Source organism: Rhamphochromis sp. 'chilingali' (genome assembly GCF_963969265.1).
Source record: "Rhamphochromis sp. 'chilingali' genome assembly, chromosome: 3".
In the NCBI taxonomy this organism is placed as follows: domain Eukaryota; kingdom Metazoa; phylum Chordata; class Actinopteri; order Cichliformes; family Cichlidae; genus Rhamphochromis; species Rhamphochromis sp. 'chilingali'.
This window is the reverse complement of record NC_137931.1, coordinates 13,608,600-13,840,371: the sequence shown is the minus strand read 5'-3', so window position 1 is coordinate 13,840,371 and position 231,772 is coordinate 13,608,600. Positions and strand designations below refer to the sequence as shown.

Genomic DNA, 231,772 nt, shown 5'->3' with positions numbered 1-231,772 from the left:
AGAGTTCAACACCATAGACATCCTCACCACCAAACTGGACCACCCTCAGGTCCCCTCTGCCACATTCTCCTGGATCAAAGATTTCCTGACCAACAATCAGTACTGCCACGAGCAGTAGAAGTAAAAGACACCTTTTCTTAAATGAACTGGTTGTAAAGCAGAGGTGCCAAAGAACAGATAGCTCAGTAGGTAGAGTGGTGGCCCCATGATCGGGAGGTCAGGGGTTCAAATCCACTGAACGGCTACCCTGAAGTGCCCCTGAGCAAAGTACTGTCCCTACGCACTGCTCCCCGGGCGCCCACTGAGTGAATGGGTTAAATGTAGAGAGGAATTTCCCCACGGGGATCAATAAAGTATACGTTACATGTTGCACATCCTGTGTTCGTGATGAGAACATATTACTGTGAATGTTATTGTCTTGGTTACATATTAGCTGTTATAAATGATTGTTTAAAGCAAAAGAGTGTCTCGGTATTTTCTCGTAGCCTGTGGAACAACTTTAAATGTTCCATTTAGCTGTTTGGCTAACAGGAGAAAGGTGAGACCCTCTGAGACCCCTGATGGGCAGCGTGATGGCTTTGTTTATGAGGAACAATCTATAAGCACCTCTGGGTTTCGTTTAGTTCATGTGCTGCTGCTTGAGAAATGATGCTTTGAAAAGTGTCTGGAGGTAGCGGGGGAGGAGGGGGACTTAGTTTGCACTGTGGGGGAGGAAGACTACACTATTTGTGTTTGTGATTTGTTATATGGTTGCTGTCAGTCCTGGGGATGGTTTTACAAGTACTCTTATTGCTTTTGTGCTGCTCCTATGTGTGGGTGGTGTGTGTGTGCTCCAGCTTGGCTAACACGTGTTGGTGGTTTTCCACATTTTGTAGGATAACGGCTTATTACAGTAATGCCAAAAGTCTCTCCCTTCCTCTTCCTCTGGAGCCTTCAGTGTTGAGAGTTTGGCAGCTGCTCTGCATTGATTTTCACTAGATAAAGGTCTTCACGCAAGTCATGATCAGCCTGTCTGATGAGATGGGGAATTTGCCTTTTGATACACGGGAGTGTCAGAACCTCCTCTTCCTTTTTGTAAAACTGGTGGAGTGAAAATTCACTGAAAGAAAATGCAGTTCAGCTAAAGCACTCAAGCTCCTGAGAAATTCAAACAGGCCTCTGTCATTCCACCTATTGTAAGATTTCATAAGTAGCTGAAAACACCGTAGTGAATATTAACGAGCATAGACCAATCTTCCCTAAAGCTAAAAAAAAAAGATGAAACAAACTTTGCATGAAGTATGATTATGATGTCATAATACAATCCCAATTTGAAAAAGTTGCTTTGCTGTCTGTTACGCCCCTCTGCAGCCCCTAACCTCTTTGCAGTGTTCAGCTGTTGCTAATTGACCACACCTGGTGAGGTATGGATAAAGGCATACCTGAGGCAGGCTTTCAGGAAGGCGCACCAGTCTTTGTCTTAGTGGTACCAGCTGTTTAAGCTAACTTATTATGTAATTTAAAATAAAACCTCTTCTTTGTGGAATTCTGGTGTTTATTTATATTGCAGCTTTTAAGCCAGGTCATAACATGTCTAAAATGTAAATATAGCCAAACTCATGAACTCATATTTTATCAAAAATAGAACATAGAAAATATATTAAATTAAAAAAAGGTCACTCTGAGTTTGATGGCGGCAAAAAGTCTCATAAAAAGGTGGGACAAAGGCAACAAAAGGTAAGTAAGTGGTACTAAAAAGAAACAAATGGAGGGACATTTTGCAGCTAACTAGGTTAATGGAAATGGATCAGTAACATGCCTGGGTGTAACAAAAAGATCTTAGAGAGGCAGAGTTTCTGGTAAGTAAAGATGAGGAGAAAGACACCAATTTAAAAAGAAATCCATTTACAAATTGTGCAATCTGGAGAAATATTTGTGTGGCTGACATAAACGGTAATAACCAGACCGAAAAGCAGCGCACATTTCGGTGCTTTTTTTCGGTGCTTTATTTCCCCTGAGATGTCACACACTTTGAATTCTAGCCAATCATTTTACCTTTGCAAGCGTAGTAGGCAGGCCCAGGTACATAGTAGGGGTGCAACGATACACAAAATTCACGGTTCGGTTCAGTTCGATACTTTGGTGTCACGGTTCGATATTTTTTCGATACAAAAAAATGTTCATGCATTTTTAATTTGTCATTTATTAAAATTATAAATATATATTTTAACTCAAAAGTACAGTTTTTAAATTTAACCCTAACCCTTGTGCGTGTTTTTTATTGTGACAGCGAATGCGCACCTGCGGACCACTTATGTGCAGCCCTGGTTATTTAGCTCATCATATCGCAGCCACAGAAATTCTTTTGTCCATGAAACCATAAAGCTGCACTTTCTTTTTGCCTTATAGTCTGATTTGTCATAACTTCTCCGTTTTGTGGTAAGCTTTTCTTTGGCTGTCACTTCTTCACCCTGACCTGTCTTATTTTGCTTTTAGACACGCACTCACATAAGCTCAGCGATTCTCTGCGCGATCAACCTCTCACATGTTTAAGCTTGCTGCGGGAGATTTCACTTGTCATGTTTGCATAGTAAGCTAACGATTAATAAGACGATGTCAGAGGAATTGGTGCACAAATTATCATCACTCACAGATCAGTGCTGTCGCTCTCTATACACAGTTCGCACGATTGCAAAGTGAAAGCAAAAAAACAAGCGCAAATTCAAACGCGACTTCAATATGTCACATATTGACAGTGGCTCACCGATGCCAATGACATAATTACCCAGCTACATTTCTGAAAGAATGCAAAAGCATTGACATATATTTTTCCTACAATAGCCCGACGGGCAGGGAAGAGAAAGATTTTGGTAGCCCGACTGAAAAAAATCGCTAGCTCCAGGACGTCGGGCTAGCGATATTGCAAGCCCTGTATCTGATTGAGGAATCACTCATCTTTGGAAAAGAGAGTTTATTACAGAGAAATGGCTCTTTCCAAAATAAAAGCTATACTATCCGCTTCTTCTGGGCTATATTCTCAGCAGCATAAGGAGAATCATGTGCTAACAGCTGTCTAAATGACTCGGCTAAAGTTAGTAGCATGCTTGCTTTTTTTTGTCTGCTTCCACTTGTCTTTGCACTAGGATGATGTCGGCGTAAATGTGCAGTCATATTCGTTGTGTTCCCACTAGTGCTTTCAGGTTAATCTCGTTGAAATGACCTTAACGCCACAACACGGCAAATCTCCGTTAACGAGCTACGGCCGATCGCTCCGTGCATGGGGCTAGACGGCCAACACGTTAACGAGCTAACTGCGCTAACACACTAGTTCACACCAATGTAATTGAGCATTGCATGGCACATCCAACATACTGTTTTACTTTAGTCCATGACTCGCTTACCTTCAGGGTCATACGTCACATGAAAACCAAAATAATTCCAAACGCCAGATCTGAATGAGGTTCAATTTGCCTGTTGCAAGTAGAGCTTAACTTCTGTCTCGCTAGCTTGCCCTGCGCTCTTCCTTCTGACTATGCTGTCTGTGTTGAGCGCTCAGTGGATCTGCGCTCGACAGTGCAGCCTAGGCGGAGTAGTCGAACACAGATTCACTGAGCGCTCAACACAGACAGCATCGTCAGAAGGAAAATTGATAAAATAAATTACAAATGTTGTATTGTTCGATACATATGCGTACCGAACCGAAAGCACTGTATCGAACGGTTCAATATCGATACGAATATCGTTGCACCCCTAGTACATAGGTTCTTTTAGAGCAGAGCTACAGATTAAAAAAGGCTGAAAATCAGAGTTGAATGTCTGTGATCTTCAGGCCCTAAAGTGGCACTGCATTGTAACAGACATGATCCTGTCACATACATCATCACATAGGCTTAAGAACACCTCCAGAAGTCTGTGAACACAGCTCAATGTGCTACCTACAAATGCCGGCTATCATGCGAAGAAGAAACCATAAGTGAACATGATCTACACATGCTGCCTTCTTTTCTAAACCAACCTCCTCATTAAAAGTGGACTGAGGCAAAACTGTTCTGTGGTCAGAAAAATCAAAACCTGGCATTGGCAGTTTGCACAACTGGAAAGGTACTATCGATGCTGAACGGTATATATAGGTTTTAGAGCAATACATGCTCCAGATGGGTTCTTTGTCAAACCAAATACTACAGCTATTACAACAGCATGGGTGCAAAAGCAAGAATTGAGCCACATTCCTCTCCCAGAAGTCCAGGAGCTGGTCTCTTCAATTCACAGATGTTTACAGACATCTTCAAAGAAGGGGGGATGCCACAGGGTGGTAAACAGAGAACGCGTTACTGTAATCGGATTACTTTTTTCAAGTAACGAGTAAAATAAGGGATTACTATTGCAAAAACGGTAATTAGATTACCGTTACTTTCCCGTAGGAACGCTGCGTTACTGCGTTACTAAAACCGTGATTTTTTTGCGAGAATGTCTCATGACAGTGACGTAAGCAAGTGCGACATTCGTGACAACAGCTGTGTGCAGATCAACAGTGGATCATATATCGAGTGCGGGAGAGAGTATGAGCGTGCAGCATTTAAAGTGTGGAAGTACTGACCTTACTTTAAGTTTGATTCCATAAAAAGTGACAAACACATTAGCGTCCGTTGTGCGTGGGAAGAAAACGTATTTTTACTGCGAAAAAAAACCCCTAAACTTCCAAGCAAGCACCGAGTGCGCAACGACGTAATGGGAAATTCACAGAGAAACTCGCGGATTCTTCAACTGACCGCTGCGGCACACCTGCACCAGGATAAACCTCCGCCTACCCTACTCCTGCTTCACAGGTGAAAATAGAGCAACAGGACCGCTAGTCTTTGACTTTATTTATTTTCTGCTGTGTTTTACTTGCATCTATTTGAAAGAGTGAGTGTAAACACAAAAAAACATTTAATTTTATGTGCTGGAATGTGCAGAAAATAGGTTTAAATATTAAACAAATTTCTTCCAGTCAGAGAATGTTGCATATAATTAAATTTTTGCTTGATGCATAAAGTTAAAAGATTAAAACTAATAAAACAAGTTTTAAAAAGAGACTTTTCCATTTGATTACATTTTGTGTGATGGATTATGCAGAAAAAGTAGAATTGGGCTGAAAGATCTATCGCTTTATCACCTATTCAGGTTGTAAATCGTGTTTTTAAAAAGTAACTAAGTAATTAATTACTTTTGAAAATAAGTAATCAGTAAAGTAACTGGACTACTTTTGGGGGGAAGTAATCAGTAATTAGTTACTGATTACTTTTTTCAAGTAACTTGACCAACACTGGTGGTAAACATGGCCCTCTGCCACCTTTCAGAGATATGTTGCTGCCATCAAATTGTAAATGAGCCAGTATTTTTGCTGTGTGGGATCAGTGTGATGTATTAAAATGGAACCCTGTATAGCTTGTAAAGCTTAGATTACCATTATCGTAGCGCCTGAAATTTAAATTTAAATTTAAATTTAAATCACAGCAGTTTAAATAAAACCATGTAACTAATCTTCAAAACCTCCTGTACAGTACATAACAGTAGTCATATAAGCATGTCATAATCTTGTTTTTAAATGAGTAAAAGATATTTATTTAATTACTCAGTAAATAAATGTTAATGGTACCTTTTAGATCCAAGAGTGAGCTGGTGTTCCACTTGGATCAATCCTAGAACCATTTCTCTTCCTGCTGACCATTTTCCAGTTGATTGTTGGCTATTTCTGCTGGTAGATCCGTTATGTTTGCAAGTTCAAAATATATGTTTCATAGAATGCATGCACGAAGATATTTTAGAGAAATATCAGCATAGACCAATATAGCCTTTGTTGATACCAGCATATCAGCAAATATAGTGGTATTTACCAGGATCAGTGACCGAAATGTGTTATGTTACACAAATTTTGTGCTGGCAAAATCTTTAAAAGCTAAAAGAGTTCAAAACATTCTAATTATTTTGTTACACTAAAGACTTCTTTGTATCCCTCGGATAAAACAAAAATAAGAAAAATGAAAAAAGTATCGACTATCGGACAGATTGTTGTAAATACTGGTATCAGAACAGGAATTCACAATCACTATTATGATACTGAAAACATCCTGTCAACTCAATAAAAACCAAAAGTTCATTTAGATCTAAGCCCTTTCAGTTTTTGGTGGACAATGTTTGGAATCTGTTTAAACACCTAACACCAAATTTTTTTCAGCGTTTTTTTTTCTACTGATTATCTATTTATAGCTGTCTGGCAAGTGATCAGTTAGGAAACCCTGTCATAGATGATGTGAAATGTATTCTCTGCACTCTGCTTCTCACATTCACAGGTCTGAGAAGGTGTCTTAGCTGCCAAAGCTAGCTACAACACCAGCTGAAAGTAAAATCTCTTACACTTCCAGGATCCTTAAAGGGTTTCAGATTCTCTCCTCAGATTGAATTTAATCAAAATTCTTTAAAATGGCCGCCATAGTGATATAATTACTGATTTCATTATGGCCAGTATTATTTCTTCCATCGATGTAGCTGACAAATAACGACCGACTTAATCCCTCTTATGTAACAGAGCATCTATCTAACAGGTGTACAGGTGTGCATTGCCTTAGGTGTGTGTATTTCAAGGTTATTAACACAAAAAGTGTTTTACATGTTCTTTACTACACTTTCTTTTTCACCCAAAGGTATTCTTCTTATCACAATTACCTTAACTTAAAACAGAAAGAGACTGGCTTCTATCCAGAAACACAGACCAAAACCTTTAAACTTCATCAGTTAGACGGAGCACTGCAAATACCCCTTTGAATATTCACAAATATAGCAAATACAAAGAAGTACTGAAAGATATACGGTACATTTGCTGCTGCCTGTGCACAATAGTTACCATTTCTGTTTTAATAAATGTTGTGTCCAGTGTCACAGATGCCTGCTCTGTTCAGGGAAGGGATAACTGCAGATGGAAAAACAATCTTATTTCAACTAAAGTGGTCCTGACAGCAATTTACTAAGTTTATGTACAGACTATGTTACCTTTTTATAAACTCTCACTAGCTGTTTGTCTTTTCTTTTCAGTCTTTGCCAAGCAAATAAAACCATTTTGTTTTTCTGGGAGATTCCCTTCTTTGTTTTCTCTCAAAGTACATAACCACCTCCCCTAACAGGAAAAAACATACTAATGGGGGCTCATTGCTAAAGTAATGAAGCCTGTGTTTCACAGAATTAGAGACAAACACATACTTGCACAAATGCGAGTGCAGCTTGAGCAGGCACTTCACTTCCTAAAACTATCTGACCTATAAGAACCCTACAGCGTCCAGGAATGTGCATCAAAAACTTGCCTGTCTTCTCAGCTTTTGCAGGCTGCCCAGATGTTGACACAGCTTTTCTTCCCCACATGCACGCTCCAAATTTATTCCCCCACATAAAACAAAGAGTCCAAGGCTGAGATAAACTGTTGGAGTGACCAGAAAATGTTTGACAGAAAACTGTCAGGCAGTGCAAACTTTGGCTGAATGTGCCTCCTGAAACGAGTCCCAAATACCCTGAGTGTTTTAAGCATCCAACTTAATGCAGCTCTAATCCTCAAGATTAATCTTTTTTCTCATCTCTGCACAAGCCAAACTTTGACATATCACTGGACTTGAGGTACTGTGTGTTTGCACACACACAGTGTATTTAAAATGCTGAGGTTTGTGTCTGAGTCCAACTGAACTGCCTGCCTCGCTCATCCAAGAGTAGTACTTTCATCTATGATAATGAAGAAAGAGAGCATAAAGTGAGCTTTGATTCTCTATCTGGGACACACACACATACTGAGTTTGAGGCCAGAGCTCAGACAGGTCTTGTCTCTACATCTTATGAGCAGTAGCTCCCAAATAGACACAATGCACTTGTCAGCAAAGGCGCGGGAACAAAGGCTGGGGTTGCTGGAGTGTAGTTAACATGCAAACATTTTGCTGTCAGTGTATAACCACACAGCAGACAGACTGAGACAGAGAGAGCTCAGAATAAAGAAAATACGGCATTCCTACTCTAATTAATCTCAGCGGGCTTAAAATTGAATTAAAAAAAACACATTGGTGAGCATTATGCAACTTTAGTTCTTTATGACAATATAACAATTATAAACACTCAGGAGACCCTGTTTGAGAGACCTTTAACTTTTGAACTTCAGATGGTGAGTGCATCATTCTGTACTGGGTGCACAGGTGCTGTTGTTTGAAAGCACTTCTGCCTCATCACATATAAGCTTGTCATAGAAACTGTGTTCTATAATAAGTATCTTAGCGACCTCTGCTGGTCAGTATCAGCATGTATGATAAGTGTTTTGTGTAAAGAACAGACCATAATTTCAAAATGTGTCTTATTTTAGTCAGAAAAACTGTTCATTTAGAGTATTTTATCATTAGGTGAACAAAATTTAATGTACATAGCCTAAGCCTTTTGCTAAGTTGTTATCGTTAAATAGAAAATTCTGTTCTCACACGCCAAAATGCCAAACAGCTAATATGTCATCTTCAACATTTGACATATAAAGTAAAGAATGCTTGAAAAAAAGTTTTTAAAAAATGTAAATATCTATTCAATTACTCAATTTTTAACTCTGAAACAAAGTTACATTTAGTCATTTTTTGTTTTGTTTTCATTTTGTCTTTTAGATTTGTAAGATTTAAGATTTAGATTTACTGTAAAGTATAAATTATCAACTGCACTATTATTATTTATGATTCTTAGGTTTATTTTATTGTTAATATTTATGCGACTGAGCCAGACCCCACACGAAGCTCAGGCGATTGTTTACATTTGCTTGATTGAACACAGTGCTCTTTGGTTCGGCACCCGTTCTCAGTTAGGCCAGCTGTCCAGCAGACCTCACGTTCAACATACCTCCCTCTTCAGGTCCCCGGCGTCACTGAAGACTGGAAGAAAATTACTTCCACCTGCCCCCTCAGCCTCCCTGGCAGTGCCCCTTGAGCCCACTGCACCACCCCTACCCTGCAGCAGCGCCTGAAGACCACATGTTGTTTTTATTTTTAATGCTGATAACATACTCATTTTGAAATAACAGCTAAAGTCAATCAGGTTATGTTCAAAGTTTAGTTTCTCATTTTCACAGCATAATCTTCATGGATGATATTTACCAAATATCATCCATGAAATTCGGGATGGGTATCGAAACCTGGTTCTTGTTGAGAATCGGTTCCCACTGTTTCAATTCCTTGGAATTGTTTGTCATTTTTACAAATGATTCCCTTATCGATTCCAGTCGCCCGAATGATGTCACCACATTGCGGAGCGTCATTTACCTGGCAGGAAACATGGCGGCTCAAACGCTCAAAAGTTTAGTTATACTTTACGAGAACGGATGACAACAGGGCAACTTGTAATACTTGCAAAGTAGATATTTCATTTAAGGGAGGAAACACTACGAATATGCAAAAGCATTTGCTCACAAAACACGCGATAACCTCGTGAATCTCAACCCAGCAGCAGCGGTAACGTTTGCACGTCCTCTCCCGGAAGGTAACTAATCAACTAACGGTGCATATTATGTTAGCGCGATCTGCCTTATTACAAAACCTTCCATTACTGTGCATTTAGGTGACCATGATGAGAGAGACAGACAGAGTAGGGGTGGGTTTTGATTATCGATTTATCGATTAAAATCGATTCTGGATAACGTGATATCGATTCATTAAAATCCTGAATCGATTTTTTAATATAAATTTATTTTGCCCGAAATACCAGAATATCAGGCTAAACCTTACTAAATTTCAACAACCACCAAACAGCTAAAACAGTAAATGAGAGCAGGAACACGGATTCTGCACAAAGACATAAACACAAAGCACGGACTCGCCGACACATCAGAATCAGATGTCGCCTTTCTCACCCGACGGCACGGACACGGTCGGGGCTGAAAGCCGACAGCTCGCTGATTCTGATCCGTCGGCGGGTCCTCGCTTTGTGTTTACGCCCTTTTTTAGATTCTGAAGCTGCAGGTTTTAACTCTCTCCAGACAATATTGACTGAACGAGCAGCAAAAGAAGATCCAAACTTCACATAAACATCATCATGAATTCCCTCTTACTTTTGTTTTTTTGCTTCCACCATAATCACACTTCATGCACAGCTCTCTCTCTCTCTCTCTCTCTGTATACTTCAAGAACAGTTTCCCGTCTAAAAATCTGTTTTCTGCATTATTCGCTTGCTTGTTATGCACAAGTCGTTGTTTACAGCGCTGTCAGCCGCTGTTTTTTTCCTTTTACTTACTTCCGAAAAGAAAACCTAATTTCTGCCATTCAACAGGCTACTGAACAAATTTAAACTTTTTGAAATTATGCAAAATTGCAAAACGCTTAGCTGTGTCTCTAAAACCTCTGTAACTTTGTTCTGCTTCACTTGAGCAGCATCAGGTACTGTTCATATGTTGATTAATGACTTTCTTTCATTTTTGATCTACTGCAGAATATTTTTATAAAATCCCAGGCCAGGAAAATCACCTTCATGTTTTTCTGTGTTCTATCCTCAGCTACTTTGACACAAAGGCATCTGCTGTGATGCTTACACCTTTGATTAAGTCTCGCAAGTGTCAGCTTTCTTTTATAAATATAAAATTATGGAAATGTAATGATGCATGATCTGAATTATAGTATTTCTGACTGTCTGAGGCAAAATTTTCCCGAATCGAATTGAATCGATTCAGGACCTTGTGAATCGGAATCGAATCGATTCTAGAAATCAGTGACGATACCCAGCCCTAAGACAGAGTCTGGCTGGCTCAGATGCTGGCAGTTCTCGCTGCAGTCTACCGGTAGCGTCTCCTTTCAGGCCAGGATTGACGAATGTCATCGAGCAGTGACTAAGTTTGTGGTCAAAGGCTTGCACCCATTTGCCGCAGCAGATGATTTTCAGTAAGTGAATGTGTTTAATTGTAGGCAGGGACATTACTGGATATTCTTGTGTAATTGCTACAGAATAATTTATGTTATACTTTGTTATTGCTACAGAAGAATATTTATTTTATTATTTTATATTTACAATTTTTTTTCCTGGGGACCCTGTGACACTCCATTGAAGAGGCTGTGGCTCTCTTAAGATCTCACTGTTGGGTTTGTAAGGCCACGTTACTCCTAAATTTCTATTGTGTTCAAAGAGAAGATATAAAACAAAGTTCTAAGCTAATGGACCTTAGTGTTCTCCTTTTTTTAAAAGAATTGATAAGAGAATCGATAAAGAATCGAATCGTTAAACAGAATTGAAAATGGAATCGGAATCGTGAAAATCTTATCAATACCCATCCCCCACTACTGTGATGTAGTGATCAACACTGAGATGAAAGCACTGAGCAACATCGTTAACATAACATTCACTTTACAAGGACAAAATGACTTAACCCTTGTGTTCCCCTTTGGGGCAGCCCCAGACCCCGGGGGTCCCAAAGTACCCCACCCTCAGTAGAGACAGGTGAATGAAAATGAAAAAAACAGAACGATCATTTGGGGTCGAAGAGTGCCCCAGAGCAATTCTAATGGGTTCGTCAGGGGATCGGGAAAGAAAACGTAGCACTTGGGGGCCATGCACAGAAGCTGCTGCGGCAGCGTGGGAGTCATTGATACCCCAGTACATAAAAATGAAGCATAATCACAATAATGATAATAATGATAATAATAATAATAAGAAGAAGAAGAAGAAGAAGAAGAAGAAGAATACAACACACAGACGCTTCTGAGTTTTATTTTATTTTATTTGAAATTACACTCACGATACAACTGAGGCAATCTGGAAGGCCATACCTTTTAGGGACATGCGCAATAGGGAGGGTGCATTTTTAAAATGCCTCCCCCCCTGTATTTTTGATTACAATATCAACAAACTGTCCGTGTTTCAGGTGCTCGGTGCTGTACAGTGCCTTCGGTGGCTGTGAATACATGATCAGGAGACGTTGAATGGAAGGTATGAAACTCGGCGTGAGGAGTCTTTTCCTGATGCTGTAATAATGTTCAGCGTAAAAGTCATCCTCCAAGTGTCACAGCGGGATGGAACGGACACACGCGCAGGCTCTGAGTTGGGAAACACAAGAATCTTTATTACAGCACACCAGGTGATCTATTTACAGAGGTGAGAGGGAAGCCGGGCTCCGGGGTTCCACACACAAAGGGAAAAGACGCTGAAAGTCCACACGCACTCCGTCCACTCCTCACGCTCCTCTCCACACTCCACAGAAAATACGATGATGTACTCCACTCCTCGCACACTCAATCAGTCAGGAAACACAGGGGTTGGTCCAGGGAATGCGGGTCGGCAACGGTCCAGCGACGAGAAACACAGAGATGCCGTCTTATAAAGGAGCTGGAACCCTCTCGTAACGAGCCACAGGTGCGTGATGGCGACCAGGTGCATGGACCAAGGGCAGAAGCTCACAGATGAGCCGACCGGGTAGGCACAGGGACCCTGACACCAAGACTCACAGACACTCATGTTGTCTCTGGCTGGGGTGATTGGTCTTGCACCCGTTGCATGCTTCGGTGCGGTACTCGTTGATCACTAGGTCGAGTAGGTGATACACCTGCGCAGTTTTAACGGTATCGACGAGTAAAGAAGACGCCCAACTGTCAAGCTCGGCGTCTTTAACTGAGAATATCCAAGGGCTCCACCGAGCCCCACGAGAACATAAGATGTAAAGTACACTCCTGTGCCAAATAATCCCAGGGAAGCGAGGCGGAAAAATTTACACCGCTCCTTCAATTCGATCCTCTCCTCTTCTTCCCTTTTCCTTTGTTCTTCCTCCTTTCTCCTCTTCAGCCTTTCTCCTTCGAGTTTCTTCTGGGCCGCCTTATACATCTCGTTGGTGTAGTGGTTTCCTCCATTGAAATCCACCATTTCATCTATTTCATCCAAAAGACAGCCCCAGAGTGTCGATCACAGCGATATTTCTTCCGTCTTTGCCCTCTGCCTCTTTTCTGAGACAGCCGTCGGTGACAGACTCAGGCGAAATGGTGTTTCCGGATGCACTCTTTCCCGATCCTGTTTTACCGGAGTCTCAGTTCTTCACGGGTCGCAGAGCCTGCGAGGTTGGGGAAATGATGGTAAATGGTAAATGGCCTGTATTTATACAGCGCTTTTACTAGTCCCTTAAGACCCCAAAGCGCTTTACATATCCAGTCATCCGCCCATTCACACACACATTCACACACTGGTGATGGCAAGCTACATTGTAGCCACAGCCACCCTGGGGCGCACTGACAGAGGCGAGGCTGCCGGACACTGGCGCCACCGGGCCCTCTGACCACCACCAGTAGGCAACGGATGAAGTGTCTTGCCCAAGGACACAACGACCGAGACTGTCCAAGCCGGGGCTCGAACTGGCAACCTTCCGATTACAAGGCAAACTCCCAACTCTTGAGCCACGATCGCCCCTCGCCCTGATAGTAACATTTGAATCATTCTAGAAAAAAATAAAATAAAACACTACGTTACACTAGGCTATTCTTTTGTTATCTTTGTATTGATGTTGACAGCAAGCAGTTTGTCCACATAAAGCGAGTACCACAAGCAGCACACAACCCTGGGATTGCACTTTACCTTTGTATCGATGTTGACAGCGAGCAGTTTTCCCACATAACGCCAGTAGCACAAGCAGCACACATCCCTGGATCCGGCCTTTGGTCGCCAACGTTTTCAGTAAGCTAAGAAAAGAAGAAAGAAAAAAGAGGTGAAATTAAGGCACATTCAAGGAAAGTATTTCAGATCAGATTAGCAAGTTAAACCACACTGAAAATGCACGTTGAATAAACCATGGCCCCAAACTGCACGGTTGTCCCATGTGTTTCCCCCGTAGCTGCTCCAGGCTCACACACAATGAGCCCTGGTTTTGCGACGCAGGCGTAGCAACAACCTCCTTCTACTCCTCACTGCCTCCTGTATGTGTGTGTGTGTGTGTGTGTGTGTGTGTGTGTGTGTGTGTGTGTGTGTAGGAGGTACTGGGTTCCTCACAGACGGTGGTGTTCGTGAAACCCACCCTCCCCAAAGCTAAGGGCTCGCCAGCGAGGCGCGTGAGAGCGATGAAAATGTTTTTAAAAAGGGAAAGGAGGATGAGGAGACACTGAGGGTCCGAGGTCTAAACGGAAGGCTGTGTTCAGGTAACCCGCCCTCCGCAGACATAAGCGTACGCTAGCAAGGCTCTTGAAAACGATGTAGAGGGAGCAAGGATGAGGATGAGGCAAGGAGTGTCTGAAGTCCAAACGGAGGGCGGTGTTCGTGTAATAGGCAGGCCACATAGCTGCTCTTTCACTAGCGAGGCAGATGAGAACGAAGGCGAGGGAGCAAGAAGGACGAGGGGCATGGAGAGCCCCAGGTCCAACTGGAGGGTGGTGTTCACATAATAGGCAGGCCAAGCAGCTGCTCTTGCACTAGCGAGGCGCTTGAGAACGATGTAGAGGGAGCAAGGAGGATGAGGAGCAACGGAGAGCCCGAGGTCCAACTGGAGGGCGGTGTTCGTGTAATAGGCAGGCCAAACAGCTTCTATTTCACTAGCGAGGAGCATGAGAGCGATGAAGAGGGAGCAAGGAGGACGAGGAGGCATGGAGAGCCCGAGGTCCAACTGGAGGGTGGTGTTCGCGTAATAGGAAGGCCAAACAGCTTCTCTTGCACTAGCGAGGCGCATGACAACGGTAGAGAAGGAGCAAGGAGGATGAGGAGCAATGGAGATCCCGAGGTCCTCACCGAAGGGGGTGTTCGCGAAACCGGCCCTCCACAGACCTAAGCATACACTAGCGAGGAGCATAAACGGAGGGCGGTGTTCGCGTAATAGGCAGGCCAAACAGCTGCGCTTTCACTAGCGAGGCCCTTGAGAACGATGTAGAGGGAGCAAAGAGTACGAGGAGCAACGGAGAGCCCGAGGTCCAACATGAGGGCGGTGTTCGCGTAATAGGAAGGCCAAACAGCTTCTCTTTCACTAGCCAGGCACTTAAGAATGATGGAGAGAGAGCAAGCAGGACATGGAGGAATGGAAAGCCTGAGGTCCTCACCGACGGGGGTGTTCGCGAAACCGGCCCTCCGGAGACCTAAGCGTACGCTAGCAAGGAGCATGAGAACGATGTAGAGAGAGCAAGGATGAGGAGGAGGCAAGGAGTTTCTGAAGTCCAAACGGAGGGCGGTGTTCGCGTAATAGGCAGGCCAAGCAGCTGCTCTTTCACTAGCAAGGCACTTGAGAGCAATGTACAGGGAGTGCAGAATTATTAGGCAAGTTGTATTTTTGAGGAATAATTTTATTATTGAACAACAACCATGTTCTCAATGAACCCAAAAAACTCATTAATATCAAAGCTGAATGTTTTTGGAAGTAGTTTTTAGTTTGTTTTTAGTTTTAGCTATTTTAGGGGGATGTCTGTGTGTGCAGGTGACTATTACTGTGCATAATTATTAGGCAACTTAACAAAAAACAAATATATACCCATTTCAATAATTTATTTTTACCAGTGACACCAATATAACATCTCCACATTCACAAATATACATTTCTGACATTCAAAAACAAAACAAAAACAAATCAGCGACCAATATAGCCACCTTTCTTTGCAAGGACACTCAAAAGCCTGCCATCCATGGATTCTGTCAGTGTTTTGATCTGTTCACCATCAACATTGCATGCAGCAGCAACCACAGCCTCCCAGACACTGTTCAGAGAGGTGTACTGTTTTCCCTCCTTGTAAATCTCACATTTGATGATGGACCACAGGTTCTCAATGGGGTTCAGATCAGGTGAACAAGGTGGCCATGTCATTAGTTTTTCTTCTTTTATACCCTTTCTTGCCAGCCACGCTGTGGAGTACTTGGACGCGTGTGATGGAGCATTGTCCTGCATGAAAATCATGTTTTTCTTGAAGGATGCAGACTTCTTCCTGTACCACTGCTTGAAGAAGGTGTCTTCCAGAAACTGGCAGTAGGACTGGGAGTTGAGCTTGACTCCATCCTCAACCCGAAAAGGCCCCACAAGCTCATCTTTGATGATACCAGCCCAAACCAGTACTCCACCTCCACCTTGCTGGCGTCTGAGTCGGACTGGAGCTCTCTGCCCTTTACCAATCCAGCCACGGGCCCATCCATCTGGCCCATCAAGACTCACTCTCATTTCATCAGTCCATAAAACCTTAGAAAAATCAGTCTTGAGATATTTCTTGGCCCAGTCTTCACGTTTCAACTTGTGTGTCTTGTTCAGTGGTGGCCGTCTTTCAGCCTTTCTTACCTTGGCCATGTCTCTGAGTATTGCACACCTTGTGCTTTTGGGCACTCCAGTGATGTTGCAGCTCTGAAATATGGCCAAACTGGTGGCAAGTGGCATCTTGGCAGCTGCACGCTTGACTTTTCTCAGTTCATGGGCAGTTATTTTGCGCCTTGGTTTTTCCACACGCTTCTTGCGACCCTGTTGACTATTTTGATTGAAACGCTTGATTGTTCAATGATCACGCTTCAGAAGCTTTGCAATTTTGAGACTGCTGCATCCCTCTGCAAGATATCTCACTATTTTTGACTTTTCTGAGCCTGTCAAGTCCTTCTTTTGACCCATTTTGCCAAAGGAAAGGAAGTTGCCTAATAATTATGCACACCTGATATAGGGTGTTAGACCACACCCCTTCTCATTACAGAGATGCACATCACCTAATATGCTTAACTGGTAGTAGGCTTTCGAGCCTATACAGCTTGGAGTAAGACAACATGCATGATAGACTACTCATACAGTAAAAACCTAGAAACTACAATATTCTCTTTAGACGCAGAAAAAGCATTTGACAGAGTTAACTGGAAATTTCTATTTGCAACTTTACACAAATTTGGTTTTGGATCCTCTTTCATAAACTGGTTAAAAATATTATATAATTCCCCAACAGCTTGTGTTAGAACAAATGACCAGACATCCTCCAGCTTCTGTCTCTTGAGGGGCACCAGGCAGGGATGCCCACTCTCCCCTTCACTATTTGCAATTTTTATTGAACCACTAGCAGCAGCAATTAGACAGAATTCAGTAATTAAGGGCATAAAATGCAAGAACGTGGAACATAAAATCAGCCTTTATGCGGATGATGTGTTACTCTTTCTCCAAAATTCACAAACCAATATCTCTGGGGTGACTGAATTGATAAACTCTTTTGCAAGAATATCAGATTACTCAATTAACTGGTCAAAATCTACAGTCCTACCGATTAATTGCTCCTTCCATAATTCCTCTTCTACACCACTGCAATCGGGAAATATAAAATATTTAGATATTAATGTTTCTCCCAAGCTTGCAGATCTAACTAAATTAAACCATATCCCACTTTTAAAGAAGGTAGAAGATGATCTGGCTAGATGGAAATGTCTACCCATATCACTCATGGGAAGGGTTGCCGCTATAAAAATGATGGTCTTACCAAAAATAAATTATTTATTCTCAATGATCCCAACTAAACCGCCACAAGATTGGTTCAGATCTCTAGATTCATGTATGTCCAAATTCCTTTGGAAAAATAAACCCCCACGTATAAGCTTAAAAACACTACAAAAGACCAAGGATAAAGGAGGACTAGAACTGCCTAACTTTCAGCACTACTTCTTAGCCAACAGGCTTCAGTTTATCTCAGGATGGCTAAAACACACCCTCTTAGATGAACCTTGGCTAGATGTAGAACAAGCACTCTGCAATAATCTAGAGATCTCAGACCTACCATTTATCAGCTCAAACATCCAACGACATGAATGCTTTAAAAGCATCAACATCAGCTCTTCTCTGACAGCATGGTGGGAGTTTCTAAAATTGACGGCGTCTTCATTAATCCCATGCAAACGTACACCTATCTGGAACAACCCTGACATATTACAAAACAATAATATGATAAACTTTTCAGATTGGAGTGATAAAGGAATCAAATATTTAGAACATATACTAGAAGGAACAGAATTTATTTCATTTGACGGACTAGTTACACAATATGGGATCAACAAGAAAAGATTTTTAGAATATCAACAAATTAAATCCATAGTAAAAAAGAAATTTAAACCGGGTCAAGTTGAACTACAAACACCACCAAGTGTGGTTCAATTTCTTACTCTTAAACCCCCCAAATTACTATCCAAAATATACAGAATGCTTTCTAAAACAGATGAATCAATATCACTTCCTATTGCAAAATGGGAAGCGGATTTATCAGTTAACTTAGACCTAAACTTCTGGTCTCAGATTTGCTTAAAAACCTTTCATCTAATTAGAAATCCCAGTCTTCAATTAATTCAATTTAAAAATATTACATAGAGTGCACTGTACAGGTCATCGGATGTTCAAGATGGGCTTTACGTCTACCAACAACTGCTCACACTGCCAAACCAATTCACCGGACAATTATATCCACGCTCTTTGGTTCTGTCCACCAGTTCAGAAGTTTTGGCGCGAGATATGTGAAGACTTATCGAAGTGTCTGAAATGTAACATTCCAACTTCCCCCTTAGTGTGTTTGTTGGGCAGCTTAGATAATGTCACTTCAGAAAAGAATATAGCCCATATGGTTTTCACTGCCCTATGCATAGCCAAGAAAACAGTCCTCATGAACTGGAAAAATAAAAATAATCTTAATTCTAACCAATATAGAAATTATCTATTAGATTACATTAGTCTTGATACAGCCTCTGCCACCACATCAGATCAATTGCTCTGGGCTCCTTTGATCAGCTCCATCACCTAGTGGGGGTGGGGGGTCATAGTTTGGTCCCGCCTTCACTGTTGTGATTGGTGTGGGGGTAGGGACAGGCTTAGGGCGTCGGGGGGTTCCCCGGAGGCATCTTCCTTGGGGGGCTCAACCCGGGGTAGCGGTCATGTCCGGTTAGGGGCTCTGTTGGCTCTCCGGTGACTGTTTCCTCGCGGCTGCGTGCAGCGGGGCTAGGGGAGGGTCTGTGCTGACGGACGTGGGTTACTGACCTGGTAGCCTGGCTGCCCCTGGGTGGGTCCGGGATGGGCGTGAGGTTCTGGGGGCGCTCCGTCTCTGGGCTGGGACCCGGACCGGGCCTCGGGGGCTTGGGTCCTGGTTGGTGTGTTGCCGGGGTTGTGGGCGGGTGGGTGCATGGGGGCCCAGCCCTGGAGCAGGGTGCCGCCGGTGCGTCGAGCCACCTGGGGGGCTCTTCAACTGGTGGGGGAGATTGTCACATCTTGCAGGAGCTTTCCTCTCCTCAGGAGCTCCCTCTGCAGGAGGGGGAGATACAGGAGAGGTGGAGGAAGATCTCAGCCTGGGTGTTTATTGTCTTATGTAGTCTGGAAGAAGAGTGGATGGTGGGGTGGGTGCAGTTTTCTCTGTGGTGGGGTTGGGTGGACTGTCCCGGGCTCTGTGGGGCCGGGCGGCGCTGCTGCACTGGGCCCGGTCTGGATGGGCCTGGGCCCCCTTTCCCTGGCGGGTCGCGGAGTATGGGGGTGCCTACTGGGGTCAGCGGGGGAGCTGGCCCCAGGGAGGGGTCACTTGCCCCTCCCTTCCTTCCCTCCCCATCTCCAGCTGCCTCCCTCTTCCCGCTCCACCACAACCACCCACACATGCAGGGCCTTGGAGTAGGGGTATGTCACCAGGGTGCAGAGGAGGCTACCCCCCCCCTCTGTCCCCTTCTGGCTGCCTCTGCCTCAATTTTATCCCACAACTTAGACATTCACATTACTCACACTCTCATTACACATACATATAGGATCTTGGGGGTGGGCACGATACACGGAGTCCAAAGTACCATCAGGGTGTACACCCCACCCCTGGCATCGTTGCCCACCTCTCAATTTTAAATACACGTAGACATTGAGGGCTAGCAGGAGGGACCATGCGCTTACCTGCTGCTCTCTGGCAGGTAGCTCCATGCCCTCCTGGGTTTTAAATGCACCTTAGAACACACATGCATCAACATTACAATGAGCGGGTGGAGGGAGGTTTGGAGTCTTCTCTCACCCCCGTTCTCTGCGACCTGCTGGAGCAGGGGGGCTAGGAGGAGGAGTTGGCCGTCCGACTGCGGTCTGGAGTGTGGAGCCTTCCTGCTGCTGCGGAGTCGGGGCGGTCTGCCTCCCCCCACCGCAGGGAAAAGGGAAACACCACCTGGGTCTGGGTGCAGTTCCCCCCTCCAGGGGCGGGGGCACCTAGACCCGGTTTGTAGAGTACGCTTGGGGAGTGTGATCGTGTGTACAACGTCTCTTTATGTCTGTCTCCACGTTGGTTGAGTGTGGAGTAAGTGCATATGAGAGCATGAGGGTGGGAATGGATGTTTGTATCTGTGTGTGCCTGTATGTCTGTGTCTATATGTCAGGTTGGGTGTCAGGCGCCACCTCTCTGGGGACATCTCAGGCCCTCCAAGGTTTGGAGGCCTATCTCCCCCTACCACCACTTCCCCTGCCAGTGGCGGACCCCCTCAGACATCGGTGCGTTGGTGGTTCTTTGTGTCCGGGGATGGGCGTCCAGGTACACACCGGCTCACTCCTTGGCGGCCGCTTATCGGGGCCTGGAGCCTGGGGCTCGCTCGGGCCACTTCGGAGGTGGGGTGCCCCCGGCCTCTCGGCCTGGGGCTCGGTCACTCAGGCGCAGCTGGCTGCCGGCAGAGCTCACGGGCGCGTCACTGCAACTCCCCCTGGCTTCTGCTCCGCGGCTGCTGAGTGAGCCCTCATCTGGGACTCTCCTCAGCTCTTCAGAATCAGAATCAGAATCAGAAACTTTATTGTCATTGTCATGAGAACAACGAAATTAAGAATGGTCCCCGATCATTGCATCATCCGCCGGGACAGTGGCGCAGCTGCCCCTCTGTTGGTCTTCCTTGGTCTCTTGTGTTCTGGGGGCCTCTGGATGTCTGGAGTTTTGATCTCCTCCACACCTGCTTCACGCCCTGGAGGACGGGGCTGTGGCCCCCCCACACCCTCTAGCAGATTATTACATGAAGGAACCTTTTAAAAAAACAAAAAACAAGCGCGTCCATGCTCACAGGTGTACACACGGGTGATCACACCCACAAACTACACCCTTTTTGGCTCCTACCTCAAAGCACACTGTGTTCTGTTGATCTTATGTGCTGCACAATAATGTTTAACATTTAGTATTTACTGTCATATTCCCATATATCATTGTGATGTTGTTTATTCTATTACTCTTGTTCTCTTCTGCTTGCTTTCTTTTTTCTTTCTCAGCAGGTGATCCAGGTGATTGATATATGCATTTTTTTTTCTCTGCCCGTTCTGTTGGTTTTTGTCTTTTGCCCTTCTCCCCCGTCCCTCTTCTCAGCTGTTTCTCTTTCCCTCTTTCTTTCTCCCCTTCTTTCCCCCAGTCAAGTCTGTCCCGTATTCAGTAAGTGAAAATAAAATAAACAATAAAAGGTGAATCAAATGGACCATTACGGCAAGGCTGGGATGGTCAGTTTGGTAAAGTAAATCCGTTGGGCATCTTTCTTTGCCTTTAGACAACAATTCTGATGGCAAAAGAGCCAAACGGGACAGGCAAAAAAAAAAAAAAAAAAAAAAAAAAAGACAACATGCATGAGGAGGATGATGTGGACAAAATACTCATTTGCCTAATAATTCTGCACTCCCTGTAGAGGGGGCAAAGAAGACGGGGAGCAACGGAGATCCCAAGGTCCTCACCGAAGGGGGTGTTCGCGAAACCCGCCCTCCGCAGACCTATGTGTATGCTAGCGAGGATGTAAAGAGAGCATAGATGAGGAGGAGGCAAGGAGTGTCTGAAGTCCAAACAGAGAGTGGTGTTCGCGTAATAGGCAGGCCAAGCAGCTGCTCTTTCACTAGCGAGGCGCAGGAGAATGATGGAGGAGCAAGGAGGACGAGGAGCAACGGAGAGCTCGATGTCCTCACCGACGGCGGTTTTCGCAAAACCCACCCTCTGCAAACCTAAGCGTACTCTAGCGAGGAGCGTGACAAGGATGTAGAGGGAGCAAGGAGGACGAGGAGGCTCGGAATGCCCGAGGTCCAACTGGAGGGCGGTGTTCGCGTAATAGGCAGGCCAAGCAGCTGCTCTTTCACTAGCGAGGCGCAGGAGAACGATGGAGAAGGAGCAAGGAAGACGAGGAGGCAACGGAGAGCCCGTGGTCCTCAGGTCCATTTACGTGTAACCCAAGGCCCATCCGACAAAGCGCTCACCTGCGAGGAGCAGGAGAACGGAGCAGAAGGAGGTCGCAGGACGGGGAGACAGGAAGAGTCCGAGGTCCTCACTTAGGCCGGTTTACGCGAACACTGCAGAGAAGGAGACATTGATGATGATGATGATGATGATGTGAAGTTGAGAGTTGTTTGCTCCGGCGGTTCGGGGTCCCTCCAGACCCCAGTGTTTGCCATCGTAACTTACGAATGTGCATTGGGGTTGCGAATTACCCCATCGCGATTACAAAGGGGTCACAGTGTACCCACGGAGCAGAGAGCACCCCCGGTCTTCATGAAGGCCGGTTTACGTGTAACTTGGGGCCCATTCGGCTAAGCGCTCGCCTGCGAGGAGCAGGAGAATGGAGCAGAAGGAGGTCGCAGGACGGGGAAGCAGGGAGAGTCCGAAGTCCTCACTTAGGCCGGTTTACGCGAACACTGCCGAGAAGGAGACATTGATGATGATGATGATGTGAAGTTGAGAGTTGTTTGCTCCGGCGGTTTGGGGTCCCTCCAGACCCCAGTGTTTGCCATCGTAACTTACGAATGTGCATTGGGGTTGTGAAATACCCCATCGTGGGTACACTTTGACTCTATAGTAATCGTGGAGTAGAGAGCATCCCTGGTCCTCGCGAAGGCCAGTTTACGTGTAACCCGAGGCCCATAAGGCTAAGCACTCACCTGCGAGGAGCAGGAGAACGGAGCAGAAGGAGGACGGGGACTCAAGGAGAGTCCGAGGTCCTCACTTAGGCTGGTTTACGCGAACACTCTCGAGAAGGATACGATGATGATGATGTGAAGTTGAGAGTTGTTTCCTCCAGCGGTTCGGGGTCCCTCCAGACCCCAGTGTTTGCCATCGTAACTTACGAGTCAGAATCAGAATCAGAATACTTTATTGATCCCTGGGGGAAATTATTTTTTGTTACAGTGCTCCATTATAAACAAACATTAAGACAAGACAGACAATACGCTAACTAAGAATAGTACAATATATACATATATATACTAGAGATGGACCGATCCGATATTACGTATCGGTATCGGTCCGATACTGACCTAAATTACTGGATCGGATATCGGAGAAAAATAAAAAATGTAATCCGATCCATTAAATATCACGAAAGCACCTCACAAAACTTGCAACACGCCGTAACTCGCCTCAGAACGTTAGCACGTCGGAGCAGTATGCATCACGTGATAGAGCGGCTGTGGCATGCGGGACCTGTGGTGGTCTGGATAGCATTTGGAGCTTCGCTAGCAACCCGGCATTTCATCTCCGACAAAGTTATCCCCGAGGGAAGTAAAGCAAGTGTGTAAGTCCATCTCTGAATGTTTGTAAAGCATTCCTGCGTTAAGCTTAACAAGCGATATATGGTGCGAGTGCCTCTTCTCTCCCCCTCCCTCTCTTGCTGCTACTTCAATCATGAAACTGCTTAATGATCAGCTGATCGGCTTTTCTGTCGCGAGTCCATCTCTCTGGTTTGTTTTTGGCCCACTTTGCACCAGAAAGAGGAAACCAGCGGATAAACAATAGCAGCACGTTTAAGCTTGATAAGCTGTTGTTAGAATTTATTTAATATTACTTTCTACACCAGGATCTTTTTCTACGTAGCTGACGCTGGTAACTGTGCAGGGGCGGATCTAGCAAAGTTTAGCCAGGGGGGGCCGATAGGGCATTAACAGGGAAAAGGGGGCACAAAGACATACTTTTCTTTCTTATTCTCATTTAAAATGTCTAGCTTTTAATAAATAATTATCTGACACCCAAAGTTTTAATTTGTTGCAAAATGAATAGAAGTCCATTACTGTATATAGTAACTATTAAGTCTAATATATATACCCTAGTAAGCTATAGTACTTTTTCCTTTGGGAAGGTACCATCTGTGCAGTCTGCAATTTTGTTGAAGAAAGATGTTGAATCTATTTAATATTTTAATATATTGAAAAATAATTTATTTCTGTGCTTTTTTTTAAATCAATTAAGGTTGATTACATCGATTAAGCATCATGAGGTGGAGCGTGAGGGGTGGTTCCCTATTTTTTATTTATTTATTTTTGTTGTTGCTGGGAGTTGGAACCCTATTAGTTAGGTTGCTTAATATTTACGCTAAGTACTCTTTAAAATACCAGAATAGGGAGGATGGTGTAGGTTTAAGTTTATTAGATTGATCAGTATTGCTGAACTATGAAATATTTTTTTTTGCATACAGGTATAACAGAATAGCTTTAGCGTAGTTGTTGTTTTAAACTTGAGTATGAACTTATACAAAATGCAGCAAGATATTTAAAAAAACAGTTTTGTTGATTAAAACACACTATATCGGATTCATATCTGTATCAGCAGATATCCAAATGTATGATATCGGTATCGGTATCGGACATAACAAAAATGGTATCGTGCCATCTCTAATATATACATACATATATAAGTCACTCATAAATAAATAGCTGGAAAAGAAACGTGTAGTTGTAGCAGTAACCAGTGTGTTAAGTGGATGCGTTGTACAGGGAGATGGCCACAGGCAGGAAAGATTTCCTGTGTCGTTCAGTGGTGCTTTTCGGTAATCTCAGTCTCTCACTGAACGTGCTCCTGTGACTGACCAGCATGTCATGGAGTGGGTGGGAGGTGTTATCCAACATTGTCTTTATCTTGGACAGCATCCGCCTCTCCGACACCACCTTGAGGGAGTCCAGCTCCATCCCCACAACATTGCTGGCCTTACGGATTAGTTTGTCAATGTGTAGTCCAAGGTATTTATAGTCCTCCACAATGTCCACACTGACCCCCTGGATTGAAACAGGGGTCAAGTGTTTCCTGGTCTTCCTGAAGTCCACGATCAGTTCCTTGGTCTTTGCCACGTTGAGCTGCAGATGATTCTGCTCACACCACGTGACAAAGGAGTCGACCACAGCCCGGTACTCTGTCTCATCATCCCTGCTGATGCATCCAACCATCGCAGAGTCATCAGAAAACTTCTGAAGATGGCAGGTCTCTGTGCAGTGGCTGAAGTCTGTGGTGTAGAGGGTGAAGAGGAAGGGGGAGAGGACAGTCCCCTGTGGTGCCCCTGTGTTGCTGATCACCTTGTCAGACACACACTGTGGGAGACGTACATATTGTGGTCTTCCTGTCAGGGCGATCGTGGCTCAAGAGTTGGGAGTTTGCCTTGTAATCGGAAGGTTGCCAGTTCGAGCCCCGGCTTGGACAGTCTCGGTCGTTGTGTCCTTGGGCAAGACACTTCACCCATTGCCTACTGGTGGTGGTCAGAGGGCCCGGTGGCGCCAGTGTCCGGCAGCCACGCCTCTGTCAGTGCGCCCCAGGGTGGCTGTGGCTACAATGTAGCTTGCCATCACCAGTGTGTGAATGTGTGTGTGAATGGGTGGATGACTGGATATGTAAAGCGCTTTGGGGTCCTTAGGGACTAGTAAAGCGCTATATAAATACAGGCCATTTACCATTTACAGGCCAGGTAATCAACAATCCAGGACACCAGAGAAGCATCCACCTGCATCGCTGCTAACTTATCACCCAGGAGGGTCGGCCTGATGGTATTGAAAGCACTAGAAAAGTCAAAAAACATGACCCTCACAGTGCTCGCCGGCTGGTCCAGATGGGTGTAGACACGATTGAGCAGGTAGATGATGGCGTCCTCAGTTCCGAGACGAGGCTGATAAGCGAACTGAGGGGGATCCAGATGTGGTCTTACTAGGGGTCGCAGCTGGTCCAGGATGAGCCTTTCCAGGGTGTTCATGATGTGGGAGGTCAGTGCCACGGGCCTGTAATCCTGGGGGCCACTGGGACGTGGCGTCTTTGGTACAGGGACGAGGCATGATGTCTTCCACATCACTGGGACCCTCTGCAGACTCAGACTCAGCATAAACAGTTTATGAAAGACTCCACTCAGCTGGGGGGCACAGGTCTTGAGGACGAGGGGACTCACTCCGTCTGGTCCAGCAGACTTGCCTGAGTGACGTCTCCTCATTTGCATCTCAACCTGGTATTGAGTGAAGGTGATGGGTGGGGGAGGGGTGTCAGGAATCTCACAGGAGGTAACAGCGCCATGTGAAGAGAGAGGCTGGCACAGTGGTGTGGCTCTGGATTCCAGGCTGACTACAGGTGAGGTTGTGGGGGTGGGAGCAGACACTGTGGTGTCGAATCTATTGAAAAACAGATTCAACTCGTTAGCTCTATTCTCACCTCCCTCAGCTCCCCTGCTGTTGGTTGGCCTGAATCCAGTGATGGTCTTCATGCCCCTCCACACCTCTCTCATGCTGTTCTGCTGGAGTTTCCACTCCAGCTTCCTCCTGTAATTGTCCTTAGCCTCTCTGATCTTGTCCTTTAGTAACACCTGGATCTTCCTCACCTCCTCTTTGTTGCCCCCTCTGAAAGCCCTCTTCTTGTTGTTGAGGAGGGCTTTGATGTCCTTAGTCACCCACGGCTTGTTATTTGGGTAACAATGAACAGTCTGAGCTGGAACAATGGAGTCGGTGCAGAAAGTTATGTAGTCTGTGATACACTCAGTAAGCCCATTGATGTCCTCGGCGTGAGGCTCACAGAGTGTTTCCCAGTCGGTCACCTCGAAACAGCCCTGTAGTTCCGCTATTGCCTCCTCTGACCACCTCCTGACAGTCCTGGTGGTCACAGGTTCCCTCCTCACAATTGGCACATAGCGGGGGGTGAGGTGAATCAGGTTATGATCTGACCTACCAAGTGGGGGGAGGGAGGAGGAGCTGTATGCATCCTTGACGTTAGCATACAGTAAGTCTAAAATGTTCTCTCCCCTGGTGGGACAGTCCACATATTGTTTGAATGTTGTTAGTGTATTGTCCAGTGATACATGGTTGAAGTCACCCGAGATCACAATAAAGGCACTCGGGTGCTGAGTCTGTAACCGAGCTATGGCAGAGTGGATAGTGTCACATGCAGCTGTGGGGTTAGCAGAGGGAGGAACATAAACAGTCACCAAGATGACGTGAGAGAATTCCCTAGGTAAATAATACGGCCTGAGTCCAACAGCACACAGTTCAGTGTCCCGGCAACAAATCTTTTCTTTGATTGTTATGTTGGCAGGGTTACACCACCGGTTGTTAACTAAAACAGCAAGCCCACCTCCTTTCCGCTTACCGCTAGCGATGCTGTCCCTGTCTGCCCAAACAGTGTGGAAGCCTTCCACGGAAGCATTCTCATCGGGAATGTCCTGGTGCATCCATGATTCGGTGAAACACATCAGGCTACACTCTCGGTATTCCCTCTGACTCCGTACCAGTGCTGAGAGCTCGTCGATTTTATTTGCCAACGATCGCACATTTCCCATCACGATAGACGGCAGACACAGTTTATACCTCCTCCTCGCTTCGAGCCTCCGCTGTCTCACCGTCTCCTTTTTTCTTCTCTTCTGTCCTTGACCTCTGCATCCCCGATGTGTTTTCCTCCAAATTTCAGCTGGTACTTCTGCGGGCCTGGCCAGCGAGCCGGCCGGCATGAGGGCGATCAGCTGATCTCTGGAGTAAACAGTCCGTGCGTGTAGGAGATGTGCCACGGTCCCGCTCCTTGATAAAAGTAACAGTTCCACGGCCACCAGAAGAACAAAAACTCTCTCAATCCACATGATTGAGTAAGAGATAATAAACGGATGAAAATACAAGTCAGAAAAAAAAAAGAATACGTAAGAAAAAAGAGCTAAACTAAGAGAAAAGCAGGAGCGACTGTAACAGGCTGCACGCTGGTTGGCGCATGCGCACATTGGGGTTGCGAAATACCCCATCGTGGGTACACTTTCACCCCATAGTAATCGTGGAGTAGAGAGCATCCCCGGTCCTCGTGAAGGCCGGTTTACGCGTAACCCGAGGCCCATAAGGCTAAGCACTCACCTGCGAGGAGCAGGAGAACGGAGCAGAAGGAGGAAGGAGGACGGGGAGGCAGGGAGAGTTTACGCGTAACTTGGGGCCCAGCGCTTGCCTGCGAAGAGCAGGAGAATGGAGCAGAAGGAGGTAGGAAGGCGGCAGGGAGAGTCTGAGGCCCTCAAGGAGGGCGGTTTACGCGAATTCTGCCCTCTGTAAAGCCAAGCGTCCAACAGCGAGGCCCAGGAGAACTGAGGAGAGGGCCGGTTTACGTGAAGACTACCCTCTGTAAAGCTGAGCGTTTGCAAGCGCAGGGTAGAAGGAGCAAGGAGAAGGAGGAAGGAGACGATGATGATGATTATGTGTAGTTGAGAGATGTTTGCTCCGGTGGTTCGGGGTCCCTCGAGACCCCAGTATTTGCCATCGTAACTTACGAATGTGGTGTGGGGTGGCGAAATACCCCATCATGATCACTAAGGGGTCACAGAGTACCCACGGAGCACGGAGCGCCCGCGGTCCCCACTTGGTTTACGCGTAACCCGGGGCCCATCCGGCTAAGCGCTCGCCTGCGGGGAGCAGGAGAACGGGGGAGAAGGAGGAAGGAGGTCGAGGAGGAACGGAGAGTCCGAGGTCCTCACTGAGGCCGGTGTACGCGAACACTCTCGAAAAGGAGACGATGATGATGATGATGTGAAGTTGAGAGCTGTTGCCGTGGCGCCTTGGGGTCCTTCCAGACCCCAAGGTTTGCCATTGTAACTTACGCAATCGATGGAGGGTTACAACCAATTAGGTGCCTTTGTCCGACGCTGTGACGAGACCCGCTGTAGCTGGGGGTCCGCCTGACCCCCATCTGCCCCCACCACGAACCGGCGCCCTGTTTCGCGACGAGACCTGGGTCCGCGCTGCCGGGGTCTGCGTGATCCCCCCCCCCCCTTCTTTTTTTTTTTGGTCCAGGGCGCACATGGGTTAATATAGCCACGGAGTGATGTCGGGGTCGCGGTGGAGCTGTCCGTCCACGTACAGCCGGTCCACAGTGATGACAGCGCGGGAGCCCTTCTGGATGAAGCCGCATCGGATTGGGAAGAGGACCCTGCATCGTTCCAGAATCTCTTTGGGGAACTGGTCATTCACGCTGAAGTCCGTTCCTTTTAATTCCCTGCCGCGGCTTTTCACAATGCTTTTGTTTTCATTCTAATTCTACTCTTTTTATTCAAATTCCATTGTTTGTTCTCAAATTCTGTGTTTTTCATGTTAATTCCGTTGTTTTCATTCTAATTCTGTTGTTTGTTTTAAACTTCCATTATTTTCATTCTAATTCCATTGTTTTGATTTAAATTCTGTTGTGTTCATTCAAATTCCATTATTTTGATTCAAATTCTGTTCTGGGGTCCGTTCTTCGTACCTCGCTAAGTAAGTTAGCTGGATTTGATTGTTGACGATTTCGCGTGATCTTGGATCGTTCGGTTCTCCGAAGCTGATCTGGGACTTGCTGTCATAGCAACAGATCCGTAAGCGTAAACCTGCCTTTGGAGCAGGCTTACTTTATGTAAACAGGATTCGATCGCGGCCACGCAGGTATGTCCGCTTCATTTACACGAAAGCAACAGCGATATTTTACCACTGTTTGTCCAAAAATAGATATTATCAATGTAACTAAAGATAATGCAGTATTTGATTCTTGTATTGATTTCATACAGATACATACAGGTCATTTCCTAAAAAAAAGGGAAATGTACTATTAATCATTCTATTTCATGTATTTGATTATTTCAGATGTAATTCATATTTTAGAGTATTAATAGTAAATTACTTCATGTGATCAAGATGAGACCACGGCTATAAAAGCGAAGGTGGATTTGGGAAGTCTGTCACGTCCATGTCCTGTCCGTACGCGAGCCACCCATTGCGGAAGGTGCAAGATTGATATGGAGAGTTTTCAGAATTCAGCGTATATTGCGGGATAGACAGGATCCTTTAGCTCAGCGTGACAGTGTGCTCATAGAGAGATATCGATTTTCCCGTGAGGGTATTATTTACTTAACCAACTTGTTGACGAGGGGGTGCAGGACCACCACCTGTCTTTTTTTGCTCTGCCCTTTTCTTGGTTGCTGTTATAAACAAACAAACAGATTATTTCAGGGTCTCTTTTCAAGAGACTAAAAGCAATATAAGTGATAAATATTACCATTCTGTAGAATATTCTTATATTTCACTTTTACTTGTTCCCATGTTCTAGTGGGTCCTGTTGTGGCTCTAATGTGGAAGAGGATATAATGTAATATAATATAATGTGATATAATGTAATATAATATAATAAATCTACCCTACCGCCTACTGGTGTTGGCCAGAGGGGCCGATGGCGCGATATGGCAGCCTGGCTTCTGTCAGTCTGCCCCAGGGCAGCTGTGGCTACAACCGTAGCTGCTTCCACCAGTGTGTGAATGTGAGAGTGAATGAATAGTGGCATTGTAAAGCGCTTTGGGTGCCTTGAAAAGCGCAATATAAATCCAATCCATTATTATTATTATTATTGAATTACTTACGAGTTTGATTTGTCAGCAACATTCTGCCAGCCCTCTCTCCTTGCTTTTGCAGCCTTTGCAGTTTTCCCTTGCGTTTTAATTAAACTCTGAAACTCCTGAAATCCCTCAATCAAGAGTTCTTGCTCTGCTGCCGAAAAATACTGAGCACGCTCCTTCGACATTTTTGCCGACCAATCAAAGGGTTGCCGATCAATGTTTCTACTATCGATGCGTAGCCCCTGTTAAGCCACCCAGTGATCTCACATTACTTCATCCAGCTATACTAATCGTCAACAACAGGTGTGTTCGGAGAACCGGAATAGCGAGCTGAAAGTTGGCGCAATTGATTTGAGCTTGGATGTTTCATTTGATCTTGGATGTAGTAAACGAGGTACGAAGATTCCGTTGTTTTCATTCTAATTCTGTTCTTTTCATTGAAATTCGTTGTTTTCAATCAAATGCTTTTGTTTTCATTCAAATTCCATTCTTTTGATTCAAATTCTGTTCTATTGTTTCAAATTCTGTTCTGTTGATTCAAATTCTGTTCTGTTCATTCTAATTCCGTTGTTTTCATTCAAATTCTATTCATTTCATTCTAATTCCGTTCTTTTCATTCAAATTCCATTGTTTTCATTCAAATTGTTTTGTTTTCATTCAAATTCCATTGTTTTGATTCTAATTCCGTTGTTTTGATTCAAATTCTAATCTTTTTATTCAAATTCTATTGTTTGTTTTAGAATTCTGTTGTTTTCATTAAAATTCCGTTGTTTTCATTGTAATTCTGTTCTGTTCATTCAAATTCCATTGTTTTGATTGAAATTCCGTTGTTTTCATTCAAACTCTGTTCTGTACATTCTAATTCCGTTGTTTTCATTCAAATTCCATTGTTTTCATTCTAATTCTGTTGTTTGTTTTAAACTTCCATTGTTTTGATTCAATTTCTTTTGTTTTCATTCAAATTCCATTGTTTTGATTCAAATTCTGTTCTGTTCATTCAAATTCCGTTGTTTTCATTCAAATTCCATTGTTTTGATTTAAATTCTTTTGTTTTCATTCAAATGCTTTTGTTTTGATTCAAATTCTGTTCTGTTGATTCAAATTCTGTTCTGTTGATTCAAATTCTGTTCTGTTGATTCAAATTCCATTGTGTTCATTCAAATTCTATTGTTTTGATTCAAATTCTGTTCTGTTCATTCTACAGTTTTTTTAATTGGTTTGTTACTATTTTCATAACTAAAGTGTGCATTTTCAAATCTCTCAGTACAAAACTCACATTTGATCACATTTGTAACACCACTAGTCATTCTTTCAAATCTGATGTCATGATTTCATTGTATTTGCACATATTTTCATTCCACTTAATCATTGTTGCAGAACATATGTTCATTGTGATATATTCTGAGAACATTTGCTTTAATCACCCAAGCAAAACCGTAAGCTCTTTTTTCAACTTAGTAGTTTTACCAATCATTTCATTCAGGAGCAAATAATACAAGGTAAGCGTTTCAAATTGTCCTTGGTGATGAATGAGTGTAACTGAACTGTAAAACTTTACACAACAAATTATTTACATAAGCACAATATATTTTTATTTTATTTTTACCACTGTTACACAATTAATCAAGCCGGTCATTAACATTGGGCCATAAATTTTCATCAACATCACAGTGGATGTCTTCGTTGTTCAGGCACCGTGGGAAAAATCTCTTGCCATGACGAATCCAGGCTTGACATTGCCCAGCAGTTATATCACCACAAGCTTCACACATGGCTTGAAGAAGGGAGACATGCTCATGGGGATGTCGATCATACACCTTCCACCTCCATGTAGAGAAGAATTCCTCAATTGAGTTGAGGAAAGGGGAATATGGTGGAAGATAGAGTGTCCTCTGTGTCTAGTTTTTGACAGATTGAAACCGGCCTCATCAACAAAAATATACTTGTGATGATTCACAGCAGCGTCCAGCTCCATCACCCTCTAAAATGATTATTTAGTTAGTTTTTTTACAACTAGTAGTTGTCAGTACTGTCACAGTAATTGCATGCCAGTTTAGTGTTGTACCTGAATATATTCTGAACACAGTTGTTTCACCCGGACATTGTTCCTCTCAAAAGGAACCAAGTAAATTTGTTTCATGGAAACCTGGTGCTTCTTCAAAAGCCGGGCAATCGTTGGAAGGCTAATTGATGGCACATTGGCAAAGGTGTCATTGCTGTTCTCAATAGCCTGTTTGATTTCAGACAGCCGTATGTCATTCCTTGCCCTGACCATTTCCACCACAGCCAACACCTGCTGGTCAGTCAAAACACGTGGGCGACCACCACCAGGTTGTCTCCTGTTAATTCTGAGGACAATCATATACTGTCAATATTGAAGTATTACAAATTACATTACTGTAAACTGACAATTACATGTTGTTCATCTATACAATAGAGTACTATATTTTAGAAGTGAAGTTGCTATAGCAGACATACCGGTTTTCTTGGCGAAAAGTTCTGATGATAGAGCTGACAGTTGACCTTTGTAAATTAGGCTGTACCAACCTGGCAGCCTCAGCCATGGTAAAGCCTCTGTTAACCACATGGTCAACAATGATGGCCCGGACTTCATTAGAGATGATGGTGCGTTGTCTTCTGCCTACATTTCTCTGAAGACCACCTCTCTGTTGAGGAGCACCACCACCTCTTTCTCTTTGTCTGTGCCCACCTCTCTGTCGAGGAGCACCACCACCTCTCCCTACGAGTCTATCCTGCTCCATATTTGAACAGTGCAAAGTCTCAAACAAAGTTCTACTTATATGGTAACTAATTGTGATCATCAGGGGGAAACAATTAGCAATTAGTATTTCTCGATTGAAAGCTCCTGCAGCAATGTGTAACTTACAAATGACCAGACAACAATCTGGTCATTTGTTGAAAATTAAGTTGAAAATCCATGGACATAATGAAGGATTCATTGATTAAACATTAAGATCAGTTGAATTAAATGATAGACAAATGTATTAAACTGAATAATAAGAGATGCAAATCAAAAATTTGATAGTGATAACATTATGAAAGGCAGTAACTGTGAACAAAACATTTATTTAGATGAAACATTTATTTTGTGTAGTGAAAAGGATATTTTGTCATAATGTGTATTGTACTGACACAATTGAAAATATGCTGAAATGTTTGAAAAACGTGCACTTTTGATGATCTGTTGTGATATAAGTACTAAGAGTTTTGAAAATGTACCAATTGCTTCAGCTTCTTCAGGCAGAAAAACAAGCCCTGGTGAAATGTGGATGGTTTCGGACAACACCACAGGCCCGCGTGTAATGTGGATGGCCCCTGACAGTAACACAGGCAGTGGTGTTGTGAAGATGGCCTCACAGGAAGCACTGGTAGTGGTGTAATGTATGGCCTCAGCCAACAACAGTGGCCCTGGTGAAATATGGATGGTATTGGTCAGCACCACACACCCTGGTGTATCGTGGATGGCATCAACGAGCAGCAGAGGCCCTGGTCGGGTGAAGATGGCCTGACAGGAAACACTGTCCGTGGTGTAATGTGGATGGTAGAAGCCAACAACAGTTGCCCTGGTGAAATGTGGATGGTATTGGCCAGCACCAAAGGCCCTGGTGTAATGTGAATGGCCTCATCCAGCACCCCAGGCCCTGGTGTGGTGATGATGGCCTCACAGGAAGCACTGGTAGTGGTGTAATGTGTAATGTGGAAAACTGCGCCAAACCAATTAAAAAAAACTGTAATTCCATTGTTTTCATTCAAACTCTGTTCTGTACATTCTAATTCCAGTGTTTTCATTTAAATTCCATTGTTTTCATTCTAATTCTGTTGTTTGTTTTAAACTTCCATTGTTTTGATTCAAATTCTGTTCTGTTCATTCAAATTCCCTGCTTTTCATTGAAATTCCATTGTTTTCATTCAAATGCTTTTGTTTTCATTCAAATTCCATTGTTTTGATTCAAATTCTGTTCTGTTGATTCAAATTCTGTTATGTTGATTCAAATTCTATTCTGTTCATTCTAATTCCGTTGTTTTCATTCAAATTCTATTCATTTCATTCTAATTTAGTCTTTTTTCATTGAAATTCCATTGTTTTGATTCAAATTATTTTGTTTTCATTCAAATTCCATTGTTTTCATTCAAATTCTGTTCTGTTCATTCAAATTCTATTTTGTTCATTCTAATTTCGTTTTTTTCATTCAAATTCTATTCATTTCATTCTAATTCCATCTTTTTTCATTGAAATTCCATTGTTTTAATTCAAATTCTTTTGTTTTCATTCAAATTCCATTGTTTTCATTCAAATTCTGTTCTGTTCATTCAAATTCCGTTCTGTTCATTCTAATTCCGTTGTTTTCATTCAAATTCCGTTGTTTTCATTCAAATTCTATTCTTTTCATTCTAATTCCGTTCTTTTCATTGAAATTCCATTGTTTTCATTCAAATTCTATTGTTTTCATTCAAATTCTTTTGTTTTCATTCAAATTCCATTGTTTTCATTCTAATTCTGTTCTGTTCATTCAAATTCCATTGTTTTGATTCAAATTCTGTTCTGTTCAGTCTAATTCCGTTGTTTTCATTCAAATGCTTTTGTTTTCATTCAAATTCCATTGTTTTGATTCAAATTCTGTTCTGTTGATTCAAATTCTGTTATGTTGATTCAAATTCTATTCTGTTCATTCTAATTCCGTTGTTTTCATTCAAATTCTATTCATTTCATTCTAATTTAGTCTTTTTTCATTGAAATTCCATTGTTTTGATTCAAATTATTTTGTTTTCATTCAAATTCCATTGTTTTCATTCAAATTCTGTTCTGTTCATTCAAATTCTATTCTGTTCATTCTAATTTCGTTGTTTTCATTCAAATTCTATTCATTTCATTCTAATTCCATCTTTTTTCATTGAAATTCCATTGTTTTAATTCAAATTCTTTTGTTTTCATTCAAATTCCATTGTTTTCATTCAAATTCTGTTCTGTTCATTCAAATTCCGTTCTGTTCATTCTAATTCCGTTGTTTTCATTCAAATTCCGTTGTTTTCATTCAAATTCTATTCTTTTCATTCTAATTCCGTTCTTTTCATTGAAATTCCATTGTTTTCATTCAAATTCTATTGTTTTCATTCAAATTCTTTTGTTTTCATTCAAATTCCATTGTTTTCATTCTAATTCTGTTCTGTTCATTCAAATTCCATTGTTTTGATTCAAATTCTGTTCTGTTCAGTCTAATTCCGTTGTTTTCATTCAAACTCTGTTCTGTACATTCTAATTCCGTTGTTTTCATTCAAATTCCGTTGTTTTCATTCTAATTCTGTTGTTTTCATTCAAATTCTATTCATGTCATTCTAATTCCGTTCTTTTCATTCTTATTCCATTCTTTTCATTGAAATTCGTTGTTTTCATTCAAATTCTTTCTTTTTCATTCAAATTCCATTGTTTTGATTCAAATTCTGTTCTGTTGATTCAAATTGTGTTCTCTTGATTCAAATTCTGTTCTGTTGATTCAAATTCTGTTCTGTTCATTAGAATTCCGTTCTTTTCATTGAAATTCGTTGTTTTCATTCAAATGCTTCTGTTTTCATTGAAATTCCATTGTTTTCTTTCAAATTCCATTGTTTTGATTAAAATTCTGTTCTGTTCATTATAATTCTACTCTTTTTATTCAAATTCTATTGTTTGTTTTAGAATTCTGTTCTGTTCATTCAAATTCCATAGTTTCGATTCAAATTCTGTTCTGTTCATTCAAATTCCGTTGTTTTCATTCAAACTCTGTTCTGTAAATTCTAATTCTGTTCTTTTCATTGAAATTCGTTGTTTTCATTCAAGTGCTTTTGTTTTCATTCAAATTCCATTGTTTTGATTCAAATTCCATTGTTTTGATTCAAATTCTAATCTGTTCATTCTAATTCCGTTTTTTTCATTCAAACTCTGTTCTGTGCATTCTAATTCCGTTGTTTTCATTGAAATTCCATTGTTTTCATTCAAATGCTTTTGTTTTCCTTCAAATTCCATTATTTTGATTCAAATTTCATTGTTTTCATTCAAATTCTTTTGTTTTCATTCAAATTCCATTGTTTTGACTCAAATTCTCTTCTGTTCATTCTAATTCTACTCTTTTTATGCAAATTCTATTGTTTGTTTTACAATTCTGTTGTTTTCATTCAAATTCCGTTGTTTTAATTGTAATTCTGTTCTGTTCATTCAAATTCCATTGTTTTGATTCTAATTCCGTTGTTTTCATTCAAATTCCGTTGTTTTCATTCTAATTCTGTTGTTTGTTTTAAACTTCCATTGTTTTGATTCAAATTCTTTTGTTTTCATTCAAATTCTATTCTTATGATTCAAATTCTGTTCTGTTGATGGATGGTATTGGTCAGCACCACACACCCTGGTGTATCGTGGATGGCATCAACGAGCAGCAGAGGCCCTGGTCAGGTGAAGATGGCCTGACAGGAAACACTGTCCGTGGTGTAATGTGGATGGTAGAAGCCAACAACAGTTGCCCTGGTGAAATGTGGATGGTATTGGCCAGCACCAAAGGCCCTGATGTAATGTCGATGGCCTCATCCAGCACCACAGGCCCTGGTGTGGTGATGATGGCCTCACAGGAAGCACTGGTAGTGGTGTAATGTGTAATGTGGAAAACTGCGCCAAACCAATTAAAAAAAACTGTAATTCCGTTGTTTTCATTCAAACTCTGTTCTGTACATTCTAATTCCGTTGTTTTCATTCAAATTCCATTGTTTTCATTCTAATTCTGTTGTTTGTTTTAAACTTCCATTGTTTTGATTCAAATTCTTTTGTTTTCATTCAAATTCCATTGTTTTCATTCAAATTCTGTTCTGTTCATTCAAATTCCGTTGTTTTCATTCAAATTCCGTTGTTTTCATTCAAATTCTATTCTTTTCATTCTAATTCCGTTCTTTTCATTGAAATTCCATTGTTTTCATTCAAATTCCGTTGTTTTCATTCTAATTCTGTTGTTTTCATTCAAATTCTATTCATTTCATTCTAATTCCGTTCTTTTCATTCTTATTCGGTTCTTTTCATTGAAATTCGTGGTTTTCATTCAAATGCTTCTGTTTTCATTGAAATTCCATTGTTTTCTTTCAAATTACATTGTTTTGATTCAAATTCTGTTCTGTTCATTGTAATTCTACTCTTTTTATTCAAATTCTATTGTTTGTTTTAGAATTCTGTTCTGTTCATTCAAATTCCATAGTTTCGATTCAAATTCTGTTCTGTTCATTCAAATTCCGTTGTTTTCATTCAAACTCTGTTCTGTAAATTCTAATTCTGTTCTTTTCATTCTAATTCCATTGTTTTCATTCTAATTCTGTTCTTTTCATTGAAATTCATTGTTTTCATTCAAGTGCTTTTGTTTTCATTCAAATTCCATTGTTTTGATTCAAATTCTAATCTGTTCATTCTAATTCCGTTGTTTTCCATCAAGCTCTGTTCTGTGCATTCTAATTCCGTTGTTTTCATTCTAATTCTGTTGTTTGTTTTAAACTTCCATTGTTTTGATTCAAATTCTGTTCTGTTCATTCAAATTCCCTTCTTTTCATTGAAATTCCATTGTTTTCATTCAAATGCTTTTGTTTTCCTTCAAATTCCATTGTTTTGATTCAAATTTCGTTGTTTTCATTCAAATTCTTTTGTTTTCATTCAAATTCCATTGTTTTGATTCAAATTCTCTTCTGTTCATTCTAATTCTACTCTTTTTATTCAAATTCTATTGTTTGTTTTACAATTCTGTTGTTTTCATTCAAATTCCGTTGTTTTAATTGTAATTCTGTTCTGTTCATTCAAATTCCATTGTTTTGATTCAAATTCCATTGTTTTGATTCAAATTCCATTATTTTCATTCAAATTCTTTTGTTTTCATTCAAATTCTATTGTTTTTATTCAAATTCTGTTCTGTTCATTCTAATTCCGTTGTTTTCATTCAAACTCTGTTCTGTACATTCGAATTCCGTTCTTTTCATTGAAATTCCATTGTTTTCATTCAAATACTTTTGTTTTCATTCAAATTCCATTGTTTTGATTGAAATTCTGTTCTGTTGATTCAAATTCTGTACTGTTCATTCTAATTCCGTTGTTTTCATTCAAATTCTTTTGTTTTCATTCAAATTCCATTGTTTTGATTCAAATTCTGTTCTGTTCATTCTAATTCCTTTATTTTCATTCAAACTCTGTTCTGTACATTCTAATTCCGTTTTTTTCATTCAAATTCTATTCATTTCATTCTAATTCTGTTCTTTTCATTGAAATTCGTTGTTTTCATTCAAATGCTTTCTTTTTCATTCAGATGCATTTGTTTTGATTCAAATTCTGTTCTGTTGATTCAAATTCTGTTCTGTGCATTCTAATTCCGTTGTTTTCATTCAAATTCTATTCATTTCATTCTAATTCCGTTGTTTTCATTCAAATTCCATTGTTTTGATCAAATTCTTTTGTTTTCATTTAAATTCCATTGTCTTGATTCAGATTCTGTTCTGTTCATTCAAATTCCGTTGTTTTCATTCAAATTCTATTCATTTCATTCTACTTCCGTTCTTTTCATTGAAATTCGTTGTTTTCATTCAAATGCTTCCTTTTTCATTCAAATTCCATTGTTTTGATTCAAATTCTGTTCTGTTCATTCTAATTCTGTTCTGTTCATTCTAATTCTGTTCTGTTCATTCTAATTCTGTTCTGTTCATTTGAATTCTGTTGTTTTCATTCAAATTCTATTCATTTCATTCTAATTCCGTTCTTTTCATTGAAATTCGTTGTTTTCATTCAAATGCTTCCTTTTTCATTCAAATGACCCTGTTTGAGAGACCTTTAACTTTTGAACTTCAGATAGTGAGCGCATCATTCTGTACTGAGTGCACAGGTGCTGTTGTTTGAAAGCACTTCTGCCTCATCACATATAAGCTTGTCATAGAAACTGTGTTCTATAATAAGTATCTTAGCGACCAGGTCAATTACAAATTTTCTCTGGCCTGCTGCAGTGGAGGGGTGGTACAGTGAACTCAAGGAGCAGCAGATATATATACACACACACACACACATATATACACATATATACACACATATATAACCATATATATACAACCTCTTCCGGCGCCCCCCGTGTGCGGCAGCCTGTTACAGCAGCTCTGCTCATTCTGAGTTTCTTTCTTTCTTATCTTTTTTCTCGTAATTTTTTTATAACTAACGTATTAGTAATTAGACTCTGCAACCATGTTCTACCGTTTTGTGCTAGTCCTGGTCGTTTTTCTCAGTTTATTTCTACTTTTTTCACCCGTGTCTGGGGACCCAGAGCAGAGATCCTTTGTTTACAGTAAGGATCAGCTGTTAGCGCTGCGTCCTGCAGCGGTACTGCCGGCGGACAGACCCGATATTCCCAGCGAGCTGAGGAGGAAAAGACGGGGGTGTCGTGCTGGGAAGGAGCGCCGTCGCCCGAGAAGGAGACGTTATCGACCATCTCTTCCTTCTGTAATTATTGGAAACGTAAGATCTTTGCCCAATAAGATGGATGAGCTCACGTCGCTAACCTGGTCACAGAGGGAGTACTGGCAATGTAGCATCATGATGCTAACGGAGTCGTGGCTAACATCGCTAACTCCAGACACAAGCGTGACACTACCGGGATTCCAGCTGCTGCGAGCGGACAGGACCAGAGACAGCGGTAAGAGGAAAGGAGGGGGACTGGCAGTTTTTGTGAACGACAGATGGTGTAACCCTGGGCACATCACTGTAAAAGAGCAACTCTGCAGCAGAGGCATTGAGCTGTTAGCCATTAGCATGCGTCCGCACTACCTGCCCCGGGAGTTCTCGCATGTTATCGCGATAACAGCGTATGTCCCCCCCTCGGCCAATGCGGATGCAGCCTGTGACTCTCTCCACTCTGTGGTCAGCAGACTGCAAACACAATCACCGAGAGCCCTTCTCATAATATCAGGGGACTTCAATCATGCCTCACTGGACTCCACACTGCCCACCTTCACCCAGTATGTGACCTGCCCAACCAGAGTCAATAAAACACTGGACTTACTGTATGCCAATGCAGAAGAGGCATACAGTTCATCACCTCTCCCTCCCCTGGGCAGATCTGATCACAACCTGGTGCACCTTGTCCCTGTGTATGAGCCCTTAGTGCGCAGGGAGCCACCAGCCACCCGCACAGTACAGAGATGGTCAGAGGAGAGCGAGGAGGCTCTTAAGGATTGTTTTGAGTCGACTGTGTGGGAGGTGATTTGTGATGACCACGGAGAGGACATCGACAGCCTTACTACATGCATTACTGACTATATAAACTTCTGTGTGGATAACACTGTACCTACCAGGACTGTACGGTGTTTCTCCAACAACAAACCTTGGATTACCCCAGAAATTAAAACCGTCCTCAAGCAGAAGAGGAGGGCCTTCAAATCCAGAGACAAAGAGGAGTTGAAAAGGGTGCAGAGAGAGCTGAGGGGACTGATAAGGAATGGGAAGGAGAGCTACAGGCAGAAGATGGAGAACCAGCTTCAACAAAACAACGTTGGTGAAGTCTGGAGAGGCCTCAGAACCATCTCGGGCCACAAACAGCAGAACTCTCTGCCTGGGAGGGATGTGAGATGGGCAAATGAACTGAATCATTTCTTCAACAGATTTGATTCAGCCATGAGGCAGTCTGCAACATCGGCTGCAGACTCACCCACCCCCACTGCTGCTGTTCCACCTCAGACACTTCACACCTCCTCTATTCACCCTGCTCACTCCCCCCCACCCCCAACTGCAGCATCCAATACACACTCAACACAAGGCTCCAGCCTGTCTCTCTCAACCACCCAGGTTAGGAGGGAACTGAGGAGGATTAATGGCAAGAAGGCAGCGGGTCCAGATGGCATCAGCTCGAGGGTCGTCAGGTCCTGCGCGGACCAACTGTGTGGGGTGATGGAGCACCTCTTCAACCTGAGCCTGAGGTTGGGAAGAGTCCCACAGCTCTGGAAAACCTCCTGTGTTGTACCAGTGCCAAAGACTTCACGCCCCAAGGACCTCAACAGCTACAGGCCGGTGGCTCTGACATCCCACCTGATGAAGACCCTGGAGCGGTTGGTCCTGGCTCAGCTTCGGCGCCTAATAAGCTCATCACTGGACCCACTTCAGTTAGCCTACCAGCCTGGCATTGGAGCGGATGATGCCGTCATTCACCTCCTACATCGTTCCCTCGCTCACCTGGAGACCGCTGGAAGCACTGTGAGAATCATGTTCTTTGATTTCTCCAGTGCCTTCAACACCATTCTTCCCTCGGTTCTAAAGGACAAGCTGGTGAACTCTGGAGTGGACCATCACCTCACTACCTGGATCCTGGACTACCTCACCGACCGACCACAGTATGTGAGGACTCAGGGCTGTGTGTCAGACAGGGTCGTCTGCAGTACGGGGGCCCCACAGGGAACGGTTCTGGCTCCGTTCCTCTTCACCATCTACACTGCAGACTTCTCCCACAATTCCACCCAGTGCTTCCTGCAGAAGTTCTCTGATGACTCTGCAATAGTCGGCCTCATCACTGATGGGGACGACAAGGAGTACAGAGGTCTGACCCAAGACTTTGTGGACTGGTGCCAGCTGAACTACCTCCAGATCAATGCCAGTAAAACCAAGGAACTGGTGGTAGACTTCCGCAGGCACAAGCATTCTCCACTGCAACCACTGAACATCCAAGATATGGACATTGAGGCTGTGGACAGCTACAGGTACCTTGGTGTTCATCTGAACAATAGACTGGACTAGAGATGGACCGATCCGATATTACGTATCGGTATCGGTCCGATACTGACCTAAATTACTGGATCGGATATCGGAGAAAAATAAAAAATGTAATCCGATCCATTAAATATCACGAAAGCACCTCACAAAACTTGCAACACGCCGTAACTCGCCTCAGAACGTTAGCACGTCGGAGCAGTATGCATCACGTGATAGAGCGGCTGTGGCATGCGGGACCTGTCGGTGGTCTGGATAGCATGTGGAGCTTCGCTAGCTACCCGGCATTTCATCTCCGACAAAGTTATCCCTGAGAGAAGTAAAGCAAGTGTGTAAGTCCATCTCTGAATGTTTGTAAAGCATTCCTGCGTTAAGCTTAACAAGCGATATATGGAGCGACTGCCTCTTCTTGCTGCTACTTCAATCATGAAACTGATCAATGATCAGCTGATCGGCTTTTCTGTCGCGAGTCCGTGTTTCTTGTTTGCTTTTGGCCCACTTTGCACCAGAAAGAGGAAACCAGCAGCTGAACAACAGCAGCACATTTAAGCTTGATCAGCTGTTGTTAGAATTTATTTAATATTACTTTCTACTCGAGGATCTTTTTCTACGTAGCTGACGCTGGTAGCTGTGCAGGGGCGGATCTAGCAAAGTTTAGCCAGGGGGGCCGATAGGGCATTAACAGGGAAAAGGGGGCACAAAGACATACTTTTCTTTCTTATTCTCATTTAAAATGTCTTGTTTTTAATAATTAATTATCTGACACCCAAAGTTTTAATTTGATGTAAAATGAATAGAAGTCAATTACTGTATATAGTAACTATTAAGTCTAATATACCCTAGTAAGCTATAGTACTTTTTCCTTTGGGAAGGTACCATCTGTGCAGTCTGCAATTTTGTTGAAGAAAGATGTTGAATCTATTTAATATTTCTTGAAAAATAATTGATTTCTGTGCATTTTTTTTCACACTGCATCAAATTAAGGTTGATTACGTCGATTAAGCATCATGAGGTGGCGCGTGAGGGGTGGTTCCCTATTTTTTATTTATTTATTTTTGTTGTTGCTGGGAGTTGGAACCCTATTAGTTAGGTTGCTTAATATTTATGCTAAGTACTCTTTAAAATACCAGAATAGGGAGGATGGTGTAGGTTTAAGTTTATTAGATTGATCAGTATTGCTGAACTATGAAATATTCTCTTTTGCATACAGGTATAACAGAATAGCTTTAGTGTAGTTGTTGTTTTAAACTTGAGTATGAACTTATACAAAATGCAGCAAGATATTTAAAAAACAGTTTTGTTGATTAAAAAACACTATATCGGATTCATATTGGTATCGGCAGATATCCAAATTTATGATATCGGTATCGGTATCGGACATAAAAAAGTGGTATCGTGCCATCTCTAGACTGGACTGGACTCATAACTCATACGCCCTCTACAGGAAAGGGCAGAGCAGGCTGTACCTGCTGCGGAGACTCAGGTCGTTTGGAGTGGAGGGCCCACTCCTGAAGACCTTCTATGACTCTGTTGTGGCTTCTGCTATCTTTTATGGTGTGGTCTGCTGGGGCGGCAGCATCTCTGCTGGGGACAGGAAGAGACTGAACAGGGTGATCCGAAGGGCCAGCTCTGTTCTAGGATGCCCTCTGGACCCAGTGGAGGTGGTGAGTGACAGGAGAACGGCGGCTAAGCTGTCATCCCTGTTGGACAACATCTCCCACCCCATGCAGCAGACTGTGACAGCACTGAGCAGCTCCTTCAGTGGGAGACTGCGGCACCCACGGTGTGGGACGGAGAGATTTCGCAGGTCTTTCCTCCCCACTGCTGTCAGACTCCATAATAAAGACTTTAACTGATCAAGCACACACATCCATACATATGCAATAATACTAAGTGCAATAATCCTTTCTGTCATCGTTGTATTTTTACTCAGTTGTATATAGTATTTGTATTTGTATCCTATTTTTATCTTATTGTATATTTATTTTATTTTATTCTACTGTATATAGTATTTTATTTTATTCTATTCTGTACAGTTGTGTACTGTATTTATTCTTATTGTATTCTAATTTTTGCCTCATAACTTTTGCACTGTCCACTTCCTGCTGTGACAAAACAAATTTCCCACGTGTGGGACTAATAAAGGTTATCTTATCTTTGTCATGGTCCTAGGCCATGTGGGCCCAGTATTCTCAGTTCCTTGTATTTTTGTATTTCGTTCCTTATTTAGGTCATGTTTCCTGAGTTGTCCTGTTATGTTGTTCCTTATTTGACTTCCCCTTGTGACTCTTATCCCCTGTGTGCCCCTCTATGTATCTGTGAGCCCTCATCTCCCCTCGTGTTTCATTTCCATGTTTCCCCAGCCCACTATGCCCGTGCTCTCTCTCTCCTCCTGTTTGCACCTCTGTGTACTTCCTGTTTTACTTTGACAGTCTCCCGTCAGTGTTGTTTACTCCTGCCATGTCTTGTTATGTTTATCTGTGTCAGCTGTGTTCCCATGTGTGGCCACTTCCCCTGATCATCCCTCTTGTGTATTTAGTCTCTGTGTTTGATGTAGTCTGTGTCGCGTCGTCTGTGTTTCCACCCTCTATGTTTCCATGCCCGGTCTATTGCATTCTTAGTCATAGCTTTACCTTAGTTATTCCCAGTTTAGGTTTCTGTTTAGCCACGCTATCCCTGCTGTATTTGTATACCTTGTCATCAGCCACAATAAAAGGCTCGCTTTTGTTTAAAGTTCACTCCCGTCTGCTCACCTGTGTTCGCACCTGGGTCCACCATACACACCACCGCACGGTCTGTCACAGCGGACCGTGACAGTACGACGCGACCATGCCGGACCCAGCGACACAAAGACTGGAGATTGTCCGGACAGTGGAGTCGCTATGCGACAAGTGGCTGCACTGTTCCAGTGAGGAGGAACGGGAGGAGTTCGCCCGCCAGGTAGGGGTGTGCGTGTCTGTGTTCCCCTGGTTATGGGAGACGCTGCACCCCCTCGTCAGCGACCTTCTCGTCTCCGCTCTCCGACTCCGTCCGCAGCAGCAGCGGCCCGGTGGGCGTGCACCTTCACCAGAGCCGTGCCATCGCGCCGTTGCCCCGCCGCCTCATGAGCCAGTGGCGGTCAGAGTCGGAACGGTGAGGCTCACCACGGACACACCATTGGCTCACACTTCATCAGCTTCCGCATCTTCGCCACCGCCTGCCTGCACGGAGATGCCCGAGGCTGTTGACTTCGGTGAGGAGGAGCGGCAGCAGGTGTTGCGAGCGTATCGGGAGGATGAGCTACGCTGGAAGCCCTGGCTTATCTCCGAGGAGGAGCTTCCGCCAGCCGCCCCGCCTCGGACCAGCCGCCCGTCCTCGCTGCCTCGATCGGACTACTCTTCTCCCGCTTCCTTTCTGGCGCGGATGTGGTCGGAAGACGAGGAGCCAGTCGCCACAGAAAACCAAGTTCCATCCGCGTCCACTTCAAGACGGAAGCGGCGTTCACGTCGCCGTCGCTCATCGCTACGGCATGTCTCGCCCTCCACTGAACGACACGAGGAGGCTGTGGAGGTAATGGATTTCGACCTCGAGGAGCGGCAGAGCGCCGCATGCGCGCAACTGGAGGAGGAGCTACGGGGGAAGCCAGGGCTCGCTCCTCACTACGGTGAGATTTTCCGCGGGACACGCCTGGCCTTTGGGGGCCCCCGGAGTTGCCAGGAGCTCCCGCCTGATGCTCCGCCAACACTCGCCTCCTCAGCCTCTGCGTCACCGCAGGAGGCTCCACTTTCCACGTTAACGGGGCCCACGGCCAAGAAAAAACGGCGTTCGCGTCGTCACCGCATCACCCGATGCTCGGAGGTGAGTGAACCTGTTCTGTCAAGCCAAGTTTCCTCTGAGCAGGCGGCATGTGAAGTAACTACAGACTTAGCCGGTGATATGGCTAGCAATGAGCTATTCACCAAGCCACAGGCTAGGGACAGTCCTTCTCAGCCGATCATGACTGCTTCACTCAATCCTGCAGGGACCACAAAATCTACACATAGACTGAAAGAGACTTCCACTGATTCTCAGGGTAATAGTGTGAGTAGTGGGGTGAAGGTGTTTCCTTTTGTGTCTTTTACCATGTCTGAGGTTCCATCCAAGTCTGAGCTATCTGTTTCTGAGCCTGACCTCAAGAACTGTGTTTTCTCAACTCCGGGGCCCTCTGAAGCCACAGTAAGCAAGGATATTGCAGAGTTGGCAAATCATGGATTAAAGTGTAACATGACTAGTGATCCTGTTTTCCCTGCTACTCTTGTGTTTAATGAACTGAAAACGGTGAACGCCGATCATGAACTCACTCTAACCTGTCAAGATGAAAACATAAATGCTGATCATGGTAACCTGGACTGTGTAACGTCACAATATGAATTCTGTCTTCCTGAAGGTCATACACAGGGTGATTCTGAACTGTTTTGCTCCAGCACCAGTACCTCCACTCAGGAGATGGAGGCTGAGATCAGGGTTAATGTGACACCGTTTTCTCCTGTCTCTGTGAACTCATCACTGGATAAGATTTTAGCCTCGAACAATGTTGTAACCACTCACTCTCAGCCTGAAGTGTCACCTGCTTCAGTTAATGGTTTACGTACCGTTTTGCCTGTATCTGTCTCTCCACTCAATATAGTCATCACTCTGACGCCACAGATCACTGCGGGTGCAGGTTCCAACAAACACATCCATCCAACACACCAGTCATGCTACCACGGTGACATTGGTTAGGTCCATACCTGTGTGTTTACTGTTTTTTCAGGAGTTAGCTCCTGATGATCTAAGCCTTGTTTTTGTGGATTGAGTGGCAATTCTTGTTTTCCGTATGGTTGAACCAGCTCCTCTGAGCCGCACACTACCATCGGTTAAGTCCAACCAGCTTATGTTGGCCTCTCCTAGGATTACTGAGACTGGGCCAGTAACCTGCGAGCCACCTTGGACTGATGCAGACTCTGGGAACCTAATGATTGCTGGCTCTGAACTGGTGGTCCCTACCACTGTTCACTTCACGGTTTTTCATGCCAAGATGTTAAGCCCTATAGACTGTTTTCTACCTGTTTTCTCTCTCTCTGGGTTTGTGCCTCAGCAGCCTGTGTTTCCTCAGCTCCTAGTCCAGCCAGGGGCCTACATAACTGTTTGTCCTGCATCTGCTGTTGGACTCCCAGGTGTGCCTATCCGGCACCCTGCAGCGACACCATCGCTTCATGTCACGTTAGCTGGAGGGTCCGAGGGGCCCGTCCAGCCACCCGTCTCCGCTGGAGGGTCCGAGGGGCCCGTTCAGCCACCCGTCTCCGCTGGGGGGTCCGAGGGGCCCGTTCAGCCACCCGTCTCCGCTGGGGGGTCCGAGGGGCCCGTTCAGCCTCCTGTCTCCGCTGGAGGGTCCGAGGGGCCCGTTCAGCCTCATGCCTCGTCAGCTGGAGGGCCCGAGGAGCCCATCCAGCCTCCTGTCTCCGCTGGAGGGTCCGAGGGGCCCGTTCAGCCTCCTGTCTCCGCTGGAGGGTCCGAGGGGCCCGTTCAGCCTCCTGTCTCCGCTGGAGGGTCCGAGGGGCCCGTTCAGCCTCATGCCTCGTCAGCTGGAGGGCCCGAGGAGCCTGTCCAGCCGCCACCTGCGGCCGCCTCGTCGTCGCCTGGTCCTGCTTCAGCCTGTGCTTCGTCTGGTCCAGCTTCATCCCAGTCTTCGTCCTCGCCTGGTCCAGCCTCCGCCTGTGCTTCTGCTACGCCTGGTCCAGCCTCCGCCTGTGCTTCTGCTACGCCTGGTCCAGCCTGTGCTTCTGCTACGCCTGGTCCAGCCTGTGCTTCTGCTACGCCTGGTCCAGCCGGTGCTTCTGCTACGCCTGGTCCAGCCTCTGCTTCAGCGTCGCCTGGGCCAGCCTCTGCTTCAGCGTCGCCTGGTCCTGTGCCCTCCAAGCCTCGGCCGGTACGCCTGACACTTGGGAGCCGCCGCTGCCTTCCGCGCGGCCGGCCCCCTGAACTGCTCCGTCTCCTTCGTCGCCGCCGCTGCCTTCCGCGCGGTCGGCCCCCTGAACTGCTACGTCGTCTCCTTCGCCGCCGCCGCTGCCTTCCGCACGGCCGGCCTCCGGACCGGCTCTGTCACCTGTGCCACCCGCCTGGTCAGCCCCCCGACCGTGTGACCCGTGAACTCTTGTGCCTGTGGGCTCTGGGTCGGCCCCCTGAACTGTATTTGGACTGTGGTCATGTGCTCCTGTGTTTTCTGTTGTTTGTTTTGTTTCCCGTTCTGGTCCCTCCGTCCTGGTCCCCCGCCTCCCGCCCTGGGTGGGTTGTTTTCTGTTTTTGTTTTGTTTCTCGCGTTTGGGCTGTCGGGAGCCAGCCCTTTAGGGGGGGGTGATGTCATGGTCCTGGGCCATGTGGGCCCAGTATTCTCAGTTCCTTGTATTTTTGTATTTCGTTCCTTATTTAGGTCATGTTTCCTGAGTTGTCCTGTTATGTTGTTCCTTATTTGACTTCCCCTTGTGACTCTTATCCCCTGTGTGCCCCTCTATGTATCTGTGAGCCCTCATCTCCCCTCGTGTTTCATTTCCATGTTTCCCCAGCCCACTATGCCCGTGCTCTCTCTCTCCTCCTGTTTGCACCTCTGTGTACTTCCTGTTTTACTTTGACAGTCTCCCGTCAGTGTTGTTTACTCCTGCCATGTCTTGTTATGTTTATCTGTGTCAGCTGTGTTCCCATGTGTGGCCACTTCCCCTGATCATCCCTCTTGTGTATTTAGTCTCTGTGTTTCATGTAGTCTGTGTCGCGTCGTCTGTGTTTCCACCCTCTATGTTTCCATGCCCGGTCTATTGCATTCTTAGTCATAGCTTTACCTTAGTTATTCCCAGTTTAGGTTTCTGTTTAGCCACGCTATCCCTGCTGTATTTGTATACCTTGTCATCAGCCACAATAAAAGGCTCGCTTTTGTTTAAAGTTCACTCCCGTCTGCTCACCTGTGTTCGCACCTGGGTCCACCATACACACCACCGCACGGTCTGTCACAGCGGACCGTGACAATCTTATCTTATCTTATCTTATATACATAGTATATATATATATATTAGGGGTGCAACGATATTCGTATAGATATTGAACCGTTCGATACAGTGCTTTCGGTTCGGTACGCATATGTACCGAACAATACAACATTTGTAATTTATTTTATCAATTTTCCTTCTGACGATGCTGTCTGTGTTGAACGCTCAGTGAATCTGTGTATTAACAAGATGGCGCCGAGTATGGCAGCCTCGTTGCGAGCTCCCCCAAGCAACAGCTTTTTTCTGTGTTTAATTTTACTTTTCCTTCATTTTTTCGCGAGTAGCACATGTCTCCTTGTGTACAACCGACAAACCTTACTGGACATAAAAGACGGTCTTTCTTATAACTTTCCAGAGTTCAAGTTTTGCAACACGGACGCTCCGTTTGCAGACCCCCCATTCATCTCACCTCAGACGCCTTTGTTCTCTGGCCCTGGAGGCCGCAAACGTCGACGCAGAGGGAGAAGATCTGGCGTTCTGGTTCGACTGAGACGGCGCACTAACAGACCACCGTTACCCAGTTTATTACTGGCTAATGTGCAGTCTCTGGAGAACAAGCTGTGCGAGCTTCGGGCACGGATCTCATTCCAGCGAGAGATGCGGGACTGCTGCGTGATCTGCCTCACAGAAACCTGGCTATCGGACAAGGTACCGGACTCCGCAATACAACTACCGGGGTTCTCCGTGCATCGCGCGGACAGGTCACAGGATCTTACTGGGAAAAGCAGAGGCGGTGGTGTGTGTTTCATGATCAACAACAGCTGGTGTGATTATGCGAACGTGCACCCGGTCAAATCCTTCTGCTCACCGGACCTGGAGTACCTGATGATTAAGTGCCGGCCATTCTGGCTACCGAGGGAATTTACAGCAGTGATTATTACGGCTGTTTACATTCCCCCACAAGCCGACACTGACCGAGCACTCAGGGAACTGTACAGCGCGATCAGCAGCGAGGAAACCGCACACCCAGAGGCAGCGTTTATCACAGCCGGAGACTTTAATAAGGGAAACCTGAAGAAAGTCTCACCCAAACTCCACCAACACATCCATTTTAACACTCGTGGAGATCGGCTACTCGACCACTGCTACACCTCTTTCCGGGATGCGTACAAAGCCCTCCCCCGCGCCCCATTCGGCCAATCAGATCACCGCTCCATCCTGCTCCTGCTCGCCTACAGGCAGAAGCTGAAACAGGAAGCTCCAACCCGGAGGGCGGTGCACTGTTGGACGGACCAATCGGAGTCTGCGCTGCGGGACTGTTTTGATCACGCGGACTGGGAAATGTTTCACGTGGCTGCTAGGGACATTGATGAATACACAGACTCAGTCTGCGGATTTATCAGGAAATGCGTGGAAGATGTCGTCCCATCCAGAACAGTTAAATCCTTCCCAAATCAAAAACCCTGGATTAACGGAGATGTTCGCGCGGCACTGGCGGCACGGAGCACCGCCTTTGCCTCCGCGAACACATCGGACTACAAGCACGCACATTACCAACTCCGGAAGACGATCAAAGCAGCCAAACGTGAGTACAGGGACAGGGTGGAGCAACAGTTTGACAACCCTCGGAGTATGTGGCAGGGACTAAACACGATCACAGACTTTAGAGGGAAAACCAGCACACCGCAGACCACGGCCTCTCTGTGTGAGGATCTAAACGTATTCTACGCTAGATTCGACACAGCGAACACCATGAGACTGGACAGTGTGCGCACCGCGGATGACGTCAGTGCGCACACTGTGTCTGAGGAGGATGTGCGGAGGTGCTTCAGGAAGGTGAACGCACGCAAAGCTACTGGTCCGGACGGGATTCCCGGCCGCGTCCTCAAGTCATGTGCGGCTCAGCTGGCTGGAGTGTTCACGCACATCTTCAACCTTTCCCTCTCTCTGTCTGTAGTCCCAGCCTGCTTCAAAATGGCCACCATCGTCCCTGTACCCAAATCCTCCACCATCTCCTCATTGAACGACTGGCGACCTGTAGCCCTGACCCCCATCGTGAGCAAATGCTTCGAGAAGCTGGTCAGGGACTTCATCTGCTCTGCACTACCCGACTCACTGGACCCTCTACAGTTCGCATACCGCCACAACAGGTCCACTGATGATGCCATAGCCCTGGCACTACATACTGCCCTGTCACACCTGGAGAAGAGAGACACGTATGTGAGAATGCTGTTTGTAGATTACAGCTCAGCATTCAATACCATCGTTCCCTCGAAGCTGGACAGGAAACTGCAGGATCTAGGACTGAGCAGCTCCCTCTGCAGCTGGATCCTTAGCTTCCTGTCTGACAGACGCCAAGTGGTCAGACTGGGCAGCATCATCCCCCATCACACTGAACACTGGTGCTCCACAGGGGTGTGTACTGAGCCCTCTCCTGTACTCACTCTACACCTACGACTGCACAGCCACTAACAACTCCAACATCATTGTGAAGTTTGCGGACGACACTACAGTGGTGGGTCTTATCACCAACAGTGATGAGACAGCTTACAGGGAGGAGGTCAGCGCCCTGACCCACTGGTGTCAAGACAACCATCTCACCCTCAACGTCGCAAAGACAAAGGAGTTGATAGTGGACTTCCAGAGGTGCAGAGAAGTACACACCCCCATCACCATCAGCGGCGCTGCTGTGGAGAGAGTGAGCAGCTTCCGGTTCCTTGTGTCATGGTCCTGGGTCGGTGACCCAGCGCTTTTAGTTTGTTATCATTTTCTAGATGATTGTTTAAGTTCTGTGTTATTTTCGATCTGCCTCTGAGTCTGCGTCTGTATCTGTCTGTCTATGGTGTCTCCCCATCTGTTTGTGAATCTGTCTGTTTAGTTCAATGTCTTGTCTGGTTCCATGTATCTGAGTTTCCTGTTTTATTGTGAAGGTCCGTGTCATATGTGAGTGTGATCAGTTTACGTTTCCCCTGTCCCGTCAGCCCAGATTCCTCCCAGCTGTGTTGCCCTCCTGTCTCTCATCCCCTGATTACTGGTGTGTGTATTTAAGCCCTGTGTGTTCTCCTGCCTGTTGCCGGTTCGTCTGTGTTCCTCCGTGTCAGTCTGTGTAACTCCGTGTCAGTCTGTTACCCTGTGTTCCACGGTGTCCTGTTCCTCGTCTGCGTCTCTCTGCTATTCATCATCCGTTGTCATATGCTCCCAGGTCTGTTATTTTTAGTTCTCCCAGTTTAGGTGTCTTTAGTTGTTTGTTATGCCCCACTGTTTGTTTGCCACTACACCTCTGTAAATAAAACCACCGGTATCTCATCCACTACCTGCATCTTGGGTCCTCCTTCTAAATCCACACGGCTCGCCTCGGCAGCCGTGACAGTACGAACCGGCCACTATGGACCCAGCAGCATTCAACCCGCCCAAGGAGCTCCGGGAGGACATTGTTTACTCCGTAGACAAATTAATCAACGCGTGGCTGGAGCACAAGGGGAGAGAATTTCGCCAAGCCGTGGCTAATCGGCTACAGCGCTTGGTTTCTGGTCTCCCCTGGCTGCTCAGCTCACTTCACCCGCTCGCACAGAATTTCATTCTGAATGGACTCCGTCTTCACCCCCCGGCTGCTACCACCCACCCTGCAGCTCATGCTTCACTGCCCAGTCCGACAGAGGATGTTCTGCCCGGCCCGTCAACCCAGCCTTCGAGGGGGAAACGGCGCTCACGCTGCCGACGCTCCTCGCCACAGTCGGACCTGGGGATTTCCGAGCAGCCAGCTGTGGTGAGTGGACAGGACAGTATTATTGGTCTGAACTGTGGGACCGTTTACTCAGGGGTGATGTTCTGTACGGCACAGGACAAAAACTGTTTATCGCCAGAAGCTCAGTTAGCCGCCCGGCCAGAAGCTCAGTTAGCCGCCCGGCCAGAAGCTCAGTTAGCCGCCCGGCCAGAAGCCCAGTTAGCCGCCCGGCCAGAAGCCCAGTCACCACCTCCGCCACATTCAGCCTCACAATCCATAGCTCAATTACAGTCACAGCCAGACTTATTACAAACCCTGTTAGCCCGGTTAGCAGAAGAATCATTAGCTTTATCCTCAGTTCAGCCTCCTGTTCAGCAGTCACCAGCCCTGCATCCTGTGTCAGTTGCTCCACCACCTGTTCAGCCATCACCTTCACCTACTCCTCCTGTACAGCAAGCCATGTCAGTCCAACCCATAACGGACAGTTCAACAACTCCGTACTCTAAGCAGAGAGACAAACCCAAGAACAATGTCAACATTCCTCAAAGGCTGGCCAGTTCTGAGACTGAGATGCACTCCAGGGCCTCCCCAGAGGCTGGGTTTCAGCCCCCATCAGACTCTGGACCCCTGGAGTTTAAGAAGCCAGCTGAGGACTGCACCCGGCTGTTGCTGCCTGAGCAGGGTCAATGCTCTGCGCAGCTGCAGGCCGCTATGTGTTTGCCAGAGGCCCGTGTGCCTGCTGGTCCTGTTCTGTCCCTGCCAGAGGCCCGTGTGCCTGCTGGTCCTGTTGCGTTCCTGCCAGAGGCCCGTGTGCCTGCTGGTTCCGTTGCGTTCCTGCCAGAGGCCCGTGTGCCTGCTGGTTCTGTTGCGTTCCTGCCAGAGGCCCGTGTGCCTGCTGGTTCTGTTGCGTTCCTGCCAGAGGTCTCCGCACCTGCTGGTTCTGTTGTGTTCCTGCCAGAGGTCTCCGCACCTGCTGGTTCTGTTCTGTGTGTGCCAGGGGCTCCAGTGCCCACTGGTTCTGAGACTGTTTTTGCTGGGGGACCCGAGGAGCCCGTCCAGCCATCTGCCTCGTCAGCTGGGGGGCCCGAGGAGCCCGTCCAGCCATCTGCCTCGTCAGCTGGCTTGACGGGCCCGCCATCTGCCTCGTCAGCTGGGGGGCCCGAGGAGCCCGTCCAGCCATCAGCTGCAGTCTCATCACCCTCGCCTGCTGCAGTCTCATCACCCACGCCTGCTGCAGTCTCATCACCCACGCCTGCTGCAGCTTCATCACCCTCGCCTGCTGCAGCTTCATCACCCTCGCCTGTTGCAGCTTCATCACCCTCGCCTGCTGCAGCTTCATCACCCTCGCTTGCTGCGGCCTCAGAGTCTTCGGCCTCGCCTGGTCCGGTTCCAGCATCCTCATCAGCTGCTTCGCCTGGTCCGGCTCCAGCATCCTCATCAGCTGCTTCGCCTGGTCCGGCTTCCGCTTCAGCATCCTCATCAGCCGCTTCGCCTGGTCCGGCTTCCGCTTCAGCATCCTCATCAGCCGCTTCGCCTGGTCCGGCCTCCGCTTCAGCATCCTCATCAGCCGCTTCGCCTGGTCCGGCCTCCGCTTCAGCATCCTCATCAGCCGCTTCGCCTGGTCCGGCCTCCGCTTCAGCATCTGCTTCAGCCTCTTCGTCTGGTCCGGCCTCCGCTTCAGCATCTGCTTCAGCCTCTTCGCCTGGTCCGGCGTCCGCTTCTGCTTCAGCCTCTTCGCCTGGTCCGGCCTCCCCTTCTGCTTCAGCCTCGTCTGGTCCAGCCTCCGCATCCTCATCATCTTCGTCTGGTCCAGCCTCCGCTTCCGCCCTGTCTGGTCCAGCCTCCGCTTCGCCTGGGGCTGCAGGGGCCACGCAGCCTTCAGGTCCCCTACTACCACCTCCACATCGTCGGTCATCTGCCAGGCCGCTTGTTGGGCATCTCCGCCACCGTGGACGCCCTCCTGAACGCCGCCACTGCCTTCCGCGTGGCCGGCCTCCGGACTTGTTTCCACGCCGCCGTTGCCGTCCGCACAGTCGGCCCCCAGAACTGTTTCCACGCCGCCGTTGCCGTCCGCACGGTCGGTCCCCAGAACTGTCTCCACGCCGCCGTTGCCGTCCGCACGGTCGGCCCCCAGAACTGTTTCCACGCCACTGCCTACTGCGTGGCCGGCATCCGAACCTGCCCCGTTGCCATTCGCATGGTCGGCCTCCTGAACTTGACCATCTGGGCCTTTTTGGACTCTGTCCCTCCGTCCTGGGCCCCCTCCGCCCGCCCTGGTTGGGTTGTTTTCTGTTTTATTTTGGTCCGTTTTTTCATTTCTGCTGGGCTGTCTGGTGCCAGCCCTTGAGGGGGGGGGGGGGTACTGTCATGGTCCTGGGTCGGTGACCCAGCGCTTTTAGTTTGTTATCATTTTCTAGATGATTGTTTAAGTTCTGTGTTATTTTCGATCTGCCTCTGAGTCTGCGTCTGTATCTGTCTGTCTATGGTGTCTCCCCATCTGTTTGTGAATCTGTCTGTTTAGTTCAATGTCTTGTCTGGTTCCATGTATCTGAGTTTCCTGTTTTATTGTGAAGGTCCATGTCATATGTGAGTGTGATCAGTTTACGTTTCCCCTGTCCCATCAGCCCAGATTCCTCCCAGCTGTGTTGCCCTCCTGTCTCTCATCCCCTGATTACTGGTGTGTGTATTTAAGCCCTGTGTGTTCTCCTGCCTGTTGCCGGTTCGTCTGTGTTCCTCCATGTCAGTCTGTGTAACTCCGTATCACTCTGTTACCCTGTGTTCCACGGTGTCCTGTTCCTCGTCTGCGTCTCTCTGCTATTCATCATCCGTTGTCATATGCTCCCAGGTCTGTTATTTTTAGTTCTCCCAGTTTAGGTGTCTTTAGTTGTTTGTTATGCCCCACTGTTTGTTTGCCACTACACCTCTGTAAATAAAACCACCGGTATCTCATCCACTGCCTGCATCTTGGGTCCTCCTTCTAAATCCACACGGCTCGCCTCGGCAGCCGTGACACCTTGGTGTACACCTGGCTGAGGATCTTACGTGGTCAGTACACACAAATGTAGCCGCTAAGACTGGTGGACCTAAATCTTCACCACCACCACGTCTGGTATACATACAAGCGAAAAAGGGGAGTGGGCGGGTCAGCGCTCAGGGCACAGAAACTAAGCTGGCTTCAAACACATTTATTTCCATAAAAAAAACACAGCCAGAGTCACAAATACAAGATAAAATTCCCCGTATACAATAAAAATAGTGTTGCAACCCGCTAAAAACCCTGCCGGCAGAAATAACTATACAATATTAAAACAAGGCTAAATGAATGTTTTCCATATGCTAAAATTACCCTCCCATAGTCCCATAATCCCACAGTCCAGCCACACCTGGGCGAATGGTCCTTATATGAAAGAGACAGGAGAGGAACTTCTCTTCCAGTATGGTAAAACTCGTCAGCAACAGACCAGGGAGGGGGCTCCTATCGCAGACCTGTCTCCTCCTGACAGCGCGTCGCCGTACAGTCCCGCCCCACTCCACACCTGAACACGGCCTCCCTCGTCTCACCGTCAGATGCAGGCAGAGGGGCATCCCTGCCCTGTCGTGCATTGCAGCCATCGGCACCCACTGTTGCCGTTCCTGCCGTTAGGACTGGATCGCCGAACAACTCGCAGCGCCCCACAGTCAGGCAGCAGTTCGTTCCACACACGTGCGGGGTTGCACGCGTTCCTTTTTCTCCTCCTCACCCTTCGTGCGTCACTCCTCTCTCCTTTTGTCTCTGCGCTCACCATCCCCTTTAACAGGTCTACCTGGTGGCTGATAGGCCACCTTGGGGAACGCCCCCACCTCACAGGTGCCTACAATTATCTGTTTAGTCCTCAGTGGGTTAAAGGAACATGGTACAACATTAACACAAATATAAATATGAGGATAAAACCATGCAGTATAAATATCAACAAACAAACATGCAATATAAATATCACTATAAAATCATGCAAATAAAATCAACACTATGTACCAATACACAGATTGATAAAACATAAAAACACAAATTTCCGCTGTGTGACACAAACAAAACAGTGAAGAAGGCGCAGCAGCGCCTCTTCTTTCTCAGGAGACTGAAAAGATTCGGCATGAGCCCCCGCATCCTCAGGACCTTCTATCACTGTGACATTGAGAGCATCCTCACTGGATGCATCACCACCTGGTATGGCAACAGCACCGCCTACAACTGCAAAGCTCTCCAGCGAGTAGTGCGGTGCTCTGAACGGATAATTGGAGGTGAGCTTCCCTCCCTCCAAGACATCTACAGGAAGCGGTGCCTGAGGAAAGCGGGGAGGATCATCAAGGACTCCAGTCACCCCAGCCATAAACTGTTCAGACTACTTCCATCAGGAAGGAGGTTCTGCAGCATCCGGTCCCGTACCAGCAGACTGAGAGACAGCTTTTTCCATCAGGCCATCAGACTGCTGAACACTTCATAGACACCTCAGATTCACTACTGGAACTTTAACATTATGCACTCCATACTGTACAGTAATGCCACTGTTTTGCACATGTCTCACTCTGTATATTTTATTTTATATATTTTATTTATTGTTTACTCTATTTAATTTGTAAAATATGTGTACACACACACACACACACACACACACACACACACACACACGTAGAAAAATATTTAGTATACACATCCAGAAATGCATATACTATTATATATTGTACATATATTTATTAGTTTCAGATGTAGCCATTCTTGTATTTTGCTTGTTTACGTTATTGTATTTTGCACAACTCTGTTGCTTGTGAAGCTCGCACACAAGAATTTCACTCACATGTGCTGTACCAATGTACCTGCACATGTGATGTGACAATAAAAGTGATTTGATTTGATTTGTTCGACTACTCCGCCTAGGCTGCACTGTCGAGCGCAGATCCACTGAGCGCTCAACACAGACAGCATAGTCAGAAGGAAGAGCGCAGGGCAAGCTAGCGAGACAGAAGTTAAGCTCTCCTTGCAACAGGCAAATTGAACCTCATTCAGATCTGGCGTTTGGAATTATTTTGGTTTTCATGTGACGTATGACCCTGAAGGTAAGCGAGTCATGGACTAAAGTAAAACAGTATGTTGGATGTGCCATGCAATGCTCAATTACATTGGTGTGAACTAGTGTGTTAGCGCAGTTAGCTCGTTAACGTGTTGGCCGTCTAGCCCCATGCACGGAGCGATCGGCGGTAGCTCGTTAACGGAGATTTGCCGTGTTGTGGCGTTAAGGTCATTTCAACGAGATTAACCTGAAAGCACTAGTGGGAACACAACGAATATGACTGCACATTTACGCCGACATCATCCTAGTGCAAAGACAAGTGGAAGCAGACAAAAAAAAGCAAGCATGCTACTAACTTTAGCCGAGTCATTTAGACAGCTGTTAGCACATGATTCTCCTTATGCTGCTGAGAATATAGCCCAGAAGAAGCGGATAGTATAGCTTTTATTTTGGAAAGAGCCATTTCTCTGTAATAAACTCTCTTTTCCAAAGATGAGTGATTCCTCAATCAGATACAGGGCTTGCAATATCGCTAGCCCGACGCTAGCGATTTTTTTCAGTCGGGCTACCAAAATCTATCTCTTCCCTGCCCGTCGGGCTATTGTAGGAAAAATATATGTCAATGCTTTTGCATTCTTTCAGAAATGTAGCTGGGTAATTATGTCATTGGCATCGGTGAGCCACTGTCAATATGTGACATATTGAAGTCGCGTTTGAATTTGCGCTTGTTTTTTTGCTTTCACTTTGCAATCGCGCGAACTGTGTATAGAGAGCGACAGCACTGATCTGTGAGTGATGATAATTTGTGCACCAATTCCTCTGACATCGTCTTATCAATTGTTAGCTTACTATGCAAACATGACAAGTGAAATCTCCCGCAGCAAGCTTAAACATGTGAGAGGTTGATCGCGCAGAGAATCGCTGAGCTTATGTGAGTGCCTGTGTAAAAGCATTTCACTTCTGCTGAGCCAAATAAGACAGGTCAGGGTGAAGAAGTGACAGCCAAAGAAAAGCTTACCACAAAACGGAGAAGTTATGACAAATCAGACTATAAGGCAAAAAGAAAGTGCAGCTTTATGGTTTCATGGACAAAAGAATTTCTGTGGCTGCAATATGATGAGCTAAATAACCAGGGCTGCACATAAGTGGTCCGCAGGTGCGCATTCGCTGTCAAAATAAAAAACATGCACAAGGGTTAGGGTTAAATTTAAAAACTGTACTTTTGAGTTAAAATATATATATTTATAATTTTAATAAATGACAAATTAAAAATGCATGAACATTTTTTTGTATCGAAAAAATATCGAACCGTGACACCAAAGTATCGAACCGAACCGAACCGTGAATTTTGTGTATCGTTGCACCCCTAATAGATATGGGGGAGACTGACGGGGAGAGTGTGTGCAGTGGAGGAGCTGCGAAAAGACCTGGGCCCGTATCCCTAAAGATTCTGAGAATCCTCTCAGAGAGCTCCTAACTTAACCTAAAAATTCCTTGCCAGGAGTTTTAGCTTAGAAGTGATTCCAGAACATTTTCAGTGAACTCTGAGCAAGGAATGGATGGAAAATCCTATCTTAGTGAGGTGGTGTGGTTGACCCCGTTGCTAGGTATGAGTCATCATTTCAAAAGCCGTGATTGGTTGATCCTACAAGTTTGATGGAAATGAGCTTTTGGTGATAATGAGCAAAGGATGTACCCTCAAATCAATAAACATATTATATACTCTAATCTTATGCTGACTGTAATTGTAAATAATATTTCACATTCAAGAAAATATCTGGAAAATGAATAGTAAGCTGTAGGGGTTATAGCCATTAGAATCTAAAATATGTGAAAACTTAAACTCATTACACCCTGTTCAAATAATGATTCGTGTCTTATTTGCTCATATTAATATCCTAGCTGGCATATTTTGTACTTTCACTCCCATATGGACCCCGTTGAAAACAAGATGGCCTATCTCAAGAGGCTGTCCTTAATGAAGTAGAAATCACAACGTTACAAGTCCAGTGTGGTCTTAACGAGGGTAACACGGCTCAGCTTTTAGCAATGTCTGTGATTGAAGACCCAAGTCATCACTGCTGCATTGTTGCATTTTCCCGGTTGCCAAATACCTCGGGGTTGTGATTACTTTCGTCTCCGGTGTAATAGCGTTGTGGCGTCGAGTTGGTGAAGTAATTGCATCTCTAAGGAGATCCACCACAAACATGATTCCTGCACGATCCAATCTGTAGCATCTCAATAATTCCCTGTCATCCAGTGTTTGCAGGACATCTCTCCTGCCTCTTCTGTTGGCCATTTTGTGCAGCTGCTTAGGGGAACTCCTAAGCCACTAAAAGTCCTCTTCCCTGCTCTTAGCAGATCTCGCCTTAGGAGCCCTTTTAAGCACTAGGAATCTTGAGGAATAGCTTTTATATTAACTGGGATTGTCGTGTCACTTTTAGGGGAAATTCTAAGAAAACGTCATGACTCTGAGAATTTTCTTAGAATTTGGCCGCTAGGAGCCACTTTTTGCACAAAGATTCTTTAGGGATACGGGCCCTGAACTCCTGGCCCAAGTGTGCCATACCCTCAGCAATCTGCTTAGCAAAAAGAATAAAAGCAAACAAAAACACGTCAAGTGCACTCTCTGTCACAATGTGCATTTTCAGGCCTGGACAGGCCCACCCTCTGCTCTCTCACTGCTCTCAATATCAGCGTTAGCTCAGATTTCAGTGATAATCATTATTTGATTCAGCTTTTGCTATGGTCCCCCTAAACTGCTTTAATAAAGTATCCTGCATTCAAAAACTCTAAATTGTGGACATAGACAGTAAAGGTAAAAGCCTGTATATTATAACAATATCACTCAAACGGTTCTTACAGGTTACTCTAGCCTTAAAAATGAACATATCCTTGGGTCCTATTTTCCAGGCCACTAAATTTTAACTCACTTATCAAGTGCATGGATTACAGAGGAGACCTGCTGTGAATATGACTGGAGCATTGTACTTGACCGTCAAGGCCACCCAGGCCATAACACCTTCAGAGGGAGCAGGATAAACATTCAGAGGCTGTTCAGGGGGGTTCTAAATCACGGCTCCCTCCAAGCTCTGTATTGCCTACTGGCTGATACTCAGAGAATCAGATCACCTGTGCCTGACACTGACATGCCTTTGTTCATGTGCATCATTGCTACATTAATAAATTGTATATTGCAACAAAATGCATTATTCTGCTTTTTTTTTATTGTGAGAGTTAAGTAAGCCATGTCTGTCATCTACATAAGAAATCATAATATTTTAGGGTTTAAAGAATAGCTGTGCTCACTAACCAGAGCTGCTTCAGTCTGCAATCCCCTCCTCTGCACTAGCCATCAGTACTCATGACATGTAACCAATCAGATCCAAGACAGGACAGTGCTCGCGGCTACAAACAGAGAGAAGCAGCTGCATCAGAGCCAGAGTAGTTCATTTTTTAATCGCTTTAAAGGGGCATCAAAACAAAACACCAAGTATGTTCCATTGCATTGCTAAAAATAAATTAAAAACAGGATGCAAACACTATATTGAGGACTCTACAGTGGAGCTTTCAGGTTAACCTGAACCCCGGGGATTCAATAATGGCATTACTTTAAAAATGTAAAGCCTCATTGGATGAAGCCAATAAATGCCTTGTGTTCCAGCTGAGCTCTGCAGATGTTGACCAGCTTCATATCAGAGATGAGGAAAAGGTTGTTTATGCCTGTGGTATACTGTACCTGAACTCTGCTGTATTTGAAAGTATTAGAACCTGTTTTATATTTTTTATCACAGTTGCTGCTGTGGTTTGTCAGTGCCTGCCTGCTAATGTGAGGCTGAATAACGCTGAACCTTAATCTTCATCCCAGGATAATGTTCTTATGAAACATTTTAACATTTTTTTTTACACCTATTTTTTCCCTTTTTTTTAAACTTTCATTTTTGTGTGTTCGTTAAAGTGGACGTTTGTAACATTAGATGAGGAAAAAGTTGAAACTCCACCCCAGATTTATGCTCTTTATGTATAAATCTTATACCACATGACCACACACCCAGCCCATCTTTCTTGGTGCCCCATTGGTGAATAAATACTAATGACTGGGAGGATCCGGGGCAGTATCCAGGACACACTGGAGAGATTATATCTCCTGACTGGCCTGGGAAAACCTCGGTGTTTCCCCGGATGAGCTGGAGGAAGTGATTGGGGAGAGGGAGGTCTGGTCTTCTCTGCTCAGGCTGCTGCTGCCCCCACATCCTGGCCCCAGATAAGTGAGAGAAGATGGATGGATGGATGGGTGTTTAACATTTGTTTTTCTTTTTTCCAGTTCAATCACACAATTGAGTGGATTACTTTCTAAAGGTTAATTGTGAAATTTCTGAAAAGACCTTTTCTGTTTTTAATCAGCTTACACTGTTTCTAGATTTTTCTAATGCATTTTCTTATCTAACCTTCTCCCTGTTATGCTCATAGAGTGAAAACATGTTTATTAGGGGTGCAACGATACACAAAATTCACAGTTCGGTTCAATACTTTGGTGTCACAGTTCAATATTTTTTTGATACAAAAAAATGTTCATGCCTTTTTAATTTGTCATTTATTAAAATTATAAATATATATTTTAACTCAAAAGTACAGTTTTTAAATTTAATGTTGCTGAAACAACAAAGTAATAAAAAAAAATAGATCTCTCTGATCGAGAAATCACTCATCTTTGGAAAAGAGAGTTTATTACAGAGAAATGTCTCTTTCCAAAATAAAAGCTATACTATACACTTCTTCTGGGCTATATTCTCAGCAGCATATTAAACATATCAGGTCCCCATAAGGAGAATCCTGTGCTAACGGCTGTCTAAATGACTCGGGTAAAGTTTGTACCATGCGTGCTTGTTGTTTTTGTCTGCTTCCACTTGTCTTTGCACTAGGATGATGTCGGAGTAAATGTGCAGTCATATTCATTGTGTTCCCACTAGTTCTGTCAGCGTAAATCTCGTTGAAATGACGTTAACGCCACAACACCGCAAATCTCCGTTAACGAGCTACCGCCGTTCGCCCCGTGCGTGGGGCTGGACGCTGTCAACACTTTAACGAGCTAACTGCGCTAATGCACTAGTTCCCACCAATGTAATTGAGCATTGTGTGGCACATCTGACATACTGTATTTACTGCGTATTCCTCAGATGTTCTGCCTCTCTAAGATGTTCTTTTTAGGTCTGGTTATGTTACTTACTTGTTCCCAATAAACCAAAGTAGGTGCAAAATGTTCCACAAACGGGCTCTTTTTAGTGTCACTTACTTACCTTTTGTAGCCCTTGTTCCAACTTTTTGGATGCCAAATTAAAAATGGCCTTACTTTTTAAAAAAAGAAATGTTTCACTTTAAGTTTAAATTGGTAATATATTTTCTACGCTGTAAAAAATATTCATAAATTAACAACTTTTTTCCCATATAATTTTGTACAAACTGTTCCTATTATTTTTAAAACATGTGAAACATCAATACGATTACAAAAAAATAGTTGGTAAATTAACACGTCAAACAACCTGTACCTGGGGAAAAACATTATATTTAGTTTTGATCAGAAACAAAGGCCCAGCTCAGGCCCTCTACAGTGTAACTTGAACAGCAGTGAACTTTGAAATTAGCATATAGGAGGCCATCGCAGATTGTGTAATGTGAACAGAGACAGAGGGGAAGAGACTGTGAGAGCTCCTCAGTTGCCTTAGCAGCGCAGCCTCATTCCTCCACAGTCGGGCTTCAGTCCGCTGTACTGCGCGCTTCACAGGGCTTCCCTCACGGCTTCCCTCACTGCTTCCCTCACGGCTCCCCATCAGTTAACCCTGTCACACTCCGCCTGGTCTCCATTTATTCCATCGTGCTCGAGATTTATAAAAATCTGATAAAAAGAGAAGAAGAAGAAGGAAAAGAAAAGCAAACAGAACTCTGGGCCGCCTCCAAGTTTCCTAAATGCCCCTTCTCCGGCTGTTATGAAGGAGCCAGAGGTAAGAGCACACAGTTTTCCACATCTGAATCATCCAGGCTGAGGTGTTAAACTGCTACAGATGGCACCAACACCTGGCCCCAGACCCGGTATAAACAGATAAGGTGTTAAACCCTATTGTGTTTAATGTTATTATTATTATTAACTTCGTTCCTCTTCAATATTGTTCAATATTGATCTTTTCATAAAAACTAAATATGAGTGATTATTTTTAAAAAGCAGCTTTCATTTCTTGTTAATCGTGTTGTTTCCCTTCAGTTTACAAACTGATTAGTGACTAATTCCCTGGTTAAAAAATGCAATCAGTAGACCTAATGTAATGTAATGTAATTTCATCTCCTAACTTAGATGATGCAGAACACTAAATAATGCACTTTCACCTACGGATCATTATCCCCACACTGTGTCAGATTTGTGTTTTTACCACAAAGCCATTTGCAATCAGGAGGGTTTTTTTTTTTTTTTAATGTCCTCATGTGTTTAATTAATCACCCAGCTTCTCACTCAGTTTTCCATTTTTTTCTCTCTCTCTGTCTGTATAATTAACCCACCTGTGACTAAATGTGCGATCAGACACTTACAGCCAGACAGCCAGTTGATGACTGATTGTTAAACTGGAAACTGTTAGTGGGATTGGTGCTGATTGGTGCTTGGTGTTTGCATGTTTGTATGCTTTGGCTCTGATTCTAACTTACCTTCTGTTCCTTTCTGCGCAGGAAACCAGACCTCATGAGAGAGTTGTCTTGTCTTTGATCAGAAACAAAGGCCCAGCTAAGGGTTTAGTCAAAAAGGGTTTAGTCAAAAAGGGTTTAGTCAAAAAGAGGATGATCGCTAATGGAGATAGCAGTGACCGAAGCTCCAAGCAGAATGATCGTCGTGCATTTTGAGTCCACCAGCTTACATCAAACATGACACATTTTGAGCAAAAACTCTGTTGTTCAGTGAATAAACTATGATATTTAATCTTTAATTCCACACTATAGGAAGTTGAAGGGAAATGCATTTAAAAAGCTGAAACGCTACAGTGCAGTCGATGCACACAGTACAAATACATTCTCTGAAGTCACACATTAAAGTGGGCCTTGTTTACTCTACAAAGTAGCTTCAGTTATTTAGCAACAATCAGTTTCATCAACTCAAAAATGGGAGAACATTTCAAATAAAGCCAAATTAGCTTTTACAGTGTAGCTGTAGATTCGTATTAATTAGTAACTGTCTTCAGCCATGGGTGAAGGTTTTGTTTGCACATTAGGAGGTTGGGCATTAAGTGGGGACCAGAGGGATGCTCACCCTGGAAACTTTATGCAGAGTTTTGACTCACTTGAATGCTTCATTTATCTTTTGTTTACTTCGTGTTAGAAAATGTATTTATGTAAAAGAAAACACAAAAATCTGCAGTCACTGTGCTGACGGTTATGTTATCTGTCCCTTGCATCACTCCTGAAATCTGTTTTCAGTACAGAATGTCTATTTTAATCATTTGTGCATTCCTTTAGACTTAGTCCCTCAATGAACAGAACATATGATACATGCATGAAGGAGACAGAAAGGGCTTGGAGCCTCTTAATATACGTAGATTAATTGTATATCTTCTATATGTCATTTTATAAAACAATATCCATCATCAAGAATAATTACAGGCACACTGTTTTAAAACTGTTGTTGTCTCAAATGTCCCTCCTTTGTCTGAAAATATCATGTAAATATCAATGTTGTTAAATAAGTTTTATGTAGTTTTATTTTGTTTTACATTCTTTTTATATAAGGCATTCAAAAGACTTAGATGGACACAAAAAAAAGTCCTGATAGTCTTGGGAATATTTCAACACACCAAGTATTGGCAACTAATTAAAACTGCTATAACTTCTAATCATTTTCTTTAAACTATGTGAAAAAGTACAGTGGCTGAGGAGATGCTCTGCAAGTACACTTCATGGATTAGAATTTTTGAGTACAAAGAGTTGTACATCAACTGCACTTTTTTAGAAAGCAATGAAACTTTAAAACTCTATTTCTGAAAAATTACTTGAAGAACTAAATATAAGTGCCACAAATTGCAGAATGACTGAAATCAAACAGCTCTCATCTCAGGGTGGCTCCAGTGACACCTGCTGCTAACAGTATGCCGGAAAGGGTCACAGCAGTGTTGGCTACAGCACCGTTAAACGTCTTGTCGTGGGCGTAGGTGATGATGTACAAAACTCCTCTGTAGGCCTCCTCGCATGTAGGCTGGATCTGATCCTCAGGAAGCTCAAACCTGTATGTCCCATTGTCTCTCAGCTCAAAGATGTAAGTTAAAGGGATCCCCTGCATCCGAGCCCAGTCAGTGGCTGAACCAGTTATGGGGTCTGGAGAAAGAAAAGCAGCAGTTATATTTTTTTAAAAACACAGAGATACTGGCAATAAATTTAACTGGCTAGCAATTGATATATAAACCCACATAATACATCGGGCGGGGTTCCTACAGTGTAGTTTGTTCGGTGAACCTTCCACATTGCTTCTGTTGCTCCCTGACCAACCATCATCTGAGGAATCACAAAGAACTTGTCATACAGTCAATAAAATATGGATCCAGACAACCTTGTTCTTGTTCTGTATGAAAAATTTAGTGGTGATATGGAGATTTCAGTAGGCAATAAATACAGATTTAAATGTTATCAGTTCCTTGAGTATCCCGTTGTCTTAGTAGTTTTCCATCTTCCAAAAAATTCCAAAAAGCTGATTAGCTTTTTGGAATTTCTGGACTGCTCTGTACATACTTATTAAAGGCACTGGTTATGTTTTCATCCTGCTGTGTTTTGGTCCACATGCACACTCAAACATGATTGCACTAGGCCTTATGTATATTTTAAACTCTATAGTTTGTGTGGAATCTTGTTATCGTCATTATTGAACGTCCATTTACCTGTTTGCCATTCCACTTTTATCTATTACTCTTTTACTAGATGAATTAACAATAATTACTCATTCTGCTGGCTGTTTGCCTTTTTAATATAAATGCATGCACGATTAGTCATTGTCAGGCTATAAAGATACATATGTGTGTGTATGTTAATTTTTTTTTTAAAAAGCATTATTGCATTTGTTGGCATAAATACCAGTTCATCATAGTTGGGAGCGGTGTAGTTGGGGTGTCCGTAGGGAATCAGGAGCATCTGGCCATAGGAGTGGATGTTGAGGAAACACAGGAAGCTGTCCTTTCGGCTTCTTACAAAGTCAGTTACAGCCCTGGTCTCGAGCTCAGACATAGCTTTGCTTCCAGGGTAGAATTTTGAGCAGCAGTTAAATGAAACCCCAATAGCTGTGAATAGAGGCCAAGGAGGATGATATGAAAGACATATAACAATAATACCTCTGTTTTCAAATTCTTTTAACAAAGGTTAACCTTTTTACATAGTTGTGACCTGTTAGGTTGTAAAATTTGGCCAAAAGCTGCAGTTCCTCTAATAGCCACTAAAGGCTGCTTCATGTGTGACTCCTGTATTAAAATGTCCAGAACATTAAAAACCATATTGGCTTTTTCCACCTCATTTTTTTTTAAAGAGACAAGTAGTTAAACAGTGTCTCACCTACCTCAGATGAACAGCAATACACAACACATTCGTTTTATCTATTTTATGAGAAATAAGCCAAAATGCAGAAGCAGTGTGTAAAAAAAGAAGCATGCCTTACTGCTTCTGTGGAATTAGAAGGGTAACTAGCACCAAGGTCCTGCTATTCAAATTCACACTGATCATCAGCAAGTGCAAGCACCTCTAAAGAAGCAGAGGTTTTGGAAGTTTTCTGGAGCATTCATGTGTGTGTTAACAAAATGCTAAGATATAAGCTCAGAGAAGTAATTGTTCCTATCTATTGAGAAAAGTTATAAGGCAAGGCAAGGCAAGGCAAGTTTATTTGTATAGCACAATTCAACAACAAGGTGATTCAAAGTGCTTTACAGAGACATTAGAAACAAAAAACAAATAAAAAGCATGATTTAAAATTGATTAAAACAAGCAAATAAACTAACTAACTAATTAACAAACAAACAAACAAACAAAACAGTATATAAAATCAAAACAGATAAAATCAGAACAGTAGATAAAATCAGTAGTTAAATGTAAGTTTTGAAATTTAAGCTTAAAAGTGTGGATTTGGTGCTTTATTCAAATGCAGCTGAGAACAGGTGAGTCTTCAACCTGGATTTAAATAAACTGAGTGTTTCAGCTGATCTGAGGCTTTCTGGGAGTTTGTTCCAGATATAAGGAGCATAAAAGCTGAATGCAGCTTCTCCGTGTCTGGTTCTGACTCTGGGAACTGATAAAAGACCGGATCCAGATGACCTGAGGGATCTGGAAGGTTCATACTGGGTTAGGAGGTCATTGATGTATTTTGGTCCTAAACCATTCAGAGCTTTATAGACCAGCATCAGAACTTTAAAGTCTATCCTCTGACGGACAGGCAGCCAGTGTAAAGACCTCAGAGCTGGACTGATGTGGTCCACTTTTTTGGTCTTAGTGAGGACTCGAGCAGCAGAGTTCTAAATGAGCTGTAGTTGTCTGACTAATTTTTTAGGTAGACCTGTAAAGATGCTGTTACAGTAATCAAGCCTACTAAAGATGAATGCATGGACTAGTTTTTCCAGGTCCTGTTGAGACATCAGATCTTTTATCCTTGAAATATTCTTGAGGTGATAGTAAGCTGATTTTGTTATTGTCTTAATGTGTTTTTCTAAGTTTAGGTCTGCATCCATCACTACACCCAAATTTCTCGCCTGGTTTGTGGTTTTTAGATGTATAGATTGAAGTTCTCTGGTGACCTGTAATCGTTTTTCTTTGGCGCCAAAGACTATTACCTCAGTTTTGTTTTTGTTTAGCTGGAGAAAATTGTGGCACAACCAGTCATTGATTTCCTCAATGCATTTACCAAGAGCCTGTACAGGGCCTTGGTCTCCTGGTGACATTGTGATATATATTTGTGTGTCATCTGCATAGCTGTGATAGTTTATTTTGTTGTTCTTTATAATCTGTGCCAGTGGGAGCATGTAAATGTTAAACAGAAGGGGTCCCAAGATGGAACCTTGGGGAACTCCACATGTGATACTTGTCTGCTCAGATGTGAAGTTACCTATTGATACAAAGTATTTCCTGTTTTCTACGTATGTTTTGAACCAGTTTAGTACAGTTCCTGAAAGACCTGTCCAGTTCTCCAGTCGTTTGAGTAATATGTTGTGGTCAACTGTATCAAATGCTGCACTGAGATCCAGTAAAACTAAGACTGACATTTTTCCACTGTCTGTATTCAGACAAATGTCCTTAAACACTTTGGTCAGAGCGGTTTCAGTACTGTGGTTCTGTCTAAAACCTGACTGGAAGGCATCGTAGTAATTATTCTGTTTTAAGAAGTAATTGAGCTGTTGAGAAACTGCTTTTTCAATGATCTTACTTAAAAATGGGAGATTTGAGATCGGCCTGTAGTTGTTCATTTGTGTCTTGTCAAGATTGTCCTTTTTCAGTATAGGTTTGATTACTGATAATAAAGAAAAGTTGACGATCTGTAACAGGTCTGACTCTAAAGTCTTTGAGACCTTTTTGAAAAAACTTGTTGGCAGGACATCTAAACAGCAGGAGGAGGAGTTCAGTTTACCTAAGATGTCCTCCAGGTCTTTGCTGTTAATAGGGTGAAACTGTTTCATGGTGTTTAAACAGTTTTTCGGTGGACACAGTACATATCCTGAATCTGCTGTTGATGTACCAATTGCTTGTCTAATCTTTTGGATTTTGTCTGTGAAGAATTTGGCAAAGTCATTGCAGGCTATGGTTGAATGAAGTTCAGCTGCCACTGGCACAGGAGGGTTTGTTAGCCTGTCAACTGTAGAAAATAAGACCCGAGCATTATGGCTGTTTTTAGTGATGATGTCAGAGAAGTAGGACCTCCTTGCACTCCTCAGTTGTAAATTATAATTGTGAAGTTTCTCTTTATAAATGTCATAATGAACCTGGAGGTTTGTTTTTCTCCATCTGCGCTCAGCTTTCCTACACTCTCTTTTTTCGTTTTTCACCAGTGTGGAGTTTCTCCATGGAGACTTTTTCCTTCCAGAGATAACCTTCACCTTAATGGGAGCAATAGTGTCCATTACATTTAACATGTTAGCATTGAAGCTATTGACGAGCTCATTGACTGACCCTCTGGACAGGTCAGGTGTTAATGGGAAGACCTGGTTAAAAATTTCACTACTGTGTTCAGTTATACACCGTTTTGTGATCACTGTTGTTGATATATTTGTGTGGGCTGAGATTTTACTTTCAAAGAAAACACAGTAATGATCAGACAGGCCCACATCAGACACAGTAATCTTTGAAATGCTCAGGCCTTTGGAGATCAGTAGGTCAAGAGTGTGTCCTCTATTATGTGTGGTCTCTGTTACATGCTGAGTCAGCCCAAAGTTGCCCAGAGTGTTACTCAGGTCTTTAATGCCATTTCCACATAATTTAAAATCCACCATTACACAATGAGAAAGGTTATTCAAGTGGAAAACATTCATAAGTGTTGCCATATTCCCAGAAGTAGTCATCTTAGCTAATTCACTACATGGTCAGGGAGGTGATGGTTTGAGTTGAGTCAGCCATACACGCCTGTATACCAAAGTATTCTACAGTGAAAATGAGACCTCTATCTGAAAGCTAAAGTTTGAATGAGATTGGGTCATGCAACAGGACAGTGATTCCAAACATATCGGCAAATTAGTAAAAATAGCTGAAAAAGAAAAGAATCAAGATGTTTCAATGGTTCAGTCAAAGTAAGAACAGCTGCATCACTCACTTCCCCAGTTGGCATCAAAGTTGCGGTTGAGATCGGTGCCATAGCAGCTGCAGTCCTCAGGACCTGGTGACCTGTTCTTCCTCCACAGTCGAGTCTGAGTGGAGCAAAATGTTCAGTCAGTCATAAATAGAATGGCAGCACAACATTTTTGTAGATATTAAATGCTTCCTGTGATTGATGCTGTTCATTATTATTCCATGTGTCTTACTGTAAAACATTCAATTATTTTGTACTTGAAGGTTTTTGAGCAATAATCATCCTATTATATCCTGTTCATCTGTGGTTTGAGATCCTGAGTGCACAACCCTAGAAATGTAATTGGATAAATATCTATCAAATACGAGGACTGACTGTCTTATTTTCCCACGTGTAGATGTAGCCGTCTATATTGAGCACTGGAGTGACGTAGAAGTCCACGTTCTTCATCATCTCTTCCATTTTGGCATCTGTTTTGTATGTCTGCAGAATCTGTTTGGAACAGACGAACACACATCAGGGGCAGGCTGACACACTGGAGGACATTTAGTTATTAAATTAGATTCATTTTGTCAGACAGGATGTTTTCTCCTCACAACAGAAAAAACAATCAGGACAACAAATGGAATAACGAGATTTGTTGTAAATCTCTTTTTTCCTCTTTCTTTTCCATCTCTCTTTTTGTGTGTGTGTGTTTTATTTTGTTTCACTCTATAACGTCCACCACATCCACATTGGCGACCAAACTATAAGTTCATATGTTCATCTGTTAATTTTTTTTCAAATATTTCAAAGAACATTTAAAAGTAGAAAGAAGCTTGGCCTGTTTGGAAAACCTGTAATACCAAAATGTATAAGACATTATTTAAAATGAAATGTTCTTGTTTCTAGAATAAATGTGGCTAACAACACCCCCTAGCATTAACTTTACCCCTAGAAGGGTCCCACGAGTCCTGGTGGAGGTATATTGACAGCAGCTCTCTTACCTCTCTAACAAAGTACTGGCAGAAGGCTGGAGCGATCCACTCTCTGGCATGTATTCCACAGTCCATCCAGATAGCTTTCTTTTCCTTTCCAGTATTCAGGCCAATCTGGAGAACAAATATCAAACATCCGTGTGCATCAGTATCCGTTTGGCATATGCCAGCTTGTGATCTGAAACTTTGTTTACCTTGAGCAAGCTAATATCCCTGCTTTCATAGGTCTTTCCATATTTCACCACGGTTACAACATCAGGGTGATCCTTTACCATCTGTTCCATCCAGCTAGTGATCTGCAAAGTGTAGTACCAACATTGGCAGCATATCAAAACTCTACTAAATTTTCACTGGTTATTTATCCATGAATTTGCACATCCATCATACATACATTTTGATTCAAGAGTTTATTTGAAACTTTTGGAGTGATCTTGACTAATAGTTCTGCAGACTTTCCAAAGGTCTTTCAAAGTTTCATTTGGACGATGGTTTCTTTTTTTTACTCATTTTCAGTCTAAGCCACTATAAATTATTCAAGTATAACAAGACACCTAACTCAAAGGGTAAACCAGTGTTGCATCTCTAGAATAAACAAATTAGCAAAGAACCAGTTTTAAACTAAACTTATGGAATGCTGAAGCCAAATAGTCATCAATCTATACAGAGTAGGTCAAGAGAGAGCTACAACAGTCCTGGACTGTCTGAAAAATGTGAAGGAGCCTCTGTTGTGGTTTGGAGTTGTATTTCAGCCAGTGTTATTGGTGATATTTTTCAACCCCCAAATAATCCCGAACACAGTGCCAATGCAGTCAAGCATACCTGGATAGACAAATACACAATAGAACACTATCAGTCATGGACTAGTCCGCAGACCCTGAAATTGAAACTTATATAAGCAGTGTGGAATCATCTTGATGGAATAAAAGACAACCAACATCCAAAGAAGAGCTTTAAATGTCTTTGGTGAAGCCTGGAGAACACACGGAAGCCTGTTTGTGTTTGTATATGCCATTTAGGAAGTTATTATAATCTTGAATATATTGAATGAAAGTCTGAATATATTGAATGAAAACTGATGTTCCAGCAGCTCTGGCGCCATCTTGTGTTTTAGATGTGTAATATTATAACATGCGATGTTGCTGCAAGAAGTAGCTCTGTGAATAAGTTAGCAGGGAATCAGTATTCCTATGTAAAGAAGACATAAATCTATAGAAATGCTTGTAATGTACAAACTAATATCAGTAACAGGGTACAGTATGGTACTGCAGACAACAAAATTTAGGTGCTGTTTAATCATGGAAGACCGAATGTACTGAACCTTTTGTTTACCTTACTGAGGGAAGTGCTAAACATGCAAAAATAAGAACTAAAAAATAAGAATGTAAAGCTGGACCCTCCCTAGCCTGCTCAACGGCTAGGTCTGGCCAAAGTTGTGTATTGCAGTCAATATTTTCAGTACCTTTAGTTAGTTATAAGTACTGGGAATAAATCTGTACATCTGGTCTGATGAAGAATATACTGATTTATTGACTAAGTTTCATCACCAGTAGTACAACAGTGATCGTTGTTATTACTATTCTTCTTATTATTATTATTGTTATTTGAACGCGCCTACCTGTTTACATATGGGGGGGCACATAACATGCTATATACTCAGATCACGAATAATAAAATTCCACACACACCAAACCACACCACCCACAACCACACCCAAAACACCTACCAACCCCCTAACACCCCACACCACCCCAAAACACAACCACCTCCAAACACACCCACATCACACCAACCGTGTGTGTGTGTGTGTGTGTGTGTGTGTGTGTGTGTGTGTGTGTGTGTGTGTGTGTGTGTGTGTGTAAGTGTAACAGCCACCTCACCTCTGTCAAAGGGTGGTATTTATAGTGGTCGTACTGCACTCTGTTGCACATAAAAAACAAGAGAAACATGAGAAGCAGTGGAAGTGGATCATACCTAGGGATAGGTACCGGTATCCGGTGCCATTATGGTACCGGCTCTGACATAAACGGTAGTAACCAGACCGAAAAGCAGCGCACATTTCGGTGCTTTATTTCGGTGCTTTTTTTTTTCCTGAGAAGTCATACAGTTTGGATTCTAGCCAATCATTTTACCGTTGCAAGGATAGTAGGCGGGCCCAGGTACGTACGTTCTTTTAGAGCAGATCTACAGATTAAAAATGCCCAAGGCGAAGTGGTCAAAAGTCTGGCTGTACTTCACAGCAAAAGATGCAAACTCACCAGCCTGCAACAAGTGCTTTAAGGTGATACTGTGCAAAGGAGGTAACTCCTCGAATCTGACGTCTTCAAGAAATTTTAAGAAGTCGTAGCTTTTCTTTCCAAGCTCCTTAAATAAACACTAGAAAACAGGTCCTACATATTTTTATATACAGTTTATGCGCATTGAATGATATATCCTCGATAAATGATCACTAGAAGATTCCTCACAGTGTTACTGGAGTTCATGGTAATTCCATTCAGTGTGGTTAGACAATGTTTCTAAGATTTTTGGGGTCGAGTACAATAACCTCAGTTTTATCTGATTTCAGAAGCAGAAAATTCAGGAAAGAGTTCATTCAGGTGTTTGTCTTTAAGACATCTCTGCAGTTTGAGTGTCATTGGACTTCATGGATTGATAAAGCTTGGCAAGAGAACAGGACTACGTCACCCACATTTGAGACATTACGAAACCAAACATAATTCAAAATAATTATATGCGATAAGTGTTCTGTTGGGCTCATATTTATTTGGGGTGGATTTGTTTCTTTTAAAGCAACGAGCATCTGGGACGACCGGGGTAGAGCAAGCCCTCAGGTGATAGCTGCATTGCTGGCAGGTTGCACCAATGAGACTATCTTGTGGTCGTTAGTGACCTTTCCCATTTTGATGTTTTAGGCCTTTTGCAAGCCCTTTGTGTTCCCTTTGTATACCCTTTGTATATATATATATATATATATATATATGCATGCTAAGATACTGCGCAGGACCCTCAAGCTCCCAGGCCTCTGGTAGAGGACCTGAGCTTGAAGGATCGACCGTCCACAGGGGCGAGTAGGGATTTTTTATTTTTTTTTGCTAAAAACCTGAAAGTACAGTAACTGATATTTTGAAGGTAGTTCATCTATTTACAGAAATGATCAAACTTATCTAATGAAGAAAACTCACCTCTCTTTTGTTGCTGTGCCCACTGCTGAGAGCAGCACCACAAAGCTCAGCCTTACAGAGATAAGCATCTTTGTGAAAGTAAAAAGTCCTTGTAACAGTCGGCTATACTGGTCGCAGGAAAGCCCTATAAAAAGACGCACATTTGCCTTCAACACAGACCACTGTAAGCATACTATCACTTGTTAATAATTGATCTGAACTAACAGTCCTTTATGGATGTGTAATCCATTTAAATCATCAACTGCATGAAACCATAGTCGAAAAAAACTGTTAACTCCAGTGTAAACTTTTTGCTGCCATCAGCCGCTGTCACGTTCTTTCTCAGTTTTATACTTTATGCACATATTTTCCAGAAGTAACATGGAAAAAATATTAAACATGGAGTGAAATATGTGCACAAAACATTATGGAATAAAATGGACTTCACCCTCTTACAGAAGCAATAATGAGATGCAGAGAGTCTTCCTGATCCTCCAGAAAAGGACACAGAGTGACTGATTAACTAGTTTGTCCTTTACTCACGAATGAACAATGATTGGTTTATATTTTAAGTTGAGTCTGTCTGTTGGAAAAGCTGGAATCAGCAAAGACGCTGCAAGCTGATAAAAAAAGAGCAAAGGTCTTTTCAGAAATGTCACAATGAACTTTTAAAAAACACAACTGTAAGTATCACACCACATTACCCTGTTAACAGGGATTTTCTTCCAGTCACAAACAGGACTGGACAGCGGTCAGTCTGTCAAGAACATGCAGGTTCATATATCTGTGGAAGTCCTACCTATCCACTGTGCCTTTCACCGATGATGCTAACATTTTTATATTTACTGTTTTTGGGTTACGCAGCAGGCAGGAGGGAGGGCCCATATGAAGGACTCATAAGGACTCTTGTAAGGACTCAGAAACAGCAGGTTGAACTTAAAGGGAACCCTGGCTATTAACACATATTTGCGCTAAAATATGTACTGTGCCTTCAATAACATATATGTGGTATTAAAATACACCAAATGTTTTCCTTTTAAGCACATTTTATATAAAACCGATTTACCAGTAGACCGCCATTGTTATTTACTTCTCAATGCACTCTGTGCTGTGACGTCACATCTTTGCACCGCATAGAGTTCACAGTTAGCAGCACACTGGAAATGGCTTCCCTATATGGAAAAGATATATATAAATCTTATAAAGTTTGTATCTGTCTTGTGTGAAACTTGTATGAAAAGCATATAAGAGTGAAAACAGATATAAGATCCCGTGAAAAATTATATAATGAAACTTGTATGTTTTGGATACTTACTAAAACAATGTATGAAAGTAATGAGAAAGTGGCCACTTTCATGAGTAATCACATATAAGTTTTTACTATTTCTTTTCCTTTTTTTTTTTCTTTTTTTTTTTTTTTTGTGTCCCGTTTGGATCTTTAGCCATCAGAATTGTTGTCTTAAGGCCAAGAAAGATGCCAAGCGGATTTATTTTACCAAGTGGATCATCATGGCCTTGCCATATTGGTCCATTTGATTGACCTTTATTATAATTATGAATTTATTTTATTTTCAGTTGCTACAAACGAGACAGACATGACTGGGGGATAGGACAGGGAGAAAGAATGAAAGAAAGAGAGGGAGAGAAAGAAAACCAAAGGGGAGAAGAGACGGTGAGAAGGGGGGGAAGAAAGAAAAAAAAACAAACAAAACACCTGGGTCACCTGTATGGAGAAAAAAAACAGAAGAGAAAGTGTGGGCAAGAGATATTTTATTTTGTATTCTTATGATCACAGTTATAATCAGAATTATCATTGATTAATCATTTACCATTGTTGAATCAGTTGACAGAATAATCTTTGAATCACATCTATGTTACTCTGAGCAAATACTAATGCACACGGATTATCAGTACTTTAGTCAGTCTATTGTTGTTCTGTATTATTCTTTCTAGTTGCTTAGGCTGTTAACCGCTCGGACTTGTGGGTCCTGTTGGGCCCTGGGCTGTCTACATTCAGTTCTGCACGTACTCAGGCCTGTAACAACATGCACACACTTATGTAAAACACGCACGTTCACACACACACTTAGTAAGAATAGGAGGGTCGTCTGAGGACAGTTTTTCTAATAGATATACTTTCACAAAATGCACAATATAATACACACTTGTTTTTCTCTAAAAGTAGCAGTTGATGTCCATATAAGGAGAACTTTTTGAGTGTGGGGAACTGTTATCATTTCCAGTAAAGATCTAACTGTGACGTCATCATGGTAATATAAGGATGCGGGACGGTCCATTCGCGAACCAACCTCAACAAAAGCAAACAACAAAGAGCAACATAATAAAAAAAAACAGCACCATCACAATAAACTAGCTAGCAGTAGATATCAGTAGATACTAAATAATAAACGATATTGTGCAGCACGCAAGATAGACAGTGCACAATGTGCTTTGAGGCAGCAGCCAAGAAAGCTGTAGTCTGCGTCTGTGAATACCCGTGTGTACACCTGAGTGCATACCTGTGTGGATCAGCATGCTTGCATTCCAAAGGTTTCACCATGTAACGATCTGCTAGGGAGTGTGGGGGGGCCACAGCCCCTTCCTCCAGGGTATGAAGCAGGTATGGAGGAGATCAAAACTCCAGACATCCAGAGGCCCCCAGAACACAAGAGACCAAGGAAGACCAACAGAGGGGCAGCTGCGCCACTGTCCCAGTAAGAGCTGAGGAGAGTCCCAGATGAGGGCTCACTCAGCAGCCGCGGAGCAGAAGCCAGGGGGAGTTGCAGTGACGCGCCCGTGAGCTCCGCCGGCAGCCAGCTGTGCCTGAGTGACCGAGCCCCAGGCCGAGAGGCCGGGGGCACCCCACCTCCGAAGTGGCCCGAGCGAGCCCCAGGCTCCAGGCCCCGATAAGCGGCCGCCAAGGAGTGAGCCGGTGTGTACCCGGACGCCCACCCCCAGACACAAAGAACCACCAACGCACCGATACCTGAGGGAGTCCGCCACTGGCAGGGGAAGTGGTGGTGGATGGAGATAGGCCCCCAAACCTTGGAGGGCCTGAGATGTCCCCAGAGAGGTGGCGTCTGATACCCAACCTGACATATAGACACAGACATACAGGCACACACAGACACAAACATCCATTCCCACCCTCATGCTCTCATATGCACTTACTCCACACTCAACCAACGTGGAGACAGACATGAAGAGACGCTGTACACACGATCACACTCCCCAAGCGTACTCTACGAACCGGCTCTAGGTACCCTTGCCCCTGGAGGGGGGAATTGCACCCAGACCCAGGTGGTGTTACCCTTTTCCCTGCGGTGGGGAGAGGCAGACCGCCCGGACTCCGTAGCAGCAGGGAGGCCCCACACTACAGACCGCAGTCGAACGGCCAACTCCTCCTCCTAGACCCCCGCTCCAGCAGGCCGCAGAGAATGGGGGTGAGAGAAGACTCCAAACCTATTATTTTCTTTTCTATTTCTTTTCCATATGGGTCTGTTCAACCTTTCCAGTTTGAACCAGAGCAAACCGATAGAGAGAATGAAAATAGTCAATCAGTACTTAGTTTAGATGAAGATGAAAACAATCCGTCACACGAGGACGCGAGAGTGAGGGAAAACTATTCAATTCAATTCAATTTTATTTATATAAATCACAACATAAATCGCCTCAAGGCGCTTCATAGATACAGAGAAAAACCCAACAATCATATGACCCCCTATGAGCAAGCACTTTGGCAACAGTGGGAAGGAAAAACTCCCTTTTAACAGGAAGAAACCTCCGGCAGAACCAGGCTCAGGGAGGGGCGGTTGGGGTGAGAGAAGGAAGACAGGATAAAAGACATGCTGTGGAAGAGAGACAGAGGTTAATAACAGATATGATTCAATGCAGAGAGGTGTGTTAATACATAGTGAGCGAGAAAGGTGACTGGAAAGGAAAAACTCAATGCATCATGGGAATCCCCCGGCAGCCTATGTCTATTGCAGCATAACTAAGGGAGGATTCAGGGTCACCTGGTCCAGCCCTAATTATATGCTTTAGCTACTGGTGTCTATGCGGCTGCTTGCCAATGGCAACGGCGACTGAGAGCGTTTGTTGTAAAGAGCTCAATTTTATGGCAGCAGCTATCCATGGTATCACATAACTGCATGATAAAAACATTACTAGAATTCTAAGTTTTATTATACAGTGAAATTACGATATCGTTATTTTTACAGATTCTCCATGCAACATAGTGCACCAAAACTTTGAAGCCGTCGTGCCAAACTAGGTATCCCCGCCAGAATTTGTTTCCCCTGCATCGGGAGCATACACTGGCCTTTCGAAATCATGGACTATCAGTATCCCACGTTCGTGATTTTTAGTTCTTAAACACTTCTTATAATGACTAACTACTCCAGAAATTTGGGAGATGTTAGCTCTTTATACAGTAAAGTTACAGTGGGATACAAATAATATCAGGCTGATCATGCCACAAATTTGTTCCCCTGTTCAAAGACTTAACGCTCCTGAAATTTGGGAGGTTTTGGCTCAGTACAGTGTTGTACAGTTACAGAAAGATATAAATAATGATCAGTCAAAATGTCATTGGTTTATTTAAATAATCCCGTCCGATGTTGTGCCAAAGTCCCAACGCAGGGGAAACAAATTCTGTCGGGGATTCAAAATTTGGCACGACACCTGTCGCCATTGACAAGCAGTAGCGGCATAGACACCAGTAGTTTTCCCTCACTCTCGCGTCATCGTGTGACGGATTGTTTTCATCTTCATCTAAACTAAGTACTGATTGACTATTTTGTGTCATGTTTTGTCTGCATATTTTTAAATATGCAGACAAAACATGACACTGGCCAAGATAATAAGGCTGATAGCAGCAGTCAAGAATGAAAAGTAAGAAGTTTGCATTTACAAAAGAGAGCGACTTTACATGTCAGCACAATCACCGAATTTTATGGCCATGATCATGGGCAGTTAATGATATAAATAGATGACGGATACATTACTTTCCATTGTAAAGTAATTCACTTAGTCATTTCAGATCAAATATTAACAAGTAGTAGAATGCAACACATGTATCTCTTTACTGGGCTTCTCTGGAATCAGTAAAGCAGACCAGTACAGACAAGGACTTTACTTTCACAAAGAGACAATGCTTGACTGTGTGGGAATGAGTTTTGTGTTGCTGCTCTCAGCAGTGGGAGCAGCAACAGTGGAGAGGTGAGTTTTGTTCATTAAATAGATCTGATCAGGGGTTGTTGTTTTTTTAAATAGATAATTACCTTCAAAATATTCTTAGCATACAAATCCTTGTGATGTTGGTATAAGTTGGACAAAGCTTTCACTTTTGTTACTTCCTTCATTTCTGCTACTCTTCACTATTTGCTGACTTTCATTGTTTAAAGTGGTACACTGAAGATTAACGGCTGGGAAGCGTTCAAGACGTTAAGATGGTGTTGAGAATTTTAAAGTATTTTTAAAGAGTAAAAATGATCTACACATCGACACATCTGCACATCATCAGCTACAACCTGTTTAACTAAAAATAGCTTAAAGACAAATAAATATTAAAACTGAGATCATTTTGTATATTTATGTGTACACAAACAAGGAAGTTGTCTTGATGTAATTTTTTTATTATTATAAATACACATATATTCTAACTATATACAAAAGGGTTTTGAATTGGGGACAGGGGTCAATATGGGCTATGGGCTGAATATGGGCTATTGTAAGACAGTTGAGCAGAGAGCAGGGCGTGGAGGGTTGTAAAGTATCCAATGGCCTAGTGAAAGAAACTTTATTGTGCTTTTAAATATATAATAATTTTTCATTTGGTGGTAGCAAGATTTTTTTTTAAGTTTAAACATGCTCATCTTCATCCTTCTTCTCTGTAATAATATGGAGGAGGCTGGCTGCTGTAGTCTATAGAGCAGGGGTCCCGGGAGCAACTTGCAGCCCACGTCACCCCTACTTGCGGCCCGTATATTGACATGAAGAAATATAATTCAGTTTGGCCCTTGAAGTTACTTTTTTTGTTAGGGAGGATTTGTTTGTTGTTGAGTGCAATGTTAAAATAAGTTTTTTCTTTTTTGTACTACTTGAACACTTAAGTCGCCCTCACATGAGACGTCAGCGCCGGCAGTGGCCCACAGCTCATTTAAGTTTGAGACCCAGGCTCTAGAGCAAAGCATTTTCCTATTATAGCACTTCAGCTGCTCAGTAGTTCATGGCACCTTTTCTCTAATTTTTTATTTCATAATGTGTCAAACATGGTTGAACAGATTCCTTTACTAAACACCTATGTTGCTGTAATTTGTGCAGAATGTGGTTTTGTGAAAAATTTGACAATGGACCCTTGTACCATCACCGATGCTGGCTTTTTAGCTTGTACTGACCAACAGCTGGATAGACTGCCTTTGAAGCAGTTAAAAATTGATTATTGCAGGCTTGTAATTTTAAAAACTATTAACTACAACCCAGATAAAAGAGCATACTATTATTGAGGTATGATTAACGTCAACTGCTTCTCAAGATTTTCGTGTATTTTTTGTGCAACAGAGCCCAGTATGACTACTATAAATACCACCCCATGTCAGAGGTGAGACACACATAACTCAGATGTCACATCTCTCTCACACACATGCACACACACACACATTTTCTAAAATATGCTGTTTATACAGCACTGTACAAAAGTCTTGAGCTAGCCCTCATTTTGTTAATGTTTTCCAAGAAAAACAGGAAACAGATGCAATAATTTACTGGAACATGCAACATTTATGGAAATGTGATAATTTTGCACCTCGCCCCTGACTCCTCTGTACAGATTGATCCCGATTTGAACCAAATCAACCTCATCACTCCATAAGACCAATTTTGGTTCAATTCAGTTTTATTTCTATAGCACCAAATCACAACAGTTGGCCAAAGGCACTTTCTTTGCTAAGTTGTCTATTATAGCGATGCAACACCGGTTTATCCCTTTAGATATGTGACTTTTTTAACTTCATATTTCCATAAGTTCATGGTGATTTAACAGTTGTTTAATGCACACACACAAAAAAAAAAACAATACTCTTCTTGAAATGGCCAGATACAAGAACTGGACTGAAAATGGGTGAAAAAGAAGCAAGTTACCGAAGAAAAACTTTGAAGGATATCCAGAAAATCTGCAGAACTATTGCTAAAGACCCTAAGTCTGGAAGCAAATTATCAAGAAATGAGGGGTTTGATACATGTTTGTGCGTGTGTGGATATTAGAGAAAGACAGCTAACCAGTCAAACGTTTGTAAGACTGCAGTATATGTTGGTACTCCATTTTACAGATCACTAGCTGGATGGAACAGATGGTAAAGGATCACCCTGATGTTGTAACCGTGGTGAAATATGGAAAGACCTATGAAAGCAGGGATATTAGCTTGCTCAAGGTAAACAAAGTTTCAGATCACAAGCTGGCATATGCCAAACGGATACTGATGCACACGGATGTTTGATATTTGTTCTCCAGATTGGCCTGAATACTGGAAAGGAAAAGAAAGCTATCTGGATGGACTGTGGAATACATGCCAGAGAATGGATCGCTCCAGCCTTCTGCCAGTACTTTGTTAGAGAGGTAAGAGAGCTGCTGTCAATATACCTCCACCAGGACTCGTGGGACCCTTCTAGGGGTAAAGTTAATGCTAGGGGATTTTGTTAGCCACTTTTATTCTAGAAACAAGAACATTTCATTTTAAATAACGTATTTGGTATTGTAGTATTTCTTTTTAACTATTTTAAGTTTGAATTTTCCAGAACACGCATAAATTCTATTAAAAAGGGTGGAGATTAACCTAACCCTACCCCTAGTTTGATTGCCAGTGACCTGACCTGAGTGTGATTGATGTTAAAAGGCAATAAATATATAAATAAAATTAAGATTTACAGCAAATCTTCTAATTTGTTGTCCTGATTGTTTTCTGTTGTGAGGAGAAAACATCCTGTCTGACAAAATGAATCTAATTTAATAACTAAATGTCCTCCAGTGTGTCAGCCTGCCCCTGATGTGTGTTCGTCTGTTCCAAACAGATTCTGCAGACATACAAAACAGATGCCAAAATGGAAGAGATGATGAAGAACGTGGACTTCTACGTCACTCCAGTGCTCAATATAGACGGCTACATCTACACGTGGGAAAATAAGACGGTCAGTCCTCGTATTTGATAGATATATTAAATTAAATATTAAATAGATAGATATTTATCCAATTACATTTCTAGGGTTGTGCACTCAGGATCTCAAACCACAGATGAACAGGATATAATAGGATGATTATTGCTCAAAAACCTTCAAGTACAAAATAATCTAATGTTTTTACAGTAAGACACATGGAATAATAATGAACAGCATCAATCACAGGAAGCATTTAATATCTACAAAAATGTTGTGCTGCCATTCTATTTATGACTGACTGAACATTTTGCTCCACTCAGACTCGACTGTGGAGGAAGAACAGGTCACCAGGTCCTGAGGACTGCAGCTGCTATGGCACCGATCTCAACCGCAACTTTGATGCCAACTGGGGAAGTGAGTGATGCAGCTGTTCTTCAGTGAAAGCTGATCGTTGCAGTCTTTCCTTTTTATTTATTTTTTTATTGCTGTTTTTGAAATTATGGCCAAGCATGAAACTCTCCTCAGGTCTTTGGAGAACTTTTGGCATCTTTTACCTTATTTCTGTGACTCACTGGTTTTATTAATGAAACTCTTTTCCACCAATCTGTGCTTAAACCATATGCATCACAGTTTTATGTACAATTCTAAGATTCATCAGTGTCTTCTCAAAAGAACTGGTTCCTAGCTAAACTCAGACACTACATAAACATCAAAAATGAAAGACAGACTGCCTGAGATAACTTAAATACACATCGTAGTCTAAGGAGCTTAGAAAGAAAAGCGTCTGGACTTCTTTAAGCTGCTTGAAGACATTTCACCTCTCATCCGAGAAGCTTCTTCAGTTCTAAGAGCAACTGGTGGAGAGTCCCAGATTTAAGCCCTATGGGAGTGTCCCCAAGAGGGTCATGGACCCCCTATTGATCCTCTACCTAATCACATGAGTGAAGGTGTGAAAACGGGTGTAGGTCACAATCAGCCAAGGTTTCAGGTGTCCTATCATGTGATTTCCTGAGGTGAAAAGGCCCAGGGTGTGAGTGGGCGTTAAACCATCTGGGAAGGGATCACAAATCTGGATTATAGATGGCAGACAGTTGGTGTCGTAAACCACCTCCTCTGTTCAAAGATGGTCGTTCACAGTGCATATAAATGGCTTCTTTTACTCCTCTTTCAAACCGTCTGTCTTCTCTGTCCAAAATGTGAACATCGGCTTCCTCGAAAGGTCCTCTTGTTTGAGGATGTCAATGTTAATGCCCACTCACATCCTGGGCCTTTTGACCTCAGGAATTTATGATAAGGTGGGGCTAGGTTTCACAGCGGTTCCACCCAAAACCTTGGCTGATTTTGACCTGCCTACTGGTGGTGGTCAGAGGGCCCGGTGGCGCCAGTGTCCGGCAGCCTCGCCTCTGTCAGTGCGCCCCAGGGCAGCTGTGGCTACAATGTAGCTGCCATCACCAGTGTGTGAATGGGTGGATGACTGAATGTAGTGTGAAGCGCTTTGGGGTCCTTAGGGACTAGAAAAGCGCTATACAAATGCAGACCATTTACCAAAGAAGTCCAGATGCTTTTCTTTCCAAGCTCTTTAGACTACGATGACCTGGATGACTGAGAACCTTCACAGACTTAAACACACATCTTTAAGTGTGCATTACTCTTATTCCCTATATACATGACAATGAAGTGCACACATTTCATTAATCAGACAACACTGTCACAACACAGGAGTCATGGTAAAGTTCTAAGTTATTACATGTCAGATGAACAAAGCTGACTCAGTGACTGCCAGGTTCCCAGGTCCTGTGGCTGCCAAAGAAGCCCAAATCATCACCTCCCATTTTGTAATGAATTGGCTGGGATGTCCTGGGAAGATTGGCAACGGTCTTGAATGTTTTAACTTGTGAATAATCTCTCTCAGTGTGGAATGATGAGCTTCAAACTCTCTGGAAATGCTATTATAAGCTCTCCCAAATTAATGGACAGCAACTATTACTTCTCTAAGAAGACTGCTGATGTCTTTTGTTCTTGGCATTGTGGTAACACACACCTGAGTTCTCCAAACCAGCAAACTGGCAACTTTTATAGAGGGGCTCAGACTTGCTGATGACCAATTAATGTAGTGAATCTGATTAGCAGGGCCTGGCTGCTACTTACTCTCTTAATTCTGACTTGGCAGTCAGGCTTAATTGAACTCAAACAGCTTTAATGCTGCAGCTCGCAAACAAAATACAAAACAACAAGACACACGACTTAAACTGACAACAGGAATGATGACATGGCAAAGATCAAAGGGAAACTGAGGACTTAAATAGACATGAGGTTTATCAGGGAAAGAGACAAAGCTGGGGAAAACAAGGCACAGGTGAACAGAATCAATTAAAGAGCAAGGGGGAACACAAAACCTGAAGGATAAGAGACTATCAAAATAAAACAGGAAACTAACACTAAGATTAAAACACAGGAATTTAGCAGGCCAAAGTAAACACGAAGACAAAACTGACTAAACACAGACACATCAGAAACACAAGCTAGGCCTGGGGAACATAGGAGGGCTCAATACAAAATCAGAATGAAAACCTAAGGTAATGAAAACCTAAGCCTAAGGTAATATTTGAACTGAACACTACAACAAAGTCAAATGGGAAAAATCAAACAGAAAACGGAGTCCCAAACAGAAAACGCTGGGTATCAAATCAAATCAAATCAAATCACTTTTATTGTCACATCACATGTGCAGGTACATTGGTACAGCACATGTGAGTGAAATTCTTGTGTGCGAGCTTCACAAGCAACAGAGTTGTGCAAAATACAAGAATGTAAACAAGCAAAATACAAGAATGGCTACATCTGAAACGAATAAATATATGTACAATATATAATAGTATATGCATTCCTGGATGTGTATACTAAATATTTTTCTGTGTGTGTGTGTGTGTGTGTGTGTGTGTGTGTGTGTGTGTGTGTGTGTGTGTGTGTGTGTGTGTGTGTGTGTACGTACACATATTTTACAAGTTAAATAGAGTAAACAATAAATAAAATATATAAAAATATACAGAGTTGAGACATGTGCAAAACAGTGGCATTACTGTACAGTATGGAGTGCATAATGTTAAAGTTCCAGTAGTGAAGCTGAGGTGTCTATGAAGTGTTCAGCAGTCTGATGGCCTGGTGGAAGAAGCTGTCTGTCAGTCTGCTGGTACGGGACCGGATGCTGCAGAACCTCCTTCCTGATGGAAGTAGTCTGAACAGTTTATGGCTGGGGTGACTGGAGTCCTTGATGATCCTCCCCGCTTTCCTCAGGCACCGCTTCCTGTAGATGTCTTGGAGGGAGGGAAGCTCACCTCCAATTATCCGTTCAGAGCACCGCACTACTCGCTGGAGAGCTTTGCAGTTGTAGGCGGTGCTGTTGCCATACCAGGTGGTGATGCATCCAGTGAGGATGCTCTCAATGGCACAGTGATAGAAGGTCCTGAGGATGCGGGGGCTCATGCCGAATCTTTTCAGTCTCCTGAGAAAGAAGAGGCGCTGCTGCGCCTTCTTCACTGTTTTGTTTGTGTGTACTGACCACGTAAGATCCTCAGCCAGATGTACACCAAGGAACCGGAAGCTGCTCACTCTCTCCACAGCAGCGCCGTTGATGGTGATGGGGGTGTGTACTTCTCTGCACCTCCGGAAGTCCACTATCAACTCCTTTGTCTTTGCGACGTTGAGGGTGAGATGGTTGTCTTGACACCAGTGGGTCAGGGCGCTGACCACCTCCCTGTAGGCCGTCTCATCACCGTTGGTGATAAGACCTACCACTGTAGTGTCGTCCGCAAACTTCACAATGATGTTGGAGTTGTTAGTGGCTGTGCAGTCGTAGGTGTAGAGTGAGTATAGGAGAGGGCTCAGTACACACCCCTGTGGAGCACCAGTGTTCAGTGTGATGGGGGATGATGCTGCCCAGTCTGACCACTTGGCGTCTGTCAGACAGGAAGCTAAGGATCCAGCTGCAGAGGGAGCTGCTCAGTCCTAGATCCTGCAGTTTCCTGTCCAGCTTCGAGGGAACGATGGTATTGAATGCTGAGCTGTAATCTACAAACAGCATTCTCACATACGTGTCTCTCTTCTCCAGGTGTGACAGGGCAGTATGTAGTGTCAGGGCTATGGCATCATCAGTGGACCTGTTGTGGCGGTATGCGAACTGTAGAGGGTCCAGTGAGTCGGGTAGTGCAGAGCGGATGAAGTCCCTGACCAGCTTCTCGAAGCATTTGCTCACGATGGGGGTCAGGGCTACAGGTCGCCAGTCGTTCAATGAGGAGATGGTGGAGGATTTGGGTACAGGGACGATGGTGGCCATTTTGAAGCAGGCTGGGACTACAGACAGAGAGAGGGAAAGGTTGAAGATGTGCGTGAACACTCCAGCCAGCTGAGCCGCACATGACCTGAGGACGCGGCCGGGAATCCCGTCCGGACCAGTAGCTTTGCGTGCGTTCACCTTCCTGAAGCACTTCCGCACATCCTCCTCAGACACAGTGTGCGCACTGACGTCATCCGCGGTGCGCACACTGTCCGGTCTCATGGTGTTCGCTGTGTCGAATCTAGCGTAGAATACGTTTAGATCCTCACACAGAGAGGCCGTGGTCTGCGGTGTGCTGGTTTTCCCTCTAAAGTCTGCGATCGTGTTTAGTCCCTGCCACATACTCCGAGGGTTGTCAAACTGTTGCTCCACCCTGTCCCTGTACTCACGTTTGGCTGCTTTGATCGTCTTCCGGAGTTGGTAATGTGCGTGTTTGTAGTCCGATGTGTTCGCGGAGGCAAAGGCGGTGCTCCGTGCCGCGCGAACATCTCCGTTAATCCAGGGTTTTTGATTTGGGAAGGATTTAACTGTTCTGGATGGGACGACATCTTCCACGCATTTCCTGATAAATCCGCAGACTGAGTCTGTGTACTCATCAATGTCCCTAGCAGCCACGTGAAACATTTCCCAGTCCGCGTGATCAAAACAGTCCCGCAGCGCAGACTCCGATTGGTCCGTCCAACAGTGCACCGCCCTCCGGGTTGGAGCTTCCTGTTTCAGCTTCTGCCTGTAGGCGGGCAGGAGCAGGATGGAGCGGAGATCTGATTGGCCGAATGGGGCGCGGGGGAGGGTTTTGTACGCATCCCGGAAAGAGGTGTAGCAGTGGTCAAGTAGCCAGTCTCCACGAGTGTTGAAGTGGATGTGTTGGTGGAGTTTGGGTGAGACTTTCTTCAGGTTTCCCTTATTAAAGTCCCCGGTCGTGATAAACACTGCCTCTGGGTGTGCGGTTTCCTCGCTGCTGATCGCGCTATACAGTTCCCTGAGTGCTCGGTCAGTGTCGGCTTGTGGGGGAATGTAAACAGCCATAATAATCACTGCTGTAAATTCCCTCGGTAGCCAGAATGGCCGGCACTTAACCATCAGGTACTCCAGGTCCGGTGAGCAGAAGGATTTGACCGGGTGCACGTTCGCATAATCACACCAGCTGTTGTTGATCATGAAACATACACCACCGCCTCTGCTTTTCCCAGTAAGATCCTGTGACCTGTCCGCGCGATGCACGTAGTTGTATTGCGGAGTCCGGTACCTTGTCCGATAGCCAGGTTTCTGTGAGGCAGATCACGCAGCAGTCCCGCATCTCTCGCTGGAATGAGATCCGTGCCCGAAGCTCGCACAGCTTGTTCTCCAGAGACTGCACCAGAGGCGGAGCCAGACATTTAAAACACCCGGGGCTTAGGGCTTTTTTTTTTTTTTTGGGGGGGGGGGGGGGGTAGAAATGACTGAAAGATTAATAGGCTCTGTTTTGAGTTTTGTTTAAAAAAAAATGACTTCATATAGGGAAAAATATATATCACATCTGCAGGACACCTTAAACTAGTTTTTTAATTAAGCAGCGAGGCAGAACAAAGTCGGGGCTTTATCAAGACATGAGGACTAAACCCCAATTCAACCAGACCCAGAACTGATCCGGAATTAAAACAGGACTACAACAGTTCAAAATCAGGACTACTGAGGACTTAACCAAAACAGAACCAGAATCAGAACTAGATGATAGTAGCACTAAAAATCATCATAGACCTGCACTACACTTATTTTTTTAATTCTACCAAAGTACACTATTTAGATTGAGAAAAGTTTATATAATTATTTAGCCTTGTTGTGCAAACAAGCCTGCAAAACTTAATAAATATAGAATTTGAAAAATAGTAAACCTAAAAAGAAACACTTGGTACGAGATACATGAGGACCTATGATACGGTGATACTCTTGGTAAACGACCATTTGACTAACATGTGTGGCTCACCTGCTCTTGTTCCCTCTCTGTTCCTCTCTCTCCCTCTTTGTGCTGACAATCATCAAATATACAGTTTAAACCAGATATTTACACACTCTTCAGATCAAAACACTTTTTTAATTGTAACATCAAATCAGACTAAATGTTTGTTTGTTTTTTAGATTGATAAATATATTATTTATCAATAACATATTTGTTAACTTTAAGAGTAAAGAGAGAAACTGTCTGTATTTCTTAATTGTAAATGGCACCAAATTGTATTCAAACTTGAGCCACACTTATGGAGCTCCACAGTTCTTTTCCTGGTGTTTTGGTTGACATCTCTTGATTTTCCCATGTCACAGAAACAGGCTCTGTGTTTTGCCTTATATGCATCCACAGCTGTGCCACCAGTTTACTCACATGGACTCTACTAACTAATCAGAAGCTTCTTCAGCTCAGAATGGAATCGTCTGCAGTTTTCTTATTAATTAACACTAAACTTAGTGTACATGTACTCCTAAATTTGATGAAAGTGATTAAAATAGAAGCTCTGTCTCTCTTTATTCTGACATTTAACTAATTCAAAAGATATTTCAATATTTATTTATCCAAAACAAAACAAGTTTACTCTAAATTGATGTTGTACAGTAAAAAAATGTTCTTGTGTTTTCCATAAAGTGTAAATATCTGGTTTCAACTGTGAATACACTGCTGTGTGTTGAAGTTCCTCTTGTTTTGCATAGGAATATACTGAACAACATCCAAAGCATAATATATAAAATACTACCTGTTTTTTCTTTGAAAGAAGCTCCTTATGTCCATTCTTGTATATCAGTGCATTACTGAAACAGATTTATTTAGCCGTGGAGGGAAACAACTGAAAATATGAAATAAACACATGTAAGCTAAGACTCTCTAAAAAATAGCATTTGTTCAGCTTTTCATTTCGCCATTTGTTGATTCACTTGAAGAGCAAGTAACGTAATATTGGTCAAGTGATCAGTTTGATATCAATCTTTCGTGATTCACCATCATATTTACATTATTTGTACGGTACGAATGATTTGATTTGGTACCTGGTCAAACTTTAGCTCTCCTTAGTATGGCTGGCTCCGTCTCTCCAACAGCGCACACAGGCAGCAGCTGCCCCGCCCTCTCGCTCAGTCGCTTAGTGCCTGAGCTCAGATCATACCAATATCAGGGGGGGATTCACGCACAGTCGTAAACTCCCACAGTGTGCACTATGTGCTTCGAATATTGTGTGTACCTTTTGTTTTATACAGTTGTCAGTCAGGCATCTAACTATGAAAAAATTACACTCCAAAAGACCCCGGGCTTCTGACAAAACAACCCGGGCTTAAGCCCAGTAAGCCACCCCCACGCTCCGCCCCTGGACTGCACATTAGCCAGTAATAAACTGGGTAACGGTGGTCTGTTAGTGCGCCGTCTCAGTCGAACCAGAACGCCAGATCTTCTCCCTCTGCGTCGGCGTTTGCGGCCTCCAGGGCCAGAGAACAAAGGCGTCTCAGGTGAGATGAATGGGGGGTCTGCAAACGGAGCGTCCGTGTTGCAAAACTTGAACTCCGGAAAGTTATAAGAAAGACCGTATTTTATGTCCAGTAAGGTTTGTCGGTCGTACACAAGGAGACATGTGCTACTCGCGAAAAAATGAAGGAAAAGTAAAATTAAACACAGAAAAAAGCTGTTGCTTGGGGGAGCTCGCAACGAGGCTGCCATACTCGGCGCCATCTTGTTGAAGAGGGTACAAAACCCAGGATCATGACAACTTCCTTTTTACAGTGACTGTATCTACATACATGCTAGTATTGAAGTTCAGTGTTGCTTAGTGGAGAAAGACATGCTAAAAGTAAAGATGAAAGCAAAGAAAACACTAAACTTTGCTTCCTCCAATTTGCCAAAATCAAGATGCTAATGCTAATGTAGCTTTAGCTTATCACGCTATACAAAAACCATTAAACCTCATCCGTGAATAGGAAACAATGTTAACAGACTCATATTTTGTTTGATGTTTGAACCAAGTAGCCAAAAAACGTTTATAAGTTATAGATATATGCTCCAAAGGTCAAAGTGTATATCATGACATCACCTAGAGACTTTGGACTCCATTTTGAAGCCTCAGCATTTGGTCACTTCCATTTTGTTTTTTTTTAGAGTCACAAGTATTTGAAGATGAGGGTAGAGTACAAAGTTATCTGCTAAAGCTATTGGCTTTGTTAGCAAGCTCCATTAAGTATAGACACACATATCTGTCAATTATTACTAAGCAACAAAACTGATAAAATACCAGAACTTTAATCACCGCTCATCCACGTACCAGGCTACATTACCTGTTAGATAATTCCATTGCAAATATCGCAACAGCAACAAACAGCAAAAACAATAGCGATATGCAGTTCAGTGACTTGAATTAGCAACGGTGAGACACTGTTTAACTACTTGTCTATAAAAAAAAAAACAAAAAAACAATTAAAACAGGAGTCTATGAGGTTTGACTCACTTTGGGAAGCAGCCTAAAGAGGAACTGTAATTTGTATCCTAATTCTTCAGTCCAGGGGTTACTACTACTTCAAAAGGTAAACTTGTGTTAATAGAATGTGAAAATAATCATGTTAATATTATATGCAATTCATATTCTCCTTCTTTGCCTGCACAGCCGTTGGGGTATCATTTGACTGTTGCTCAAACACCTACCCTGGAACCAAACCAACATCTGAGCCTGAGGCCAAGGCTGTAACTGACTTTGTAGGAAGCCAAAAGGACATCTTCCTGTGTTTCCTCACCATCCACTCCTACGGCCAGCTGATCCTGGTTCCCTATGGACACCCCAACTACACTGCCCCCAATTATAATGAGCTGGTATTTATATCAACAAATATAGTGATGCATTTTTTTACACTTTTCTGAGACACTCTTTATAGCTTGACAATGGTTATATCTGTGTGCATTTACATTAATAAAGAGGATAGCAAGTAAGGAAATGGGTAAATGCACTAGGACATTAAATTCATCCTCATGTGCCAAGAAAGAACAGTGCAGATGAGGTATTGGGTCAAAAATCTGGAGCCAAAATACCAAACTTTGGTTGGTCGTTTAGGGATTCAATTCTTCTAATCTTGTTAGGAATCCAAAACACTCAAAATAAATCACTGATAAAGACTCTCATCTTTCCCAAAGTAGTTCCCAGATTGACAACAAGATGCATGAGATCTTTTAAGTCCTGTAAGTTCCAAAGTGGGGCCTTCAAGAATTGGACTTGTTTGTCAAGCTCATCCCACAGATGCTTGATTGGATTGAGATCTTGGGAATTTGGAGGCAGAGCCCAAACCTCAAACTCATTGTTGTGTTCCTCAAGTAATTCCTGAACCAGTTTTCCATTGTTCTTCCTGAAAGAGGCCAGAGCCACCACGGAATACTGTAACCATAAAATGAAAGGGTGTACACGGCCTGCAACAATACTTAGGTAGGTAGGTAGATAGTACTGTCAGTCCTTCCATCCATGTGGTAGAACCCAAGGTTTCCCAGCAGGAAATTGCATCACACTGCCTCTGTCTGCCTCTGCATCCTGGTGCAACATGACTGGTCTACAGTTATGCCGCCCCATACAAAAGAAACTGTGATGAACCGGGTATTCTGACACCTTTCTATCAGAATCAGCGTTACATTTGTCTAACAATTTGAGCTACAGTAGCTTGTCTGTGGGAGCAGACCAAACAGGCCAGCCTGAAGCCACATGCTTCAGTGAGACTTGGCCACCGATGACCCTGTTGCTGTTTCACCAATGTTTTCTTCTTGGACAACTTTTGATAGATACTGACCACCGCAGACCAGGAACACCTCACAAGAGCTGTAGTTTTAAGATTACCCAGTTGTGTGGCCAGTTACTCAATTACTCACTTAAGCTTGCCCACTTTTCTGCTTCTAACACTTCAATTCTGAGAACAAATTGTTTACTTGATCCCTAATACATTGTACCCACAAACAGGTGCCATGATGAAGAGATAATCACTGCTATTCACTTCACCCATCAGTGAATCGCAGATATATAGAACAGCTACAAGGTTTTAAGTTTTTGCTGTTAAATAAAAGACATATATATAGCATTCTGACAAGTTTCATTTCATATCAGTCTTGTATAATGGCAGCCTAGTGGGGCAGACATTAGTGTTGTCACACTCATCCCGGTGCCTGGTGACTGGTTCCAGCTTCCTCCCACCCTCCAAAGACATGTAGGTCAAGCTGACTTTAGATATGGGTTAGATAAAGCTTTTAGCGGTCAGTAATATTGTGAATGAGCTAATATAAACACTAATCTGTTTCCAACAGTATGATGTATAATATTTTTTTTTTAACTATCAAAATAAATTAATGCATTGTCATGTAACCAATTTTCTACTTTAAAAAAAAAAAGAAAAAAGAGAGTTCATTGTTTTACCTTTACTTTGTGGTACAAAATTGTCAACAGAGCTTTAGGAAAGATCTCTGTAAAATACAAATAAGTACAGCAGTGAAATTCTGCATTACCTCTTAAAAGGTACAAAACTTACTTTGGTTTTGGAGAGTGTATTTTCTGAGATTACATATAATTTTTAAACTCCTGATGCAGATCGTTTGTTGTGATTAAGATGAATCTAGTAGGACCATTTTGATGTGGAACATTTGCAGGTGAAAAATAATCAATCACAATATAAACCATGTGACACCATGTCCCATGCACACTTGTTATTTCAGCCATCCCATACCAGATAATGTAAAGACATTTTTATATGTCTGGCTTTGCTAGATTTTATTTAGCTAGCTGATATTAAAATTACACGACTGAGTCTTAGTTACCAAAAGAAAATATAAAGAAAAATAATGCTCTCTAACTTGCGTTGATGATTCAGTACTTTTAATTGCTTTTAACTGAGTAGAGGCTGGAAAGCAGCCATTATAGATGCATGAAAACTCAAAGTCCACAAAGAACAGTAAATTTTAAGAGGAGTAACAACACAGCTGAACTGATCACAGCCTGTCCAATAAATCTACTGGAGCTTACAGTACAAATTAATTTGGAAGTTTTATTAACACTAGTCTGATTTCAGTATATCTATACTTTGGTATCTTCACTTTCCAAACCCAGCATTAACTTCTGTACAAAAAGGATTAAGATGAACCATAAATCATGCAAAGCTACTCCAGCAGAATCAAAGGATAAACATATAGAATAGGATAAGGGAACAGTAGGTCACAAATACTCATGGAGCACCATAACTTTTAAAACAGTATTGATTGCCTTATACAGTTAGTGGCATCTCATATCTTTCCTCTGAACTTTTATTAATGAAAACATACACCTCCAGATTCTGTGGACTCATGTTTAAGTGACTGTATGCAAAAATTCCTTTCTAATTCCTCAGATGATGGTCGGAAAGGGTGCAGCAGAAGCAATTTGGAAGGTTCACGGGATGAACTACACTGTAGGAGCCTCGCCTGATGTACTATGTGAGTTAACAAATCAGCTGCTAATTATAATAAAATAAACTGCCCATATCTTTAAATATTATGTTTGAAGGATTTTTAGGTGGTTCAGAAATGTAACTGCTAAACTCTTTCTCCAGACGCCAACTCTGGTTCATCCAGAGACTGGGCTCGAATGCAGGGGATCCCCTTAACCTTCACCTTTGAGCTCAGAGATAACGGGACATACAGCTTCGAGCTTCCTGAAGACCAGATCCAGCCTACCTGTGAGGAGGCCTACAGCGGGGCTCTGCACATCATCACCTATGCCCACGACAAGACCTTTAGCGGTGCTGTAGCCAACGCTGCTGTGACCCTTTGGTCCATACTGTTAGCAGCGGGTGTCACTGGAGCCACCCTCATGTGAGGTGGAGAGCTGTTTGATTTCAGCCATCCTGCTGTATAAGGCACTCATATTTAGTTCTTCACCTCAAAGTCAGATTTAGAAACAGGATAAGCTTTAAAGGTTCAGTATTTGCTGGAAAGAAAAAGAACAGTTAATGTAGAATTCTTGTACTCAAATTTTCTTTTATAATAAATAGAATAGTACTTACAGAGCATCTCCTCAGCAAATGTCCTTTTTCACAAGGTTTAAAGAAAGTGATTCTCCCCAATAATATTAGGACATAAACATTGTGTAAAATGCACTTTTTTCTTGCATTGTTTGTTTGTCAAGGCTAACAAACTGAGAAACTTGAATGCCTTAAATAAAAATACTGGCAGTGGCGAGTGCAACCCCTCAGCCTCCAGTAGCTGCACCTCTGGTATGAATTTCAAAATCCTGCCTTGCCTTTTTCTCAAGTTATTGCATTCACGAGATTTTCACAAAACTTCACTCTGACCTTGAGGTCAGGGTCACTGAGATTTATTGCATTATTTCAGAAAATACAGTATGCAATATAAAAAATAAAAAAAAAAGACATGTGAGACAACAGCGGTTTTTAAACAGTGTTCCTGTATTATCCTTGTGGATTAACAGTTTTTCATAATATAACTGGAAGTTTCAGGGTCAACTGTCTTTGTTCCTGAATGGTTGAAAGCCTTGTTGCCTCAAGCGGGCCAGTGGCATGAAGAGCTGCTGCTCTGGAGGAAAATCATCCCAGCGTGTCCACATCCAGCCTGCAAAATGAGAAAGCAACACATTTTGTTTCATCAGCTGCTCACTGGGTGCTTAGTGGAGGTGCTTTCCCCCCACTGAAAAACAGCAGTCCCACTTCACATACCTTCATTTTTGTCTGGTTCCAGGTTTTGTGGCTCTCCTGACTGCCTGTCCAACTCTCCTTGCATGAATATGGTAACATAATGGTACTGTTCCTCCAGCTTGATGGCGTTAACTACTGATGCAAAGTGGGTGTTCACCAAACCCACCCCAGCTTCTTCCAGCACCTCTCTGTGGGCACATTCCTCCCAAGTCTCCCTTTGAATGAAATAAAAAAATAACATCTTATTTAACATTAGCTAAAGTACATTAACGGGCTTCTAAGGCTATTTCAGCTCTTTCTGCCTCCATTGTCTGCATGCATGGGAGTGCAAAAAAAAAAATTAGCAGCACTCCTGAGTTGTTTTGTTTTCATTTTTATACTGAGAAAATGTAATCTGTTCACAATTTCCAATTTGCCAAAAAAATGTTTTGGTCCAAAGTTTGGATGTATATGGAAGAGAGAGGAATTGCAGAGCAAGCTGGATGAAGTGGTAGAGATTGTGCTCCCAGGCAGGAGGCAAAGAGGAAAACCACAAATATGACTGGTGGCTGTTGTGAAGGAGGATATGCAGAAGGTTGGTATGACAGTAGACGCATTTATGCTCAAACATTGCGTCAGACGTTAAAGTGCAACAAAACATATTGGAAATGGGTCCAGAAACCATTTTTAATTAAATATAACGTAAAAACTATTTGATAAATGAAGCTAAAAATTTAGCAGCAATCATTACATATATCAAAACTTTTCACCATAAAGTTTTAAGGCAAATCTGAGCTGATCAAGCAGAGAAGAATGCCCCATTAACATATATCACAGGTAATGGGATAAAGATGGTGTGGGACCTCTCGTCCCCATATTTCAGCCGGTTAGGGGACGGAACTACACCTGGTTGTCGCACGCCAACCACTTTAATTAAAGAGAAAGAAGAAGAAGAAAACTATGTCAGATTTATGAATGGAGTCTACAACGTCAATGTATACCCGAACTCCAGGTGACCTCCTGGGAGCTGGTATGTCCCTTTTCCCACCGCACTCTTCCGTTTGCCCAAGAGTACACAGCCTGGGTGAGCAGAGTCCGTTACCAGCACCCCGACCCCGACTCCAGGACGTTTAACGACATTATTTGGCATCTGAACGAAACTGAAAAATGGCTCCGAAATGAAAACAAGTTAGTTCAAATCACGCAACACCGCTATGCTACACAGTAGAGAAGCTCTTTGGATGACACAAGAAGCGTCTCCACCTTGTACTTCCGTGTTCGCTTAAAGCAAGCCGTGTCTGTTCTTGAGTTAGCGTTAAGTCGTTTTTATTCCGTCAATCTGGGTAGCAACAGTGATAAGCCGATATACTACCTTATATTATTAGTTCTATTTATCCGCTTCTTTTTAATTTAGTTAAATAGAAATGACTCGCACATTGTTCACTTTTGTCAACATTCGGCAAGTGGAACGGGTTATTTACAGGCTATTGCTTTAACATGAGTGCAGCACTGCCATCTAGTGAGTGGTTGTAGTTACACTAATAAAAGACCTGAGTTCAGGTATAAAAGTGTACAATAGTGGAGATTAGGGGCTCAGAAACTACTTTATTCATGATAAAGTTACAGTTCAGCAGTCTTTATTTATTTAAAAGATTTCAACTGACAAATAGTTCAGTTATTTGAAGGCAAACACAATGCAGAGAAAAGGTCAGGAAGATAATAGTTGGATATGTGCAACAGCAGTTTAAATCCTCATGTGGAGAGGAAAACAAATATATTTAATGGGTTTTCCGATTATGGTACAGGCTCACACTGTGTTAGCGTTGTAATTACCACTGTTTTTCCAGCATGTAGACATCAATCATGGTGTGAAAAGTCATCAGACTCTGAGCACAAAACATTTATATTAAAGAAAAAAAAATTTTACTGCCCAAAGATACCCACCACATCCTCTCTCCTGCCTACTGCTGCTTTAGCTGACATGTTCCTCACCCAAAGTTAAGTCTTATTCAAAGATGACCGTGCAAACGTGTCGGGTTTTTTTTTTTTTTACTTTCCAGTCTGTTCCCGGTGAAAATTTGTTGGTGAGTATTATTTGTAGTGTCACATTTACTGTCTGATCAAAAGGAAGTCTGTCATTATCCAGTAAAAGCTTTTGTGAAACTGCAGATTAAAAGGAGTCAGAGCAACCTCCCAAATAAATGAGGCCAAAATAAACAGTGCATAATGGGCAGAAAGGAAGCTGGTTAAAATACACAAATTAGCTGGATTTGGATTTGCACTATTTGTGCCTATTTTCAAGGAGGCTGATGCTGGTAGTGAGACATTTTGGGAAAGTAACTGTGCCCAGTCTTTTGGACAGACACCTGAAAGTTGACTATTTTTCATTGTTTAATTGCAACACCCTCCATCAGATGTGTTCTATAGCTGCTCAAGAAACTTGCAGAAAGATGCTGATATATTTTGGACAGTCCTACAAAACTATTTTAGGTTGTCAGTATTTCTCAGATGTCTTAATTGAACATGCCTTATTAGGTCATGCCACAGTGCTTCAGTGGGTTACCCCCTGTATCATTTTTGATACATAGAGATTTTATGTGTTTTTGAGACTTCTACAAGTATCTTTTTTTTTTTTTTTTACTCCCTTGACCTTTCCTTAAAGCTAAACTGACGTGTTGCCTTTCACAAACAAAATATTTCAACAGCAGGTGGGCGGGGCTTCCTAAGATCAGGGGTGGGGGAACTCCAGGCCTCAAGGGCTGGTGTCCTGTGGGTTTTAGATATAATCCTGGGTCAGCACACCTGAATCAGATGATTAGTTCATTACCAGGGCTCTGGAGAACTTCAAGAGGAGGTCATTTAGCCATTTAAATCAGATGTGTTGGATCAAGGACACACCTAAAACCTGCAGGACACCGGCCCTTGAGACCTGGAGTTCCCCAACACTGATGTAAATATTAGAGCTATCCATCTCACTGACGTACCCCAGAGGTAACTATGGGGGAAAAAATACTGAAACTGAACAGTCAGCATGAATTTTGCAGGGATTAATTGAACATAACTCATTGTAGACACTTTCTGTGTTCAAAGCTACTCATTGGTTAATGAAAACTTTTACCACACTGTTTTACTAACAAACAATATATTCTGTCCCCAGACAACTTTCAGCTATTCTGACATTTCTATATTTATTTTTTTAATAAATATCCTGTAAACATTTAGCAATACAAATAACTTGAATAAGTGATAGCAACGTGAACACTGTAAAAATGTTGAGTCTCAGGTGGACTCGGGGAAGACAGGACTAGCACCGTTGAAATGCAAAGCCCTGGCCTTAATTCAGCATCAGTTGATATCTCAGCAACACACGAATGTCTTGGAAACAAAATTTAAATGTCTTGTTTTTATTTATAGATGTAGTTCATTTTATAAGATGTTTTAATTCATTTTCTTTTAAAACAAACTTCTACATCTAACATTCTAACTGTATGTACACTCACTGGCAACTTTATTGGTTGCACCTTGCTAGTACCAGGTTGGGCCCTCCATTTGTCTTCAGAATTGCCTTAATAGACCATGACATAGATCCATCCAGGGGCTGGAAAGTCTGGTAATACATGGTACGGCTCATCAACTCTGGAAATCCTCCAGATATTTTGGTCCCTGCTGACATGATAGCATCACACAGTTGCTGCATTTCTCTGTATTTCTGTGGCAGAGGTTTTGTTGATTTGTCTGATGATAGGTCAGTTTTTTCTATATTGTAACCACATCTATTCTAATGTTTACCACAAAGCAAGGACTGAATTTTTCAATTCTTCTATACCAATAATAATCTCATTTATCTTGTGGCCGTATAGGGGGACTTAAGCGCAAGGTCATGTACTACTAGACTGAAAAGACTAGAATTAAATAAGAGTAATATGCTGCTTAGAGTTTAATACCTCAGCGTTACAATCTAATAATGTTAAATTGTCCTCATAATAAAGGAATAATCTACTCAAGTAGATTTTGCTACTACATGTAGTAATATTTACTTTCATAAAGAGCCCGAATATCTGTGCCATACTTTGTGATGTGCGGATTTGTCCACTCACACCTTTGGTTTCCTGGCATTCCACAGTTTTCCACCGACACCCGTTCTCCCCGCTAGACCTGCCTGGTGGCTCTGGTCCCGCCCAGCTCACCTGAGAGTGACAGACACTTTCCTCCTGTGAACCCAGGCTTCACACTACCTTCTGAATCTCTGGAGCTTGTTCTTCGATTCTTTGCGTGTTTAAAAGTCTCTGACTTGCTAACCATTTTGACTCTTTTTTTTTTTTTTTTTTTTTTTCATTAACAGCATTATGAGTGCAAAGCTGTGGACAGAGGAGCAGTTTAACTGCCCCGTGTGTCTGGATCTGCCAAATGATCCTGTCACCATCCCTTGCGGTCACAGCTACTGCATGGCCTGCATTAAGGACTACTGGACTAAAGATGACCCCAAAGGGATCTACAGCTGCCCTCAGTGCCGTCAGACCTTCTGCCCCAAGCCCTCCCTGTCCAGGAACACCATGCTGGCAGAGGCTGTGGAGCAGCTCCGCAAAGGAGCCCTCAAATCTGAAGTGCGTCAATCCATGCGACTCGCCAAAGAGAAGCTTTCCTCCTCGGTCGTACCATGTGACATGTGCAAAAATGAAAAACGAGCTGCAGTCAAGAGCTGCCTGGTGTGTATGAGCTCCTACTGCGAGGCCCATCTGAAGCCTCACCAGACAAAGAAATCCCTAAAGCAGCATGAGCTCATCCCACCGACAGGCAACCTGGCCGAAAAGATCTGCACCCAGCACAAATACCTGCAGGAGTTCTTCTGCCGACAGTGCAAGATGTTCATCTGCTGGCTGTGCACCAGCAACCAGCACAAAGGCCACGAGAGCGTGTCCACCAAGGTCGAAAGGCTGGAGAAGCAGGTAAGCAGAGGATGGGTGCTACATAATGACTGGGGCCAGTCAGACAGTTACCAGGGTGATCTAAAGTAAAATTAAAATGACTGGTTTGGGTGTTGGGAAAAATCTCCATAATTTTGTAAATGGAAGTTTACAGTCAATATTCTATAAATAAAGCATATCCGCCCTTCTCTGTGCTGTCCATTATTGTGTATAAAAGGTTTATTTGAAAGAAGTCAGTTATTTCCTTTTGTGTGCGACGCCGGGTGCAGCCAGGCTGAAGACATTCCTAACAACATTCCTAGCCTAGTCATTCATAATGCTCCACCCTCTCACGTTGTCTTCTGTGCCACCTACACACCTGCTTCCTTGTCTGTGGGATTGTTTCTCTGATCTCGTGTCACGGCGTGCGTCTCTGCAGAAATTGCTGTCCGACCTGCAGTCAGCGAACCAACAGAAGCTGAAAGAGAGAGAGCAGGAGCTGAAAGACATGAAGAAGATGATGGAGCAGATGAAGGTTGGTCAGCGGTAGACAATTTTTTTTTTTTTCTTTTAAATGGAAAACAGGTTTTCTACAGGGTTTAAATAATATGATGGTGGTTGAGGGGCCTTAATTAGTTTTGTGTTTTCCTTGTGTGCGCAGCGTTCTGCTGATGTGGTGCACAATGAAGCGGAGCAGGTGCTGTCGGAGCTGCTGCGCTCCATGGAACGTCTTCAGGAGCTGCTGGAGGAGGTGATGGATCAGGCCAACCAGGAGAAGATGGGCCATGCACAAGAAGTTACAGATAGTCTGGAGGCTGAGATCAAGGAGCTGAAGAAAAGGGACACTGAGATGAAGGACCTGGCAAGCTGCGAAGACAACATCTACTATCTGCAGGTAGGCCGGACTGTGAAGCTCACTGAGTGGAAATATTGATCATGGACACAGCAGTGATTGCTTATTCTTTACACGTCTTATGACAGAAGGATAACAGCAAGAGTGTTAGGGAAAGTTTACTAGATGGTAATGAAACCTTTGGAGACAATGGCACTGTGGAAACGCTAAGGTTTTTGTTGGGAGTGACATCACATTGAGCATTTTGGAGACAAAATTAAAGCGACATGGTTAAGGTTCAAAGGTGACAGTGGATATTTTGAAGGATGTTAAATGGAGAGTTTGAGGCAGGTGGAAAAGAGGAAGACCACAGAGCAGGATATACAGTCATTTTTTTCTGAATCTCAAGACTCCTGATATCCTGATTAAATAATTTTTGTTGTGTTTTTTAACTAACTGCCATGTTTCCTCAGACGTACGAGTCTATGTGCAGTCCTCTTGAGTCTGGGGATCTGCCAGCTGTGAAAGTCAATCACGAGGCTTCCTTTGAGCCTGTACGAGATGCCATCCTGGGTCTCAGGGAGCGAGTGGAAGATCTATGCAACCAGGAGCTGGGCAAGATCACTAAACAAGGTCTGTCCAAAGAGGCCTTTTGTTCTTATTCTGTCTTATTTTGTACCTCATTTAATGTAATTATCTGTGTTCTTTTAAAGTGAATGACACAACACTGTTCGCTCTGGGAGACTGTAAGTTCCAGGCATTGTTTATAGTTCGTTTTTGTTTTTTTCCAGCGTAATTATTAATGCATTCAAGTTTAGTGTGTTTTTTTTGTTTGTTTTTTTAATTGAACTTCTTCTAATCTTAGCCAACCGAAGCGGACAGAAAGGAGGGATTTTAAAATGTAAGGTTTGAATTTTCTTATTAAATCCAAATAAACGTTTTCACATTTTGCATGATGTTGGCAGAAAGATACCGATTTTCCTTTTTCTCTAGTGTTTTCTGGTCTCAGTGCCCGCAACACAAACGCCCGTCCACAGGGTATGTTTGGTGTTTTTTTTCTGACCACATTTTGTCTACCATGACTGCATATTTACATCTTGTCGTCCAATCTTGTTTAAATATTTGAAATAATTTGTAATTTCATTCTTTTTCTACAGCTTCTACACCCACTATCTCAATTGGAGGGCGAAGTACAGACAAACGAGGACTTGGTACTGTACTCTGATGATTGTTAAGCTTCATTTGACAACGTACAAAGGATTTCCCTGACATTGTCACTTTTTTTTATTCAGGTATAGGACTCAGGACTCAAGATGTGAGGAGCAGAGACACAGCACGGGGTGAGAGTTTGTATTTGTGCCGCTGTTTAAGCATTAATTTAAATTTCGCTCACAGCAGGGATAAAGTAGAGAAAAGTTTGTTTCAAAAGTCAGTTTCTTCCTTGGTTTTTAGACAGAGCTAACACAAGCTCACCCAGACTGCAGGACAAACAGAGGAGAGAAGACAGAGATGCATGTGAGTTGACACTGGCATTAATATCATCACCCTTCATGACAGTAATCTGGTTTTTACTTCCTACTGCAAGGTGTTTTTTCTGCTTAAATGACAGTTCTTCCTTATTTTTAGTCAAGGCACATTGTCTTGAGTTACTCGACATTTGCATTTTCTGTGGCTCAGTTTCTCTTTATTAGAGTCACTGGGCTAACAGTATTCTCACTTAGGCAGAGGGTGGCTGTCTACAGGTCAGTCCTGGGTGGTGGTTCTTCTGCTGCTTAATCTTGCTAGCAGCACACCGTCATCTGCACCTGTTCTATGCTAAAGGCAGATAGCGTGTACGCATTGCGATTGCCACACACAGAGCTATGCAGATGACACTCAATTATACATACTTATTACACAGGGAGCACTTTCTTATTAGACTGGAAAAGCATTATACTAAATGCCAGTCCATTTCCATTAAGCCTCATCCACAGTGACTTGGATGTCAGGTATGACTTTGTAGCTGCTTTGTTGCTAACAGGAAGACATTCATACGCTAATACAGTAAACCTGGTGTAAATCTGGTGAACAGAGTACATCGGCTAAACATCAGTGTGTTGATATTCTCATTGTAACACATGTAAATCTATTTCATGTTGCACCATGAACGCGTTAGTAATTGTGAGGTGGGCCTTCTGCTGTTGAAAGACACAAAACTATTGTTGAAACTCAAACAGAACTTAAACAGTTTGTATTCAATTGCATTTAAGAAATATATATAACAGTAGTTATATTTAAGGATGTCTGATTACTCAGGCCTCACTACGTACCTTTACTTCAGTCTTTTCTTTTTTCATTTTCAATGTCAGTTTTAATTCTTGAACTATAATCATTTGCGTGATTTTTAGATTCCTAAAAGTCTTTTTTTGTCCTTTGTGTTGACATTCATTGTATCCACTGCCTAATGACACTATTTTAGCTTTCATTCCTATCCCCTTTTTTAAATTGGGGGCCTTAAATGGCCATGTCAGCGATGTCAGCGATATCAGCTCTCATAGTCTCTTTGCTCATACAAAACTTTGAAACTTTGTCCATGTTTAATATGACCATACCCCATCGTAACAAACAGAAAACAGGGAAAGATATAATGGTCACCTTTAAGTGACATTCTAAGATGAGACGTTTTTTATAACAAAGAAGCACTAGTGACTAATATTAAATCTCAGTGTAAACTCTGGACTCTGTGACCACTGTGAACATATTTGAAGTGACGTTAAATCAGTTGTGCATGAAGTACCATAGATAACCGATAAAAGCAGATGATGTTCTGATACCATACTGATGTTGTCACCAATCACTTATATTTGATTTTGATTTAAAGTTTATGTAAACACTTAATTTTCGTATGGCTTCGATAAATTAAACTCAATTTTATTCCATGTGTCTTCCAAAAAGTGAGGGAGCCTAACCCCAGAGCCAGCACCAGATCCAACATCAGCATCGGGTCCAGCATCAGCCACAGACTGAGCCCCAGAGCTAGCCCCACCCCCAGCCGCAGAGAATCTCAGTCACTCTGGAGTAGGTCTAGCCAGAGCCAGGCCACAACTCCTACTCCAGTCCCAGCCAGCCTCACTCCTGCTCCTACGCCTGCTCCTGCTCCAGCACGGGCATCTACTGGACGTATGTTTGGATTGTTTCCATTTCTGTTTCCATTTCCATTTCTGAAAAATAAGTTTTCAAAAATTAATAATAATATTAATACAGCTTTGACAAACACTATGACGTGGATTTGACATCTGATTCATGGTATTCTCAGATTTTAGTCGAATGGCGTCGATCAGCAGCATCTTCCGCTCCAATCGCCGTGGCACCAGCCAGGCTACTCCAGCCGCACAGGCCAGCAACACACCGTCCGCAGGAGGAAATCCATGTAGGACCTGACTCCAACAACACTCATACTCTCTTTGCAATCTCAGTAACCAAACCATTAAGTGACTAGTAGATGGGGTGTTTCTGAAGAAAAGATGAAAAAGTGGTTAACATGGTTACATTAAAAAGTTCACTTTTTATAAAAGAGGTTCAAATTAAAGTAAAAGTAGTTCAAGTGTCAGTTTAAATGACACTTCGTTTCAGTTTAGGCTTTGATAGGTTTTGGTGTTGATCATGAAAATGAAGGAAGACATAAATGTCAGTGCTGAATAAAGCTGAAGTGTCAGTTTGAGTTAGAAAAAAGTGCAAGCAACAAGTGAAGCTGGGAATCAGCTGAAGTAAAAGTGCTGAAAAAGTCGATCATTTAAATAGTTTAGTTGCAGTGACATTGAAGTGTAGAGAATAAAGCAAGCTGGATGAGAGGAAGAAAAGGAGTTACAGATCGCTGTGTACTTTACAGGACAGTGAGTGGAAGTGTCAGCTGATGTGTAAAAACTGAAAGTTGGAGCAAGTGTTGTTCAAAGGAGGAAGCCTGAAATGTTTTGAAGTCGAGGTGTGAGGAGTTGGAATGACGGCATGAATATCGTTTAGCATGTAAGCAGTGAAAGCATTGAAACATCTGTTGATGTTGAAAGATCCGAAACTCAGTACCAGTAATAAGGGGGGGGGGGGGGGGGGGGGGGAGAATCTTGCTGTTTTATGGTTATTTTTCTGCCTTTGCTTTTGTGGGAAACAAGATGATGATGATGATGATGATGATGATGATGATGAATGAGAAGTTGGCTAAGTGCTAGATATTTATAAGTTATTAGATGGTTTTACATTTAAATAGACAGCTTTGACTTCTAGTTGAAGTGTTTACTGACTGAAGCACTCAAGAGCAATTAGTGACATTAACAGAAGCAATCACTCTGTCTCTGCATTCAACAGGGGGCATGGCTGAGCTGTCTGAAACTCCCACAGAAAGTAAGAAGATTGCCCTTCTATATATAACATGAATGTATTGTCCCATCAACTGTTCAACCGGTTGAATAAGTTAAGCAATATGCGTTTCAGTGACGTCACTAATGCTGTTTTCTCATTGGTCAGTTAACCCCGGTCTCTTTTTGGATACGCCCACTCCGGACTCCATGAATCACGCTCCGGCTTTCCCCGCCTGTGAGTCATTCAAGCTTTAGTCATTTTGGTATTGAGAGAAGAAACATAAATGGAAATCAAACTATTTGATGTACAGTAAAAAAAAAAAAAGATGCATTTAATTTTTGTTGTTGTTGTTGTTGTTGTTGTTTTTTTACAGTGAGAGAAATCAGCCTTGACAGTATTCAAGCCCCGGAGCCGAGGACTAGAGAGGAGTTCCTGCAGTGTAAGTCTGTACAAAATGACAGATCTAAGCACAAACTGGGACCACAAACTGTCACTTTTTAACCATTCAGTCAGTTTATTCATTCAGTCACAACATACTACACAGACCATACAAATAATATAGGATCAGATGCTCATATATAGGTCTGGCCTGGGTTCATATCATTAAAAGTACCATATGTTCCAAGAAGAGGGGGGGGAAAAAGTAATGACAACAACAAGCAGATAAACAATATTCTTAAATGAAACCTTCAAAAACATATTTCTCGAGCATTCATTGAAGGCCAAAACTCAGTTACACATTTTTGTTCTCATATAAAAATCTTTTGTTTTGTATATAAGTGAACTGTAGTCACATAGATGAAGAACTCCTAATGACTGTGATGTTTTTCCTTTAATATAATGAGCATGTTACCAGGTGAATTTGTGATCAGTCACAACATTGAAGCATTTTTAAAGACAATGAGCTGCTCAGGGTGCTGTTAGTGAGAAATATACTGTAGTATCATATTATATAATAAACTCAAGGTATTCATGTATAGTTATTTAGTATCCATTACCATTATTTTATTAAACATCTGTCATGCTACCTTAAAATTAACACTGCCCAGAGAGTGAGCCAGCTTGGAGGAGGTTTGTGCTCTCGGAGGGCATCTTGTTCCACTGTAGTGTATCAGAACATAGATGTTGACGTACAGAATTGGCCGTGATGTCATGATAAGTTGTCAAAATATTTTGTCCTTGAAATGTCTTTCCTAGACTCGGTGAGCTTGACCCTCGACTCCAACACGGCCCACAGGCAGCTGACGCTCTCTGAGAACAACACTAAAGCCGCCCTGCAGGGGACAGCCCAGCTTTACCCCGACAGCCCCCAGCGTTTTGATGGCTGGACCCAGGTGATGTGTGACAGTCCGCTGTATGCCCAACGCTGCTACTGGGAGGTGGAGTGGAGAGGCCGGGGCTCCTCAACCGGCATAGCTTACGGGGCGATGGCCAGGAAGGGCTCGGACGCCAGGTCAGGCCTCGGATACAATGCCCAGTCCTGGACCCTGGAGCTGTCGGACACCTGCTGCACAGCCATGCATGACAATCAGAAAACGGACATTCCGGTCGTGTACTGCCCCCGTGTGGGCATTTACCTGGACCTGTCCGCGGGAACGCTGTCGTTCTACAGCGTCGCAGAGAGCATGACCCACCTCCACACCTTCCGAGCCAACTTTACGCAGCCGCTTTATGCCACCTTCTGGGTGGGGAGCGGAATCGGGGTTGGGCTAGACTTCAGTTCAAGTTCTGAGAGCATCAAGATCTGCCCCCTGTGAAGACCAGAGAGTTGGTAATTCACTGACTGACTTCAGAGCTGAACACAGGAAAAACACAAGTGTTCCTGCTGATTGTTAGAATGACACACTGACTGAAATTATTTGCAAAGTCATCTATAAATATATGTATGTGTGTATATGTGTACATAGCTTAAATGCACTTAGTTAGCTTCTACTATTCACAAAAAACAAAGAGTGCACTGTTTTTAGCAAACAGGAGATTTCAATGCCACAGATTTTGGGTTGAGGCTGTCACAATATCAGACTGCATAGTTATCATGGCGCTGATGCCATGTCTTCTATAGAAAGAGAAAATAATCTTTAACTTTATTTATTCCACTTTTGTATTTAGTTTTGTTTTGTTTTTTGGGGGGATCAAGATGTTTGGGTAACCAGGTGGGTGCAGGTGGTGGTTATGACTGAGATATCAAATGAGTAAATGTCATTATCAGAATGTAAAAAGCATCAGCAAAGTGTATAAGGGCTAAAATATTTTTTAAAAGATGGTATTTCGATGTTGTGCCTAATAAAGAAAGTAATAATAATGCTTGACTGAAGTGTGATGAACAAATGCCACTGATATGTGCATATGTGGATATCTGGCACAGGACACGGTGCTGCCTGTTAACAAAGTACCAACTGCACTTCAAGCATGCAAAAAGTCGTTTATCTAATGTAGTCAGCCATCTCCTCCTGGTGTATGACCTTTTGTGTTTTGGGTTGTTTGTTTGTTTGTTTGTTTTATAAGGCATGTTGGTTACTACTATTGCAGTTCTTCTAATGGCCACTTAAGACTGGTTTCAAAAGTAAGTCAGTCCACATGTACATTCATGTTAAAATGTCCCAATTTGATTGTTTGTTTTTTAAATATAACTCTTCCATTTGGGAACTACTAAGGCTTGGAGTTAGGGACGTGGTTGCTTTGAATTACAGGTGAAAGAGAATCAGGTGCCATATTTATCCCATATTGGCTTTTCTTCATTGGCTTCCTGTTTATCCACAATCAAATTTTAAATCCTTCTCCTCACATAGTCTTGTCTTGTATAATCAGGTCCCATCTTATATTAAAAACCTTGTTCTACCATATCAGCACTTTGTTCTCAGACGGCTAGCTAACTTTGCAGAGTATTTAAAACTAGGATGAGCGGCAGAGCCTTCAGCTTTCAGGCCTTTCTTCTGTGTAGCCAGCTCCCAGTTTGGATTTGGGAGACAGATGCTTTCTTTACTTATAAGACTTTTTAAAAACTTTGTTTTAATAAAGCATAAAGTTGGCACTGGATAAGGTCACCATGAATCCTCATTTAGCTCTGCATTTACTCAATATGTATTATTACTCTGGCTCCCTTCCACAGCCCGTCTCCCTCACCTCACTATCTGCCAGTTGTGTCAGATGGTGAGGTGTTAACTAAGCAAGTTAGCATTAGCTTAGCACTTTAGTCTCTCTTCCAAATACGGTCATTAACCCAACTATCTTTTATGTACAGTCTATGGAATCCACTGAAGTTAGATGGCAGTCTTAAAAAAAAAAAAATCAAACATTTTAGTCCCAAACTTTTAATATCCCATAACTAACAGAGAGATTGTCACGAAATTTGCAATAGAATTAGTGTATTGCATACAGTGGACTGAATTTACACCCAACTGCAAACCATTTGTCTGGAATTTAAGTCAACTTCCATCAAATCATAACAAAACAGTGAGACGGGCAATATATATATTTTTTTATTTATTTAAAAAGATAGACATGAATAATAGGCATGAGACATGAAGGAATCGCAGGACATTTTCTCTTATAGCCAGAGAACCTCCTGCTTCAAGGGGATGGAAGTTATCCAACTTTATGAATGTACCTTCCTTCCCCTCTGCAGTCCTGCTCTCCTATTAAACATTCAGCTGAAGCTCTTGTTGCCCTTTAAAGCATTATTGTTAATTAGCTGCTAAATGCATCACAAACACATGTATAAGCCAGAATATTCAAAATTAAAAATAATACTGAGTTTGGATTCCCTTCATGTGAAAAGCACAACAAAATGCTACTTATCCAAATTTTTATGGAAAGATGTTAGCTGATATTGTTACAACATTCACAATTATGCTAAATGTCTCTTATTTATGTAGATCAAACTCTTTCATCAATAAAATAAAGGTTAAACACAAAAAACTAAAAGTGCAGTTACTGGAGATGGGGGGGCGGGGCAAGGTCTGGTTGGGAACAATAGCACTGAAGGGTCACAGGGATAAAGCACAAAGCTCTAAGTTTCCTTATTTTTAATGCTATAGCCTGTCACATGTACAGAATGATGTCAGATGTTTTCCTACAGAACACTACCACCTGCTGGCCGATACACAAACTGTATACATCCATGAGATAAAGGAGAAACATATTTTGATCAAATCTTGATCAAATCTGAATTAGGTTAACAGCTAAAATAATAAGTGAGTGTTTTTATTCCCTCTTTACAGCCCAAACCTGAACATCTATTGTCAAAGCAAGCAGTGACCCTTAAACCTCTTAATCCCACTAAGTGCAACTCATGTCCAAATACAGCTTAAAAAAGGAACTCAAACTAGAGCAGTGCTAGTTTCCACATACGGCCTCATACCATTAAAAACACACAAACATAAACACGCACGCACACGCAAAACACAAAGACCTGAAGGAAAACTTTCACCCTATTTGTTTTTTTGCCTGATGTCCCATTTGGTTTTGTCTTTGCCTTCATCCTAACTGTCTGCCAACAGGTGCATGCTGGGACCAGCAGACAAGGTGGTGTTCATGCAGGCGTTGGGCATGGTGCATGGACGGTCACTGGACATCCGTGCAACACTGTAAAACTGTTACAATAATACTGGCATGTTCAGCTGCTAAACCAGCGAGTGGTTGAAGTCTCCAAGCTTGTCCTCCTACCTGTATGTATGAAGAAAGCAACTGCTACGCTATGAGCTAGCAGGATGTTGTTCTATAACTGAGAAGCCCTTAAAACAGCAAGACCCCAGAAGCCCCCCTACCCCCTCTCCCTTATTTTCTTCTTCTTTCATGTTTTAGGGTTTCTGCCAGTGTATTACAAGCTCCTTAAACACCAGATATTTTTGTTTTTACACAACAGCTCCATATATTAATTTAGCTAATACGTCATTAGCCTACTGTTACTGTTAACCACTTTACACACATAAGACCAGCCCGAAAAAAGTTGTTCAAATTGAATAGTTTTGCTTTCTAGTTGGTATCCATCCACTTATGTCCACTAATAACAGAACTGCTAGGCTTTTTTACTGTATGCAAATGATGTTTAGCATGATTGGTGCTCTCGCTTTTAAAAGCTGGAAAGCCAAAAATAAACTCTACAGTCTCTCGTTACCTGTTGTGTGCACAGGTGTGTCACAGCTGGTCAATGGGAAACGGTGTGTTTCCTTTTAATCCTACTGTACACAAAGTGCTTGCAATTCAACTACGGCTGCAGCAGGGGGCGCTCATGGCACAGTCCTTAATGAATAGGAATGAATGCAGGTAATGCCAAAATAATTGTCTGTAGTCAAAATTATGCACATGTATAGGGCTGCCACAAACGATTATTTTGATAGTCGACTAGTCACCGATTATTTTTGCGATTAGTCGACTAATCAGATCGTCATCCATTGGACGTAAAACGTACAGCTTATTGCACCAGCATGCATCTGCTCTTATATAACTATCATTAGCTTATAGCTGTTTAAAGTACGTGCTAACTAAAAATAAAGACAAGATGATAGTTTATTAAATTTTAATGAAATTTGCAGATTGTTTCGGTGGAGTTTAATAAACTCCTTGCTATCTAAAATATAACAGGACACCGGAGAATATTCTCGAGCATCTCACACTTCTGATAATCAGCTGTCTGCCTGATGTTTATTCAGCTGTGTAAAAACTTTAATCTCAGCCAAACCGATTTACTCAGGAACAAATAAAATACTAAAAAAAGCCAAACAATAACATTTTTAAGTTATCTAAGTGACTTGTATATGTTTAACCTGAGTAGCGAAAGACAGCGGTGGGTTTGAAAACGATTTGCCGGGAGTCCGGTGTTCTCACGGGCTCTAGTGAGCCTTGCCCCCGGCTAGCTATCGAGCTGGTGGGTAACAGACGTCTCCAAAAACGTCGGAGCACTTTTGAAAGTATGTGGTGTCCTGATAAACTGAGCAGATATTTGAGGTTTACACAGCTACATTCTCGCCTCAAAATATGTTAAACTTTATTTTGTGACCCAGAAATAATAAGAGTAATATTAAAACTAACTAGCTGTCGCCATTGTTGACAAGTGCGCTGGGCCGCACTATGAATTATGGGACACAGCTTCTTCTTCGGGGTTTAACGGCACCTGGCATCCTTGTACATGCAGTGCTGCCATCTTCTGTTTCAGTCCGTTATTACACTCTTAAATCCTACTACTCATTCCTGCGTCTTTTGTGATCTTACAAAGCTTCAAACGATGCGTCGACTAATAAATTAGTAGTCGACGATTTTAATAGTCGACGTAATCGTGACTAGTCGACTAATCGTGGCAGCCCTACACATGTATGTTTAAACTTTTGCACACAATATTGTTAATATGTACAAACTGAATCGAACTGAACAAATTTATGACTTTTTGTTTTGTTTTTTTACAGTAAAGCTAATTTTGCCCATAGCATTCTTCTAGTGTATGCTAATGGGTCGTTAACCAAAACTTATCAATTACCAAGTTTGTACAGTTATACATTTATTACAACAATATAGATTTTCTGAACATTTTTTTAATGACAATTGTGAGAGAAAAATGCCTGCTTTCCAGCCTGGGCTACTTGAACCCCCTATGTTAACTGATATGGCGGAAACCCCGTCTTCTGACATAAACATACTGACACCCTTTTCGCCCTTCTTTCACTTCTTCCTTTACTTTTCTCTAATCAACTTCCACAAACCTTCGTACACTTACATTTTCCTTTCTTGCCCTCCTCTACCCATGCCTAACATCTAGAGCCTCACTGGAGAACTACTGAGTCTATTTAATATAAGACTGAGAAGAGGATGACCCACTCAGAGGCAAGCTAAGGCCTTTTTAACTATCAGCATGGCAGACATCCACATACACAGAAAATGCAGGGTGGCTAAAACAGTCAGTATCATTAAATTGTGCTTTAAAATTAAGTTCCAAAAAAGGACGGATTGTTCTGCCCACCGCTGCCCTGACTTCTCTCTCCAAAGGCAGAAAGGAGGAGAGATGTGGTGGAGGAATAAAGGAGGGGACTGATGTTCTGTTAAGTTCAACGGTTGGCCGAACTTGGGTAGGAGATAGAGGCAAGATGCCGCCGTCTTTCTTTTAGGTTCCCCCATGGAGGTGGGGGGATAGCCAGGGTCCTGGGGTGAGGAGGAGGAGCTGAGTGACCGGCTGACTTTCCAGCTCGGGCACCAATCATAGCCGGGAGGCTCTGGTTGCGCCTCAGGCCATCTAAAAGGCTCCCTCCACCTGCTGACACAAATGTGGCAGAATCCTGGCGTGGCATTGAAGCATCAGACTCAGAACCATGCAACACCTTAGTGAATCCCAGCTGCCGGAGCTTCTCCACCAAACCAACACTGGCCGGGTCGGGCCTGGATCTGCCTGATTTGGCGGATGAGATGAGGGCTGGGGTTTCTTTGGATGGGCTTGGTAGGTCAGGATGCGGAGCGCGGCCCAGGTTTAACCCATAAACGTCTTGGAGAAAAAGCTCTGCGGGCCGCGAGGCCAGGAAATTGTCAGCTGGGTGTTGGCGGGGCTCTGTAGGCACTGGGGAAGGGGCAGGAGAGTGGGAGGGGGAGTTGGGGGGCGTGCTTGGCAGAAGCTGGAAAAGGGGCTGCCAGGGGGCGGGTCTCGGGGTTGGAGGAGGGTTGGAGACTTGTGCAGAAATACCCCTCTCTAGGACCAGCTTGGTCAGGCCACTGGGGGGTGCAGGCAGACGTCGAGGGGGGAAAGAGTCACCCAGACTGAGTCTGCAGGGAGTCACAGGGGTGCTGGGACCCGTCCTCATGGAGCTAGGCGTGTTCGCCATGTGGGATGACTGAGAACTGAAAGCAAGAAAAGGAGAGTCTGTGTTAGAACAATAACAGTGTTTATGGGATGCTTATTTTCTTGAAGAGGACTCACCTTGGGGTGACCTGTGTGATGTCACACGGGTGCAGAATGCGGCAGGTAGTGAAGGTGTAGGTGGAAAAGGTGGAGCTCTGACACTTCCCTGGGTTTTGGACTGAACAAACAAGAAAACTTCAGAAAACCAAACACGCGCACCTTGGAAATGATGAGCAATAACAAGCTACAAAAAGTGATTTTTACCAGAGGAAGATACTGCTGTCGATGTCAAGGTTTGGCTTTGTGATTGGAGTCCTGCTCCAGAGGCTCCTGGAATGGGCTGAGGCGATTGGCCGGGTTTCTCTGTGGCATGAAGGGGTGTAGGGCAGATGTCTAACCTGATGGAGGAGGAAGCAGCTGGACTCCCAGTGGAGAGAGGTGGCACTGGGACAGATGATACCGCATGCTTTCTGTCCTTTTTCTCCTCGGGTGTAGATGAGCAGCGCACGTTAAAGGTGATTCCGCCTTCCTCCTCCTCATCTTCCTCCTCCTTACTCCGCTCTGCTGCTCCTTTCTCCAGGATACCATTCCTTCTGTTTTCTTCATCTTCTTCATCCTCCTCCATGTCAGACAGGTGGTACACAGCGTCCTGAGCCAATGGACGAAAACCTTTAGTCACTACTCCAGGGTGTGGGTCCAGGATGGTTCCCAGGTGAGGTTTGGCCAGCTGCTGCCAGTGGTGCAGTGTCAGCGAGCCTGAGAAAGAAATGTCAGCATGTGTTACTGCATACTCTGCATTTAATTATTAGTTATTAATAATCTCTGGCTCTCTTCCACTGCATGTCCTTGTCCTGTCTTCCTCCCCTCACCCCAACCAACCCCAGCAGATGGCCACCTCTCCCTGAGCCTGGTTCTGCTGGAGGTTTCTTTAATTGGATTACATCACCTTGTAGTAAACGATAACCTTCGAGGTGTCAACAAAGCAAACATTACCTTCCATGGGTTTGACAATCTGGAGCTTCTCAGGCAGGAAAGTCTTAAAAACAATGGAGGCGATGGAGAGATCCGACAGGTTGGAGAAAGACGAGACTGCACTGCCCATTGGTGAGCTGCAGCAACTGCCTTCTCCTTCCACCTCCGCCAGGGCCTGCACCTTCTTTTCCCGCTCCGCCTGGAAGAACTGTCGCTCGGACAGGAAGTTCTGACGGCGCAATGACAGGCGGTGGAGTGCTCTAGTGAGGTCGTTTCCTCCCGGACAACCAGGCTGGCCCACTCGGCCCTCCTCCCTGCAAAACATGCATGTTATGACCTGAAATCGAGCATAAATCTCTTCCAAAACAGAAAATGCTCTTTGAAACTTACCCCTGTGTGGACTGAAACGGCTGCGCTGTCATCACCAGAGAGCTCTGTCCGGAGCCAGGGATTGGTGGGTTTGCTGAAGCTGATCGTAGTACTGAGGCATTAACGGAGCGGACTGTTTGGAAGACTCGCTTCTGGGAAATTCTATAGGAAAATGAGGTGAAAGGTCAGAGACTAGACCTAAAATATAATGCAGACACCTAAACTTTTCAAACCCATGAAAAGTCTGGAAAAAAGTACGAGTTCTCCAACACCAACTGTCATCCTCAGCAGCAAACACATTCTGCAGCTTTTAACCTTTGGTCCTGAAAGGCGGTCTCCTCCTCTATACTCAGCTCCTTCCTCATAGTTCCCTCAATCTCTGCTGCCAAGGATTCCTGTAAAAACAGGACACATACGGAGGATTAAAAGTATGCTGTGGATTCAACAAAAGTAATATTTACAGTCACTGTTCAGTTTAATTCATCCAAGCCTAAAAAATAAATGCACACAGGCCAAAAACTGCAGCTCCTCAAGTGGCCACTTCAGGCTGGCTCCCAAAAGCAAGCCAATATCAGCACGCCCCAGGGCAGCTGTGGCTACAGTGTAGCTTGCCATCACCAGTGTGTGAATGTGTGTGTGAATGTGTGGATGACTGAATGTAGTGTAAAGCGCTTTGGGGTCCATAGGGACTAAGTAAACACAGGCCATTTACCATTTACATTTACCAATATCCTACAGACTCCCACATTATACTGAACAAAAACTTTAAAGAATATGTCTAAAGCCAGATACGGTTACCTCCTTAAACCCTTAAAGCCTGAAATATGAAATGTGTTGTGCAGTTTATTTAGGTTTTTCAAGGGTAAAATAAAAATCTCACCGATGTTGTAGAACTCAAAAAGTCACAAAAAACTTTATGTAGCAAATACAACACACTGGGTGTTAAAGGGTTAATAGCAGCTGTATGATTCCTTGTGAACACATGTGCCAGGGACTGTATCTTCCTCTGTGTGCTCCAAATAAAAGTTCAAGGGTGCGTTTCTCTCACCATGGGGTAGAGGCCGTAGGGAAGGTGCCGGCGCATCCCAGCTGAGGGGCTGTTTTTACTGCGCAGCTCTTTGATCTCCTCCTGCGACTCATGGAGCATCTCTACACACTCAGCATTCCTCTCGGCCAGCTCGTTGAGCTGCAGCAGACACGTGCAAATAATCGGGCAAAATTACTCACAAGTTTGTATATTTATATGAATTTATTTTAAAAAGTAAAATAAAACTGGGAATAGGAGGTGGTTAGTTTGTGATATTTCTCAATACTCTGACCTAAATTTACTGTTTATGCTTTTAGGACACAGTTTTTAGGGAAACACATCATTTTCCCTTGTATTAGGAATGATGTTAGGAATGAAAATCAGATCAGACTGACAGATTTGACAACGTTAAAGCTCTAAATTGCTGTAAACCGGCTCCAACACAAACCATAAGTGTGGTTTCTTACAAAGGCTTGACATAAAAGCTACAAACCTACATTATATGATCACATTTGCATCTTTGTAGAATAATTAAACTGGTCTTGCTCTAAAAAGGAACTTGAACACTCGTATGAGACTGTACCTCTGCTGTGAGCTGTCTCTGAGCATCTTTGGAGGCCTGCAGGTGGATCCTGAGCTCCTCTTTCTCCAGAGCCAGCTGGAGATAAACAGCATCACACCAAGAGCGTTCACACACTGTGCCAGCATCTACAGTAGGTAATCAGTGCTAGCAGTTAAGCTTGCCCACCTCCTTCACTCTGTGTTGCAGCTCGACTATTTGGGAAAGCAGCTGAGCGATTTCCTCCTGGTGTCTGAGCAGCTCCTCGTTCTTCTGAGATAGATCTTCAGTCAACGAAACCATCTGGCTGTTGGACTCGCCTGACCCCACGTGTGATATACACAAACACACCAAAGATTAAATTCAGATGCCTGATCTGTAAAAGTTCCTTTTGAACATAAGTTTGCAAACTTCAAGAAAAACTCACGGAGCTCTTTGACACAGTCGCTCACTAGCTGCTGCTCCTTCTCCTCATAGGTGATGGTGTCTCTTTTGAGTTGACAAGCCTGGATAAGTCAAAAAAGCTCAGTTTGCAGCAGAGATTATACTTCAACATCTGCTTCTGATCAATTTGCTTCCCAAAGAACGACATACCTCGGTTCTCAGTGCCAGATTTTCTTCCTCTAGGTCCTGCAGCTTGCTCTGCAGGGACTCCAGCTGACTAAGTGCAGCAGCGGCGGTTCCCCCCGGCAGGTGAGGTTGCCGCAGTGGGGTCGACACGCTGGAATCGGTCTCGCTCTCCTCAGAGGCGCTGGCCACCATCCGCAGCAATTCATCCTTCTTACTGAGCTCATGTTGCAGCTGATGAACCTGACCAATGTGGACAGTTTAGGAAAAGTGATTGGTGTTTACAGGATTTTAACATTTTAAAGCTCTCTTTTTCTAGAGATACAAAAATCTAACTTTCAATTTTTTTGGTTGAAGTTTAGTTTAAAGCTGGAAAGTGAATGGAATATTTGTATGTATACAGCAAACATGCATGACTTGTGGCAGAAATACCATTTTATTGAAATAAAATGGTATGTTATTTTGGCTGCAGATGCATTTAAAAAATAGTACATTATTAATGTATATCAAGCATTTTTTGGTCCATGAGATATTCAATTCAATTCAATTTTATTTATATAGTTCTAAATCACAGCAACAGTCACCTCGAGCCACTTTATATAGTTCGGTAAACACCCTACAGCAATACAGAGAAACCGCAACAATCAGAAGACCCCTATAAGAAAGCACTTGGCAAAAGTGGAAAGGAAAAACTCAGTTTTAAGAGGAAGAAACCTCTGTCAGAACCACGCTCAGGGAGGGGCAGGCATCTACCGCAACTATTAACTAGCTAACTAACTATTAGGAAAAGGTGTACCACAGGGATCTATTTTAGAGCCCCTTTTTATTATTCAAATGTCTAAATGCTTTATTCTATTTCTCTTTTAAAAACCTATTACAACAATATCACTAGATCATGCAGACATGTTGAGGAGGTAATTTAGCCTTTAAATCAGCTGTGCTGGATCAAGGACACATCTGAAACCTGCAGGACACCATGCTCTTGAGGCCTGGAGTTCCCTCACCCCTAATTTAAATTGATCATACTATCACCCTCTCTTTATGTAGCACAAAACATTATTTACACATTTTAAAGTGAATAAAAACAGTTACCTGATCTACAGACTGTGCTATCTGCTCCTCTAAGGCCTCATTTCGCTCCTGTAGCAGGTGGTTCCTCTGTAGAAGTGACTGACCAATCCGAGCTGCCAACTCCAAATCTCTGTCCCGCTGTTCAAATAGAACACAAGGCACCCAGGGTTAATCAGTTAACTGGCTGTTGTTTTCTTAGCTGAAAAAAATTATCACAAATGAGGTCAACGCCCTACCTCAGCCAAAAGGTGTGTGACCACTTCAATGTCATTGTACGTCTTGGTCATCTGTTCCACTCGATCAGCACTGAGGACTGGCCAGAGGGAAAACGTTAACTTTTAGGCAGCAAACAAGCAAAAACACACACACACACACATCTAGGGATGGGTACCGGTGTCGGCACCGGTTCTGACATAAACGGTAGTAACCAGACCGAAAAGCAGCGCACATTTCGGTGCTTTATTTCGGTGCTTTTTTTTCCTGAGCTGTGATACACTTCTAGCCAATCATTTTACATTTCCGAGGATAGTAGGCGGGGCCAGGTACGTACGTTCTTTTATGCAGAGCTACAGATTAAAAATGTCCAAGGCGAAGCGGTCAAAAGTCTGGCTGTACTTCACAGCAAAAGATGCAAACTCAGCAGCCTGCAACAAGTGCTTTAAGCTGATACTGTGATACTGACAAAGGAGGTAACTCCTCAAATCCGATGAAACACCTGGCGACGCATAGCGTTTTTTTTAAAAGCCGAGAAATGCGCCGTATTTGATAGCTTGCTGTGAGACCTCACACCGAGCACCCTGCGGGTGGGTTACCTGTTATCGGACCCGGAGTTAGCAACATACCCAAAAACACGAAGAGGAGAGTCCTGGCCCCTAGCCCTGCCAGTGTAGCAGAAATGATGACGGATGATGATGGCAGCAGCAGCCGTTCTTCTCTGCGTGAGTAATTTACGTTGAGTAGGCTAACCACGTTATTAAATTAATGCATGTAAGGTGAACTAGCAAACATCATCATATCTACATGCGGCTGTCTTCTTGTTTGATGGCAGATACTCCCTTCACCCTGGCCAAAAAGGCTAAAATGACCAAAGAAAAAGAGGGAAACAGCTAAACATGAGCGGTTTTTGGACAAAGTTTGTGTTTTTTCCATTGATTAAGCACTGCTTCCAGCCAAGAGTGATACCATATATGCCCTATAGCTGCAGAAAAGGCTAACATTGTTATCTTTTTACAAAAACCAAATCAAATCAAATCACTTTTATTGTCACATCACATGTGCAGGTACATTGGTACAGCACATGTGAGTGAAATTCTTGTGTGCGAGCTTCACAAGCAACAGAGTTGTGCAAAATACAATAATGTAAACAAGCAAAATACAAGAATGGCTACATCTGAAACTAATAAATATATGTACAATATATAATAGTATATGCATTTCTGGATGTGTATAGTAAATATTTTCCTACGTGTGTGTGTGTGTGCGTGTACACATATTTTACAAATTAAATAGAGTAAACAATAAATAAAATATATAAAATATACAGAGTTGAGACATGTGCAAAACAGTGGCATTACTGTACAGTATGGAGTGCATAATGTTAAAGTTCCAGTAGTGAAGCTGAGGTGTCTATGACGTGTTCAGCAGTCTGATGGCCTGGTGAACCAGCTGAACATGAGAGGTTTTTGGACCAATTTTGTGTTCTCCATTCTTTAAGCACCGGTTCGAGCACCGTTTAAGCACCGGCACCGTTTCAAAAGTACCGATTTGGCACCGGTATCGGATAAAACCTAAACGATACCCATCCCTACACACATCTAAAAAAAATCTAGAATCCACACTCTGGCATGCACACTGTGCATCCAAGCAACTCCACACAAACATGAAAATAAAATCAATTACTGGACACGTCTTTAACATGCATGGTCTACTACATAATAAAGAATTCTGACCACAAGCAACATTAGGAGCTACTTGGCTATTATAGCCACATAACATCACCATTCTTTACACTTTTTAGCATCTGATTATGGACGCGTGGTCCAAATTATGTCCACTAAATTGCTAAATGATTATTGCTGGAGCAATAATTATGCAACACGTGCTAGTGGTCTGAATTTAAAAAGAACACTAGCTTTACAAATTAATAACTGTACTACAAGCTGACTACAGTACACAGTACAGTACTACAGTTGGAAGCAGAAGACCTTTACTATGCAAGTCTCTTGTCTTATTGTTTACATGCAAAAAGTGGAGAGGGGCTCCCAATCAGTGGCCTAGGAACGGATCCTAGATCACATCCTAGAAGTGTGTGGCCACACTTTTGACAGAAGCCCCTTTCTCACACTTGAGTTAAATGAAGTTCCAGAGAAGAACAGGCAAGTAGGAAAAGTAGGATACCTTTGGAGAGGCTCTGAGAGCCTGGGTGGGAATAAGAAGGAGGTTCCAAAGCAAGATATGCTAGTGAGAGAGATGCAGAGAGAGAAAAAGAGGGGAAAGTTCAGATGGTGTAGAAGTAAACCAGCCAGTTTTAAGACAGATGGAAAAAGAAAGGAAAAGGAAAGAGACAAACACTGGCAGAAAAATGAAAGTTTCAATAAACCAACATCATGTAGAGACATTAGTTTGTTGAGAGTCAGAGAATCTACACATCGATTAGTCTGGTCTGCTTTTAGCACCTGAGTGGGTGTCACCAGCGCTGCACAGTTCAGCGTTCCACCTGTTGAAAGAAAAGTGGCAACCCTAATCAATGAGCCATCTGGTTTCAGCTAGAAGCCCTTTAACAGAGTGATGCGTGTCCCCAACACTCATTTAGAATATTTACTTCTGTTGGTTTGATCAAAAACTTACAACCTTATTACAACTTCTTTGTGCAATCCCAGTTTACTGCTTACTGTACAAACACCTACAACTACAATAACAAAGTGTAATCCAAGTACTGTTAACGATAATCTAACCTAAAGAGCGATCGCTTACTATGACACAGCGTTGCACAGATTCACATCGGACTCACTATCTTTTTTTCTGAATAAATGTAGTGTAATAAAACAGTTTCAGCAGGGATTAAAAGTAACAAGCTGAGCTAGGCAGCTGCTCAAATGGATGAGAGCATTCATCCAGTAATCTGAAGCCTACAATGACCTCTGAATCTGGACACTGCACTCCAACAACCAGCGGGTAAAAATAACCTCTGCCCAGCACGGCTATCCTTGTTACAGTTACAGTGCATACATAATGCATATAATGTCTCAAGTTACTGTTCCACACACACAAAATCACAGACAAAAACATACACTAATACCTTTACCTGCTGCTGAAAGCATGCCATCATTGTATGGGTTATGTATGTCCATAGTCTGGCTTGATCATGATCAGATGCTGCATAAATAAATGAAACTGTTTACACCACATGCTGATCGCAGGGTGGGAAAGCAGTGCAGGTTGTATTGACTTATACAAGGCAGTAACTGAACTCTGGCCGCAATAAATTTCATAACAGCAAAGTCCAACCTCTGTTTCATTTTGACATAAATTCATGAACTACAGACACACAACAGGCCAATGGGTGGTCAATGTGTTACTTGTTAAGTAACATGAATCTCCAGAGTCATGGCTGCTTGAACCTTTGGCATCAATAAACTCAACATGTGATTATACAACAAACTCAACTTCAAAATGCAGTGTGAGGAATAAATGGTAGAATCATATGGACGCACCAATATGACACCTGGATCAAACTCAAAAAGCTTATCTCTTTCAAATCAACTCTAGGTCGCTCTATGTTTGCTCCGTCATGAGCCAGCAGAAATGCACAGGTTAATAACTCGAGTTAATAACTCATGCAAAGCTACTGGAATTGAGCATAAGTACCCTTTATTCACAACTTTGTCTTTTCCCAGACAAGAAAGTTTTACGACTCAAATCCTGGAGCGTAAAAACACTCCCAGCTCTTGTTGTCAGGCTTTGAAAAAGAGATGGGACATCATCTCGTCGAGCCAAATGACAAGATCCTCAACAGCCATTAAATTACAGTATAAACTCTTCAAATTTCACAACATGACACTAAAACCAGGATACTTGATACTCGTATAACCATAGTGGAGTACTGAAATATTTCAGCGTCAACTGCAAAGTCTAAATATGAATGTCAAAATCAGACCTCTCTAAGTGTTTTCACACATCTTAACATGCCATGCCCCAGCACATGTTATTAATAGGCTGTGTTTAACTTTGCAGAAGTGGAGCAAACAGCACCATGAAACTGAGACTCCTCCAATGTCCAATTTCCTCACATGTGCAACTAAAACACTTCATTCATTACTTGTTTTTTTTTAAGTTACTATTTATTTGAGAAATGCTCAAATTGTTGGTTTGATCAAACATTAATAAAAGGAAATGACGAAACATTCAGTGAACTGAAACAATCAAGATCTGCTCACGTTAAATCAAATAATCTTCAAACGCAGGAAACAAAGCGTTGGCAATTATGAGAAAAACAGGAAGTTTATCCTGTCTCGTTCCAGCATACTGCAACCTGTTTAAATGTAAACACACCATCAGATTTGCCCACTTCCTTTCTAGTAACACACACAGACACTTTGCCCTCTACGCTGTCACGTTTTGCCTGACCTTGCTGACATGCTTACTGAAGCTGGATGCCTGTCTCTCTCTCTCTTTCTGTCTTTCAGACATGTACTGAGGACTGAGCCCATGCTCACCTTCCACAGGAAACTTATCGTACGCCTCCTCATTGTGGATGTTTAACACTGGCATGTTGTGTCTCCTCTCTGTGCTCTCTTGTCTTCATTCTCTATCTATCCACACCGCCTCTCTTGTTACTGTCCCGTGACTCACTCTGGCTTTGGTTTTGAACTCCGCTGCACTTAACTGTGCTGGATCTTTCTCTCTCTCTCTCTCTCTCTCTCTCTCTCTCTCTCACACACACACACACACACAGTGCCACAGTCACACAAGCAAAGACAAACAGACACAATGACGAACGCTGTGCGAAATAATGTCCACACTAAATCCCTGCGACTTTAATTGAACGGCGCCACATAAAAAGAATCCCTCACATGCCTAATGCACTCACACATACACACACACACACCATCTGCTCGGTTCTGTTGTACAAGGCTTAACCAATCAAAAGGACGTCTGCAAAAGGAAGCAGCTTTGCAAAAATATACCAAAATGTACACACTTACTCATGTAGCGGAAAGTCTCCTCAGCCAGCATGGGGGAGATGGCGCTGTTCCTGGGACCTTCGTCTGGGGAGCAGCTCGGGGAAACCACCCAGTCCTGACTGTCTGACAGGTACACGGAGCCAGAGCCGACCGAACCGGAGCCCAGTGAGCCGGAGCCATAATTCCTCCCGCTGCTGCCCAGCCCCTCGTCTGGAGGAAGACAGACAAAAAAACTCATCACCAACAGCTGGTGGAGCAACCATTACTGTCATTATTGTTGGGGGTTTTTTAATGTTGTTGTTTGTTTGTTTTTTGATTAATCTTCTAGTCAATAATAGTTGACTAAGTCTCTGTGTCTCCTATGACAACTGGGACAGGCTGCAGCACAGGCCCTTGAATTGGATAAATGGAAGGTGGATGGATGGAAAATCTTCTAGTCTAAAATTGTCCATAATGGCAGGCATATGATGAATTCCTTACTTTTTGAGAATTAAACAATAAAAAAGTCAAACAAAAGAGCTGCTCTATCACAACAAGGTGCTTAGGCTGATTTAGAAATAGTATGAGTCCATTGGTGGGCCAGCAGAAGTTCACAGCACTCCTGGCAGTGCGTGCAGAACAAATAGCAGATGGCAGTGTGGAGTCAAGCAGCCCTTCCCATCTTGTGTTTTCCCTAACACCTGGCTCACTGGCCAGCCTGCCCTTGTAGCAGTTCTCGATACCAACTAACTGCTTCTCCAGTGGATTTCCAGTGAGTTGGATGTACTCCAACTGTACCAACTGGGACTGCAGCTCCCCTTTAACCCTAGATAGATCTCCGATTTGAACTAGAGAGATGTTCAATGTCACTAACCGCTCTCTAAGATGGTGCAGATATACTGATTATGCTGTTTAGTTATGTATTCCCCACAAAGCACTTGAAAAATCAATTATTTGCCACAAAAACAGACAAAAAGTGTGTGGGCTGAGGTATTATCATGGCACAATGGCATTCCATTAAGTTGATAAATGAAGAGGGAAGCTTTTATTTTGGCAAAGCTGTGCAGCTCCAGTGAGATTTGCGTGTGGGCTGATGAACAGTGTGTGTGTGTATATTGTCTTGGCTCAGGCACTGTACAAGCCGATGTCCTTCCACTCGAACAAATATGTGGTTTACTAGGACAAACAGAGCTAACTATAGCATCAGGCTTAAAGGCACCACATACTGTACCTCAGGGAGACCTGATACTCACAAAGCAGCATTTAAAAATGTGCACAAAGCAAATCGGTGGCTGTACTGCAGCTTTTGATATATGATATTTATACAGAAGACCATCTCACCTGTCTCCGTGCTCGACTCTTTCTTCTCCACCGCCCGGGGTTTGACTTCAAACATATCCCGTCTTTGGAAAGGGGGAGTGAGGAGGGGAGGCTCTCCCACTCGTGAAAAGAAGAAGCTGGACAGAACACAGGAGCTGCTACTGGCATGACATCACATCCTGTTCCTGTGCTGACAGGGCGGTGTGCCCATACACACCGCTACCTGAAACAGAAGAGAGAAGTGTTAGTGGTCTCACAGATAAAGATGTGACCTCCACAGAGGCTGAATGAGGGGCAATATTCATGTCCAGGTAACGTGTGCAGCTGGTAATAAAGCAGACTGACTCATTTCCTTCTTATGCTCTCCATCACACCTGTTTTATAACATTTAGAGCCACCCACAGTGTTTGATTTTTGAACCACAGATATCGTTTTCAGGCAAGGACAAATCTAAAATAAATGCTAAAATGCTAACGCTAAAAGATTTCTTCTACTTCTACTAAACAAACTAAAGGTGAGGCTCTGAGATTTTGATTGAAGAAATGTTGTGACAATAACTCCACATACAGTTTTTAGGGAGGGGTGACATTGAGCCAGCCCACATCCTGTTGCCTGTCTCTGTATGAACTCTTCCAATGCTTAAAGGGATGACCGAAGGTAGGGCTGTTCCATATAACGATATATATCGGACGACGATATAAAAACGTCTATCGTTTCATTTTACGCTATCGTTTGTTTCGTGATGTCGCAAAATAAACTGTTTACGGCAATATTTTTTCACCGTTTTGATGGTCACTGTAGTGGCTATATAAATTTCTTAAAGTTCTCTCTTTCTCTTATATTTAATATAACCACACTACCGACGACAAGAGCCTGTTTTTATGCGTTGTCGTTAGCAACAACGAGGGTAAAACCATCGCGTGTCCGCTTGTTTATTTTCTACATAAACCTTTCACAATAAAGCTCAAGATCCTGTTAAGACCTTTCAAAATAAACTGAATCACGTGAAAGAGTATGCAGAGTATTTACGGATGAGAATTAAAAAAGAGCCGCCAGGTGCTAAAAAATAAACCTCAGACTCAAACGTTAGAACAGGCTTTTCCCCGCAGCACGCCGTGTAATAAATACCCACAAAGAAAACGGCAGCCGTTACAACTTATGTCTAAAAATGTGTCGTTTCATGCATCGGTTAAAACACTCAACTCCAGGTACATGACGCGCAACTGGAAACACTTCCCGCAAGTCGAGCTGCCCGAGATTCACAGAATTTACAGAAAATGTTAAATTTTTGTGATTTATATCATTATCGGGACTAGAGCCAGGCGATATGAGATTTTTTCATATCACGATATGGTTTTTTCATTTCAGGCAATAACGATATCTATCACGATATAAGCCAAATATATTTGTAAGATTTAAATGTGCCATTGCTCACAAGTAAAATGTGAAATAATCAGCAGCTTGTTTTGATTTAAATATTTATTTCCCATAATAAGTTCAACAGGGTAGATGTACTTAAGGAACATGAGACTTTTTCAGATAAATAAAGGCAAATATTGCAAACTACACAAAAGGCAGCCGCTAAAGCGTTTAAGTTTCAAAATAGAACAAACGAAACAGACTACTAAATTGTCAATTCCACTTAGAAACAAAATTTTAATTCTAAAAATAAATCTTAGTTTGTTTTACAGAAGAACAGACAAAATTGACTAACTTTTGTCAATATCAAATAAACTGAGAACTAAAAGGAAATTCTCAATCTCTCCTTGTTGTGTAGCTGAGCTTTTCAAACAGTTTTAACAGTTACTTTAGTCTGACAAAAGCCGAATGACGAATTAGCGCTTCCAGTCAGAGATTGAGCATGCACCACTTTATTGGATTTCCTTGTGCTGTACGTAACAAGTCACGTGACGTGACGCTGCGGCTGTGATTGGTTTGGCTCTGCGCTACTTAATTTGGATTGGCTGTTCTGTTTTTTTTTAAGAGGACAAGAGCGGCGAGGCCTATCGCAATAGTTTAATTTTTCTATCGAGAAAAAGTTGTTTCGCAATACATATCATTATCGTTCTATCGCCCAGCTCTAATTGGGACGATAGATGTCTTATATCGGGATATGAGATTTTGGTCATATCGCACAGCCCTAACCGAAGGAATGAGACAGGATGTGATGTCTTAAAGGGATGGGACATGTGCCTCTAGATATATTCTTATTTCCTTACACACATCTTTAATCTCAATTAACTGGCTGCTGTTGGAGTCATGAAAAACATAAAAAAGTCAAAAGTTTTTCAGTTTGCCAGACTACATTTCCCATGATCCAGTTTGCTTGATTTATATAGACGTTATATAAAAGGTGAACACAAATTCAAGCTCTAAAATGTGAACACAGGATCTCTGTTAACAATATGACTATGACGTCATCAGGGTTATTTCTGTGGACTCTAGCCCTCTACAGTGGACAAAGGAGATGTTATACAACTCTTTCCACGAACTGAGCAGCACTTCTGTCCAGTCAAGTGATCATCATGTGTAAAAGTACATCGGTGTTAGTACATCTTAGTAGTTTTCAACATGACAAGCAATTAGAAAGAATCTAGGTTTAAAGAAATTGCACATTGCCTAACTTTTCAGATCCAGGGGTTTCTTCTATCTTTCATATACAGTCTGTGAAAGAGACATGCTAGGAATAGGCTGAGTACCTTTTGCATCAGCAGCCTGTGCATGCAGATGCACACAAACTCTATGTGGGTGTTTATCAGAGAGCATGCCTGTGGAAGGACAGAATCCTTGGGCAACATTCATACACTCCTTACATAACAGTGACACTTAAACAATCATCTCCATAATAGAGGAGATTAAAGGAGATGAGATGCATGCAAGCCTAAACTTGCTGCTTACCACTAAACACCTGGTAGATATACTGGACCTACCCATTAATGACCAGTTGACTCATCCTAGGGTTCAAATGATCACATTAGGCCGTGAAGCAATTTTAAGCACAGAATATTGCATGTGTCAATCATTAATATGAATCTCTATCAAACAAATGCTTCTTATTTTCTCTCCCATTTAAAATGCCAGGACTGATGGTGTCCAAGTGCCTCTGAGTCACTTCATGACTGTCACAGGCAGACAGCTTCCTGACTAAGCACTCAGAAATTAAATGGAAATTTGTGGTTCATTGGCTAGGCTCATACACACAAACACAACACTCTCTGGCTTCACTGTGACCACTGCTACTTAAGAGAGGCGACGGTATAAAGATGTAAAATCCACAGCAGTAAGGAAGCAGCCCTGAAAGTAACACTTAAATAGACTCATCACCGCATCACTACACATAGCACGAGTCTGTCCGAGCTCTTCCACAGGGACTGTCTGCTTACATCAGCCTTTCGCAGGCGTCACCTCCCTTCATGTCTGATCTACACCTTCAGCTCAATGCTCAACCTGACTTTGTTGAAGTTAGCTTAGAATGATATCTCTTTTGACATTTTCCCTTACCGGTTATTGGCCTTGCTTTTTAATCACAGCATCTGCACTGAGCCCGTGATAGAGCGGACAAACTAGGGAGGGCATGTGCACAGGGGAGGCAGCGCATTTGATTGACTGCACCAGGGGCTTTAGATGCATAACCAGAAATCCCTCACAGGAACATCAGCATTCCTTGTCATGACTGGCCAAAAGGAATTAAACCAAGTCACATACAGCATCATGAAATACTAATCTGATCTGATCTGACTGTCAACTATAATCTAGATCTGGACAGATATACTCATTGGCTGATACTGGCAAAACGTATGTCATCCAATACGCAGTTAAAAGATAATATTATCTTAACCACAACAACATGCATTAAAAGATGCTTGGGATTATCTAGAGAGTATTATAAAAAAAAATCTCACTGAGTGGCTCCACATCCGTTGTTTACGATGCGATGTTATCAGCACTGTCTGCACCACACGGAGCAGAGCAAGATCATAAAAACCTCACCACAATCACAGCAAGCAGTCAAGCAGTGTAAAATAATGCAGAAAATTTTTAACAACGACCCCACAAATAGCCTTGTCAGTGCATTCTCGAACAAAGGTTATGGATATATATGTAAACTTTTTTTTTGCTTATATCAGGTTCAGATTCTTTTAATACCATAAAACATCGATAAACTCATATAAATCCAGTTCACTATGACCCCAAACAAACTCAGTATCTAATGATTCACCATGAACACGTTAACTAAGCAGAACTTAGTTTGAAAATAACCTTTAATTTGAAATGTTTTGCTGTTTAGTAACAGCACAGACTGCCTCCCCTACAACCCCACGGATTATGTGTTACACAAGGTGCTACATGAATTTGAATTATTATTATTATTATTAATAATAATAATAATTCAAATTCAAATTATTATTATTATTATTAATAATAATAATAATAATAATAACAATATTAGTAGTATTAAAATGTTTAACCACATAAATAAATATGAAAAAGCTACGGTATTCTTCAATTTGGCATCATTCATTCAGCTGATAGCATTTAACAGGGAGTTGCTGGGATAGTTAGTTCAGCCACTGCAGACATGAAACTCTCTTGCTAGCCCAAGCTTTCCTGATATCAAGTACTTTTTCTTGGAACCTTTATCGGCTGAACTCTCCAGAGGATCCAGACACATGAAAAAAAAAATGTTAAGCTAGCGAATGAACCGTAAGATATTGCACACCTGTCTGTTTGTTGAGCTGACCATTAGCTAAAATTTACTCACTCCGTTCTTTAGTTATACTTTTGTAATAAAGGCTAGTAAGAAGGTTATAAGAGATTTATATAAATAAATGCGAACTAAAGTTAACAAAATGTTTTGCATATCGGCTAACAAGAAAACTAACAACCAAAAAAACTGTAAATACGTTAGCTAGCTTAACCATCCTGTGGCTGGCTGACAGCTTCACTGTTGCTCATATCGCGTTAGCCAACAACCGCGAGCTTAAACAATCAGCATCCCTTCCGCGTTGACCGTTATACATTATACAGCTTAAAACACATTTTATTAGTTACAATGAGGCTTACCCTATATCAGTATTATTCCAAATCATGGGCAGTTCCAGCAATACATGCGGTGTCTGTCAATCCCTTCACCAAAGCCTCAAACAATGGAGGGGAAGCGAGGGGAGGGAGGGCAACAAGCGGTCATCAAGTGGCGACAGAAAGCCTAATGACGTCTTTATTCAGCGTCAGCAGTCTGTGTCAAATTAAAAGTCCTCTCAAAACATTTTCGCTGTGGCTTATTTTGCGGTTTGTCATTGACAGTAAAACTCGTTACTTTTCCCATAAAGTTATACAAAATGAAGGAGCGGTGTGAGCTGTAAACGCTAAGTCTTTCAGCATAGCGGGGTGTCCTTGGTGTTTTTGCTTTGTTTATGTGAAAGCGCGGAGCTGCTGTGGGGTGAAGGTAAGCTGCTCCGTTTCTTTTCTCATATAACTGCCAGGTTTTACTTTAATGCTCAACCAGCCAAATATATATATTGTATGAATGTTCTTCGCTACCAAAACAAAAGCTCCCATAAATGTCCTGATATTTAATAATTTAATATTTAATCCGTGCAACAACTAATTATCTAGCTAAAATGTGACAGTTAGCTTAACATGCATATTAATTAATGGACGACAATAGAATAATAATCATCCACTGCTTTTACTGAAATGGCTGCAGTGAATGTAACCTTGAAGTGGGGATGAGTTTGATTGCGAAATATGACATGAGGACGACCTTTAAAAAAGAAAGAAAGAAAGAACTATAAACAAAGACGTTAATAACAGAGCACTCTGTTTTCCAGGATCACCCCCAGCCCTCAGTTTTCCCCAAAGCTAAAACAGCGACTCTCCTGAACGGGGACACTCTTTCCATTTCCATCAGCTGATGCAGCCAGGTAAGCTGCAGCCTGGATGGATGAATGGCCGAGGCTGGATGTAATGCTGCTGCTGGCTGCTTTCTAGTCTAGTGGAGGTGTGGGGTGGTGGGGGGGAGATTCTCGGTGTGTCTCACATTACATTGCTGCTCTCTCTCCATCGCGATCGGTCTCCTGCAGCCTGCGAGCGGATGAATGCCCGAGTCTGTGGTTTTGCCATCGCCAAAAGGACTCCATGTCTTTCTTGGTAAGAATATCGCTCCGCATGTGGTTTTGCTTGGTTGATGCCCTCTGGTGTAGCTGAATGGGTACCTTGTTACTTGTATAGTCACGAATCAGTTGTCTCAAGCCGGTGCTGGGACATTCTGAGTTCAATCAGTCTAATGTATAGACATTCAGAAATGCATTTGGCATCAGCCGATTTCAAATCAGTTTTTTGTTAGTTTGTGAGTAACACGAGCAGTCAGCCTGTTATTATACATGTAAATCTGAGAAGGTTAGATATTAATACTGGCTACCTGTGCACATCCCTCACATCTAAATGGTGCATCTGATTATGTATGCAGCTCTTCTCTCACTCTTTTGGGACACATAAGCTGCCTCTTTGCTGCCTGTTACCATCACTCTAACTCTCTTTCTCCATTCACCATTTACGATAAAAGCCCCGGTGAGAGTGCCTCCATGGCCTCTACTTCCCCTGTGCTTGCTTCTCTGCCTCATTTCACTCTGACCCTATCCAATCCCCCGTGCTGCCTGGCAGCACATCACCCTACACTTTCCACCCCCCTCCTCCTCCTCCTCTTCCTTTAGAGCATGTCTCACATGTGCTCCTCCTCCCCCTCCTTCACTAGGACTGTTCCTGCATCTCCCACGCTCAGGTCCAGCCCATGGACATAGAGGAGCGCTATGAGGACATCAGCCACCAGTTCCTGGTCAGTAGCCAAGACTCTGTCAGCATGGAGACAGGCGTCACACTGATGCTCTTTCATCGTATTATCATTTGTCACCTGTCTGGAGCTGCTTATTACTTACTCAGTCTTGTTAAAGACAGTTTTAAAAGAGAATGAAATCATTTTAAAGATGACCTATTAATAATAATAATAATGGATACTTTATTGATCCCCATGGGGAAATTACTTGTTTTTCTCTGCATTTGACCCATTCACTCAGTGAAGCAGTGGGCAGCCCACTAAGCAGGCACCCGGGGAGCAGTGTGTAGGGACGGTACCTTGCTCAGGGGTACCTCAGGGTAGCCGTTAAGTGGATTCGAACCGCCGACCTTCCAATCATGGGGCGACCACTTTACCTACTGAGCTATCCCTGCCCCACTTATTATGACCTATCATTTTTTTCTCTTTGAAGTTTGAAATTAAAATGAAAGATTAGATTAGAAAAATTAGGTCTCAATGTAATTATCGTTGTAGAACATATATATATATATATATATATATATAAAACAGGTTGCTTTAGGACTACATTAATATGTTTAGACTGACTAGACCTGCAGAACGGTACAAGTGTGCAGTACAAGTCCCTACACCACATTATACAACACTTCAAATATTTGTATACCAAGCTAGTAATTATGCCAATTATAACAGCCTAAATTTACATATGATTGACTTAAATTTTTATTCAGCATTTACAGCAGTCTGAAGATTTGTGCCTCCTAGACGGCCAAAAATACACTGATAAGTGTGCATGCACTCACCACATTATTAGAAACTTCATTAGACCGTATTTAATGTGGTCATTCATTGGTGAATCAATATGTAGCTTAATAGGTTCCCTTTAATTCTAATAATAATACCTGAGGCTCCAATAAATTAGCATCCTACGATTCCCATGATGCAACTTTTTTTTCTTACATTTTGAATGCTCTGCTATATTATACCCTCAGGTTTTGGGGCGTTACTATGACATCATCAGACTTTACTCCAAAGCTCCTTCCCCACCCCTTCACCAAAAACATTAAAATTTTCCAGTCTAGATGCTTTCTTCTATATTGAGTACTTTATATTTAATATATACATTATTAGCAACTTAATAATAATTATGAATGTACAGCTAATGTGTGATATCACTTCCTCTTGCTGATGCAGAGTAAATCCTGGGGTGGAGTGTGTATCCCTGAAATCCGTCCAAGACATACACAAGTGTCTCTGTGAAACAGACATCCCCAGAAAGCCTCTGCATCACTAATACTCCCAAGCATCCTCCCCTCACTCCCTCCCCTTTGTTCCTCTCTGTGTTACAGCGCCACCTGCTGGCAGCCACCTCACACAGTGTGGAGCAAAATAGAAACCCAATGTCACTGTGACACTTCATCTCCTTTGAGGTTGTAGCTGGAGAAGATTGTAGGGTTAAGTGGCAGCTGGTGGCTCAACAAATGGAGGAGGACAGGAGGAAATCCTGCCCATTGGTATTATTTTACATTAGCTGCTTGCTTCCAGTTTGTGAACACAACTGGAACAATTTCAGTGCAGTCAGTACAGAAATTAGTGGGAAAATGTTCAGTGAACACATCGGTGCTGTGTTCACGGTAAACATATTTGAGACTCGTCAAATATGTAAATGAATGTTTCCTTCTGCTCTGGGCTCGACTGCATTCCTTTTAAAACCTTACAGATATTTAGTTGTATGCAAAGATGGGATTGCTTGAATCAGGCAATCGTTGCATTTAATTTACATTTAAATGAAATAATTAGGAAAAAGTGAAAATAACAGAATAATGATGATTCTTTTTTGCAGAAGAGATGCTTTCAAATATTACAAAGTAATGAATGTTGTAAATTGTGAAGACTGACTTTGATTTGCTCTATTTTTTCAAAGCAATTGTTGCATTTTTTACTATACAACATGTACTTGATGTCTTTAGCTGTGGTGTTCCAGGATAAACCATTGTTCCGTCCCTGCTGACCTCATACACTTCTGTTGTTATTCAGAGACTTTACACCCTCGGGCCTTATTTATCTTCTCTCGCATAGCTGTTTAGGCATGCTAGTATCAACAAAGGTAGATTTTATTCAGTGCTTAAACTCTGATGTCATCTGAAACAGAACAGACATACTTCCAGGGATTCCTCTCTTTAGTATTTTAGTCTGCTGTTTTTTGTATATTGATGGACTATCACAGTGATTTAAATACCTTAGATATGAAGAGACACTCAAAGTCAGACTCTTCAGGATAAAATGGTTTGGTCAAAAAGCTTTTTAGTCTTTCCATCAGGCTTGTTCCACATTTCAGCACCAACACTGCTTCATAAGCACCAGAGAACAGGATACAGTCTGTGTCGATTACATGTCCGTAAGGTTAATAAGACTCGCAAGTTTATAAAATCTTCAACAAACTAATTTTGTTAGCAACATATACACATTTGTGCTTATAAACACTAATGATTTATTTGGGGAATTTGTGTATTGCATGACTTTTCTTAACCTCTTAAATACATAGTGGCACCTCTGCACTATTTGAAAAGCCATTTGCCAAAAAAAACCTTAGACTTTGCACGAGTTATGACAGAAACAGCATATAGTGTTGAGAGTGAGGAGCCAAATATGAAGACAGTCAGGACTGATGAAGGTCGCAGATGATTTCCTGTACATTTTAATCTGTGTATGCTCTCTCCTGAATCATGTTTGTTTTCTGTTCTGCTGGCCTTGTTTGTGTGTACGTCTCTGCAGAGCTGTGACGGTTCTGAGTACACTCTGCAGGGCCCAGCGGGTGGCGATGACATCACAGGGTTGTCGGCCGAGCCGGCCCACTACCAGCTACTGTCAGAGCTGGGTAAGGACACACATCCAAGCATAAAAATGAGTTAAAGATCTTTAAAAAAATTGCAGTGCAATTCACTTCATGCCAACTCACCGTGTCACAGGACGGGGCTTCAATAATCTGAGCCAGGTGAACATGGCTCGCCACATCCCTACTGGCCAGCTGGTGGCCGTCAAACAGACCAACCTGGACGAGTGCACCGAGGAGGAGCTTCTGCAGCTCATGGTGATTGCAGCCCTACATGCTGTCATGTATTTGAGATATACGCGGTTGTACACGTGTCTTTATCCACTGGATATTTCTATATTAAATCCCAGAATGAGGTACTGCTGTCCCGTCTCTTCCGTCACCCCAACCTGCTGACTTCTCGCCTGGTTTTCAGCTCCTGCTGCCAGCTGTGGGTCCTGACACCGCTCATGGCCTACGGTCAGCCACAACCACACATCCACAGCTTTTTATCCTAATGTAGAAGCTTTCATGGCTTTTTTTATTTTTCCTGTGCTGTGATTTTTATAATTCTAGCACTAGCTCCATAATTAGCTGTTCGACTGGTCTCTTCCCTCTGCTTTGCTGTGCAGGTTCTGCAGATACTTTACTGAGGACATATTTCCCAGATGGAATGAGTGAATCCTTGATAGCGTACCTGCTGTACGGTGTGCTCAAAGCATTGGAATACCTGCACCGGATGGGCTACATTCACCGGTCAGTGGAATGTACAAGACACTATAAAGCTAAACTATAAGACAACATATGTGTTAGAAGGGGAAGAGTATTTGTATCTTTTGTAATGTGTATTTTTTACACCTGTATCTGTCCTCTCAGAGGGGTGAAGGCCAGTCATATCTTGCTGTCAGGGGAGGGGCGTGTTTACCTCTCAGGGCTCCACAGTGTTTACAGTATGATGCGTGAGGGCAAGAGGATGAGGACCGTGTTCGACATGCCCCACCACAGCCCGGCACTGCTGCCCTGGCTCAGCCCTGAACTACTGCGACAGGTCGGTGTCATGCTTCCCCTTCAAAGTGAATTCTGCACATCCCCAGCTCCCCAGATTTTTGCTCTGCCATACCTTGCATGATTCATACTTTAAAATAATTCAATAGTCAGTGAGACTATCTCATGTCTCTATGTTGGTGTTGTTAAACGTTGCATCTGACCAATACGATTGTATGGAGCCTTTGTTTATAGAAAATTCTCTTCTGGAACAAATGATTTCTGGTGTTTTCTTTATTAGTTTATACAATATGATACAAATATTATCAAGTTAGGTTCCTGTTAGCCAAATTTAGGTTATTCATGTAGGTTTGCTAATGATGGCTTTTCAATTCAGTTCAATTTTATTTATACAGTGCCAACTTACAACAACAGTCACCTCAGGGCGCTTTATATTGTAAGGTAGACCCTACAATAATACATAGAGAGAAAAACCGATCATATGACCCCCTATGAGCAAGCACTTTGGCGACAGTGGGAAGGAAAAACTTTTAACAGGAAGAAACCTCCAGCAGAACCAGGCTCAGGGAGGGGCGGGGCCATCTGCCACGAGCGGTTGGGTTTTTAATAGCATTAGCTAACTTCTTGGCTAATCCTAACTGAATAGTCAGACAACATGATTGGTCAGTTAAAATGACCAATGATGATGCAGAAACAACACCAACACAAGGATATCAGATCTTACTAGTGCAGCACTTTGGGAAGACTGTAAACATATGTTTTATTAGCTAAAATTTGCAGATGTTCCCTAGGACAGGTGAGCATGCCACTTCATCAGTGAGTTCCTCGCTTGTTTTCTAAACACCAAGATAGTCCAGTGGTCAAAGTCAAAGTGGCTACATATAAAGTCCCCACAACAATAGCCAAACAAACGTGTATGTGTGTGTAAGAGGGCTCCTCACCCTACACACATGCTCTTTTTTTTAATTCCATCTCCATTTAAGCCGAGTTTTGTTCTATTGGCTGATCAGTAGGATGGTTGAAGGTTCTGTGCTAGATGACAGTATTTAGAGGACCAAATACTGGATCAAAAACATCATCAAAAATTATGTTTGTTTGTTTTTTCTTTCGCTTTTGTTTTGTTTGTTTTTTTAACTAAAATTTAGCCTGTTATACGTCTCCTCTTTGGTGTTGTCCTCAGTAGGACCTGCACGGTTATGGAGTCAAGTCAGACATCTACAGTTTGGGCATTGTGGCCTGTGAGCTAGTCAGCGGCAGGGTGCCTTTCCAGGACATGCCACCCACTCAGGTAATCAGCTATACCCAAACTGCTCTAGAAGAATGTGTAGCTACACATCGTTGTCTATAGTTTGTGTCAGTGTGTGAATCTTGCCACTCAGATGCTGCTTCAGAAGCTGCGCGGTTCCCACTGCTGCCTGCTGGACGTGGCTCCCTTCCCGCTTGGAGAGCTGGGGGGTTTGAAGGTGTCGCGCTCTGGGGTGGACTCCGGCATTGGGGAGAGTGTGGCCACGGGGAGCCTGACGCACAGCACCACTGCTCCTCCCACGGACCGACCTCAAAGCCCCGGACCCAAAAACCACTCTGCCACCCTCCACAACCTGGTCCAGCTGTGTCTGCAGCAGCAGCCTGAGCGCAGGTGATTTCAGTGAATCAGCAGTCAGATGGAATTAAAAAGAAATACAACCACATTCACCTACAGCACAGACACACAGACTTTAATGCTGGTGTTGGTTCTGTTTGTCTTCCAAAGGCCATCAGCATCTGAGCTGCTGACCCACGCCTTCTTCAAGCAGGTGGGTTCCTTCAGTCGGACGTCTTCTTTGAAGGCAAAACTCCAAAAACAGAACAAAGGCAATAAATTTAAAAGAGTAGGCTTTTATTTTGAAAACTTGATGTTTGAGCAGGGACTTTCTGTTCTGTTACAGGTGAAGAGGCACACCAGTGACTCCTTCCTCAGTCTCATGTACCCAGCAGTGCCCCTCGCCAGTCCTGAGGACCCTCCAGTATCCAGCCCCCCCACCCCTTCCTGTCACACTCCAGCGTCAGCCACCGCCGACTCCACTGAGGCCGTTTGGGATTTCTCCTAACTGCAGCATCTACACTTCCATTGACTAGCAAGCCAAACACAAGACAATCAAAGAAAAGCAATGAGGCCAAATTCTACTGTGCTTTTAATTTTTATTATTAACCCAACTCTCTGAGCCTTTTTAAATTGTTTTTGTAGCTTTTTTTTATGCTTTTTGAAGGCAACTTTTTGGGTCACAGAGTGGTGAGGCAATTGTGAAAGTGCTGGAACAAAGAAGCTGCTCTGATTTTATAGTAACGATAATAATGGGCCGTCAGCGAGCGAAAGGAATAAGAAAAAAACAAGTTGCTTGCTAATAATCACGCACTTCCTCTGAGATAAAAGCCCCCCCTGTTAACAGTTGTGCATATGTTTGTGAGCATTTTGTTGTTTTTAAAATGTTATATCCATGTTTGCATTTTTTCTTTCAGGTGGGTGACTCTGGTACAACCAAGAAGTTATTTCTTAATAGTAACCACTTTTTGTAAGATATCATGTTTGTGTTGAATTTTCTTTAAAGTGGACCTATTATGCTCTTTTACAGCTCCATAGAGTTCCACTGCATGATTCACAGTTCAAAGTCTCCCTTATTTGTCTCATCCTGGGCTTTTGTGCTACTCCTCTGTTCATGTTGTGTCTACAATTGACCATTTCCATTCTACTTAAGCCTATTTTGTTCTGACTGGCTGCCCTTCGTTAACTCCTCTGTGTTCACAACCTGGGATGACGGTATTACTTTAACATGATACAAATCCAAGAATAGAAAAAAACAAAATAGGTCCACTTTAAGGCACTGTGTTTTTAGACTGTGAATAGTGAAAGGTACACTACGTGAGATTTAAACATATGTGCATATATATTCATCTGTGTTAGAAATGTTCAAGTTTTCTTCAGTGACAAAGTAAGGCAGTAGAAGTTGCCTTTATACTCATGCAAACAGAAACTGCTGATATCTAATCCGGCAAGCTTTTAACGGTTGTTTTGCCAAAGCGTAAAAAATACTGTACAGCCAAAAAAAGATTAGTCTGCATACCAGTTAGCTTGCCTGCAGCGAGCTAGTTTGTTTCATGGCAACTCTTTATTAAATGTTTTGTTGACACCAAATTTTAAGAAAAGTTCTTAAATTGAGGCCTTGGTTATTCCCTATATATATATATATATATATATATATATATATATATATATATATATATATATATATATATATATATATATATGTGTGTATATGTATTTTTTTTTATATTCAAAAATTAAACTCTTTGGTTTTACCACAGGTTACATTGTTTAAAGAGCAGAACAACAAAACAACACATCCACAATCAGCTGTGTAAATACATTCCTGCTGTAGGCTTGAACATATATGCACATAGAGTTCCTGTATAGTATCCTTAAAACCTGTCATAAATCGGGAGGGGAAGGGGGGGGGGGGGGGGGGGGGGGAGACTGTGCTATGAACAATAGAATACATGAGCAATAGAATATATCTAGTGTTCCATGTAGTAGTTAGAAACCACAGGTAGAAATAGAAAAACAAAGTTTCCTGTCCCAATCATGGAAAGAAGATTTCTACTGTGCTCTATGACCACTTCTCCAATAATGCCTTTCTGTTTTACTGAACCGTGCATTTAGAATACAGTGATCTCTCTGTAACTGTGATTAAGTGTACTGTGTATGAAAACTGTGACTTACAGTACATATCAAATATGGTAGCTGTATGAGCCTTATATATACATGTGTTATAAAATGATACCGAATGTTTTGCCAACTTGTGGTCATAAATCTTTTTGCAGTTTTTGTCTTTTGGTGGTGTGATGGTTGGCACTGTTGCCTCACAGCAACAAGGTCCCAGGTGGGTCAAACCTACCAGCTGCGGCCTTTCTGTGTGGAGTCTGCATGTTCTCCCTGTGCCTGCATGGCTTTCTTTTAGTACTCCAGCTTCTTTCCACAGTCCAAAGACATGCATCTTAGGTTAAGTGGTGATTATAAAATATGTTATGTGTATGTTAGGTAGATAAAGTGCTTTAAGTCATAGAATAAAGCACTGTATGAATGTATGGTGAATGCGACACTCTGAATGTGAGTACGCTGCATTACGTTGTGAGAGACATATTTAATACTAACAAATAAATTTAGATGGTTATTTTTCAAACTTCAAGAAAATTGAGTAGCAAAGTGGTCTGTTATTATATGCAATGCTCTCTCAAAGTTAGGTAGGTACTAGAGGGAACTCCAACAGGTCTCATAGATGTTCTGCTGATCATCTTGGAGGGACGCTTGGCAAGTGTGAGGAGAAAGGACTCCCTTTTAACAGGAAGAGACTCCCAGCAATGCACAAGCTACAGAAGTCTGTGGAGGTTCTCAGTCATCCAGGTCATCGTAGTCAAAGGAGCTTGCAAAGAAAAGCGTCTGGACTTCTTTAAGTTACTTGAAGACGTTTCACCTCTCATCCGAGAAGCTTCTTCAGTTCTAAGGTCAAATGGTGGAGAGTCCCAGATATAAACCTAGTGGGAGTATCCCCCCTGCTACAGAAGTAAGAAGCAAACGCAAAGCAGGAGATGAAGCATGGCTGAATATGTTTCCAAACCAACTTCATTCTAAGCCAAAGACTAGAAAATATGGTGAAGCATATCTTCCCTTTGGCTTCACCTGCACACAAGTGCCAAGGTAGGTCTCCCCTGCAGAATTGGTTTTCCCTTCATCGGGAGAAGCACTGGGCTGTTCAAATCACGGACAAACAGTATCCCACATTCTTGATTTTTAGTTCACAAACACTTGTTGTAATGACTAACTACTCCTGACATATCAGGCTGATCCTGCCACGATTTGTTCCCTCGCTTCAAATCAGGGACAAACAGTATCCCACAGTTGTTTGTTTTTAAACCCATCTTGCACAGAGAGGCATTTTTTGAAAAATGTATTATAGCAATGTTGAATATTATTACACAGGAAAAAAAACAACTACGCTTAAAATAATTACACCGTGACGCCTCTGCCTTTCTAAATGGAGGGACAGTAACTGCGTGTGTATATGTAAGTGTGTAAAACCTGCAGATAGTCAGATTAACAGTAACAGTATTTCGTCTCTATCTGCCATTCTGCAATTCATCTCATGTAAACAATAACGTGGCGCACAGCGTGACGTGAAAAAAGGCACATACCTTTGGTGACCAACTCTGTATTCCTCGTCCACGTGGAGTTTTAAAAAAAAATCTCCGTTTTCGGTGATTGGAAACGCCGTTTACGTGTGGACGAAACAGCTGCGTTTTCAAAAATACCCGTGTAGGTGTGGACGTAGCGTAAAAGAGTTAGTAGTTTACTTTCTTACTACCTGTAATTTATTGCAGATTACTTGTATTTGCTTAATTGTTTGCTAAATGTTTAAGTTGTGAAATAAACCGCAATGGAGCAAAATATGGGTGTGTGTGGTTGGAGGATGTGTTTGTGCGTGTGCGTGCGCGCGCGCGCGGGAGGGGGGGGGGGGGGGGCGCGAACATTTTTATTGTAAAACAAAGGGGGGCCTAGCAAAAAAAGTTTGGGAACCACTGTATTAAGCAAATCTGTCCACAGGATCCATTTTTCCATTCCAACCTCTCCACCACCACGGGCAAGCACAAAGGGCTGTCAAAGGATGTCAAGGCCGAGATTGTAGTTCTCCACAAGGCTGGAATGGGCTACAAGACCATCAGCAAGAAGCTTGGTGGGAAGATGATCAGTGGTCAGACAAAACCAAAATGCTTGGAGGAAGCAAAATGGTGACTATGATTCAAGAAACACCATTCCCACAGTCAAGCACGGAAATGGAAATATTATGCTTTGTGGCTGTTTTTCTTCTAAGGGTACAGTACAGCTTCAATCCATTGAGGGAAAAATGGACGGAGCCATGTACTCTTTAATCTTGGATGAATACCTCCTTCCCTCAGCCAGCATGACAATGACCTAAAACATACCTCCAAGGCCACAAAGGAGTGGCTAAAGAAGCACATTAGGGTCATGGAGTGGCCTCAGGCCTGACCTCAGTCATGCAGAATTTTCTGTGGAGAGAGCCAAAGCTTTAAGTTTATGACAGCCAGGAAACCTAAAGGATTTAGAGAGTTTCTGGAAAGAGGAGTGGGCCAAAATCCCTCATGAGATGTGTCCAAACATGGCGACCAACTACAAGAAACGTCTTAGAGTTGTGCTTGCTAACAAGGATTTCTCCTCCAATAATAACTCATTTTTGCTTGGGTAGCCAATACTTATTTCACTCATTAACCCCCCACGACGCATTTAAGTGACAGAAGGAACATCAATTATTATTGCTATTACTACTATTACTATTATTATTATTATTATTAGTGGTAGTAGTAGTAGTAGTAGCGGCAATATTAATTCTTTCTGCATATGACCATTTCTAGAGGTCTGAAAATTGTAGTTTTTCTCTGCTCCACTGGGCGGCAATAGAATATCAAAACAAACAGACCGTAACCCAACCCCTAGCAACCACGTAGGTCCACATCGACAACGTAAGTGAGTGAAAACTGTCGCAAATACTCTGAATAGTGTCATATACATCAGAAGCATATTTCGTCACTGTTTAACAGCTTCATTTTTAAACGATAAGTAAAAAAAAACACACCCTTGCCTTCATGAACGCCTTCGAGTGGCTCGTTTTTGTATTTTCGTGCTAGACGCTGCAGTCTCTTGTTTATCCGGTTCCCCCACCAAATTAAAATCCCCTTTTACGCTTGTTATACTGTACACAGTATATGAAGTACTGAGAAGTAAAGTCTAGTTTAATAAAAGTACAATATTACAATATTCCTTTTTACACTTGCTTTTGCTTTGGACTACATATTAGGCATGTCTTTAGTTCTTATAACTATAGGAACATGTTGTTATTTCGAACCATTACACTTTCCTAAATGGTACTATATGCCTACTATGACAGCAAGATAGACCACAACCCTCCATTTAGGGAGAGTAAAATTGTGGCTCCCTTGAAATAAACATCATATAAACTTAATAAGCTCCTTATAGTGTTATATTTAGCTTTTTATGTGTAATTATTTTAGTTTCATTAAAGTATTCTACTTTATTTATGACATTTTGATTATGAAGGTGTTTACAGTTTTGGCAGCTGTAACACCGGTGTTTTCCAAATTTTGGAGCTAAATAAAATATGTTTATTTTATAGAAATCAGTCGACTCTTATTTTTGAAATAAGTCAAAGCGTTAGTCCACAGGAAGTCGCTGTGCGTCCTTGTTGTCGGACGCTGGACGTAAAACCAACTACCCTGGAAACGGTGTCAGTGACAGTTGGTCTTTTCTTTGCACAGGTGAGCGGTCTGCAAGTTATCGATAGGTCTATTTTTATTTCTGGTGTTTTTATCGGTTTATTACTTTCATGTGAACCCTCTGTAGCCGGGCAGGCATTGGCGGATGAAGCGTTTGTGTCACATGAGGAGGAGGAGAAATGGTGGCTTAAAAAATAGAAAAAGGCTTCTTTTTTTTTGACAGACAGCTAGCTTATAGCGAGCTTGGTCAGGTAAGGTTAACTACACAGCAGTGTTTGCCCAGGGTGGCCGAAGAGACTGTACGGAATACGCTAGTTATTCAGCTTATCAGAAGAGCACACAGTAGAAAATAGGCATGTATATATGTATGTGTTTTGTCGCGTAGTTGACCGCCACAGTACATCTGAGCTCGGAGCCAGCTGGGCTGCTCAAAGTACACAGGGAGTAACGTTACTGAAAGTATTTTGTTGCTTGCGGTCGATAGCCTTGCCATTTGGCTTACAGTGACCAAACATCCGCCTCCATCATATGCAATTGTCTGTGTTGTTATCCTTCATAGCGCAAACGCTGCTGGGAATACCTCCAAGAAGAAGAACCGGGAGGGGAAAAAAAGTGGGAGTCGAGGCCCAGCTGCTCCAGAAATTCCAGCTATTGCACTCCGGGGGCTTCACATTTCTCCTTTGCCATGGAATATATTTTTTAAAAGTCTCCCTCTATCAGGCTGTTGCCTCAACACGTTGCACAGCTTTCCCCACTCTTTTTAAAAGGACTATCACACCTTTGTCAGAGTTGGTAAGTCATGAGCAATGAAGCCGTTTAGCTCATGACGGGGAACCATGAAGCAACCAGGGAAGTGACCTCTGTGGACACCGCAGCCCGAGGGTGCCCCTCACTGGCACCATGGCATCCAACGAGAGACTGTATGAAGTCTGGATGCTCTACTGCACCAAGGTAAGGTTTCTCCTTTTCCACACACACTTCCCCTGTGGAAATGTCATTCGTGTGAAGTAATGGACCGAGTGAGGGCATTTCCTCCCTGGCAATTGCCAGGGGGGGGGGTTATTCACTCATGCTATTTATGTTTTTTGAAGTCTAGCAACAGATTAAGCCCATTTGCTCTGACAGGCTGTGGTTATGAGAAAGTACAGCCTGTGCTGACAGACAGGTTGAAGGCAAAGACAATTAGTGCATTGCGGTAAAAGGCAGACTAATGAAATTGCTTGTAGATCCTGAAGGAATTATTGCAGCGAGACACATTATGTTTATAAATGAATAATTAATTCACTGAGGACAAATTTTGTCATAACGTCAGGTGGATGTGGTTTCTAATGAATGTTAAATTCAACCCCAGCGAGGATGCATTCTTAAATGTATCATGGTCGTGATATGTTGTTAATGCTCCCTTACTTTACCAGTAGAGATGAATGAAGGCATGCCAGAGTAGAGACAGCACCCTTTGAGTCAGCTCTTGGCAAGATTTAATTCACCTTGTGATAAAGCATGCGCGCATCCTGCCGTCCAATCAAAACGGGCTGCCTGAGCCGCTCCTCACGTGAGCCTGGCTGCAGTCACACTACCTACCTCCCACAGTAATCCCTCACAATAACGCACCGTGCATAGCCCTCTGAGAAGTGTGGAGGGCTGTGAAGCTGTTACACTTATTTTTAGATTACGACATCCAATAATCCTCATCCTGAGAAGTAAAGCATTTGAATGCTGACACACACAGAGTGTTTAATACCAGCGAGCTGGGTGCCTGGAGTCTCTGAGATTGTTGCAGTCACCTGTGAAAAAGTGAGCATATACATTACATTTGCTCTAGCAGGACTTTTTCTTTGCATTGACTGAGCATTATATTGCAGGGAAGGATCATTTCATTCGAGCCTGGCTTTCAGCCAGAGTCCACTGAGCTAATCTTTATGTCTGCATGAAGCAAAAGAGATGTGGCGAGAGATGCATTCTAATATATATGATATACATGTGCACGTACAGGTGAATTGAATCATTGTTGATCTTGTTACAATGCTGGGATACACTGGAGCTTTGCATTCATACTAATGCTATTTGACAAGGACACCTCTGAAGCCCAGAGCCTGTTAAATCAACACTAGGGAGATCTACACAGTATGGGGCAGACCATTTTAATGATATGGTCTGTGTGTGGGTGTGTGGGTTGTCTAGCCTTTAGTCACATGGTCTAAATTGGTCAAGGAATGTCTCTTTCTGAGGCTTGACTCTTGTCTGAGCTCTGAGACCAGCCACACTGTGTCCCACCAAGTGGTCAACTACGACCGGCCTCTTATCACAATTTTCTCTTCCCAACTCTTTCTCATTGCAAAGTAGCGAAACAGTTTCCTTGTTTTCAGGGCTTCTGCAGGTCATTAGAAAATCTTAAACGGTTTGAAGGGCAGACGGTGCTCTGCCCTTGTTTTTATTCAGTGAGCTCTGCAAAAGCTTTGCGCTCCTTTATGAAATGGTGTAGGAAGCCTGATCTTAAAGGAGCTCTTATTAATTTATTAATAACACCCATGGCTGCTAAGTGAAGTGGTCTTTGCGGGCAGTTCGTTCAAACCTTTATTGGCCAAAACGGTGGACACACTCAAGTCTGCCTTTGATTATTATTCATGTATTTTTCCAAAAGCTAGGAGACCAGCTGTGTGTATATTAAGTATCAGTAAAAGAACAAGGTTGACTTGGATGAAGCAACCAGGTAGGCACTTGCTATGTAGCTAAGTTACATCTAGCTGGCTGACTGACTGCCCCCATGTTGGCTTTCAATGTGAAAAGTCGATACTATTTAGCTTTATGACTTTACATCATTTACATCCCCAACTGCCATTTCAACTCATATATGACTTTGCTAGTCACAGTGATAGCATGGCAACAGCTTGTTGAAGATGACCAGCTGAGGTATGAGAACGAGCCACACATTAGCCCAGAGACAGTATAAAAGATTCAAAAACGTAGCTACTGTGATGTCACCCAATGTCCAGTTATGAAGCCTTGATATGAGTGTTTCCTCTTTCCTCATCTTTATTTACACAAAAACAAACAAACAAACAAAAAAAAAACAGGATGAAGAAGTGCAGCTCTGACTGTGAAAGTGCTCCTCTTTTGGCTAACATCTTATAATTGACAAGTGATTACCCAAAGAACATCCATTCCAGATCCATTCTGAAAAACAATTTAAGCAAGATTTACAAAATGATTATAAACTCAGGAGTGAGGTCACTACAGAGAACTATAGGTCTCTAACTCTAAATAGTTTTGTCCAACAACAGCTTATGTCATTTGGTGGTCTTCAGGATAAATTTTTCATTTATTTATTTCAGTTTTAGTTTTGTTTTGTTTTTAAATCTCTTCCACATTAACTTCCTTTTTCTGACCCTTAAGCTACAACTGTCCATTAGCCAGAAAGATGACTCGGGCATCAGGTTTTGGTTCTGAAAACCAAACAGTTTGACTCGAACACTCTGCTGACGCTAACCAGCTTTCCCCTGATGGCCAAATTCCAGGATGGGCTTTATTACATAGATATAGCTATTTTATAGCCAATTTCACCTAACTTATCTGCAAATCCACACAAATTACATAATGCCTAACTAGCAGCTAGTTGGCTAAACCTAGTTTGCTTTCTCACTAACGGTGTCACTAGCTATGTTCTATCTGATGCCACAGCCTTTGTGTTTGTTTTGTTGTCTGTATGTGGAGCTTGTGTTGAATCGTTGTGCTGGGAGCCAGAGTAAGGCAATGGGAATAAGCATAAACGTCACATTCTTTGGATTTTCATGGAAAATTTGACTCAAGTCCTTGACATTGAAATCAGACCACATGCTGTTAGAGGCAACAAAGAGCGTCAGGGAAAATCTACTGTTCGAATTTGGTTGGAGTCCTTTTAAACATTAGCAGTAAAAAACAATTAATACATGAAACAACTACCTAATTTGCAATGAAATGCTAGTAAAACACACAGTACTGCATTTAAGCTATAGTTTAAACTTTATAATAACCTCTAATTCAACTTTCAATGATAATGCAATTTATCATAGAGTTAGTAATTTGCAATATTATAACACTTTTAAGACTTAATGATTATCCTGAATGCTGTATTTACTCCTGAAACTTGACTATGTGACTCAGTTAGATGACTTTGGAGGCATCTGTCATATTTGTGTACTCATCCTGATACACACCTCTTTCATGTGCCTTGCCTGGTTAATCACTGACAACAGTAGAGTCATGGCAGCCTTTAGTGTCAGAGGTTAATACTGGCACTGTTGTCTAAGAAAGAGTCATTCAGGTGAGTGGTGTTGACAGTAGAAACTTTTACAACACAACCAGCCCTCGGCTCCATTGGGAGAACCAGCTCGTCCTGTTCTGTCAGTCAGATGTCTGCTTTCTGATTATCTCTCTCTGAATCATTATCATTCACCTGACCACTTAGTTCCTGGTACTGAAAGAGGAAGAGGCAATTTTGTGTTTAGACAGACGTGTGTCTCTCCTAGAAGTTTGACTTATGGCATTAGAAAACTGCTTTTGAATACACTTTAAGCCAGAAGTGGCAGCTGGCCTTTTGGCATACTGATGAAGTCAGAAATTGTTGGTTGAACAGCTGTAGCATCAGTTCCAGTGTGGAGAAGTGTGCAGGAGTTGGTGTTTGTGTATGTACCAGGTCATATTAGCCATATCTGAACACAGGCACAACATCACAGCTTTATACATCATGTTTATTCTTTGGGTAGGGTAATTTATGAAAAAACAAATAATAAATTAGGTGCCTTCAGATTACACTCAGCACCATATGTTGCTGGTATACTGGCCTTTGTTTTCCCTTGTTGAATGACAAATGTGTGTTTATAGTGTTTTTGTTTTGTTTCATTCATTTCCTGAAACGGTTGTCGACTGTAGTTTATAACAATTGTTAGGACTATTTGCTACCACAGATTGATGCACATTTGGTGCTGTTTTCAGTATTTAGGGAAGTATAGGTGGGCAGAATGTAGTATTTTGTCCTCCAGTGTAGTTTCAGGCTGTGCACTCTAAAGTTTTGAACACTATTATGTAAAATAATATTTACATTAAAGTCAGAAGGTCAAAGGAATGCTTACTGTATCTTTGACCTTTCATTATATATTGCTAGTAGGGAATAGTTGGGAAACATAGTAAAAGCTTAGTCTGTATGATTACATTTACATTGTTTGAAAAGTACTGTTGGTATTCATTATTTAAAGCTTCTAAAGCTTCTAAATTAATGTATTGGTAGATGTCAGTTATTATGTTGTATGCATTTCAATGAGAATCTGCAGACTAGGGCTGGGCGATATGACCCAAAATTCATATCTCGATATTTTTTAGCTGGATGGCGATATAAGATGTATATCTCGATATTTTTTTTAAGCCATAAAGTAAGAACAAAAAGAGAGTTCTTAGTCAAAGCTGTGTCCCAGATGTCACACAGGCACTTTTATTAACATACAGCACAGATGTACATGAAAAATTACTCAAAATTAAATTATGAGCATTCATTAAATAATAATGCTCCATAAATAAAAGAAAACAATGTTGTTTTTGTGCTAAACAAAGAGCTCACAATTGTGCCGTCAAAATGTAAACTAAAAGACGCTGAGCGTAATAACAAAGACAGACAGATTTCACAGCTGCTCTGTTCCCAAGTTTTACTGTGTGACTGATAGCCTGGAGTTTGAAATCCGCTTCATAACCACGTCTCTTACAGGTGCCATTTATGGTCCTTATACACACACACAATACGGTAATATTACGTTGAAGCACAGTACGTATCACTCCGCGAAGCTCCTCGGTAGCCGTAATGCGCCGACAATCTATCAAGCGGTGCAGCTCCGTAGCTTACCAAAGTCGTACTCAAACATTTTTGACAGATTGCTGAGCGCCGTGTACCACATAAAATCGGTTCGCGGCCATCAAGCACAACCAGAATTCATACATAAGGCGCACTGTCAACTTTTGAGAGAATGAAAGGATTTTAGGGTTAGCGCGGTTAGCTCGTTAGCATGGTTAGCTCGTTAACACGTTGACGCTGTCCAGCCCCACGCATGGGGCGATGCACAGTAACTCGTTAACGGAGATTTGCCGTGTCCATCTTGTCGCTGCCTGCACGTGAAGCGATGGGGGAGAAGGGGGAGTTGTCTTCAGTGAAGGCGAGGCGGAGTAACGTTGCGTAGAGACAAAAGTGGACGAAAGAGAGGCAAACTTGCGGCTCCACAACTATAATTATAACGTAACATAGACTATATCGATATAAAGGATATTGTCACATCTTATATCTCGTATAAAAATATATCGATATGTTTTAAAAACTCGATATATCGCCCAGCTCTACTGCAGACTACCTCCAGTTTGCTTCTCTGAGTTATAGTGAAGCAGAGAGGTCACAGACAACAGCCAAGATGCTTATGTAACGAGCGATCCTCTTCGCTGACTGTCATTGGTTCGTGCCATAGTGTTGTCCCCCAGCAGCGGCTGGTGGCTGCCGGCATACAGTGGCGCAGTAGCTCTGCTCTCTCGCCAGTGTTTTATCCAGAAGGGCTTGTCAGACAGTGGAGGGTTTAGCAGATTCCTGAATCGTGCCAGTTCCGCTCTTAAGGCCATTATGTGCTGCAGAAAAGCCTTTTTGATTTAACCAAGCACAGGGAACATTTTACCCTCCTGTGGCTTTAAAGTTGACTCTGGTAACTTAAGAGGAACAGTCCTCACTCTCTTTTTCAACTGTCCACAACACAGGGGATTCACAGAACCATCATCCTGTGTGATGTCACCCCACACCACCCTGCTTTTTCACTGGATTGGAGCAAATGCCAGTAATTTGCATAAACCCTTGCTCTTATGGGAATCAGCATGCAGTGAAAGCATTGGTGGAAATCGGAAGCAAAAGAGTCAAGCTGGAAATGGTGCAAGGTTTCAGATTTTCACATATTTGGTCAAGTAGATTACCCAGTCTAATTTCTGCTGACACACACACACACACACACACACACACACACACAAATAATCATGTGCATACGCCATACCTCATGCAGTCTGACAAGCTCATGCACTCAGGCTTCGGTTTACTGAATGAACTGCTCCGTGAAGTTTGCTCCCTCAGGCTAACTTTCTTCCCTGGTGCAGTTCTTGCTTCTCATTTTCCCTCCATGCTATGAATATCTCTGGCATAACACTGATGTCACTAACAGGGTGTATCAGACGTGCCTCGTGCAGTGTGGACCCCTATGCACACACACGCACACACGCACACACGCACACACCCACCCACCTCTGGCACTTATGTCATGGCCAGAGGAGTTGTCACAGTGACGGGTAGTGCTGTAAGCCTGTATGGCAGCAGAAACAGAAAAACCACAGCCGTCTATTAAATCTAAAGGGAGGAGGCCTTTAAACATTGTGGTTTCAGCGACTCTATGCCACTTCCACCTAACCAGGTTCCCCTGAACTGCCACCCGACCAGCTGGCTGACCACGCCTGTCTAGCATCTCATAACAGATCAAGTCAAAACGATGCAACTAAAGATCCTGGCAAAATGACAACATACAGTTTTAGAGTTATAGAGCATTGACAGAAAAGCAGTATTTAATGCCCTAGGAATGAAACAGCTTCCCTGGGAACGCCTTGGATTCCCCACAGTGGAGCTGGAGGTGGTGATTGGTTGAGTGGCGTCTGAGCATGGCTGCTTAGACTGTACCTGGACCCAGATAAGTGGTAGAAAATAAATGGATGGTCAAGAATGAGAATAGACTCCAGAAGGAATCGTTTTGTTGTTGTTGTTGTTTTTTTTTTGTTTTTTTTTGTTTTGTTTTTAAAAAATGAGTAACAATTAGAAAATCCAGCATTGGTCTCTCTTTAGCCCTTCAGCTTTTTCTTTTCGTTCATGCATGTCTCTGACATTCGAAATGACTGAGAGCTATTGATAAATCCAGTCTGGGTCAGTGGGGATTTCTCTGTTAAGAAGGACGTGCATTGGTCTGTGTTGCTGTTGACCTTGGAAGGTTTACAGAGGTCAGTTTAAACAGATATTTGGGATTGTGATGTAGCTGGGCATAGAATTTAATATGATAATGAACTAAATCATAGAGGCATGTGATTCTCTCATGGGAACTGTCTGTATACACATTGGGACACAAGAATATTGTGGGAGTCTGGCTGGACAAGGTGTGTGATTGTGTGTGTGTGTGTGGGGGGGGGGGGGGGGGGGGGGGCTGTGATGAAGGCTGAGGATAAACAGGGCAATGTAGAGCAGGGTGTGTCCCCTGCCTGCCACAGTACAAACCCTCAATGGGCATCTGTGCTCCCAAGCTGCTGCCTAAAAGAGGACATTCTTTAAGAGACATACACACAGTCATTCAGCCACAAACTCACTTGAGAGGGAAACTACTGGCTTAAATCATCATCTTCTAATTTCCTGGCAGCAGCATTCATATGTACATTAAGACAATAGACTGTTTATTGCTCTGGTTAAAGAGCAGTGTGGGCACCATCCAATAAGGCTGGGCCATATTATACCGTTCACGGTAATACCGGTATAATGTTAGGCAACAATAGGAAAATGAAATATCGCGATAGAATATGAGTAAAACGCGCATGCGCAGTGCCTTTGTTTTCATACGCACATGGCCGATTGTTGAGTGAAACAGATGAACCAGAATTGGTTTGTAAAAATGGTGCAACTTCAGTGATGTGGAACTGGTTTGGTGTTTGTCCGTCAGACACACGACAAAGCACATTTTTTTGCAGAACATGCAAGCGGCTGTCGTTATTGTCGTATTTGTCGGACTTGGGCTACGTTCACACTGCAGGTCTTAATGCTCAATTCCGATTTTTTGATCAAATCCGATTTTTTTTGTCTGCTCGTTCACACTACAAATAAAATGCGACAGCAAACACGCTCTAGTGTGAACGCTCAAAGCGGCCCGCATGCGCAAAAGAAGATGTCACACACAAAGCGCTCTGTTTAGACCCAGAGCAACAGTATTGTTTGACTGATGGCCCTTAATAAAAAGACTTCGGAGTTCACGTTTCCCAATTTTTGCTTTAAGTTATTTTGTTATTTACATAATAATGTAAATAACCTAATAATGATCCTTATTGCTGTTTAAGAGAGGAGCGGTGCTTCAAAGGATAGCTGCAGATTTCTGTCAGAATCTGTAGATTATACAGTACAAATAAAATGTTTACGTTGTCTTCCCAACAGTTTCACTGACATCTACACTGGATGGCCAGGAAGCGTTCGCGATGTCTTCTCGGGCGCTGATAATTAGCTTCAGTCTTGTGTCGGTGACGTAAAAGGCGGATTTAATGCGACTTGACCGTTCAAACAGCAGTCGCTTTCTAAAACATCGGATATGTATCGGATTCAGTACCACATACGAAAGTGACCCAGATCGGATTTGAAAATATCGGATTTGCGCCGTTCACACTGTCATAGCATGATCGGATATGGGTCGCATAGGGTCAAAAAAATCGGATTTGATGCGCTTTCGCCTGCAGTGTGAACGTAGCCTAAGATGCTCGTAAATCTGGAAGTAATCTGGGTCCTAAACTCCGTATGCTTCAGGTCAAAAGAACACTGCAGCATCACTGAGAGTTAAAAACTGTCTAAATTCTTTCATCTTTAATAAAACGATCAGCATTGCTGCTTTACCAGGTGTAACTATGAAGTTTAACTTCCAGGCATCCATGAAAACAAAATTTATTACATTTAACGGAGTTAGAAGTTAGCAGGAAACTAGCGGAAGTTAGCTCGCTAGTTTCGCTAGTTACCTAAGCATGATATTGCATGTTCTGACTGAGAGATTTCTGAAAAAACTCGAACGTACAGCTCTGCTATCACTTCCAACATAAATGAAGACAGGAAACTAAACAGCAGTGACGTTTGTAGGGTTACTGAAGTTGGGCTAGCTGGTATATAATGATGTGCTACGTGATCGCTAGCGACACAGCTATGTTAGCATAACATAAACAGTGAAGCTGGAGGACGAACACTAACACTTTTCCACTTATAAAAGTTAACGTTAAGGTTCCTGATAGTTAGAGACAAATGCAATCGCATGGCAGGATGCTGTAAACGGACCAAACTTCAGTCAGGAGAACAACTGAGATAATCCATCCACAATACAAGGTTAGTCATTAATATACTGCAACAACATGGGAATAGAGCAGCGGCCAGAGAATTCAACATTAATGAATCAATGGTACAGAAGTGGAGGAAGCAAGAAGAATGAGTTTAATAAAGTTTGATTTATCTGACTGCTTTGTTTCGCTTAATGTGCCTTATAATCCCGTGCACCTTATGGTCCGAAAAATACGTACTGCACACTGCAGTTTAATGTAGCAAAGCACCTCTTTTTAACTTCAGTGGATATTATACATGGTTATGCTCAGGATATGTCAGCCCATTTCTACTGGAAATGCCTTTTGGTTAAACTTTCAGCAAGGAATTTGCATTTGCACTGTTACATTTTTATAAAGCTTTAATGTACATAAAAACCAGCTTCTTGTTTAAGTGAAAATAAATGGAAGGTTGTGTTTTTGCGCTAGTAATGTTGTGGAGTTGTATTTTGTCTCGCATCAATTATATCGTCAGTTATATCGTTATCGCAAATTTTCAAATATATATCGTGATAAATATTTTTGACCATATCGCCCTGTTCTACCATCCAATAATAAATGTTTTTCTCTGTCATTGTAAGTGACGGGGTAACACGGGGAAAGAAGCACACACAGAAGACAGACCGTGGCCTCCTAGCAGAACATATTACACACGTGGTTCCTGCTGAGTTCCAGTCCGACATCTCTCTCTCTTTTCTTCTTTTTTTGTCTCTTCCACACACACACACACGCACACGCACACACACGCACACACACACGCACACACGCACACACACACACACACGCGCAGACGGAGGTCAGCGTCACAGGATTATTCTGATGACTTCACTTGGAATAGCACAGCGCTGGCTGATTCCCACTCTGACACGCAGACAGAAGCAGTCTCCCCCTCTGTAGCCAGGGGCTGTGCTGGCTAAGAAACACTGATTCTATTTTTTCCAGCTAATATTTTTTCCTTAGTTCTGAATTAGTAGTCTGCAAACTCTTTTTGTTTATGCAGGGATTTGATAAGGAGTTTTGTAAATTGGTTTATGAATTGCCTTTTCCTTCACCGTTTCACGAACATAGGTTTTATATGGGCTGGCTGCCTGTATGAGTATATTTTGTGACTTATTTTAACCCCATCCTCAGTATAATATAATTTTAATGTCCCATCTTTCTGTCACTCATAACCAGCCTCACGATTTATGTGTCAAGTTTTACTTTCCAGCTGCAGCTGGTTTGGCTAGGTTACAAATCATAATATTCAACTGCTTCTCTAGGTCTTGTGGTAGCTTGGACTACAGCTGGCAATGACAACTTCTGGCTCCAAAAAGCTAAAAGGGTGGCAGCCGAAATGCTAATTTGAGGCTTCAGAATGTAGAGTCCAAAACCAATGGGTGGCGTCATGGTAACGGCATCAGTCTTTAATATACACTCTGGATAAAAGTCACTGGAGTGAATTATTCCATTATTTATTTGTCAAGTCGGTCTTCCTGTTTGTCGGCCTTTGGAATGATGGGATGTTTTCTGAGCTCCCATATAAGTGAAGTCACAGCAATGAGAAAGTGCCAAATACAGAGTTACTTAACATCCAATCAAAATCAGTTTTATTTTACATAGGGCTGCTCGATTATGGCAAAAATGATAATCACGATTATTTTCACTGAAATTGAGATCTCGATTATTTGACGATATTTATTTAACCCTTTAAGACCTACCATAGAACCAAGTGAGTACAGAGGTCTGACCCAAGACTTTGTGGACTGGTGCCAGCTGAACTACCTCCAGATCAACGCCAGTAAAACCAAGGAACTGGTGGTAGACTTCCGCAGGCACAAGCATTCTCCACTGCAACCACTGAACATCCAAGGTATGGACATTGAGGCTGTGGACAGCTACAGGTACCTTGGTGTTCATCTGAACAATAGACTGGACTGGACTCATAACTCAGACGCCCTCTACAGGAAAGGGCAGAGCAGGCTGTACCTGCTGCGGAGACTCAGGTCGTTTGGAGTGGAGGGCCCACTCCTGAAGAAATTCTATGACTCTGTTGTGGCTTCTGCTATCTTTTATGGTGTGGTCTGCTGGGGCGGCAGCATCTCTGCTGGGGACAGGAAGAGACTGAACAGGGTGATCCGAAGGGCCAGCTCTGTTCTAGGATGCCCTCTGGACCCAGTGGAGGTGGTGAGTGACAGGAGAACGGCGGCTAAGCTGTCATCCCTGATGGACAACATCTCCCACCCCATGCAGCAGACTGTGACAGCACTGAGCAGCTCCTTCAGTGGGAGACTGCGGCACCCACGGTGTGGGACGGAGAGATTTCGCAGGTGTTTCCTCCCCACTGCTGTCAGACTCCATAATAAAGACTTTAACTGATCAAGCACACACATCCATACATATGCAATAATACTAAGTGCAATAATCCTTTCTGTCATCGTTGTATTTTTACTCAGTTGTATATAGTATTTGTATTTGTATTCTATTTTTATCTTATTGTATATTTATTTTATTTTATTCTACTGTATATAGTATTTTATTTTATTTTATTCTATTCTGTACAGTTGTGTACTGTATTTATTCTTATTGTATTCTAATTTTTGCCTCATAACTTTTGCACTGTCCACTTCCTGCTGTGACAAAACAAATTTCCCACGTGTGGGACTAATAAAGGTTATCTTATCTTATCTTATCTTATCTTATCTTATCTTATCTTATCTTATCTTATCTTATCTTATCTTATCTAAGTCCGCCAGAGCTTATATTATTTTTTTACATGTTGTAGTGCCATTTGTGGGAGCATTTCAAGTTGCTATACAATTGTTATAGCCCATATTTTAATAATATGTATACATTAAGTCCATAGTAACTACATTAATTGCAAAAAAGTGCAATAAACTACAAAAAAATTGAAAATCGTTTTTGTTTTTGTTTTTTAACATATATTTCTACTTGGAGAAATTTAAGAGGTTTATCCCTCAAAACTTTAAATACAAAAAAGTTGCAAAAAATAGTTTATAACAACAGGAAATTTATTTTGAGTGTCTTCATAGTTTTATTTTGGAGATACAGCAATTTTTATATACTGCAGGAAAAACAAAAACAATCCTATGATGCAAATTTGCAAAGAAAACAGCAGGTGCATCAAAATAAACTATTTCCAGCAGTGCAATTCGAGTTCTAAGCATCCCAGCAACTATTCAGAAAAGTCAAACATGACCAGTATAGGCTTTTAAGGCCTACAAGTAAAAGAAACTACATTTTCCGCGAAAATGACGTCACTTCCGGTTTCGGGCAGGAAATGGCGGACATGTGATAGTTAGCGGTGACGTTTGTTTCAATGTGCGAAGTGTTACGAGCAGCTGATCGGATCGGCAAAGCGTGTTTCTGGAATATTATGTTTTTGTTCCTGCAAGCGCTTTTTATGCCATTTTTGCAAAGCTATATGTGGAAGGAAACCGTGACTGAGGACAAGCTGATGGCATAAGATGTAAGTACAACTCCTCCGGTTTATTGCGCTAGCTTACACGGTTCAGGTTCTACAGGGATTTAAAAATAGTTACACAAAACAGAGCGTGCTGCTCTGACCGGCTTTAAAGGGTTAACAATAACAATGTATTGAATAATGACTTTAAAAAATAATATAAAATAGTGTGCACCACCACTGAAGTTTTTTTTTTTTTTTTACCTCTCTTTTCAACCAACGGCAGTTACTCTCCTCTCCAAATAACTTCTGCTTAGCTTTCCGAGCTTCCCTCGGGTCCTCTTAATCAGCGGTCTCCAACCTTTTTTGCGCCACGGACCGGTTTATGCCCGACAATATTTTCATGGACCGGCCTTTAAGGTGTCGCGGATAAATGAGGGAGGGGATAATAATCGGCTCAGTCATTTTTAATGATTGTTGAAAGCCCAGATCGTAATCATGATTAAAATTCGATTAATTGAGCAGCCCTAATTTTACATATATTGCATACGGGCATTGTATGATGTGAGTTCTTGTTATAGCTCCCTTTGTACAAATTTCGTTAGGCAGAAGCAACAGAACGAGAAGAGGAGTAGCATTACATCGCTTCAAAATTCTTGTACTTCCTCATGGCTTGAACGGACTCAAACTTTTACCTCTCACACAGTTTTCACTGGATTGATTGTCATAATATCAGTAGGCAGTTCCCTAGAGAGTGAATGCTAAGGCCTTTAAAAAGCTCCGGGCTTTTTAGTTAACTCTATAAAGGGGGTCACCAAATCACGATCTAAATATTTAAAGACCTCTGAACGAGTAGGGGTCAGACTACTCTACCAAATGCTCAATAAACCGAGTGTTGCTATAATCTGCCATGTTTAACTCTTCAGTTTTCCTTGACCTAGATTGCTCACTCACACCCTCCAGATGGCCCAAAGTCCTTATGACAGCATCTGTTAAGAGTGCTTGAACAAGAGATAACTTGTGTATGATGAATCAATGATGCTTTCAGAGTTACGTCTGTGATACAGAGCTGAAACGATCAGATTTGTGTGGGGGTTTTATGTTGTTGTTTGGGGTTTTTTGTTTGTTTTTTTTATTTTAGTAATTTTCTTAAGAGACATTGGCAAGTATTTAGTTGTTACAGCTCTGGTTGTTAAGCAAACAAAACACTAACTTGACATTTTCTAAACAAAGCACTTAACCAAACATGAGTAGTAGATTAATTAGAGACAGTAAATCATCCTTAGTTGAAGTCCTGTTGCAGTGTCTGCTGTAACAATACTACTTGCAAATGCTGTTACTGCCACACACACCCATCAATTATGCTCAATGTTCGGAGATTATATGAACAATGTGAAAAATATGTTTCTGTACGCGTTGCTTGCAGCCATTCATTTTGAGTGTCCTCAGGTCAGACCAGTTGGCATCGATTTTGTGTGAGCAATGGGGAGGGACACAGTGAAGGCTTTGGATGTCCTCCGCCAGAAATTTTGAACATCAGACTTTATTTCCTGAATTCCGGATTATTACATTCTGATTATGATACATAGGTCTTTCTTTATATAAAGCAAAACAAACAAAGTCAGGCATTAGGTAAGGAAAATGTAATGTTATAGTGCAAAGGATGTAGCAGTGACAAAAAAATGCATTGTTCTAAATATGTTACATTTACTAATGCAACATATTACATGTAATACTGCATGTCACAGTAATAAAAAAAAATTCCGGAGTAATTTATTGTAGCACTGTCACTTGTGTGTGTTGTCTTGTTTGTTCCTGTCTGGCCAGTCCTCATCTCCAGCTGATGCTGGTATCCCATCTTTCTCTGGGCATTGTTCCATGGAATTTAGGAAATGCCGGTCAGCCGGCTGCTAGAAATGTGACTGTTAGGAACACTGCCGGGCCTGTTTTCCATTCAGTCAGGTGCAAGTTTTAGCTTTCACACCCTAAGAAAAATGCACGTGTGTCACCATCAGTTACAGGAACCACGGCCTCTCATTCTTATTTTGCTTGTATACACTAAACCTTAAATTCAAATTCTGTTGCTTCTGAATATGAAGCAATGCTGTGAAAAGAGGTTCACAAAAGTCTGGTCAAACATTGCAGCTTGTTGTGTGAACCACATAATTTACACACACACACACACACACACACACACACACACACACACACACACACACACACACACACACACACACATAAACACACTGCTTGTATAAATATGAATCTATTGATTTTTTTTTTTTTAAATAAAATTTTAATCAATTTCTTGTTTTCTCCAAAATCTAGGACATGATTATATACAGGAAAGCTTGACACAGTATGCAAAAGAAAAAACAAATAAATAAACAAGCAAAAAGTTTCATAATTGTCAGTTTCATAATTTAAAATTTTTCTTTGACTGGGAACCTCTGCAACAGATATGGGAAGAACTTTCTGAAGAATATTTGATCTCTGTTGTAGAGTGAATGCCACTGGTGTGTTCAGCTATTATATCTGCCAAAGGTCGCTACTTTGATTAGTCAAAAGTTTAAAATACATTTTGGTCTATAAATTGATTCCTTGATTTATTTTTTAACTCCAATTGCTTATTTGTACTATGCTTTCATTTCAGAGTGCAATGAGATTTTAAACTAGATGTTTTCACGTAAAATATGGAAAAACTCGGGTGTTCTAAAACATTTTGACCAGAAGTGTATGTATGTGTTTTTCTTGCTTCTAATATAACCAGAGCCAAATGTAGAAAAGGCACTGGGAAATATTTACTCAATCCTAAATGATGTGGGGTGATTAGCTAAATCTGATGTGCACATAAGCATAGAGGTAGTGTGCTTAAACTGAAATCAGCTTAGTTTTATTCTTGAGATCATTCTCCTTCTGCTTGTCTAACAGCATAGGTAAACACAGAGGCTAACAGCTAGTCCTCTCCAGCATCAGTGCTCTAGTTCAACAACCAAATCTGCGTGAGATTAATATCCTTTTTTTATCCATGTTTCAATTGAAATATCATCATGCTACATTATGTCTTTGGACTATTTTTCTAAGGGCAATTGTCATCTTATAATGGGGTGACCGTGCTCAAGGGGTTGGGAAGCGTATATGTAACCGGAAGGTCACCAGTTCGATCCCCAGGCTCTCTGTCCTGGTCGTTGTGTCCTTGGGCAAGACACGGGGTGGCTGTAGCTCAGGTGGCAGAGCAGATCAACCCCTAATCAGAAGGTCGGTGGTTCGATCCCAGGCTGCCCCCTGCCTGCATGCCAAATATCCTTGGGCAAGATACTAACCCCATGTTTGCCTACTGGTGGTGGTCAGAGGGCCCGGTGGCGCCAGTGTCCGGCAGCGTCGCCTCTGTCAGTGCGCCCCAGGGCAGCTGTGGCTACAATGTAGCTTGCCATCGCCAGTGTGTGAATGTGTGTGTGTGTGAATGGGTGAATGACTGAATGTAGTGCGAAGCGCTTTGGGGTCCTTAGGGACTAGAAAAGCGCTATACAAATGCAGGCCATTACTTTACCCTACCGCCTACTGGTGTTGGCCAGAGGGGCTGATGGCGCGATATGGCAGCCTCGCTTCTGTCAGTCTGCCCCAGGGCAGCTGTGGCTACAACCGTAGCTTGCCTCCACCAGTGTGTGAATGTGAGAGTGAATGAATAATGGCATTGTAAAGCGCTTTGGGTGCCTTGAAAAGCGCTATATAAATCCAATCCATTATCATTGTAAAGATTTTATGTATCTGTCTTCCGTAGTTCCTCCTACATGAGAAAACCAATCTTGATGTAACTTTGCAGAAGTAAAATTAAATATCTAAATTTTATATACAAATATTTAATAGGAATTCCACAATTGTATAGATTTGTACATCAGCTGAGTATAGAATGAAATGTCAGACTAGAATGGTGACCCCCCCAATATAAGCATACACATGTTTGCTGTTTCCTATCCCTGTGAGGACCATTCACTGGACAGTGAGGAAGAGTGGAACTGCGAAACAATTTTGAGGTACAGTTAGGAGGTCATGGGGCAGTGTTGGGGAACATTGAAAGAACTACGAAGGGATGCATGAGGTGCCAGGATTCAATGGTATTCCAAAAGTCAGAAATCTGATGTCGACCTCACATTTACCAGCAACTGCTTCCTGAAGTTCCACACAGAAAAGTCATTAATGTCTCACACATACACCACACAACAATAAATTCAATCAAATTACAGTCTGTCTGCTGTCAGCCATTTATTTATTCTAAGTATGACACATTTGTCTACAAAGGTAACTAAAAATACTGTTTCCTCTCTGCACCCTTCTGTTCTTTTCTCAGAGGGATCCAGACTACTTGAAGCTATGGCTGGAGATTTTCATCAGCTCCTACGAGCGATGTCTCGATGTAGACTTTGAAAAGACACCTTCAAGGTAAACTGTGGCAAATTGCAATGCTGAGTTCCTGAAGCTTTCTTTCAGTATAACATATATAATGGTCATAAACCGGAATTAGCATTTACACTGAATAACCCATTCTTATTCTTTAACCAAACCACACTGGTTTGGCAGGAGAAAACACTGACAATGACTTGTCTTCTTGATGAGGAATATTTTAATAGGATGGTAATTTACGCTCTTATTTCTAGCATGTGCACCATTATTAGCTAACAATGTTTTCATTTATCAGCAAATTATTTCAAAGTAGATTGCCAACACAATTTGTGTTGTTCCCTTTTGGTACGTGCACTACTAACGAAGCCTCAAGTTTGGTATTTTGGTTGCTGCTATGTTTTGGTTTGGGTTTTATTTAAATTGTATTGAAACGAGATGTTAATATGCTAATATACTTAATAATACACCAGTGCCATCTAATCAGTTGTAAGGAGCGGGTTCAGAGCTACCTCCTCTTGTATGTCATCCACATCATGACCACACACCGTGGAGCTTTCCACAGTGCAGCCTGAAATAGCATGGCCACAACAGATGCTTTTGTGCAGAGTGGTTTAATTTTGTTGCAGGTGATGCTCTGCATCAAAAGCACCATGCCAACACAAATCAGTTAAGTGAGAGACACCCACTCATCATTGGAGAGCGTGTATCTAGGATTTTAGAGCAGCTTGGTTAACACTGTTCTGCCACTTGTGATCGCATGAACCTCAGATGAAGCCTTATGAAGTCAGTCACATTTTATGAGCAAGGCAGAGCCACAGGATTGGGTGGAGTAGGATGGCAGAATATGGGTGTTTCAGTCTAATTGGCTAAGGTTTTTATCTGCCAGCCTGTTATTTGCTTTTTTCGTCCTTTGAATGATGTCATGTTCTTCTTCCTCCTTGCATCTTTGTCCTCTCTTCCCTCCATTTGTCTTCTCCCCCATCCTCTTCATCTCATTCCCTTCCTCTGCAGCTGTCACATCTGCTTCCCTACCATGGGATTCTCTCTCACATATATGAACAGAGTGCAGCAGTCATGCAATTTTTTTCTCTAGTAATGAATGCCTGAATGCACCAGGCATGTGTACGACGCGGTGAGAGCAGATGGTGCTTTGATAATCTGCTGATCCTGGTACACAAACATGGAGTCGACATTCCTTTTCATCCAGCTATGTGCTTGCGATGCTTCTGTGTCTACAGACCAGAAGAGGTTCCCCCGGTGTTGACGCTCCTCCCAGACAACATCCTGCAGGTTTTGCGCCACCAGTTACTGCAGTGTGTCCAAAAAGCCTCTGACGGCCTGGAGCCCGAGCAGCAAAACCTAGCACTGCTGCTGCTCAAATTCCTCATCATCATCTGCAGGTCAGGATGTTAAACATACACATGCTGTAAAGTTGCTGAGATGAAATTTCACTCTAATGAAGTAGGTGTTCAAAAGTAAGTGATGGAGAAGTTAACAGTTGACTTGTCTTGTGTGTTTGTGTGTCCATGATTCGATGTTTACGAAAGGAACCTATCCAATGTGGAGGAGATTGGTACTTGCTCCTACATCAATCACATCATCACCATGACAACACTTTATATTCAGCAGGTCTGACTCCTCCCTTTTTCTTTTGCACATATTTCTGTGTCCTGTGGTCTTGAAGAATGTATTAATTTAGAGTGGAAAAAGAAGCTCAATGTTTAGAAGTTCAAATCTAATATGCATGCTTTTTGATATTAATTTAGCAGAAGATGAACCCATCTCCAAAATGTCATAGACTTAAAGATGAAACCTTCCTTAACACAATTTAAGATTATTTCATTTATTTACCTTTAAACTGTTTTATACTGAAAAAGGAAAGGAAAGGAAGGACAATGCAAAAAATGTGAGCTCTGTTTTGTTTGACCAACGTTTGAGACATTGGTGAGCTGATGTGATGGTTTTAAAAGTCCAGAGAATGTCAGTTATAAACATACAGCATATGGAAAACTTGAATGTAGCCATTGTAATGTCACCCACTGATGCTGTTTGACAGACAATTCCATAAAAATTGCACCAATTCTATTTTTTTCAAATGGTGGACATTTTTTTTATTTAATTTGCTTTATTTTTTTGTCTTTGCAGTCATTGTTCTAGTAGTTCTAGAGAAAGATACACTGCACAATCTTCTCCTTGTCTTATTATTTATTATATAGATAATGATTGTTAAGACAGCATGTCTGCTTGATCTCTGAAGTTGAACATTTTATCACAGCAAGGCTGCAGTCATTTTCATCACTTTGTAGTTTCAATTAAGTGAGATTTAAAACATCAAGAAAATTACTTTCTAACTTGGAGAACTACTTGTAGAATTAATGGAAAACCTTTAAAGATGATTTAGCAAATTAGGGGATCGGTGCTCTGCTCTACTGTGCAGTGACAAGTTTGCAAATATGACCTTTATGGAAACGTTTCCCTGCATTCTCACTAGAGATGGCACGATACCACTTTTTCATGTCCGATACGATATCATAAATTTGGATATCTACCGATATGAATCCGATATAGTGTATTTTTTAATTAATAAAACTGTTTTTTTTAAATATCTTGCTGCATTGTGTATAAGTTCATAGCCAAGTTTAAAAAAAACAAAAAAACCCACTAAAGCTATTCTGTTATACCTATATTCAAAAAGTACACTGCACCCAAGATGTTTCATAGTTCAGCAACACTCATCAAGCTAATAACCTTACACCTGCACCATCCTCCCTATTCTGGTATTTTAAAGAGTACTTAGCAGAAATATTAAACAACCTAACTAATAGGGTTGCCAACTCCCAGCAAAAAAAAACAAAAAAACAAGGGAACCACCCCCCACCCTCCGCCTCGTGATGCTTAATCGACGTAATCAACTTTAATTTAATCCCCTAAGACCCGAACTCTTCCACGGCATGCATTTTTAATTTCTCTTTGATATTTGATCTGATTGGGACCTGATGAATGTAAAAACAAAGAATTAGAAAAAAATTTATTTTATTTTTTTTTACCTAATTTTTGTTTCTAAGAAAAATAAGAGCCACATATGAGGATATTCATTTAAAATTTTGATAGAACAGTAGCAGTATAATGTCCTCGTAAGTGGATATCAGGCTCTTGCAGAGCAAAATTGAGTATTTTGGTCTAAATAACCCAAAATGTGATGTCCACATATGTGGACGCCAGGTCCTAGGAGGTTAATGCACGTGTTTAAAAAAAAAAAAAAAAAAAAAATGCACAGAAATCAATTATTTTTCTACAATAATTAAATAGATTCAACATCTTTCTTCAACAGAATTGCAGACTGCACTGATTGTATCTTCCCAAAAGTACTATAGCTTACTAGGGTATATTAGACTTAATAGTTACTATATACAATAATGGACTTCTATACATTTTACATCAGATTAAAACTTTGGATTTAAGATTCAGATAATTATTTATTAAAAGCTAAACATTTTAAATGAGAATAAGAAAGAAAAGTATTTCTTTGTACCCCCCTTTTCCCTGTTAATGCCCTATCGGCCCACCTGGTAAAACTTTGCTGCACAGTTACCAGCCATGCGTAGAAAAGGATCCTGGTGTAGAATAATAATATTAAATAAATTCTAACAACAGCTTATCAAGCTTAAACGTGCTGCTGTTGTTTAGCCGCTGGTTTCCTCTTTCTGGTGCAAAGTGGGCGATAAATGAACAAGAGAGACGGGAGTCGCGACAGAAAAGCCGATCAGCTGATCATTAATCAGTTTCATGATTGAAGTAGTGACAGGAGAGGGAGGGATAGAGAAGAGGCAGTCGCTCCATATATCGGTTGTTAAGCTTAATTTGGGACAAACATTCGGAGATGAACTTACACACTTGCTTTACTCCTGTCTGGGATAACTTTCTCGGAGATGAAATGCCGGGTTGGTAGCGAGGCTACAAATGCTCAACCAGACCGCCAACAGGTCTCGCACGCCACAGCCGCTCTATCACGTGACGTATACTGCTCCGATGTACTAAGGTTATGAGCTGAGTTACGCCATGTCGCAAGTTTACTGAGGTGCTTTTGTGCTATTTAATGGATCGGATTACATTTTTTATTTCTCTCCGATATCCAATCCAGTAATTTAGGTCAGTAATAATAATAATAATGGATTGCTCGAGCTTTTCGAGACCCTCACATTCACACACTGGTGGAGGCAAGCTACAGTTGTAGCCACAGCTGCCCTGGGGCAGACTGACAGAAGCGAGGCTGCCATATCGCACCTCTGGCCATCACCAGTAGGCGGCAGGTGAAGTGTCTTGCCGAAGGACACAACGACCAAGACAGACAGAGCTGGGGATCGAACTGGCAACTTTCCGTTTACAAGATGAGCTTCCCAACCCCCTGAACCACGGATACGTAATATCGGATCGATCCATCTCTAATTCTTACCCCCCCAAAAAATCACCGTCAACATAGCCTGATGCATCTCACCAGCAAATCTTTTAGACTGATGGAAAAAAACTGCTTTGGTATGTTGGGGGTAGGGGAGGAGACCTTTATTTCAATGAAAAGAACAACTCTCAAATGCTTGAGCACAGAGGAGGATGGATTATGGTTTTGGTTTATGTTGTAACTGGGGTAGGTGTAAAAGATTTCAGTATTGGATGAAAGAATGGATTCAGTTAAAGGTGACCAACTGCTGTAATATCCACCTCTGTACTTTCATTCTTCGACTAAAAAGAGCAGCTGTGTATGATTCACTGTTCAAAAAGAAGCCTGACCTTTTGGTCTTCCCATTTATGCAAACTGAACATCCTCAAAGACCTTTACCAAAAAACCCAAACAAAAAAACGCACAAACATTCTGCAAGAGTGGGTCACAATCCTCCAACCATGCAATGAGATTCTCTCCTTGTTACTTTAAAAAAGCATTTTTTTCCTTCTTTTTCCCTGTTTGAATTTGTAAAAGATGAAAAAAAATTCTTAAAACAGAAATAACTGAGTAGAAATAACTAATAGCTTTTACTTGGCTACCTACTCCCAGTAACAGAAATTTGGGTTAACTATTACACACAGCTGACTGTATTGATTAAACAGAGAAAGTCTCACTGAGACTGAATAGTATGTGCAGTATGTAATGTGGCTGTTTCTATTACAGCTGAAGAGTAAGACCAAAGAGAAGGAGATGGCGGACCAGAGTCAGGCGGAGGAGTTTGTCCGTCATGCACTGGCATTCTGCGAGAGCCTCTACGATCCATACCACAACTGGAGGCATCGAACGTGCGGGTAACAACATCTAGCTTTACTGACAATCACACCTGAGGGGAACGCGGTCCGCTTCAGAGTAACAGACTGTTTTTATTTGGCTAAAAGGAGTTAAAATAATTCTTGACAGTGAAATTTAACACCCCGTGTTTAGCAGCTATGTGCTAGCAAGCTGCTGCACTTTGGATTTTTGACTTGGTGGCAAATGCTCACTGCACATGTAGGTGTGCCTAGTCTCACAGTCTGTTTCCCCATTCTTGTGGCTGATAACACCTCATATCTTATTACTGGTAGTCATTTTTTTCCATTATCAGTCATCAGACTGTTGGTAAAACATCCTAACACACATTGTTTGTCTTTTATTTAATTTTTTTTCATCAGATTTGTGTTCCTTGCACAAGTGAACATTGCTAGAACCATAAATATAATTTATTTTCTGGGTTTGCAAAGCTAGGACTGGAAACTTTTTAAAGCTAAAGACTAAACTTTATGTTGAAACAAACTATTTTGCTTTACATAAAACTGCTTTAGATTATTTTTCTTATTTTCAAAAGTCAGACTGCAGTTTGATTTAGTTTTCACTCCTAGAACTGCAAAGGGGATGAGGGTTAGTTTGTCCTGCAACACCAACAGCAGAAATGGCAAAGAAGTCATTTCCTGAAGGCCTTATTTACAAAATATGCAATGATGGGATTTTATTTTAAAATTTACCTTTTAATATCTGATAATACATACAAACCTACTGAAGGTGCTCTCTTGATAGCTTATGAAGAAGCTTACTCCTCATTGGTCTGTTTCCTCCTAGGTGTGTCATTCAGATAATAATTTATATAAAACTGTGGCTCTGTAGTTGGCATGGTAACGCAGCAAGGAAGGTTAACTTTGCCTTGATTAGGTAATCTGCTCAGTTCGGGTCCATCATCCCCCAACCAGGCAAGACAGATGGCTGCCCTGCCGCTGAGTCTGGTTCTGCTGGAGGTTTCTTCTGTCAAAAGGGAGTTTTTTCTTCCCACTTTTGCCGAATGCTTGCTCAAAGCAGGTGGTTTGATTGTTGGGGTTTTCTCTGTGTTATAGTCGGGTCTTTACTAGGGCTGGATATCGTCACTGATTTCTAGAATCGATTCGATTCGATTTAAATCGGGGAATTTTGCCTCAGATAGTCAGAAATATTATAATTCTGATCATTTATCAGTCCATATCTATATTTTTATATCTATAAAAAGAAAGCTGACATTTGTGAGACTTTATCAAAGGTGTAAACATCACAGCAGATACCTTTGTGTCAAAGTAAATAAGGATAAAACAGAAAAACATGAAGGCGGTTTTCCTGGTCTGGGTTTTTATAGCAGATGACCTTAAAAATGTTGTGCAGTAGATCAAAAACGAAGTGAAGCAGAGCAAAGTTACAGAGGTTTGATTAGAGACACAGCTAAGCATTTTGCAATTTTGCACAATTTTAAAAAGTTTAAATTTGTTCAGTATTGAACAGCAAAAATGAGGCTTTCTTGTCGGAAGTAACAAACCCCCCCCCCAAAAAAAAAAAAAACAGCGGCCGACACCGTAGACTGGTGGGTAATAAGTAGGGGTGGGTTTTGATTATCGATTTAGAGAGAGAGAGAGAGAGAGAGAGCTCTACATGAAGTGTGATTTTTATCGTGGTGGAAGCAAAACAGCAAAAGTCAGAGGAAATTCGTGATGATGTTTATGTGAAGCGAAATGTGAAGCGTAGTTTGGATCGTCTTTGGCTGCTGGTTCAGTCAATATTGTTTGGAGAGAGATAAAACCTGCAGCTTCAGAATCTAGCACAAAAAGTAAACACATAAGTAAACACGTAAACACAAAGCGCTGGCCGACACTTCAGAATCAGTGATCTGTCGGCTTTCAGCCCCGACAGCGTGTCCGTGTCCACGTACGTGCCGTCGGGTGAGAAAGGCGACATCTCACTGATTCGGATGTGTTGGGTCCACGTTTTTGTGCAGAAGCCTTGTACCTGCTCTCTTTTACTGTTTTGTGGTTGTAGAAATTCTGGTGTTTCGGGCAAAATAAATTTATATTTAAAAATCGATTCAGGATTTTAATGAATCGATATCATGTTCAGAATCGATTTTAATCGATAATTAAAACCCACCCCTAGTCTTTACCCTACAATGTAAAGCACCCTGACGAGACTGCTGTTGTGTTTTTTGGCACTATATAAATAAAATTGAGTTGTACTGAAAATGAACAGGAGCTGTTCCTCAGTGTGCTGTGTTTGTTCCTTCCAGGGAGCAGCAGATGGGTACGGTAGAGAGGAGCAGGCAGAAGTACAAAGCAGCTCCCCTCACTGTTGAATTTGTTCCTTTCTTTTACCGTAAGTGTCTTGCTTTTCACTCGAGCCCTCACTCCCACTCCCTTCAATGTACCAGAGTGTTTTTTAGAGGTATATGAATCAAATGTGCAGAACTTTCAGCTGCTCTGAACTTTACAGTGTGCCACTATGTGCACTTATTTTTAAATGTGTATATGGTCCTTCTTCAGAGTCCTCTTCAAGTAAGGATGTAGAAGCAGTTCTCAGTACATCCCACTACTGTTCTGATTACAGACCATAAGCTCTGCTCTCCTCTGTCCTCCCCTATCATCTCGTCTAAGAGCTCCCACGCCATCACTCTCTCCCACCACCTCCCCCTCTTTCCTCTCTGGGTCCTGGTGAATCCGTTCTTTGTGCATTTTTTTCTGTTTACCATTCGTGGAGATGAGCAGATAGTGAATAGTATCTGTCAAGCCACTTCAGCGCTGCTGGGGGCCATTTTAAACAAATACTCCTTTCTGTCCTGTGTCAAATGTGTGGCTGCTGTGGTTTATCACAAAAGATAACACCCAAGGCTCAACCAGACTTCTTTTCCTGCTTGTGTGCTTTGGGTTGTGGGCAAGCAGCAAGTCTGTGAGAGTACTGTTCCTTTCATTAAGCATGTTTGTATATTATGTCTAAATTTGTAGGATTGTAATTAGTGTTATTCAGGGAACTAAATTGAATTGTTTTGAAATGTATGGGATGAAGGAAGTAGACATCACGGAGCCAAAATGTCAGATTTCTTTTCCCCAGCTGGATGTGTTGACAGATGAGTTAATGGGTGACTGGGACCGCTGTAAAACTAAAATTACTACAACGTGTGTGTGTGTGTGTGTGTGTGTGTGAGATAGTTAAGGTCCTATCTTATTTGCTTTGCCGATTTCGTCGACCCTCCTTTCATAAAAAATATGAGAATTTGCTGTTTCTGCATCTGAATTCATGCAGTGTTTACTTGAGAGGTGGAAGTTGAGGAAAGCCACACTTGTGTATTTACATGTTTGCCCTCCTTACAGAATGCTTCCAGGAGAGCGAGCATCTAAAGGAGAGTCTGAAATGTTGCCTGCTACACCTGTTTGGAGCAGTAGTTGCTGGAGATCAGGTAAGCTTCAGCTTAAATGAGCTGGGCTTGCTGGCCATAGATGTGGTGATAGAGTGCTTTGAGATGCCATTCATCATTATTATTAGTAGTAGTAGTACTAAGTAGAACTGCTTCTTGTTAACTGTCTCAGACTATGTTGTGGATATGAAGGAGTGACTTTTGGTTTATGGTTTCTTTTATTTCTCTGCTTTATCTGATTGGTTGATCACCAGCAAAGGAATACAGCATTGATGTTTAAATGAGCACTCTTCATCTTGAATGCAGTGCATGAGTTGCTATTGTATTCTTTATTTTTCAGTGGTATTGTTGTTTATCTTGCCGCTTTCCCACACTCTAGGACGGCGCTTTCAATTCTCTCTGATCTCAAGTGACTTGCTTTGACTAACTCACATTGTTTCCCTCCCTCCACCACTGCAACCCCGGCAGAGGAACGCTCTCCTTGCAATTTCTCCAGCCACCATGGAAGTGTTGATGCGGGTCCTGGCTGACTGCTCCATGGGTAGCTGCTCCTCAGAGGAAGGCGAGGACTGGGATAGTGAGGCCCCGGACCGTAAAGCACTGCTGACGTTGGGCTGCCTGCGGGAGGTGGTCCAGCGGCTCCTGGCCTCCAGCTCAGACCAGCGGCAGGTGGAAATTGCCTCAGTGCTGGAAAACTACTTTAAGCTGCTCAACTCGGACCCAGCAGCTGTCGTGGCTGCCCAGCAGCAGCAGCAGCAAGCCAAGGGCCGAGTGCCAACACTGGGTCGACACTGGGAGAGCAGATTTGTGGCCCTGCAAGTAAACATGCTAGGTATGATCTTAATCCACAAAAGTGTGTCTTTCATCATTTTGAAGACATTTTAAATTAGTTACCAGCTGCTACATTTTGTTTAAAGATAATTTTCAAAGATGGAAGCCGAGCTAATCTAACAGTGTTTACATTCTGTTGTCATTCATCTCTCTACTCCTTTTTTATTTGTCTCACTGTGCTTCTCTTCGTCTTTGCCCCTCTGTGTTGATTTCTCCTGCCTTTCAGACACTATCAGGGACATGTTCCTGTGTTCAGACAGGCCAGTACTACAAGCCATCTTCCTCAACAGTAACTGTTTTGAGCATCTCACACGACTGCTCCAGAACAGCAAGGTAAAAGCACAGCTCCTTTTTTTTCTGTTTCTTTTTTTTTTTTTGTCTATTTATAACCCGTAGATTCAGCTGGCATCGAGAACTGTGCAGGATCTTTGTTGTTCTTGTTAGTATCTTGTATCTGATACCCCAGCCTCCTAAGGCTGTTTGTGTTTACACACTGATAAGGAGGCCGCACTGTGATGCAATGCTTGTATTGTATCTTGTCGTTTTTCATTGTATTTGTTATTAAAAAAAAAGAGAGAGAGAGAGAGCAGGAAGCCAAACACATGGAGCTGTGAGAAGTGGGGTGATATTCAGAGAAAAACGATCATTTGCAAATTTGAAAGTCAAAAAAATACTAAGACTTTTTTTTTTTATGTTAAGGAATTAAATCTTCAGCTTCTAAGACTGAATCTACCTCATCATACCCCAGATACTGTTGCTAAACAGGGACGTGCAAGCTCATGCATAATCATGCACACCTTGCATGAATATGCATGAGGCCTCGGATGGAGCCTTTTTATGCGGAGTTTGCATGTTCTCTCCAGGTCCTCCGCCTTCCTCCCACAGTCCATAGATGTGCATGGGATTAGATTAATAATGTTAACCCCCGAACCTGAATTCGATAAGCAGAAGAAGATGGATGAATATTTAAACACAGTATATATGATGTAAACAGCAATATGCTTGCACTTGCTGTAGTACGTGATGCAGAGCAGCTATCATCCCCACCAAATAAGAATGTTGTTGCCCTCTAAATGGGCTCATCACACAGCCGTGTCTCTTTAAAGTCTGGAGGTTTCTGATAATTTGGGGTTTCCAGGCTGGAGTTGGGTGTTTCCTTATTGCTAAATTTGTTCCAAAGTTACTTGATTAGGTTCTACAATTCAAGTGCATGACGAGCATCAGCAAACTGTCCTGCATCTCAGATATTATTCAGGATTTTACTTGTAAATATGTGACTTTTTCCTCTGAATACTACACCCATACCTGGGCCCACAGTTGCACTAGATGGTATCATATGGAATCACATTAATGTGTAATTATTTTTCAGATTATTGATTCACTTGAGTAGCATATGAGTTGATGGAAAAAATTGTATTTTTTTTTTTTAATATGGAGTTGAAGTTCACATCTTAGAAATCGGTTTTATTATTACATCTCCGGTCAGTCTGCTGCAGGTGACACATTTGAAGTTGAATACAGTTTTGTCCAGGTCTCGTCAATCCTGTTTGTCATGTTTAATATTTCACTTTCAGTGTGAGAACGAGCATTTTGCCCTCCTTGCATGTTTACCTCTGCACAGCGCAGCTGGATCACCAAACAACGCGTCCACACGGTGGCATTGCTATTAACCTAGCACCCTCTCCTCCACTTATAACATCTTTCCTCCTCCCCTGCACTGTCCTCTGTCTCTCCCTTGTCTCTTTCTATCAGCCTCCCCACATGCTATGTTGACATGTTGCCTGTTGTGTCTATCAGCTGGTTAATGCTAGGTGCACGGCGGCAGACAAGGACCAGAAAGATATAACCAACAACAGGTTACTGACAGGCGAGAGGGACACTCAGGTACCGCCGAGAAAAGCCCCACATTATCTCACCCCCTCCACATCATTCATCTGCCCTGCCCTTATTCTCATCTGCTACTGCTGCCAAATCCCTCCACTTTCATCTCACCAGAATCATGAGGCCGCTCCACAGCAAGACCCTCATACTGCCTTACCTTTCTTTATTATTATTATTATTATTATTATTATTACTATTACTATTATTATTATTATTATTACGATTTTACTTAGATTGTGAATTAATAGCACAATAGAGAACACGTCGATGTTTTCCTACTGCTGGTCCCAAGCCTGAATAAAAGGGGAGGGTTGTGTCAGGAATGACATCTGCCATAAAGTCTTTGCCAAATCAAACATGCAGATCATCAGGAATGAAATTTCCATACCAGACTGGTCATGGTCTGGTTGCCAATAAAGTGCCATTGGAAACTTTGCTATTGTTGGCTGAAGCCAACATGACAGAGGAAAGAGGACAAGGAGACTTTGTGGTGCAAAGTTTAAGAAAGGTAGATGTTAGCACAGAAAAAGTGGGAAAGTAAGGGAGATGAAGTAAGTAGTACTGAGGCGGGACACTTAGGAAGGAGAAAAAGACTTGTATCAATTGGCTGGGCAGAGAGATTGAACTAGAAAGGATGTGCAGCAGGTTAGGGTGATTTAAGATAGAGATGGAGAGTATGTTGAGAAGATGGAAGGAGTACTTTAACAGGCAGATGAAAGAAAATGAGAATGAGGAGGACTGATGGAGGTAAGTTAGTGAATCAAAAGGTACAGAGGATTGGTAAAGAGGAAGTGAGGACAGCTGTGACAAGGATGAAGCTGGTCCAGATGACATACCTGTGGAGGTATAGAGCAGTGGTCCCCAACCTTTTTTGCGCCACGGACCGGTTTATGCCCGACAATATTTTCATGGACCGGCCTTTAAGGTGTCGCGGATAAATACAACAAAATAAAACTAGTACTGGTACCGAAAAAAAGAAAATTTATTCATAACACAAGTGAAAAGACCAAGGAAAACAGAGTTAACGATAAAAACAATAACAAAATAACGCTGAAAACCAATAAAAACCCTGAAAACTATACACTTCACACAGCCTCAACTCTCATGGCCCGGTACCAAACGACTCATGGACCGGTACCGGTCCGAGGCCCGGGGGTTGGGGACCGCTGGTATAGAGATGTCCAGGAGATTTTTTTTAACACTTTCAGTCAGACAAGATTTGAGGAATGGAGAAAACGTGTACCGGCAGCAGTTTTTAAGAACAAGGGTGATGACGGGTGATGTAGTAACCACAGAGGGATAAAGCTGATAAGTCAAACAATGGGAAACAGTTGTTGAAATTAGGTTAAGAGCAGAAGTGACGATCAGCAAGCAGCAGTGTGGCTTCATGCCGAGAGAGCACTACATATACAATGTTTTAGAGGGTTGATACAGGAAGTCAAAAAAGAGGTCCACTGTGTATTTGTGGATCTAGAGAAAAGATATTATTTGGTGCCAGAGTACGATGAGAGGATGCTGGGGACAGTGTGAGATGGAGGCAGATGATTCACTGTGGCGAACCCTAAAGGGAGCAACCAAAAGATGATTAACAGAGAATCCTCTTGCTGTCAGGGTGCTGATCATTCTTTGTGACTGCAAATGCAGCTAATGCATCATCAGGCGATAGCTCATAGATTCAGAAAATGTTTTCCTACCTTTGCTCTGCACAGGGACTGTTCACCAGCAAACCAGATCCTGCTCAGATGGGATTGGTCAATAGAACTAAAACCACAAGCAGACTACAAACCCAAACCAAAATGCTTCTGGTACCTAAAATCTTTTCTCTTGCCTACAGAATCTTTTTACACAGATATAAAGGTACATTCCCATTAATCATTCCCATAATTAATTTGAAAGGTTCATAAATGTTAGGCTTGATCAGGATCCGTAATTTGTGCCGATAATGCACCAAAAAGATGTCTCGCCAAACAATAAAGAAAAACAGCTTCCAGCATGAACAGAAAGTAACATGTAGCAGCAGGTAAGTTAACCTATCTCACCTACAGAGATGAAAGATTTGGTCTACTTTAGTGAGTCAACAAATACCAGCTGAACAGTGAAAAGTAAAACTTTACTAAGTTCACTAAGTTTTAATATTTCCTGCTCCTTCTTTTACTTCAGCTGTCAGTCAGCGCTCTTCACACAGAATGGAAAGGGGAAAAAAGCAGACGTTCGCTCAATTTAGAGCACAAATATAAATGCGATGAAGTGGGGAGACAAAAACTGATGTTTTAAAACTTCAACTGAGCTAAGGTGATAAACAACCACTCAACAATGTGATTTTTGTGGCCTTGCTGTGGAGTGACTTCGATGCCTCGTGTGTTAAAGCAATTTCCTCCCTCCCCTGAGCACCTCTTCACTCCTATACCCACCTTCTCATGCATTGTCCTGGTTTTCTTTGGTATACTAAGGGCTCCACTGGAATGCTATCACAATGGCCTGGTGTGTGTTCTCACAGAGTTCAGTGGTTTGAGGTAATCTGGACTCTGTGACGATGATCTAAGTGTTTTGTTTTTGCCACAGTCCCTCTCCAGCTGCTCCGAGACTCTGCAGAGCATTCTCATGTCAATCAAATAATGGGTTTAGTGACCCAGAATGTGTCGGGCATGAGCAGGACAAAGCTGGATGGAGATGGATCTGTGTTAAATGTGTCATGGTTTGGCTTGTGTTTTCTGGGTTGCATGCTTTGTTTTAAATGTGTGTGCCACTGTGGAAAGAAAAACAGTGAGGTACTTCTTTGTGGTTGACTGTCTTGTGTGGAAGTGGGTGTTTCTTTTTGTTTTAAACTAAACCTTGATGTCCCGATGCTATTAAAAGGATTGCTTTTTACCTGGAGCAGAAGAACAAGTCTTACCTTCACTATAACATCTGCAGTACAAGCCTTGATGCCAGCTCCTACTGCAGGGTTCTAACCATCATCAGTGATTTTTACTCACTTTTTACACAAACAAAATGAATCAGACTCCAAGGCATCAACTAAAGTTTACTTCTTATCTTTTTTTTATAGTGATGCATGTTGTTTTTAGGCCCTGAAAGAAGTTGGTCTTCAGTGTTGCAATAATCTGTCAGTACCAACTTTTCCTACTAAAAGAACAACTTTTTAGCAACGGGGACAGACTAGTTTTTTTTCTTTCAGGTGTTTCAAGGGCGGTTGGACTCCCTTGCCGTAGCAACCATCAAAGCCCTAACAACAGTGATGCACAAATCGCCAGCTGCAAAGGTAAAACTATTGGTAGTCTGTTACTTTTAATTTTGCAATTTTAGATTTTTAGAGATTGCTAGCGACTGTGGGCTAAAAGAGCTTAAATAGCACACCTTGTATATGAGAGCCTGCTAAACAACCATTTGGCTATCAGCGGAGTCAGCAGGGTTTGACTTGGTGGCCTCCTAATATATCCTGGGAAGACTGAGTGACTGGAGACACTTATATCTTTGTCGGTGTGCTGTTCTATGCCACACAGATGATAGAACAATTGATATTGTTTCATTAAAGAGACTTTCATTTAATGCTAAGTGAATAAAACTTGTAACGTCCTGAAACATTTCTGAAACATTACAAAGACGTTTAGTTGGAGTCAAATTGTTACAAAATTCCTTGTGGCTCTCTTGATTTGTACAGGAGGTTTTTAAGGAGAGGATCGGGTACAATCACTTGTACGAAGTACTTATCTCCCTCGGGCAGCCATCTCGACACCTCCTCAAAGAGCTGATGAATATGGTGAGACAAACACTGAAGACTTTTATTGTCTGACTTTCAAATTTCTATAATTGTCTGAATAATCCAAAGTGTTTAATGGCTGTATTTCCTAAATCGTTAATGGATGGTGACTAGAGTTCTCTCTGTGTGTGTGTGTGTGTGTGTGTGTGTGTGTGTGTGTGTGTGTGTGTGTGTGTGTGTGTGTGTGTGTGTGTGTGTGTGTGTGTATCCAGGCAGTGGAGGGTGAGCACACCTCAGTGGGCCTCCTGGGCATCAGTAATGTGGAGCCTTTGCTGCTGCTGGTCCAGTGGCTCCCAGAGCTGGACTCCTCAGAACTGCAGCTCTTCACAGCCGATTGGCTCCGCCGCCTTAGTTGCCTCAACCGCCAGACCCGTGCTACCTGTGTCAACGCCGCCATGGTCATGCGCGCACTAGCTGCCTTGGAGCGCCACGAGCGACTACACAGAGCTTGTGCTGAAAGCCTTTTGGGGCTAGTAGGCTCACTTGGGTGCCAGTCTTTGAGTGCCAGGGAACTGTTGGAGTTTTTGCGTCTCCTTCGGCTTCCAGAGTCCAGCCAAGCACATCCATACGTAGGTCCTGCTCTGAAAGCCCTCCTCGCCATGGTGCGCAAGCAAGGCTTGGAAAGTGCCATGCAGTACTTTGACTTGTCGCCCAGCATGGCTGGCATCGTAGTTCCAACAGTGCACCGCTGGCCAGGGTCTGCCTTTAGCTTCCTCGCCTGGTTGTCACTGGACCAGGACCAGCTGGGCCCATCCAGCAAAGACAAGAGAAAACAGCTGTACAGGTCAGAAGAAAAGACATAAATATAGGCAGGAATAACTGGGAACACATTTCATATTTAAATCAGTGTTGAAGGATGTTTATCATCTTAAATTTTACATATAATGTTAACCTTTGTAAATCAAAGGCTTTTGACAATGGTAGGCAGTAATCTGGTAAAAACCCATCTGTAATCTGTAATTCTATAATTAGCACTCAATCTTTCAAAGCATATTGGATTATTCTGCATTAAATAGTTAAAATAAACAAAGCTGCATTGAGAAGGGAAACGCTGTTTTTACCAGGAAAAAAGGGAATCCAGTCCCTTCGTACCTGAAGTAGTAACCTCAGTGTAACCAGTGTAACCTTATAGCAACAATTTCAGTAAAAAGCTATGCATGTTAAACACTCAAAATATTTCAAATGGTTTTCTTTGATTCTCTACAGCTTTTTTACTCCAGGAGGAACAGGTTTTGAGGCCTTTATCAGCTCAGCAGGTGTGCTGGTTGTTGCCGTATGCACAAAGAAGGAGTATGTCACAGTCATGCTGCCTGATTACTGCTTCTGTGACTCTCTCTGGGTGAGTCAGATTTAATGATGTCATTTCTTTGCTGAAAGGGTAGTACCACTGAAAAATGCGTCTCCAGAGCACATGAATACATCAGTATTTATCAGAGATGAATCAGAAAGATGTGTAACACCCTTGACTGTTCCTTGAGTTAATAAATCCAGCTACACAAAGATTATATGTGTAGAGTATTTATTTAGATGAATACTTCATTTGGACCTCTTGTGGAGTTGTAGTTTAGGAAGTTGACGTCTAATGGAGGTGTTTGAATTTCTGTCCACAGCACAGCATCGGTGTGGTGCATGTGCCTGGAAAGAGGCCATTTGGACAGAGTCTAGTCTACATTTATGTGGACGGACAGCAGAAACTTTCTGCCCCCCTCAAGTACCCGACCATGACAGAGGTGAGACCTGAACCTCCGTTATTATCATTATTATTATTATTATGGACCAATCAGCTTATCTGTCACAACACCTAAATTTTACAGTTTCTAAAATATTTTTGCTGTCTTATATTCTTTCTTTGTTTCCCACATTCTTCTGCTTTACTCTTCCTGCAGCCGTTCACCTCCTGTTGCATCGGCTCAGCAGGCCAGCGCACCACCACTCCTCCACCCTCCCAGATCCCAGACCCTCCCTTCTCCTCGGCCACCACCCCTACCACTCGCTCGTCACTGGGCGGCATCCTGTCCCCTCACACCTGGGGAGGCCTCCTGGGAGGGAAGCCTGAGTCTGTGACTAAGCTAATCTCAGCGGGCACTCAGGATAGCGAGTGGGGAAGCCCCACGTCCCTGCAGGGCCAGCTAGGAAGTGTCATGGTGTTTCATGAACCACTGCAGCAGAACCACATAAAAGCCATCTGTAGTGCTGGTAAGTGATGCGAAATTATGGAAGAGGTGCAAAATTAAAAATAAATGTAAAGAAGAAAAAATTGAACAAGAATGTGGTTTGAATCAGTTTTATAACTTAAGGTTTTTTTCTGCACAGGTCCAAACTGCATCTCTCCATTTAAAGCCCAAGAATCAGAGCTTGGGGACCTTTCAGCTAAATTGTTGCTGCACTACTCACCCAAGGTGCTTACTGTGATTACTGTCTCAGCCACGCCTTCTTAGAATCAGCTGTGTGTAGCAGCAGATGGGATTCTCTGGGGTTACATCACTTCCTTTTGTTTGTGTTTAGCTGAAACTTTACCTGCTAACTAAACAAAGTCCTTTTGTTAACAGGCCTGCAGAAACCCCATCTGCCTGGACCTGTCTCCAAACATGCTCCACGGACGCCTGACAGGGAACAAAGTCGTTAACTGGGATATCAAGGTGGGCGGAAACTGAAACTCGTGCTGTCATGGAAAAGTTTTATGGCCAGTGGAGTATTTGTGCTTGTACTGCATGGATGTAATATACACACTATTTTAAAATGAACTGAAGGTCCTTCTAGAAGCACATCTTCCCTCTCAGCAGCTATTTTTAGAATGAAATCAAGGCCATTGATGCTTAAAGTTTATTTAAAAAAAAAAAGGAAGAAGAATTGAATCAATGTAAAATGTGGCTTGGTCTTTAAAGTGCTGTGATTGGTTGGTTGGCTGTGTTTGATGTGCTGCCTGTGGGAGGGTAACTTTGGACAGTGCCTGAAATGATTCTCCTTACACGTTCTGGAGTTTGTGTGAAAACTGGTCAAATCATGTAGAATGTTTGGTAAGTTTGTCCCAAAATAATGTTTTAAAAGCTTTAGTCCACAGACGTTCCTGAGGATATTATGACTTTGGCTCAGTCCACAATGCTGACATCAGTTTCTGACATATCCCAACAGAGCACTTGAATAAATTAATCATCCAAATCTGTGTTCTACATCAGCGGTCCCCAACCTTTTTGCGCCACGGACCGGTTTATGCCTGACAATATTTTCACGGACCGGCCTTTAAGGTGTCGCGGATAAATACAACAAAATAAAACTAGTACCGGTACCGAAAAAAATAAGATTTATTCATAACACACGTGAAAAGACCCAGGAAAACCGAATTAACGATAAAAACAGTAACAAAATAACGCTGAAAACCAATAAAAACCCTGAAAACCATACATTTCACACCTGAGCCTCAACTCTTGTGGCCCGGTACCAAACGACTCACGGACCGGTACCGGTTCGAGGCCCGGGGGTTGGGGACCGCTGATCTAGAGAACAAAAAAAGCTTTTGGGTATGAAAAGTAAAGTGCCTTAAATCTGTAGTTTTTATTTTGACCACTAGGGGGAAGGCAGGGGTTGGACGACCACCATCTTTAGTGGTGCTGAATTTTCAGCTTTCTTTTTCAATTCTGAGCACCACACGTCCCCCTACTAAGCTCTATGATATTGATCTTTGGCAGGACATGATCAACTGTGTGGGTGGCCTGCCAATTCTCTTCCCAATCCTGGAGCAGTTGGCTTTCGTGACTCCTGATCAGCAGATGAATGATCCCACAGCTGGATCTGATTTCATCACCCCAGATGTGACCACACCAGCCGATGGCGATTGGGTCATTCTCCCATCTAACAGGTCTTCAGGTCTGTTCTGATACAACTGTCAAATCCTTGTCATGAAACAAACAATTGTGTTAATGGGCAGAATAAGGAAATAAACTGAGATACATTTTCTACCTCAGAGGCCCGCCTGGAGAAGAATCTGGTAGCCACATTCCTGTTGGTGCTGAAGCATTTTCTGCAGAGACACCCAATCAACCAGGAGAATCTGCTGTACTTACATGGCGTCGGGACACTGGGAGCCCTGCTACAGAAGGTCTTGGTTTAAGCATGATTTTGCATATGGCTAATTTGGGTGGATACATATTTACAATTAAATATAAAACCAAGTTCATTCTGCAAATTGTTACTTTCTATATTTACAGTTTTGTTTTGTTTTTTCTACACTTGGCTCTGTGTGATGTCAGAGAGAGGACATGCCTAATATGGTCATCTCAAGCACGCATGTCTGTCAGTGAGCACAGAAGCTCCACCCACCTGCAGTTTAAGCGTCCTGTTCATGAGGGGCAGCCAATCAGGTGGGCTGGACCAAGGTCCAGATAAATAAGAAATATTTAGAATCTCTTGTCCAAGAAAACATCCAAAGATAAAAAAAAAACAAACAAACATATGGAGCTTGAAATGAGCAGAATAGCCTCGCTTTAAAGAATGTCAAATTTTCTGATTTTGGTGAAAGTAAATGCATTTCATCTTATGTTAGGTTTGAGCATATCCTGTCAGCATTTCCTTTAGTATAGAGGGATGTTTTAATAGTATTTTTGGTGCAAAGCATCCATTAGATTTTATTTCAGGCAGTACATTAATTAAACCAGGCTGTGCCCAGTGACCATGAGCCTCTTTTGTTTTTCATCCTATTCAGTATGGATTAGTTTGACTCTAAGAGCTTACAGCTGAGGAATTCAGACTGTCTGGCTGACATCATTTGATTTCTGATACAAAGGACCACGTATTCTTTATAATTATTTCACCTCCGATCCTTTTTGTCCCTGTCTGTCGCTTCGTCTGTTTGTTCCTTGTCTGTGTTTTTGTCCTTTTGTTTGACCCTTCGTGTGCTGGTTCTTTAATCTTCAGCTCTCCAATCCAAACCCTCCTTTTCCTCCTCAGTCTTTTGTCATGTGCAAGTCCCTCTCTATTTATTTACTTAGCGAGGAGACTGAGTCAGCATTTACACCAATGGAAAATAAAAGCCTCCACAGAGACCGAGATTAAATGAAAGTGTCTTAGATGTGGTAACAGTTGCTCTAGGCGATGTAACCACACCCTTTAAATGGTATCCAAATAATCCACTAATATGCTTACTTCTTCCCTTATCTGTTTATGGGTACTGAGTTATGGGTGTCACATGGCTTTATGGTGACCTGATAACAAGCTTTTCTTTGTTTCTTAAAAGGTGCATTTTCATATCATACGTGTAGTCAACTGTACTGTGTTTCCTCTGCGTGTCATCATTTTTCATGGGTGTCTGAACATGTTAGTGTTTGAGTTAATAGTTATGTTTGTGTGTGTTTAGCTGCCAGCTGGGCATGTTGGCGTCAGCGTGCTGGTTGCTGTGCAGCTCCTGATAGAACAAGTGACATATGAGAAGAATCAAGCTCTGCTGCAGCAGCTTCACACTCATCTGCTGTTCAATTTCAACATCTGGAACAAAGGGGACTTCCCGCTACGCATAGGTTAGATCTATACATTTGTATTTGTGTGCCTTTGATAATTGTTTCAATACACATGATTTTACAGTTTCTCATCTACACAACAAGGTATTTAATACCAGGGTCACAAACGCAGCTACTCTACATTTGATTCATGCTCTGTTCATGTCCTGTAACTCTGAGCCAGACCAAGGAAGCAGAGCCAAGCTCAGCTAACAATCCAGGCACATGAGCTGATCTAGGTGCACATTCAGCTATTGCTTGTCATATTCTTCCTATTTAAGGAACTTTAACTTGCATGCAGTTTCTGCTGCCTCTGCAAGCTACTTTGCAACACACCTCAACCCTAGACTTTCCATTTCATACCATTTCTGGCTTAATCAATACATTTTTCCATGCACAGACTTTACTTGTATTGGCAGACACAAATATACAGTGGGGCAAAAAAGTATTTAGTCAGCCACCGATTGTGCAAGTTCCCCCACTTAAAATGATGACAGAGGTCAGTAATTTGCACCAGAGGTACACTTCAACTGTGAGAGACAGAATGTGAAAAAAAAAATCCATGAATCCACATGGTAGGATTTGTAAAGAATTTATTCGTAAATCAGGGTGGAAAATAAGTATTTGGTCACCTCAAACAAGGAAAATCTCTGGCTCTCACAGACCTGTAACGTCTTCTGTAAGAAGCTTTTCTGTCCCCCACTCGTTACCTGTATGAATGGCACCTGTTTGAACTCATCATCTGTATAAAAGACACCTGTCCACAGCCTCAAACAGTCAGACTCCAAACTCCGCCATGGCCAAGACCAAAGAGCTTTGGAAGGACACCAGGAAAAGTATTGTAGACCTGCACCAGACTGGGAAGAGTGAATCTACAATAGGCAAGCAGCTTGGTGTGAAAAAATCAACTGTGGGAGCAATCATCAGAAAATGGAAGACATACAAGACCACTGATAATCTCCCTCGATCTGGGGCTCCACGCAAGATCTCATCCCGTGGGGTCAAAATGATCATGAGAACGGTGAGCAAAGATCCCAGAACCACACGGGGGGACCTGGTGAATGACCTGCAGAGAGCTGGGACCAAAGTAACAAAGGTCACCATCAGTAACACACTACAACGGCAGGGAATCAAATCCCGCAGTGCCAGACGTGTTCCGCTGCTGAAGCCAGTGCATGTCCAGGCCCGTCTGAAGTTTGCCAGAGAGCACATGGATGATACAGCAGAGGATTGGGAGAATGTCATGTGGTCAGATGAAACCAAAGTAGAACTTTTTGGTATAAACTCAACTCGTCGTGTTCGGAGGAAGAAGAATACTGAGTTGCATCCCAAGAACACCATACCTACTGTGAAGCATGGGGGTGGAAACATCATGCTATGGGGCTGTTTTTCTGCCAAGGGGACAGGACGACTGATCCGTGTTAAGGACAGAATGAATGGGGCCATGTATCGTGAGATTTTGAGCCAAAACCTCCTTCCATCAGTGAGAACTTTGAAGATGAAACGAGGCTGGGTCTTCCAACATGACAATGATCCAAAACACACCGCCCGGGCAACAAAGGAGTGGCTCCGTAAGAAGCATTTGAAAGTCCTGGAGTGGCCTAGCCAGTCTCCAGACCTCAACCCCATAGAAAATCTGTGGCGGGAGTTGAAAGTCCGTGTTGCTCGGCGACAGCCCCAAAACATCACTGCTCTCGAGAAGATCTGCATGGAGGAATGGGCCAAAATACCAGCTACTGTGTGTGCAAACCTGGTAAAGACCTATAGTAAACGTTTGACCTCTGTTATTGCCAACAAAGGTTATGTTACAAAGTATTGAGTTGTATTTTTGTTATTGACCAAATACTTATTTTCCACCCTGATTTACAAATAAATTCTTTACAAATCCTACCATGTGGATTCATGGATTTTTTTTTTCACATTCTGTCTCTCACAGTTGAAGTGTACCTCTGGTGCAAATTACTGACCTCTGTCATCATTTTAAGTGGGGGAACTTGCACAATCGGTGGCTGACTAAATACTTTTTTGCCCCACTGTATATATTGCTTCATTATTGTCAGGTAGCCTTACTGCTGCTGTCTGCCTTTTGGCTTTCCATATTTGCATCGGGAACACAAGCTTCACACTTTATCTTCAGTAGTTTAGCCTTCATTGGTCTGGCTGTTTTGACTAAAGAAGCTCTGACAGAATTGTCAGTCATATTCCTTTCAGATTAGAGTTGAAATTGTAAAGTGTATGTTTGTTTATTTTTGTTTGGTTGTTTTTTGTCTTCTGCAGAACTCATATTTTGAGTCTCATAAAATGTTTGAGATTTGATACTCATAGCAACAGATGATATCAGCAGTGTCCAGTGAAATAAGATCTTATGTGAAAGTTAAATACCGATGAAAATGCATTAAAGATGTAAAACAGCGGGTCTTCAGAGTTTATGCTCCTTAATGAGACAGATCTTGTGCCCTTTATTTGTAATGCAGGTCATATCCAGTACATGTCCACTGTCATCAAAGACAACAGGAAGCAGTTCCGGAAGAAATATGGAGTTCAGTTTCTGGTGGACACCATACGCCTCTATTATGGGTAAGACTCCAGTGGGGGGTGGGTGGGGATCTGTTTGCCAGGCTTTGAACTGATTGTCATTTCTTCCATATTTTAGGAAGAACACTAACAAAGACAGTGACTTGAGCGAGGATGACGTTCGGACCATCCGCGCATCTCTGTGCAGCCTCATCAAGTACTATATTAGTAAGGGCATGTCGCAGGAGGAGATGCAGAGCATTCTGGGATACATCGCTGCCATTGGAGACGAAGATCAGGTTAGATTTAGGATTTTATAGTTGAGGTCCAGTTTTAGCATAAACCTGAGAAACATCAGAGGAAGCAGAGAGGAACTGCTTCCCTGAAATCTCAAAATATTATTATTATTATTATTTTTATTTTTTTTTAAGGAAATTGCTTCTTTTCCTCTGCCTGGTTGTTTTGCTAAATCGTTCAGCTTAATAGGATTGTCCTCAGGAAAAACCAATACCCCACCCCACCCCCAAAAATATGGAAACCTCACTGTGGGAGTACTGCATCCACCAAGAACAGAAGGTTAATCCTTTCTCAGCCTTACAGTGAGCCAGTCAGTAGTTTTGTTGGATCATAAAGACTGAAATATGTCAGGTCAGCATCTTAATAAATTTGGAGTAGGTCATGTTATTATTAGCGCCTGCTTGCCAGGTGACCTATAAATTGTGAAACTGGATAATCCCAACAATGTGCCATTTAGAGGATTTCAGTGTGAAATGAGAGGAGCTTCCACTGCAGGATATGGTGTTTCCCAATGAGACCAAAGTGCAGGGATGCCTGCACAGGAAGCTTTACGCTCGTTTCCCACCTGGCAGCTGTTCTGCTGGCCTCTCTCTTTCTCTCTGCATTATTTTTAAACATTTTCCTCTCAGTCAGCATTACCCATCAGCAGCTGTTAGCTGACACTGACATTAACCGTTTTCCTTTATGACTCTCGGCAGATAACCCTTTCACTGGACTTGTTTACTGTCAACAGTTTGGTGATTTCCATTTACCGTTCTCGTCAAACCTCCTCCTCTCCCCCAATTTTTGAGTCCCACTTCATTTAAGAAAACTTAAAAAGTTGTATGTGGAAGGTTACATCACCTCCTGTGAGCATATGGTCAACATAATCAGATGATCCAGGCATCTGCTCCCTCACTTTCTTATTTATGTCGCACTTAATTAATTTTTTCTGTGAACATTTAGATTTTTTTAAAGAGTATATCTAAAGATAGTCCTCAGTGAAATCAAAACTCAGCTAAAAGCAGGCTTAAAAAGTGTTGTTGGGTATGTACGGTTTGTAGTATAGTTTATAGCAGATAGCTTTGCTACCAATGTGAAACAGCAAAGGTTCACTTAAAGCAGAAATGAAACGTGTCTAAACCAGCAGATGATATGAAAATTGAAAGTATAGTACAGTCTTTACTGGAAGATGTGATGGGTGAACTGTGGTCGTTTGTTTTGCAGCTGTGTGCTCTGCTGGAGCTGTTGCTGAGCCTTCTGCAGAGCAGCCCAGCCAAAGACCAGCTCTTCCTGCTTCTCTTTGAACCCGCGGCGGCTGACTCCTGCTATGCTCTCCTCCTCAATAACAAACACTCAGATCGACTCCGAGAACTTGTCTTTAAGGTAGGTGACAGAAGCGTCATTAAAGCCATCTCAGTGTCTTAGCATAGATCCACAGTCATCAGTGTTGATTGTAACTTAATATAGTTAGGTGTTTCTAAATAGAAATAATGCACCATGGTGATAAGAAAGGCAAACTTTGAAATTTGCTGTTTTATATTAAATAATAAGGTGAGAAATGGATCTTATATATAAAGATAAACTAATATCAGTGTCAGACATCAGCTGATGCATGCTAGCACTGACATCAGTGAGTTTGTGAGGTTTACTTTAGCCTTGGCCTTCCTGATCTGATCCTGTGCTCTGTTTTGTCTTGGAAAACACTCATGCACATTTTTGCGTGTACATGCTGTTTGTGCATGTAGCCGCCTGCTTGTTAATATGACATTCTGAGAATTCACCAGTACTACCGAAGAGGAATATCCTACATCCGTTTCAGCACAGTTACTTTAAAAAATGTTCAGAATCATTGATTTGTGTGATTCTCTTCCGCTTCGTGCAGTTGTTTGAGCGAATGTTGCGCTGCGACCGGCTCTATGAGAAAAATAAGCAGCGACTGCGGCTGAGGGAGGCGGGTTACTCCGGTCTATCGCTGCTCTTCTCTGAACTTCACATCACTCCCACCCTGATCCGCTGTCTCCTTAACCAAGTCCTCCATACAGGTCAGAGCTTGCTTCAGTGCATTTTAAAAATTTGTGCTTTTTTTTTTTTTCTTTAGTAGGAAAACAAGTACACATATAGGAACATAAAGGATTGGCATAATGCATAACTTGGTTATTCTTTAAAAACAAAAGCACTGTGGATTATACTTTCACGCTGATAACACACTGGTGCTAAAGGCAAAAAGCATTTATATGGAGACAGGTAAAGATACTTTGGACAGATTGGTGGGGTACAGGCTGTACATTTCGGTCACTGAGGGGAAATAATGCATTAGCACTTCAATGAACCAACCAATACTGAATATACTTGGATCAATGTAAAAGCATATGTGTCTACAATCTGCAGATCAAGTGGTAAACTACAAGGACCTGATGGCTTTGGTCCAGCTCACTCACCGGGCCGGACCCAGCGTGCGACTCATCGTCGGCAAGAGGGTGAGGGAACACCTGCACTTAAACCTGCTGCACTCACACCATTCATCATATTTATTAGCAAATTAGCACACAGGAAATGACTCCTGCAATCAGTGCACAGTATCTAATCCTTTGCACAATATTTTCTGTTTCCTTTTTCTGTTTCTCTTCATACGTTATTTCCTTTTTATTTATTGAAGTGATAATAATAATGCGTCCTCAGCTTAAGCCTGGAAAATTCCAGCACTCACTGCCACTATTTTCGCCGCCTCCACACATTTAGATCAGTGCATTATACTCACATCCATGTGAAAACATCAGCAGCAGAGAGAATACAGTGATGAATGATTTAGTCTAAAATAATTATTGAACATTAGTAGATCAATAACATATGAACAGCTGAGAGGAAACAGTTATAACTTTAGTTGCCCTGCTGTTACAGGCAGTGATAAAACATGGTATATGATCTCTGTATAGCAACTACACACATTAAACAAATCTCGAGCGTTGCCTTCTTTCATCTGCAAAATCTAAGTGCATGCATTTGTGACTTCCAGCCTGGACTATTGAAACATTTTATTATCAGGTTGTCTTAAGTTCCCTGAAAAGCCTTCAGTGTGCATCTATATGCCACTATTAACGTTTGTCTACTCTCTCTTGTAGTTTTGTGTTTTGTCTCGTTTGTTTCCAGTTCGTGCTCTCTTCCTCCCCACTGCCACCAAGTGCTTGTATTCTGGGAATCATCTGATTGTTGGGGCGCTCTGTTATACTGTTGGGTCTTTACCTGAAAATTTAAGCGCTTTGAGACAACTCACCTTCTTAACTGACAATACATTAATAAAAACACTGTTATGTCTATATGTTCTGTTCCCTGAAGGAAAGGAACGACATACAATATATATTGTATGCAATATCACGGTCTGTGTGACCTGTGCTGACATATGCATGGGCCTGCCTGCACAGCCTGTCATCATGGTTACCCCTAACCATTCACCGAGCCCACATGTGCTGCAGGGGAACCTGGTGATGTCTCTCATTCCTCTCTTTCAGGGAACAGAAGGAAGTTATAGACATAATGCTCTTAGCCTTAACAGTCAGAGTGGCACTGCATTAATCATAGATACCATGGCATGGCCAAAAACTTTACAGTTGTTCAAACTGCATTCAAACTGGAAAGTGAGTGTGTTTCCAGTCAGAGGAAAGCTTTTTGAATGTTCCCTAGAGAACCTGGGTTCTCTGGAGCACAAAGCAGGAGCGTAACCGTCTAGATGGGCCAAAATGCAGACACCCTTGTCACTTAGGGGAGTTAATTCTGGCTTGACCCCGAGACTGGTTCTGCTCAAGTTTCTTCCTATTCAAAGGGAGTTTTTTCCTTCCCCCTGTCCCCAAGCGCTTGCTCGCTCGCTGCCTTATCCTCCTTTTTTAACAGTGATTGGGTCATAATTCACAAAGGAACATAATTCCTCAATAGCTCTGGACTCTACTGATAGTAATCATAAAGTTGCAGTCAGGTAAGTGTTTAGTGAGGTAATACCAGTGAGGTGATGTTTAAAAGCCTTAATTCAAGTTCTTTCCATCTGTAACTTACAGCTTGCCTTTGAAGATTTTTGTTTTGTTTTTTGTCATCTTCAAAGTTGAATCTACTACCTCCTCTTTAGGTGTACCAGCTGCTTCAGTCCCAACAGGATGCTGCTGCTCAGATCTCAAAGCAGCAGTGTTGGCAGGACACCCTCATGCGGCTGTACCTAAGGGGCGAAGGGTCCTTGGCGCTGCGTAGCTCAGATACTGTCAGCACCTGCAGCCTGGAGCTGAGCCGGACCAGCGGCGGTAGCAACCGTCTGGAGCTGCCGTTGGAGAGGAGGGCACAGGCGGGCAGTGCTGGGCGCTTGGACCGGGTGGAGGATGACCGGATCAGCATAAGTGATACCCGCTCTGTGGACAGCCTGGAGAATGGCGACGTCATCTCGCTGTTGGATACGCCGTCTTCCTCTGCCTCCACCGAGCCGCAGCCCCACGTCAAGCCCTGGGTGGTGGGAAAATCAGGGGGCTTGATGCTGGATTTGTCCCATCTGCAGGCATATGAGGGTGGAGAGAGCGGCAGCCAGACACCTGGGAGCATGCCCAGCACACCCTCACCACTGGAAACCTCGAAGCCTTTCCCAGGGAACTCCGGGGATCGAGACGCAACTTCCTCCCTCACTGAAGACAGCTTCCTGTTTAGTGACAACATCTCGCTGGGGGAGTCTTTCAACAATGTTGAGGTGATCCTTCGAATCTTCTACACAGCTTTGCACTTGATTTATGCTTTTGCTTATTTTTCAAATAAAATAAAAAAAACAAGCCCCAGAAAAAAAATCAATAAGGAATATTAAACTGGGGATCCTGTTAAGCTGCTATATCAGAGCCCAGGAATAAAAAAAAATAGTTATTTTCAACAAGTCCTCAATTAGTCCATCTTTCACTATTTATTGATATTCCTACAGTCTCTGCATTCAGCATCAAGCCTATTGGCCTCTATTACATAAGAGACTTTTAAACTGGCTCAGAGATGTTGTGTTTTAATTTTAAGGCTCCAAAATCTTAAGCAAACATTACTCAGGAGAAAATGGTTCCCTTTTTAGGGGCTAATGTTCAGCGGCTTTAGTGACTGTTAACCAGCAGAGTGTGTGTGTGTGTGTGTGTGTGTGTGTGTGTGTGTGTGTGTGTGTGTGTGTGTGTGTGTGTGTGTGTGTGTGTGTGTGTGTGTGTGTGTGTGTGCGTGTGTGTGTGCGTGTGTGCGTGTGTGTGTGTGTGTGTGTGTGTGTGTGTGTATTCATTGTAAGGAGCTAATGTTCAGCGGCTTTAGTGACTGTTAACCAGCACTGTGTGTGTGTGTGTGTGTGTGTGTGTGTGTGCGTGTGTGTGTGCGTGTGTATTCATTGTAAGGAGCTAATGGTCAGCCTGAGTAACAGTTTTAATGCCCAGATTTAATTTGTTGTTATGTCTATTCTGTCTTTTTTTTAAAAGTGTTGGCTTGGCTTTAGGATTCATTCAAATATTGAGGTACGGGAAGAGAAGATGTTAAACCGGGGGTCTTGCCACACAGTCTGGTCCAGTACATTTTGTTTGTTGCATTTTCTTCATTCTGGTGAAGAAAACACAAAAATCACAAATGCGCACATTTTTGGGGGGACATGTCCCCTGTATCCCTTTTTACATCTACATCTTTGTACAGAGTGACAGCACAAACTGTGGCTGCTTGCATCTCCTCCTAAAACTCTCTAAAACAGAATTAAAGAACTGGAGTCACGGTGCAGGAAGCGTCTGTTCCTGCAGAGGAATAGTAATGACGTAAATGCCAACAGATGGTCTCTAAGGTAAACATGCAGTAGTGATGTCAGTCGGTGGAATCTGAGTGCAAACTGTAAATGAAAACCTTCCATCAGTCATGGATCTGATTATTCGATTGAATCCAATTATCACTTGCAAGTTTTCAAAACAACTGATCTCAACCTGCAGTCCGATGGTATATGGTAGTCAGTATTCTGATGTTAATGCTAGTAAACAGCATGAGCTTCCGACTCACTGAGGGAAATGTCACTGTCACCTCAGGGTGCCCACCGCTGACTTTTATCTAATAAGCTTTTTTCCATCACTTCAGTGTCTCACTGCAGGGAAGAGCAGAGAGAGACAACCTGTCTCTTCCCACGGCAGGATGCTGTCAGTTAGAACCTCTAATTTGACATTTTCAAAGTGGTTTATGGAAAAGGAGTCGCTGCTTAATCTTAAGCCTGTTTCACAAACCGCTACTCAGTTTACCCAGAATTCAGTGCCCAGTAGTCTTTACATATAATTAATGGCTGAAATACTTTATATATCTATGTGAAGTCCAGTCTATTCTGAACAGCATAAAATTTGGAAACTATCTAATTAATCTGCCATCAAAGGAGGGTCATAGTGAAGCTGTAGGAAGGTTGGAGTAAAGCTTGAAAACATTAAATGGTAAAATAAAAAGTACTCTTTTACGTACGAAGCACAACGTTAAGGCTGCTTAATTCCTGTTCACATTACGTTCTGTTACACTCTCCATTAGATGAATAAAAGGCACTTTATTTAATCTAATCTACTGTAATTTTGTGTTCTTAATACATTTTGCTGAAGGCGAATTCTGGAAGCTTATGTGGGGATATTCATCTTTAAAGACAATTAGCGTGTCAGTAAACTACACATATATCTCTGGCTCATGTTGTGATTGTCATTTCCGCTGTGGCCTTTAGTAAACCTGTGTTTGACCCTACTGATCTAATGACAGCTCTCTCTTTCTTTGGTCTAATGTCGCCCCCTAGCGTGCAGAAGAGGAGCTGTGCAGCATGTTGCTGGAGATCATCCTGTGTGTGATGTGGCGAGGCGTCGAGGGCTCCGATGATTCAGCGTGGTTGGAGCGTGGTCAGGTCTTCTCTGCTCTCACCAAACTGGGAACTGCCAATGAGCTGCTCCTTCCTGTTGACCAAATCAAGCTCAGGTCAGCCTTCTATTTGAGTTTTAACAGTGCTGGGCAAAGTCGAAGCTTAAAAAGTGTTGAATGATCTCCGTGTGCTCTCTTTCTCCTCTAGTCTGATGGAGCGTATGTTGGAGTGGGCGGTGAGCGACAACCGAGAGGCTTCAGCTGCTACGCTACCGCAGCACACCGAGAATGCAGTTCGCCTGCTTCACATGGTGCAAGACTTCCTGCAGGCAGAGGGTCTCATCAACCCAGCACTGTGGACAGAGAAGGTGCTGGAAGAGGCGGTGACATTGATGGACAGCCTCATGGTGTGGTACTCCTCTGGCTCCCAGTGGTTCCAGCTCTCCCAGGTTGGACTGAGACTGCTCCTGGGCTTCATGGCTCAGGAAGACCCAGAGGTGAACCTTTTTTGTTCAGTGCTCCATCGTCATACTGCATCGCATGCACACACAGTAATAAATAACCTTTGTCCCAGGTGTGTGCCATGGCCACCGCCAAGCTTAACGGCATCCTGCAGACCAAGGAGATTTCCAGCCAGGACGAGGCATGCTACCTGCTAGGGAAGGTGGAGGGAATTCTGCGGCGCTCCATCCAGGAGCAGACCGAGGAGATGTACTCTTTCCTGGTTCCACTGCTGCGAACGCTGCTCTCCAAAGTCCACCGCCTCCTTTACATGGAGCTGCACCTGCCTCAGCTGCCCGACACCAACGGGAGCCCCTCCTTCTTCGACGACTTCAAGCTTTACTGCAACTCACCCGAATGGCGTGTCTACCTCGATAAATATGTAGGAGATTAGAATATAGTGCTGCTGTTGCTTCAGGACAAAAATGAAAGAGTTACTCATTTTGCCCGTCTTTTGTCTGTCTTCAGATTATTCCGTACATGAAGCAGTATGAAATCGAGATGTTCAGTCAGGGCCACGAGACCATGGCTCTGTACTGGAAAGAGTGCTACGAGGCCTTCATGGTCAGCCTGCATAAGAGAGAGCGGGAGAGAGGAGAGAGCAAGATCCGCTTCCAGGTTAGCTGGCATGTTCGTGAATTGGTGATGACTTCAGAGAGCTCCTCTTTGTAAAAATAAAAATAAATCAAAATTCTGCTGTCTCTCAGGAGCAATTTGTGGAGCCTTTCTCACGCCGTGGCCGCCAGGAGAACCTCCGCTACAACAGCATGTTGAAGCAGCAGCACAGCCAGAATAACGCCACCCTGAGGCAGTGGAAGGCAGCGCGGCGGGGTCTGGTGTGTGAGAGAGGGCCCTGGGCTGACAGGTACTGATTTCAACTCTTGTTCTTCCATAGTATGGTTCCTGTTGCTGTAAAAGGGCAGGGATAGCTCAGTAGGTAGAGTGGTGGCCCCATGATCGGAAGGTCGGGGGTTCAATTCCCCTGAACAGCTACCCTGAGGTACCCCTGAGCAAGGTACCGTCCCTACACACTGCTCCCCGGGCGCCCAGTGGCTGCCCACTGCTTCACTGAGTGAATGGGTTAAATGCAGAGAGGGATTTTCCCCACGGGGACCAATAAAGTACACTTTCTAAAAAAATAAAGTACACTTTCTAAAAACAAATGCTCTCAATATGAGCTTCAGGCTCAGAAAGACGAAATGGAAAGAATGACACTGGTATGAGGAGGGAAAAATATAAGTGCATAAATAGAATAGAATTAGATGGGTTTAAGTTTAAGTGTGATTTGGAGGTATTTAAAGTCTCCTATGTAACATTTTTAACAGGCGCCAGGATGAGATGCACTGGAGGGTATCGAGTGCTGAAAACTACTCCCGCATGAGACTGAAGCTGGTCCGTAACTACAACTTTGATGCTCACAGAGAGGCCAGTGCTCTGAGAGACAACCTGGGTGAGATAGCATTTCTTTTTCTCTCTGAAATATCTCTCTCTGTTTAGACGAGCTCCTGCCACTTGAGTCGTCTCTGTAGAGAAATGTAGGCTTGAATATTTTTGACTTTAGAGTCTCTGTTTGGCAGCAGGCGCTGCTTTAACAGAGGCATCAGTGGGTGGATGTAACGATAGGGGAAGTGTGTGTGTGTGTGTGTGTGTGTACAGTATATCATGAACACACTCATCCAACCTACTTGCGATAAACAGATTAACAGAAACAGATATGAGAAACAAGTCAGAGTCCTTCTAGAAGCAGGTCTCTTATGCAGCCATCTTTTAAATCCATGTGTTTTAAAGATATTTTGAACCTTAGCTTTGTCCCAGTGTAGTGCATGAATACATGCTTGCATAGGATTAACAGCTCAGTCCCACCAGAGCAACACAGCTGCAGCTTTGCTGTGCACATACATCACTGCAGCATCAGAAGTTTGCTTCTCAGCTGTTTTTGGGGACACGAGCAGGGCAGCAGATTCCTATTCAGCCTCCTCTGGGCCCATGTTGTCTTCTTAAACAGTGTCTCTGAATAATGTCAGATATCATCTTGGTCTTTGTCTGCCTTTGAGTAGTTCCTCTTCAGAGATGATGGATTAGTTTAAGCACCACGTGTTTTGACAGATTTGTGGAACTAAGAGTAAAAAACACTGATGTTGTTATTCTAGGGCTTAATCTTATAATAAATCCTTCCAATTTGCATTTTTGCCCAGACAAAGTATATGAACGGTTATATGGGAACCCCAAAAACAAATTGCGTACATAAACCTGTAGAGCTGAGCTAACCCAGTATGGTTTTGTCATTTGATGGCCCTTGACAGGAGAGCACAGAAGCTGATTTTTAGCAGTGCTGCGTAATATTAATTTGCCGCCTCAATTTTTAATTTCCACCCGTCTCACTTGCTTTACTCAGGTGTCCATCAGCAGCGTTTAAACCCAGAGTCTCTGCTGCTGGAGGCAGTGAAGCAAGTCAAAGTTAGCGACCTGGAAGATGACATCCTGGAGCTGCCAGAGGACGACCCTGTTGCTGCCAACAACCAGTCAGTCACCAAATAATGACTGTCGATCAACAGAACATATTCACGTGTAGATGTGCTGAGTTATTGAAAGGCTTTCTAAGCAACATCCCACTCTGGTTCCTGCAGGGTTGAAGCAGATGAGGCGGGCCAGAAGGAGAAGCTGGTGTTGTGGGAGGATTGTGAGCTGGTGACGATAGTGGACGTGGTTCCCGGCCGCCTGGAACTCACCACACAGCACATCTACTTCTATGATAGCAGCCAGGAGAAGGAGGAAGGTGAGGAAGCACAGAGAGAGAGAGAGGTGGAGGCCAAAAAGAGAGAAAGACAGAACAGACTTAATGCTCGATGTGTCATTTTTCCCCCCCAAAGGAGTGGGTCATGACTTCAAATGGCCTCTGTCGCAAATCCGAGAGGTCCACCTTAGACGTTATAACCTGCGGCGCTCAGCTCTGGAAATCTTCCTAATTGACCAAACCAACTATTTCCTCAACTTTAAAAAAGAGGTGCTGGCACACAAGTGTTATTTTCTATGAGCAGCAAGTAAATTAGTGAAAGAAAAAAGTAGGATACTAACACTGTGTTTTTATTACAGGCCAGAAACAAAGTCTACAGCCGCATGTTACTGCTGCGATCCCTCAACCTATATGAAACCCGCTCTCCTCAGGAGCTCCTCAAAGCCTCCGGACTCACACAGGTCAGGACTCAGTAACAGTATCAGCCTTCTAACACAAACTCTGCAGCTTCTAAAAGACCAAAGACCAACAGTGTCTTTTACCACTGAGGAAAAAATCATTGAAATATTAAGCTCTGTCTGCAGAGAACAAAGGGTTCTTGGGCAACATTGAGTAGAATGAGCTCACAGGATTTGTGTCTTGGTTTGGTCACAGAAATGGGTGAACCGAGAGATTTCCAACTTTGACTACTTGATGCAGCTCAACACGATTGCCGGCAGAACGTACAATAACCTGGCTCAGTACCCGGTGGTACGTTCATCACTCAGTACAATACTGTACAGCTGTGAAACCCATAAGCCTGCTTTCTTGGTTCATTTCATTTCCATTCTGACTGAATCATTTGTGGCCGTTTGTTCAGTTTCCCTGGATTCTAGCGGACTACACCTCAGAGGAGCTGGACCTTTCTGATCCTCGGGTATTCAGGGACCTGTCAAAACCAGTCGCTGTGCTTAATGAACGCAACGCAAAGGCGGTTAGAGAAAAGTACGTTTCACTCTCGTACTGAATTAACATCCAAATGTTCTGACGAGCATCTTGATCATTGAGAGCATTAACTAACACATTAAATGTGTCCGTCAGGTATGAAAGTTTTGAAGACCCAACAGGAACCATAGACAGGTTCCATTATGGCACCCACTACTCTAACGCTGCCGGCGTGATGCACTACATGATCAGGGTGGAGCCCTTCACGTCGCTGCACATCCAGCTACAGAGTGGACGGTAAATGTCTCATTATACATGATTTATTTTCCCATCCTCTTTCCTCTTGTTTATGTGCATCTATCTGTATGGCTGTAGACTCTAATCATAGCATGAAAGCCTGCAGAGCTTAATCTGTACCACCCTGACTGTACCAGGTTCGACTGTGCAGACCGTCAGTTCCACTCCATCCCAGCCACATGGCAGACCCTCATGGACAACCCCAACGACGTGAAGGAGCTCATCCCTGAGTTCTTCTACTTCCCAGAGTTCTTAGAAAACCAAAATGGTGAGATTTCACTTTTTGGTGTATGTATGCAGAAATCTTTTCAGATATTACAGCTACCACCAGTTTAAATGTAGTCCTTTTTGTGCTCTGTGTGGCTGTCATAGACAAATACGATTAGATCCTCATGCTTTGTTCTCGTTGTCTCGTTGCAGGATTTGATCTGGGTCGCCTGCAGATCTCCAAGGAAAGAGTAAATGATGTTGTTCTGCCCAAATGGGCCAAGTCCCCTGAAGACTTCATCTACAAGCACCGCAAAGCTCTGGTGAGATGCAGTTTTACTGCCACTGCTGTGTGATGTCACTCCGTAGGGATCATTCCCACAGCAGAGACTCTCACAGTGCAAGTCTGGATGCATCGCAGACTGACTGTTTCCAGACAATAGTTGAGTTAGCTGACATATCGGGATGCTTCTTAAAGCTGCTTTAAATAGATCATATAGATTAAACAGATGGTGATAATGCACCTAGAAGCACAACATTTTAAATCTAACACAACTATCAGTCATTTGAAAGCATGCAGAAGGAAGGCAGTAATAGTCAAATAGTTCCAGGTAAAAATCAAACATATGTTTCTTGTATAAGAAAGAAATGATGCAGTACTCGATTACCTGTGACTAAAACCTGTAACTGCAGATGGACACTATCTGCTTTGGAGTGTTTGGGTTGTAATCGCATTTTTTCTGTTACAGGAATCAGAGTATGTGTCAGCCCACCTCCACGAGTGGATTGATCTGATCTTTGGTTACAAACAGAGGGGCCCTGCAGCGGTGGAAGCCCTCAACGTCTTCTACTACTGCACATATGAGGGTAACGAATCCACAGCAGCCGTCAGGCTGTCACATCTCACCGTGACTGTTGCGTTTATAAGTGCAGTAATTTATTAGTATTAAGAGAATGGTCTGGGTTTGCAGGGGCGGTGGACTTGGACGCCATCACTGATGAAAAGGAGCGTAAGGCTCTGGAAGGCATGATCAGCAACTTTGGTCAGACACCCTGCCAGTTACTCAAGGTGCAGACTCACTCTGGCATCTGTTAGTGAATATCTGCTGCTCTCAGTCTGATATTTGAGTTTGTGTGCGTGTGTGTTTAGGAGCCCCATCCAGTGCGCCTGTCTCAGGAGGAAGTGGAGAAAAGGAAAGCTCAGTTGGACTCGTGTCCTACCAGCATGTTTGAGCACCTCAGTGACCTCAAGTCCTTCTTTGTTGAGGTATTAGCTCAAATAAAATAAAATACTGCAGTTTCTTTCCTAACATGTCAGATGCTGTGAGCTAAAATTTGACCAAACGTATTACCGTGTTTTTATGAAGGGCATCAGTGACAATGTGCCGCTGGTTAAGGTTGTGGTCCCAAAGAATCAGTCACATTCCTTCATCACCCAGGGGAGCCCAGACACCATGGTGAGCCATGATTTTGTACTTGGCTTTTCTGGTTTTAGAAAAGAATCAAGGAAAGGTGAAGAGGAATGACTGATCAGTGGCAGTGATGCCTTTGTGGTGTTCATGCTGTCTGCAGGTAACGGTGAGTCAGAACTGCTTGGTGGGGACCCATGGGTGGCTGCCTTATAACAAGAACATCTCCAACTACTTCACCTTCATTAAGGACCCCACAGTTTCTAACACCAAGTAAGGACACTGCACCATCATCATATGCATATCATATCATCAAAAGTCAGCATGTCTGTTTATACTATAAAGCACTTTTACTGGGTTTGACTCTGGTGCTCAATTCATTTAGAATAGATTTGCATGTCCTGCAAGGCAGTGGGCATGGTGGGCACTGTGCAGTTATCCATGGATCAGCAGGGTGTATAACACTAATGATGATGATGATGATGATGATGATAATAATGGAGTTTATTTGTGTATACTTTTATTTTATGTAATATAAATTATTGTATATATTTTATAATCTAATACTTTTAGCCCAGGTTCATCAGCTTGTACAGGACTCTTAAGTATAATAACAAACAACTAAATGTTGGTAATATAACATGAAATACATATTTTAATAGAATGTAACATCTGCATTTTTCTTTACCTGTAATTGGTGAAACACCATGCAACAGCAAGCAGTGAGCAAATCAAGTAACGCCCTTTATATCTAGATGGATGGATATTCTGCCTGTAGCGTGATCTCTGTCTTCTTGTCATTATCTCCTCACAGAACCCAGCGCTTCCTTTCAGGACCCTTCGCCCCCGGTGTGGAGGTAACCGCTGGATTGTTTGTGGTCTCCCATGATGGAAAGTTGCTCTTCAGTGGTGGGCACTGGGACAACAGCCTGCGGGTCACTTCACTGGTTAAGGGAAAGACTGTAGGACAGCACATCCGGCACATGGGTAAAGAAGGAAAAGTCTTCACTCGCACCGCATTGAAAACTATGATATGACAGTCCTGCCCTCACTAGGTTAGGTTTGTAAGGTCGAGGAGCAGGCATGTGATTGGATAGCTTCTAAATTGAGAGCTTCTAAGTTGTTCTAGATAGCAAGATGGTAAAAAACCTGAAAAAGTGATTATCAACCCAAAAAGAAACAACCACTGGTCAGGTGTATTGCTGTATGTGATTTTTTATTTATTTATTTTTTTGTTTTAACCTGTGCTTTTTTTTTTTTCATCTCTCCTTCAGACATCGTGACCTGCTTGTCAACAGACCACTGTGGCATCCATCTGATCTCTGGCTCCAGAGACACAACCTGCATGGTGTGGCAGGTTCTGCAGCAGGTTCGCACAGAAACACACTTACAACACGTTATTACTCTGAATTGTCATTGCACAGTCATACGTTTTATAATCCTACAACAGAAATCGAGTACTTTCCCACATGGGTGGAAAAAGCAAGTCAAGCACAGTGAATAATTACCATATGTACAGAATAAAATGTACACAGTATGTGCAGAAATAAGAAAATAAAAGTGCAAAAATAAATCCTAATAAGGAGCTATTAACTAGAAACTGTTTGTGACTTCTTGTCTAAGTTGGATTTAGTTTTAATTCCAGTTTGAACCTAAGAATGAAAACAATTCCATGATTTCACTTTTTAGCAGAAAATGCTGATTAAAAATCTTTTGGTTTGATTGTGGACTTGTCTTTATGCCAGGGTGGAGCTCCTGTTGGTCTCCATCCCAAACCTATTCAGGTGCTGTATGGACACACGGACGAGGTGGTGAGCGTCAGCATCAGCACAGAGCTGGACATGGCTGTATCTGGAGCACGGGTAAGTCTACACGCCTGACTGCTGCTGAGGGCCTGCAGCTGCTTTTCATCTCATCCTGTCTGCTCATTTAAATTCTAATACCACCGTGAGAATGTGTGAAAAGCTATTCTAATCACAAGCTGAGTCAATGAGCTGGAAAAGGGTTTAGCGCTGGAATTGTGAGTCTTTGAAGACGGGCAGACCTGAAAGGTTTGAAGCCCCCCCCCCCCCTAAACTAAACACATGCATTACTTTGAGCTTTGTTCTCCGTTCAACAGGACGGGACGGTGATCATCCACACTGTGCGCCGGGGTCAGTACATGCGCTGCTTGCATCCACCGTGCGACAGCTCGCTGCCGCTCTCTATCCTCCACCTGGCTGTGTCCTGGGAGGGTCACATGCTGGTTCATACCTGTCTGGAGGGCAAAGCAACACTCAAGGTGTGTGCACATTTTAAGTTTTTAGGCTAACACACAATCTAAAAGGTGGGTAGGACTCTGCACATCTCTACGTGTCTGTTTTTTTTTGACAGTCAGAGCAGGCCAAAAAGCTATAAGCTGACTCAGACCTCTACATTTAAATAAATATAAACTAATAATTACAACACAGTGCACGTGAAACGCAGAACAAGCCACCATGGAACAGACCTAATCTGACCAGCAGACACTTAAAGATCACATTGATAACTGGGCTTAGACTAGTAAGTATGCGCACAGGTGAGCAGAAGGGAGCGTGAGAAATGCAGCGTTTCAAGGGCATATGTGCTTATATGTTGGTTTATAGTCAGACTTCTTTTAGATTAAATCTGAATTCAGATATATAAACTCCTTTGATCTGCAGTTAAAGTTTTAAATGTTCTTCTGTTCCCCCCTCTTGCCAGGATAAAAACGCCCTCCACCTGTACTCTGTAAATGGGAAGCACCTCTGCAGCGAGCCTCTGATGGAGCAGGTGACAGACATGTGTGTTTCTGGGGAGTATGTAGTCATCGGCAGCGAGCAGGGATACCTGTCCATCCGTGACCTCTACAGGTAAACTTATAGAAACAATATTGGTGATTTTGAATCAACATTAGCTGTTGGTATTTGGCTCTTCCACCAGTTGTTCTGTTTTATAAAGCCTTTCATCGAAAGCTTTGAAGAGTAGAGGCCTTTGTGCTTTAACGTTTTAACTGTTTCGGAGCATAACGAGCGACACCGTCCCAAATAAAAATTGCTCGCTGGCAGCTGCGCGTCCTACATGCATGGAAAGGTTACAGATATTAACCTCGAGCTTGTTTCTCCTCCGCAGCCTGTCTCTGTGCGGAGAGCCCATGGCCATGAGGGTGCCAGTGTGCTGCGTCTCAGCCACCAAGGAGCAGAGCCATGTGCTGGTGGGACTGGAGGACGGCAAGCTGATCATCGTGGCCGTGGGCAAGCCGGCGGAGGTAAAGAACTCGCTGCGGAACTACATCGCTCAGAGCCTTGAGGGATCGCCGCTCATGGCGTCCCCCCTACTGGCCCCGCTCCGCGCTCGTTCACCAACACGCCTGCTCCACCAACGTGACCAACTGGTGTTCAGCCCCACCTCCACCTCCCACAAACCTTAGCAAGCTCTAGTGCTGTTCATCCCCTATAACACTTTTATTGCTATAGATTTAACACACACACACACACACACACACACACACACACACACACACACACACACACACACACACACACACACACACACACACAAGACCTGCTGCACATATACCCCACGTTGACCTTTTAACCCACAGTCACCTGTTCTTCTCAGGGATGGCTGTCTCACACAGTCATATGGCTTCCTCACAAAACAACTACACAGGCACACAAACACATCTGAGCCACATTCCTTCAGCCACTAGAACCACAACTGTGAAATCGAAGCGACTTCTTGTGTGCACCTCATTCTGTGTTTTTGTTTCTGTTTTGTATTTTCGAATACTCGACATCTGTGCAAAACTCCATCCGATGCTGTCTACCTGAAGTGTCATTACATTCTGTGTTTTGAGTGTGCTCTACGGACTATAACAAAAAATGCTGTGAAACAGACTAATTAACGATTCTGCAAACTCAAGCCATATTTACAGTGTAGCTACAATCGAATAATCACTAATCCTGTGCCACACTGGCTTAATATGATCATGTAAATAGTGTGTTAGCACACATGTAGGAGGTTGATCCAGACAGTCCCCCTTGGAATCACTGCGCCTTCCAGTTTTTTATCTTTTCCATTCAAATTGACTCGCACCAAAGTGACTCGAGCTTTGATTTGTTTTTCTTTGTTTGCCTCACTAGTCATTTAAGCTCCAATGAACTAATCGATCACTCATGAATCATGTTACCCCCTCACCCCCCTCCCCCTGTTTCCTTTGACTTCACGCTTTTCTTTCCCCACTCTCCCCCCCCTTCCTCCGCCTCACTTCTTCCACCTCCTCCTCCACTCTTCCCAGATGCGTTCGGGCCAGATCACACGGAAGCTGTGGGGTTCCAGCAAGAGACTGACTCAGATCTCCTCGGGGGAGACGGTGTACAACACCCAGCAAGACCACAACTGACCCGTTCCCCGCCTGTCCCCCGAGCCTTTAAACCATCCCCTTCAAGCACGTCGCACATTGTCATTTCATATCCGAGCAGATTCTTTCTCCCATCACCTCCCACGGTTTTATCAGGGGGTAGGTTTTGGGGTGCAGGAGCACCACAAAGCCTGCATGCCCACATGTGCATTTGAGTGCTCTTGCTTTAGATTGTGATCGCATGGCGCTGGCGCCGTGGTTCCAATGCAGAAGTAGCGCCAGCCTCAGCAAAACCACACCACTGCCCACTTCTCGCACACGCCACAGCTGCCCTCGTCATCAGAATCTTTACTACAGTCAGCCTCATTTAACGGTTAACTAACTGTTCTCTTGTATGTATGCAGGGATGGATGGATGTGTGTTTGCACACAGTTTTGCTGTGTGCTATTTAAAAAATATTGTTTCAAGTGGCCTTTTTGCTCCCCCACCCCCTCAGTTAGCCTTAGGTGCAGACACTCGGCCTGTGATCTGCAGGCCAGGACGATTCATGGTTGCCTCAAAGCTGCCACCACGCAGCCTTATGCAGTAAGACGGCTCCACCACTCACAAGACCAAACTGTCTGCATTTTTCTATCGTTTTTATATACCCGTGTGTGTGTGTGATCTTTTAGTGATGTTTTATTGGGAGTTTGGTTTATGTGTGTGTATGTCTGTGTGCGTGCGCATGCCCAGCAGCTTGGCATCTGTTCATATGCATGGCATTTTGGTTTTGAGATTAGACAAGAAATAGTGATGCAGAAGTCAGTTTTTTGTTTGTTTGTTTTTTCGTTTTTACATTTGGGGTGTAGCTGACGTTTTTTGTTGAGAAACATCAGAAAAGGTGTTTAAAGGTACTTTTTGTAGTCCCCCCTCCCCTTTCCAAAGTGTAACTAACAGTTTCACCACTAGGTGGCAGTGTTTTTACCAAACATTATAATTTTAACATTGATATTAACATGATGCACCGTTTCCTCAAGAGGCATTGCCTGGTTAAACGATAAAATAATGACTCGCTTCATCACCTCGTGGGAAAATTGGTTGATATCTCGTGTAAACAAATCCATTCACATTCTGTTGGATGCTTCAGTTAATTTTTGTTGACGGGATTTTACAAAAAGTACTTTTAATGTTTTGTCATTAGCATATCATTTAAGATCTAGTTTTGTAAATAAAAATAAAAAACACTACATTCTCAATCACAACAAGCTTTGACATGAAGACTTATCACAGCAGTGCAACGAAAAACGACTATAACGTCACGTTTCTCTGTACTTCATTGAATGTTTTTAAGTTACTTGAATCTGTTTCTATCCATAAGTGAAAGTAGCAGTTTTTTTCACACATTGTCTCATGAGTGACATATTTAAAAACTATTCTAACTGTTTAGAAATGAAGGAGAAAGTAGAAATCCTTAAGGGCTTTACGAGATGTCAGTGTTATCAGCAATACAGCTCCTTCATCGCATGCCTGTCGGTGCTTCCTTTCCTCTATTTCTGTCCAGCATGCCTCGCTCAGTCAGATCCTCTATTTTCCAGTCTTCCTATGGCTAAACTGGGACTGTAAATGGACTCCCTCTCTTCCCCTTCTGAATGCCTTTAGCTCTCATCATTGCCTCAAACCCCATCTCTCTTTTATTATTTGTGCTTCTCGCTCGTTTTCCTGTTTATTTTAAAGTGACTGATTTCAGAGTTTTCCTTGTGTGGGGCCTCAAGAATGTTTGGGTCAACTGGGACAAACATGCATGTGAATGTGATTGCATTACTCTGTAATATACCGCAGTATGAAACTGCTGTGTGATTCATAATTTTGCACCATACCTGAGCGAGTGAGTGTGCGAGTGAGAGTTTATTTTCCGTTGCCAAATGTTTTTTTTATTCCTGTCTGATTCTGTGAACTTTTGCAGCCCTGTGGGTTTGGCACTGGGCACAGAGTCGCTCTAACGGTTTTCTCTCGTTTTTTTTTTTGTTTGTTTTTTTCTGATTTTTGTATTTTGTTTTATTTAAATGTCAGTTTGGTGGATTGCAAAGACCAATCTGTGTCCTCCTTTAAGAGATTTCTGTGAAAGGTGCACAAAATGTTCTATTAATGCAGTTTATTTTTCTTTTGTTTATTCACATTTTTCATTCAAAGACCACTGTTTGAGTTATTCCACGACTGCAACAGAGTGCCTTTTATCCCAGCGTGGTGTCCACATAGAGGTAGATTTCTCCTTCTCCTTCGTCCCAAACTTTGTTGTGAATCAAGTGAAAGCAGCATTCCACACATTAGTCCGTCGCAGTTGCACCGGGAACCAAGAATATGGGACTTCCAAGAAAAATCAAAGTACTATTTTGTGTCTTAGCTACATTCTCTGTAACTGTCACCAAAATGGATGTGTGTATATCTGTGATTATTTATGAATACAGTATATAATGTACAGCATGATTTTTATTTTGGCGTCGTTAAAATGTACTTTTGCACTTTCCAGGTACTAAATTGTAACAGATTGTTTTAACTTTGCTCCCTAATCTGTAAAAACTGCTTTGTATAAACAAGTGGAAAATAATCATTAAAGTCTTGTCTAAATTCAAAGGACTTTTTACTCATTTCTTAGGGAATAAACTTATAGGAAGAAGAAACGCACAGATGAGTAATATGCTGTGTTTTTATTCAAGAATGCACAATCAGCTTGTGGCAGGGAACACAAAGGTATCGTAGGAAATGATACCCGCGAGCCCGTCTCACGTTGCTTCTTTGCGATTTCTCTTACGTAGGAATCATGTACGTACAGATGGACGCTCTCTTCAGATCACAGTTGGCAGTAGTCCACCGGCTGTTGTCTGCAGTGTGGATAGGAAAAGGATCATAGTAGATTAGTCCAGCAGGATAAAGATAATCCCAGTTTTTTATTAGGTGTCTTATCAATTTTATGTGACACAGACAGTACTCTATAAAGCTTTGTTTAAAAGGTGCTTTTATGACACATGCCTCACAAAAGGAACCCTTGTCTAATATAGCACTCATGACTGAGATGAATAAGAAGATCAGGCATTTTAGTTGGCAAACTATTATTATTTTTAAGTCTCTTACAATTTGAGGCGGGAAAAGTTATAATATAGAACCACTGCCTTTCAGTGGTAGAATCCATAATTCAAACGCTGCTCAAAAAAATGAAATGAACACTCCTTAATCAAGTCAGCTAAACTTTTGGTCTGGTCAGTTCGGTAGCAGAGGGGCTTGTTAATCAGCTTCAACTGCTTGGTGTTTAACAACAGGGGCAACAATGAAACAACTGCTAAAAAAAGGAATGTTTTCACAGCTGGAGACCACTGATGTTTTTTTTACTATTTTTCACTAGTTTTGCATTTAGCTAGGCTCAGTGTCACTACAGCTAGAATTAGGTGAGACTTGGACCCTACGGAGGTTGAACAGGCAGTCCAATTCCTCCAGGATGGCCCATCAATCACGCCATTGCCGGAAGGCTTGGTGTGTCTCCCAGCACAGTCTGAAGCATGGACGAGATTTCAGGAGACAGACAGTTACTCTAGGAGGGCTGGACAGGGCAGGGGAAGGCCATTACCCCTTAAGAAAGACTGATATCTGCTCTTTTGTGAAGGAGGAATGGCATGAGCACTGTTAGAGCTACAAAATGACCTCCAGCAGGTCACTGGTGTAAATGTCTCTGTCCAAACAATCACAAACGGACTTCATGAGGGTGGTCTAATGGCCTGACGTCCTTTAGTGGACCCCGGTCACTCCTCAGCACCATGGAGCCTGATTGATATTTGCCACAAAATGCCAGAATTGGCAGATCCGCCACTGGTGCCCTGTGTTTTTCACAGATGAAACCCTGAGCACATGTGACATATGTGAAAGCGCCTGGAGAACGTTGCTGTAACATCATTCTGAATGACAAGTTTGGTGGTGGGTCGAGAGAGGCACACAGACCTCTACAGACTTGGCAAAGGCACCCTGACTGCCATTACAGATTAGGATGAAATACTTGGGTCCACTGTCAGATCTATACTGGTGCATTGGGTCCTGGATTCCTCCTGGCCTGTGATGAGAGTATGCAGGCAGTTCTGCATACTCTCACTTGCCTGACCTAAATCCGACAGAACACCGTGGGGACTTTATGTTTTCATCCATTAGATGCTGCCAGGTTGTACCTAAGGCTGTCCAGGAGCTCAGTCATACCCAGCCCCCAAATGTCATCTCATTAAGAGCATTTCCCTAGCATTGTCAGGTATGCTTACAAGCCAATACAAACTACAGATTGCCGTTCTGAGGTACTGCAATTAATTACTTTGATATTTTGGTGTGGCTTTGAATTTAGCCCCCTGTAGGTTGGTAATTTTCAATTCCATGAAACGACGTGCATCCCTTCATTCCTAACACATTAACCAGTCCATATCAGTATAGATCTAATCTTATCTGATGTGTTACCAAAGTGTTGCTTTAATTTTTTTGAGCAGTGTATAAAACAGTACTGTACTTTTGCAAGCAGGCTATTAAAGCATAAAACGGCAATATCGAGGTCTAAAGTTCAATGCCATTACCTAACAACTCACACCAAATTAAGTGAGGCTGTAGCTACAACACAAAAGTGCTGTATTATGGTGGGGTCTTTATCTTACAACATAAAGAGCCTTCAAGGCAACTGTTGCTGCAAGCTGGCACTATAAAAATAAAACTGAATTGAATTTAAAGCAGAGGTGTTTCAAAGTTACTCTCTGGAAAATGCTGGAATAAATTAGTAATTAGTGTGAGAGTAGCGTGGTTCTTACCTAGCTCAAACATCTCCACACAGACAGGTTTGTCAGTGTGAATGTTGGGGTGGCCTGGCATCCAGTCGCTAAAACCCCACTCTGACCCGTCCACCCATGACGCCTCTTGGTTCTGTGGAGTGCAGAATACATATGAAAGGTTAAAACAAAATGTAGTCTTAAATAACCCAATTGTTTGTAAACTGTCAATAAAAATAAAATGTTAGCATATGAGACCCTTTCTATGAAGAAAAGTATGGCTAATATGACCATATTACCACTTCACTTGTTTTAAAACATCACTTAGTCACAGGACACAACAATTGCAATACTTTAAGATAAAAGTTTGAAGGTCAATGTCTCATCAAGGTAAGAATAACACTATCAGTCCTGCTGATAAGATATCTGATGACACTCTCCTTGGCCTCCATTCATTGACACAGCTCATGACCAGACTGCTGGCATTACAGCCACTAAGAACTGGAGTAAAATTGTGGTATAAGTAAGTAGAGAACACCCTGAAAAACACACTGTTGTTTTAGCACCACATGTTTTGAGAAAACCTTATATACCTATATAGGTCGCCAATTAACATGATAAACTTGCCGTGACTGTGGCTCCCAGCCAGGTTAGCACAGGGCTCTTCTTACCACCCATGGTCACCAGGGAAATCAGATGGGAATGCAGATCACCACTGGTTACAGAAGCAAGCTCGGCATGTGGGGCAAGAGTTCTGCATTTGGCCTGTAGATTGAGAAACATTTAATTTACATCCTTTAAATGAACAGGGGATTAGCTTTTTATATGTTTTTGGAATGGTACATAGTCTAACCTGAGCATCCTTGAAGGACAGCGGTGTAGGGTTGAACTCATAGCACTTGTTGTTGATAATCTCCCCCTGACATGCCACTTTTGCTCTTTGGATGAAGCTGTAAAAGGGCTCGGTTCCCTGTCTGAAGCCTCTTTGGAGAGGCAGAAATGGTTCGGTTCCCTGTCTGAAACCATCTCTGAGTTTCATAAAGGGTTCGGTTCCCTGCCTGAAGCCATCTCTGAGTTTCATAAAGGGTTCGGTTCCCTGTCTGAAGCCTCTTTGGAGAGGCAGAAATGGTTCGGTTCCCTGTCTGAAACCATCTCTGAGTTTCATAAAGGGTTCGGTTCCCTGCCTGAAGCCATCTTGGAGTTTCATAAAGGGTTCGGTTCCCTGCCTGAAGCCATCTCTGAGTTTCATAAAGGGTTCGGTTCCCTGCCTGAAGCCATCTCTGAGTTTCAAAAAGGGTTCGGTTCCCTGCCTGAAGCCATCTCTGAGTTTCATAAAGGGTTCGGTTCCCTGCCTGAAGCCATCTCTGACTTTCATAGAGGGTTCGGTTCCCTGCCTGAAACCATCTGGGAGATGAGAAGGATTTTCCACACGGACCCAACTACCACCACTCCTTTGGACCGGAACATCAGCATCGGCTGAAAGACAAAAGACATTGGAAGTAAACAAGCTTCTAAAATCATAACGATACTCTAGAGGTGACTTAGAGGGTACATTCGCTAAGCTAAATGTGATCAAAATCATGTTAAACAGGTTATCATGTTCATTTCTTTGTTCATGATGAAAAAATACCTAACAATTTATTTTTAGTTAAACCTCAATAATGTCCTGGGACTGAATAGAAAGGCAAAGAGTCATTACAATAAAAAAAATCATCCTGAGGGGGCTCAATAGCTCTACCAAATTTGAGAGGATAATATGTTAGTTCTTGAGATGTCAGCTACTGGCTGCCCTAATAGAGGATGACCATTAACCATTAACCATTTGGATTCATTCACTGGGGAACGTGAATAAATGTGAAAAATGTAATTTGAATCCAACCAAAAGTTGTTGAGATATTTCAGTCTTGGCCAAATTGGCCTGTGTCAGTAGGATCATGTAGGTAGGAGGTAAAAGTAAGCTCTGTACCTTGTCTAAAGCCATCAGGAAGGAATTGATGGACATCACTTGATGACTTCTTCAAACCTCTAGGGGTTTTGATTGGGACAGCTTGGAGGCCTGCAAAGGATTACAGTTACACTATATAACTATAATATACATGAAGCTGCATTTGCACACCCTGCCTTCGACACTGGTGTTCGACTTGATTAACATTATAGCACTAAGCTTGCCAGTTGATGGATACATAAATGTGTGGCCTTTTAGGTCAATTATTAACTATTGTGCAATGCTGATATATAGGCCACGACCTTTCTTTAACAGTGTGATAAATCAATGATAACGGTCAAAGTCTACGTTCTGTACTTCCATTAGGGAACTACAGAATGTTTACTGTCAGTTGTTTTGCTGCCAAGGCAAGAAACAACAGAGCCAACATTAATTATGTCAAGGACACCTCAAAATAAATAAAACATTTGACACTGACCAGCCAGGAAAGTTAATATATTGACTGAACCCTACTGATGTTTCACATAATTGTATTAGTTTTTAAAGATAATTGAAATATAGGGATGGAAGTTTGGATATCAAAATGTTTTTATATCTAGATCTGCTGTGTCGGAATTGCATGATTCTAAGATAAAATCTGTTCTGTATTTTGCACTTATTTCATGAACTCATCATAAACTGATATGTAGAGAAATAGGCCCCTCTTCCCCAAGGATTCGGGAGACTGTAACCTTCTTTATGTTGAAGATTAGGCTTAAGAAAGCGTTCTGCATTTAAACATTAGTCATTATTAATCTCGGCCTCTCTTCCACAGTGCATCTTTTGTCCTGTCTTTCTCCCATTACCCCCAAGCGGTTGCGTAAAATTGCTGCCGCCACATGAGCCTCGTTCTGCAGGGGGTTTCTCCCTGTTAAAAGGGAGCTTTTCCTTCCCACCATAACGAAGTGCTTACTCAAAGGGGGTTGTTTAATTGTTGGGGTTTCTCTCTATTATTGCAGGGTCTTAACATTACAATATAAAGCACCTGAGGCAACTGTTGTTGCGACTTGGCAACAACATTTGCCTCAGAAACACATCATCTGAAAATTAGGTGAGCAGTAATGATATGAAACAAATATCTAGCCACAAATAAATAGGCAAGTTTTACTGCACCAGTGAAAGGTGAAGGCAGTGAGATCTTACCTGACAGTGCCAGGAGCAGTAGCACTAACTTGAACATCCTGTAAGGAAATTGGAAGAAAATGTTTTACTTCTTCTTCATAAGCCTATACAACCTACAAATGTATCCAGGCTCTCCTTAACGGAGTTGTTTTTAACCTCGTTTGTATCCTGCTTACCTGAGGCTGTAATGAGGAATGCTGCAGCAGTTCAGAAAGAAAAGGCCACCTATTAATATGTGTCTTTCTTGGTCATAAACCTTTTTAAAGAGATTACTGATTAATCTAATCTAAATCTCCTGTAGCTCTTTATTGACTGATATTTGATGACCTTTGCCTTCACTCTAAACTGATAAAGATTTGAACTCAGCACTAAATGTTGGCTGTCACTGTCAGCCACTGGCCTCTGACCCAAAGTTATCAAACACCTAGTTTTCCTTGACATCCTATGATACTGTATGCATTCTGTTTTCTAGGGCATGCAAGCATGTGAAGGGTGAATAGCACTTGGTTTAATCAAGGGAGCTCAATCAATATTTGTGAATGTGGACAGAGAGAGACGTTACAACAGATGGTAAACGTGACGCTGGAGGCCACTAAAGGTTGTTTTGGGGGTGACTGAGGTATTTCACAGACCTTTGATGTTGGTGTAGAGCGCTTGTTCAACTTTGTAACCATGTAGCCATCAGGACATGGGGTGTAGATGGTGGTTAATATTCACTTTTTATTAGCAATGATTAAAAAGCGAGTAACTTCTAACTTGATTCTTCTGAAATGCCTCAGATTTAATATCTCTCGTGAACTCGTGGTGCTTCAAAGATGATTTAAAAAACAGTTCAAAAGTTCAAGGTCATTTTTGACATCACTGCGCTTCTTCGCTGGTCAGAGTAACGCGTGAAGGATTTGACCTTTATTAGGAAACACACTGAACTTTCTAGATGTCTATACTCACACACACGGCGGGGCGGTGACTCCGTAAGCAGCCCTCCACTCGGAGACGTGCTAACTCCGCACTACCGGCTGACGCGGTAATTTAAAACGAGCGTTAGTACAGTTTGATTGGCTAGTTTACACACGTGCCCGCTTACACACGTAAGCGGGCACGGGGACGTTTGTTCTTACCGGAATCAAGTTAGCGCCAATGACTTTCAAACTAAAAGCAAAATAATACATTTCTAATCATGAAGGGAAGCCAAGACGTTTGTTTTTTATTAACTCCCACTAGGATAACGGTCTTATTTTATTTTAAACTGTGGGTATCAAATTATTATCCATAGATGGACACAATATGTTAGTAGCTAAAACTTTTATTTTGACGACATGGCAGGAAGTTGTACTGTGCCTGATTGATCTTTGTCAGGAACTACACACAGAGAGTCATGTTTGCGATTTGACTGCATAACCCTGGGCGGTGTTGATAGTTATCTGTCAACTTTGTGTTTTGTTGTGGAGTATCATTGGTGCTCCACTGCGTTGTCAGGTGATTGATTTGGGGTCTTAGACAACAAGCAGTTGCCATATGTTTCACGTTATGCAATGACAGTGACAGAGTGACTTTTTGCAGCTAAAACAAGCTAGCCCCACTAGCCTGCTCGATCGGTTCAGTCAAACTTCTTTAGGTCTCTGCTGAGAAGTTACGCGCTCGACAGGTGTCTGCCATTCGCAGCTCGTAAATCCTCTCCGCTATTTTTCCAGCTTCATTTTTGTGCTTCAAATGGCTTTGGTAACAACGTTAAGACGGCTGGTTCAGAATAGTCTACGTGAATATTCGAGGAAGGCGTCGGCAGTAACCTGGCCTACGAAACAAAGGAGTTTTTCCATCGGCACTCAGCCTCTCAGGTAGGTTATTTTACTAAAACACCTACTATTAACAGGACTCCCTAACCTGGTGATGGATTGAGCCGCACGCCAAACTCCAGTCAAAAAATGTGCAATTTATTGGGGCTCTTCTTTCCAGCGCATTCCTGGCATGCAAAATCATGTAGAAAAGAATGTCCCTTTCACAGAGCAGGGTGTTTTGTGTCGTGCTGTTTCAAAACATTTGAAACTAGGCTCATGTTGTTTTTCAAAACGACAAAGCAGAAACACTTAAATTCCAGCCTAGCGGTGGGCCATTTACTTTAAGTCAGTTTAAATGGACAAGCGGGGAGAAAGCAAAGGAGAGGAAAGTCTACGTGCTTTTAGGTCTCAGGAGAACTAATTTGCAACTTAAATGTGCCAATATTCCAATATGTGTTGAAATACTGAGGGGCGAAATGTGTAGTAAAATATATGTGAGTGTGTAATTGGGTTGATGAGGCAAGATGAGTCTTAATATTAGTTCCTAGAAAAAGTGGTGCTTGAAGTCAAAGTGATTAAGAACACCACACGTGTGCAGCTGATGTTCTTAGGAGCAGGCTGAAGCCTCACGTGTCCCCAAGGTGAAAGTGAGCCATCTTCCCACTCAGGTACAAGGCTCTTACCACAGCTGGACTTCCCAGTGCCAGCCACCCTGTTGGAGCGCACCATGACTGTTGACCTTGTGCTTAGGTTGAAGGTTTTTTTTTTTTCTCCAGGCTTGCCTTAAACTGACTGACACTGTCCTTGTGTCCTCACGTCGCCCTCCCTTAACTAACCAGTTTAACGTGATTGATGCCAAGTGCGAGTGTGTTTGTCCTGAGAGGTCGTGCAGTGCAGGGCCCTTTCAGGAAAGAGCATGAACAAGGTTTTGTTTTTAAAGCGGATTATAGGGGGCTTGTGCGTTAAATCTATGTCGTAGGTACGTCATTACCCCAAACCCCTCTGAAACTACATTGTAACCTGACATGCACTTTCCTTGAAATCTCAGACCATAAAGGACTTATAAATGGGAAATTTTAGAAAGTAAAGCGATCGATTGCATTTTATATATTTGTGCCATATCCATCCATCCATCCATCCTCAAAAGTGTCAAAACAGCAGGGCCATTTAAAAGCAGGAAAGTCCATCACAGGATTTTCAGACACACTGGGCACAGCCACTATGTCAGTACAGAACATCCTGAAAAGGAATGAAACCTCTTGCACTGAGCTACATGTATTACATGGATTGGCTTGTCCAAGGATGGCAACAATAAGGCTTGGAGAACAGCGAGAGGTCATACTGCAATTTGCACTCATCAGCTGTAAAAATCTGAAAGCCTGAATGGAATTTGCAGAACGAGCAGAAGTCTACAAAAAGTTATTGTTTGCCAGTTTACAGAGAGCTAATCTGGAGAAGTCCTTTATTAAGAGAGGACTTTAACCAGATCTTAACCTAAATTAACCCACACTTCACCTCCCGAAGAGAAGCATGAAGGGAGAAATTGGTATGATGTTGGGAATTTAATTGCAACAAAATAAAAGCATTAAGCTATCTGTCATTTAAAAAAATTGTAGGAATATGAGAAATGGGTGTACTGATTTATTGATTTTTCACTCAGGTTCTTGTGTAACTTGAAGTACCCCAGTCTTTTCTCCCTGTCTCTTCCTTAAGAACGGCTTCTTTGTGACAGCCACATTTACACTGAGAGCTTTTGTGATGAGGCTTCATTGGACAGTAGATGGATGAAGGTCCATCTATCAGGTCCTGTGTCAGTTACAAGGTCTGGACTGAAAATGAGTGAGAGAGCAGCCAAAGCAAACTTTGAAAGACCTTCAGAAAATCTGAAGAACTGCTGTGAAAATGACAAGTCTGGCTCCTTGGAAGCAAAATAAAATAAACATGGAGGGTAGCTTAAGACTTTTACACAGAACTGTAATTAGATTGGTTGCAGCAGATGGCCGCCCTCCCTCAGCCTCCTACTTCCTACTGTCACCAACTGCTTGCTCATAGGGGGTCGTCTGATTGTTGGGGTTTTCTGTATTATTTTAGGGTCTTTACTATATAACCTTGAGGAAACTGTTACTGTGTTTTGGTGATATATAAATAAAATGGAATTGATTGTAAATAGCAGAGAATAAAAGTGCTGATTTCATGCACACAAGTCTTCAGTGCACAGCACACATATACCCCCCACCATGCAGAAGAAAGGTGGTTAAAGAGAGCTAGACAAGCTTATTTCAGGATGACTTAATGAGCTTCACTATGGACCAGTATAATGTAAATGATGAGTATTTACTCATTATCGAATAATGAAATTATAAGTTTAGAAATTAGCATAATAGGTTGACCTCAGTGTTGGCATCCGGTATCAGTTTTTAGACTAAAACTTGGGACTTGGCAAAGTTTGTGCTGTAGTTTTCTCTTAGAGTGATAGACAGGAAAATTCATTTGTACGTGTTATTTTTAGGTCCCTGCTGTTCCTTCATTGTGGCCTTATGCTGTAAATGTAGTTAAATATTGGATATCATGGAATAGACCCCGCAACCCTGAAAATGATAACCAGAGAAGGATGGATGGTTAAACAAGTTCATGATCTCTTTGTGTGTGTTTCTTTACTCTTATTCTTTAGGATGCAGGTGGGCGGAGCTTGTATGATGCAGTTTACATGAGATGAAATTTTAGGGATCTCATTATCTGTAGCTGTTGGTCATAATATGAGTCTCCACCACAGTAACAGTATATGACAGAAAATAAGGAACAGTAGATGTTCTCTTTAGAGCACTGAGGCATCTTTTGACTTGAATGTAACTATCAGTAGTGGCCACCAGAGGGCAGTGACCTCTGGCAGTTGGACTGTGCAGTGCTATGTAGGGGAAACTGGATAACGTACGTAAAATACGTAAAACCTGTAAGTTTATCAGTCCAACAGTTGGGTTCCAGTGTTCCTGTCAATCAAACTAAGGTCATGGTTTTTTTTGTCTCAGATCGGACAACAAGGTGACGATCAACTTCATCAACCGAGACGGGGAGAAGATCACAGTGAAGGGATTGCCTGGAGATTCTCTGCTAGACGTTGTCATCAATGAAGACCTCGACTTTGATGGTTTTGGTACGCACAGAGCGAGTTTCACAGGCCTGGACTTATCAGAGAGCTGCATGTATGTGCGTGAGCTACTTCTCATCCATTGTGTGGAGTTCTAAAGGTGTGTGTGTGTTGTAGGAGCGTGCGAGGGAACACTGGCGTGCTCCACATGCCATCTGATCTTTGATGAGGAGATGTATAAGAAGCTGGGGCCCATCACAGACGAGGAAATGGACATGCTAGACTTAGCCTACGGCCTGACTGACACGTAAGGAAGCACACGTGAACACTCACAAGGCCACTGTGCTAAACTGTCATTACACTGATTTTAATTGATGTGATAGTTTATCGACACTCTGCTTATATAACTGCAAGGCCATGTTTTAAATAGTGTTTGGAGAACGTGGATCTTGGCTATGTCAGCTTTTGTGTGATTCATTCTTTCTTTTTGTGTTAATTGAAGGCAAGTGATTGGATAAATGATTAGAGGCTGAAGCTTTTATCACAGTAGTCCTACAGCCTGGCTGATGCAGAAGAATCAGTTCTGGTGGATTTGTCAGGGCTGATCAGTTAATCATTGAGAGACAAAGGACTAAACATGAGAGCTTTCTTTCACTTGGGATATCAGCTTTATTTGCAAACAATGTTGGACACTGTTGTTAAAGCAGCTTTCAGTTTCAAAGCAAATGGCACATTCATGGCTGTCTAAAAATGAGAAGCATCCTTCATCAGACTTGAATTTAACATGCTTCTCATCTCCCCTCCCCTTTGCAGATCTCGTCTGGGTTGCCAGATCTGCTTGACGAAGTCTCTGGAGGGAATGGTAGCCAGGGTTCCAGAGAGTGTAGCCGACATCCGACAGACCAAAGATGGATCATCTTAACAGGAAACATGTGGCTGAGAACATGAGTGTAGAAAGTGAGGGTACAACACATGCGCACAGAGACGATGGTAGGTGGAATCTGTCAGTACTGCTGTGGGCTGCCATAGAACTCTTTCCCACTTTCTTTTAATAATAAAGTCATAGCCTACTAAAGTGAGCTCTCAAAAACCAGGAAGCTCAAGTATGCAACTTTGACTTTCAAATTAATTTTTTTATAGAATGTAAACCTGCAGTACGCAAGATTTTTTAGACTAACAAGGCTGTAATGCTCGGCTTACAGGAGAAACCTGCAGCCCTTAGTGTGGAATCAAAATATTTATGAGATATAAACTGCTGTCTGTTCTGTTTATTTGAATCACTGCCTGGGGAAAAAAAATAATAAAAACGTTACTTACTTGTTGTACCTTTTCTTCCTGCCCAACTTCCTAATTGTGACTAAATTTACAATGTGAGCTCACGTTTATATCTCAGCACAGAGCTGGACCTTCTGGAAATGTACACACTTCCTCACATGAACAGTTAGTCATGTTGGCGGAGGACCCAAACTGCCAAAAGAAATGTGACTTGGTATGTAAAATCATGTAGAATCATAAACCTCCCATATCACACTTTGACTGATTTCAGTTCAAAGTGTCAGGTATTTAAAAAAAAAAAAAATTATGCCAATTTTGTCAGTTTTTCTAAACACTTTAATAGTTTTGTTGCATTTACTGGAATTTTTTTTTTTTTTTCGGAACTTTTTGATTTTGGTATTTTTGGACTTCCATAAATGTCGACTCAACAAGGCTGAAGGAAAAGGTGGTACGCCTCACTGAAATGTTCATGTATTGAACAACAAGAAGTTCAACACCTTACAGATTTCTTCTGCTGTCCCCTGAAAAATGTTTGTTATTTTTGATCAGATTCTTCATGTAACCTTAACAATTTCATCTTGTTTGTGTACACACAACCATCTGCGTTAAACAATGAAAGAAAAATAATAAAACTTCCTCTTTCTAACAGCGTGCTGAACTGTTGGTTCTTTAATGTCACGTTAAATGTGCTGTTTGTACAAAGAAAAAAGGACAAAGGGATCCATTCCCATGAAATCTCCCCAAATTAAAGCAGTAAGCACACAATTAATTTCAGCTCATTTTATTTGCATATGCAAAAGTATAGTGACAGCGTATAAATACATGTACATATATAACAAGGAGGCAGTAGACAATATTAGGAAGCAACAGTCCTGTGGCCTGTTTCGGTGTTTTAAGCTGCATAAGATGTAAAGCTCATAAAACATGATTAATTTCAATCAGTACAGGCTTATGTGAACAGCATTGTTGGCAACAAAAACAAAACAAGAAGCTCTAAATGTTGCTGCTGCAGTCGTCAGTATCACAGCAGGCTGATGTGAGTGTTAATGCCAAGAAGCATTAGAAATGAACTGCTCAGCTGACTGTAATCAGAAACGTCTCCATGTTAATATTTATCCAAACACTACATCTGTTCACTAAAAAGCATTAACGCTGGAAAATAGTTAAGCTGCTAACAGTCGACATGATCCCGAGCAATGCTTGATTTCTGGGGAGCATTCTTCACATATACAGGATATACACGTACGGTTTGTTTAAATATACTGAATGATGTCATGCTTTTATACCTTTCCAACATGTCACAAACTAGTCTACCTACACATTTACGATACTTCTGAGTATTGTAAACAACTGAGCTGAAGCCAAACTACCGATCAACACACAGACTGAGCTGTAGTTCAGAACCAGACTATTAAAACGTAGAGGCAAAGTCACAGTGTGTACCCAGGCTGCATTTACACTATTTATAATATGACTATTAATTTCAATAAACATGATTGTACCACCTGCTTTCTGCAAAACTGTGGTTGAAGTAACATGTGATACCAAATACTGCATGTTGCCCATAATCTGTTTAGGCTGCTTGGGTGGGACTTGAACCAAAACAACACAGTTTTTCTGAGCTGCAGTTAACCAGAAGGCATTTCTCTGAGTGAGTCTTTGTTCATTATGAAGAAGGCAATGCCAGGTGTGTTTTAGATTGGCAGGTTTTAACTTTGGCCTGATGTACATTGGAAAAAATAAAAAAAAATCAAGACAAATTTTTCTGCTTTGATCAGAATGAATGTTATTTGAGCTTATTGGTTATACATTAGAACACTTTTTGCATGTGTAAACCCAGCCTTTAGGACATTTAAGCAAAGGGTTAGGGGGAGATTCACTTTACTTTATTGGCATTAAGCACTAAGCAAAAACTCAAACACACTTTTACTTTTTGCTCCATGTCCACCTTAGCCAACAGATTACATTTCATGTGGTGTTCCAGATAGCAAAATGCTCCCAGTGACACCAAAGCCTTAGTGTGTGATGACGGAGTTCATTTTAAGGTTATGATACGACCACTGTGCTGAAACTGAAATGCTCTGTTTGTTCCACTTGTTGGAGCGATGCTGTACTTCAGTTTGTTTTCACCAACTCATCAAACGTAGGATTCTTCAGCAAACAGGAGCTGGTCAAAGTCTGGCTCTGCTGTGGGATCGCTGCATCTCTTCACCAACTCCCTGCGGCCCTCCACCAGGGCAAGCGCCACCTGGTGGCTGCTCTGGGGATTGCTTTGGGGGTGAGAGGAGAAGTAGTCCCGCACTGCTTTGGTGGCACAGGGGGAGAGGCAGTAACGGGCCTCTGATGTGCCTCCTTGTGAATCCACCCCGGACACTTTCAACCCCGGGTCACTGGGCAACCTTGCCCGGGTGAAGGTGGCGGCTCGGTCCACAACTTGACGTCCCGGTTCGGAGCCGCGGCGCTGATATAGCCGGGCGTTGTGGTCCTGCTCTGTGGATTGAGACTTGGGTCGCTTGAATAGGGACAGTGATGGCCCCCCGTGCTTGTAAAACACAGACGGCAATGGCTGCTTCTGTTCAGTCACATCACTTTGCACAGCACACTTCTGGGCGCTGGTATCACTCCTGGGATTTTTCTGTCTTAAAGTTATTGGGGCCTCTGGGGAATGGAACCAGGCAGATTTAGGGAACTGGAGGTTTCCTGTAGAGTGATAGTGTGAAGGGGGACTGGAGGAGTCCTGCTTGAGGAGCCCTGCTTTTCCCTTCACATGGCTCCCTCCTGCTCCACCTGCATCTTTGGGAGGTCTACAGGATGTTCTGGGTTTGGTTTGGCTGCCTGAGATCAGGTTTGCAGCTCCTTTCTCACCTGCTTTTCCTTTTTCTGGTTTCCCAGGTGTGAGCGACTTATCAGAAGGCCCTCCCTGGGTGGAGACAAAGGTAGATCACATAAACAACTGTTGGAAGTTTTAGTTCTTGAGCTTTGAGAGCTAATGTAGTCCAGAGAATCTAACCTCTAAGGTTCATCTATTCATCATTCAGGCTCTTCTAACTCCATCTTACAGTCTTTATACAGTAAGGGGAGCTGGTTCAGGCAAGTTTCTGAGGGAATATTGCTTCCATCTGTTACTTGGTCAGCTTTAGGTCAAACAGTCCAAAAAAGTTTCTAATATTATCAATACTCGTAATAATGCAATACAACAGGGATATAAATAAAATTGAACTGAATTATGGCAAACCTTGACGTGGACAAAACTGTTGGTAACTTTCCATTATAGAAAGAAAAACCCACAACAGTCACTGCAATAACTTGAAAAGGACACAAGCAGTATCCATTCATCCAGAGTAATAATTCATATTGGTTTACTGAAAATTAACCGCTCCAGCGGTCTCAGGTTTGAAGGGTGCACGTTAAACTTTAGTCACAGGAACATCAAGCTGTGTGGAGTTTTATAGCCTTTAACCACAATTCAAAAGTGGTCCACACATCAGGGGTGTCAGTGGTGTTCGGATAAAGTTCAGCAGAGGATAAAGTCTAGGCTAGGTGAGGTGTTATCCAAATAAATGTTCCAGCTATCTGGCACCAGAAACACTAGTTTGTCTCATTCATGTCACCAGTGTAATACAGCACTTCATTTTTGTATTAAGCTGCCACCTGTCACACAAAACAGCTCCCCCAAAAAGGTTTTGGACAAAGTGAATGGTTGCCTGTAGGTCAGTGGTGTGAGACGTTTACATGGTGGGCCACATACAGCCCGCTTTGATCTTAAGTGGGCCGGACAACTGAAACGCTGCTTTCTGTCAGTGTAAAGAAGTCACATATTTAACTGTTTTTCTGCATCATAAAGAGAAAGCTGCTGTCAGAAAGGAAGACCTGTCAGCATAACTATTTGGACTTAAATTGTAAGAATTAAATGTGTAAAATTACAGAAAAGGTTCTCTTAGCTGATCGCCCAGACTGTCCAGTTTTTTTTGTCTTGTTATTTTTTTAACTGTAGTCATAAAAAAACCCAGACGTTTCTATAGTAGAAGGTGAAAAACAGAAACTTTTCTGTCATTTAATTGTTTATTGCTTAATGACTTTGTGTAGTATGAATGTTCATAAATTATAAGTCCAAGATTTCTGCTTGTGCTTGCTTGTGATGTGCCATGGCTCTGTGCTACATGCAGACATTTCTGCATCTCTGCCATTCAAAGACACTTTGCATATAGTTTATTTTATATAACATTCAGTACAGAACTCTACATTTTCAAGAAAGCAATTTTGTATTCAGTGTTTTCATAAAAGCCTTATTTTTATGCATTTATTAGGGAGAACACACGTGAGGTTTAAGGCCTGGACAAGTTTAAACCTTTTGTCCTCCACAAAAGTGCCTAATTGTTTGACACTCCTACTGTAGGGTTGTCAGAACAAATAACTAAACTGCTAGTGCTAGTGCTGCTAATGGTAAGCATATACTTGGCTTTGGTTCTCTGGATCGAAACTTCAATTCCATTCAATTAAATTTTATTTATACAGCACCAAATCACAACAACAGTTGGTTCAAGGTGCTTTGTATTGTAAGGTAGACCCTATAATAATGCAACAGAGAAAACCCAACAATCATATGACCCCCTATGAGCAAGCACTTTGGCGACAGTGGGAAGGAAAAACTCCCTTTTAACAGGAAGAAACCTCCGGCAGAACCAGGCTCAGGGAAGGGCGGGGCCATCCGCTGTGACCGGTTGGGGTAAGAGAAGGAAAACAGGATAAAGACATGAAACTTGAAATGAGGATCCATTTTTTAAAGTGTTACCTTCCTTAATCACAACTTTTTACAGGCAAGCAGTCCACACAGCAGAACTAAAGTCAAAATACTTGCTATTGCCATGTTTCACAGCTCACTAACAGCATCTGGTTGATACTGCCCTCTGGTGGTGTGTTGTTGCAGTGCATTACACAATACCTTCTGGGGTAGCAGTTAAACAGTGGGCGTAGATGTTTTTAGATCTTTTTCCCTCAAGAAACATTCCTAATTAGAGGCCACATTTCAAATGAGAGAGCAAGATCTTAATGATTTGCCTGGATACATTTAAAGGTACAAAGTACAGCCGGAACTTCATTCACTACCTCTTTAACAAACTATGTTTAAAAAAAAAAACCCCACTTATGTTAAACTATGTTTAATATCCAGAAAGATTTTTAGGACATTAAATCACACGGGTTGATTCTTCACATTTTTTGATTGCATAAATTCATTTTGAAATTCTGGTAGGAAAGGAAGGGTGTGTGACTTGAACACAAAGGTTCCCTGGTCAACTACTGGAAGAGGATAAGGAACTGTAATCCACTGGAAGAGGTCAAATGTCACTGACCAAAAGCAATTCAAAACAAAGGCATATGATTGAACACAACATTTAAATGGGACTGCATTTAAATGTTTTGTTTTGAATATGATATGGGATGAAAATGTGGATTTGAATGATTTTACACCCAAACTGTGGTTTTACATAAAAACATCACATACCACTGCTTCACTTACTGCAGTCTTGTCCTCTTCTTGCTTCTCCAAGTTGTCTTGTTGGGTGAGTGAAAGTCTCCGGTCTTTCTTCAGCCATGAATTTGGGTGGAGACCCCTACAGCCCATTAATGTCCCCCAGCTGACGGGTTCTTTGGGTGGGGAATTTTTGGGGCAAATCTCCTGCTCTGCATGTTCAGTGGAGGCCAGTACAGAGCTGATGGTGAGGGGTGTAGAAGGGACAGAGGTGGAAAGAGATCCAGAGGAGGAGTTGGATGGCAGATACGTCTTTTTTGGGTAAAGGCCCCTTCTGGTTGCCCAGGTCTGGTCACCACTTAGGGAGTCTAGAGAATCAGGGGAGGAGCGGGTTGGTGCAGGGGAGGTGGGGGTGGATGAGAGGCTGGAGGAGCTGGCTTCCAACCCAGACTCACCTCCATACCTCCTATTTTGAACTCTGGAGTACATTCTGGTGACTGTGTGGTTGCTAGGCTCCTTGGAAAGCTCTTCCTCACCGTCTTCATCCTCACCAGTGACACCATCTGTGCTGGCTGATGCGCATGGCCGAAACTTGGCCACATATGCTATAGCTGGTTCTGAACGCCGCCGCTGCATGTTCCGACCCTCTAGGGACAGCGACTCCAGGGTGGAAGAGGTGTCCACAGTTGCTGCATCCTGCCTGGGGCTGGAGAGGTCTAGTTCCTGTCTTCTGTGTCTTCCCAGTGGATTGAGACCTGGTTCTGGTGCAGTATCCTGGTCGTAATCACTGAATGTGAGGATGGAGTCCAAGCTGCCTTGTAGGGGTTTAGGCTGGAGGCACCTTCTGTTGCAAAGGCCTGGTGAGCCACCACTGCTGTTGTCTAACTCATTCTCGAGACTGTCATAGGATGAATCGGTCAGAGGGTAAATCCATGATTCTGATAATCCCCAGGAAAATTATGGATAATTGGATAAGAAGAAGAAAAGAGAAGGAGGACACACTATAAGAGATGTATGTAGGTGGGTGGAAAACAAGAAGCATAAACAATATTGTTAAATACTCTATGCAGTGATGTTTTTGTTTTCTGAGACCTTTATAGAAACCACAAAGTCCTTTGTTCTTGACTGTCTGTGAAGACATTTGTTCACCTTTATCTTAATTCACCTTAATTTACCAAATCTGTACTTGCACTCCTCAGTGAAACTGGAATATACTTCTTGAAACAGAACAAAAGTTCGTGAGAGCTACAGAGGGAGGAGAGTAATATTTGCTGAATATAAGACACAAAGATACAACGTTACTAGCCTAACTTAAAACCTTTGTGAGCCTCTCACAAAAGCATCTTCATGTTGTTATTCAACACTGTGCACACAACGGTTAGCAACATCACAAAGCACTTCCATGTACTTTGTACAAAAATCTTTAGTATTTGATCATAAAATAAATAACATTACACACCGAAACAGCTTTTAAAATACAGCTGTTAATGGAATTCGGATTAAAAGTGCTAGATAATGCTACAATACATTGTTTAGGGTTTTAGGGTCTGTTTCTTTTCTTTGACTTTAATAAATACCTGTAGACTCACATGGCATGCAGTAAAACCAACACAAGAGCACTGTGTGCTGACAGGTATGCTCTTAAACACAGATTTCAGGTTTATATTAGCAGACTCATTTGTAATGAAGTAACTCTTCTTTGAATAAATATATTGGTCTACCTGATCAAGTAGCATTTATTTTGGGCAAGCAAGGCAATTAGTGCTTGTCCAGTGAAATCTAAAGATAGACCTCAATTAAAAAGTACTAAGTGAAAGCAGTTTATCTCCTTTCTTCTCAAACAGAACTCTGCTCGGTTCTCAGGATGTTTGCATCTATCCTTTGAAATACTGTCATCTTGTGGCCACAATTGGTTATAATCTTTTGAACATAGCACATCCCTCTTAGCAGTAACTTGATGATTGTCTGTAGCTGATTCATTTAGTGGACATCTGTAAATTGTAGCTACATCAAAATAACCTGGTTTACACTCCCTCAAATGGGCTCGGCACTCCTTCTTTAAATATTTATACCATGTCTATGTCATGAGGAACTTGTATGAGTATACAATGCATAAATGTATCAATTCAAATGCCATTAGACACACTTTATCCGTCAAATAATAGCACTCTTACCAATTACTGTAGACTGTAGACATTTTAAACAAGCATTCAAGCATTCAGTGGCAACACAATTATTCAGGGTGATGAATTAGACATAAAGATAACAGAAAGTTCATTAAAGGCTCTCCAACTTGTGAGAGTTTAGCCTTGAGCAAACATTTGTCTCATTTGTTTGGGTACCTGTTCCCATCTCCTCACTGTTGAGTCTCTGTGGAGGCCCTCCGAACAGGGAGGAGGGATCCTCTCTGAGAATCTCCTGACAGTGTTCAATCATGAACTTCACCAACTTACAAACCTACAGGCAGAGAAAAGTGGATACTAAGCCAGTGTAGTAACATAGGTCGGAATGCCAGTCTTCAAGGCTGCGTGAAAGCACTTTAAGCATTTACAGTAAGCCAATTATCTGAGCAGCTACTTGATGTTACAAAACTTCATACTATGTGGAACATTTCTCAGACTTTGCTCCGTTCCCGTCCCAAAAACAAGAAGTCAAACTGGTTGGAAATGAGAGCTTTCAGCCTCTATGAAGCAGACATTCCAGTAAGAAAACCTTGAAGGTGTTTAGTGTTATGCTGCTCTGACTAACACAAAAACAACTTTCAGTTGACTGTTTAATCAACTTAATACGTTCTGTAACTAACATAGTAAAGACTTGAACGTGGGTTCATTTATCCTAGTCTCCATTAGGAAGATATTTTCCCCCAGACCAGCAGATCTGAAGTGGCAACTTCTCTGCTCTTTGTCACTGTTTTTGTTGTCTGCAGGTAAAAATAATGTTTTCCTTGTGAGTGAACTGTGAAGCTGCCCAGACTGATGTATTTAATTATGTTGCACTGATCCTACGAGTCAAAGTCATCATAGGAGTGACAAACTCTGTCTGAGGTTTGGGTCAATTTGCAAAGCTGTTAAATTGATATTTCACCTTAGAGAAATTGTTTTGAACAGGGCCTTGAGGAGAGACTCAGTATGGCACAATTGCATTCATTTAGCAAAACTTTGCTAACAAAAATTCTGATGTGATGCTGTTGATCTTCCACACTCACCTTCTTGGTTCCTTCTCCCTCCACCTCAGGGCTACACGGCACTCCAGGTGGCCAGAGCATGCTGGGAGCAATGCACACTGACAGATTAAAAGTAGTCATTTGGTTCTCCTGGGCATTGCCTTGGATACCGTGAAGAACAGCCAGCAGGTAGCGTAGCAGGAGTGCGTTCTCTTTGGGCAGCCGGCAAATCATCCTTCAGGGAGACAAAACAGTGATTGTGTAAAATGTGTTTTAGCTCCTGTGATTAATGTTCAAGCAGTACAGAGCGTGTTGTATGTTACCTCTGTACATCTTGCACCTGCTCCTCCTCCTCCTCCTCTTCTTCCAGCACCTCCATCCAGTCTTCATGGAGCTCACAGCTCAACAAGCTGCCCGGGATGCTGCGCAGGAAATCCTAAAGACAAGCATGCACCAACAGTAAAAGAAGAAAGAACATATCAATCGTGAAAGGAACAATTTTTTGTTCCACATAAGAAACCCTTTTGCTCCTCCCTGAGCCTGGTTGTGCCGGAGTTTCTTCCTGTTAAGATGGAGATCTTCCTTCCCACTGTCGCCAAGTGCTTGCTCATATGGGTCCTGTGATTGTTGGGGTTTTCTCTTTATTATTGTGGGGTCTTTATAACATAAAGCCTCTTAAGTTGACTGTTGTTATTTGGCACTAACGAGCTCAAGCCTTTATAACATTACATAATCACACATTCTGATTACAGTTCTGAAGAGTTCATACAGATCATACATCCAATCCACGACAACCTGTTTCTCAACCGAATAATTGGGTCATTTTAGATCAAAAAGAGGAGTGATCTGAAGTGTCAAACTTGGATCTCCAAGGGCCAAAACCATGCACTCTGAATATACTTAGAAGGAGCTTACCACACAACAAACTCACAGCAAACAGTTTCAAAACCCTTTAAAAAAAAAAAAAATCAATAAAAAAAGGGCAATTTAAGAAAATTGCAATACACCCTGATGCAAAAAAACATAATGACATTTTATTCTGATCTTGTGGATACATATCTACCTGTATCACCCTAAACCCTCGAGGGTTGGTGTCCTGCAACTTTTCCATGGCTGTATCCCAATTCAGGGTCTGCAGCCTTAAAGGCCTCATTTTAAGGCCGATTACGTCACAGTGGCGCGCCGAAGGCTGTCCCAGTTCAAAGGCTGCTCGAAATGCGGCCCTCAAATGCGTCCTTCATTTCCCTGAATTTTAAGGCTGTGGCAGTGTAGACTTCGTGGCCCAACATATTCCACAATTCATAGCGCGGCAGTCGGTGTGGATAATTTTGTGGAGCGGCCGAAGAGTAAACTGTGAAAAGTAAGTACTAATAATAATAATAATAATGGATTGGATTTATATAGCGCTTTTCAAGGCACCCAAAGCGCTTTACAATGCCACTATTCATTCACTCTCACATTCATACACTGGTGGAGGCAGCTACAGTTGTAGCCACAGCTGCCCTGGGGCAGACTGACAGAAGCGAGGCTGCCATATCGCGCCATCGGCCCCTCTGGCCAACACCAGTAGGCAAGTAGGGTAAAGTGTCTTGTCCAGGGACACAACGACCTGGACAGAGAGCCCAGGGATCGAACCGACGACCTTCCGGTTACAGATGCGATTCCCAACCCCCTGAGCCACGGTCGCCCCAAGTACTGAATATTATGTCACTTATTTATGTGCAAATGTTTAATAATGAAGAACGTTAAAACATTACTGTTGGCCACATATCGGCAAACTTATTTGCCATTAGCGATGTTTGTACGTTCAGCTTTTACTTGCTTTTAAAGCCTTTAAAATATAATAATACAATAGCTGACCTTAATCTTACAGAGAATGTGATGATTTTGTGGATAATTAAAGTCAGTGATATATCCACAAACACAACAAGCTGAAAGTCAGTGATGCTGCTCGGTTTGCAGTCCTGAATATCACGGCACAAGTACGATTCACTGCACTGTTAATGTTAGCTATGTTATATTGCTGCCTCTGTTCGGTGGTGTCGAGCCAAACGGACTTAAATGTGTGTTTGAACGAGCTGACGGTTCATTCGTCAAGCTGAAAGAAAGATGCTTTAATCAGAGGAGTCACACATGTGTCCACTGTACCATCTGGGAACTCTTCTTGTTTAGCACTCGTAATAACACAAACACTAAATCCTCCTGTTTGTAGCAGTGTATACACCTGAGACTGTCACCTGTCTGTCTGTGCTGCACTCTCTCTCTGTTTCTTTCTCTCTGTGTTGTGTAATAAAAGTATGAACATGTATTTATAAGTCACACTTGTGTTTGAATCCTGCAGCTTATCACACATTTGATTTCCATGTGTGACAACTGCAAGTGTCCAGAGTGAGGACAGACTGAGGGACCCACTGCTGCACATCATCTGTGAGGCTTTGCACCCCTGATACATACTGAAGGAACAACATTTGTCTCTTATGTATAATACATCTATATATACACTGTCAAAGATACTTGAGTGTCTTTGAGTGAAGATTTAAGGTGTTAGGACTTATGAATAGCTGCAACTTGAATCTTTACTGAAGCTCAGTATTTGACACAGAGTTCACTCACATGAATTTCACTCACATGTGCTGTACCAGTGTACCTCCACATGTGATGTGACAATAGAAGTGATTTGATTTGAGAGTTCAAACTCACTGCTGCAATAACTAATAATGATTAATATAATAACTATAATATTGGCCATATCATATTTACACTGACTTTAGTCTCATGAACAACATTAACTATTTGTTATTTACTAGCTAATCTTATATGATTGTTCAGTACAGATATGAAGCCCAACAATCATGTTTTACAGTCCTGTGGTCTCAGCCTCAGATACTTATTAAATCACACAAAGCTCTTGTAGAAACAAACAAACAAATGAACAAAATATGTTCTCCTTCATTTCTGTCAACCACACGTTTCCAGCTATCATGGTTGCTAGGCAACCTGGGCAGCGCGACGGAGGCTAGACCATCCCATTTCACAAGCCTCACACTTCCGTCTTTGAGTACGCGGCCCTTGAGGACCGTTGAGGCTGCGTACTTTAAGGCTGCAGACCCTGAATATACAGCCCATGTGTCCCTGTTGATGAATCTAACTGCACATTCAAATTAAACTTGTCTCTATCAGTTGAGATGTGAAGATGTGATGGGGTAATAGAAATGTAGCTGTAGTTGAGAGTTTTTCTTTTGTGCTAAATGTACTTGAATTGAAATCACTATCGACTGCTTTGTTGTCAAGCTGTGTAAGCTAGCCTGTTAGCTTGTAGGTGCTGTGGAGATGACGCAGGCTACAGGAGCACCGATTGTATAGATGTAGATAAGAACCTATAGGTGGTTTAGGGCATTCTGCAAATTAATCATCCTTTAGTGAGTTGAGCGCCTTAGGAAACAAATCCACATTGTAATCTTGAGTGTGCCCGTTGGCTCATGTGACAATGTATTCAGTCCTGTGCTATGTTGTTGTTGCAACAGATACATATTCCCAAGTCTGAAATTGTGCAACAGCACAACAGTGAAAAAGACATTCAGATTAATTGATGGGAGTGCATGTATGAAGAACTTTTGTTCCTGAATCCAGTAGGTTCTGGTTGGTCTGTTTAAGTCGGAGTAAAAAAGTCCTCTTACATAAAGTAGAGAAATTATTACAAGAAATTATTCAGTGTTAATTGGAAGTAACAATTAACACTGAATAACACAGAATTATTTCGAATTAACACTGAATGCGCTGTGTGAAGACGTTGTCGAGTTTAAGCACTCATGCACAGAGGCTCTGTTATCCCTCCAGATTAAACAAGATTATAGTCTAGATTATATTAACAAGCGTACTATGCTCCTCTGCTATGAACAGGCTGTCCTGCAGCTGCGTACACTACAAAGATGCAGAAGAAGCTGATTAATGCCGTCTTAACAGATGTGGGTCAGTAAGCGTCAGAGATTCACGTACACAAAGAGCACACCATGGTGCTGTAAACCAATCTCCCACCTTAAAGACTCCAGCTATGATGAAGATGTGGTCTCGCGTCAGAGGAAGCTGAGATTCTCCAGCATCCAGAGCATCCCGCAGCTCCCTGACAGCTCGGGCGCCTGCCGGCCGACGGAAAATCCCACGTGTCCACGAACCCTCGTGGTACAGAAACGTCAACATGTCCTGTGAGAGAGAAGAGATAAAAATTAGAGAGGGCATCCTTGTTTATTTTTTTAAAGGTACAGTGTGTAAAATCTCACCACTAGATGTCAGTAAATTGCAGATTGCTGTCAGCTGTTATTTCTCCCTTCCGAATTCAAGTGCATAATCCAGCCAGCCTGGTTGTTGTGGGACAAACAAGTCAGGCCATGGTTCTGTACTGAGTGTAGGGTATAAGTCCATTGTTTGCCCCAGCTAGCAATATGCTGGTGTTCATTTCTATTCACTCTGAAGGAACGTGCAGAATTTCATAAAAGGAGTTCAATACGAGTTGATGAGCTAGTGAAGCTCATTTCTTTGACACAAAGCAAATAAACTCACAGGATGTGAGAATCAAACTGTTTATCTGAGCAAAACCATAATTTTTTAGGACACTTTTTAAAAAAGTTTTTAAATTTGAGGTTATTGAGTTATTGAGCTGTATACCTACTTTGCCAAGATGAGGAAAAAGGCCCAAACTCAAAGCCAGTGAAAATATGCAGCCAATGCTTAAAAATAAGCTCTTTTATTGCACAAACCAAGTCCAAAGAATTGTCTTTAGACCTCCGAGATCTGGGGAAGTTCCCAATAAGCACAGAGGCCTCCATGATCCATAAATGGAAGAAGTTTGGAACCAGGAAGACTCTTCTTAAATCTGGCCACTCTGAGAGATAAGGGTAGAAAAGCCTTAGTCAGACAGGTGACCAAGAACTCGATGGTAACTATGACAAAGCTCCAGCTCTGTGGAGAGAGGAGACCCATCCAGGAGAACAACCACCTTTGCATCCATCAGTGTAGATTAGCGAGATGGAAGCACGTGATAGCTGGCCTGGAGTTTGCCAAAAGGCACCTGAGAGACACTCAAACTATGAGAAACAAAGTTTTCTGGTCTGATGAACTCTTTAACCTGAATGCCAAGTGTCATGTCTGGAAGAAACCAGGCACTGCCCATCACCAGGTCAATACCATCCCTAAAGTGAAGCACGGTGGTTTCAGTAACATGCTGTGGGAATATGTTTATAGCAGCAGGGTCGAGGGAAAGATGAATGCAGCAATGCACAGAGACATTCTTGATGATAACCTGCTTCAGAAAACCAGAGCACTCTGGACCTTAGACTGGGGAAAAGCTTCATCTTGCAACAGGACAACAACCTAAGCACACAGCCATAACAAAGGAGTGGCTTTGGGACCACTCTGTGAATGTCCTTGAGCGCCCAGAGCTCAGACTTGAATCCAACTGAACAACTCTGGAGAGCTCTGAAAATAGCTGTGTACTGACACTACCCATCCAACCTGATGGAGCTTGAGAGGTTCTGCAAAGAAAAATGGGAAAACTGCCCAAAAATAAGTGTCAAAGATTGTATCAACAGGTTAAAATTTCAGGTTAATATTTACATTCATGCTGATCTGTAAGATGTCAATAAAAACGTCCATGAACCAAATGAAATGTGTGCTTTCTGTCACTCAGTGCACACGCTCACCATGACTGGCTTTGGCAGAGTGTCCCCTGCACAAACGGAGCTGAGTGGCTGGCCGAACAAAAAGCCTCGTGCAGTGCTGAGGGACAGCTCATTCAGGTTCGAGGAAGAGCCTCGCCAGAAGGCCCAGGCGATGAGCGAGCGCCTCCTTTTGAATGGCTTCCCAGAGAAATCTGAAGAGATGACAGCAGCCCAGAAAGCATGAAATTGTAATGCTCTAATTTTTATTTTGAATTTCTTTGACACAGAATGGATGATTTTACCTGTGTGCTGTTGTGGCGGCTCAACAGGTCGAGGCTTGAGGATGAACTGAAACTGCTTGTACACCTGCAGCTGCTCTGCCTTCAGTCTGTCTGCAGGTGGAGCAGCAGCATCCCTGCCTCCTCCCTGAGAGTATCTCACATGACTCATGTGGATGCTGAAGGGAAACTCATGACCTAAGAGAGAGAGAAGAAGAGACAATAGTGCTCCCTGAAGGCTCAGTGTTGTTGCTATAAAACAAGATCACATTATGAGTGAGCACACACTCTCTCTGGAGCTACATCACACTCGTCTCCAGGGATGAAAGGTACTAGTGTGCCTAAAAAAAACCATCTCACCCCTGTGTCATGCACATGAAGATCAAAAGGAAGAGAATCACACAGCTGGTTCAGGAAACAAACTAAATACAGAAAAACAACTGACAGTCTGTTCAACTAGTGTGCCCCAAGCTCACCTACCAATTAGAGGATAAGGGGCGTTGTCCCTTTTGGAGAGGACCCACAGCTGGAAGTCTTTGATATTTCCCTAAAAATAGAAAAGAAAAAGAAAGATGAAGAGTCAAGGAGTCAGGAAAACAAAATACACAAAGGAGTCCTGAGAGAAAACCACAGCAGGCAGAGCAGAGATGCGTATTCTTTTTGACTTTTCACATGCTGTTTGTGTTCACACAACCGTGGGGTAAGTAAGAAAACACAGTACTGAGCTTCACTGGCTTTTTGCAAGGTCGGGCACTGTTTCTTTCATCAGATGGCCAAAGTGAGTATTATAAAATAGGTAAAGAGCCAAACACTGGACATTTGAATTGAAACATGACAACTTAATAATAATCAGAGGTGCGGTGCTGTGTATTAAGGTAAAAGAACACCGCTCATACTCAACTACAAACAAGCACATGGCTAAACGTTGGATTGACTTTATGAATAAAGTGTTTTTGGATTATTACTTACGATGATGCCAAACTGCTGCAGGGCCAGGCGGATCACCTCATTGGTTGAATCTGAGTTGCTGACTGGGATCGTTTTGGCCTAATTACAGGAAAAGCAGCACAGAAACACAGGAGATACTGATGAGGAGGATGAACAGAGCATCGCACTGCACTGCGAGTTGTAACAACACCCTACAGTTGTACTAGTATACACAAATAAATCAGCTGTAGGCCCTACAGTTTAAAACTTACAAGAGCAAATGTATTGATTCCTTTCCCGTACACCCTCACAGGTATGGTTTTTGGTTCTTCTATCTCTTTTTCTTCTTTTATATGACTGGAAAGGAAATAGTGCCTGTAAGAATAACTCTTTCTCTAACACACACAGTAAATACGATACTTTGTTGACACATGAAGGAAGTGTACCTCTTAAGGAGGGCGAGCCATTTCTCCTTCTGTTCTGCTGAGCTGAAGGGAAGCACAAACATCAAAAGAGCATCATGTATCACTGCAGACTGTGTGTGTGCGTTCATGTGCGTCAGTGAGTGGGTCATAATACTAACTGTTTTGCTTTTTTTAAGTACAGCAACTTGCAGCATTCTGCAGAATTTCAGGTTGCAGGTCACAAAGTCAAGCTTAGCTAGAATCTCAGCCTACCAGATCAGCTGATCTCAGTCCCAGCCCTTTCGCACATCCACTTCACGCAGGTAGGGTGTGATATTTAGTTGCTTTGGTCTGCACACAGTTGCCGCA

The 231,772-nt window shown here is 42.6% G+C and overlaps 10 protein-coding genes across 21 annotated transcripts; 5 read left to right on the top strand and 5 right to left on the bottom strand.

The window, feature by feature from the left end:
* Positions 1–64,897: 64,897 nt before the first annotated feature.
* On the bottom strand, positions 64,898–90,740 carry LOC308394435 (carboxypeptidase O-like). Of its 7 annotated transcripts, none has more exons than XM_080878777.1 (11): positions 90,552–90,740; positions 90,361–90,459; positions 74,886–75,009; positions 73,584–73,623; positions 71,901–72,002; positions 71,716–71,820; positions 71,105–71,221; positions 70,754–70,847; positions 67,051–67,253; positions 66,393–66,477; positions 64,898–66,300 (listed from the first exon to the last, which is right to left on the bottom strand). In XM_080878777.1, the coding sequence occupies exons 3-11, from the start codon at positions 74,951–74,953 to the stop codon at positions 66,035–66,037; spliced, it is 1,080 nt and encodes a 359-aa protein (XP_080734903.1). In that variant the 5' UTR covers positions 74,954–75,009; positions 90,361–90,459; positions 90,552–90,740; the 3' UTR covers positions 64,898–66,034. The 7 variants fall into 7 exon arrangements, with proteins under 7 accessions (XP_080734903.1, XP_080734899.1, XP_080734901.1 ...); XM_080878773.1 differs by lacking the exons at positions 90,361–90,459; positions 90,552–90,740 and adding exons at positions 75,321–75,484; positions 75,931–79,619; XM_080878775.1 differs by lacking the exons at positions 90,361–90,459; positions 90,552–90,740 and adding exons at positions 75,321–76,587; positions 77,384–79,619.
* cpo (carboxypeptidase O) lies at positions 80,002–95,580 on the top strand. Its single transcript, XM_080878779.1, has 9 exons — positions 80,002–80,084; positions 81,426–81,465; positions 82,193–82,294; positions 82,375–82,479; positions 82,932–83,048; positions 83,336–83,429; positions 91,959–92,161; positions 94,702–94,786; positions 94,903–95,580. Exons 1-9 carry the CDS (start codon positions 80,017–80,019, stop codon positions 95,166–95,168), a joined length of 1,080 nt encoding a protein of 359 aa, XP_080734905.1. The 5' UTR covers positions 80,002–80,016; the 3' UTR covers positions 95,169–95,580.
* Positions 95,581–95,660: 80 nt separating this feature from the next.
* nudt15 (nudix (nucleoside diphosphate linked moiety X)-type motif 15) lies at positions 95,661–97,281 on the bottom strand. The gene is made up of 3 exons (XM_080878778.1): positions 96,984–97,281; positions 96,025–96,218; positions 95,661–95,920 (listed from the first exon to the last, which is right to left on the bottom strand). Exons 1-3 carry the CDS (start codon positions 97,130–97,132, stop codon positions 95,811–95,813), a joined length of 453 nt encoding a protein of 150 aa, XP_080734904.1. The 5' UTR covers positions 97,133–97,281; the 3' UTR covers positions 95,661–95,810.
* A 2,884-nt stretch (positions 97,282–100,165) lies between these two features.
* Positions 100,166–108,352, top strand: trim25l (tripartite motif containing 25, like). The gene is made up of 16 exons (XM_080878609.1): positions 100,166–100,928; positions 101,326–101,421; positions 101,548–101,781; positions 102,192–102,351; positions 102,432–102,464; positions 102,584–102,619; positions 102,712–102,756; positions 102,876–102,929; positions 103,011–103,058; positions 103,171–103,233; positions 104,653–104,877; positions 105,014–105,127; positions 106,057–106,092; positions 106,216–106,284; positions 106,424–106,489; positions 107,248–108,352. The coding sequence occupies exons 1-16, from the start codon at positions 100,329–100,331 to the stop codon at positions 107,805–107,807; spliced, it is 2,439 nt and encodes an 812-aa protein (XP_080734735.1). The 5' UTR covers positions 100,166–100,328; the 3' UTR covers positions 107,808–108,352.
* Positions 108,353–109,514: 1,162 nt separating this feature from the next.
* Positions 109,515–130,100, bottom strand: trak2 (trafficking protein, kinesin binding 2). Of its 2 annotated transcripts, XM_080878607.1 has the most exons (17): positions 129,981–130,100; positions 124,938–125,139; positions 123,639–123,827; positions 120,832–120,891; positions 118,671–118,747; positions 118,456–118,572; positions 117,391–117,606; positions 117,224–117,302; positions 116,986–117,116; positions 116,821–116,895; positions 116,259–116,396; positions 115,526–115,605; positions 115,232–115,372; positions 114,863–115,155; positions 114,134–114,625; positions 113,948–114,047; positions 109,515–113,868 (listed from the first exon to the last, which is right to left on the bottom strand). In XM_080878607.1, exons 2-17 carry the CDS (start codon positions 124,990–124,992, stop codon positions 113,088–113,090), a joined length of 3,024 nt encoding a protein of 1,007 aa, XP_080734733.1. In that variant the 5' UTR covers positions 124,993–125,139; positions 129,981–130,100; the 3' UTR covers positions 109,515–113,087. The 2 variants fall into 2 exon arrangements, with proteins under 2 accessions (XP_080734733.1, XP_080734734.1); XM_080878608.1 differs by lacking the exon at positions 120,832–120,891.
* A 49-nt stretch (positions 130,101–130,149) lies between these two features.
* Positions 130,150–138,812, top strand: stradb (STE20 related adaptor beta). The gene is given in 14 exon segments (XM_080879018.1): positions 130,150–130,362; positions 130,748–130,840; positions 131,000–131,066; positions 131,671–131,751; positions 134,503–134,605; positions 134,697–134,818; positions 134,911–135,019; positions 135,172–135,295; positions 135,416–135,587; positions 136,728–136,832; positions 136,924–137,180; positions 137,295–137,337; positions 137,470–137,556; positions 137,558–138,812. Coding segments are annotated over 12 exon segments (1,317 nt in total). The 5' UTR covers positions 130,150–130,362; positions 130,748–130,840; positions 131,000–131,054; the 3' UTR covers positions 137,660–138,812.
* A 4,032-nt stretch (positions 138,813–142,844) lies between these two features.
* nbeal1 (neurobeachin-like 1) lies at positions 142,845–204,113 on the top strand. 4 transcript variants are annotated; one of them, XM_080878933.1, is made up of 55 exons: positions 142,845–142,924; positions 143,442–143,833; positions 160,774–160,865; positions 162,065–162,226; positions 162,374–162,455; positions 165,988–166,115; positions 168,359–168,444; positions 169,437–169,522; positions 169,949–170,312; positions 170,538–170,644; positions 172,109–172,195; positions 175,368–175,451; positions 175,851–175,949; positions 176,162–176,733; positions 177,156–177,288; positions 177,560–177,679; positions 177,836–178,145; positions 178,263–178,348; positions 178,499–178,588; positions 179,636–179,813; positions 179,912–180,045; positions 181,300–181,459; positions 183,913–184,015; positions 184,092–184,251; positions 185,456–185,614; positions 186,114–186,273; positions 186,620–186,708; positions 188,346–188,948; positions 191,013–191,188; positions 191,280–191,568; positions 191,646–191,954; positions 192,041–192,190; positions 192,280–192,437; positions 192,898–193,022; positions 193,968–194,094; positions 194,200–194,348; positions 194,443–194,576; positions 194,666–194,767; positions 194,961–195,056; positions 195,166–195,290; positions 195,387–195,527; positions 195,665–195,795; positions 195,948–196,057; positions 196,484–196,601; positions 196,706–196,803; positions 196,885–197,001; positions 197,102–197,191; positions 197,307–197,416; positions 197,958–198,130; positions 198,418–198,512; positions 198,889–199,005; positions 199,263–199,424; positions 199,865–200,013; positions 200,273–200,408; positions 201,441–204,113. In XM_080878933.1, the coding sequence occupies exons 2-55, from the start codon at positions 143,783–143,785 to the stop codon at positions 201,543–201,545; spliced, it is 8,277 nt and encodes a 2,758-aa protein (XP_080735059.1). In that variant the 5' UTR covers positions 142,845–142,924; positions 143,442–143,782; the 3' UTR covers positions 201,546–204,113. The 4 variants fall into 4 exon arrangements, with proteins under 4 accessions (XP_080735059.1, XP_080735060.1, XP_080735061.1 ...); XM_080878934.1 differs by lacking the exon at positions 160,774–160,865; XM_080878935.1 differs by lacking the exon at positions 172,109–172,195.
* Positions 204,114–204,187: 74 nt separating this feature from the next.
* LOC308393455 (uncharacterized protein) lies at positions 204,188–210,013 on the bottom strand. Its single transcript, XM_080877224.1, has 7 exons — positions 210,005–210,013; positions 209,394–209,431; positions 208,233–208,322; positions 207,120–207,742; positions 206,894–207,031; positions 206,309–206,420; positions 204,188–204,361 (listed from the first exon to the last, which is right to left on the bottom strand). The coding sequence occupies exons 2-7, from the start codon at positions 209,428–209,430 to the stop codon at positions 204,288–204,290; spliced, it is 1,074 nt and encodes a 357-aa protein (XP_080733350.1). The 5' UTR covers position 209,431; positions 210,005–210,013; the 3' UTR covers positions 204,188–204,287.
* A 716-nt stretch (positions 210,014–210,729) lies between these two features.
* Positions 210,730–215,557, top strand: LOC308393471 (adrenodoxin-like). Its single transcript, XM_080877246.1, has 4 exons — positions 210,730–211,207; positions 214,174–214,298; positions 214,410–214,539; positions 215,046–215,557. Exons 1-4 carry the CDS (start codon positions 211,083–211,085, stop codon positions 215,152–215,154), a joined length of 489 nt encoding a protein of 162 aa, XP_080733372.1. The 5' UTR covers positions 210,730–211,082; the 3' UTR covers positions 215,155–215,557.
* A 702-nt stretch (positions 215,558–216,259) lies between these two features.
* Positions 216,260–229,880, bottom strand: LOC308393466 (uncharacterized protein). 2 transcript variants are annotated; one of them, XM_080877239.1, is made up of 8 exons: positions 229,837–229,880; positions 228,418–228,495; positions 228,176–228,340; positions 224,464–224,576; positions 224,183–224,375; positions 223,320–223,434; positions 221,011–221,915; positions 216,260–218,427 (listed from the first exon to the last, which is right to left on the bottom strand). In XM_080877239.1, the coding sequence occupies exons 3-8, from the start codon at positions 228,335–228,337 to the stop codon at positions 217,645–217,647; spliced, it is 2,271 nt and encodes a 756-aa protein (XP_080733365.1). In that variant the 5' UTR covers positions 228,338–228,340; positions 228,418–228,495; positions 229,837–229,880; the 3' UTR covers positions 216,260–217,644. The 2 variants fall into 2 exon arrangements, with proteins under 2 accessions (XP_080733365.1, XP_080733364.1); XM_080877238.1 differs by lacking the exon at positions 229,837–229,880 and having other exon boundaries at positions 228,176–229,818.
* Positions 229,881–231,772: the final 1,892 nt, after the last annotated feature.

Excerpts from the sequence above, each read along its gene's own strand:
- LOC308394435 (XM_080878771.1), bottom strand. Across the intron at positions 72,003-73,583 it reads AATACCACCCTTTGACAGAG|ATCACTAGCTGGATGGAACA; the intron begins GTGAGGTGGCTG and ends TACACTTTGCAG. Across the intron at positions 67,254-70,753 it reads CTTTGATGCCAACTGGGGAA|CTATTGGGGTTTCATTTAAC; the intron begins GTGAGTGATGCA and ends CTCTATTCACAG.
- cpo (XM_080878779.1), top strand. The coding sequence starts at position 80,017 with ATGCTTGACTGTGTGGGAATGAGTTTTGTGTTGCTGCTCTCAGCAGTG. Across the intron at positions 80,085-81,425 it reads GGAGCAGCAACAGTGGAGAG|AGCCCAGTATGACTACTATA; the intron begins GTGAGTTTTGTT and ends TTTGTGCAACAG. Across the intron at positions 94,787-94,902 it reads AGCCTCGCCTGATGTACTAT|ACGCCAACTCTGGTTCATCC; the intron begins GTGAGTTAACAA and ends CTCTTTCTCCAG.
- nudt15 (XM_080878778.1), bottom strand. The coding sequence starts at position 97,132 with ATGCCAAATAATGTCGTTAAACGTCCTGGAGTCGGGGTCGGGGTGCTG. Across the intron at positions 96,219-96,983 it reads GGAGGTCACCTGGAGTTCGG|GGAGACTTGGGAGGAATGTG; the intron begins GTATACATTGAC and ends TTTCATTCAAAG. Across the intron at positions 95,921-96,024 it reads GGAACCAGACAAAAATGAAG|GCTGGATGTGGACACGCTGG; the intron begins GTATGTGAAGTG and ends CTCATTTTGCAG.
- trim25l (XM_080878609.1), top strand. The coding sequence starts at position 100,329 with ATGAGTGCAAAGCTGTGGACAGAGGAGCAGTTTAACTGCCCCGTGTGT. Across the intron at positions 102,352-102,431 it reads GGGCAAGATCACTAAACAAG|TGAATGACACAACACTGTTC; the intron begins GTCTGTCCAAAG and ends GTTCTTTTAAAG. Across the intron at positions 102,930-103,010 it reads TACAGACAAACGAGGACTTG|GTATAGGACTCAGGACTCAA; the intron begins GTACTGTACTCT and ends TTTTTTATTCAG.
- trak2 (XM_080878607.1), bottom strand. The coding sequence starts at position 124,992 with ATGTTTGAAGTCAAACCCCGGGCGGTGGAGAAGAAAGAGTCGAGCACG. Across the intron at positions 115,606-116,258 it reads CCTACGGCCTCTACCCCATG|GAATCCTTGGCAGCAGAGAT; the intron begins GTGAGAGAAACG and ends CTGTTTTTACAG. Across the intron at positions 114,048-114,133 it reads GACAGCAGTATCTTCCTCTG|TCCAAAACCCAGGGAAGTGT; the intron begins GTAAAAATCACT and ends TTGTTTGTTCAG.
- nbeal1 (XM_080878932.1), top strand. The coding sequence starts at position 143,783 with ATGGCATCCAACGAGAGACTGTATGAAGTCTGGATGCTCTACTGCACC. Across the intron at positions 176,734-177,155 it reads AAGAGAAAACAGCTGTACAG|CTTTTTTACTCCAGGAGGAA; the intron begins GTCAGAAGAAAA and ends GATTCTCTACAG. Across the intron at positions 181,460-183,912 it reads GGACTTCCCGCTACGCATAG|GTCATATCCAGTACATGTCC; the intron begins GTTAGATCTATA and ends TTTGTAATGCAG.
- LOC308393455 (XM_080877224.1), bottom strand. The coding sequence starts at position 209,430 with ATGTTCAAGTTAGTGCTACTGCTCCTGGCACTGTCAG. Across the intron at positions 208,323-209,393 it reads ACTGCTCCTGGCACTGTCAG|GCCTCCAAGCTGTCCCAATC; the intron begins GTAAGATCTCAC and ends AATCCTTTGCAG. Across the intron at positions 206,421-206,893 it reads GGCTGGGAGCCACAGTCACG|AACCAAGAGGCGTCATGGGT; the intron begins GCAAGTTTATCA and ends TGCACTCCACAG.
- LOC308393471 (XM_080877246.1), top strand. The coding sequence starts at position 211,083 with ATGGCTTTGGTAACAACGTTAAGACGGCTGGTTCAGAATAGTCTACGT. Across the intron at positions 214,299-214,409 it reads CCTCGACTTTGATGGTTTTG|GAGCGTGCGAGGGAACACTG; the intron begins GTACGCACAGAG and ends TGTGTGTTGTAG. Across the intron at positions 214,540-215,045 it reads GCCTACGGCCTGACTGACAC|ATCTCGTCTGGGTTGCCAGA; the intron begins GTAAGGAAGCAC and ends TCCCCTTTGCAG.
- LOC308393466 (XM_080877238.1), bottom strand. The coding sequence starts at position 228,376 with ATGCCCTCTCTAATTTTTATCTCTTCTCTCTCACAGGACATGTTGACG. Across the intron at positions 224,376-224,463 it reads CAGGTGCAAGATGTACAGAG|GATGATTTGCCGGCTGCCCA; the intron begins GTAACATACAAC and ends GTCTCCCTGAAG. Across the intron at positions 221,916-223,319 it reads CAGTGAGGAGATGGGAACAG|AATCATGGATTTACCCTCTG; the intron begins GTACCCAAACAA and ends GGGGATTATCAG.